Source organism: Bos indicus, chromosome 2 (genome assembly GCF_029378745.1).
Source record: "Bos indicus isolate NIAB-ARS_2022 breed Sahiwal x Tharparkar chromosome 2, NIAB-ARS_B.indTharparkar_mat_pri_1.0, whole genome shotgun sequence".
NCBI classification, from domain to species: Eukaryota; Metazoa; Chordata; class Mammalia; order Artiodactyla; family Bovidae; genus Bos; species Bos indicus.
Window position 1 is genome coordinate 8,872,055 of NC_091761.1, and position 288,358 is coordinate 9,160,412.

The window sequence follows — 288,358 nt, forward strand, 5'->3', positions numbered from 1 at the left end:
TGCGCATTATTCACTCTCAAGCTTTTAACATTTATCTGGAGTTAATTCAGTTTATCTAGATCCATACCTTTCCTTCTCTGCTGAGTCATGTATAGTTTGAGATCTCAAGAGCCTTGTTCACTGCAAATTTCACATTTAAATTTGAACTTGTCATCTAGAAACAACTAACCACTTTGTCCATTTAGTTTAGCTTAATGACTTCTCTCTAGTAATAGCAAATAAATTCTGCTTGTTCCTCAGTCTTGAGAGTTTGAACCCAATTTTGATTTCTTCTTTTCCCTCATATACAGCTTATAATCAGTCTCTAAACACTGTTGATTGTTTTGTCATAAAGTTCATCTAACTCCCAGTCTTTTTATCTCTACTTCATTCTTCACATCATTACTGATTTAATTCTTAAGAATTAACTTGTGTGTTTCACTACTACTCAGAATCCTTCAATGATTCATTAATTGGTACTTAACTTCACCCTATCCTCCCAATTTAATTTTGATATATGTATGTATTTGTACTTACCTACAGTACTCGTTCATGACCATCTCAGTTTAGTTAAAATGGTACTCATAGATCACTGAAAGTATATCTCATTACTTAGTTTATTCATGCTGATTTCATATTTTTAAAATGTGATCCCTTCCAGATCATTCATGTGAAATCAGACAAGCTGATGTGAACTATAAAATCACTATCTTTTGAGGCATAATATGAAGAATCCTAATATACATCCTATGTCATAAAAATTGTATCAGTACAAAATAATGTCAATTTTTTCACGTGAGAAAATTTTTATATCTTGTTTTCAAATATTCAGTACATAAGCACATAAATAACTGCCTTAAATTGAGTCTTCTATGGAATTTGAAAGGTTTTGAAATCAAAATCTCTTGTGAAATATGTCTGTTGTCTTTTATACATGGATAGCAACACCTTTAAGTAAATGTAAAGTCTTCTTAGGTCAAGTGGCAAGTTGCCACCAAGGACATACAAATAGCATATTGGTGACTTGATGATTTTCCCCAACAACTACTCATAACTTCATTACTTAGTCAAAAGACATACACTGAGAGATGGTTTGCAATGTTTAATGCATGTGAATATGTTTACTGTGTTTTTAAATAAGATTGTCTCTGGTGGTTTTGTCTTCCCATATTTTGCATAATCAAATGCATCTAACTGTGAATTTTATATAGAATTACATTATATAGCATCTGATGCTTATTTACCAACTTTGTTTATTCTGTTTAAAATTAACAGGTTATACTGAAAATTGATAAAATGTTTTCATTTTTTACTGTATAAGCAATAAAATATATTATCCTAAATAATAAAGTGTGACTGTTATATTACGTTAGACTTAAAAAAATAAAAATTAATGATCTTCAGTTATTGCAAAGGTAAAGAGTTCTAAGACAAAGAAACAAATCATTCCACAAGCTGCACTCTACTTGCCTCCATCTATATATTCTACATTTATTCTATTCCATATGTATTTCTACCAGTCATCTAATTATATAAATATAATATATTCAAATATATATTATATGACAACACATTATATAAATGACTTCCAATCCTGACCAGCCTGTCCAGTTTTCATACCAGAGGAAAGAAAATGACATTAACCAACTATTTAAGGGACTTTCTGATTTTTTCACCTTCTTTCTCAAGAACTTGAGCAAAAACATGTCTTAGTTGACTTCCCTGCAGTTTCCTATGCTTAGGAAACCTTGATTCTTATCAGCCCTTCAGGCCCAACCTCTGAACTACTCTAATCACATAGCTGAAGTCTTGGCTAGAACACCACTTTTAAATTAAAAAGTAGTATTTATACCACTTTAAAAATACACAATGATTCATCTTACCAAAGAAAGAGAAATGTACAGACATTTAATTGTATAATGTAACAATAAGTTAGGACAATGAATATGGTCTCCTCATCACTTTTCTTAAAAATGAGAAAAATTTTGACTCACACAGTCAGAAAAAATCATGGATATTTTTTGTCAAAATTGAAAAAGTCAAAGGTATTTGACTTCAGTATTGATGGATTCCGGACCTCATGTTATCAAAACTCAGTCTCTCTTCACTTCTAATTCTGCTGCCCAACATTTTTTTTTGCTTTTATTTTCTAGCCTCAAAGATTTCAAGATGACTTCCAGAATTTAAGTCCCTTTACGCTCAGAGTAAAGTTTTCTAGAAAAGTTTGAACTCTCTTACCTCAAAAAATTGAATTAAAATTCTGGCCTCAGGCATGACCAAAGAAAGAAATAATTGATAAGCTAGACTTCATTAAAATTAAAAGATTCTGCTCTACAAAAGACAGTATCAACAGCTTAGAAGACAAGCTATAGCCTAGGAGAAAATACAGAAACACGTTGGATAAAGGACTGCTATTGAAAATATACAAAAAAACTCTTAAATCTCAAGAATAAGAAAACAATCCTATTAAAAATAGATCAAAGACCTTAACGGACATCTAAAAAAACCTATGGAGATGGCAAACAAGTTTATGAAAAGATGTTCCATGTCATATGTCATCATGGAAATGTAAATTAAGACAACAATGAGTTACTGTACACACTCATTAGGATGGTTAAAATAAGATGCATGATACCACCAAAATCTGGAAAAGATGTGGTAAAGCAAGAGCAACTCATTCTTTGCTGCTAGGAATGCAAGACAATACAGCTACTTTGGAAGGCAGTTTGACAACTTCTTTTTATACTGCTCATGGGGTTCTCAAGGCAAAAATACTAACGTGGTTTGCCATTCCCTTCTCCAGATCAAATTGCCAACATCTGTTGGATCATAGAAAAAGCAAGAGTTACAGAAAAACCTCTACTTCTGCTTTATTGACTATGCCAAAATCTTTGACTGTGTTGATCATAACAAACTGTGAAAAATTTTCAAGAGATGGGAATATCAGACTACATTACCTGCCTCCTGAGGCATCTGTATGCAGTTCAAGAAGCAACAGTTAGAACTAGACATGAAACAATGAACTGGTTCCAAATTGGGAAAGGAGTACATGAGGGCTGTATATTGCCACCCTGCTTATTTAACTGACATGCAGAGCACATTATGCAAAATGCCAGGCTGGATGAAGCACAAGCTGTAATCAAGATTACTGGGAGAAACATTAATAACCCCAGATATGCAGATGACACCGCACTTATGGTAGAAAGCCATAAGAGGAAGAGGAACTGGAGAGCCTCTTGATGAAAGTGAAAGAGGAGAGTGAAAAAGTTGGCTTAAAACTCAACATTCAAAAAACTAAGATCATGACATCTGGTCCCATCACTTCATGGCAGATAGATGGAGAGACAATGGAAATAGTGAGAGACTTTATTTTCTTGGGCTCCAAAATCACTGCAGATGGTGACTGCAGCCATGAAATTAAAGGTGCTTGCTCCTTGGAAGCAACCTAGGCAGCATTTTAAAAAGCAGAGACATCACTTTGCCAAGTCCATCTAGTCAAAGGTCCATCTAGTCAAACCTATGGTTTTTCTAGTAGTCATGTATGCATGTGAGAGTTGGACTATAAGGAAAGCTGAGCGCCAAAGAATTGATGCTTTTGAACTGTGGTGTTGGAGAAGACTCTTGAGAGTCCCTTAGATTGCAAGGAGATCCAACCAGTCGATCCTAAAGGAAATCAGTCCTGGTTATTCATTGGAAGGACTGATGCTGATGCTGAAGCTCCAATACTTTGGCCACCTGATGTGAAGAACTGACTCACTTGAAAAGATCCTGATTCTGGGAAAGATTGAAGGCATGAAGAGAAAGGGACGACAGAGGATGAGGTGGTTGGATGGCATCACCAACTGAAAGGAAATGAGTTTGAGTAAGCTCCGGGAGTTGGTGATGGCCAGGGAAGCCTGGTGTGCTGCTGTCCATGGGGTCACAAAGACTCAGACATGACTGAGTGACTAACACTTTCACTTTCAGAGATGAAAAGAAAATTCTAAAGGACAGGGGAAAATGTGAAGGAATAGGTCACATATAGATAAGTAGGAATAAAAAAGGTATTGTGCATCTCAATGACAAGAATGGAAGGAAGCCAGAATAAAGTTGGATGTGGAAGTCTGAGGGATGAGAAATCACTGTTTACTTTATTACATACATTTAGTGCTAACTGATCTTTCAGTTACATGCCTAGAGTGCTTTGCTGAAAAATAGAAGTTAATTAAAATGAACATAAAGTTGTTCAAGGTTTTCACTTTCCATCAGGGGCTGTGGGGAAATTTTCTGAATTGTGAACTAGGAGATATTGTTTCTTGTATTAAGACTGACACTACCTCGTGGATGAATTTGTCATCTGATTTGTTTACCACACATTGACCCATCTTTAGAAACAGTGTTTTGGATTTGACTGCTTATAAGGATTCTTCTAGTTTGGCACTTTAGTATTTTATGAAAATGCTCTCTATTTAAAAGCTAAACAAATGTAAAGATATTCTGTGCTTAGAAAACAAAAGTCAAGATCGTCTAGGCTCTTCTCTTAGTAGTAACCACATCCCTTGTAAGGTAAAGAGATTATTTACATCCAGTCATCTGCTATACTTCTGCAAAGCTTGCCTTATTCAAACTGACTCCACCTGTTGCAGATTTCTTTTTCAGTGCCTTCTCAGTGCTAAGTCATGTCCAACTCTTTGCGACCCCAAGGGCTGTACCCTGCCAAGTTCCTCTGTCCATGGAATTTACTAGGCAAGAGTACTGAAGTGGGTAGCCATTCCCTTCTCCAGGGGATTTTCCCAAGCCAGGGATCAAACCTAGGTCTCCCGCATTGCAGGCAGATTCTTTACTGTCTGAACCACAAGAAAGTCCCAAGAATCTGGGAACAAGCTGCCATTTCCTCCTCCAAGGGATCTTCCAGGCCCAGGGATTAAGCCCGCGTCTCCTGTTCTTTACCACTGAGCCACCTGGGAAGCCCATTCAATGCCTGATTAGTCCCTAAACAACAAAAGGTCTTTATTTTTGTTTTATGAGAAGCTTCCAAAAGTACTATTTTACAAAGTAAAGTGTTTCCCCAACAAAGTAGGGGCCCTACTTTGGAAGATTCTAAACGCCTTAATATGTGACTTTCACTTCTGCTAAAAAAATTTCTGAACCATCAATTTTTCCCCTCTTAAGATTGTATACAATCTAGAGAAAATAATGTATATCCTTCTGATTGATAGTGTTTGAGGCATTTTAAGTTCATAAAACATTTTGAAACAATTTTGGAAACACTTGTCTCTTTTAATAATCATTCTTAAAAGAGCTACCAAATTTAATGAAGAGTAAATTATTTCTAGTACCAAATATTTTATTTCAATCTACAGTTTATTCTAATAAGCTTTAAGAAAATCCCATTGGACCAAAGTTAACCCATTCTTGTCAACATAACTTTTCATTTGCTCTTCTTACAATGAAGTAACATCAGCTAAGTCAGTTATGAACCTGGGTGTCTTTGGGATTTTAACCCATATTTGATCTGTATTTTCATAAAGAGTTTAATTTCAACTTGCTGACCTCTCTCTTAAGCTGCAGGTGCTCTCAAATTACAAGCCAGAGGAAACTGCTACTTCCTTCTTAGTCAATTATTGGAATCAGAAAGCAAGAATTTTGACTTTCAAAAGTGAATTTAACATATTCCCCATTCTCAACAGAATGTTCTACAAAATTTATAAATCACTCTAGGGAGATTTCCAGAGACTTTCAAAATGTGAACAGCTGTGAGCTACCTAAATGACCCAGTTTGCCAAGAAGTTTCTACTCCAGAGATGAAGTAATAAACCATTACCAGTTTTTACTTAAACTATCTGCCACTGTTCAATGAAAAAGTTTGTAGAGTTATAAAGCGATGTATATGTTAGGACAATTTTTATTTAATATTTTGCTTTTTCTCCTCCACAAGCAATACACATACATAATCACTTAATCAGGAAGAAAAATCTTTACAATCCATTAAATCCCACAGCTTCCCTTATCTATGTATTCTATGTGCAAAGTTGCTTCAGTTGTGTCCAACTCTGTGCAACCCCATGTGCTGTAGCTGCCAGGCTTCTCTGTCCATGGGATCCTCCAGGCAAGAATACTGGAGTGGGTTGCCTATGCCCTCCTCCAGAGGATCTCCTTGACTCAGGGGTTGAACCCATGTCTCTTATATCTCCTACATTAGCAGATGGGCTCTTTACGACTGGTGGCTCAGAGGTTAAAGCATCTGCCTGCAATGTGGGAGACCTGGGTTCGATCCCTGGGTCGGGAATTTCCCCTGGAGAAGGGCATAGGCAACCCACTCCAGTATTCTTGCCTGGAGAATCCAATGGACGGAGGAGTCTGGTGGGATACAGTCCAAGGGATCGCAAAGGGTCGGACAGAACTGAGTGACTTCACTTCACTTCACTTCTTTACGACTAGCGCCACCTGGGAAGCCCATCTCTTATCTATACTGGCTGCCAATAAACTGTCAGACATAAATGAGAAAATGCAAATATTATGCAAGAAAAACATGAAATACCAATCATATGCAATAATAATGAGTATAGGATTTGGATTCGAATCAATTTGGATTTGCACTCAATTAGCCTGACCTCCGGAGAGGGCAATGGCACCCCACTCCAGTACTCTTGCCTGGAAAATCCCATGGAAGGAGGAGCCTGGTGGGCTGCAGTCCATGGGATCACTAAGAGTCGGACAAGACTCAGCGACTTCACTTTCACTTTTCACTTTCCTGCATTGGAGAAGGAAATGGCAACCCACTCCAGTGTTCTTGCCTGGAGAATCCCAGGGATGGGGGAGCCTGGTGGGCTGCCGTCTAGGGGGTCGCACAGAGTCGGACACGACTGAAGCGACTTAGCAGCAGCAGCAGCAGCAGCAGCCTGACCTCACTTTGCCAACAAAAGTCAAGGCTGTGGTTTTTCCAGTGGTCATGTATGGATGTGAGAGTTGGACTGTGAAGAAAGCTGAGTGCCAAAGAATTGATGCTTTTGAACTGTGGTGTTGAAGAAGACCCTTGAGAGGCCCTTGGACTGCAAGGAGATCCAACCAGTCCATTCTGAAAGAGATCAGCCCTGGGATTTCTTTGGAAGGAATGATGCTAAAGCTGAAACTCCAGTACTTTGGCCACCTCATGCGAAGAGTTGACTCACTGGAAAAGACTCTGATGCTGGGAGGGATTGGGGGCAGGAGGAGAAGGGGACGACAGAAGATGAAATGGCTGGATGGCATCACTGACTCCATGGATGTGAGTCTGAGTGAACTTGGGAGTTGGTGATGGACAGGGAGGCCTGGCGTGCTGCGATTCATGGGGTTGCAAAGAGTCGGACACGACTGAGCGACTGAACTGAACTGAACTGAGCCTGAGCCTTCTTTGTCTGTGAAACGATTACAAGGGTCAATGGGAGCACACATGCATCATATAGTGTTTGCTACACTGTAAGGTTTGATATTACAACTTGTAGGATGGTTATTATTTCCAAGAGTTTTAGAATATAGTTTCAGTTCAGTTCAGTCACTCAGTTGTGTCCGACTCTTTGCAACCCCATGAATCGCAGCACGCCAGGCCTCCCTGTCCATCGCCAACTCCCGCAGTTCACTCAAACTCACGTCCATCGAGTCAGTGATGCCATCCAGCCATCTCATCCTCTGTCGTCCCCTTCTCCTCCTGCCCCCAATCCCTCCCACCATCAGAGTCTTTTCCAGTGAGTCAACTCTTCGGATGAGGTGGCCAAAGTACTTTAAGCTGCAACAATTATTCAAATAACTTAGACAATTAAAAGAGTAGGAAATTTTAGGTAATTTTTTTTTTTTTTACCAAAGCAACAACTTTATAAAATGGGATTACTATAAGTAATTTTACTGTTAACAATATTAGTAACAGAAAATTGTATATTTAAAAAATTTTTTTAAAGTTTAATTGTTTTTGAGATAACTGCCTAAGAGGTGCTAATAATATTTTTAATATGGAACATGGATTAAAGGGGTACAAACTAGTGAATGTTCTTTTAATTTTTCTAATGAACTTTTGTAAAACTCATCCTAAAATACTCAAATATATCTTATGTTGCTAAGAAATGTTGTTTAAAAAATGACGATCATTATTCCTTGTGTTATCCTTCCAAATATTCAGAAACTTATACTATATTATTCACATGTGAATAATATGGGAAATGTGTGCTCTGAATGGAAACCAGATTATGAATTGATCTGAATGGAAAAATAATCAACTTTCCTTTCTGAATGCTGTGCTGTTTTTCTATATTGCTAATACTCATTATTTAATATTTCTCACTTTGCCACACCTAACTGAAACTCTAGTAACCAGTATCATTTTACTTATAGTCCATATAATTTTATTCAAGAAATACCTGAAGTAGTTTGCCAGATTAAATATTTTGCTCATAATGTTGTGACGAAGGAGGACTGATTCCAAAACTAAACACCTTAATTTCCAAGTTCCAGTTCTCCCAATTTCCAGTTGTGACAACTTGCTAAGATTCTATTCTCTCATCTGAAATTAAAAATAAAATCTTATTCAGAGTTAAAGAAAATATCTAAAGCACATAGCGTATTTCTGGGAAAATGCCAGTCATCAACAATATTACACTTCCTCAATTTATCCTGAAACAGAAGGAAGTTTCCAGAAGCGCTACTAAGTACTTACAGATACACTAATTAGTAACCATGCAAAGTTGAATTTGTTTTTATGCTTCTTTACAATTAACCCCCCAAAAGAGGGTCCTCCAACCATAGTATTTTTAATTTTCTGAATAGTGACATATAACCATGAGAATGCAAGTCAAGGACACCATATATAAGGAAACATAGTTAACACTGTGAACATTAACTTTGCAGAAAAGGCATAGAAACATTTCCCAGGGAAAGATTTTCGTACTTGCTTACTTACGCCATCCCACCACCACAGCCTCACCCAGACACACAGAATAAAGCATAAAACTTGATTTGAGTGCATGAACCATTGCAAAAAGATTAAAATACAAATTCCTTATCACAATCTATGTGATCCTACTTACAATGTCCTGATATACTTGGGTGGAATTCTCTTCTTGTTCACAGGTCTCTGGACTCTAGGAACTATTAAGGTCCTGCATCTGAACAGGTTTTGCTTACTTGTGCTAGTATTCCTAGTAAACTCTGCTTTGGTGCCCTTCCCCCAACCCACAATGAGCTGGTGCATTCATCTCCCTGTTGCTGGGAGAACTGGCTGCTAATAGCTCTCACCTGCATCATTGTCCCCAGCTGACAGTAGTTACTTCCCCTAGATATTATGCTCCCCAGAGTGGCTCATGCTGCTGCGGCTGCTAAGTCGCTTCAGTCGTGTCCGACTCTGTGCGACCCCCTAGACGGCAGCCCACCAGGCTCCCCCGTCCCTGGGATTCTCCAGGCAGGAACACTGGAGTGGGTTGCCATTTCCTTCTCCAATGCATGAAAGTGAAAAGTGAAAGCGAAGTCGCTCAGTCGTGCCCGACTCTTAGCAACCCCATGGACTACAGCCTGCCAGGCTCCTCCGTCCATGGGATTTTCCAGGCAAGAGTACTGGAGTAGGGTGCCATTGCCTTCTCTGAGAGTGGCTCATACAAGGACTGAAAAGAAGCTATGAAAGACAAACTCCTGTGCATCAAGAGAGGACAAATCTTACATGCAATTTACACTCCAAAGCCCTTGTCCTATGCATTAGGCCAAATCCAGATTTTACCTGAGACCGCATGCTTGCTCACCTCATTCTTCTTCCAATCCTGCTTCATTCCCTTCTTTAATGCTTTTCAGTAAGTTTGCGACCCCATGGACTGTAGCATACTAGGCTTCTCAGTCCATGGGATTTTCCAGGCAAGAGTACTGGAGTGGGTTGCCATTTCCTTCTCCATTTCAGTAAGTTATGGGAGCTCAAATCCCTCCCTCAAGATCTGTTCTTGGACCCTATGGAGAACAGACTCCTTTCTAATTTGTGGAATATCTCCTATTTCTTGAATTTTAGGTTCCAGAGTAATTATTACCTTCAGAAAACGCTCTTCTACAAAAAATATGTCCACCCTCTATCCCTCCCTTCCTATCTACTCAGCCCTGGGTCTGTTTCAGTCATTGAACATACTGCCTTTTACCAATCTGAGTAGCTGAGCAATATGAATAAAAATAAGTGTTTTTCTATTAATAACTGTCTACCTGAAGATACAAAGTAAATTCTTGAGAGCAGAGACCATGTCCCTATTATCAAGCTTTGTACTCCCAGTATCTATCCAAATGCTGGGCACATAGCAGATGATCAGTTAATATGAAAATCAATTAGCATCCAAATGGATGGCTCTACTTCGGAAACTTTGCTTTCTGATGACATAACTTTTTAGAGAGATATATCTCAGGGGTAATTAATATGCTCCCAAACACTGTGTCTCAAATGTCAGCTGAATTAAGCCAGAGTAGGTTTATAATCAATTAATTGCTGATGTTTTTTTCCTAACATGTAGTGGTAAAACAAAGATTTTTTATGCTTAAATATAGTGAGGTCCTTGTTTATCAAATGTGACACTTGTTACTCTGTTTTGAGATTTTGAAAATGTGATTTGTATTCCTGATCAGATAGGAGTTAATCCACTTTAACCTAGCCATAGGTTCAGAGCTGTCTAGCTTTAGATCATTTCAAATGTTTAAATATATATATATGTCACGTGTATGTGGTACGTACATTCATTGGAAGACAAAAGGTAGTGGGTAGTTTTAATTTGAAATATTTCATTTATATTGTTTCAACGTTTAATGATTCTTTTGCCTTTGCATCTAAATAGTGTATGAAGGACATATTCTTTTCACTGTATATAAAATGATACCTTAATTGTATAGTACACACTAAGTACCTACCCATTATAACTCTAGCCATCATGTGCATCAGAATGTTTTCTTAGGAATATTCCCTTGTTATTGAGATTTTGATTTCACGAAAAAAGCCAATAATAATTTCATTTTTTTTTATTTCACTGAGAGCAACTTTGGCAATTTGAGGATGCTTAACACTAGATGGCAGGATAAGACTGTAGATTCCCAACTCCTCAACACTATTAAAAAACAATACTTTCTCAAAGGTGCTAAGAATTCTTAGGCAAATACACTATATTCTTCTTTAATATATGCATTATATATAGTTCTGGGCTTCTCTGTTTATTCAGACGGTAAAGAATCTGCCTGCAATGCAGGAGACCTGGGTTCGATCCCTGGGTTGTGACGATCCCCTGGAGGAGGGCATGGCAACCCACTCCAGTATTCTTGCCTGGAAAATTCTATGGATGGAGGAGCCTCGTGGGCTACAGTCCATAGGGTGGCAAGAGCTGGACATGACTAAGTGACTAAGCACAGCACAACATATAGTTCTACATTCCTTTATATTTAAGAGTTTTCACTGTATATAATATAGTGATATTAAACATGAATAAATTATTGAAAAGAAAATATAACTTGCTAATAATTTTAGAAGTTATATAAATATGATAATAGCTGAATAAAATAATCTGTGCTGGGAAAACCTTCATTGTATTTGGCATTCTTAGAACTTGATTAAATTTTTAACCAAACTATAAAGATGTGATCTGTTAATCAAATGCTGCTTAGGTCAACATGAGTAAACACAAAGTTAAATAAATCATTTATTATTTTCACAATGAAGATTGATAGCAAATAAAGAGCATTTCAGAATAAATTCACAATAAATATCCAGTAATGAAAAGGGCATCTTTCTCAATGCCAACTAATGCTATCCTAGAAATAAAAACTATTTTAAACTCTTCTGGGAAAAGCCATTTCTGTTTCCCAGACAAATTACTCACTCTTAGTATTTTGTACCAGCAATATGGATAAGTATTGCTAGGGTGACTGTACATAATTTTTCATCCAAACCAGGACACTTTCAAGCATAAAATATAAACTGGAACTGCCCTAGAAAACTGGGGTATATGATCACCCTGATCAGGGAATTTCACCCTTAGGAAGTTCATTTTGTGAGCATTTATGAATTTGTTGTATTTTTAAATTAATTTTTAATTAGTCCATGACATAGCTCATTTGCTATTGTTAGCTCTTTTATCAACAGGCAGCCCTTTTAGAGGAGGAGAGGCTCAAACACTCAAAATCCTGAATTCCTTGCAAGATCCAAATCCATCAGAACTTCATAAGAATCAATGAAAAGAATAGGCAAGTTTTTAGCTAATTATAATTGATATGTTTGCCTTTGTTGGGAAAACACATTATAAAATACTAAGAGAAATAGTATGTAATAAGCTGCTGCTGCTGGTGGTAAGTCACTTCAGTCGTGTCCGACTCTATGCGACCCCATAGACGGCAGCCCACCAGGCTGCCCCGTCCCTGGGATTCTCCAGGCAAGAACACTGGAGTGGGTTGCCATTTCCTTCTCCAATGTATAAGCTAGTTCAGTTCAGTTCAGTCGCTCAGTCGTGTCCGACTCTTTGCGACCCCATGAATCGCAGCACGCCAGGCCTCCCTGTCCATCACCAACTCCCGGAGTTCACTCAGACTCACGTCCATCGAGTCGGTGATGCAAAATAGTTTTAATTATACATATATGTATGGACCTGATGTCACGGTACTCACTTCAAATTTAAAGTTTTCTGCTCCTTTGAAATTTGTATTTATAGTAAATATTTTAAAAGCAACATTGATTTATTGATAACTTATGTGTACAGTTAGAATGAAATCAGCGCTTTGGTTTTAATAATGGAAAATAGCATATTCACTCTCAATGGCCCTGCCGTCAGTCCTGGGTCCTTTAACTACCTGCAGTTCATTCAGCAATAAAATAAGTTGAAAAATGCTGAGCAACTTAGGTAAAATAATAGAAGGTCATGTCAACTTACTTCCCTATTAGGATTGCTTTTATTTTAAGTTTATAAAAATTGTGTGTTTCTCCTCAAATTATTGGTGCATTTTTAACAAAACATAGTATACATAATTGCTGATGCATAAATTATCTAACTGTAAGCAATGACTTTCAGACAATTGAGAACACAGAGGAATTATTAATTTACAACATAATACCTGAAAAACTTCATAGAAATAATTTTTAAAGTTCTTTCTTACACTCTTACCAGGGACAGTCTGTCCATAACACGTCTTGTTTAACAATGTTTTGTTTTGTTTTGTTTTGTTGGGCAGAACTATGCTCCAAGGCAGTAGCCACACCATTTCAAAATAAGTGGTCAGTTCAAACCAAACCACATTTTTGGTCTAACATGACTAAGTGAGTAAAATAAAATAAACAGTAATCCAGAGATTTTTAGATAGCCTCCTCCTGAGTGTCAGTCAAAGTGCATTTCAAGTGGTAATTAGTACTCCTTACTCAAGGACCATTGCTCTTGTGAGCCTTCCATGGAACCAAAAATGTAAGCACAATCTCTCTTGTAGGATTCTGAAATGGACAAGCATGATTAATTACTATTATATATGCCATTCTTCACTGGATGTCATTCCTGAGTTCTATAGAAAACTTTATTGATAGTGCTCGGCATGGTTTCATCTAGACTGTGTTGGTAGCATTAGCTGCTAATTGAAGAGAATACAGCACTTGATTCTTCATGTGCTACACAATCTGTGCTGTAAACAACTAGACAACAGAATACATCCTATTTTTTCTTAATTCCCCAACACAACTAGTACAGTATCTAGCTCAAAATATAGGTTTGATCACTAGAAATTAAATGATTGCAAGTGTCATTAAACATATGTTCTGGAAAAATATTTTATAAATAAATACAATGCATAGGGCTAAATTAATATATTGATTCATGTCTCACTGGCAAAGAATTACCTCATTGATTATTTAAATATCTTCATTTTGTTCTAGTGCATTTTTCCAAATATTTATGTCATGTTTCAGTGTGAAGATCCATATTTTTGCCTGTCCCTTCATACCCAGAGTGGCTCTCTGAAAGTCCTCTTGCCATTCAACTAGAATTTATAAAACAGCAACTCTGAAGAATTTGATTAGAAGTGTGCAGTTTATCTGTTATTTCTAAGTGAGGCTTTTAAATGATAACTAATAAAAATTATCCAAGGGACATCATGGAGTATAAGCATGCCTGACCAATAATTTAAATATAAATGCTGTGATCTCTATTAGCCTTCCTATTTCGTATAGAACTTGATGTAAACTAGAAGAGAAAGAGTAATAGTTTCAGTATTTTAGGACATAAATTTACAGCATAGATGTTTTTTCATTCACTAGAGTTTACTAGTGGGCAAATGAACAGTGAATCTTGAGGGAAAATAATTACCATCTGCAAACTTATTGGCAAAAGTTTTAGTTCTTCATAAGTTAAATTCAAAAACTATATATTGATCTCTTTCTAGGAGTCAGATGATAAACCAAGAATGAGTGTTGAGATGACATGCACAGTGATCACTGAGGCACATAATAAAGTCTAGTGTTTTATTTTGCTATGAATTTTAAGATGGGAACAGCAAGACAAATTTTGTCAAAGGCTGCACTAGAAAATATCAGAACCAGGACTGGAATTTCTTGTTTCTTGGTCTAATCCTAGTGCTTTTCCTGTCTTCTTAGTGGTTCCCTGAACAATGTATTCACTCCACAGCAGAATTCAGGAAAACTTTCTCCTGACAATATCCACGTCAGTATTCTGATTAAAGAACCACTGTTTGTGGAGTCAGTCATAGTCTGCAACTTGGACTATTTTTTATCACGGCCTGAAATAAATTACTCAAAATGCAGCCTCCCAAAGCAAAGCAAAACCAAGCCCTAACTGCAAATAATGATATTCTACAACCTTTCAACCTCTGGTTATTTTCTATCTCCCAATAACTAAATAGGCATAAGTTAGTTTCTTATAAGCTTTATAACTATAATTTGATAGAGATTAGTACATATCATATTTATATGTGTTTATTTTTACTGACCTTGATCCTATTGATCATAAAATCAGCAATTATGTAATAAGTTTCTTCTGCGGATCCAAGTAATAAAAATGTCAGCAGGAACATACTGTTTAAAAAACATGAATCTTCTTTAATTTATATTGCCTGGTCTTTTGTTAATTCTACAAGGAATTTGAGCATCTCATTTTGTTCTGGAATTGCAGTAACATACCAATGTTTCAGTGCCTCTGATCTCAAATTTATTCAGAATTGAGAAATCATCATGATATCATCTCTATTTCTAAATGTTACCTAATTTGTTGATTGAAAATGTTAAAAATATAGGAATTTTAGATATTATTTGATACATCTCTTCTAGTTTACAGATGAGAAAATTGATATCCATACAAAGCAAGTGACTTTTAGTGCAGTTTAGGTTTCAGAAATTATAACTATTGCTGTATTTCACACATACTATATTGTTTAAAAAAGTACATTTCACATTTAAAGCTTTCTTCCCTGATAACTTCCAATGATTTATTAAACACATTTTAGAATAAAATTACGTTTTGAGGTAAACCTTTTTGTAAAATGTAAAATTATGTTACATAATTTACCTTGTTTCAAAATTTATATGTATAAACTATCTGCATTTTTGTTAAGGTTATTTTGAGGTACAAGGTATTAATTACTTTTTTACTTCATAGGTGATAAGTCAAATATTTTAAAATATGTGCAAACATTTACATGTATAAGTGTTCTCAAGGTTACTTTCTCTAAAATATATATTCATATATACTGAAAAATAATTATATATGTATATCTATAGATACACAACACATACACACACAATGGTTCTGGTTGGAACATATTCCTATGTCATGAACAAAATTTTAAAAATGTTAAAAAAAAACCTGCAGGAAAGAGTTTCATCATTTAATTGTGGAAAACTGATGAGGGAACAGCTCTGATTATCGAGGTCCAAATTAACAAGAATTAGATCACAGAACTAATTATGATGGAAAAATAGTTATTACTTTTCTGTGTTCCTCTATGAAGAAAGATATGTTACATTAAAACATTCCCTTGATGCTTTGTAAAGTATAATTCAACACACACACACACACTCCCTAACTCCTTTAATTCTTTGAGCAGAATACTATATTCAGATTTCCTTCAAACCATAGGCAGCTCTGTTTGACAAGTTCTAACAGAACTCAGTCAAGGTGAAATCCAGCCAGCTTTTGCTGCTAACAATGTGTTCATACAGCATATGATGTGTCTGTTCAGGCTGCTTCTTGCTCCTGTCTCAGAATAAAAAAGGAGTACTGCTTTCCTGGGGTATGCCATTTGAGAAAGAAAGTAACCTAACACTAACTGCAGGCGGGGTCAGAGTGATGTAACAGGAAGCTCTGATGTTTCCCTTCTGCTGCTGAGCACATACAATGTGACAACTCTTCCAGTCCACTCAGAACAACAGTCTCTCCAGCAGAGTGTCACCTCCTGCCTTAGGATCACCAAGCTCTGCTAACTGGACCTCACTCTGCCTCCAGGATCATATTGCAAGGCTTTCACCCTTCCCCACCTTGCCTGGGGGTACATTTCCTCTGCGGAATCTCAGAAAATCAAATTCCATCCTAAGAATAGTTCACCAAGAATTTCCTTAGGAGCTGTTCTGGGTAAGTGCATTATTCAAAATAAATATATTTATTCAGAGTAGTATTCTCAAGTCGTTTGACAATGTTTTTACTATAGAACTCAGCTAGTGACATTGAAATTATGTTTAAACAATTTTCATTTACTTCATGTGTTAGAAAAACGACAGTATATCTCCCCAAGATGTACACAATACCTGTTACTACTAGATAATATTATGTACAGTGCTATTCTAGAAAATAAATTTGGGAAGTAATAAAACATCTAAATGGATTTAAAGGCATACTTCTGAACAAATATCTTAATCAGGGAACAATGCCTTTTAAAATTAGCTCTACTATTAGCTAAGCTTAAATTTTGACAGCTGGAAAACATTTTTCCCCCACCAAGAGTCTTTAAACTTTCCATATAATCACTGTTTTAAAAAGGGGATGAGAGAATACTTATGGGGATCTTGGAGCCTCACTCACTCTGCTGTTAAACACAATGGAGAATCTAAGGAAAAGTAATAACTTTGGATTTATTATATTTGTCTTCTATTTGCCTTCTACCTCTATTTACACATACATCTCGAACTACTGAACTAATGGAATTTTCATTGTTCGATGTTGCCAGATGTGTTTAAATCTCTTTTATTAACCCTGAACTGTTTCCGCTGTGTTGGATCATGGGGTGGGCAACAGAGGAAAAAAAACAACTAGGCTTGAGAAAATGTTGGTATTTCTAATTTCAAAGCTTTTTATAGCTAAGAAGTAATAGAATGTGTTGCTTCCATTTGTCTGATAACCCTCTGCAAGCTTTTTTGGGAGGGTGTGATATTGAGATAACAAAGAAAATAGCCAAGATTTCCCAATTGGGTATATCAGATTGTTAAAGAGAAATTAAAGTGTGTTTAAAAAAAAATAATTTCTAGGATAGAACTTACTGAAATGTCGAGATGAAACATCTGTTAATGCTTCTTTCAACAGTACAGACAGTTGGACAGTTTAAGAAACGAGTGTCTACTTTATAAGATGTTTGTATAGAGACATGACAAATTTATTGCTGAGGAAAATTAGATGTCAGATTTGGGTTCAAATTATATTGATTGACATAATTTTAGTATATTTTCATACCCAAATGAAATGATAAATCTGCAAAATGTCTTTCCATGGAGAAATTCTGTACTTAATCATCCATATCAGGCACATTAACAGTGGACCACCAACTCATTCTGAGTAATTCCTTTATAAGTTTCTACTCAATTCTTCCATATATTTCTCCAAATAATGGAAACTTCAATTAAGTCTTGTTTTTGTGATTCTTTAAAAAATATTATGACTGGTTTCCTATCTCCTGTCATTCATTAATTGTACTAAGTTCTCTGACACATTTGTGGAAATGGATGTTGTTTTTGAATGTAACTTTGTAAATAGCCATTAGATTATTAGGGGAGGAAATGGAAAGAACACATTAAATGCCTAACCCAATGTCATGGGATAGTAACAAAACCTAAAAATAGCAGTTCTTTTAGTTTATTTTCTTAGAAGGAGGTGTTACATAAAATTAATATCATATTTTATAATAAGAAACTTCCTCAAATTCTATAATCTCTAATTGCTAACCAAAACCCCATAATTTTCTTGAATAGCTTATTTTTGGTAACAATTATAATGATTTATAATTTTTATTTTCAAATAATAGTGTGGAATATTCAGGAATGAATATTGTGGATCTTTTGGCAAAGGCTTATTATTTGAGAAAATCATTGAAAATTTGAAATAAGAATTCATGTTATTATATTCTACAGTTTGCTTTCTTTCATTGTAAAGAAATATCAGAGCACTGACACATGCTTTCAGCCATAAAGAATTAATTTATTTTTCTGGATGATATTACCCTATTAGATCATAAAATGAATGCACAGAATCTAATGCCAGTTCTAAATATGTAAGATAAAATATAGAGTTGAGAAATTACATGGGTAATGTGAGCTAAAATATGTTTTACCTGCAATATTTGGGTGTCTTTAAGAATATGCTTTTGGTTATTGCTACAAGTCTCCATCTTGACACATGCCAAAATATAATTTTGTTAGATAAAATATGTAAACTTCTAGAATACATAAGATCTTTCATTCACTTTGAAAAAAAATGAATCACAAAATATTAAAAAGAAATCAGACTTGGGTCTGTAATTTTAAGACTATGCTAAATGAATGGTCAAGGTGTATGTAATTTTCTCATTGGTGATGCCTAGGATATAGTGAACTTTAAATTGAGTCAACACATATGAGAACCTTCAGATTCACTTGTACATATTTTATCATTCTTTTACGCATAACAGATATTTACTTCAGTAAAAAATTCAAATAATATCAGAACAAGAAGTTTACGTTATAAGCTCTATGTTAGCATGGAAAAATAATTTGATAAACATGTAAAATCTAATCAAAATTCAGTTAATAGTATTATTACATATTTCTATTTTAGATCATATCTGAAACAATTATAGCAATATTTTTTCCAACCTTTACCTCCATAGTTAAAATTTGAGAGTTACTTAATTTTTAAGACTTGCCTTAGTGATTGCTATAGAACAATTAACAAAATACTTTAAAGATCAAAATATGCATTTACTATACAAAACTTGTTTATGTATGACATTGAACACAACTTGAAAAACAGAATTCTGTTTTTAGAGATACCATGATAATGGTCAACATTTCAGAAAACAAATATATTTAAAGAACATTATTTGAAGTCATTAGTTTCATTCCTTATCTTTGTTTACGATTCAGAGAAGCTTTTAACCCATAAACATGAGATATATCATTGCAGTGGTGTTAAAGACAGATACTTAGAGAGTCAGACTTGTAGCATCTGTTAGTTCTTGACTTAATCAGACTTTCAGAGAATGAACTTAAGATGGAAAGTCAATATATACTTGTTTAAAAGATTTGCCTGTGTTTGGTTTTGATGTCTAGGGATGCACTATATAAATGTCTATAATTTCTTAGGAAATCTTTCTTTTTCTACCAAATTACTACTACCATGTTGCTGTTGCACTATTAAATTTAAGAAATTCTCTCATATAATACCAGAATATGCTCTGATGCAGTTAAATACAAAATAAAAGTTTACCAGAGACACAGGATCTGCATACTAATGCGATATCTCACACATTTTCCCATTTATTCACATGGACAATCATGCCTCCCAAATTCTTTCATCAATCCATAGTTACGCAACTCAAAGTAACTGGATGGTTTTCATACCTTAATTTTAGTTTATCTACTTATAAGTTGGTATATAATTTTGAAGCTATATAGACTTAACTACTATAAAATTGCATAATATAGAATACATTTAATTGTAAAATTTGGAATTTTACAATTTTACAAATTTTACAAATTTGTAAATATTGATCTAGTGTGATTTAAGGAAAAAGAACATATGATTAGATATATGATAATTAAATCAACAAAACCCATTTAAATAATAAGATATTCTTTTATACATACTATTGTCATTCCAGCTTAAACAGCTTAAACTTTCCATCCTCAATAAATCCAGATTATTATCTTTTCATATCTAATTTGAATTACAATATTGTTCATTAAATTAGATTAAATTAAGTAATCTGTATTTTTCATATTTGAGTTAACTTAAAATCAAATTAGTTTTTAACTTTAATGTTATTTACAAAAAATGAATAAATGGATTTTAAAGACCCAATAAAAGTCTTTTTAATATTAAAAAATAAAATGGAATCATTGTCTGTGACAGAGTTAGGTTCTATGATTATTAGGTTACTGGTATTATTATCAGATAAGTTGCAAATACTTTACCAGAACATATTTCTTCCTTTTTTTCCCTTAAATTTCTTTACTTAAAAAAGACAGTATCATGCAAAACTAACACAATATATAATTGCTTGCAAAAATGGTCAAAGGGGTGTATTTTTTTAAATACAAATCAAGTTTTAATCTTTTTCTTCCTTCATGGTTTAATTAAATGTATCATATGCTTTCTCCCTTACAACCAATTACTAGGACAAAAACTCAACCCAATCTAAATCTAAATAAACAATTAACCAACCCAACCCTGTGGTATTAAGGTTTTATACCTTATTGCAGTTGTTGGATGGAGCCCAATTTTCAGAGAAATCTTATCCCTCTTAACATGGAACATATTTTTTAAATAAAAAATGTTAATATGGCATAAACTTTTGTATAAATCTGTCATTATTTCTCTATTCCGACTTAGGTTAACTCAGGCCCGATTGTGCTTCTCAGAAACCATAGTCACGAGAACAAGTGGTATAGTGAAATAGCAGCTAGAAGGTTTACAAGGTGCCTGTCCCTCTCCTTCCAGCCGAGTCACTGGGGGGTCGTTAGCATATTCATGAGCACACAGACTTGCTTTTATCAATGGAAACTAAGTTAATTTGTCTTAAATCCATGCACTGATTTGATACATTTTACAGATGAGTATTAGTTTGAACCCATAACCATTAATTAACCTGACACCAATTATTATGCAGATATCTGTGCATGAACCTCAATTTTGCTTCCCTTCCAAGGATAATTTGAAGAGAAAATTGGAACTTCACTAAGTACTAGAGAAGAATAAATAATGTGATAGCAGAAAATAAGGAGGATTAAAACTCTGGGAAAAGAATGCCAGCAATACAAAATTGTTGATCTTTTTTTCCTCAATTGTGTTCATTTCAAATATGAGGCAAAATAGGAGATTTGTTTTTATTAGATAATGCGAACCTAACATTAGGGTAACAGGCTTAAATATTTTATTAATCAATTTACATATTTCTTTTAAAAATCATTTCAATGAAATTGTTTTGGTTTCAAACCTTTTTTTATGACATGACAGTAAACTTTATTAGCTAAGGCAAAAATATAACTTTTGTAGTTGTGCTTTAGAAATTTAGATATAGTTGTTGTTTGAAGCAGTTCCCTGGAATGGAGTATGTTTTAGACCACAATCATATCATATTTAGTAAAGACATTGCTACATTTTAAATGTGTTAAACAAAATTTTATTAAAGTCTCAGTTAACTAAAATATCTTGTAATTGTAAGGTTTACTTGAGTAAATACATATATTTATTGTCAGGTTGCTTTGCTTTCTGATCCTTGACACTGTAAGATGAGGATGTGTTATTGAATGAAGTATGCACTGATGGATTTTGTTGTTGTTTAGTTGCTAAGTAGTGTCCAACTCTTGGAACTCATGGACTGTTGCTCACCAGGCTCCTTTGTCCATGGATTTCCCAGTCTAGAATACTGAAGTGGGTAGCCATGCCCTCCTCCAGGGAATCTTCGCAACTCAGGGATCCAAATGGAGTCTTCAGCATCAGCAGGCAGATTCTTTACTGCTGCGCCATAAGAGGAAGCCTTCGTTATTGGATGAATCTATCTTAATATTCCTACAGGAGAGTCTGCCTCCTCTGCTACAGCCTCCAACAGGGGGATCTGCCTTCCCTGCTACAGCATTCCCTCCCAAAGTCAGGAGAAGGTGACCTGTGCACACTGCACTCGTACAAGAGAACTCCATTTTAAAGGGTGGCTTGCTGCTACTGACTTAGCTAATTTCTTTGAGGGTTTGCTATGTGCCATAGACATTATTAATTACTAATGTATAAACTCCTTTCATCTCAAAGCCCTAGCAAATATTATCCTTGTTTGCATGTACGAAACTCATAAACTAAAGCACAGAGCTCCTAAGTAATGTGCCCAAGGTCATGTAGTTATCAAGTGGCAAAACAAGGCCTTGACTCATGTTCTGAACAACTCTGCTTCCCTTTCCAATTGGTGGCTGATACCATGTCATCCCTAGTGCAAAGGGATGCTGTTCCTCGAATCTTAGCTTAAGTGTAGTTAGTTAGCTCAGTCGCTCAGGGTTGTCCGACTCTTTTCAACCCCATGGACTGCAGCGTACCAGGCTTTCCTGTCCATCACCAACTCCTGGAGCTTACTCAAACTCATGTCCATTGAGTCTGTGATGCCATCCAACCATCTCATCCTCTGTCATCCCCTTCACTTCCCACCTTCAATCTTTCCCAGCTTCAGGGTCTTTTCCATTGAGTCAGTTCTTTGCATCAGGTGGCCAAAGTATTGGAGTTTCAGATTCAGCATCAGTCCTTTCAATGAATATTCAGGGCTGAGTTCCTTTAGGATGGACTGGTTTGATCTCCTTATGGGCTAAGGGATTCTCAAGAGTCTTCTCCAACACCATTAAAAAGCTTCAATTTTTCAGCACTCAGCTTTCTTTATAGTCCAAATCTCACATTCATATATGACTACTGGAAAAACCATAGCTTTGACTAGATGGACATTTGTTGGCAAAGGACTGTCTCTGCTTCTTAATATGCTGTCTAGGTTGGTCATAGCTTTTCTACCAAATAGCAAGCATCTTTCAAATTAATGCTGCAGTCACCATCTGCATTGATCTTGGAGCTCAAGGAAAGAAAGTCTCTCACTGTTTCCATTGTTTCCCCATCTATTTGCCATGAAGTGATAGGACCAGATGCCACCATCTTAGCTTTTTTAATTTTGATTTTAATCCATCTTTTACACTCTCCTCTTTCACTTTCATCAAGAAGCTCTTCAGTTCCTTTTCACTTTCTGACATAAGTTTGATGTCATCTGCACATCTGAGGTTATTGATAATTCTCCTGGCAATCTTAATTCCAGCTTCTGATTCATTCTCATGATGTACTCTACTTATAAGCTAAATAAGCAGGGTGACAATATACAGCCTTGAAGGACTCCTTTCCCAATGTGGAATCAGTCTATTTTTCCATGTCGAGTTCTAACTGTTGCTTGTTCACCTGCATATAGGTTTGTCAAGAGGCAGATCAGGTGGTCTGGTATTCCCATCTCTTTCAGAATTTTCCACAGTATTGTGATCCACACAGTCAAAGGCTTTGGCATAATCAATAAAGTAGAAATAGATGCTTTTCTGGAACTCTCTTGCTTTTTTGATGATTCAGTGAATGTTGGCAATTTGATTTATGGTTCCTCTGCCTTTTCTAAAACCAGATTGAACATCTGGTAGTTCACGGTTCACGTATTGCTGAAGCCTGGCTTGGAGAATTTTGAGCATTACTTTACTAGCGTGTGAGATGAGTGCAATTGTGCGGTAGTTTGAGCATTCTTTGGCATTGCCTTTCTTTGGTATTGGAGTGAAAACTGGTCTTTTCCAGTCCTGTGGCCACTGCTGAGTTTTCCAAATTTGCTGACGTATTGAGTGCAGCACTTTCACAGCAGCATCTTTTAGGATTTGAAATACCTCAACTGGAATTCCATCACCTCCACTAGCTTTGTTCATAGAGATGCTTTCTAAGGCCCGCTTGACTTCACGTTCCAAGATTCCTGCCTCTAGGTGAGTGATCACACCATAGTGAATATCTGATTGTGAAGATCTTTTTTGCACAGTTCTGTGTATTCTTGCCACCTCTTCTTAATATTTTCTGCTTCTGTTGGGTCGATACCATTTCTGTCCTTTATTGAGCCCATCTTTGCATGTAATGTTCCCTTGCTATCTCTAATTTTCTTGAAGAGACCTCTAGTCTTTCCTTTTCATTTGTTTTCCTCTATTTCTTTGCGTTGATTGCTGAGGAAGGCTTTCTTATCTCTCCTTGCTATTCTCTGGAACTCTGCATTCAATGGGTATATCTTTCCTTTTCTCCTTTGCTTTTTGCGTCTCTTCTTTTCACCGCTATTTGTAAGGCCTCCTCAGACAGCCATTTTGCTTTTTGCCTTTCTTTTCCATGGGGATGGTCTTTATTCCTGTGTCCTGTACAAAGTCATAAACCTCCATCCATAGTTCATCAGGTACTCTATCAGATCTAGTCCCTTAAATCTATTTCTTACTTCCATTGTATAATCATAAGGAATTTTATTTAGGTCATACATGAATGGTCTAGTGGTTTTCTTCACTTTCTTCAATTTCAGTCTGAATTTGGCAATAAGGAGTTCATGATCTGAGCCATAGTCAGCTTCCGGTCTTGGTTTTGCTGACTGTATAGAGCTTCTCCATCTTTGGCTGCAAAGAATATAATCGATCTGATTTCGGAGTTGACCATCTGGTCATTCCATGTGTAGAATCTTCCCTTGTGTTGTTGGAAGAGGGTATTTACTATAACCAGTACGTTCTCTTGGCAAAACTCTATTAGCCTTTGCCCTGCTTCATTCTGTACTCCATGGCCAAATTTGCCTGTTATTCCAGGTATTTCTTTACTTCCTACTTTGGCATTCCAGTCCCCTATAATGAAAAGGACATCTTTTTGGGGTGTTAGTTCTAAAAGGTTTTGTAGGTCTTCATAGAACCATTCAACTCAGCTTCTTCAGCATTACTGGTTGGGGCATAGACTTGGATTACCATGATATTGAATGGTTTGTCTTGGAAATGAACAGAGATAATTCTGTTATTTTTGAGATTGCATCCAAGTACTGCATTTCAGACTCTTTTGTTAACTATGATGGCTACTCCATTTCTTCTAAGGGATTCCTGCCCACCCTAGTAGATCTAATGGTCATCTGAGTTAAATTCACCCATTCCAGTCCATTTTAGTACACTGATTCCTAAAATGTCAGTGTTCACTCTTCTGTCTCCTGTTTGACCACTTCCAATTTGCCTTGATTCACGGACCTAATATTCCAGGTTCCTATGCAATATTGCTCTTAGCATCGGATCTTGCTTCTATCACCAGTCACATCCACAGCTGGAGTGTTGTTTTGGCTGTGGCTTTGTCTCTTCATTCTTCCTGGAGTTATTTCTCCACTGAACTCCCATAGCATATTGGATACCTACCGGCCTAGGGAGTTCATCTTTCAGTGTCCTGTCTTTTTGCCTTTTCATGCTGTTCATGGGGTTCTCAAGGCAAGAATACGGAAGTAGTTTGCATTCCCTTCTCCACTGGACCATGTTTTGTCAGAACTCTCCATCATGACCTGTCCATCTTGGATGGCCCTACACGGCATGGCTCATAGTTTCATTGAGTTAGACAAGGCTAGGATCCATGTGATAAGTTGGTTAGATTTCTGTGATTGTGGTTTTCATTTTGTCTGCCCTCTAATGGAGAAGGATAAGAGACTTATGGAAGCTTCCTGATGGCAGAGACTGACTGAGGGGGAAACTGGGTCTTGTTCTGATGGGTGGGGCCATGCTCCATAAATCTTTAATCTTATTTTTTGTTGATGGGCAACAACTGTGTTCCCTCCCTGTTGTTTGTCCTGAGGCCAAACTATGGTGGAGGTAATGAAGATAATGAAGACCTTCTTCAAAAAATCCCATGCAAGCACTGCCACACTCAGTACCCCTGACCCTACAGCAGGCCAATGTCAACCCACATTAAGTGTAGAGTGCATTGAAATTCTTTCAAAACAGTGATGGAGTAAATAACCTTAGCTTTCCAGGTTACTCCATGAGTTTAATTTTTAAGTTTTTTTATTTTTATTTTTTATTTGCCACCTTTATCAGTTGCAAAAAAATAAAAAGCTATAATATCAGTTAAAATATGAGCCACATTACAGATGTGAAGTGTGATGGACTTTGGGTTTAGGTTACTCACGTATGAACCCAAACTTCACCACTACTTAATTCCCTTTTGTGTCAAATGGAAGTGATAATCACACTGCTTTATAAGGTTTTGTTAGGAATCCAATAAACAATTCATTGAAAATGTTTAGCACAGCCCTTGGCACTTAGTAGGTATTTAACACATTTTAGTACTCATCATAAATTTTCTGTGAACAAGAGGAAATAATTGAGGACATAACTTGTGTCTTTGCAAAAACTTATTTCAATCAACATACAGAGAGTTAGAATACAGCCCCTTCATAGGTCAGGGAGAGTGATCAAGAGTGATTTGTAATGTTTTTCGACTAATCACACTTTTGTAATCATATAATATATGCCAGAACCTAATAAAAGTGACATTGCTAACCACCATTTCTACAAAGTTTGAGCACTTAAAAGGTATCTTCATGCTAATAATTTTAAATGTATATTATATAGAAATTATTGTTTTTTTCTTTCTTTTACATATGAAGTCCAATGAAGTAAACGGTTTTCCCAAAATCAAATGGCCATCATTGACAAAGCTCTGGTTTTTACGTATGTCTACTGTGATTCTGAATCCTAACTATTTTGTTGCACTTGTGTGTATTAGATCTCTCTTATTACAAATGTTGCACAAAGTTGAATAACAATAATGATCCACCAGATCCAAACTCAGTTTCCTCTAACTTAAGATAATACAAATAAATTTAATCATGTTACTCATGTGGACTTTGTGAAATATGGTACGTTAGACGTCTGTCAAGAAGTTTTTAGTTTTGACTACTTATAGAAGCTGTAGAAACTCAAAATTTAAAGAACATTTAGAATGATCAAGTTAAACGTCATTTGTAGAACTCCAAGTTTCTGGTGGTGATTTTATTTTTAAAAAAATGTCTTTATTGAAGGGCCTTTTATTACTGTCTAATGGTACCCACTTACATTATCTTATGTATTATATTTCAGAAACATGATGAAAGAATACCTGTACAATAAGATTGTTAACATTCATTTACGTTTTAGTTTAAAATAATTTATTCTGTTTTTGAATATTATATGATATATGACCCGCATTGAGAATATAATGAAAACTACAAACTCTTTCTCCTGTACAAAACCAACTAATCTATATTCATAAGATAAATGTCATAGAGGCTCACATTTTGCATATAGCTGCGTGAGTTTCAAGGGACCTCCCTTTTTGATGGATCTAGTAAGAGTTTTGGATCTCATTTATGAAATTTGCTAATTAATTCAAGTGACAACTTTTCTTCTAGAATGAAGTAAATTATATGTATATATTTTTCATATACCTCAGATACATTTATAAGTACCTACAAACTTAAAAAATGAGAAACAAATGGCCTATAAGATTATTTTCATCAACTAGAGCACAATGCTGCATGAAAAACTGCTCTGGGAAAAACTACACAGCAGTAGAATCTGCAATTGGTGATTTTCTGTCTTCTCTCCCTTTTCCTTTCACTGTTTCTATACCCACACCTGCACCTGCCTATCCTCACCCTTCTCGAAACCAAATACTCAGCAGCTACTTTCTGGCCGCAGATGGTCAAGACAAGCATGGGAAAAAACCTTGAAGAAAATTTTTTTCTTCTTTAGGAAACCTCAATATTTACTCTTAAAGCTTTCAAATGATTGGAAGGCTTTATCACATACATTATCAAAGGTCATCTGCTTTACTTAAATTTGACTGATGGTAGATGTTAATCATATCTACAAAATAGCTTCACAGCAACATCTAGATTAGCTGTGATTAGTTGTTTGATCAAACAACTGGTCACCATAGCCTAGCCAAATTAACACATAAAATAACCATAATGACTACTTAGGGGGATTCATCTATATTTGCTCTTTTTTCTCCATAATGATTTAGATTTTTATATTTGGAAAGTTCTTCAAAAATTCCTTCTGGAATAATAACTGGAACTATAGTGAATTTGCTAGTTAAATTGACAAGAACTGACATCTTAATGCCATCCAGCCATTAGAATGGCACATATTCTCTAGTTATTCAGGGATTTCTCTAGAGGGATGATAGGGGCAGTCTGGTGTGGTTTAAATGTATGTTGAGGATATATTTAAAGTAAATATAATACATATTATTATAATATGAAAATATTTTTTATTATAAACTGAAGAAGGAAATAGCAACCCACTCCAGTACTCTTGCCTGGAAAATTCCATGGACAGAGGAACCTGGTAGGCTGCAGTCCATGGGGTCGCAAAAAGTCAGATATGACTGAATGGGGGACATTAAAGAGATACGACATGATATAAAGTTTCCACATTTTAAGAAAAAAGAACATACCCATAGGACCTTCCCAAATTGCTCTTCCTCTTATCAAGTTAAAATATGTTCTCACTGACATATATTTTATTTGGGGAAATTTCTGTTCACACCAGAATTTAATCTGGTCAGAGGATAGCTGTGGTTTAACTCAGTGACTGTGCCATTATTGCTATTAAGGGTGCTATTATAATAGCATGCTTAAACAGCATGATCTTCAGTTTTGCAAGCATCCATGATATGCCAGGCCCTATGTTAGAGGTTAAAGGTGAGCAAGACAAGACCCAGGGTCTGGACAACATCAGCTCCGCCTCAGCACAGTGTAAGACAGCACTGACTGAAGAACCTATTAACTCTTAATCTATACTGCTGGCTGTCACTCCATTTTTCATCTTGTCCGAAGATCAGGACCGATGCTTTAACTAGGCTGTTTTCTAAAATGATAAAAGCTGATGAGTCAGATATTTTCTGACATATATCTATGAGTCAGACTTATATAATTCTGACTCTGCATATATTCATTATATTTAAGAAACCTTGGATTATAGATTAGAAGAAAAAACCCTGAAATAAGGGATAATCTAATGGATTCTTCTCGGCTCACAATTGTATGTGTTTTGATATTCTGAAATATTTTCTTACTGCTCTGATGTAACTTTGGCATTTTAAATTTTAACAGAAAGGTTTCTTTGCATCTAAATCCACCCAAACTATCATGGTTGTGTAACAGAAATTGTTCATTTTTTTAGGCTAAAAAGAATGTGGTTAAAGAAAGTGATATCACTAAGAATAAAGCTTTGAAGAATGTATGGGCTCATTAATTTGATTAGGAAGTTCTTCAAATGAGATATAAACAAGATTTAAGGTCTAGAGCAAACTGGCAAGGGTGAAATCCATAAAATAATTTTCCTAAATATTGTTTAATATTTTAATTAATTGAATTCTTCACATGAATTAACTTCCTTAATTATACAGTTTCCAAAAGGATTTCCCATACTGCGTTCCATGTTATCAGTTCAAAAATGATTAGAATTCTTACTAAGTCTTTTGATAATAAAATTAATATTTTTCCATATTTAATGAAGCAGATTCCATCCTACTTCTTTCAAAATAAATATACCAAAATCAAAGAGCTTGTACTAGAGTTTTTGTGAAAATCAAACATCCTTCAAAAATTCACTATTGTGTAAATTTTCAGATTAACCCTGAAAGCTCACAGTTCACAAAATTCTCAACTGTCTCAAGTCTGGTACCATAAAAGATTATGTATTTAAGGCTACAAAATCTCAATTTTCTCAGTTATAGTACCATACAGACCATAAAAGACTACATGTTCAAACCTTTCAATGTTGCGTGTAGTTTCTGATGCTAGAAGCCAGAATAAGATAAATAAATTTAGTTTATGGGATCCAAACTTAGAAGCAGGAGATTCCAGCTCAGTATGTCCTCAGAGGATTTCATTAAGTGTAACTATGATGTAGGTCTTGAAATAGCATGTGCTCTTAAAAAAAAAAAGTTAGATTTTTACACTGAGACAACACCCTGCTCCTAATTACTCAAAACCATTAAATCATTTTTCCCACACACTTGTCCTTTTTTATTCCACACATAGTTGCATAATTTTATTATCATGTGAGGGAAATAGTCTGTAAATGCAATATGTAAGCTTTTCTATCTGGAGAGCTATCACAGTATATCAATTCCAATTTGAATAACTCTTTGGAATTAACATTTGTGGTAAAAAAACAAAGATCAGGGACTTCCCTGGCAGTCCAGGGGTTAAGACACTGTACTTTCAATGTAGGGGGCACAGATTCAATCACTGGCTGGGGAACTAAGATCCTGTAAGCCACATAGTGTGGCCAATAAATAAAACAAAGATCATTGTGTATCATATTACTTTATTGATATAAAATTATAATAAAAATTAATGAAGGAATACTTATTTAAATGAATTAATTGAGTAACTTTCTATTAATGTTTATTATGTTTCCTTTTCTCTACTCTTCATCACTTATGCATCATTATAGCATCAGAATATGAAAACAAAACAAAACACTAATTGTTCTTACTTGTGGGCCTATAGTTCCTAGAGTCTGTATTTTAGTAGCTCTTCTTTCTTTGATTGAGTCCTTTACCTCCAAGTTGATTTCTTTGCTAGTACTTCTGATATCAACTGGTGTAAGTTTAAGGGAAGGTCAACACATTATTTAAGATAAGATTAAATTTTATCTGAGTTTCTTTTATGGAGCATAGAACACTTTTCCCTCAGATATCCATATGCCTAAGTCTGTCTCCTCCCTGTAGTCTTTGCTCAGATAAAAGCTGTTCTTTGGGGCTTAAGCTAATCACTATTTAAAATAAACCTACACCTATACCTACACCCCTTCCCCAGTGGCTCAGATGGTAAAGAATCTGCCTACAATATAGGAGACTGGGATTCAATCCCTCTGTCTGGAAGATCCCCTGGAGGAGGGCAAGGCAACTCATTCCAGTATTTCTGCCTGAAGAATCCCACGGACAGTGGAGCCTGTGGGCTACAATCCATGGGTTCCCAAAGAGTTGGACAGGAGTGAGTGACTGACACTACAACACTGCTCACCACTACAACCCTATTGCTCATCTTTACCTGTTTTAGCATGCCCTTGCTTTTTTACTATAAAGTCAATCATCTGGCCAAACCATCTATTATAATTTACATATTTTCTGTTATTATTTATGTTCTGTCCATGACACTAAGCCCTAAGCTCTACAAGTACTGCACTTCTATTTTTTTCTTCCCCACTGATACCTAGCACCTAGATAAGTGTCTACATTAGTAGGTGCTTAAAAACTGTTGAATAAATGATTAAATGAATCAATGTTTCTTTCTACCAGTTTCCACAGAATACTGGATAGTGACTCTGTGATTTTGTGTGCAGTACACAACAGGTATCAGAGCGGAAATTCTGAAGACGTTAGTCACTACCTATTGCCAAAGAGAAAATATTCAGAAACTAATTACTGTCTTATTATTCTTAGGTCAACCTAATATTTACCCCTTTACTGTCATTATAAAGACAGATAAATGAATAAAGATGCTTTCGGTAATGTATTTACTGTTCAGGTTTCACTGAATTCCAAGGCGTGACCTTTCAAACTGGGGAAAATGAGAAGGCTGCTCAGTGTTTTAATACAGAATGTTGAAGCATTTCCCTAAATGGCCAAACAATGGCTGAAATTGGCAGAATTTCTTGTTGAAACTGGCAGACTTGCCCACTGTTGCCTCCCAACAAAAGTCTTCCTCCATTGCTTGTTGCCTTTTTGGACAATAGCACTTAAATGTCTATAGAAGGAGAAAAAGAACACTTAGTGGTGACATTGAAAGAAAGGAAATTAATCTTATAAAAAAGCATATAGGGTAGAATACAAATCCTGTTTGATTGTCAAAAAATTACACATCTCTATAATAATTGATGAGTTACATATTTCTATATCTGTAATTTCTCAAGCTTTTAAGTATTGATTTATAAATATTTAAAGATAATTCTAAAAAGAGTGCCAAGTGTCAGTGCCCTTTCATCACTGTATAGTTCTGCAAGTTTTCTAAACTTAAAGCCAAAGGACTATTTTATAAATTAAAATATATAATTGTCACGAAATAGAATCATGATTTGTTTGAAAGCGCATGATAAATTTTCACAAAATATATCTTGCTAAGTCATACATTTTAACAATTCCTTTCTATTTAGATTCTCCAAAGGTTTATGTCCATAGTATTCAGAAAAAAAAAGTATGTGTATATATACACATTTTATATGAATGTGTCAAGGCCGTGACTTCCTTGGTGGCTCAGATGGTATAGAATCTACTTATGATGCAGGAGGCCTGAGTTCGATTCCTGGGGCAGGAAGATCCTCTGGAGAAGGAAATGGCAACCGACTCCGGTATTCTTGCCTGAGAAATTCTATGAATAGAGGAGCCTGGTGGGTTACAGTCCATGGGGTCACAAAGAGTCAGATATGACTGAACGACTAACACTATTTACACTTGTCAAGGCTGTAATTTTACTGTTCTTCAACATATCTTGTATGACTGGATTTTAAACCGCGTACTAGTTTATATGAAACAACTCTATGTACTCAAAGGAGTATTGCTCAAAACATAAAAGTAAGCTATGAAATGGGTTCTTTAAGTCTTTTTGAAATTTCTAACTTTTGTTGTTGTTCAGTCACGCAGTTATATCTGACTCTTTGTGACCCCAGGGACTGCAGCATTCCAGGCTTCCCTGTCCTTTACTATTTGCTGGAGTTTGCTTAAACTCACGGCTATTAAGTCAATGATATCATCCAGCCGTCTCATCCTCTGTTGTCCCCTTCTCCTGCCTTCAATCTTTCTCAGCATCAAGGTCTTTTCCAATGAGTCAACCCTTCGCATTAGGTAGCCAAAATATTGGAGCTTCAACATCAATCCTTCCAATGAATGTTGTGTTAGTAGCTCTGTTGTGTCCAGCTCTTTGTGACCCCATGGACTATATATAGCCTGCTAGGCTCCTCTGTCCATGGGATTCTCCAGGCAAAACTACTGGAGTAGGTGGCCATTCCCTTCACCAGCGACTCTTCCCAACCCAGAGATTGAACCCAGGTATTCTGCATTGCAAGCAGATTCTTTACCATCTAAGCCACCAGGAAAGCCTCCTCCAATGAATATTCAGGGTTGATTTCCTTTAGGGTTGACTTGTTTGATCTCCTTGTTGTCCAAGGGACTCTCAAGACTACTCCACCACCATGGTTGGAAGGCATCAGTTCTTCAGTGCTCTGCCTTTATTGTCCAGCTCTCATATCCATACATGACTACTGGAAAAACCATAGCTTTGACTATATGGATCTTCATCAGCAAAGTAATTTCTCTGCTTTTTAAAATGCTATCTAGGTTTGTCATAGCTTTTCTTCCAAGGAGCAAGCATCTTTCTGGCTTTAATGCGGTGTTATCAAAGGGATTTCCCAGGTGGTGCAGAGGTAAAGAATCCACTTGCCAATGCAGGAGGCACAAGAGACTTGGGTTCCATCCCTCAGTCAGGAGGATCCTCTGGAGAAGAAAATGGCAACTCACTCCTGTTTTCTTGCCTGGGAAGTCCTATGGACAGAGGAAACTGGTGGGCTACAGTCCATGGGGTTGCAAAGAGGCAGTCACAATTGAGCATACAAACACCAACTTATAACAAAGTTACTATTATAAAGCATAAATAATAATAATGGCCTAACAAAAATTGTATTTTGTTTTAGAATTATTCTATATTCATTCTGATATGTTTATATATATGTGTGTATATATGTTTACATATATATGATATGTTTACATATAATGTGGTCTCCTGCATGACAGGCAGATTCTTTACCGTCTGAGCCATGAGGGAAGCCCCATATATAATGTGACAATCCAATATTCTACAATATATTTTCTTTTTCCAAAGTAGCTTAAAATAAACAATAATAATAATAAAAGCTGAAACCAAAAATAATTTTTAAAAGACCAAAATGTGACAATTTACTAATCAAGAAGGGCTTGATGAAATGGTAGAAAGGGCAGTTAAACTTTACATAATAATAGAATAATAATAGAATTTTCAGTTCAGGTACTTGGCACATAAAATTGGAGTGCAAAAATAAGTGATTTCTCACAGTGAGCAGAGACACCACACTTTCTCAAGCTAGAATCATGCCCTACAATGAAAAATGGGTACTCCCAGTAGTCCTGTTCAGCAAAAGGCAATGCCAAAATATTTGTTTACTCTCATTTAGATTCAGCAGAGGTACCATGTATTCCTGAGACCCTTTTCTAATAAAGTGCTGCTTGTAGAATGAAAAAGCTGTTTTGAAGCCTGAATAGTTGTCTAATACTAAATTAAGTCTAAAAAAATTGCTATCAACTTAAAATAATTTCTCCAATTATTATTATTGACTCTTTATTGCATACTGGATTTAAGGATACAGGCCAAAAATTCATTTTCAGTTTTAGCAGTTCTTCAGCTCTTACATATGCTGGATCTCCTTGACTCTGTTAAGTGTCTTTTCTAGAGGCATAGCTTGCTAACCTACAGCATGGAATATGACTGTAAATCAGTTTGGTAATCCACGATGTTTCCCACAAGCAAATGTTATTAGCAATCCTTTAATTATTTCTATTTTAATTCCTCTTACTAGGTCCTCACCTCACTTGTTTCTAAAGGAGTGGATGTGCTCTCCTTGTTTACATGGATCATATTTTTTAATTGTATATATTTAAACATATAATTTAAAAAGTACACAAACCCTAAACTTTTATTCCTTGAAGTAAAACCAGGTCAGATCTGGTCACAGCATCTGGGCAAATGGCAAGGTGAAAGCTTTTGAGATTCAACCAGAAGTTGATGAAACCATAAATGAAAGAAACAAGATTAGAGTTAGGAACTACTCAGGAGAACAGAAAAGATTCAGAAAAATTCTCATCTAGAGACCAAATATCTATATCTATCTATCTATCTATATGTATCTGTAAAAATGTAATTAACTTAGGTATCATTGCTTACTGAGTCAAAAAAGTGATATAAAGCCAGAGTGAGGGGTGTGATTTGTCAGTAAAAGAAAGCAGAAAAAGAGAAGGGGAGTAAACAGAATAAAGAGAGGAAAAGAGAGAGAAGATAAAACGAGAGGCTCTAAAAGAAGATAAATTGGTTTGATAAGACATATTATTTGCCAGAAAGTTTAGGAAATAAAAATCCAGCACTGAACCGCATCAATTAAGAGGTGGAGATACTCTGGATACATGACCGTGGACAAAAATTTAGTATGCAAATCCTTCTAGCTGTTTGGTATAACATGTTGGATGGGAAAATTTAACTGCCTTTTTGTTTGAAGAATGGGATTGAGTGTTAAGCTCTTACTCCTCTGATAAGAGGTGACAGGTATTCATGAAGAAGTTGTGAGAAGCAGATACCACTCCCCAGTGGTAATCATGTTCTAAAAGTTGGGCCTAATTGTTCAGGATTCTACTTTTTAAAAGTGAAGGGTTCATAGAGTCTGACCCACTGGGACATCTTAGTCTGTCTAGGATAGCTTCTCAAAAGGCAGCCCAGAAATTCAGCTCCCTTGCCCAGAGAATCCCAGGGATGGGGGAGCCTGGTGGTCTGCCGTCTCTGGGGTTGCACAGAGTCGGACACGACTGAAGCAACTTAGCAGCAGCATCAGCAATCATACCATGTTTAAAACAGCAGACCTGGTTTGGTTAACTGCGCATCTCTCAGCTCATTCCAAGTCTACCAAATCAATCTGAGGTGGCTCAACATACAGAGGAAGGTGATGCTGAAATGAGTCCTGCATGCTCTGAAAACTGCTTTCTCTTTACTTTGGATTTTGTGAGAATAAGAAATGATAATATGATTGAGTGCAAATTTATAATAAAATTAGGGTGAACGAGGCATGTGTTTAAATCAAGTGATTCTCTAACCAATGAAAGAATAAGTATAAATTCACACTGCACTACACATATATAACAAGATACTTATTGCTTTCCCTTCTCATTCTTGCTTAGAGAATTATTAGTTTTGTGATTTGAGGTGCACATTTTCCATGTCTGAATCATTATAACTTAAAAGTCTTAGAAACTTAGTAATAATCCAAAGTACAACTTTACTCATCCTTTCTTTTTTCACTAGCCTCAAGGGGTAGTATACACACACACAAATACAAATATACACACAGATTCACAGGTTGTTCATCATTGGTCTTTCAAAATTCTCCCATATAGCTAAGAAACTAACCTAAAGTCAAAGAGAATTCTTTGACACTCCTAAATCACATTTGTAAAATTTACAAAGTGTTTAAATTGTGCATATATTATGACTTAGCTATTACATCTTAAAAGGGGTCTGATCTCAACAATATTCTGACAAAAGGAAGTAAACTTTAAAATTGATCAGTGCTGTGTGAGTCATCTCCATCTCCCACCCTACCTCCAAGACCTATCTGAAATACATTGCGTTTTTATATATTTTGATCCACAGATCTATAACAAGTTCTTGATTCCATAGTAAGGAATCACACTCTGCACATTGTCCTATAAAACCTTTTTATATTTTAAAATTTTCATGCATATAAAAGATTATTAAAATGCACTGTTTAAATAAATAAATTCCTGTATACCCAGAACCCATCCTGTCCATCATATTTGTCACTAATTAAGTCACATGTGTGTGCCCAGAAGTTAGCCATTAGCCTAAACTTGTACGAGTCATTCTCTTGCTTTACTTTATGGCTTGACCATAATCATCTGTATTTCTAAGCAATGTATTATTTAGTTCTGTGTTTTTAGTTTTACTTTTATGAGAGTGGAATCCTTCTGAATATAGTCTTTGGAGACTTGCTTCTCATTCAGCATTATGTTCTGAAGATGCATCTGTATTAATGTGTGTAATTGTGGTTCTTTTCACTGGTACAGTGTTCCTTGGTATGAATGCACAATGCATTTATCTTTTTTCTGCTGACAACATTTGGATTGCTTCTACAATTTTGCTATTACAAACAGTGAGGCAATGAACATTTTTTAACATATTTCCTTGATACACATGTCTGAGTTTCTTTAGGGAATACATTTATGAGTAGGATTTAAGGATCCTAGAAGGCAATGGCACCCCACTCCAGCACTCTTGCCTGGAAAATCCCATGGACGGAGGAGCCTGGTGGGCCGCAGTCCATGGGGTCGCTAAGAGTTGGACAAAACTCAGCGACTTCCTTTCACTTTTCACTTTCCTGCATTGGAGAAGGAAATGGCAACCCACTCCAGTGTTCTTGCCTGGAGAATCCCAGGGACCGGGGAGCCTCGTGGGCTGCCGTCAATGGGGTCATACAGAGTCGGACACGACTGAAGCGACATAGCAGCAGCAGCAGCAGCAATTCTTATACCAATTTATTCTCCCAACCATGTGTGAGGTTCCCATTGCATCACATCCTTTCCAATACTTTGTGTTAATGTCAAACTTTTTTAAATTTTTGCCAGCTTAGTGGGAGTAACATAGTATCTCATTGTGGTTTTAATTTGCATTGCCCTAATTATGAATCACAGCAAATTTGCATGTAAAACAAATTAAAATTTTCCTCCGAAACATTTGTTTCTAATTGGGTAGCAGCGACTGGATGTAGAATTATGGTAAAACCACTTGTTGCTTATATGTTTTTGAGGAAAGGACTTTTTGGTTAGGGGATCCAGGGAAATTTTTATTGCTTTAAAGCTGGGTATGGATGAGCGGCATTTCTCATCATGACTAAGAACATAGATTAATAATACCTAGAATCATACTTCCAAATTTCCATTCCTTTAATTCAAAAATCCCATCAAATACATATCTTCTTTAAAAATAGGAGGTAAGGGAATAATTCCATTCAGATGTGTGTGTGCTTTTTAGAAAAAAGACTTTATTTTTCAGAGCTGTTTTAGATTCCTATAAAAGCTGAGTAGAAGATAAAAGATTTTCCACCTAACCCTCTTCCTACCCCCTCCTCTATTACTCATATCCCCCATGAAAGTTATACATTTGTTAGAATCAATTAACCTATATTGGCAGATCATACCCACTCAAAATCCTGTGCTCTGTGACACCTAGAGAGGTGGGATGGGGTAGGAGGTGGGAGGGAGATTAAAAAAGGAAGGGACATTTGTATACCTACTGGTGATTCATGTTGATGTATGGCAGAAAGCAGAACAATATTGTAAAACAATTATCCTCCAATCAGAAATAAATAATTTTTAAAAAATACTGTATGATTCACTGTTGATGTTATGCATTCTATGAATTATAACAAATATATCAGGACATGTATTATGTGGTTTTTTAAAATAATCTTTTAACTGTTTTAAATAATTCATGGTGCTTACAAGTCTCGGAAAGAGGTCATATCTCTCTTTCTACTGTTGTAAAATTACTTAAACATAAAGTTATCCTAGAAGGCATTGCAGTTTGTGTCTTCATGTAATTCCTCATTTTGGAAACCACTTGATTGCCTTTGTACCCATTGGCTGAATTTAACTAATATATTTCTTCAAGTTTCTGATTTCCTCTTAATAAATACACTTAGGTTTGTGTATTTGTTCTTTTAACTTCATTGTTGTGCTTCACCATGGCAACAGTACTTCAAGAAGGTTTATCCAACATTCTTATGTAATTCATTTATTTACTGTGTTTCTAAGGTTTAGTTGATTTTTATTTCATTGTCTAAACATTTCAGTCTGGTGCTGCTTGCACAAGATTAACTTTCTTTTGAATTTTCTAGGTATCTTTATCATTTTAATTAAGGCTTTATAATATTTTCTTTGTATTTTTTGGTACAGCAGATGCTGATATTTTCAGAGGAAAGTGGAATACCATGTTGACATATACATTATATTTTATTAATATATGCAATATGTTCACTAACCAAAATGATCTCATCAATATATTCACTGGTAGTCCGAAGTAATTGTTGACATTTTTGATTTCTACTAAAGCTTATCACCAAAAGGATGGAAATATTCTTTCACAGCATTTTCAGTTGGGGTTAAAAATGAAATGTCTAGAACCATGCAGAAAAAAAAAACAACAAAACCCAATGGTCGTGTCTATTTCTAGTGGTATTTTCTAGCAAGTTGGGAAAGTACGCAAAATAAACTTCAACTTTGAACCTTGTGAATTCCATATGAATGCCAGTAAAGTCTGAGACTGACAAGACTTTTTGTTATTTTTTCCAAAATAGCTAGTAGAAAATCCAAATTTTAACTATATGCAGAGTGTCTGTTTATGTAAAACTACACATCTCTTTAATATGGTCACTATCCTAATGACAATATATGCTAGACCATTTATAATATATTATAAATTATTAAAGTATGTGAGGGTATAAAAATTTACAAACTAATGCAAATTTTTTTTATTTATATAAAAGATTTTATTACAGAGATTGCTTTTAACATAAGCTTCTTATGCTTTTGGGTTTTCATGCAAGGATCCCTAGTGACTTCATGAAAATCCTTTACAATAATTCAGAAATTATTGTTGGAAGTAGCAGCAAATTGATGATTCATAAGAACAAGTTTATTTAAAAAAAAACCCCTCTCAATATAAATTAATGGAGATAAAAATTTGCAAATGCAAATTTGACATCTTAAAGTACTATAAGTTCAAACAAGTAAGTAAGTAAGTAAGTAAGTGTTAGTTGCCCAGTCATGCCTGACTCTGCAACCCCATGGACTGCAGCCCACCAGGCTCTTCTGTCCATGAGATTTTCCAGGCAAGGATACTGCAGTGGGTTGCCATTTCCTTCTCCAGGGGATCTTCCCGACCCAGGGATCAAACCTGGGTCTCCTGCACTGCAGGCAGATTCTTTACTGACTGAACTACAAGGGGAGCCCAAATAGTACTTTAAAGTATTTAAAGAAGTTCAAATAGTACTGTGTAAATGCAAATCAAGGTATATCTTGCCTTAAACATTATTTTGAGTCTGAAAAGAGACATGTAAACTACATTTATATATGTTAACTCTTAGTTTGGCAGTGGATGAGTCTCACTTGTTAGTAATACCCTATATTTAAGGAGTTCTAAATCTCATTACTGACATGGTCTAGTCTCTAGCTTCCTTTGACAAGATCTGTGTCACTCTTTCCCCCTGATTCATTTCAGTTTGATCATGTTGGCTTTTTTTATATGCTTGAACTAGTCATGTCATTCCATTTTCAGAATCATTGACCAAGCTACCCTTTCCTCCAGGAACAACTTTTCTCCTGAACATCTGAGGACATCCACTTCTTCCTAGTGCTAAGATCTTGAACAACAGGCACCATCCTCCATGTGCCTGTGCCTTAAAATCCTCATTCTTAACAAATGAGGTTCAAGAACAAAGTTCTTGATTACTTTCAGGTTAAAATGGTGGCAACCTAAATTACCTGAAACAGTACCTTCCAGCTTCCCATTAAAATAGATGTTTGTGATTTTCAGAAAGCACACTAGTATATAACTTTAAGTTATGTAAAATCCCACTATCCACTTATATTATCACCAAATTCACAAGAATGTTCTCTTGTCATCTAGGGTCCTACGATGATACACCAACCACTTGTGCTACCACCAGTCAAAACTATGGATGGCCCCACCTTCAGGTACTGCATATGAATATATTACAAAAGGACACTCACGCCTTAATGAAACTAACATGTTAGATTTACAGTGATATTGAGGACAATATGAATATGTTAACAATCATAAGAAAGATTTCACAGAATGATACATAATATAACTCCAAATAACTTCTGAATAAAGGAAAACTTTGAAAGGCAATCTAACAAACTACTAATAAAGATGGATTTATGGGCATCTGTCAAACTTACAGTCATTTCCTTGGGACCTTTGGGTATGAACTTATCCCACATGTTTTTGTTCCCTTGGCCAGAGGACTAGGAATGTTAAATTAATACAAATGGCTCTTATAAGATTTATTAATATCCTTAATTTGGTAGTATTAGCCACAAACATCACACAAAAACACAAACACACACAAATATATAACGTCTATGGTTACTCTTGTTTTAACTATAAATAAATAAATAAATATATATATATATATATATATATATATATAAAACAGGAGAAGGCAATGGCACCCCACTCCAGTACTCTTGCCTGGAAAATCCCATGGATGGAGGAGCCTGGTGGGCTGCAGTCCATGGGGTCGCTAGGAGTCAGAGAGGACTGAACAATTTCACTTTCACTTTTCATGCATTGGAGAAGGAAATGGCAACCCACTCCCGTGTTCTTGTCTGGAGAACGCCAGGGATGGGGACGCCTGGTGGGCTGCCGTCTCTGGGGTCACACAGAGTCGGACACGACTGAAGCAACTTAGCATCAGCAGCAGCATATATATATATAACAAATTATGTTTCATGTATAAAGTAATAGGGCTAGGTTGCTCTTTTGAACTAAATTCCTTTCCTCTGTAAAGTTCTTTGTTTTCTGATTCACATAATCACTGTTATATTCTTACAAATGGCTATAAACCTTTCCCATAATTGGAATGTAAAAGGATATCATTTATAAATAAGGGAACAGGAAAATGGTGGTTAGCTGAATTAAAGATTTAAGTTGCCTGAGCTACTATTTTTAGAACTCCCGGGCAAAGCAGTTTCAACTTCAATCATGGGCATTAATTTCAAGTTTCAGGGCACTGTTGCTTCCAAAAAGATTACTGTTGAGACAGATATCACTTCTTACTTTATATTTAGCACTGTAGTTCCATACCAGATAAAATATTAATTATGTGATTATTATTATACCTCACATCCTCCTTCCTGACAAAATTAAAGTAGCTTTCCTGTCCTCACTTATTTTTAGACTGCGAAGTATTTAACAATTCAGTAATGCATCATCTCAATAAACTATAATAGCATTAATGAAAAATAAAGGCTAGTGGATTATTTTATCTTAAATTCAAAGCTGAGTGAATTAATTCCTTACTCTAACTTTAAATTCCCAAGTCATTCTGTTGGACCAAAAATAGCCCCTCTATAATTATTCTTTGTCCTACAGCGTGTCTTTGGGAACTCATCATTGTTGTTCTATCCTTTTATGTGTCAGCTTCCTTTGCACATTGAATCTCATATGACTCACTGTTCCTTAGAGCATGGTGTGAATGCTTGAAATGCCTACTTATAACTGACAGTTGACTTTTTTCTTCCTGAACTTTTTTATGTGAAGTGGTGCCAGATCAATTTTTTAAAGCCCCAATTTTGCTTATTGAAGACATGTAAGAAAGAGCATAAAATGAAAGAAGATTCACTTACTGGGCAAAAACTGACTTTAACTTCCACTATCTGTGAGTACCAGTCATCCTCATATGGAAGTTAAGAGGATTACCCATTCTTTTCTGTCTTTCCAACTTATAAATTCTAACATATATTGGCTAGTTTGAAGGAGATAATTTGGAAATGACTTGAAAATGGAAGATCTGAATTTAAACTGCATTCTCTTCATTAAATTGATCTCTGACTTGCAGTGTATTGGTGAGTTTTTTTGTGAGACACAAATAGCCCTGATAGTAATTTTTAAACTTTTATTTCTAGCATGGAGAGTTTAAGGTGAATATGTATTTAAATTCTAGCAAGAAAGAGTTTGAAAAAATGATCTCTGGAAAGATTAAAAAATATAACTGAGAATCAGTTTGCTATCATATTAGTTTGACTCACATGCAGTTTAACTTTAGCCTAATATAAGAAGCCCAGAAATGAGACTTAAGATAAAAAACTCCTAGTCTTAGCTCATCTGTCTCTGCTATGGGATATGAGGCAAATCACCAAACATTCCTGAACTCCCAACTTCTAAATCTATAATATGAACAGGTTATACTGTGAGACATCCAGGTCCATTTCAGCTCTGAAATTCTGGGTCCTCTAACTGTAATCACTCGGAATTACAGACAAGAGCTGGAAATAAAATATCATTTGAAATTCTTTGTAATAAATAATGTGATTTGTAATAGCTCAATTCTTCTAACTCCAAATATTGTTTCATTTCTTTATTTACATAATCATTCAGTAGACTCTGAAACTTGACAAATAGGTAAAAGGTAAGAAAGAGGAAAAAAAACAAGAATGTCTCTGTCCAGGCTGAATTTTGGCAACAGAAGGATCCATTTCTATTAATCACTAAAATTGTATATTCTTACTGAAAGTTCTCTTTGACTGCATGGTAGTAAAAATATTAACTTTTAAATTTATAATAATTTAATAGATTCATTTTCATATTTAAATCTTAAACCAATTGAAACTGAATCTCACATACAAATTTTTTCCCAAAACTGATGGACAGTTGTAGCAATGCTTTTTATCAAATAATGCATCCATTCTATTACTGATTTAAAACATAATTAAATTGTTCTATTTGATAAGTGATATTAACAAACTGGTTTGGATTCTAGGGTCTATTTGTCTTATCATTGCTGTTTAACTGACCTTTAAAATTATTCATTACAGTGATTGCATTACATTTATACATCATTTGGGGGAAAATTAAGCATCTCTATACATTTTAGTTTTATATACATTAATAAAAATGTCTCTTTAATAGAAATAATTTTATGTCCATGAAATAATTATACACCTTCTTCAATGGCTCTTCAGGCAGGAGTAATGCCTGGTTCTTAACGATCAGAGTGTACTTTTACACAGAACAATGTGAAAGTTTTCTTAGCAAATATTATGAATACGTCAGAGAATCAAGAGAGAGTCAGGTTGATTAGAACAGTGAGAACCAAATTAAGGTAAATTTACAAAAAAAAAAAAAAGTATTGATATTCCACTAAACTAATGAAACAAATTATAGGACTTTAACTCAAATAAGACACTTTCAGGACCCTGGATTTAATTTTGTACTTATGATCTGGTGGTTTTTTAAAGAGCAAATTTATAAGCACATTGATTTTCTCTAATCCAAGACCATAGCGTATAAGTCCCCAGATTGTCAGTGATTTGGTTACTACATCTTACACAAGGAGCAAAGGAGACACTGGTGTGTAATTCGAGAGGCTGGCCACTGAGGGCTGGTCCATTGTGGAGCATATCTCTCCTAGCTAAGCTTTTGACTTTGCATTTCACATAAATATATTGGAGTTTGGTCTCCCTATCTGTAAAAATAGGAGATTAAATCTGAGAAGAAAAAAAAAAGAGAGAGAAAGTTGCTCAAATAAAAATAAACTCTAAGATTCTCCTTAATTCTAACTCTTCTTGGTCACTTTGGCTCTTGGCTTAATCATCATCTCCAAAGGGTACATTTTACATTCTACTTTTGTCCTTTAATTTGTTATGTCTGTCTTTCTTGTCCCTGAGCTACATTAAATGAGCATTTGTAAAGAGCTATTTTAAACCTCTGTGTATTACACCTTATAGTGCCTGTAAACTCAGCTAAGTGTATTACAAATTGTATTAGGATGTTCCCCCCAAATTATATATTTAGTGATTAAATTATTCATGTAGATCAACTTCATGTATAATTGTCTTACCATTCCTTGAAAAATGAACAGCACACTGTCTTATTGCTCAGAGTTAAAAACAGGTAAACTAGGGGACATCATTGTTCTAGAAGATGTAATTGATGACCTCTTACAAAGAGTAGGTATAAAAATATATAGCATATATTTTAAGTGTAATTTTTTAAAGAGTTAAAAGATGCAATTTTTTAATAGTTGGAATATCCAAAAAAATACCAGTTCTTATCTTTCTGTATAATTAACTGTGTTTCCAATAAAAATCGTTCAAATAAAAATTATGGATTCAACAAAATGAGTTTAGCACAACTGACAAGGAACATTTGCTATATATACTTGTCATTTATGTTAGCTTACATATCTCACATGCAAAATAAAGCATGAACCTAAGTATAATACACCTCTTCAATAATTCAGTATTGTTCTTGATCCAGTGATTTGGGGGTCTCATTTTCAGTGCCAAAAAATCTACAAATATTCTAAGCTGTAAGAGATTTCCATATTATAATGCGTCCTAGAAATGGTGGTATTCTTTGAAAATACACTTCTCTGAAATCTCCTTGTTAGCTTACTTTTAATCATACTCTATTTTAGTGCATAAAGCTGTTCTCTTTTGTATTGATCCCCGAAGTAGTTCTTTTTTTGACCTCTATAAAAAATTCCAGACATAGAAATTGTTTTGCATGTAGTAGACTGCATTGAATATTTTCATACGAAATATTCAGGAGAGATCCACATATTAGCAATGTAAACAATTTAAGATCAAGTGGTAGACATCGTCATTTATAAAGATCACTTGGTTTTTCCAATATCTTATCTATTTCCAGCCTCTCCATCTTTCTGGATCCTCTCTCTTCCTCTTTATCACTCATTTCCCTGCTTCCTTTATAGGAGTGAAAATAATACACTTTCTAACATTGATTCATGGAGAAGAGATTTTTCTTTTTATATTTAAGCAAATGCAAATGTTTGTTTTTATGTATCTGCTCTATCATATGTTATTTTTGATGTATTTTACATACAAAAAATAGTTCCTTCAGTAAGAGAAATTCTGGTATCAATGTTAATGGTAATTATGTAATGAATTATGATAACAATCTATTTATAATGACAATTATTTAACATTTAATAGGTAAAAGTAAGTTTTCATTGAAGTTTAGTGGGAACCAAATTATATGCAGACTTACCCGATGGCTCAGTGGACAAAGAATCCACCTGCAATGCGGGAGACACAGGAGAAGAAGCAAGTTCCATCCTTGGATCAGGAATATCCCCTGGAGGAGGGCATGTCAACCGAAAGAGTCACAGAGTCTGAAACCACTGAGCGACTAAGCACAGCACAGTACTTGTTATTTGTAGTGTGGATGCATGCTTCATTGCTTCAATCGTGTTTGACACTTTATGACCCCGTGGACTGTAGCCCACCAGGCTCCTCTGTCCATGGGATTCTCCAGGCAAGAATAATGGAGTGGGTTGCCATGTCCTCCTCCAGGGAAATTTCCTGACCCAAGAATTGAACCCACATCTCTGAAGTCTCCTGAATTGGCAGGTGGGTTCTTTACCACTGGTGCCAGCTGGGAAGCCCTTTATGTAGTGTAGATACTATAAGCTTTCATACATTTACCTGTTTATTCCTGTTCACATTTGCTTTACATTAAATTATAATTTGTTTTATTCATTTTTCTGACTACAGTGCTCAGCCTAATAGTTTTCAAATGCAATGCATTTTTATTTTTGGTAAGATTGCATTTTTTTGTTTCATATGTCTTATACTTTAGATCAATGATCTACAAACTGGCTTATGAATATACCTAAGGAGTAGGCAGAAATTTTGGATTTCCAGATCCAAAATTCCTAAGGTCTAAGTTGCCAGCCAGTCACCCTTTCCACTTTTTCTTTCATAGTTTTCCTTTTACTTCTTTACACACACATATTATTTCACCCTTCTGAGTCTCACTATTAATATTATACAAAGTATTTCTGCAGGACATAACAATCTCCCAGGCCATAAAAATGAGTACAGAAACAACGGATACACTGATGTTTGCCAAACCTTTTTCGAAAGTACACATGGCCTCTCTACTTTCTTCATCTCATCTGATATATTTCTAACAAAATGTTACTTTGTGTTTAAAATTATGTATCAAATTTTGTAATGAATTTATTATGTTCTGATCTAGAGTATAAAGTCTAGAGGCAAACTCTTTGGTTCAAACCCTGAATCAAATAGTTTTTTTAATCACTTGGTTAAGTTAATAAATCTACTTGTGCTTCAGTTTCCACATAGGTAAACCTGGGATAAACAGTACCTATTATATATATATTTTTTAATAATGTGATCATAAAGATTGAAAAGGTAAATATTACATTTTTATGTATTATAAATTGGTCATCATCTATTATGTATCATTGATGTTTCCAGACTTGGTGGTCACTGTCTATAAGAACTGATAGAAGTTTCTGCAAACGTGAAAGTCTTAGTCACTCAGACATGTCTGACTCTGCAACCCCGTGGACTGTAGCCTTCCTGGCTCCTCTGTCTATGGAACTCTCCAGGCAAGAATACTGGAGTGAATGGCCATTCCCTTCTCCAGGGGATCTTCCTGACCCAGGGATTGAAATCACATCTCTTGCACTGCAGGCGGAATCTTTACCATTGGAGCCACCAGGAAAGCACGATAGAAGTAGAGGTGGAAATATTTAGTACTTAGATCATGGCTTGGAATTGAGTAAGTCTTGTGTGAGCTACTATCATCATCATCACCATCATTATTATTATTCTAATAAAATTGTAATGGTCAAGCAATTGAGGAAGATTTTGAAATTTCAACCTAGGTATATGTTTTGTTGCATAAAATAGTTTGGTCAGGGAAGACTTCATTGAAAATTTTCCTAGGAAAAGATTAGGAGAAGTTTGCATAGTAGCCATGAGAATGCTTCACAGGAAAAGGAAGATGCTGCGAGATGATAGCATTTAAGTCTCACTTGCTCACTCAATGACCTGCTTCTTCCTCCCTCCATCTTCCTTGCTCCACTCCGTCTTTACACGTACTGTTTCTCTCATGACTTTTCCTGGTTCTCCTGTAGTCACTTAAAAGAATTGGAAAACTAAAAAAATATATGTCAATAGAATAAAATTCTGTAAGCAAAAGGTGGATAGTGGAGTGGAATATGATGTCAAGGAGATTAAGAAATTTCCAGCTGTCAAGAGAACACTCATTTATCTACAAGTGATTGTGTAGGTATTAAATTGTTCTTGCATTTATATTTCATTGAAAATAATATAGCAGTTATAGTTTAAAATATCAACATTTAAAATGTGCCAAATATTACACTTTGCAAATGATCTAGTAACTTAAATGGATGAAGTTTTAAAATTACTTTAGAAATAGCATCAACAGAAAAGTTAGAAGAACACTTGCACTAGATTGACATGTTTAGTTCATCTTTGCATTCCCTTTTCCATGAAAGGTACACTTAAAATAAGTTTACTAATAAATATGCATATAACATTTTACTATGAAAATATGATGAATTATAATATCGTACCTTTCATTGTAGCATGGAGTTGTAACCAAAACAACTAACCTCATGTTCTTAACTTGACATAATTACAGGAGGATGTGTTGGATCTGGGATAAGGTGATGAGATATTACATGTATCACATAGAAATGAGCTCTTGATGCTATTAGTAAGAAAATAAATATAAGGCTTTGCAAATAGTGGGTTAGAACATACCATAGGGTTTCTCTTTTGTCATTAAGGATAATAAATTATAAGGAGATTAAGAAAGATCCTTTGCAACTGGAGCTTTTACTTCTACATATAATAATTTATATTTGTAGTTTAGGATAAATAGCTTACATATATTTATTGACAATGAAGAATATTATGCATTTCCAAAAACGAAAGAGTTTGTTATTAGATGTGGAAAAACCCTAGTCTTTTTCCAAGATGCAATAATCCATAAAAAAAGCAATCAGTTGAACAAAGAGTACCTATCTTGAAAGAGGTTTTTATCATATCAAAAAAGCTCATTTAGTGGGATAGATCTATACTTACAATTAAGAATCAAACCCCTCCACCAAATCTCAGCAGAGTTCATTAGACTCCAGATTAATTCTAATAGTCATTAGGGTGTGGATTTCCCCTCTGTAGGAAAACCCCGAATTAAAAAAAAAAAAAAGCACCCTTCTCCCCTAATAGAAAGCCCTGTTTATTTTCTTTAGATACTTTATTATTGTTTCATTTTGTCTTCTAGCCTATCTCCCAAGTCCTCCTTAATCTTCTTTTCAAAACAAGTTAATCTTTTTATGGAATAGATCAGTTTTGATAAAATTTTCCCTCTTTCCAAATTATGCAGACCCAAGCATGAACACATCAAAGTGAAATTTCCAATCAGCCTATGCCACAGTTCATTTATACCTGTCAGGATTATAATTTTGCTAGTTTTTAACTTCAAGCCAGTTTTTCCTAAATTGCCCATTTTTATAACTTTCCCAGATTATCTAATTTTCTGTCTATATTAACCCATCAGTCACAATATACTTAAAATGTTCAGATGTGCAAGTCTTGGGTTTCCCTGGTGGTTCAGCAGTAACGAATCCACCTATAATGCAGGAGACCTGGGTTCAATCCCTGGATCAGGAAGGTCCGTTGGAGGAGGGCATGGTACAACCCACTCTTGTACTCTTGCCTAGAAAATTCCATGGACAGAGGAGCCTGACAAGGCGGCAGATCATAGGGTTGCAAAGAGTCAGAGATGATTGAAATGACTCAGCAGCGGCAACAGGACAAGCCTTTCCACTGTGTGGCGTGTTTGCTTAATGTAAAGTCTTGCTAATATATTTAATGTTATATTATTTATATGTCTACTAGTTATTGAAAATAAATGAAAACACATTTACATTTATTGACTTCTATTTAAGTGACCTAAAGTAATGGAGAAATGCCCAGTAACAGAGAAATGCCCAGCACCTAGAAAGAATAAAGGGTGTGGCATACGAGGAAAACACAGTCATTTACTGTATTTTACAGGAAGTTCCTGCTGTGACTAAAAGTTCTTTGCTCTCTCGGAGACTAGATATAAGACAAAGGGAAATGCAACACAGATAACTGGTAGCTTTTAATCTGTTGAATCTAAATATGTCTACCAGTGAGAAACAGATCCTGGATTTAAAGAAAATCGGTGCTATGATTCAATGAGTCTGGGAAGTAGACCTGGCAACAATAACTCAAGAAAGCCTTTAGATGTACTTTTACTGTTTTAGGCTTAAGTTTTAGAGAAACCAAACCCTCCAGGTCAAAGTTGAACACTTCAAATGTTTTTCTGTGTGATACCAAATATCACCTGAGGTAAGAGAAATTCCAGTAAACAGTAATCATCAACTGCCAAAGGTAAAAATGACCTCACTGGGCATATCCAGAGCTTTTAAATCAAATTTGGCTACACTTTTAATTAGACTTTAAGCAAGAGACCTGCCTATCTATAAGTACAAATCATGGCCATGCTGAATTTATTATTCTTTATTATCTCACATATAAATTTGTTTTTCACATTTACTGCTATATAATTAGTAACAAATTAAATTTAAATCATTTGGGATTCCATTTTATACAGTGTGCCTATCTTAGTTAAATATTTCTGGAAAAGTTATTATTCCCTATTTTCTATCAATTTTTTTCCAAAGCCTTTGGACGTTAAATAAAGGATCCTGTGACACAAAGACTGCCATATCACTAGAAACACTAATGCATGCATACACATAAAACCACAAAATACTTTAGAATGTAGTTTACTGTCAAAAGAGCAAGTTTTCTGAACCATAGCAGATCTTAGAATTTATCTTTCAGCGAAATCATGAATATATTCCTCAACATATCCTATTAAAATAGTTTCTGTGTTTCCTTTACTGGGGGAAAATGACACTGTATGCTTTTATAAGTTCTCATATTCTACCTGATATTTCCTAGAATATTTGGTGGAATTGTATGTGAATATACACAAACATATATACATACATACATGTAGCTTGAAACACAATAGCTGAAATTCAAATATATTCTGAGGGAAAAAACATGCAATGAACATAAAGACAAACAAGTGTGTTTGTTTATAAAGACATATTAAATTAAAAAGAATAAGACTAAATTTTTGGTTCAAATTTTCTAGTGCCTAGTTTGAAAAGGTATATACTTGTAGCCAGAACAACTCTCTAACACTCTATTATTAATTCTATCATTCTCTATTACTGTTTTGAAGGTTAACTGCATCTTCAAAAATTTTCAATAGTGAACAGGGAAGAGTTATTTTTTTCTCTTACAAGTCCCAACTAAATATAATATAAATTGTAATTTTTATTCTCTCTGTTACAGATCTGATGCTTGAAAATCTTGTGGGCCATTTCTGAGTACAGAGCTTTAAGCAGTCCTATATTCAGTTTTCTAATAATTTATAGCTTTGTAGGACTCCAGTTTAATTCATTTGCTCAGTTGTGTCCGACTCTTTGTGACCCCACTGACGGCAGCATGCCAGGCCTCCATGTCAGTCACCAACTCCCAGAGCTTTCTCAAACTCATGTCCATCAGGTCGGTGATGCCATCCAACCATCTCATCCAATATCATCCCTTTCTCCTCCTACCTTCAATCTTTCCCAGCTTCAGAGTCTTTTCTAATGAGTCAGTTCTTCACATCAGATGGCCAAAGTTTTGAAGTTTCAGCTTCAACATCAGTCCTTTCAATGAATACTTAGAACTGATCTCCTTTAGGATGGACTGGTTAGATCACTTTGCAGTCCAAGGGACTCTCAAGAGTCTTCTCCAACATCACAGTTCAAAAACATCAATTCTTCGGCAATCAGCTTTATTTATAGTCCAACTCTCACATCCATACATGACCACTGGAAAAACCATAGCCTTGATTAGATGGAACTTTGTTGATAAGTTCAACTTTGTTGAACTAATGTGTCTGCTTTTTAACATGCTGTCTAGGTTAGTCATAACTTTCCTTCCAAGGAGTAAGCATCTTTTAATTTCATGGCTGCAATTACCATCAGCAGTGATTTTGGAGCCCAGAAAAATAAAGTCAGCCACTGTTTCCACTGTTTCCCCATCTATTTGCCATGAAGTTATGGGACCAGTTGCCATGATCTTAGTTTTCTGAATGTTGAGTTTTAAACCAACATTTTTCACTCTCCTCTTTCACTTTCCTCAAGAGGCCCTTCACTTTCTGCCATAAGGGTAGTGTCATCTGCATATCTGAGGTTATTGATATTTCTCTTGGCAATCTTGATTCCAGCTTGTGCTTCCTCCAGCCCAGCATTTCTCATGATCTACTCTGCATATAAGTTAAATAAGCAGGGTGATGATATATAGCCTTGACATACTTCTTTTCCTATTTGGAATCAGTCTGAGGTTATTGATATTTCTCCCAGCAATCTTGATTCCAGCTTGTGCTTCATCCAGCGCGGCATTTCCAAGATGTACTCTGTATAAAAGTTAAATAAGCAGGGTGACAATATAAAGCCTTGAAATACTCCTTTCCTGATTTGGAACCAGTCTGTTGTTCCATGTCCAGTTCTAACTGTTGCTTCCTGACCTGCATACAGGTTTCTCAAGAGGCAAGTCAGGTGGTCTAGTATTCCCATCTCTTTCAGAATTTTCCACAGTTTGTTGTGATCTACACAGTTGAAGACTTTGGAGTAACTAATAAAGCAGAAGTAGATGGTTTTCTAAAATTCTCTTGCTTTGTCTATGATCCAACGGATGTTGGCAATTTGATCTCTGGTTTCCTCTGCCTTTTCTAAATCTAGCTTGAACATCTGGAAATTCACGGTTCACGTATCGTTGAAGCCTGGCTTGGAGAATTTTGAGCATTACTTTGCTTGCCTGTGAGATGAGTGCAATTTTGCAGTAGTTTGAGCATTCTTTGGCATTGCCCTTCTTTGGGATTGGAATGAAAACTAACCTTTTCCAGTCCTGTGGCCACTGCTGAGTTTTCCAAATTTGCTGGCATATTGAGTGCAGCATTTTCACAGCATCGTCTTTTAGGATTAAAATAGCTTAACTGGGATTCCATCACCTTCACTAGTTTGTTCTTAGTGATGCTTCCTAAGGCCCATTTGACTTTTCATTCCAGGATGTCTGACTCTAGGTGAGTGATAACACCATCATGATTGTCTGGGTCATGAAGATCTTTTTTGTACAGTTCTTCTGTGTATTCTTGCCACCTCTTAATATCTTCTGCTTCTGTTAGGTCCATACCATTTCTGTCCTTTATTGAGCCAATCTTTGCATGAAATAGTCCCTTAGTATCTCTAATTTTCTTGAAGAGATCTCTAGTCTTTCCTATTCTATTGCTTTCCTCTATTTTTTTGCATTGATCACTGAGGAAGGCTTTCTTATCTCACCTTGCTATTCTTTGTAGGACTAGATGGATCCTTATAGTTTTTTGATACAACTGATTATTTTTAAATGAAACACTGAGAAGCAGGCAAATAAAAAAGCTGATTAAAAGAAAAAAAATAGTAATCTGTTGTCACAGAGTTAGTATGCATTTTTCTTTAAAACATTTGTGCTGACTATTCTATGAAATGCCCTCAAACTACCTATGCCCATGTCCCTTTTATCTATAAGCAACACTTAATTCTTGGTATAAATTTAATTTTTCCTCATATTCTTCTGGACAACTTCTTTTATGTTGAACTTGGAAATTAACAAAGCATTTTTTTTGCTGTTTACTCCAAGATTATTGCTATTGTTCACAGGTTTGAAAAATCTTCTTTCATGATGCCCTAAAACATGTTGTCACATACTATTAAGTCCAGACGTCAAAAAACTACTCCACTTTGGATTCATGACCTATCCATTGTCCATTAACTGGGATCACCTAACATGCTGATGTATATTAAATTTCAGTGTACCTATTGCTACAAAATCTCTCATGCAGTTTCAGTGCAAACCTGATCAAATAAATAGTACAATTGATATTTTCTATTAAAAAAAAAATTGGTTCTATCAAATGTTTCTGAAATTGCTCTTCAAATCCTGATATGTCGACGGTAGGGGACACACATGTGCTTAGAGTCTTTGTATCCACTCTGTCTATAGGCCACCATCTGAGTCACTAGGGAAGCCTCCTGTTGAAAGGAGATCTCTCAATTGCCATTTTATTTTACTTTTCTCTTTTTGTATAGCAAGTTGGCCCTTATTTAGCCCCAAGGCCTTAAGAAATTGAGTAAGCAATAAGTATTTACCTTGAAAAAAGATTGAGAAAATACATAATTTATTACACAAGTTAAAGATGGACGTTTTAGCAAGAGTATCATTCAAACACTGATGAAGTAGATAAAAACAAAGATAAAGCTCACCTTGTTCACTAAATATAATTCTTTTGAGTCATTGACTTTTAAATTTGCTTGAAATTACATGCAAATACATTAGTCTAAAAATAATAATTTGCAACTGAAATCTCAATAATAAAGATCATTTGATCACTTGTGTGTATAATTGGGTGTTCATACTTTATCTTGAGGATGTCATTAACTCATTTCACAGGATTTTGCATACCTAGGCTAAATTCCCAGAGGCAACATAGGGAAACCCAAAGGAATTGGAGCTAGGAGATATTTTTCTAGTCTCTGTATCTGACCTATTATTGAATGTAATCAAGACATATCACTTTTTCAGTATTAAGTGTCCTCTATACAGTAAATTTTTGTACCACATTGACTTTTTTATATTATTAAAAATATGATATTTAAACAATAATAAATTCACAATGCTTATACTTCCAAAAGTCATGTTTTATATTGTTTCTCTAATTCTGAAAAAGAGATCTTTCTGGGGTCAGAAAGATCTCAAGTCTTCTGTAACTGAGCAATTGCAAGGTAGAAATTACATAGCATTATTTAATATCATTCATTTTTTCCTGAAGTATAGTTTAATGCTCTTAATATAAACAAAGAATCAAAATTAAATGTAAGTAATGGTGAGGATTATTCATTTTATTATCCTCCCTATAGGATCTATCATGATGCTGGGCACATAGTAAGAAATTGCTTCAAGTTCTAAGGTAGAGACAAAATTAGAAATTTGGGGAGTTATTGATAATATAACTTCGTATCCAGAAGTTTTTGTAACCTAACAAGATTTCAGCCACAAGAATAATGATGGAAAAGTTCATTTAGATATAATTAAGATAAACAGTATAGAGCCAAGAGTAGGTTTCAAAGTGTTTGAAATTATGAAAATTGTAAGTGAACTACAGGATTACCTAGCTGATTTAAGGTACCTTGGGCTTTTACACGCATTACCTGGTAATAAGGAGGTATGTGATAGTTCCTAATGAAGTTATTTTCAAATGGGAAAAAAATAAATAGAGCTACTTCCACATGGAGAGTACTGCTACTGATCTATGTATCAGATCAGATTAGTCGCTCAGTTGTCTCCAACGCTTTGCGACCCCATGAATCACAGCACGCCAGGCCTCCCTGTTTATCACCAACTCCCGGAGTTCACTCAGGCTCACGTCCATCGAGTCAGTGATGCCATCCAGCCATCTCATCCTCTGTCATCCCCTTCTCCTCCTGCCCCCAAATCCTCCCAGCATCAGAGTCTTTTCCAGTGAGTCAACTCTTCGCATGAGGTGGCCAAAGTACTGGAGTTTCAGCTTTAGCATCATTCCTTCCAAAGAAATCCCAGGGCTGATCTCCTTCAGAATGGACTGGTTGGATCTCCTTGCAGTCCAAGGGACTCTCAAGAGTCTTCTCCAACACCACAGTTCAAAAGCATCAATTATGTGTACCTAAGGATTAATCTATTCATGGCTCAGATAGTTCTATCTAAGAAAGGTAACATGTAAATTCTTGTTAGTCAGCATTTACAGATACCCTCCCTTTAGAGTGTTCAGAGGAAATTCTCAATTAACTTTGAAATCATTAACGTAATCCTCTCTCAAAACCCAGAATATTGCATCAATATTCTGATAAGTTGGGGTTTCTCTGGTAGCTCAGCTGGTAAAGAATCTGCCTGCAATACACAAGACCTCAGTTCAATTCCTGGGTCAGGAAGGGATGGCAACCCCTGGAGAAGGGATAGGCTACCCACTCTAGTATTCTGTGGCTTCCCTGGTGGTTCACATGGTAAAGAATCCACCTACAATGTGGGAGTTCTGGGTTCGATCTCTTAACTTAATCCTTTCTCAAAACCCAGAATATTGAATCAATATTCTGATATGTTGAAGTCGCTCAGTCATGTCCAACTCTTTGCTACCCTAGGAACTGTAGCCCACCAGGTTCCTCTGTCCATGGATGGGATTTTCCAGGCAAGAATACTGGAGAGGGTTGCCATTTTCTTCTCCAGGGGATCTTCCTGACTCAGGGATTGAACCCAGGTCTCCCGCATTGCAGGCAGATTCTTCACCATTTGAGCTAGCTGGGATTCCCTCTGATATGTTAGGCCTACTTAGAATAAACTTTAAGACATGTATTGCTACTTGTATTTATGTGTAAATAATCCAAGACTGGATACTAGAAATTATCTTTCTTTCATCTTCTTTTCTGAACACTAGCCTTTCCCCACACCTCTACTCTCTTATATCACTTCTGTGTACATTTCAAAATTCTTTCTTTTCACTCAAGATACCACTCAAACATATGTACTCCTGAAACGTAAATTCATGTTATCTCCTTCCAAGTTTAGATTTCAAATTAAGTTGCATGAGGCCCATAATGATTTGGCTTCCTCCAGCCAGTATTTTATAAGAATTCATATCTGCTTTCTCCCCTGGTGGCTCATATGGTAAACCATCTGTCTACAATTCAGGAGACCCAGGTTCGATCCCTGGGTCAGGAAGATCCTCTGGAGAAGGAAATTGCAACCCACTTGTATACTGTTGCCTGGAAAATTCCATGGACGGAGGAGCCTGGTAGGCTACAACTCCATGGGCCCGCAAAGAGTCGGACACGACTGAGCAACTTCACTTTCACTTTTCTTTCAGTGTATCCCCCTTTTTTAAATGTTTTATCTTATATTAGAGTAAAGCTGATTAACAATGTTGTGATAGTCAGGTGAACAGCAAAGGGACTCAGCCATACATATACATGTATCCCTTCTTCCCCAAACTTCCCTCCTCTCCAGGCTGCCACATAAAGTTGAGCAGAGTTTTCTGTGCTATGGACAGGATCTTGTTGGTTATCCATTTAAAATATAGCAGTGTGTATGTATCATCCCAAACTCCCTAACTATCTCTTACTCCTATTCTTCCCTGGTTGGCAACCATAAGTTTGTTCCCTGTAAGTCTGTTTTGTAAATAAGTTCATTTGTCTCATTTCATTTTAGATTCTGCATAGAAGGGATGTTATATGATATTTTTAGGATACATACAATATATCTTTTTAACGAATTTTTAAAAAAATTGTTTAGCCTGTCCTGAGCTTTGTTTGTGGCTGTAGACAAATAGGTGAAACTTAGCAAAGAATAATCATCTACAGTGATCTTCACCGTAAGGACAGCTGCCTCTCCCTATTGATCCAATTCTTTCCTTTCAAAAAAATTCAAAAGAAGAAACATAATTATGACCATTAGCCTATTGAGCTCTACCTTCAAACAGCTTCATTATAGTGTAATTTTTACACTTTGAAAAAACAGTGATTCATTAAAGAAGAGTTGCCCAAGATATGCATGATGAGTATGTCAATAAGCTCATGAAAGAAATTCCATTTATTCCAGAATTAGTTCATTAAATGAGTCTTTTAATCAGACTGATTCTTGATGCAAAAGACAGAAACTTCTCTTTAAATTCATCTGGCCAAGATGCAGTCTTTAAACATATGAAATATCAACAGACTAATTTTGAGCACTACATGAAAACGATTTTTAATTCTCTTACAATGAAGGCTTTTTTAGAAATGTTAGCACTTACTTCATTTTGTAGATTTTAGAGTAATTTCTATCTGGAATGTATAGTTTTGTGACAGTGGCAACTGAAGATTTGATGATTAGTAAGACAAACAGGTTAAGTTGACATATGAGCCAGTCTCTGCTTCCAGAAAGAGTAGTGTGTGGTTCCTGAACTAACAGTTATTAATCATAGGATTTTTTTTAACTTCTATGTTTAATGGCTTAATATGATGCTATTCATCTTCATAATGCTATCAGGCAGATAGCATAGATCCTTTAGAGGTAGATTTATACTTCTAGTTAAAATAACCTAAGGAAGGTTTTTTGATTCATTTTAATTTAACCTGACATACAATAACTATTTTATTTAAATAATAGCTCTTCAGCAAATGAAAATATATTTGTTTTAATTTTACAAAAAGAAATGGTCTATTTATTAACAAGATAATGGTTAAAATGAGATAATATTTAAAATACCTTTATAAAATTCTTAGAAAATTTTCTTTTCAGTTTTTATTTAGAGTCAAGCTCTGAGAACTAACTCAATCCAACTGTATTATTCTGCTAAGGCTACCATAAAAAAAAGAATCACAGATTGTGAGGCTTCAATAACAAAAGTTAATTTTCTCATGGTTCTGGATGCTGGAAGTTCAATATCTAGGTGTTGGCATGTTTGGTTTCTCTTGAGGCTCTCTTATTGGCTTGCAGATGATCACATTCTCATGGTTTCTACCACAGTCTTGTCTCTGTATATGAGCATCCCTGAAGCTTCTTTTTCTCTGCAGAAAGACATCAGATTAAGGACCCACACTTATTACCTCATTTAACCTTAATAACCTCCTTTAAGTCCCTATCTCCAACATTAGGGGTTTTAGCTTCAACAAAATTAATTGGGAGGGGATACAATTTACTCCACAACACTGAGAATTTCTAAGAAATTATTTCAAAGAAAATGGAGTTGAAATCGGTTGGAGTTAGTAGAAATTTTACAACTAATCCTAGGTAATAACTGAGTTCATTCCCTAAGTAAAAAAATAATCATCCCATTGACCTAAAATAAATACCTGCCAATTACTTCTACAGCATGAAATGGATTTATTCAAGATCAGCATAGAATTGCAATCCAGGGTCTTCAGTCATGGCAATGGAGAAGGAAATGGCAGCATTCTTGCCTGGGTAATCCCATGGACAGAAGAGCCTGACGGGCTACCGTCCATGGGGTTGAAAAGAGTCAGACAGGACTCAGCGACCAAACAAACACAAATCATGGCAAGTCACATGCAAGTCACCCACAAAAACTGGAGAAGTGGCTTTTTTTTATAGTGGGGGAAAGGAAGTTGGGAGGGCTAAAGTAAATAGAGTCCATGGTTTTTCACTGGCTGAGTTATGACAGTCTCTTATTGGCTGAACTTTTGCCAAGGAAAAAGAGGAAGTCTTTCTTCTTCATGTTAGGTTTTGTTATAGTTTCAGGGTGTTAGAGCTCCTATTTCTGTCCTTCTGACTCTATTTTAACTGAGGCTTCTGTTTATTAATTTCTACACTTCCCTTTTTTGAGCAAGGTCTTTCTCTAAAAGCATGGCTGGTTAGGAGTCAGGTTTTTCCAGTTTCAGTGGCTTTTTGCCCCTCAATGCCAGGAAGAATCTTTCCTAAGTGTAGTATTCCTTGTCAAAGGGAAAATGCATGGATCTTTTGAGATCATATTTAAGTAAAAAGGAGTGGTAGAAGGGAGAGCTCTCAGGTACTTTTTATTTAAAGCCCATTTGTTTTCAAGATCATAGTCATCTAATCAACGGTTTGGCAGGTGAACTTCCAAAAGGCCTGGTCTGGATATCTGAGGAAAGTTGTCTCATCAGATGTTGTTCCCTTCAATTCTGGGAAACATTTTCTTCCAGTTAACCAGGTGATATGCCTGTTAGTCAGGACTTCGTGTATCCTGTGAATCCAAGAGTCTGTTCCTTATAGTTTGGCAGTACCGCAGTTGGTTAGCAGTACCTGATAGGGGTCTTTCCAATGAGATTGAAGAGAGCCTTCTGTAGGTAGCTTTTCCAATTGGTAAAATTTCCAGTTTGCAAAGTATTATACTTAAGATCTTCATTTCCTGAGAGTGTACTGTGAAAAGATTGCTCAACCAAAACATGATTTTTTGAAAAAAATAGAAGCTATTAGACTTTTGTAATATTGGAGTATCTTTTCTTTTATCAGTTGTGGGTCAGAAGAGACAGGAGTCAAGCGCATGGGAGTCCTGTGGCTATCACAAAGGGTGAAAGTTTATGAATTCCAAAAGAGTGGATCTAAGGTATAGAAAAGCCAATTGCAATGCTTTTTGGCCAAGGTAGTTGGAGGACCTCACATACTTTGCTAATTGAGTCATAATAGAGACATTAGTGCATTCAACTAAACCAGAGGATTAAGGGTGGTAAATGCAGTGGAAATGTTGCAAAAGTGGTCAAATAGCACAGACTTGTTAAAGTAACTGATCAGTAAAATGGGTTCCTGGATCATTATGAAATTTGAAAGGAATCCCTGGGTAGGGATAATTTTGTTTTCAGAATGACTTTGCTACAGGGTTCAGTCCAGTGTAAAAACATACAGATACTGACTAAACTTATTTATATACATAAGACAGAGTAAGTTGTATGAAATCCACTTACCAGACCTCAAATGACCCATTAGTCAAGTGAAGTCGTTCAGTAGTGTCCGACTCTTTGTGATTCCGTGGACTGTAGCCCACCAGGCTCCTCCATCCATGGGATTCTCCAGGCAAGATTACTGGAGTGGGTTGCCATTTCCTTCTCCAGGGGATCTTCCTCACCCAGGGATCAAACCCAGATCTCCCACATTGCAGGCAGATGCTTTAACCTCTGAACCACCTGGGAAGCCCAAAATTAGGAAGTTTAAAATGTTCAGAAGCAATACGGACAGGCTACCCTGGGTTGTATTTTGGACAGTGGGACACATGAAGTGAGCACTTTTTGTAGCCTTGATAATGTTTCCCCACTCATTGATTCATGAATGTTATTATTTTGTCAGTAAACTGGTGTTTTAATGCATGTTCAATGGTGAGGAGTGAAAATTTGAGAGTCTATAGAAAGACTGGATTGTAATTTGATCCAAGCTAGAGCCTTCTCTTTTGATCAAACAACAACTGTTGAATTTTCATTCTGTTTTTTCCTTCCCTGAAGCCAATTGTTGGGCTTTTCTAGCCAGTTTATAACTTATCATTTGGGAAAATATCACTTTTGACCATGACAGCAGTTTGGCTGTCATTGGTTCCTTTAAGGAAAGCAGCCCCTGTAAAAATGTCAGCAGGGTGATTTCCTCTAACTTCCGGACAGTCAAGTTTAGAATTCCCCGGAATCTTAGTAATAGCTAAAGCGGCAAGTAAAAATATTGCATTCAGTAATTTCTGAACATAAGGAACATTTTTTGTTTTATTTTTTCTGGAAGTAAAGAAGTCACATTGCTTCCACAACATTCCAAAATCATGAGCTACTCTGAAAGCATATCTACTCTCAGTATAAATATTGACAAATTTGCCCTTGGCTGAAGTACAAGCCCATGTAAAAGCATATGATTCAGTCTGTTAGGATCAAGTAGACATAGGTGAAGATGCTGCCTCAACAGTACCAAAATGTGTTCCAGTAGCATACTCTGTAAAATATTTGCCATTGTCACCATTTAAACAAGAATCACTGGTGAACCATGAGACTTCAGTGTTACTCAAAGGAATTTCCTGCAGGTCATCATGAAAAGTCAGGAGGTGATCCATCAGTACTAGGCAGTTGTGAGGGATTTTGTCAGTGACAGAGGGAAGAAGAGTAGCAAGGTTAAGATTACTACAGCATGAGAGAATTATGTGAGGAGTAGTTTTAAAAGATTTCATAAGAGATGAGCTGACTAGTGGAGAAATGTTAAGTATGATGGGAATTCAGGAGAGCCACTATAGCATGAGATACAAAAATTGTTAGGGAGAAATCCCACAACAATGTTCTCAGTAGCCTTAACCAAAATGGCTGTGGTAGTAATGGCTTAAAAGCAAGAGGTGTATCCCAAGGTCACTGGGTCTAGTTGCTGGCTATAGTATCCTATGGGTAAATGATGGTCCCTATGTTTTTGAGTGACCACCCGAAGGACATTTGTTTTCTTTTCGTATACAAAAAGAAAAAAAGGGAATCTGATCATTGAGATGCCCTAGAGCAGGTGAGTTCATCGGACTCTTCTTCAAGGCCTTAAAGATTGTATCATCCAGTTTTTAACCACAAAATCAGGTCAGGGTTGCTGTTGTTGAATAAAACATAGAGAGGTTTGGTCATAAGAGAGAAATTTAGAATCCAATTTTGGCAATAACTAACTACCCTGAAAAAACCTTGCAGTTGGTGCTTGGTTTTATGCAAGTTCCCCCCAAAAATGGGTAGGAGATCTCTTTTATAGGGGAGAAAAGGAAGTTGGGAGGACTACAGTAAATGAAGGGTTCATGGCTTTTCATTGGCTAAGTTGAGATAGTTTCTTGTTGGCTGAGCCAAGAAAGAAGATGAAGTCTTTCTTCTTCCTCTTGAGCTTTACTATCATTTTGGGCATGAGAGCTCTCCTTTCTGGCCTCCTGGCTCTATTTTAATTGAGATTCTATTTATTAATTTTTACAGTCAATATTTTCTATACACCAGTAACTTCCCATTATTGGTATTCAGTCCTTCAATAATAACTTTCAGCCAAACATTTTATAAACTATTCATAATTAGAATCTTTCATGGCTAAATGTCAAGTTAATGTCAGAAACACTTCTAGTTTCTGGTCATAGACACTATTAGATACCACAGAGGCTTATAAAAATGTTTTTATATTAATAAGTTTACTTTTCAAATCTATACTCCTCCTCAGATTCTTCAGAAGGATTTCTCTTTTCTCTTGTGAGTCAATATTTTTAATGCTATCCCTTTAAAAAAAATTTATTTTATTTTGTTAGCTCATCATAGCCTGAAGTTAGATCTGCTTGCCAAAAGACATCTTGAGAATTTCCCTTGTTTATGCTCACTGTTTTCTAAGGCTTCATCAAACCTGCTCTCATGTCAAAGTTTAAAGGAAAGCAGATAAGCATAACTTTTAGTCAAGTCTCAATATTTAGAAAACATTTATCTAGATTTTTCTAGTGTGGAATTGCCTCATGTCTTATATCCAATCATTTGGAACTCTCACACTTTGACCAATAGAATGCATAAAAACCTCTTCACCAGGGTTCTTGCCACTTCTTCCTTCCCCATGGGGCTGGACTTGTGAGATTAACCCTTAACCATAGAGATTATTGAGACAGCACCAGTGTCTGCTCCTAACCAAATCAATCAATCAATATACAAAATGTATTTCTTGTTTTCTGGGAAATGAAATTTCTGGATGAATAGGGGAAGTACAAAAAGAATATACATATTTCTCACATTGTTTTGTTTTAAAAACGAAAACACCTACAGTTAGTAATTGAACCCAGATCTCCTGCACTGAGGCAGATTCTTTACCATCTGAGTCACAAAGGCCCTTGTGCATAGGTTGCCATTTAAATGCCATTTTAAACCAAGATTCACATGTGCACTTTGAATTTAAACATTATTTATTCAATTATGATAAAATTAATTGTATTATGAAAGAAAAATTATGTTTTTAGTATCCTGTTGATCTCACTGCTGATAATTATGATCTCTTTTAGTGAAAAGTAGATTTTAAATTAATTCATTATGACATGCTGCTGCCTATATTAATATGTGAGCAGTGAGTTTAAAATGTGGTCATCTAGTTATAACTTTAATTTTTAAGTTACTTTTATATTTAGGAGGGCTTTCCTGATAGCTCAGTTGCCTGCAATGCAAGAGACCCCGGTTTGATTCCTGGGTTGGGAAGATCCACTGGAAAAGGGATGGGCCACTTATTTCAGTATGCTTGGGTTTCCCTTGTGGCTCAGCTGGTAAAGAATCTGCCTGCAATGCGGGAGACCTGGGTTCGACCTGGGATAGATCCCTGGGTTGGAAAGATCTCCTGGAGAAGGAAAAGGCTACCCACTCCAGTATTCTTGTCTGGAGAATTCCATGGACTAACAGTCCGTAGGGTCACAAAGAGTAGGACACAACTGAGTGACTTTCACTTTATATTTAGGAATGAAATATTATTGACTGACATTGAGGAATTCAAATACCTCCTAGTATAACAATATGCTAATTAACCTCAGGCAACTACACTTATACAACTTTCCAGACTTGTGACCCTAATAAAACATGGTAGAAAAGAGAACTTTCTTCCCATAAATGAAATTTTGCATAAATAAAATATTTGCTATGCTGATGTCCCTGTTTAGATATGGTACTTCCCATTTCTCTTACTGTGTGAAAATTAATGATATTCAATATTAAAATATATCATAATAATAAGTCACATTTTTTGAGTACACACTAATATGTCAATAAATGTTAGCTTGCTACATACTAACACATCAGCCCTAAATAGGATATAATTATTCACATTTTATGTAAGATATCAAAGTTAGAGGGAAAAAAATGATTTGCCTAAGTTACATAGATGTATACTGTCAGTTTACATCAGAGCTCAAAGAAATACATCATCAATATGTGACTAACTCTATAATAAGAGTCTTCTTCACTTTCCCCAAGTCGTAAATTTGAGAAAACAAACCTGGCTTGCCTTCTCTGGTATTTTGTATCTTGTATGTTCATGCTCAGTTGCTCACTGTATCCTATTCTTTGTGATCATATGGAATGTAGCCCTCGAGGCTCCTCTGTCTATGGAATTTTACTGCCAAGAATACTGGAGTGGGTTGCCATTTCCTACTCCAGGGTATCTTTCTGAGTCAAGGATAGAACTCATGTCTCTTGCATCTCCTGCATTGGCAGGCAGATTCTTTACCATTGTGCTACCTGGGAAGCTCATTTTATTAATATATCTACTGAGACATAAATCATAAGTTTTTGTGTCAACTCAGGTGCTGTCAACATAAAAGTTTTACCTTTGATAAAGATTATTTTAAGGTCAAGAAAAAGAAATACAAGAAGGTAAAGTGGTTGTCTGAGGAGGCCTTACAAATAGCTGAGAAAAGAAGGGAAACAAAAGACAAGGGAGAAAGGGAAAGTTAGACCCAACTGAATGCAGAGTTGCAAAGAATAGCAAGGAGAGAGAAGAAAACTTTCTTAGGTGAACAAACAAAGAAACAGAGGGAAACAATAGAATGGGAAAGACTAGAAATCTCTTAAAAAAAGTTAGAGATATCAACGGAATATTTCATGAAAGGATGGGCAGGATAAAGGACAGAAATAGTAAGGACCTAGCAGAAGCACCAGGGACTAAGATAAGGTGGCAAGACCACAGAGAAAAATTACATTAAAAAGTCTTAGTGACGTGGATAATCACAATAGTGTGGTTACTCATCTAGAGCCAGACATCCTGGAGTGTGAAAGCAAGTGGGCCTTAGGAACACAGCTAGTGGAGCTCATGGAATTCCAGTTGAGCTATTTCAAATCTTAAAATATGATGTTGTTAAAGTCTGCCCTCAGTATGTCAGCAAATTTAGAAAACTCAGCTATGGCCACAGGACTGAAAAGGCCAGTTTTCATTCCAGTCCTATGGAAGGGCAATGCCAAAGAATGTCTGAACTACTGTACAATTGTACTCATTTCACATGCTAGCAAAGTTATTCTCAAAATCCTTCACACCTGGCTTCAACACTACTTGAACCAAGAACATCCAGATGTACCAGCTGGACTTAGAAAAGGCAGAAGAACCAGAGATCAAGGTGCCAACACTCACTGGATATTAGAGAAAGCAAGGGAATTCCAGAAAAGTATCTACTTCTGCTTCATTGACTTTGCTAAAGCCTTTGACTGTATGGATCACAAAAACCTGTGGAAAATTGTTAAAGACATAGGAACACCAGACCACTTACCTGCCTTCTGAGAAACCTGTATGCAGGTCATGAAGCAACAGTTAGAACGGGACATATAACAATGGACTGGTTATAAATTTGGAAGGAGTACAGTTGTATATTGTCACCCTGCTTATTTAACTTATATGCAGGGTACATCATGTGAAATGTCAGACTGCGTGAATCACAAGCTGGAATCAACACTGCCAGGAGAAAAATCAATAATCATCTTCAAATATGTAGATGATACCACTGTAATGGCAGAAAGTAAAGAGGAACTATAGAGCCTCTTGATGAGGGTGAAAGAGGAGAGTGAAAAAAACTGGCTTAAAACTCAACATTCAGAAACGAAGATCATGCCATCTGGTCCCATCATTTCATGGCAGATAGATGGGGAAATTTTTGAAACAGTGACAGAGTTTAATATAACAGACCATAATGAAGGCTGAGCACTGAAGAATTGATACTTTCATGTCATGGTGCTGGAGAAGACTCTTGAGAGTCCCTTGAATAAAAAGAGATTAAAGCAATCAGTTCTAAAGAAATCAACTCTGAATATTCTTTGGAAGCACTGATGTTGAAGCTGAAGCTCCAATATTTTGGCCACCTGAGCATGGTGTACTATAGTCCATGGGATGGCAAAGAGTTGGGCACAACTTAGAGACTGAACAACAACAATAATTATTAACACTTAGGAGAGTTTTTCTTCCTGTAGGAAGAATAATTTTCATTATGTGCTGAAAACATCGTCTGCTCCAAGCTGTTCTCTTGGTATGTGAATGTCTTAGATAATATTATAGTCCTATAACATTCTCTTCAGATCAGATCAGATCAGATCAGTCCGCTCAGTCCTGTCTGACTCTTTGCGGCCCCATGAATCTCAGCATGCCAGGCCTCCCTGTCCATCACCAACTCCCGGAGTTCACTCAGACTCATGTCCATTGAGTCAGTGATGCCATCCAGCCATCTCATCCTCTGTCATCCCCTTCTCCTCCTGCCCCCAATCCAGAGTCTTTTCAAATGAGTCAACTCTTTGCATGAGGTGGCCAAAGTATTGGAGTTTCAGCTTTAGCATCATTCCTTCCAAAGAAATCCCAGGGCTGATCTCCTTCAGAATGGACTGGTTGGATCTCCTTGCAGTCCAAGGGACTCTCAAGAGTCTTCTCCAACACCAGAAGTCAAAAGCATCAATTCTTCGGCCCTCAGCCTTCTTCACAGTCCAACTCTCACATCCATACATGACTACAGGAAAAACCACAGCCTTGACTAGACGAACCTTTGTTGGCAAAGTAATGTCTCTGCTTTTCAATATGCTATCTAGGTTGGTCATAACGTTCCTTCCAAGGAGTAAACGTCTTTTAATTTCATGGCTGCAGTCACCATCTGCAGTGATTTTGGAGCCCAGAAAAATAAAGTCTGACACTGTTTCCACTGTTTCCCCATCTATTTCCCATGAAGTGATGGGACCGGATGCCATGACCTTTGTTTTCTGAATGTTGAGCTTTAAGCCAACTTTTTCACTCTCCACTTTCACTGTCATCAAGAGGCTTTTGAGTTCCTCTTCACTTTCTGCCATAAGGGTGGTGTCATCTGCATATCTGACGTTATTGAAATTTCTTGCGGCAATCTTGATTCCAGCTTTTGCTTCTTCCAGCCCAGCGTTTCTCATGAGGTACTCTGCATATAAGTTAAATAAACAGGGTGACAATATACAGCCTTGACGTACTCCTTTTGCTATCTGGAACCAGTCTATTGTTCCATGTCCAGTTCTAACTGTTGCTTCCTGACCTGCATACAAATTTCTCAAGAGGTAGATCAGGTGGTCTGATATTCCCATCTCTTTCAGAATTTTCCACAGTTTATTGTGATCCACACAGTCAAAGGCTTTGGCATAGTCAATAAAGCAGAAATAGATGTTTTTCTGGAACTCTCTTGCCAGGCTTCAGCAATATGTGAACCGTGAACTTCCTGATGTTCAAGCTGGTTTTAGAAAAGGCAGAGGAACCAGAGATCAAATTGCCAACATCTGCTGGATCATGGAAAAACATTCTCTTGGTTTCCTCATATTGGAGGGGGAGATAATATTTAATTAACTGATAAAAAGTATGATATAAAAACTATGCTAGAGCAGCCATCAGCTAAATAACAATTACCATAAAAGGTTTAAAATACCAAAGCTGACAGTAATCACATATAATAGCATACAGTGTTAAGGAAAACAGAGTGAATGTTTTAGTTCAGTTCAGTTCAGTCTCTTAGTCGTGTCTGACTCTGTGATCTCATGGGCTGCAGCACACCAGGCCTCCCTGTCTATCACCAACCAACTCCTGGAGTTTACTCAAACTCATATCCACTGAGTCAGTGATGCCATGCAACCATCTCATCCTCTGTTGTCCCATTCTCCTCCCACCTTCAATCTTTCCCAACATCAGGGTCTTTTCAAATAAGTCAGCTGTTCGCATCAGGTGGCCAAAGTATTGGAGTTTCAGCTTCAACATCAGTCCTTCCAACAAACACCCAGGATCACAAAAACCTGTGGAAAATTGTTAAAGACATAGGAACACCAGACCACTTACCTGCCTTCTGAGAAAATACATAGCACTTACCACTTACCTACCACATACCACCAGACCACTTACCTGCCTTCTGAGAAAAATACAGTCTGTCACTGTGTCCATTGTTTCCCCATCTATTTGTCATGAAGTGATGGGACCAGTTGCCATGATCTTAGTTTTCTGAATGTTGAGCTTTAAGCCAACTTTTTCACTGTCCTCTTTCACTTTCATCAAGAGGCTTTTTAGTTCCTCTTCACTTTCTGCCATAAGGGTGGTGTTATCTTCATATCTGAGATTATTGAAATTTCTCCTGGCAATCTTGATTCCAGCTTGTGTTTCCTCCAGCCCAGTGTTTCTCATGATGTACTCTGCATATAAGTTAAATAAACAGGGTGACAATATACAGCCTTGATGTACTCCTTCCTGATTTGGAACCAGTCTGTTGTTCCATGTCCAGTTCTAACTGTTGCTTCCTGACCTGCATACAGATTTCTCAAGAGGCAGATCAGGTCGTCTGGTATTCCCATCTCTTGAAGAATTTTCCACAGTTTGTTTTGATCCACGTAGTCAAAGGGTTTGGCACAGTCAGTAAAGCAGAAGTACAGGTTTTTCTGGAATTCTCTCTGGCTTTTTGGATGATCCAGTGGATGTTGTCAATTTAATCTCTGGTTTCTCTGCCTTTCTAAATCCCCAGCTTGAACATCTGGAAGTTCATGGTTCATGGAGTGTTGAAGCCTGGCTTGGAACATTTTGAGCATTACTTTGCTTGCATGTGAGATGAGTGCAATTGTGCGGTAGTTTGAGCATTCTTTGGAATTGCCTTTCTTTGGGATTGGAATGAAAACTGACGTTTTCCCATCCTGTGGCCAATGCTGAGTTTTCCAAATTTGTGGGCATATTGAGTGGAACACTTTCACAGCATCATCTTTTAGGACTTGAAATAGCTCAATTGGGATTCCATCACCTCCACTAGCTTTGTTTGTAGTAATGCTTCCTAAGGCCCACTTGATTTTGAATTTCAGGATGTCTGGCTCTAGGTGAGTGATCACACTATCGTGATTGTCTGGGTCATGAAGATCTTTTTTGTATAGTTCTTCTGTGTATTCTTGCCATCTCTTCTTAATATCTTCTGCTTCTGTTAGGTCCATACCATTTCTGGCCTTTATTGTGCTCATCTTTGCATGAATTGTTCCCTTGGTATCTCTAATTTTCTTGAGATCTTAGTCTTTCCCATTCTATTGTTTTCCTCTATTTCTTTGCATTGATCACTGAGGAAGGCTTTCTTATCTTTATTTGCTATTCTTTGGAACTCTGCATTCTAATTAGAATATCTTTCCTTTTCTCCTCTGCTTCTCTTCTTTCTACAGATATTCAAGTCCTCCTCAGGCAACCACTTTGCCTTTTTGCATTTCTTTTTCTTGGTGATGGTCTTGATCTCTGCCTCTTGTACAGTGTCATGAACCTCCGTCCATAGTTCTTCAGGCACTCTGTCTATCATATCTAATCCCTAGAATCTATTTGTCACTTCCACTGTATAGTCATAATGGATTTGATTTTGGTCATACCTGAATGGTCTCGGAGAAGGCAGTGGCACCCCACTCCAGTACTCTTGCCTGGAAAATCCCATGGACAGAGGAGCCTGGTAGGCTGCGGTCCATGGGGTCACAAAGAGTTGGACATGACTGAAGTGACTTAGCAGCAGCATACCTGAATAGTCTAGTGTTTTTCCCTACTTTCTTCAATTTAAGTCTGAATTTGGCAATAAAGAGTTAATAATCTGAGCTACAGGCAGCTCCTGTCTTGTGTTTGCTGACTCTATAGAGCTTTTCCATCTTTGGCTGCAAAGAATATAATCAATCTGATTTTGGCATTTACCATCTGGTCATGTCTGGTGTGTAGAGTCTTCTCTTTGCTGTTAGAAGAGGGTGTTTGCTATGATCAGTGCGTTCTCTTGGGAAAACAATATTCGCCTTTGCCCTGCTTCATTTTGTACTCCAGGGCCAAACTTCTTTAAATTTCAAAATCTATTTAAAAGTCAAAATTCTGAGAGGTTAAGACTGTGCCTATTTGATATTCCTGCTTTTCTCTCCATCTTTAAAAGAATGTTTTGCACTTGTTCCTTCCCCTATTTGAAATATTCTCTCTCTCTCTCATTGTCTCTCTGACAGATGCTTAGATCACAGTATCTCCTTTATTGTTCCTGAGGTAAATCCTGACACTACTAAGGTTTTTTCCTAAATCAAAACAAGTTTGAAAAGCTGATCCAATGGAGGAGAAGGGGGGAAAAAAAAGACTTCAGTGTTGTAAACATTTTCCCAGAGATCAAGGCTATTATCCATCATTATTTGATAAACAGAGTCAATTAAAAGCATTCACATGTAAAACTTCCCTTTACAAAGAGCTCACTGTATTGCTACAGTCCTGGGAGAAAACGGGGAGAAGAAGAAAAGGGAAGAAAGGAAAAGACTTTAGACCTCTAACCAAGAGGAATGGTAAACATTTTATGTGTTCTGAATTAATTTATTTGTACTTTCTTGAAAAAGTAATTGCTACTTAATTTTTAGGAAAAAGCAAGTTTTATATTTCCATAAAGTGTTGTTTAATTATGAACTACGCAGAGCATGAAGGAAGAGAGACTAGAGTAAAAATTTAAAGAAAAACTTGCATTTGTAAATCTTATTTTTTTCTTGGTCACATTCTTGTTTAGCTGTCACTGGAGTAGTATAATCATTTCACTCAACTCTACAGTGATTAGATTATTATTATTATTTTACTACAATATTCTTGGTAGCTTTTCTGAGATGGGAGGATTTGTATACAGATTACAATAAAATTGAAAATCTGTTCTGGATTATCACAAAAGAAAAAAAAAAAAAAACCCGCAGAAGGGAGGTTTAGAATTTTTTGTATAGTGAATTCATTGATTTACTGCATTTAGTAGGTGTTTAGGCTTCCATATCATCCTACCTTTTAAAAAGAAAGATATATAATATGTAATGTAATTTTATGGATATCACATGGACATCTTTGAGTTTTATTCCTAGATTGTCTATTTCTTAATTGTTTTAAATAAACTTTAATGTATACTGTCATGCTTCTTAAACGTGTTGCCTTATTTATTAAGGCATTAGGAAGAGAAAAAAAAATTCACTGAAGTTTTTTAGTGAGTTTTTAAAAATCTACTCACTGTAGATTTTTACAACTATAAATCAAAACCTAAAAATAAGCTTTCTAAGTATATATATATATATATATATATATACACACACATATATATGTATGTATCAAGATAGTATCAAATCTCAAAATAGCATTATTTTGCAAACTGCAATATTTTGTTGTATGTTTACAAAAAAACTAATGAGGAAACTTTTCCTTTAGTTTAGCTTTCCATACTTAATGGATTTGCAGTAATACAGCATTACTGAGATATAAAAACTATAGCATTCCCCCTCAGAAAATCAGAATTAAACAAAGTACCTTAAAAATCTAGTCTAATACTCTTACTTTACAAAGTAAAAAAAAAGAAAAATTGAGACTACCTAAGATGAATGATTTTGTTCAAAATATATAGAGCTTGTTTAGTGACAGAAACCAAGACAACATGTAGAGGTGAAAATCCTTGTAATCGCATTGCACTGTGCACAAGAAGCTTTAGGTCACATCTGTAGGCTCCTTTTCCTCTGTGATCCTCAGGTTGACCAAAATTAAAGCCCTGCATTTATTCAGCACTCGACTCAAAGCTATTGAAATGCTTTAAATGCAGTGTTTTACCTAAACATATGCTTAATGCTAAAGAAAACTTTAACATGAAGTAGCATATATGCTCAAACTCCTGCACAATTGCACTCATCTCACACGCTAGTAAAGTAATGCTCAAAATTCTCCAGGCCAGGCTTCAGCAATACATGAACCATGAACTTCCAAATGTTCAAGCTGGATTTAGAAAAGGCAGAGGAACCAGAGATCAAATTTCCAACATCCGCTGGATCATTGAAAAAGCAAGAGAGTTCCAGAAAAATATTTGTTTCTTCTTTATTGACTATGCCAAAACCTTTGACTGTGTGGATCACAATAAACTGTGGAAAATTCTGAAAGAGATGGGAATACCAGACCACCTGACCTGCCTCTTGAGAAATCTATATGCAGGTCAGGAAGCAAAAGTTAGAATTGGACATGGAACAACAGACTGGTTCCAAATAGGAAAAGGAGTATATCAAGGCTGCATATTGTCACCCTGCTTGTTTAAATTATATGCAGAGTACATCATGAGAAATGCTGGGCTGGAGCCAGCACAAGCTGGAATCAAGTTTTCTGGGAGAAATATCAATAACCTCAGATATGCAGATAACACCACCCTTAGGGCAGAAAGTGAAGAAGAACTGAAGAGCCTCTTGATGAAAGTGAAAGAGGAGAGTGAAAAAGTCAGCTTAAAGCTCAACATTCAGAAAACTAAGATCATGGCATCCGGTCCCATCACTTCATGGCAAATAGATGGGGATACAGCGGAAACTTGGCTGAATTTATTTTTTTGGGCTCCAAAATCATTGCAGATGGTGACCGCAGCCAAGAAATTAAAAGACTCTTACTCCTTGGAAGGAAAGTTATGACCAACCTAGACAGCATATTAAAAAGCAGAGACATTACTTTGCCAACAAAGCTCTGTCTAGTCAAGGCTATAGTTTTTCCAGTAGTCATGTATGGATGTGAGAGTTGGACTATACATAAAGCTGAGCGCCAAAGAATCGATGCTTTTGAACTGTGGTGTTGGAGAAGACTCTTGAGAGTCCCTTGGACTGCAAAGCGATCCAACCAGTCCATCGTAAAGGAGATCAGTCCTGGATGTTCATTGGAAGGACTGATGCTAAAGCTGAAACTCCAATACTTTGGCCACCTGATGCAAAGAGCTGACTGATTTGAAAAGACCGTGATGCTGGGAAAGTTGAAGGCGGGAGAAGGGGACAACAGAGGATGAGATGGTTGCATGGCATCATCGACTCAATGAACATGAGTTTGAATAAACTCGAGGAGTTGGTGATGGGCAGGGAGGCCTGGTGTGCTGCAGTCCATGGGGTTGCAAAGAGCTGGACACGACTGAGCAACTGAACTGAACTGAGCATATATTTATATCTCACTGTATGTATCTCCGCCTTTAGTTTATGCCCAATGATTTCTCATTCTTTTATTTTTAAATTTAGATTTTTGTCTCTTAGCGTATAAAAGTCAGCAGACATTTCTAGGATTAATAGGCAAAAATATACTACTAGCCTTTTGAATGTGCCCACTATTTTAGAAATAAAAGAAATAGTTCATTTGAAAATGTTCACCACTTGCCCGTTTTGATTGCCATATTATCACCCACCAATTTTTTAAAAGTTTTTTAACAGTATGAGAGAAAACATTTTTGGATTAGTTGAAGTACTTTTCTTTATTTGACAAATGAATGAGACAAACTGTTTTAACTAGTCTTATACTCTTCCTATATACACTTGAATTTTGCTATGATCAGACTTTATAGATCATTAAAAAGATGTTAATCATTATAATTAGACATATTTGTGATGCATATTTATTTCATTTGTTTATTCATTTGAAAAATGGTAATGATTATTACACACCAGGCAGCGTCCTGGGGACCCAAGGGTTAGTAAAGCAGGGCTCTCAAATACTTCAAATAGCACTCACATTTGGTGGGAGAAAGAAGACAGACTGAATTAAGTCTAATGTGATAGTGTGGCCTAAGAGGGTGTGGCCTCTCCAGGGTGGGAACATGAGGGACACAAGGAGTTCAGAGAGGGTTTCTTCAGGATGAGAGAGCCAAAGTCAAGCCCTGAAAATACAGTAATTAGATCCTTCATAAAACATCATTAGCATTATTGCACAAAACAGTTTTTTTTTCCCCCCCCCAGAATTCTGCTTTTCTTATATCCTCTGACTAAAAGATTTTCCAGTTGGTTAGTTAATGTGTGTATTTAATGATGTGAATTCCAGCACCCCTTCCTTGTGTAGGAAATAAAATGGAAATCCTGTCCTTCTATCTTCCAGTTTGGGTTTGCTCCCTCTCTATCTCTCTCCCTCTTCCTCTCCTTCTTTCTCTCTCTCTTATGTAAGAACACACATACACACACACACGGACCAAACCACATCTTTTTTCAAAAGTTATTACTTGCTTATTTTAAGTACCAAACACAGGATAAGCAACGTTCACTTTTTTGAAAAAAATTATTTTTTAACTGGAAGAAAATTGCTTTACAATGTTGTGTTGGTTTCTGCCATACAACAACACGAATCAGCCATTGTTCCTGTTCGGTCATGAATCAGTCATAATTACAGACAGATCCCCTCTTTCTTCCCCTCCCCCGACCCCACCCCACCCTCCTAGTTCATCACAGAGCACCAGGCTGGGCTCCCTGTGTTAAATAGCAACTTCCACATGATAGTTTATATATGTCAATGCTACTTTCTCCCTTCTTCCCACCCTATCCTTCCCCTGCAGTCTCTGCAAGTTCATTCTCTACATCTGCGTTTCTATTCCTTCCCTGTAAATAGGTTCATCAGTATAGTTTTTCTAGACTCCATATGTATGTATTGATATGCTGTATTTGTTTTTCTCTGACTTACTTCACTATGTATAATAGGCTCTAGGTTCATCCACCTCACTACAATTGACTCAAATGTGTTCCTTTTTACGGTAGAGTAATAATATTCCATTATATATACGCACCACAGCTTCTTTATCTATTCATCTGTCCATGGACATATAGGTTGCTTCCATGTCCTGGCTATTGTATATAGTGCTGCAATGAACATTGGGTACATGGGTCTTTTAGAATTGTGGTTTTCTCAAGGCATATGCCCAGTAGTGGGATTGCAGAGTCATATGGTAGATTTGGGCTTCCCTGGTGGCTCAGATGGTAAAAAATCCTCCTGCAATGTGGGAGACCTAGGCTCGATACCTGGGTTGGGAAGATCCCTTGGAGGAGGGCATAGCAACTCACTCCAGTCTTCTTGCCTGGAGAATCACCACAGACAGAGGAGCCTGGCAGCCTATGGTCCATGGGATTGCAGAGAGTCAGACACATTGAGTGATTACAGCACGTGGTAGATTTATTCTTAGCTTTTTTTTTTTAAGGAAACTCCATTGTGTTCTCCATAATGGCTGTATCCATTTACATTGCCACCAACAGTGCAGGAGAATTTCCTTTTCTCCACATCCTCTGCAGCATTTATTGTTTGGAAGTTTTTTTGATGATGGCCCTCTGACTGGTGTGAGGCAATACATCCTTGTAGGTTTGTTTTATTTCTTTGCATTTCTCTAATAGTGATGTTGAGCATTTTTCATGTATTTATATGTCTTCTTTGAAGAAATGCCTGTTTAGGCCTTCTGCCCCCTTTTTTTTTTTGACTAAGCTTTTTGTTTTTCTAATAATTGAGCTGTATGAGCTTCTTATATATTTTAGAGACTAATCTTTTGTCAGTTGCTTCATTTGGAATTATTTTCTCCCATTCTGGGGGTTTTCTTTTCATTTTGTTTATTGTTTCTTTTGCTTTGCAAAAGCTTTTAAGTTTAATTAGGTCCCATTTGTTTATTTTTGTTTTTATTTCCGTTGCACTAGGAGGTGGGTCATAGAGAACTTGCTGTGAATTATGTCAAAGAATGTACTGCCTACATTTTCTCTAAGAGCTTATGGTTTCTGGCCTTACATTTATGTCTTTAATCCATTTTGAGTTTATTCTGTGTATGATGAAAGTGCTCTAATTTCATTCTTTTATGTGTAGCTGTCCAGTTTTCCCAGCACCACTTACTGAAGAGGCTGTCTTTTCTCCACTGTATATTCTTGCCTCTTATGTGGAACATAAGGTGCCCTTAGGTGCTTGGATTTATCTCTGGGCTTTCTATCTTGTTCCACTCGTCTGTATTTGTTTTGTGCCAGTACTGTACTGTCTTGATGACTATAGCTTTGTAGTATAATTTGAAGTCAGGAATGTTTATTCCTCCAGCTCCCACAAGCAATGATTACTTTAAGAGACCATAGATACACACAAATAAGCAGACTAACAAATAACAAATACTTTCTCTTTTTTTCCTCCTCCTTTTTCTTATCAATACTACCCACCATTATATAGAGGTGGAATCCCCATAAGGTTTTCTTCACAATAAAGATATTTAACAGAAAAATTCAGTTTGAATTGTGAATGGAATCTTCTAAACATCTTCATTAGTAAATGAATTTATTTCCAATTTTTAAGTACATATAATTTTCATGAAATACTGAGCTAAATCAAACAATTAGATGTAATTTTCATAAAATCAGTTAAGTTCAGTCATTCAGTCATATCCGACTCTTTGCGACCCCATGAATCGCAGCATGCCAAGCCTTACTGTCCATCACCAACTCCCGGAGTTCACTCAGACTCACGTCCATGGAGTCAGTGATGCCATCCAGCCAGCTCATCCTCTGTCATCCCCTTCTCCTCCTGCTACCAATCCCTCCCAGCATCAGAGTCTTTGCCAATGAGTCAGCTCTTCACATGAGATGGCCAGAGTACTGGAGTTTTCAGCTTTAGCATCATTCCTTCCAAAGAAATCCCAGGGCTGATCTCCTTCAGAATGGACTGGTTGGATCTCCTTGCAGTCCAAGGGACTCTCAAGAGTCTTCTCAAAAAAGCATCAATTCTTCAGCACTCAGCTTTCTTCACAGTCCAACTCTCACATCCATACATGACTACAGGAAAAACCATAGCCTTGACTAGACAGAACTTTGTTGGCAAAGTAATGTCTCTGTTTTTCAATATGCTATCTAGGTTGGTCATAACTTTTCTTCCAAGGAGTAAGCGTCTTTTAATTTCATGGCTGCAGTCACCATCTGCAGTGATTTTGGAGCCCAGAAAAATAAAGTCTGACACTGTTTTCCACTGTTTCCCCATCTATTTCCCATGAAGTGATGGGACCGGATGCCATGATCTTCGTCTTCTGACTGTTGAGCTTTACACTTGATCTTAGCCAAAAGGCCGAGAAGCGATTTTAAGCCAGCTTTTTCACTCTCCTTTTTCACTTTCATCAAGAGGCTTTTTAGTTCCTCTTCACTTTCTGCCATAAGGGTGATGTCATCTGCATATCTGAGGTTATTGATATTTCTCCCGGCAATCTTGATTCCAGCTTGTGCTTCTTCCAGCCCAGCGTTTCTCATGATGTACTCTGCATAGAAGTTAAATAAACAGGGTGACAATATACAGCCTTGACATACTCCTTTTCCTATTTGGAACCAGTCTGTTGTTCCATGTCCAGTTCTAACTGTTGCTTCCTGACCTGCATACAGATTTCTCAAGAGGCAGGTCAGGTGGTCTGGTATTCCCATCTCTTTCAGAATTTTCCACAGTTTGTTGTGATCCACACTGTCAAAGGCTTTGGCATAGTCAATAAAGCAGATGTTGAGTTAAATCCAAATATATGCAATTTAACAGAACAACAAATTATTTTTAGCTTAAAATTATTTTAGACAATAAATTATTGCATTTATTGTTTCTTTGCCACAAATAAACATATCAACATTTTTCTTTTCTTTTCTTTTTCTATTTTGGCTGGGGATGGTCCTGAGGTGGTCCAGAATTAAGTTTTGACAATAAGAAGGAAATGATGAAGTCCAGCTACTTACAGCCCCATATTTATACTATTTTATATTAAAAGGGAACATTATATTATAAAACAAAAATAGTATGATTCAATTAATAAATAATAAATTATTAATTTATTTTGTGTTTATATGTCTGTATTAAATTTTATTTGTTTTTGACCACAAAATAAGCTTAATGAAGAACTGCTGCATTTTTTTTCTCCTTCAGCCATTTACATATTATATCTTTCCACCATTCTGTCTCCATCTAATAACTCCCTGATATTTCCAGATAATATATCTGCCACCTTCAGTTTTTCTTTTTTTTAAGTCAAGGAATTAAGAAAATTAAAAACAACAGTTGATAGTGCAGATGCAGAAATCTTCATAGGGTATGTATTTGTGACAAAGTAAAAAAGATTTTACCTCCTTAATAATATTGTCCTGGGAATCTAAAGAGGAGACTTGAGTGCCGGTGTTTATTATTTTCTCAGAATAAAACCCCGATGTATATATGTCATACACATATTTTCATATATGCATGCATACATGCATGCTGTCACTTTAGTCACGGCCAACTCTTTGCAACCCTATGGACCATAACCCACCAGTCTCTTCTGTCCATGAGATTCTCCAGGCAAGAATACTGGAGCGGGTTGCTATGCTATGCCCTCCTCCATGGGATCTTCCTGACCCAGGGATCAAACCAGCATCTCCTGTGGCTCCTGCATTAGCAGATGGATTCTTTACTGCTCAGCTGTCAGGGAAGACCCCAGAAGCCCCTTAAAGCCCCCTAAAATAGGGTACTTCCCTGGGGGCTCAGTGGTGAAGATTATACCTGCAATTCAGAAGACTCAAGTTTAATCCCTGGGTCGGGAAGATCCCCTGGAGGAGGAATTGGCAACCCATTCCAGTCTTCTAGCCTGGGAAATCTCAGGAAGAGAGGAGACTGGTGGGTTACAGTCCATGGGGTCACAAAAGAGTCAGACACGACTTAGCGACTAAACAAAAACAACAGAATGTGTGTGTATACACGTGAAATGGCACCTCCTAACAGAGCAAGAGTTAGCAGTGTTATGTAGAGAGCAAAGTAGTAGTTTTCATAAGACATAAGTGATTTTGGATATAGTATTCATTGTCACTTCCTTTTGACTGTGTTAAATCCCATGACTTTGATGGCTAATAATCTCCTTTACAGAAAGCAGAGAGAGTTGGCATTGTTAAATATTCACGTATAATTTTACCCCAAATTGCAAGTCTTATCATTGGGATCAATTAAAGCAAACCATGGCATTCTCTTCTGCTGCAGGGGAGAAGAGAGACCACTACTTTCATAGTACTTATAGCTTCCCAGATAGCAATAGGTGATTATGTGGGTTATTACATTTAATCATCACAAGTATACTTAAGATAGAAATGTTATGCTCATCTGAGAACTACAGAAACCCAGGTAGAGGCTGCAGATTTAGTTTCTGCCTGCATTTCCAGTTTGTAAATACTACAGCTGGTATCTCAAATCAGCCCACTGATGCAAAAACCTGTGCTCTCTGCCCTTCATTTGCTTTCTACCATTTTCCTGTCTTTTTTCCCCCAAGTCCCCCACTATTAGTTTTAAAAAGTTGTTATCTGCTGCCAAAAGCAACATAATCTCCCGATAGATGCATTGACTCCTGTCCCAGAAAGCTGCATGTGAGTTTTCTAACATAACCTCCAACAAAGTGGCCCTTCAAGCTATGTTTATCTTTTATTTACTTTCCTCTTATTCCTTCTCCTCTTCCTCCTAGTTCTCTTCCCGTCCTCTTTATTGTTATTTTTTTTTTCCTTTTCTGAGATTGCTATTTTTATTACTGTTTACAAAGACTTTTGCTGGGGAAACACTTTTCTCTGGAAAGACAGACACACACAGCAGAGCAACCTGAGTTGCAATTTGACAGACGGGCCTCAGCAATGCATGGAATTCGTTTTGAAGTGACCAAGACAGATTTCAGGATATTGTGATTCTTTTCTTTTCCTCCAAAAGAAAAAAAAAGAAAGATCAACATGGGTACCTAAAGAACCATTCCATATGATTAATTTATTTTCTTTAGATTATTTTAACTTTACAAAACAAACATTTATTTTCCATAGTAATTTTTTTTTTTCTTATTTGGAAGAAATTCCTACTTCAGTGGACAGATTTTTCACTTGATTTAAAATGATGATTTGTTTTGGTAAATTGTCTCTTCTGTTGTTTCTTCAGGGTATTTTGCATTTTCATGAAGATGCACTGTTTTAAGATTCAGTGAGAGGAGGGATAGTCAGGTTAGAAAAGTGCTTTACTGATGTTGTTAAGACCTATTACACCATGTCAAGCGTGACAGGGCATTTTTTTTTCTTTCTTTAACACATCCTGGTCCAGTTAAGGCTAAGATTCAGAAAAAGTGCTTGGCACAACAATTTAGCAGGAAAGAAAGCTATTTTAAAAGTCTTTTGGGAACATGTTTGTGAAACAGGAAAAAACATACAATTGGGTTGATAATAGCACTCTGTAAAGGTTAGACTCGCTGAAAGGGACTTGCCATCATTTTTCACAGGGAACGTGTTGTTCTTAAGCAGCCGTTCTCACTTAAGCATGGCTTAATTCAGCAAGGAACTTCTTCCTGTGCAACTTCTCTTGCACTGGAAAATCTATTTTTAAATTATAACCCAGATTTAGTCACAGGACTAAATAATTAAAAATAAGTTGTTTGGTATGTGCAACATTACAGCAGTAGTAGAGAGCATCATGGGACAGGGTGCCTAGGAAATGTCTCAGGTCACATATCCAGGTTCCCCCCATGAATTACCTAACGAACCTCAAGTTCCTGCAGGCCAGCACCTCTACCCTACTCACACAAGCCTTGCTCTTTTAGAACCTATGCTTTGTGTTTCTAGTTCCTAGTCCATAGAATCCTCTGCCTATACTATTAACACACAGTTTTCCTTTTGAAAGAAGGACTAAAATTCCACTAGTGTTTGAAATGTGCTCTGATTCAATTCCATATATATCTCTTAGAGTACAGTGTCTATTCTCTTCCCATTATGGACAGCTTTTCTGGACAAAATGGCACCTTTTTCTGTTCTATTGGGAGAAGGAAATGGCAACCCACTCCAGTATTCTTGCCTAGAGAATCCTGTGGATGGAGGAGCCTGGTGGGCTGCTGTCCGTAGGGCCGCACAGAGTCGGACATGACTGAAGCGACTTAGCATTCATGCATGCATTGGAGAAAGAAATGGCAACCCACCCCAGTATTCTTGCCTGGACAATCCCAGATGCAGAGGCACCTGGTGGGCTGCCGTCTATGGGATCACACAGAGTCGGACACAACTGAAGTGACTTAGCAGCAGCAGCAGTTGTTCCATTATATGATGATGAGTGTGAACATTTTATTTCAAGGCCCTTCCTTACTAATTTTCAGAATTATGTAGACAAATACTCAGGCACTTTCTTCCTCAAAATATCTCATCTATACTCATATGTTTTCCTACCATCTATTTTCCTCTGTGTATTCCCTATATTCCTATTGGAAGCCAGAGACTCATATTAGAATTGAGGGACTTCCTTTAAGGACTTCAATTAGGGACTTCATTAATTACACTCAGCTGAATTCTCATACCTTCATAGATTAAATCTATTGAATATCTCTGACTTTTAAATATTCCTATCCATGCCCATCATTATCAATCCTAGTTCCAGCCTCCATGATTATTTTCTTGCCTCATTTCCTTAGAAGTCATTGCAGTATTCTAATTCGTCTGTTTCTGTACAACTGCCCTTATCACCATCTTTGAATCAATCCTCCTACTTTGTAAAAGGAAAATCTTGACATAGTGTTCTACTACTTAATTCCTCTATGATTATCATTATTAATTTTTTGCAGCTTGGTTAGCAAATTTTTAGAAAACATGTCATGACTACTCAGGATGATGCCCATGGCAGACATCACCGATGCCTCAGGGAAGCTTACTGAGTCAAGACCCAACCCAGTCACTGCTCAGGGCAGGAGTGCTCCCTGCCATCACCAGCAATTAAAGTGGGCAGAGAGATGAACATCTCTAGCTTACAGCATTAAATCAAAACTCTTCAACATGACAGAAGATACCACCTTTAATTTGCATCCCTGTCTTTCAAGAAGGTCTTACCTCTTGTATACTTGCATCTGTTTAGTACCTGACACTTTCAAATTACTAAATTAAAAGAAAAATAAATGTTTGGCCATGCCACACAGCATGAAGGATTTAGTTCTTTAAGCAGGGATGGAATCTATGCGCCCTCCAGTGAAAGGGAAGAGTCTTAACCCCTGGGCCACCAGGGAAGTCCATCAAATTACAGATTTATTGAAACTCTACTTAAGTGTCATATTAAGTAGACACCATATGTTTCTCCCTCAGCACATGCATGTACATGCACACACACTCACTCCTCCCATGTAAAATGCACCATTCTCTGCTCAAACACTAAAAAATATTTATTGACTATCTATACACTTTATTGGGCTTCCCAGATGGTGCAGTGGTAAAGAATCCATCTGTTAATGAAGGAGATATAGGAGACATGGGTTCAATCCCTAGGTGGGAAAGATCCCCTGGAGCAGGAAAAGGCAACTCATTCCAGTATTCTTGCCTGGAAGATTCCATGGACAGAGGAGGCTGGCAGGCTGTAGTCCATGGAGTTGGACAGGACTGAGTCACTGAGCATGCATGCACACTTTATTAACGACATTTGTATATCTTTTTCCCCTATAAAATTTTTTACTACCTCAAGATAAAAAATTAAAGCATTTCTGGATCTCTAGTACTTGGCATAGGTTTTGAAATATATATCTCAAACAAAGAAATTTTATATTTAAATAAATGTTTGAATGAATGAATGAGTATACTAAAAATATTAAGACGGAATTATGTTTAATGGTTATGAGAAAAAGAAACTTGTAATGGTACAAGTTTCAGTATTATCAACATTCTGTTTGATATTTTAAAAAGTAATGAAAAAATAGAGTTAATTTAAATAAAGCATGTATTTACCTTGGACACACACACATTGATTTTTCTCTTTCCTTCCTTATTTGCTCCCCCTTTCTTATTTCCTCCCTTTCCTTCCTTCTTTCCTTTTTTCCTTTCACATTTTTTTAATCTATTAATAACTTCATAAAAGGGAAATATTTGTGATATAAGAATTTTAACCAGGGTTTATTTCCAGGAATGAACTATAGTTCAATAATTTTTCTTTTTTTCTTGCTAATTCTCCTGTATGCTGTTTCTTTTTTGTTATAGCTTATAATAACACAATTAAAACATGCCACAAATGGGATAAAAAATTGGCATTTTTGTGTATAAATTATCAGTTTTTCACTCCTGTAAGAAAATGAAAATGTCATGGGATTCTCTATCAATCTCCAGCTCTCAGCTGATTATCTTCTTGGCTTCACTTTTAAAACAGGTTTTCTCCATGTGATAAAAAGGATGCATGAGTGCATGCATGCATGCATGCTCAGTCATGTCCGACTCTTTGCGACCCCACAGACTGTAGCCTGCCAGGCTCCTCTGCCCATGGGATTTCCCTGGCAAGAATACTGGAGGAATTTCCTTCGCCAAGAAGGATGTGTGAGGACAGCCCAATAACAATGTACTATTTGCTTTGCAACTCCAACAGAAAATCTTCGCAGATAACACTAAAATAAATGTCCCGGGGATACTTTTGATGGTATAGCCTAGACCACATTTCCATGCTTAAATCAACCTAAATCAGAGGATTGTGTTAATCTGACCTCTTTTCAATCACTTCCCACCTCAGCAGGGCAGCCTCACTTCAACCAGAGTGAATAGATTTTCCAGTGGAAATAGAGGGTCATTTTATCAGGGAAAAAATAGGAAATGTGCTGGACTGACCGTATCAGTAGAGTTTCTATGCTTCCTACATGCTAGTAGATGCTGTATGCATGTTTGATTTGAGAGAAATGGAAAACGTCAAAAAACAAAAATACCATAACATTCATGATGGACTACTATATTCATTTAAATTAAAATTTCAGCAGAATTGCGTATTTTTTTATTTTATTGTTTGAGGAAGAAAACATGTTTTTGCATAGAACTTGACTCCTGACTTCGTGGAGAAGTAGGTATAAAGCTTGTAATCCAAAGAGCTGGAAAGATGTGTTTCATTTCTATGCTCTTGGACAAGCAATTCTTTCCATATTAAATCTCCTGGAGCAAGTGTCCCATCAAATACAAAGCATTTTTTTAGGTTCCCTCCCACCTTTTACTAATTGGGCTGATATTTGGCCACTTGCCTCTTGCAAATAAAAAGAAGGTGACCAAAATCATCGGAAATGGCTAATTATACCCACAATGGGAAAATAATTCCTGTGAGTAAGTACTTCAGAGTGTAAAATGAAGTCCAAAATTTAATCACAATATTATCTTTCATTAATGGTTATTCAGCTATTCAATCTGGAATGTTCATTAGATAAGCAAGTAAGCATAGAGTCAACGTTTTTCTTTTTTGGTTCCAATACATTGTTAGTAAAGGCTGTTAAAGTTAACATAAAATTAAAGTCAAATTTGAGAGGTTTTGTATCTTGTTTTTAATTGGATTAACTTGTTATATTCTTTTCATTGTGACTGATTATAGTGTGTACAATTTGCTACAGCAGTATTAGGAAATATGCAGTTATTTATTAACTAGGACATATTTGGGAATAGACTTGTCATCACTCACTTAATTTGATATTTTCATAATTGACTTAAATGACAGAATAGAAACATTTCTGCATAATATAAAGAGTCAAGATGCTTATGACAATCATCTTGAAATATAAGATTAATTTTCACCTATAATGCTATTAAAATTGCAGCAAATAACTTAAACCTATAATAGCTTAAACAAAATAACTTAAACTTATTTATATTTCAAAAATTTTAATGTAATAATAATAAAAACAGCTAACACTTATTGAATTGTAAAATGTTTACGTATATTATCTCATTTTATTTTCACAATAGTTTTCTGGTTTAAAACTATTTTGCAAATGAGAAAACAATTCTTACTGAAGTTGTTTAACTTGCAAATGTGAGGCTGAGTTGGGTTTTAAAATCACAAAGTTTTAACTCATATTTGTGGCCAGCATAGCTACTGCCTCTGCTTGTAAGTGATAATCACACAATGTTCCTCGATCATGCTAATTATAAATATCAGTTGGGTGTTACCTTATTTCAGTCACTCTCTGGAAAAGGAAAACTGTATCATTAGTCAATGGGACAATATTTACAATATATGTTTTCTTAGCATTTGTAGTTTAATAGTTACTATTAAAGTAAGTGTTAAAACACTCAGTCTTGTCCGTCTCTTCAAAACTACTTTCTGGAGGTTTTTATGAGAGTTTTTATTGCCTTTTTAATTAGGTGTCCTTTTATATGCTAAGTAATGCATAAGATTTTGATGAATTAAACGTAATAATATTTCTTACTCTTTCATTAATTAACTTGTTGAGTATATTGTTGAATCATTCCTTAACATATGCTGTAATTTCTGGCACCCTATGATTTTTAAATTTTTACCTAGGTCATTTTCTGTTAAGTGAAAAAAGAGATAAAAACTCAATGTAGCCAAATTTCAGATTGTTGGTTTCCAGTATTAGAAGCATTAAGGCTATTCCAATGATGATGGTAATAAGTTTAGCTTGGCCTAGATGAACTGATCAGGTTCCATTCTGAGAAGTCTGGCAAGAGGGCTTATGAAGTATGTTTGCTTTTCTAATTTCAATTTTGTGCAGTGCAGAAGAGAGAACTAGACTTTTTTTTTTGTAAATGGCCTTTCAAAAGTAATAGTGGCTCTCAAAAAGAGGCAGTATATAAAGAGGTGAAAGCAAGATGTGACTTTTGTATTTATTTTTGGCCTAGATACGTTTTCCCTGAATTCTCATATAACAAAAGAAAAAGCATGTAGCCAAGTGGTCCACTTTCCACGGCCTTAGATTCAAACTCACTCTTTTTGGGTAATTGGTAGGAGTCCTGGGGAAAGTCTTCCTGAGCCAGGAAAAACAGTGTCAGGAATGACTTTGATTCAAGAATATTTTGGACTTGGGTTACTTTCAACAAAACTGTTCCTATATTAACTATCTTTTAAGATATAAACTTTGAACCTTTATTCAATGTTTGTCATATCATACTCCTTTGTTTTACAAATGAGACACCTGGAAGGTGTTTAACTTGCTCTGACTCATTGACTGACAGTGTACTGCCTAAGGCCCAGCCTTGGCTTCCTGTCTTAAATGTTGTGAAAGCATTCCTTTTTAGAACCTCATGAATTTTTCTTATGGACTGTTTGTGTAAGCACTGAACTAAGCCTCTAAAATCACCATAAAATTACCACTCTCTAACTTGATAAATATTTGCATTGACAGCACAAATCTTATGTTCACTTCTGTCTCCCGATACAACTAGGTGAAAGTAATCACTCAATAAATAGGGTGAGATGACAAACTGAATTTCTAGAGGCATTTCGTCATCTAAGTTGCATTTTAAAGTGCCTAAGAGTGAGACAATACATATTCTTTTTATTTTGGTACTTTAGCAGAATGGCAAGTCTGAATTGTCAAGCTATTTACTAATGTAAGTTTTAAAAAAATCACAATATTTCTAAATAATGTATGTTTAAAAAAAGTCACAACATTTCTAAGGAAAAGAATTAAAAGAAAAAATTGTGTGAAAATGTGTTTTATGAATTAAAATAAAATGCAATGCAATGAATGGATGGTTAAGTAAAATAACTGAAAAAGCAAAGTAGAAATGTATTCTGCACTTATTAATCCTTAATTATCCAAATAAAAGACTCAATCCTCTGAGTCACTATCATCCAGGGCAAAGGGGCCCAGATACAGGGTCAACCTTGGCCAAGTCACAAAATATTTATGCTGGACTTTTCCTGGTTCATTCAGTTGAGATTAGTGTTGTAGTGACAAATTGTTATAACATGGGTCGGGAAGATCTGTTGGAGAAAGGCATGCCTACCCACTCCAATAGTATTGCCTGGAGAATCCCTTGGCCAGAGGAGGCTGGCAGGCTACAGTTCATTGGGTTGCAAAGAGTAAGACACAACTGAGCAACTAACATTTTCACTTTTTTCAGTAATAATGATAATAGCAAGAGCTAATGCTTTTTGGGTATTTATTATAAAACAAATTCTTTACATTATCATGCAATTTAACACACTGATGAGTTATGATAAAAAATTCTAGGAAGCATTGATTACACCACTACTTGTACACCCACGTTGAGGATAAGAAATAGACTTGAGTGAGTTTAAGTTTGTAGTTATGGCTCTCTGACTCCAGCATACATCTTCTAACCAAGATGCAAGAGAAAAAAAGAAGCTAAAGATTAAGTTGAGTATTTATTCTCTAGTTGGGTAAGTGCAGTTCAGTTCAGTCGCTCAGTTGTGTCCAACTCTTTGCGACCTCGTGGACTGCAGCACGCCAGGCTTCTCTGTCCATTACCACTTCTGGAGCTTGCTCAAACTCATGTCCATCGAGTCGGTGATGCCATCCACTCTCTGCTCTAGTTGGATAAAACATGCAGAAAAAAGTTGAGTTGATTTTCTCAAAATCATACAGCAATTTAAGAGCAGCTAGAAAGAAATTCTCTTAGCTAATGTGATTGCCTTGCAGTATTTATGAATATACAGACAGTCTCCAACTTAACATGGTTTGACTTTATGATAATGTGAAAGCAATACACGTTCAGTAGAAACCCTACTTTCTTTTGAATTGTGACCTTTCCCCAGGCTGGCAATATGTCGTATGATATTCTCTTGTGATTCTGGACAAGGCAAGGAGCCAAAGTTCCCAGTCATACACAAGATAATGAGGATAAACAGCTGATACAACCATTCTGTACTCATACAACTTTCTGTTTTTCACTTTCAGTGTAGTATTGAATACATTGGGCTTCCCTAGTAGCTCAGATGTAAAGCATCCGCTTGCAATGAAGAAGACCTGGGTTCAATCCCTGGGTTGGGAAGATCCCCTGGAGAAGGAAATGGTAACCCACTGCAGTATTCCTGCTTGGTGAATGCCATGGACAGAGGAGCCTGGCGGGCTACAGTCCAGGTGGTTGCAAAGAATCGGACATGACTGAGTGACTAACACACACACTCAATACATTACATGAGATATTCAACACTTGATTATAAAATAGTAATTGTGTTATGTGATTTTGCCCAACTGCAGGCTAATGTAAGTGTTCTGAGTAAGTTTAAAGTAAGCTATGGTTTTTGGTATGTTAGATGTATTAAATGTATTTTCCACTTATAATATTTTCAATTTATGATTTATCAGGACATCAGTTCAGTCAGTTCAGTCGCTCAGTCGTGTCCGACTCTTGGCGACCCCATGAATCGCAGCACGCCAGGCCTCCCTGTCCATCACCAACTCCTGGAGTTCACTCAGACTCACGTCCATCAAGTCAGTGATGCCATCCAGCCATCTCATCCTCTGTCGCCCCCTTCTCCTCCTGCCCCCAATCCCTCCCAGCATCAGAGTCTTTTCCAATGAGTCAACTATAGCCCCATTATTAATTGAAAAGGATCTGCATTCTAAAGTTAGGAGGAAGGACTGGCCAGTTGGCAAGCAGAAAATTACCACTTAGTTTTAATGGGAAAATTAATATTTTATAAGGGTAAGGATTTCTAGTTAGTTTTTTCTCACAGCTCTGACAAATTGCCACAAATTTAGTAGTTTGAAACAACACGTTTATTATCTCACAGTTCTATGGGTCAGAGGCCCTGTGGGCTTGTCTAGTTTCTATATTTCAAGTCTCACAAGGCCAAAGTCAAGTGTTGGCAGAGCTGTGTTCTCTTCTGAAGGTCCTGGAGAGGATATGCTTCTGGACGCATTCAGGTTGTTGGCAAAATTCAGTTCCTTGAGGATGTACAGTTGAGGTGCACATTTGCTTGCTGGCACCTTTGTCATTGTAGAGTCTGGTTTCTGGTCCTTGCACATGAGCTCCTGCATGGCATAGCCAGCAACAGTGGATCAACTCCTTTTTGTTGCTATTTTCTTCTGCTTCCTTCCTTCTGCTGCACTGCTCTGACGGACTCGTCAATGTTCCCCTTCTATTTGAAGGGCTTAGTTTAGGCCTACCAGGATAATTCATGAAAATATAGGATAATCTTTCTATTTTAAGGTCCATTACCTTAAAATCACAGATTCTGGGGACTATGTATGGGAATCTTTGGCGGCTTGTTATTCTGCCTACCACAGGATTCTGTCTGTACCACTGGTTCTCAACTCTAGTTGCATATTCCTGCATCACCTAGGAAACTTGATAAAAAGCTTATCCCTTGGCCACAATCAAGAGGCACTGAACCTGAATCTCTTGGAGTACAATCCAGGCAATGACTTTTTAAAGGTGTCAGAAAATTATAATATGTTTGACACAGCTGAGAACATCCTACAACACCAGATTTCTTCAACTCGATTGAATTCATTTTGTAAATAACCTACTCAAAACATACTGTGTACCCACTTTATACCCCACTTTGCTAGGGTTTGAAGTCACAGGGATGAACATGTCTGGGGAGTAATTTCCTTGGTTCTGTGTCACTGCAGCAAAAATTTGAAGTGATGGATGGACCACTGTTATAGCTCAGTTTTATTTAGAAAGCAAAGGAAAATACATCCTTGAGGCATGAGGGTGGGCTGGCCCAAAAGACGGGAAGAGAAGAGAAGCCCCCAGTTCAATTTTGGCTCCTCTCTTTATATGTTTTTGTCTCCTCCCCTTGAGCCTGCCCTACGTAAATTAAGCTAACCAGAAGGCTGTTCGCTTCACCTGACGTCCTTACTCTGGTCCTCGGACATTCCTTTATTCTATTTTCATGGGCTTTTCCCTTCTTTGTCTTTTAGCCTTTGCTATTTTGGACTCCGTTTTCCTATCCTAACTACCTAACAAATATGGTGCATGTCCTATTCTTCATGTACTCACAATCCAGAAGCATGAACAGTATAGAGTAATAATTATATTACATGAAATGTCAAATATATATATTAAACATATATATTTGAATAACTTGCTCTGGAAGTTCTGAGGTAGTAATTGTGCCTGGGAACACTGCAGAATATTTTGCTTGATTTATACTTAATAACACTTTTAAAATAGTCTGGCCAGCACCTAGAGACAGAGGAATATAAATGTGTCCAGGTTTCAGCACGGCCAAATGAGGATGATGTGTTTGTATTGTGCTTCCCAAAATTTAGCAGGCCAAGAATTTCCTCGGGTGCTTACAAAAAGTACTCCCAAGTTCTTCTGAAGGTTCTGATTCAGAGTTTCTGTTCTGGGGCCTAGACATTCTAATGTGTTCAGCAAGTTCTGGGGGTGATTCTGATACAGGTGATCCATTAACCCACACTCGGTGGAACCCTGGTGTATGTTACAACAATGATTTGTTACTTGTTCATTCAAAGGCTTAATAATTTGAGTTTCTTACATTCCAGTAACAGATCTTCAAGAAAGAGACGTCATTTTATATTTTAATTTTCTTACTGCTTCACGTATTGAAAGTGTTAGGAACAGTCCAGGTCAGGATGGGGGTGGGGAAATAAGGGCATTTCTTTCTCAAAGACTCTAGTGCAAGTAAAGATGGTAATTAGCAGGAATCATTCTAGCACAAAGACTTAGGTTTTGCCAAAAAATAAGCAGTGAGAAGATAATAAAAAGTAACCAGGATCTTGTACTTGAACACTTTTCTAGTGGCACAATCTGTTCCATATAGTGTGAATGAGAGAAAGAAGTTGACATTTGCCATAGACATGTAGGATATTGGGAGTGAAGAGTGCTTTTCCCTTGTTTTGAATCAGGAAAAATGAAGCTTGTTTAATATGCTATAAAGGAAAGTACTTGGATAGGAAACAGCCTCACTTTGCTCACACAAAGATTCGGGATACTTAATGGCAAATTAGATATTTGTGGGAAATGCTTCTGTTAGCCAGTTTTATAGTAACTAGATAAATAAATGGAGCAAAGAACATGGCTTAGGGCCTGTGACAATCCAAGATATTTTGGAAATGGAGTAGAAGATTAAAGTTGGTCTTTTGTCTTAATTTTGGAGTGAACATACACTTTTAATATTAGGGTTAGATGGGTCAACTAAAAATAAGAATTTTTACTAAGAAAAATTTATGAGAAGTGTGTACATGTATAATAAAAATTTGGGAAAATAAGAAGCAATTTTGAAAGGCACTGGATTTATGTTTTTGTGTTCTGGTAAATGATTAAGTCACACTGATTTATTATGTTTAGGTAGAATAAAAGATTTTTTTTAAACTGATCAAGCCAAGAAGATTGGTTAAATTTTGTGGATTTGGAAATGCAAAACTGTTAAAAAAAGGGAGAACTGCCTTGTGTTGCTGATCTACTGCAATTTTAAGAAATGAACCCAGAAGATGCTACACAAAGCAATGAGTGATTAGGAAGCTATATTTCAAAAGTTATTTGAGTTCTTAAGTCAAAGTTCTTTCTGTGATGAAATATGTCATTTAAATTTTATTTTGGTGATTCTTTAAGCAAGAAGCTTGTAGATTATTTATAAACTATTTTTTATTTCATGTATACAGTAAAGAAAGTTATTTTATTTCTAATAGTAAAACCGAATCTTCTATTTTAATTTTGAGATGTGATAATAGTATTTTTAGGATCTGTGAGACTAGGCCAGCAGTAACTACTACCAGTACCACTGTGATTAGAAATTCACTTATGAGTTTAAATTTGAGCTTTCTCAGTTTTGAAGCAGCGCTTTTCCTGTTAAACAAACCTGAGCTCACTAGGAAAAATCCCCTGGCAGAATTAGTCATTTAATTTGACCTCCTTTAATTATCTACTGGGCTTCCCTGGTGGCTCAGACGTTAAAGCGTCTGTCTGCAATTCAGAACACCCAGGTTTGATCCCTAGGTTGGGAAGATCCCCTGGAGAAGGAAATGGCAGCCCACTCCAGTATTCTTGCCTGGAGAATCCCATGGACAGCAGAGCCTAGTAGGCTACTGTCCATGGGGTCGCAAAGAGTAGGACACGACTGATACCTCTTCAAAATTGAATGGGACCTACTATATTTCGGCAAGCAACATGAAACTCAATTGTCAATAAATAACTTAACTAGGTATGAGAAATTTACAAATGATTTACTTAACATCTTTGATCAATTAATATAATGTGAACTTCAGGAAAGATAAATCTGGAATAAGCTAAACATAGAGGAGAGAAACGCTTGCTAAATGAACATATGAGAAGCTGTCTACAAAGAACCAGTGAGTTGGTTAAGTATGATTAATTGTAAGCTGAGGCATACAGTTAAGCATACTTCTGACAATAATTGTGTCATTATACTCATAAATATGAGGCTTAACCTAAACTGACCTTCAGATGTATCTGCAGTGGCATTATTTGTATGCCTAGTCATGATTCTTACATTATTGATGTAAGAATTGATGTAAGATGTAAGAATCTTGGTAAAAGGGGTGATTCTTCCATCACTAGCATTTTCATGCCATATGTCTGCCAGGAAGGAAATTTGATAAATCCTTTGTAGGGTAGATGATTCAAGCAAATTGGATCACTGCATGAAATAGACATTCAGTTCAGTTCAGTCACTCAGTCGTGTCTGACTGTTTGCGACCCCATGAATCGCAGCACGCCAGGCCTCCCTGTCCATCACCAACTCCTGGAATTCACTCAGACTCACGTCCATTGAGTCAGTGATGCCATCCAGCCATCTCATCCTCTGTCGTCCCCTTCTCCTCCTGCCCCCAATCCCTCCCAGCATCAGAGTCTTTTCCAATGAGTCAACTCTTCGCATGAGGTGGCCAAAGTACTGGAGTTTCAGCTTTAGCATCATTCTTTCCAAAGAAATAGACATTACCAGATCTAAAGAGTACAAGTAAGTATCCACCATGTTGTTTAGAAACTGCCACCCAAACTTGCTGCTTCAAAGTTTGATAAAACCAGGGATCATAAACCTGATCCCTTGATTAGGAATGCTACAAATATATACAGTGCAGAATATAATCTTGTTCCTAGTAACCCACTTTCCAAATTGCTAGGCAATAGGGTGAAGTAAGAAAGCTATAAAAGTGTAATTACTTGCACTAATCAATATTTTGTGAGTTGAATAAACTCATCTTAATTTTTGGTGCCAGAATGATCCTTTGAACACTAAGAGATATTTCACTAAGATATTATTTGGAACTCTGATTTTGAAACCCATTAGCTTAGCAACAAAAATAGCTGCTAGTGTTGCATGAAATGTTTTTCAAATATGTTGGATATAGGAAAACTTCAAACATGTTTTTTGAGACAACTTTTCCTTCAATTTTTGAGCCCATGTATGCATTGAGGATAATTTAATCCTGCATTGTGTAAATCATCAAAGCATTGTTTCATAAAATCTGATTTCCAAATAAAATAATATTCCTTTACATTTTCCTTTGCAACTTTGTATTTTATACATATTTAATACAGAAAAAATGTGGGCTACTAATGTTTTAAATTTGGCTTAAGCTTTATGACTTCCAAAGATAGTACGATAAACTACTGTTTATTCAATCCAAATACCCAACCAACCACTGAACTCAAAGACGGAATAAAGGACTTTAATTTTGTAAAAAAGTAAACATGCTGAAGTTTCCCCTCAATTTTCAGTGTCAGTATAGATTCAAACACTACTTACAGTCTTCTAATAAAAGAAATGATAATTCACTAATAGTTACAACTAGTGTTCTGGATTGTAAGCTTAAGCTCCTAAAGTACTTTATTTCTTCATTTTTTTCATTTATTCCAGACACAAAGAAAAGAAAAATCAATGTGGTTTCTGTCTGTGAGGAACCACATCAGCTAGGGAATTAGATTTAAATAACCAAGACTAACACATTCCAATAAATATTAGATAAAATGGGTAGCCGTTCCCTTCTCCAGGGGATCTTCCCAACCCGGGGATCAAACCAGGTCTCCCACATTACAGATGGATTCTTTATCATCTGAGCTACCAGGAAAGCTCAAATTATTCAAAGGAAGTTTAAAAAACAGTTTAATTTGAAAATTCTTTTATTGTATTCTAGTTTTTTGATATTTACTTAAGTAAAATAGTCAATTGCTCAGTGTTTCAACCATCCTGGATAAATGAAAATAGACATAAACTTCTCCATATAATGGAAAACAACAAATATTTGTGACAAAACTCAAATATTGTAAGCAAAAGATTTTTAAAAATCAGAGTAGCTGAATAAAAATATCATCTTACTAGTGGCATTTTCTTTGAAAATTTTAATTTATCATGGAAATTATTTTGTTCTTTGAAATACAATTATTATATCAATATTTCAGGTCATGACCTCCAGATTTAAGACATTCTTCAAGACAATTTTGAATAGGATCCAAGAGAAAATGTGATTTGAGTCTGGAGACAATTGTGATTGTAAGTATCAGAAAATTAGATTTTTCTCATGGTACAATGTAATAAAAACTAAAATATCAACTCATTAATCATTAAATTGCAAAAACTTTGATTCATTGTTTTCTTTCTATTACAACATGATTTTTTAAATCTAAAATTAATGTAATACTTTGTTTTTTTCATTGTATTTTTTTAAGATCAGCTAATCCTAAAAGCCCAGTGTAGCTGACTGAAAAGAAAACATTATTTGGAAGATTGCTACAATATAAAGAAAAGTTTCTTTTAGGTAAGTCATTGATGAGGTCAAGCAGTGGCATGGATTCTGTGTGCTTGTTAATGGTGCACTCTCATCGCATGCAATAATACAAATGATAGGTAAAATGAAGAAAAGATTTTTATAATTCTTATTCTAACATTTGCCCTGTAATAGAAATCACATTTCCTAATGAAATTAAATCTAAGTTCATAGTTCACTGGCAAATATGTATTGATTAGTTTTTATCTCCTTTGAAAAATGTTTTTAATTCAGCTAAATAAATATATTTTATGATAAACCATGGTCATTTATATTTCATAAAAATGCTACCAGAGTAGATTGGTGATGGAACTTTTGGAGAGTAAGTGCCATACACTTTATTCCTGCAATGTTTGCCTCTTAGAATTAAGAAGTTAGCAGGGATCTATATCCAACATTACAAACACTTGACAGAAATACTTTTATTTGCTATTGTCCATATCCTTTAAACTTATTTTAATAATATAGATGGGTTAGGGAACTATTTTTATTATAAAAAGTGAATCCTGGAGTGAAGAGTAATTTCTATTAAAGTAAAAGTCCATTTTTTATGACTTATGGATGCTAGCTTTCAGTTTTTCCTTTAAATTGTTAAAGAGTCATAAAATTAAAAATAAGATTAATACTTATTGGAAATAAATAAGCTTTAATAGTAAACTATGCTATCAAAAGTTGTGCTTTTATGTCTTATGAGACTTTGATACTTTTTATCATTTTATTCTAATTTTTTTATCCAAATTTTGGTAAATTTAAGGATATATAAAGTAGATTACCAGTGGGAATTTGCTGTATGACACAGGGAACTCAAACCTGGGCTCTGTAACAACCTAGAGGGGTGGAATGGGGTGGTTCGTGAGGGAGGGGACATATGTACACCTATGGCTGAATCATGTTGATGTTTGACAGAAACAAACAAACAAAAAGATGATTTCTGATTATTTAAAATTACATCTGTAAGAGGCTTTCCTGCTTGAAAAGCTAACTAAATTAAATTAAAACGTATTTAATTTAGCTTTTAGTACTTTAAACTATGACGCTTATAATATTTGTAATGCATAAAACTGTTAATCAAATCCTTAAAGCAAAATTATCGTGTAGTTTTTATTTTTTGTTGTTTCTTTATCATGAGGTTTAAAAGAAATTCCTATTAAGAGCCATGTATATTTATTTCATATATATTGCTGAATTATATTTTTTATTTTCTATTGCAGTTTGATTTATATATATAGCATATTTCATTTTGGCTTTAATGATGGAGAAAAAGTTTTTCCTGTCTTTTCTGTTCCTCTTGCCTTTTTTCATGGTAAGCATAAATTTCTCAAATGTATCCCCCTTCCTATGATTATTTCTGTTTTAACTTCTAATATACCCACCATTGATAAAGGTTAATAACACAAAATTACATACATATAGTTATTTGTTACGTAAATAAAGTACTCTTTTATATCTAATCAACACAGCAATAATTCATTTTCTTCCAGTGTACCTTTTTAGGCTTTTAGTCCTGTAACAGGCACCCTAGTATTATGTTGCATTGGGAGGGGTGGTATCAAAGTGAGGAAGTATGAGAGATACAGCAGTGCAGACCAGAAGAAAGTAATTACCAGAGTTTGAAAAAAAAAATGGAATGGCTGTATAGCCCAGTCATACATAATAGATGAAATATTTTCAATCAGACCTGCTGACTCTGAGTTAGCTATGTTAAAAAAGCAATTCCAGCCTGTTGATTTTCTTCCCATTCTGCCAACTGATTGACTTGTATTGACCGAAAGGCATTTTGGAACCAATCACTGTGTTTTAAATTAATTTCCTCATCCATTCATTCAAATCAGTATTAAATGTCCGCTTTCTGACAGGCATTGAGGCTAAGTTGGGGCAGATGTGTATGTGAGTATGTGCTCTCCTGCAAGCCTCTGCATGTATATGCAGGGGAGGTGGGGCTGGAAGTGGAGGGTAGACTGAGGATGACCAAAAAGCAATTGCTGTACTAGAGGGGCTGTATGCTTTATACAGTTAATGTTATTTTTGTTTACAGAAGTATTTTGTTCCCATTTTTTCTCCCTTATTAAAGCAGTGACTATACTCTTACTACAACAACAACAAATACTCTTATCATATGTATGAGAAACAGAGAGATACAATCTCGTCTAACTCTGTGCCAGCAAATAATTTTCCTGTGGTGTTTCCAAGTAAACCCCAGGAAGAGTCAAGCAAAGAGACTCAAGAAAAATATAGAAAACTTAAATGGGAAAAAAGCACGACTACATTCCTGTTAGCATTTGTATTTAAAAACATTCTCAAGTCTAAGAGCAGTCCAAATTCTAGGCTTCTCAGATGTTATCTTAGGTAAATAGACTAGAATTCAAGAAACAGGACTCCTGTTTCTCTGGCTCCCAGCCTCAACTAAGCCTGCCAATGAGCTGCACGGGCCAAAGCTGGTTCCCTGCAGGTAATTCTGTAAGAGATTACCAACCTGATTATTGTAATTTAAGGAATTGTGACCGTTTCTCTTGAATTCATTCAGACAACATGCATATCTGGCTTTTAAAGTAAGAATAAAAATGATATTGGTTTTATGCAATTATAAAAACTGAAAACAGGAGAAAAATATTTTTCCTTGATGTTGTAAATTTCCATTTTTAATATGTGCAGCACTGCATATATATGCAACAACTGCATAAATCTTTGTTAAGAAATTAAAACCAAACTAGGAATGAAAAAGTTAATGTTGAATGATGGTGAGGTGATGGGAAACTAGAGTGGTGTCACACAGAGGGACTATTACTATTTATTTTACATTTAAATTAAATTCAACTTACTGCTAGAGAACAGCAGTAAGAAAATTAAGGAATCAACACAGGAATAGAAAGATAACCGTTTATGGAAAATAGGAATAATGCAAAAGCTAAGAAGAAATAAAGTTGGAGAGAGATGTATATAGGCTTCATGCTATGAAACAAGGAAAAAAGTCATGTGGAAATTAAAGTGTAAGTGAAGCTTAAAATAATGCTACTAAAGTGGAAGAATATAAATATAGACCTTATCTAAAACATTTATTGATGTGCATACAATTAAAACTCTATTAACCAACAACATAAGTGAACTTGCATTATTTTATCAAAATGTAAATATAAAAATGGCAACAAGCTTGAGTATTTACCATGTGCCAGATACTTCCCCTTTGTTATCTTGATACTATTTTAACCCATTTTACAATAAGAAAGCAGAGGTTTTGGTGGGATTGTGTGGTGGGGTGGAGGTTAAATATCTTTTCTACATTGCCAGGTTAAAAAGTAGAGGTGGAGTTTGAATAGAGCTGTCTGCATTCCAGAAAGCTGGCCTGGAGCCGGCCCCTACAGGCTCTGAGGGGGAACTGTGGACTGTACTTCCCAGTGATGCCACTGGCAGCTCTTGGTGGTGGTTGGATATTGGACGAGGTGGGGATATTTACAACGTGGAAACTGGCAAACACTGAAAGTCAGGAAGTGCCCCCCAGAGCCTGTTGATCATGCAGCACATCGATGTACTTATATTTTTCACTGTGACAGACTGTCTCTAACATTCTCACAATTCTGAAATTTTATTTTCTTTAATTCCTTAGATTCTTGTTATAGCAGAATCCGAAGAAGAGAACCCCGATGACTTAATTCAGCTGGGTGTTACTAGAAATAAAATCATGACGGCTCAATATGAATGTTACCAAAAAATTATGCAAGACCCTGTTCAACAAACAGAAGGTAAACATGACTAATTTTAAATGCATTTGATATAGATTATAAGAAAACTACCCCATTACATCATTGCAGATCTCTTAGTTTCCTTCTTAAAAATGGGTTAGTTGCTAGTATTTCTAGTATATGTGCAGTTTTAATTATTTGTGAAGAACATCTTATTATGTAATTTATCTTGAGTGAGTGAGTGAAGTCGCTCAGTCGTGTCCGACTCTTTGCAACCCCATGGACTGTAGCCTACCAGGCTCCTCTATCCATGGAATTCTCCAGGCAAGAGTATTGGAGTGGGTTGCCATTTCCGTCTCCAGGGGATCTTCCCGACCCAGGGATCAAACCCGGGTCTCCCGCATTGCAGGCAGACCCTTTACCATCTGAGCCACCAGGGAAGCCCCAATGTATCTTACCTCTTTTTAAAAATTCTAATAAAAATATATGCGACAGGGATATTTTTAGTATTTTTATATAGTATAAAGATATTTAAAATAAAAAATAAGTCTTGAATTAAATCAATGAGAGTCGATCTTCAGTTTATGTGCTCTATATTTCTTTTTTTCACAAACTTCTTGATAGGAGCTTAATAAAATGACAATTTTTTGCATAACACATACTATGTATAGTACATTTGGTAGCAAAGCTAATGAAATCCATGAATTTCTGTTTTCATTAGATATTTTTAAGGTATTTTTGAAAGATTTATTGAAGGCCTACTAAGTGTCACATATATGCCGTAATTCTTAATTCTGGCAGCAAGTAGAGTTGCCAAATCTAGCAAAACCAAAAACAAAACCCAAAGCACGAAAACACTATGTTTTTTATCTGGCAACCTTAAAGACAGGATTATCTTTAAAATATAAAATGCAAAACTCATAATGAAACAAAGAAAAATGTAGACTTTAGATATTTTTAAATCAGTAGAAACAAATAATTTAATTTGGGGAGAAAATATTTATAGTATAAAACATGCTTGTTATATACATGATATGTTAAAAGTACGTTACTGTTAATATTTGTAAGTGTCAAAATTAACTTGCTTGTGAGAAAGAGAAAATAAACAATTTGTCTGTATTGATCAACTCTTGGAATCTTAATCTAACCGATATATATCGAAGCAATTTGATATATCTGTCCAAATATTTTTATTACAATATATATCCAGTATCTCTAAAATATGTCAGACAATGACAAACTATCTGATATTAGTTCAGTAGGAACTGAATTATCAAATAGTTAAAATCTGTATACAAATTCTGTGCTAACCGATCTGGCCTCTCACTTTATTCCATTAAAGTCTAAGTGTTATTAGCTTTAAATTTTTGAATTAATGCCTTCCAAATGATCTAGATATGTGTGCAAGCTAGCTTCAAATCTAATTTCTTAATAATAGGAATATATTTATGAGGGTTTTATAATCAAATAATTTTGTGATAAAGTTCAGGATCACTACATAGTAAATCTTCCTCTTGGAGATTCATAACGTTCTCTGTAATTTTAAATACTGTAAAAAATCCTATAGTAAAGAAATGTGTTTAACTTTGTGTTTTCCAAATCTTTTTGACCACAAAAACTTTTTTAATGGAAAACTTTTTCATGTCTCACTCAAATGCCATATAACACAGCTGGGAAAATTCTAGACCTTTCTATCATGTAGTCAGTGTTGTGGAATCTTTTGGAGCTCTGTAAGGACTTGTCTAAAGTGCTTTCTAAAATGGGATCAGGAAAATTTTCTCTGACAGGCCTCAAAATGCATTTTGTTTGGTAATAATGTGGATGCAAGCTATTTAAATAAAGAGTTTGAAAATCACAGGAGGGAAAACAGACTATATGAGTTTTATTTTTAATTAGAAATATTTAGATTTTCAGGCCGATAGAATGTTTTCTACTTCTGTGAGGCCTAGATTGATTCTGAGATTGCTATGCAAATCTGTTAATAGTAATAAACAGTTCAGGCAACATTCAAGTTTCTATCTATGTGTGCTTATGGCAAAAAATTACCATCTTTGATTACAGACTGTTATATAACTTTAGAAAGTTTTAGTCATTTTATTTCTCTATACCTTTAAACTTTTTTTCATGTAAGAGGTTCTTGTTCTTAATGTAGGTAAGAAAAGAATGTGAGATTAAACACTTTTATTTCATTTGAAAAGAAAAGGAAGGAAAATAAGAGTTAGAATTTGGTGAAGGACTCTAAATAAGTGTGTGTCAGGGTTAATGTGGTAAAATAGGAAATATTGGAATGTTCATTTGTGCACCTCAAAAAATACTATAACTTGCCCTAAGAACACAGTTTCTAAAATAAAACACGTTTCCAATTTCCCAAATTTTTGAATTTCAAAAATAGGGACACGAATTAACCAATACTTTATGGTTAAGGAAAACCAGCAAAGACCATGTAATTTATTGGATAAATAGCTACCTTTGAGAATGAGAATTAAAGCTAAACATATATTTGTTTAGATATTTCTAAATTTAACAATTAGTTATTCTAATAACTACTTTGTGAATAATCCAAGTACTTGTTATAAAGATTTTATATGATGTCTTCATTTTCAGTAGATAGTCTGTATTCCCTGTTAGTGTGGGTCAACCATGAGGACTTCAGGGGTTTCTGTATAACTAGAGGGAGGTTAGTAAGCCTGATGTTTGCTTTCTCCTGAAGGCATTTACTGTAACAGAACCTGGGATGGGTGGCTGTGCTGGAACGACGTCGCTGCAGGCACGGAGTCAATGCAGCACTGCCCCGATTACTTTCAAGATTTTGATCCTTCAGGTAAGAGCAGAAATGTATATACAAATCTCTTTGACATCTATTTAATAAACCCTCATTTAACTAAATTACTATTTCCTTTTCAATTTTAAAGAAAAAGTTACAAAAATCTGTGACCAAGATGGAAACTGGTTTAGACATCCAGCAAGCAACAGAACATGGACAAATTATACCCAATGTAATGTTAACACACATGAGAAAGTGAAGGTACGTAATAATTATAAATTCAAACTGAATTTACACTATCTACTGTAAAAGTTAGTTACTGATATAATATTGGAGAAAATTTAGCTAGTGTTCATTCATTCCACTGTAAAGCCTTTTCATTAAAAAAAATAATAATAATTATAGATTTAGTCATTACACTGAAGAAGCAATCCAGCTAAGTAGTTTCTATTTACAAGTCAATGTCTCAGTACTGTAGTTTAGAATTTTCCAAAGTAAACATAGTTTAAAAGTAAGAAAAAAGAAATGTTCATCTGTGGTGGAACTCCTATAGTTACACTCAGAAATTGTGCTCAAGAGAACAAGACAAGCCCAGGGGGGTTTAAACAGACCTATCCATCCCAGCCAAAGACTTTCATCCTGACTGGCTGTTAGGTCACCCTCACTGGCATTCTCACTTTTAACGTCCATCATACATTAAAGTCAAGGTTAGCATAGTTCGTCACAATACAGTTTCGATACAAAGTGCCTGCACATATCTGCACGCGTCTGTGTGTGGAGGCTTTGTCACAGTGATTAAAACTGAGTTCTGGTTTCTCACTTCCTGTTTCTGCTCTTTATCCACTGTGACCCTGGGCAAACTAGAACATCTGCCTCAGTCCCTTCCTGTCTAAAATGAGGATAATGAACCCATCCTCAAGGTTTTCATAGGAATTGACTAAATACAAGGAAAATATTTAGAAAACTAACAAGCCTATGGTAAGCATTTGATAACTGCCAGCTCTCATTATAAATCATGTACTCTTTATTTATTCAGAGAAGGGTTTGAACATATATATATATAAATACACATTAAAATGCTAAGTTACAATAAAGACAAAAATCAAAGAGATAAAGTTAAAACCAAGAAAAATAATTTATTTGTACAGATCAGAGGCCCCTATACATTATTATATTGAGATTTGTTTTGGAGTATCAAGTTTGTCAAATGGAAAAAAGAAACGTAGTTGGGAAAGAAGCCTTACCTGGCATTCAAATTAAACAAACAAATCATCAATTTAAGGTGCAAAACTGATGGAGTGAAAATTGTCAGTGTCTTCCAAAATTTAAAATGCTGGTTTCACATTTTATAAACCTAGATCAATAAATTTATTTCTTCATATGTTTAATATGACTTCTAATGTCTTAAATAAAAATAGCAATTTATAAATTTTGGTATCACCTGATAAATTTTTATAGATATTCTTCATTCAAGATGTATTCAAATACTTACTGGCTTGCTTGCTAAAGGCTTAGGTTATCAGATCACATGTTTTTAAAAACAGATATTATTTTATTGATTTGTGGCTTATACACATGTAGAAGTATAGCATTGATATTAGCATTAATTAATTTTTTATTCATACAAATTACAGACTGCACTGAATTTGTTTTACCTGACTATAATTGGACATGTATTATCTATTGCATCACTGCTTATCTCACTTGGCATATTCTTTTATTTCAAGTAAGTACATGAAAATCTTTTTTTAATTTACTGATTATCTTTGGTGAATGCAGTGTCATATCCATGTTTATGTCATGTGCTGATAAAATACATGAAATATAGATGATTTATAATATTTAAAATAAATTTATATTTAAAATAATTTGAAATATTTTGACTTTGTCTTGACTTTATAAAATGTAGTGAAAAGAGATTGATGAACTCTCTGAAGCTTAACTTGTCATGCAGTAAGAAAGGAACCAAAACCAATATGGAAACCTATGTGTATTTGCTTTGGAAATTGTGAAATATTAGAGGTCTGCCCAATTAAATTTTCAACTTCTTGGTCAATTTTACTATCAGCATACATAGTACATTGTAAGAACTGTATTTTGTGCAAAAAATAACAATGACTTTTAATATATACTATTAAAAATAATACTTTCAATATTTGTGGTTAGGTTAATTTTCCTGGTGTTGGGGGGATAATCTTTAAAATAGTTAAATTATGCTTTGAATTTTACTTGCAGTTTATTCTTTGGGGAACTGGAGGGAGAGTCAGTTCCAATTTATTTTTTAATAGAAATATAGTTGATTTACAGTGTTTCAGGTATACAGCAAAGTGATTCAGTTATATGTACATACATGTGTCAGTGTGTGTGTGTGTGTATATATATACATATGGCAATGTGTGTTAAGTCACTTCAGTCATGTCTGACTCTTTGTGACACTATGAACTGTAGCCCGCCAGGCTCCCCTGTCCATGGGATTCTCCAGGCAAGAATGCTAGAGTGGGTTGCAATGCCCTCCTCCAGGGGATCTTCCCAATCCAGGGATCCAAACTATGTCTCTTATGTCTGTCTCCTGCATTGGCACGCAGTTTCTTTACCACTAACACCCGCCTTAGGAAGCCTGTATGTATGTATGCATGTATATATACAATATATATACGTGTTCTGTGCTGTGCTTAGTCACTCAGATTCGACCCAGGGTTTGAATTCAGGTCTCCCACATTGCAGGCAGATTCTTTACTGTCTGAGCACCAGGGAAGCCCAAGAATACTGGAGTGGGCAGTCTATCTCTTCTCCAGGGGATCTTCCTGACTCAGGAATCAAACTGGGATTTCCTGCATTGCCGGCAGATTCTTTACCAGCTGAGCTACCAGGGAGGCCCAAATATATACATATGGACACACACACACACACACACACCATCCCTCACCATTAAGGACAGGGATACCTGACATGCTGCAGTCCATGGGATGGGGTCTCAAAGAGTTGAATACAACTGAGCGACTGAACAACATCAATATACACACATATATTCTTTTCAGATTTTTTCCCACTAGAGGTTATTACAAAATACTGAACACAGTTCCCTATGCTATACAGTAGGACCTTATTGTTCTGTTATGTATAATAGTGTTATCTGTTAATCCTAAATTCCCATTTTACCCTCCTCTTCTAATTTCTTAATTCTATCCATTAGCTGTGATTTTTTAAATTGATTGGAAAGTAAATTCTAAAACATGCATACATTATCTTATACATTAACATGGTCTTCATAAATATGATCACCAGCAGTGATTACAGAATGTAGTGTGAACAGTAAGTGTGCTTTATTGTATCATCACTACCGTCACTCTCATTGTCTCTCTCTTACTCTCTTCTTTCCCCTTCTCTCCTTCTTCCTACCCCCTACTCCTCCTACTCCTTCTCCTCCTCCTTCATCTTCTTAAACAATTATCTTGGAACATGATCCAGAACCGACTACAGTAATGGCACATCAAAATAATTCAAATCGAAAAAGTATTAGATAATTGGAAGTTAGGTTCCTTTTTAACTGGAACACCAGCTTTTAGCCCACAGTGCATCACAATTCAAAGTACAGCAAATTACATATGAACTAAATGATTATCTTTCATGGGTTCAAAATCAGCGAGTCTAGAGATTGTATCATAATTTCTGTTTTGGGAAACTTGTGCCTTCTTAAGAACCTTTAATATGAATTACTTTGGGGAATTTTAATGGCACTTTTGATTTAAGACATTATCTAGGCATCATTCAGTTCATTTCAGTTCAGTCACTCAGTTGTGTCCGACTCTTTGCGACCCCATGAATCGCAGCACGCCAGGCCTCCCTGTCCATCACCAACTCCCGGAGTTCACTCAGACTCATGTCCATCGAGTCCGTGATGCCATCCAGCCATCTCATCCTCTGTCGTCCCCTTCTCCTCCTGCCCCCAATCTCTCCCAGCATCAGAGTCTTTTCCAATGAGTCAGCTCTTCGCATGAGGTGGCCAAAGTACTGGAGTTTCAGCTTTAGCATTATTCCTTCCAAAGAAATCCCAGGGCTGATCTCCTTCAGAATGGACTGGTTGGATCTCCTTGCAGTCCAAGGGACTCTCAAGTCTTCTCCAACACCACAGTTCAAAAGCATCAATTCTTCGGCGCTCAGCCTTCTTCACAGTCCAACCGTCACATCGATACATGACCACTGAAAAAACGATAGCCTTGACTAGACAGCCCTTTGTCGGCAAAGTAATGTCTCTGCTTTTCAATATGCTGTCTAGGTTGGTCATAACTTTTCTTCCAAGGAGTAAGCGTCTTTTAATTTCATGGCTGCAGTCACCATCTGCAGTGATTTTGAAGCCCCCAAAAATAAAGTCTGACACTGTTTCCACTGTTTGCCCATCTACTTCCCATGAAGTGATGGGACCAGATGCCATTATCTTCATTTTCTGAATGTTGAGCTTTAAGCCAACTTTTTCACTCTCTACTTTGACTTTCATCAAGAGGCTTTTTGGTTCCTCTTCACTTTCTGCCATAAGGGTGGTGTCATCTGCATATCTGAGGTTATTGATATTTCTCCTGGCAATCTTGATTCCAGCTTGTGCTTCTTCCAGCCCAGCATTTCTCATGATGTACTCTGCATAGAAGTTAAATAAGCAGGGTGACATATACAGCCTTGACATACTCCTTTTCCTATTTGGAACCAGTCTGTTGTTCCAGTTCTAACTGTTGCTAACTAACAGTCCAGTTCTAACTGTTGCTTCCTGACCTGCATATAGGTTTCTCAAGAGGCAGGTCAGGTGGTCTGTTATTCCCATCTCTTTCAGAATTTTCCACAATTGATTGTGATCCACACAGTCAAAGGCTTTGGCATCGTAAATAAAGCAGAAATAGATGTTTTCTGGAGCTCTTGCTTTTTCGATGATCCAGCGGATGTTGGCAATTTGATCTCTGGTTCCTCTGCCTTTTCTAAAACCAGCTTGAACATCTGGAAGTTCACAGTTCACATATTGCTGAAACCTGGCTTGGAGAATTTTGAGCATTACTTTCCTAGTGTGTGAGATGAGTGTAACTGTGTAGTAGTTTGAGCATTCTTTGGCATTGCCTTTCTTGGGGATTGGAATGAAAACTGACCTTTTCCAATCCTGTGGCCAAGCTGAGTTTTCCAAATTTGCTGGCATATTGAGTGCAGCACTTTCACGGCATCATTCAGGATTTGAAATAGCTCAGCTGGAATTCCATCACCTCCACTAGCTTTGTTCATAGTGATGCTTTCTAAGGCCCACTTGACTTCACATTCCAGGATGTCTGGCTCTAGGTCAGTGATCACACCATTGTGAATATCTTCGTCATGAATATCTTTTTTGCACAGTTCTTCTGTGTATTCTTGCCACCTGTTCTTAATATCTTCTGCTTCTGTTAGGTCCATACCATTTCTATCCTTTATTGAGCCCATCTTTGCATGAAATGTTCCCTTGGTATCTCTGATTTTCTTGACGAGATCCTTAGTCTTTCCCATTCTATTGTTTTCTTCTATTTCTTTGCATTGATCACTGACGAAGGCTTTCCTATCTCTCCTTGCTATTCTTTGGAACTCTACATTCAGATGCTTATATCTTTCCTTTCTCCTCTGCTTTTCACTTCTCTTCTTTTCACAGCTATTTGTAAGGCCTCCTCAGACAGCCATTTTGCTTTTTTGCATTTCTTTTCCATGGGGATGGTCTTGATCCCTGTCTCCTGTACAATGTCATGAACCTCATTCCATAGTTCATCAGGCACTCTGTCTATCAGATCTAGTCCCTTAAATCTATTTCTCACTTCCACTGTATAATCATAAGAGATTTGATTTAGTTCATACCTGAATGCTGTAGTGGTTTTCCCTACTTTCTTCAATTTAAGTCTGAATTTGGCAATAAGGAATTCATGATATGAGCCACAGTCAGCTCCTGGTCTTGTTTTTGTTGACTATATAGAGCTTCTCCATCTTTGGCTGCAAGGAATATAATCAATCTGATATCGGTGTTGACCATCTGGTGATGTCCATGTGTAGAGTCTTCTCTTGTGTTGTTGGAAGAGGGTGTTTGCTATGACTAGTGCATTTTCTTGGCAAAACTCTGTTAGTCTTTGCCCTGCTTCATTCCGTATTCCAAATTTGACTTCCTACTTTTGCATTCCAGTCCCCTATAATGAAAAGGACATCTTTTTTGGGTGTTAGTTCTAAAAGGTCTTGTAGTTCTTCATAGAACCGTTCAACTTCAGCTTCTTCAGTGTTACTGGTTGGGGCATAGACTTGGATTACTGTGATATTGAATGGTTTGCCTTGGAAATGAACAGAGATCATTCTGTCATTTTTGAGATTGCATCCAAGTACTGCATTTTGGACTGTTTTGTTCACCATGATGGCTACTCCATTTCTTCTAAGGGATTCCTGCCCACAGGAGTAGATATAATGGTTATCTGAGTTAAATTCACCCATTCCAGTCCATCTTAGTTCTCTGATTCCTAGAATGTCGACATTCTCTCTTGCCATCTCCTGTTTGACCACTTCCAATTTGCCTTGATTCATGGACCTGACATTCCAGGTTCCTATGCAATATTGCTCTTTACAGCATCAGACCTTGCTTCTGTCACCAGTCACATCCACAACTGGGTATTGTTTTTGCTTTGGCTCCATCCCTTCATTCTTTCTGGAGGTATTTCTCCACTTATCTCCAGTAGCATATTGGGCACCTACCGACCTGGGGAGTTCCTCTTTCAATATCCTATCATTTTGCCTTTTCATACTGTGCATGTGGTTCTCAAGGCAAGAATACTGAGTTGGTTTACCATTCCCTTCTCCAGTGGACCAGATTCTGTCAGACCTCTCCTTCATTACCCACCCATCTTGGGTGGCCTCACGGGCATGGCTTAGTTTCATTGAGTTAGACAAGGCTGTGGTCCTAGTGTGATTAGATTAGGCATCATTAGAAACTAAAAAAATTTCACTCTGAAGAAAATTAATTCAACATTTATGTACATTTTAAAATGTGACTTTCTTACAAAATTGTATAAAAATGTATCAAAATAAATTGGAGAGAATTTTTACCCTCAAATATGGAAAAAATTTCCTAAAGAAATAAATTTACAATTAATTTAATTTAATTTAAATTGCCATTAAAATTAATTGCCATTTGAATTCAATTGCCAATTGAATTTAATTGCCATTAAAATTCCCCAAAATAATTCATATTGAAGGTTGTTAAGAAGGCACAAGTTTCCAAAAACAGAAATTATGATACAATCTCTAGATAATTTGTAACAAATTATCAAAAAGTTCTTGCTCAAAATAAACTGTCAGTTCTTAATTACTGTAGACCCATTTCTCATTTTAAAAGAGAAGTTAAAAATTAATGTTGTCCCAAATATTGTATTCATGTTCAACATATTAATAAACTTTATTTTTTTCAGAAAAAAATCAGGTTTTCTTTTATAAAAAAATCAAGAATACTATATGTAATGTATATATATGTGTGTGTGTGTTAATTGCTACAAATCTCCAAGCTTTAAAAGAAAGATTGTGGCATGCTACATAGGCAAAACCTCATTAGCAAATAAATATCTTGCCAATGTATCGTTTAGTTCTTGGCCTCTACATAAAAGAAAAATTAATATTTTCAACTAATTACATTGCTTATTTTTAGAGTTTATTGTGAAACTACAGTTAACTATTCATTTTCCGAAGTGAACTAAAAAAGATTCTTTTTTTTTCGGCTTTTATTTTATTTATTTTTGTTTTAATTGGAGGCTTAATTGTTTTACAATATTGTGGTGGCTTTTGCCATACATTCACATAAATCAGCCATGGGTGTACATGTGTTCCACATTCCTGAACCCCCCTCCAACCTCCCTCGCCATCCCATCCCTCAGGTCATCCCAGTGCACCAGCCCTGAGCACCCTGTCTCATGCATTGAACATGGACTGGAGATCTATTTCATATATGATAATATACATGATTCAATGCTATTCTCTCAAATCATCCCACCATCACCTTCTCCCACAGTCCAACAGTCTGTTCTTTACATCTGTGTCTCTTGTGCTGTCTCGCATATAGGCTCATCATTACCATCTTTCTAAATTCCATATATATGCATTAATATACTGTATTGGTGTTTTTATTTCTGACTTACTTCACTCTGTATATAGGCTCCAGTTTCATCCACCTCATTAGAACTGATTCAAATGCATTCTTTCTAATAGCTGAGTAATATTCCATTGTGTATATGTACCACAGCTTTCTTATCCGTTCATCTGGATGGACATCTAGGTTGCTTCCATGTCCTGGCTATTGTAAACAGTGCTGCGATGAACATTGGGGTACACGTGTCTCTTTCAATTTTGGTTTCCTCAGTGTGTATGCCCAGTAGTGGGATTGCTGAGTCATATGGCAGTTCTATTTCCAGTTTTTTAAGGAATCTCCGCACTGTTCTCCATAGTGACTGTACTAGTTTGCATTCCCACCAACAGTGTAAAAGCGTTCCTTTTTCTCCGCACCCTGTCCAGCATTTATTGTTTATAGACTTTTTCATAGCAGCCATTCTGACTGGGGTGAGATGGTACCTCATTGTGGTTTTGATTTGCATTTCTCTGATAATGAGTAATGTTGAGCATCTTTTCATGTGTTTGTTAGGCATCTGGATGTCTTCTTTGGAGGAATGTCTGTTTAGTTCTTTGGCCCATTTTTTGATTGGATTGCTTATTTTTCTGGAATTGAACTGCAGGTGTTGGTTGTATATTTTTGAAATTAATTCTTTGTCAGTTGCTTTATTTGCTATTATTTTCTCCCATTCTGAAGGCTGTCTTTTCACCTTGATTATAGTTTCCTTCCTTGTGCAAAAGCTTTTAAGTTTAATTAGGTCCCATTTAATTATTTTTTCTTCTATTTCCATTACTCTGGAAGGTGAGTCATAGAGAATCCTGCTATGATTAATGTCAGAGAGTGTTTTGCCTATGTTTTCCTCAAGTAGTTTTATAGTTTCTGGTCTTACATTTAGATCTTTAATCCATTTTAGTTTATTTTTGTGTATGGTGTTAGAAAGTGTTGTAGTTTCATTCTTTTACATGTGGTTGACCAGTTTGCCCAGCACCACTTGTTAAAGAGATTGTCTTTTCTCTATTCTATATTCTTGCCTCCTTTGTGACAGATAAGGTGTCCATAGGTGTGTGGATATACCTCTGGGCTTTCTATTTTGTTCCATCGATCTATGTTCCTGTCTTTGTGCCAGTACCATACTGTCTTGATGACTGTTGCTTTGTAGTAGAGCCTGAAGTCAGGCAGGTTGATTCCTCCAGTTCCATTGTTTCTCAAGATTGCTTTGGCTCTTCGACATTTCTTTTTGTAATTCCATACAAATTGTGATATTATTTGTTCTAATTGGAAGGTAAACTTCCACACTCATTCTATGAGGCCACCATCACCCTAATACCAAAACCAGACAAAGATGCCACAAAAAAAGAAAACTACAGGCCAATATCACTGATGAACATAGATGCAAAAATCCTTAACAAAATTCTAGCAAACAGAATCCAACAACATGTTAAAAAGATCATACGTCATGACCAAGTGGGCTTTATCCCAGGGATGCAAGGATTCTTCAATATTCACAAATCAATCAATGTGATACATCACATTAACAAATTAATAGATAAAAACCACAAGATTATATCAATAGATGCAGAGAAAGTCTTTGACAAAATTCAACATCCATTTATGATAAAAACCCTCCAGAAAGCAAGCATAGAAGGAACATATCTCAACATAATAAAAGCCATATATGATTAACCCACAGCAAACATTATCCTCAATGGTAAAAATTTGAAAGCATTTCCCCTAAAATCAAGAACAAGACAAGGGTGCTCTCTCTCACCACTGCTATTCAACATAGTTTTGGAAGTTTTGGCCACAGAAATCAGAGCAGAAAAAGAAATAAAAGGAATCTAGATTGGAAAAGAAGAAGTAAAACTCTCACTGTTTGCAGATGACACAGTCCTCTACATAGAAAACCCTAAAGACTCCACCAGAAAATAACTAGAGCCAATCAATGAATACAGTAAAGTTGCAGGATATAAAATTAACACACAGAAATCCCTTGCATTCCTATACACTAACAATGAGAAAACAGAAAGAGAAGTTAAGGAAACAATTCCATTCACCATTGCAACGAAAATAATAAAATACTTAGGAATAAATCTACCTAAAGAAATAAAAGACCTATATATAGAAAACCATAAAACACTGATGAAAGAAATCAAAGATGACACAAATAGATGGAGAAATATATCATGTTCATGGATTGGAAGAATCAATATAGTGAAAATGAGTATGCTACGCAAAACAATCTATAGATTCAATGCAACCCCTATCAAGCTAGCAATGGTAAAAAAGATTCTTTAATGATGAGTTAGTGCAATATACTTGATTTCAGCCACAATTTTAATGGATAGTAAAATACAGTAATTTAAAAAATGGGATAGATGCAAATCTTACCATCTCACATTTACTAATAGTATGGACTTATTCTGATTTATGCTTTTCAGTTAGCCTGTTTCCTTATAATGAGTCATATCATTATTTGAAATACTGGCAGAAAAGATTCAGAAAGTACTTGGCATGTAGTGATATTCCAATAAATGGTAAAAGGAACAAATTTTGCCCTTAGACTGTATCAATCATGTATGCATGTAGATTATACTTACTTAGTCATCTAATATTATATCTATATAATAGTTCAGTTCAGTTCCGTTGCTCAGTCATGTACGACATTTTGCTACCCCATGGATTGCAGCATGCCCAGCTACCCTGTCCATCACCAACTCCCGGAGCTGACTCAAACTCACATCCATAGAGTCGGTGATACCATCCAACCATCTCATCCTCTGTCGACCCCTTCTCCTCCTGCCTTCAATCTTTCCCATCATCAGGATCTTTTCCACTGAGTCAGTTCTTTGCAGCAGGTGGCCAAAGTATTGGAGTTTCAGCTTCAGCATCACTCTTTCCAGTGAATATTCAGGACTGATTTTCTTTAGGATTGACTGATTTGATCTTTTAAAATCCAAGGGACTCTCAAGATTCTTCTCCAACAGCACAGTTCAAAATCATCAATACTCCAGCACTCAGCTTTCTTTATAGTCCAGTTCTCACATCCATACATGACTACTGGAAAAACCATAGTTTGACTGGACGGACCTTTGTTGACATAGTACTGTCTCTTCTTTTTAATATGCTGTCCAAAGAGCAAGCATTTTTTAATTTCATGGCTGCAATCACCATCTGCAGTGATTTTGGAGCCCGAGAAAATAAAGTCTGTCACTGTTTCCATTGTTTCCCCAGCTATTGTCATGAGGTGATGATACTGGATGCCATGATCTTAGTTTTCTGAACGTTGAGTTTTAAGCCAACTTTTTCACTCTCCTCTTTCACTTTTATCAAGAGGTTCTGTAATTCTTCTTTGCTTTCTGCCATAAGAGTGGTGTCATCTGCGTATCTGAGGTTATTGATATTTCTCTTGGCAGTCTTGATTCCAGCTTGTGCTTCATCCAGTCTGGCATTTTGCATGATGTGCTCTGCATATAAGTTGAATAAGCAGGATGACAATATACAGCCTTGACATACTCCTTTCCTGATTTGGAACCGGTCTGTTGTTCCATGTCCAGTTCTAACTGTTGCTTCTCAACCTTCATACAGATTTCTCAGGAGGCAGGTAAAGTGGCCTGGTATTCCCATCTCTTTCAGAATTTTCCATAGTTTGTTGTGATCCACACAGTCAAAGTCTTTGCCATAGTCAATACAGTAGAGGTAGATGTTTTTCTCAAATTCTCTTTCTTTTTTGATGATCCAACAGACGCTGGAAATTTTATCTCTGGTTCCTCTGCCTTTTCTACATCCAGCTTGAACATCTGGATTTCATGGTTCACGTACTGTTGAAGGCTGACTTGGAGAATTTTGAGCATTACTTTGCTAGCTTGTGAGATGAGTGCAGTTGTGTGATAGTTTGAACATTCTTTGGCATTGCCTTTCTTTGAGATTGGAATGAAAACTGACCTATTCCAGTCCTATGGCCACTGCTGAGTTTTCCAAATTTACTGGCATATTGAGGGCAGCAATTTCACAGCATCATCTTTTAGGATTTGAAATAGCTCAACTGGAGTTCTATCATCTCCATGAGCTTTGTTTGTAGTGATGCTTCCTAAGGCCCACTTGACTTCAGACTCCAGGATGTCTGGCTCTAGGTGAGTGATCACACCATCATTGTTATCTGTGTCATGAAGGTCTTCTTTGTATAGTTCTTTCCTGTATTCTTGCCACCTCTTCCTAATATCTTCTGCTTCTGTTAGGTCCATACCATTTCTGTCCTTTATTATGCCCATCTTTGCATGAAATATTCCCTTGGTATCTCTAATTTTCTTGAAGAAATCTTTACTCTTTCCTATTCTATTGTTTTCCTCTATTTCTTTGCATTGATCACTGAAGAAGGCTTTCTTATCTCTCCTTGCTATTCTTTGGAACTCTGCATTCCAATGGGTGTGTCTTTCCTTTTCTCCTTTGCCTTTCACTTCTCTTCTTTTCACAGCTATTTGTAAGGCCTCCTCAGACAACCATTTTGCCTTTTTGTATTGCTTTTTCTTGTGGATGGTCTTGATCACAACCTCCTGTACAATGTCATGAACCTCGGTCCATACTTCTTCAGGCCCTCGGTCTGTCAGATCTAATCCCTTGAATCTATTTGTCACTTCCACTGTATAATCATAAGAGATTTTATTTATGTTATACCTGGATGGTCTTATGTTTTCCCTACTTTCTTCAATTTAAGTCTGAATTTAGCAATAAGGAGTTCATGATTTGAGCCACAGTCAGCTCCTGGTCTTGTTTTTGGTGACTGTATAGAGCTTCTCCATCTTTGGCTATAAAGAATATAATCAATCTGATTTCGATATTGACCATCTGGTGATATCCATGTATAGAGTCAGTAATACAAAATAAAAAACAAAAACAATAAAAAATTCTTGTGGAACAACAAAGAGCTGTGGGAAGACATTGAAGGAAAGACTCATTTGACTCATAGAATCAGAAGTTTCCTAAGGTGATAAACTCAATGAAACAAGTGCTGAATAAACGGCAGAACTTGAACAAACAGTAACTGTAAGATAAGAAATGAAGAGATTATCTAAGTCAATGCCTAGTTTTACTTATATTCTACATAATTAATTAAGTTACCAAGGGTTCCTCTCCATTTGTGTCCTTCTGTTTGGCTTAGTAATTTTGTCTTTATCTTTTAAAAATGGAGTATTTGACCAGAAAGAAGCAAAGCTTCAGATTCATTTTTCTTTTTTATTAGACAAACTCAGGCTTTAGATAAAACATGAGAAACCAGGGTCAAGTTTGACCTAGATATAGCATTCTAAATGCCCTTTTCTGTTTTCGACATTCTTCATTACAGGTGAGTGGTTAAGAGTATGTTCTCTAAACAGGCATATCTGATGTCAGATTCTACCTTCATCAGCTTCTTGGTGCCTAGCATCCAATAACTTCTCTAATTTCTCTAATCATCAATTTCACATCTTTAAAATGCAGATTCTATTAGTATCTATATTGTAACTGAGATGATATGCATGCATTGTTAAGTAACGAGTCTCATTTAGAAAACACTATTACTGGCACAGTTTTCACTTTTGCTCTCTCTTATTTGTCCATGGAAAGAGTTTATATAAACATTTAGCCCTGATGGGCATGTTTTAACAGTGAGCTCTTTAAAAATATAATTAAAGAACACAATTTCTAGTTTTATGTGTGCCACATTTTTAACAGAAATTGTTATAACATTCCCATAGAAAAACTGATCTTGATGAGGCAGTAGTGAGGCTGGTTGATTGCAAATGTCCAGCCTGGAGCCCATCTATCTCCTACCTCAAAATCAATACACAATGAATGAACAGTTCTTTGTATAATTATATCAGTAAAAATTGTGATTAAGTATTAATAAATTAGTTGAAAATAATAAAACTCTATGTCCACAATATACCACATAGCTGACTCAGTACTTGAATTTGTAGTCTTTGATTTTAATGCATTCTTATTACATACTCCCCAGAACTATCTATTAAAATAGGAAAAGCCACTATCAACACAAAACAACTGTGTGCTAAAATAAGAAATAATGGAAAGGACATGACAAAGTTAGCGCCATGAGAGCAGGAGTCATCACTGCTTGTTTCTTTACATGTTCCAGGGCTTAGTATCTAATCTTGTGCATAGTAGGCACTTAACATATTTTTAAGGAATGAAGACATGAATGGATTTGGAAACATTTTTGTAGGATGCACTTTCCCATGACTTATCTGTGACCTTGGACAAGTCCCTTGAATTTGTCTGGCCTCTGTTGTCTCCATCAACAAAGAAAGGCATTAGACTAAGACTCTACAATTCTAACCAGTAGAAGTATCTGTGTACAATAATAGAGGATACCCTGCAGCTAGATCCAAAGAAGACCAAGGACATCTCAGAAAATGCTTAACTGAATAGTTAATAAAGCGTGTTCATACAGTCAGGGGCAATAGAAATCTTTGCTTTTTTCCAACTAACCTGGAAACAATTCCCTGGGGAGCTGATGTTTCACATGAAATCATTGTGTGTACAAAAATCTATCAATAGCTCACTTCTGCTTCTGAACCCAGCTCCTCAAACTGCAGTCATTCTTGCTTAGTAGAGGGTAGAGGCAGCTTTTTATTTTTCGTTTGTTAATTGAAGGTCACTGGTCCATCCTAATAAAAACCAAGACTGGACAAAAAAGTTGATTTAGGGTGCTGTTTGTTACTTTTTATTTAGAGAGAAAAAAGAAAGGTCTACTACTTGGCCATGCTTTAAATTAGAAACAGAGAACATGAAACACTATTTACCAGATATACTTCAGTTTTATATTAGAGTCAATTAAAGCAAAGAGAATGGGAGATAAAAAGAAAGGAAACAGAAAGGGAGGGGAAGAGAGAGAGACAGAACTTTAGGATTTGCCAAGCCCTGAGAGGCTCTTACTCATAATGATCCTTGGAAAAACAAAGCAGAACCCTTTAGATAAAAAAATAAATAAGCTTTACTGGAATTAGCTATAAATTAAATTTTAATTACTGTTTAATATCTGAGAGCATAGAAAATCTTGCTGTTATGTTTAACTTAGACAAAGGAAATAAAAGAGCACATGAAACTTGCATGTGGAAAAAGGTAGCTTTTTTTTTAATCATCTTAATTTTGCTGACATTTCAGGGAGTGCTTCTAAATAATTTTAAAGCCAAGTTGCATATTTGCACCTATATAGACAATGATATCATTTCTAGGCAATTGAGATAATGTCTTGAATAAAATTCAGCAAAAAAAAAAAAAAAAAATCTATCCAGTTGATAGACCAAAGCTTTCTCAGCTTAATAAAACAATCCTTTAATGCTTACATTTCTTCTTTCAGGGCAAGTGTCACAAATGCTCACCTTTTTTTTATCATATATGAAAATATTCAATCAATATTGTGAACCTTTATCTCATTTCCAGTTTCTTCATATATCTCTTGAAATTTGAACAAATACGGTTTTCCTCTTTAAGCTGTAATTTTTCACCTGAAAACTATTTATGACTGAATCTTTAAATTGGTTTTGAACAAAGCTAACTATTTAAAGAAACCCTACATTGAAACAGAGAAAAGAGAGTCTTCTACAATCCGTAAACTGATGTACCTGTTTTTACAAATCAGAACTATGGCTTAAATAGGTTGTGGAAAATCTGGAAAAACTGCACTGTTTAGAAGTCTATTATACAGAGTAAAGTAAGTCAGAAAGAAAAACACCAATACAGTATATTAATGCATATATATGGAATTTAGAAAGATGATAATGATGACCCTATATGCAAGACAGCAAAAGAGACACAGAGGTAAAGAACAGACTTTTGGACTCTGTGGGAGAAGGCGAGGCTGGGATGATTTGAGAGAATAGCATTGAATCATGTATATTATCATATGTGAAATAGATCTCCAGTCCAGGTTCGATGTGAAACAGGGCACTCAGGGCTGGTGCACTGGGATGACCCTGAGGGATGGGATGGGGAGGGAGGTGGAAGTGGGGTTCAGGATGGGGAGCACATGTACACCTGTGGCTGATTCATGTCAATGTATGGCAAAAACCACCACAATATTGTAAAGTAATCAGCCTCCAGTTAAAATAATTTAAAATTAAAAAAAATGAAGTTTGACAGTGGCTGAGTCCAGAAATAGACATGTAGTAGTCCTTGAGTAACATCCCTCTGAGTGCCTGCCCAGGACCATCCTTGTTTTCTCCACTCTTGTGATAAGAGTGTATTCATTGTTAATTTGTTGTGCCTACAGTTCTGAGATGCATTCTATTCTATTGTATGTATCCTAGGCTTCTTTCAGCTTAACACTGGATGTTGTTAAATTAAATGGTTTTTCGTATAATGTTTTATTAGGGCATGCTCAGTGAGTGCATTTCCAAATTAATTAATTTAATCAATGTGCTGAAAAATACTTCCCTCTCAAAATGAATGTAATGAGAGGTGAAATATTCCTATTTAGTAATGTTAGTCTTGGCTGGAAAGGTTTTTAAATATGTCCAGTGTAATTATATAATAAAAGCATTGCATTTCCACATTAGAGTATCAGATTTAAATAAGGACAAACTGTTACAAGAAGTAATGGATTTACTCTAACAAAAACCAGTTCCTCTATAACGTAATTGCTAGTACTAATTTATAGAGGAGTCCAAGTATGGAAATAGAAAGTAAATAACTGAATTAAAGAATTTGGACTTTTTTAAAGGGTAAATTTATTATTTAAACTACAACTATATATTAAAGATAACATTTATGTTGATATTTTTTATAAATATGAAACAATTTATAAGTGTATTTATAAAGTATATTCAAACATAATTACTATTTAAGAATAAGTAAATTTTCATGGGAACAAAATGATAAATTGTTCTAAGAATGCAAATGACCCGCTGCTTGGTACAAAAACTAGACTGTTATTTGAATGGATTAAAACTTCATAATTTGAAATAGAAGGCACATAAGTAACATCTTTCTTCCCCAAATCGTAATATGATTTGCAATCTCATTTGGCTCAGTGGTAATGAATCCTCCTGCCAGTGGAGATGCAGCTTCAATTCTGGGTCAGGAAGATCCCTTGAAGAAGGTAATGGCAACCCACTCCAGTATTCTGTCTATGGAAAATCTCATGGACAGAGGAGCTTGGCAGGCTACAGTCCATTTAACAACAGTCCACAAAGAGTTGGATATGACTTAGTGACTAAACAACAACAAACCTTCTACTCTTGTAGACTTTCCTTGACCATATTCACTGATATGACTAGATACCAAGAGAAAGCAAAATAAGCCCTTCCATCTATAGCATCTTCTTAGTAGTTAGGAAAAACAAAACCCAAGAATGATTGGATATTACTTATCCAGTTAGCATTTGCTGATGGAACATTAAGACATAACATAAAAGTATGAGCTGCAGAATCAAAAAGTCATTTAGTAACTTATGCTGTTTGATTTTAATTTTCCTAATTTTAATATAAAAATTTAAAAAACAGTGTGGGGTTTTTCTTTGTGCTTTATTCACATTTTCTGTCCTTTTTACTGCTCAAAAACCTTAAGCTTTAACTTTGTAAAACAAAAAAGTTCGATTCAGATGCCTTCTCTGTTTGGAATGTTTTTCTCGCCTATCTTCTCCAGTTTCAGTTCTATCTTTAGTATATCCCTCACTCTGGCCATAGTCTTTATTGTTCAGTTGCCCCATCATGTCAGACTCTTTGTGACCCCCGGGACTGAAGCATGCCAGGTTTCCCTGTCCCTCACCATCTCCTGGAGTTTGCCCAAGTTCATGTTCATTGCATTGGTGATACCATCCAGCCATCTCATCCTCTGATGCCCTCTTCTCCTTCTGCCCTCAATCTTTCCCAGGATCAGGGACTTTTTCAATGAGTTGTCTGTTTGCATCAGATGACAAAAATACTGGAGATTCAGCTTCAGCATCAGTCTTTCCAGTGAATATTCAGAGTTGATCTCCCTTAAGATTGATTGGTTTGATCTCCAAGCTGTCCAAGGGACATTCAGTTTTCCCCAGCACCACAGCTCAAAGGCATCAATTCTTTGGCATTCTGCCTTCCTTACAGTCCAGCTCTCACAACCATACATGACCACTGGGAAGAAGCACTGCTGTTAATAAGGCTAGTGGATACAATGAAATTCCAGCAGAACAATTCAAATCCTTAAAGGATGATCCCATCAAGGTTTTGCATTCATTGTGTCAGCAAATCTGGAAGACCCAGCAGTGGCCACATGACTGGAAAAGGTCAATCCTCATCTCAGTTCCTAAGAAGCATAGTACCAAAGAATGTGCTAACCATCAGACAATCGCACTCATCTCCCGTGCTAGGAAGGTCTTTTAACTTATGCAAACCAGGAACTTCCAGATGTCCAAGCTCGGTTTAAAAAAGGAAGAGGAACTAGAAATCAAATTGCCAACATTCGCTGGATTATAGAGAAAGAAAGGGAATTTCAGAAAAACACTGATCTCTGTTTCATCAACTACACTAACCCTTTTGACTGTGTGGATCATGACAAACTGTGGAAAACTCAGAGAGATGGAAATACCAGACCATCTTACCAGTCTCCTGAGAAACCTGTATGCAAGTCAGGAAGCAACAGTCTGGGCCCTATATGGAACAGCTGATAGGTTCAAGATGGAGAAAGGAATACAACAGGACTGTCTGCTGTCACCTGTTTGGTTAACCTATACACTCATCACATCATGAGACAAGCCAGGTTAGATTAATTACAAGCTGGAATCAAGATAGGCAGGAGAAACATCAACAACTTCAGATATGTGGATGATACCACTTTAATGACAGAAAGCGAAGAGGAACTAAAGAGCCCCTTGATGAGGGTGAAGAAGAAAACTGAAAGAGCCGGCTTAAGACTAAATATTAAAAAAAATAAAATCATGGCATCCGCCCCCATTACTGCATAGCAAACAGAAGAGGAAAAGTGGAAGTAGTGACAGATTTCCTCTTCTTGGACTCCAAAATCACTGCACAAGGTGACTGCAGCCATGAAACCATAAGACGATTGCTTCTTGACAGGAAAGCTATGACAAACCTAGATAGTGTGTTGAAAAGCAGAGACATTATACTGGAGGAGGAAATGGCAAACCGCCCCAGTATCCTTGCTTTTAGAACCTTATGAACTGTATAAAAAGGTACAGTCTTTATCAATCTCATAATCCTATTTTAACTTCTAAAAAGCGTATAATGCTACCTAGAATTGCATTATGTAATGCAAATGGTGATTGCAGCCATGAAATTATAAAAACGCTTACTCCTTGGAAGGAAAGTTATGACCAACCTAGACAGCATATTAAAAAGCAGATACATTACTTTGTCAACAAGGTCCATCTAGTCAAGGCTGTGGTTTTTCCAATGGTCAGGTATGGCTGTGAGAGTTGGACTATAAAGAAAGCTGAGCACAGAAAAATTGATGCTTTTGAACTGTGCTGTTGGAGAAGACTCTTGAGAGTCCTTTGGACTGCAAGGAGATCCAACCAGATCATCCTAAAGATCGGCCCTGGGTGTTCATTGGAAGGAGTGATGTTGAAGCTGATACTCCATTACTTGGACCACCTGATGCGAAGAGCCGACTCATTTGAAAAATCCCTGATGCTGGGAAAGATTGAAGGTAGGAGGAGAAGGGGACGACAGAGAATGTGATGGTTGGATGGCATCACTGACTCAATGGACATGGGTTTGGGTGGACTCGGGGAGTTGGTGATGGGTAGGGAGACCTGGCATGCTGCTTTTCATGGGTTCGCAAAGAGTCAGACACGACTGAGTGACTGAACTGAACTGAATGTATGTACACCCATTTACCCTCCGCTGTCCCATGAGTAACAGGAGATCAGGATCTTGCTCTATATTGTTCACAACTGCTTCCCTGGTTATCTAGAAACTGTGCACAAAAAATATATTTTATGCATCAAAAATAGTTGTAAATAACTAAATGAATATTAAGAGACTCAATAAGATTGTGACCTGGAGCAACTTACCTTAATTTTATTAAGGGATAATGATATTTTCAAGGGATTGTTAAATTACATAATGAATGTAAAGTACTCATCTCTGTGACTGGAATATTGTAAAGGCTCCTATATTATGATGTCTGCTGTTATTATGAGTTTTATCTCTAAAAGGGTTGTTTTTGGTTTGATTTTTATTTTTGCAGTTTTGTGGGTCTTTTTCGGTTTTGCTTGTTTTTTTGTTTTGAGGGGCAGGAGATTGTGCAAGAATCACAGGCATTTAGAAGGCCAGACTATTTCTTCTCTAATTCTCTGCCCACTAGGAGACCAGGAAGTCCATTTACACTGGGGCACTTCAGAACAAACTATTTGGCTACATAAAATGAGCATGTCTATTCCTTATGCAGCCTGTACTTACATGTAACACTAAATGAACAATCTTGAAAGGCATGGGAGGAGGGCCCGTGATGGAGACCTCTCTAGCAGGACTTCATTGGGCACCTTGGTTGAAACACTCTTGGACTCTTTCTAAATCTGGCCAAATGGATCACCAGCAGCCTCCAAAGAGAGTTAATGCTAGCGGTTATGTCTACTTTGTGTCATATATAACCAAGTAATTCCATCAACTCAAGGTTCTGTATACAATAGACAAAAAGTAGCCATACTGCTTATTCTTTGCATATATTTATTGCTTTCTTCCTGTTGTTTTTGGCACTATTCTGATCGGCACAGGCTTTCCTTTTGGATACATGGTTTGTGTTTTCTTGTGGGAAAAGCTGAGCATTTGGGAAATTAAATTAGATAAATTAGCATAAAGAAGCAGTATACCGTAGAGTGGGCGATTCTTTCATTGCTTGTATTTTCTTCTTCCATGAATAGTTCTGCTCAGGATTAGCACTGAGTACAGTAGTTTGGAAATTTCTATCTCATAAAACCAAGAACGCTGTGGTACATATACACAATGGAATATTACTCAGCCATTAAAAAGAAATACATTTGAATCAGTTCTAATGAGGTGGATGAAACTGGAGCCTATTATACAGAGTGAAGTAAGCCAGAAAGAAAAACACCAATACAGTATACTAATGCATATATATGGAATTTAGAAAGATGGTAACGATAACCCTTTATGCAAGACAGAAAAAGAGACACAGATGTATTGAACAGTCTTTTGGACTCTGTAGGAAAGGACGAGGGTGGGATGATATGGGAGAATGGCATTGAAACATGTAAATTATCACATGTGAAACAAATCGCCAGTCCAGGTTCGATGCATGATACAGGGTGCTCAAGGCTAGTGCACTGGGAGGACCCAGAAGGATGGGATGGGGAGGGAGGTGGGAGGGGGGTTCAGGATGGGGAACACATGTACACTCATGGCAGATTCAAGTCAATGTATGGCAAAACCAATACAATATTGTACAGTTAAATAAATAAATAAATAAAACTGAGATTAAAAAACAATCAAAAAGAAACCACACACACACACACAAAAAAATGGGAAACAAAGGCAAGTATTTTGTTCATACTGTGACAACAATAACTTTGACTATAGAACAGCATGATACCTGGGGTCAGCATCGTAAGGAAAGTGGTAATTTGCAGACAATGCTAGCAAGGATAAAATTCCAAAGGAAGAAAAGTTACGTTGCTTGACCCATTGCCCTTTGTCACATGGAAATTGTTTTTCTGATGCTAAATTCTTGTGTTTTTAATAAAAAGGTGAAAATACACCATTTTATTGCATTACTTAAAACATGGGTAGTTTTATGTTTCTCAAACAAAACGATGCTGTTTTATTATTTGTGAGAGAAAACTATTAGAGAATTTAATTAAAATTAGCCATATGAAAACCTATGTTAAAAATAATAGTTAACCTAACTTGGAATATTCACTATAGGTTAGATATTATACTAAGCACTAGACATGATTTAACTCATTTAACCTTCCAATCAATCCTATGTAGTGCTATTGTTATCCTATATTATAGAAAAGGAAAAGAAACAGAAACAGAAGATTATGGATTTTAAATGACTTGTCCAAAGTCACACTTTCAGTAGGTGGCACAGTCCAGATTTAATCTCAGGTCAGGCTTCAAAAGCCACTCTGACTTGATGTTACCTGCTTCTAGTTGATCCAAGAGAGCATTGAAAGGCATGGTTCCATTACACATGGTGTATAATGGATTTGTTGACACACTTATGCCAACTGCCTCTATAACTCTGCTTAGTGCATATGTGCATATAACTTAGAGCATATAACTCTGTCAAAAGTGCATATTGAAGTAGTGTTCTGAAATAATTATATGTAGAGAATATGAAATGGAAACAATCCAGACCCACAAACCACATTTTCTATTCTGTGGTTATACTAGGATAACATTTAAAGAAAGCAGACAGGGATTTTCATAAAACAATCTCTAAGCCAGTTATATATATATATAAAAACAGTTTATATATATATATATAGAGAGAGAGAGAGAGATAAAAAGAGTTAAATAATCACATTTAAAAATTTGGAATAGGTTATATTGGTTGCAGGTTAGCATTTGAAAAAATACCCAACTATTTTAGTATTTCACTTAAACAAACCACTGTATTTGCCAAATACGTATTTTGGTTTTTATTTTCAAGTTGATTTTATTTGGCCTAATGTATGTATATGTATTAATGAATGATTTTAAAAGAAAATAGTATGCATCACTAGAAAAATGTGAACCATTTTTACTACTAGACATTGATATAAATCATGTCAGATAGCATTTGTCTACATTTAAGTTGCACAGAACCTGGAGGAAGAAATAGAAGAAACCAAAGCTATAGGCTAATGTTATGGATAGTAGGGCATATTTTATACAAAACAAACTGAAAATGATTTGGCAATGGTTCACTATGTAACAACAATATAGAGAGTAAATAGAATATCAGGATTTCTAAAACAGAAGTATATGGTTTGAGTTATATATGGCAGGTTATCATGTTGACCATATTATTAACATAATTTTGTAAAACATTCAAAGTAAGCTTTACGTGTCTATTGAAATGATTTCATGTGTCCTCTCAAGTATTTGGCTTTGATTTCAATAATTCATTTACAGCAGAGTTTCATTCTATCATTTCAAAATTTTTCCCATACTATGGTATTGTGCTTAGTCACTCAGTTGTGTCTGACACTTTGAGACGCTATGGACTGTAGCCCACTAGTCTCCTCTGTCCATGGGATTCTCCAGGCAAGAATACTGGAGTGGGTTGCCATGCGTTCCTCCAGGAGATCTTCCCAACCCAGGGACTGAAGCCATGTCTCCTGAGTCTCCTGCAGTACAGATGAATTCTTTACTGCTGAGCCGTTGGGGAAGCCCCCTATGGGTCTAGAGGGAAATGCGGTATATTCTTTTATCACATAGTAAAAGAATAAGAAACATGTTTTTTTTTTTTGGTCTGTATTCACAATAATTCCAATTTTAAACAAGAATAGATACCAGCAGCTCATTTTTAAATTTTTAACTTTCAAGCTAGATTGAGATAGTAGAGTCATTAGCAAAGTGGGAATTCTCAGAGAAACAGAAATACAAACTATCATAGAGAAAAGAAGGAAATTTAAATGAACACATGAAAAATTAAATTTGTTTTCCAACTAACTGCAGTTGGCATTTTATTTTATTAATTTCACTTTTCACATGTGAATGCTATAAACATCAACAGTTATAAATGCTGTTTGCTTTATGTTCCTCAGCTCATATCTTTCAGCTCCTACTTCCATCATGAATAGCTATTTTTGAAAACCTTTTTTAATGTTTGTTTTCATTCATTCCAATTTAGTTCCTAAAAAAAATATTTCTGATGCTGTCTAAGCAAACCCTCCTACTCTTTTGGTCATAATTTGAAAACTATGAAATTTTGTTTATATATATATATATATCTTAACCAATGGCCTGGATATAAGTGTGTTCAGCAGAAAAGGGCAAAACAACCCAGTTAAGGAAAACATTTTTTTCCCATGATGGTAGCTGAGTTATCTAAATTCTGTTACTAAAAAAGAGCACGGGCATTTTATATTTGCATGGGTAAGCAGTCTTTCCCTAAATAATAGTTGGTATTCCATAGACACAGGGTAAACTCAAGACAGGCATTTAAAAATAAGACCATGTGGACAAATTCTTTGTGTTCATAATTTTCAACATAGAAGAGTTCTAAATTAAGAGAAGTAAACTACACATAATGTGCATAAATGATTTGAAAAGAATATTTTTGTTAGACTTCTCCTCATATTCATCAATTCTCTTCACTCTCACTGAACACAAAACACTCGTCACTGCCGTGGCATTTTTCTCAAGAACAGAGCCGTCTTTGCCCCAGTGATGTCTTCACTGAAATAACAGGACTCATGCCACTCCTTAGCTTTCAAAGAGTGTTCTTCTCTTTAGAGTATCATTTTTACACTGTTCCTTGATCCCTGTCTGCTTCCCACTACTATCGTGCATTGCAAAGTCAAGTCAAATTAAGACTCTCTAATATGCAAACACCAGCAGCGCTCAGCTGTTTCTGTTTTGATGGACTCCAGACGGACTCCACAGTTGTAGGTCTGTGACTGTCTCACACACAGTGATTGATCTGTGGGCCATCTTGTTTATGAAGCCTTTCAGAGAAGTTTCCCTGAGAGCACTCACTTCTGTGAAAGGCATGCATTGAAATTCCATAAATCTTGATTTGGATTGGATTTACTTTCAAATCCTTTAAATTACTAGAACGATACATAGGATCGTAAACTTACAGCTGCAAGAGATTTCAGAGACAATATAGCTTAAACTTTGCATTTTAAAATATAGAAAAGAACCTTGGCATCTCAGCCTAACTATAATATCCTGGGAACACAGTCTATTTAATATAAAGTGATAGTTAAAACCTTCTTAAAGTTTCCAAAGTAGAAGTCATTGGCTTGAGTTATATAGGGTGGATTATCTAGGTTGATCATCTTAATTGCATAATTGTATAAAAATGAAAATGAGCTTTAAGTCTTTCTAATGAAATGATTTCTCATGTCTTCCTACATATATGTTCTGTTTTGATATTAAGTATTCAGTTTCTAGTGGAATCTTGTCTGTTATTTTAAAACTTTACCCATAATAATCCTTCATAAAAGAGGTAGTACTTAGATGGTATTTGATCATAGGTAAGGCAGCCATATACAAGCTTGTAGAGCAGATGTGAATTCAAGCTAAAGAGCAGCAGTACTTGTCATTAATGACGTCTGCTCCTGAAATCTATTTCTATATGAACTCCATCTAGCCAGTTTTTAAATTTTGTTTTACACATGAGAACTTGCAGTAAAAGGAGGTAATTTTTTTTATGTCTTACCTATGGCTAGGCCAATTAAAAAAAAAATCAGTAAAGCTGACCTAATCTCATTGGTTGCTAAATCTATATTTTTATCAACTCATTTTTTCTTTTCTTATTTTAAATTTATTTGTCTTAATTGAAGCTAATTACTTTATAATATTGTGCTGGTTTGGGGTTCAGGATGGGGAGACACATGTATACCTGTGACTGATTCATGTCAATGTATGGCAAAAACTCGTCTCTTCTAAATACAATGTTATTTTTCTCATGATTGGTCTACATAATCACTGCTACCATACAGGAGGTATACAAACAGAACCATAAATAACCATAAAAAGACTATATAAATAGAACTGCCTATGTGGCATAATGAAAAGAGCCTTATCTATGTGAGATTTGATGACAAATTCAAAGTTTCAAATTAATTAGCTGCATGATTTTTGATTAGTTACCTACACTAAATATGAGTTTCTACATCTTCAGAATGAATTAGAATATTAATCATGATGAGAGATTAAGGGAAGAAATTTATGTAGAGGCCTTGTACAAATTTCCTGTCCTTATATATGTCTACCTGTACTGAACCAACTCATGTGTCTCTATGTTTTAAGCAATTTTAGGTTTTCCCTAATTAAGATTTTAAGATGAGTAAATCTTGAGGAAAAAAAATACTCCTTCCAAATTTGGAGCAGCTGCTATGAATTGTGAATGTATCTCATTTGAATGATTGTTAACACAAAATGTAGAAACATTTTATGACGTCAACACACTTTGCTTTCTCTTGCCTTTTAGGAGCCTAAGTTGCCAAAGGATTACCTTGCACAAAAATTTGTTCTTCTCTTTCGTTTGTAATTCTGTCATAACCATCATTCATCTCACTGCAGTGGCCAACAACCAGGCCTTAGTGGCCACAAATCCTGTAAGTAAAATAAGGTCTAAGTTCCGGGGGTTAATGGGGAAGAAATAGGAGAGGTAGGGAGCAGGGGTTCATACATGTATATGTATACGTTTAAGTACTAATATATGCATAGTTTATGTCTGACACATAAAGAGTATGTATATGTAGCTATATTCCAATTGAGAAAAGTAAATGTATCTCAATATTCCCCAAGGTATAAATATTGAACAGCAAAAGGAAAAATACTTTGTTTCAGTTATCGATACGTTGCATGTTTTCACCTCATTTTATGGTTAGAATCTTGCTGCTGGTGGGACATAATATTTACTCAATCAAATTTAAAAAAATCAATCAAAGCAACTAACTCTAGTTAGAAAAAGACAGGACATGAAAATGGAAAATGGAAATTATATGCTTGATATCAGGCTGATTTAAAAGAGTTGATAAAACCAGGGGAGAAATGACTTATATGTGTATAATGTTAAATTTTACCAACATAAAAGTTTTAAAATACTCTACGCAATCCTAATAGCCTCAGCAATCCTTATAAACTGTTCCCTACAATCGCTTTGGAAGCACAGGTTTTATGATAAGTATCAAAAGACATACAAAATAAGCACAGAAACTATCATAACATAAAAACTATATTTTAAAAACATAACCTGATGTTTACTTATATAAAGGTATACATTTTCTGCAAAACTCTATGGGCATTTAAGCTATATTTAAATTAAAATATCTGCATAAATAGCAATCATAAATTTGAGTTTTTTAATTGCCTGCTTTTATAATATTTGTAGCATCTATACTACAGTTTTGGATGTAGATTTGTATGCATATGTATATATGCATACATAAAGTAGTTTTTTAAAGATTAAGTTATCTAGTTTTTGAAATGAAAGAAGGGAAGGAATTTTCACACGATGAGCCAATAACCAATCTTCTCATATGTGTTTTATGTGTGCTTTTAGGGTGACTTGCAAATTCTAAAATTCCCTGCATTATTTGCACATGTGCATCCGGATTGCTTAATCTTGTATATGTTCCACTCTAAAGTCACTGGGTGAGAAAACACTGGAGTATAATTAGCAAAACAAAAAAATTGGCGAATATCCTGCCATTTTAGAGTGCATTTCTCTAGAGCAAGGAGATTCAGAGTTTTGTCATAAAGCTTCAGAGAAAGAGACTCTAAATATTATGCTTATATACAAGGATGTTCTGTTTAACACATAAGTTGCAAAATGTAATGTAGTTACTTTTAATATATTCTTGGAAAATTTATTATCTGTTTATAACTCCAATTCTGTCATAAAAATGTTTTTCTGCAGCATGCTTTTTTATCATAATAGTTTGTAGATTAATTTTTTAATGAAATCAGGAATTGGAAGCCCAATTGTATGCTCTGTGGGTTCACTCCTGACTGACTCTTTGAGACCCCATGGACTGTAGCCAGCCAAGCTCCTCTGTCCATGTGATATCCCAGGCAAGAATACTGGAGTGGGTTGTCCTTTCTTTCACCAGGGGATCTTCCTGACCCAAGGATCGAACCCATGTCTCCTGCATTGGCAGGCAGATTCTTTACCACTGAGCCACCTGGGAATTGTCCCAATTAGATACATGTATCTAAAAACTATACAAATAAAATTTTATATATGAGGCTTATTATTTCTAGGTATGTAGTTAAATAACTCAGCTATATTTTTGAGACAACATTTAAATACTGCAGATGTATTTACTAAAAGAATAGTTTTTTAATTATCCTCAGTCAGAAGGTATAACATTTGATCGAGTAAACAAAATTGTGTTCAAAGTGTAGCTTTGATTGATGTTTTTGTAGTTTTTGATTGATGTATGAATATTAGCAAATAATTTAACTTCTTCAATACTCAGTTTTTTGTCTATAAAATGTGTGACTAGTGATGTAAAGCATGCCTCGCAGAATTACTTTGGGGATTACATAAAATAATACACACAAAAATATTTTTAAGCCAGCTCAATGCACTAACTAATGTTATTACTAGTATTCTATGATAATCTACTATTTATTTTCTAGTGCATCTAATTTCCAGTTTTCCTTTCAGTGCAAAAAGCTTCTTATTCTAAAAACAATGATAATACACACTAACTATTTGAGATCCAGTCTGAAAATCGGAGTTGATGGTAGTAACTGGCTGTGTATTTCTGGGAGAGCTTTAAATGTATTCCTCTTGTTGACGGAGTAAATAATATCTTTTACTCCTTCATGTTTTCTTTATGCAATATTTAAACTGTCTCTTTAAGAGTAAAAAAAAAAAAAAAAGAAAGTGAAGACCTCAGGAAAAGAGAAGGGAAAAGCATAGCGTTTCCTTCTTTTACCTACATGAAATCCTCAAATCCTGTATTTCAATAAAAAAAAAGAATGGGTTAATTAGATATTATTTAATAAGCATACACACTGGTAGCATGCAGGGCTTCCTCAAGTATTTGGTGCTTTTCATGAATGCTTTTAAAATTATGAATATAATTATTACAAGTTTTCCAATCCAATAGAATGTAACAATCAAGGAGTTCATGATGACATAGTTAAAATAGACATAAAGTCATTCATGGGTAAACTTTTTTACTTGTAATTACACAATAGCTAGAACAATATTAAGAAAATACACATCCACTAAATGTAGTAAATTTGGAATTTGCATATTTCCTGGGAGATGTATCATAAATCTCTGGAGTCAGTGGCTAAATCCTTTAAGGAGGCACCATTAGATAGGAATGAAGACTGGCCTTTACAAATCTGAATCATTAGTGGGAAAAATCTGGTGTAGAGGAGAGAAAAGTCTGTGTTTCTGTACAACTAAACTAAACTAGAATATTGCTTTACATGTTCATTTATAAACAACTAAATATTGATTGCCTTCTGGGACTCCCTTGGTGGTCCAGGGATTAGGCCTGTGTTTCCACTGCTTGGGCCCAGATTCCATCCCTGGTCAGGGACCTAAGATCTCCCAAGGTGTGTGACACAGCTAAAAAACACAGACATATACATATGTGTGTATGTGTGTGTATGTGTGTATAACGTATATATGACTTTCTTTTCCCCTCACAGGTTAGCTGTAAAGTGTCCCAGTTCATCCATCTCTACCTGATGGGCTGTAACTACTTTTGGATGCTTTGTGAAGGCATTTACCTACACACGCTTGTTGTAGTGGCTGTATTTGCAGAGAAGCAGCACTTGATGTGGTATTATTTTCTTGGCTGGGGTACGTGCCATTATGCATATCTACTGATCCATCTTTTAAAAAAGCTTTTGAAGGATGCAGAGTTCCTTTGAAATAAAAATATACTTATGATTAATCATTTTTAAAACAATATCAACTGATTAACCTTTGCTTATTGCTGTAAATTAAAATATTTAAAGTACCACTGACTCACTGTTTTCAGTAACTACAGGACAATTAATGATACAGGTATTTTTTTTCTATTTAATATTCCAGTGTATGTTTTGGCTGACTATGTAGTGACTAAAACAATAGAATTATAAATGAAAGGATCTAGTCTTTGCACTATTCTGAATTTCCTTTTTCCTCATGTACAAAATGAGGGCATTGGTCTTAACTAGCTTTGAACTTCCATTATGAAAAGGCTTCTTTAAAAAAAATTATCATTTTAAGAGTAGAGGATTCAGTAATTGAATTGACAGCCAAAAAAATCTTTTTCCACACAATCATCTGACGTGTTATTATTCACAAAGCAAAAAATAATACATTTTTGGCATATTTCTTAAATAACTGGAATAAAGAGAAACATAAAATATTAAAAAGAATGCAATAGAACTAGTTTCCAGAAACAAAACTGAAATTATATTTATGTATCTATCCATCTATCTATTTACCCAATCAGATAATAGAAGTAGAGATATAGAGGTACCATAAATATCAAATCCCTTATGATTATACAGTGGAAGTGAGAAATAGATTTAAGGGACTAGATCTGATAGATAGAGTGCCTGATGAACTATGGACGGAGGTTCGTGACATTGTACAGGAGACAGGGATAAAGACCATCCCCATGGAAAAGAAAAGCAAAAAAAGCAAAATGGCTGTCTGAGGAGGCCCTACAAATAGCTGTGAAAAGAAAAGAAGTGAAAAGCAAAGGAGAAAAGAGAAGATATTCTCATTTGAATGCAGAGATATATTCCAAAGAATAGCAAGGAGAGATAAGAAAGCCTTCCTCAGTGATCAATGCAAAGAAATAGAAGAAAACAACAGAATGGGAAAGACTAGAGATCTCTTCAAGAAAACTAAAGATACAACGGAACATTTCATGCAAAGATGGGCCTGATAAAGGACAGAAATGGTATGGACCTAACAGAAGCAGAAGATATTTAAGAAGAGATGGCAAGAATACACAGAAGAACTTACAAAAAAGATCTTCACGACCCAGATAATCACGATGGTGTGATCACTCACCTAGAGCCAGACATCCTGGAATGTGAAGTCAAGTGGGCCTTAGAGAGCATCACTATGAACAAAGCTAGTGGAGGTGATGGAATTCCAGTGGAGCTATTTCATATCCTAAAAGATGAGGCTTTGAAAGTGCTGCACTCAATATGCCAGCAAATTTGGAAAACTCAGCAGTGGCCCCAGAACTGGGAAAGGTCAGTTTTCATTCTAATCCCCAAGAAAGGCAATGCCAAAGAATGCTCAAACTACCGCACAGTTACACTCATCTCACACACTAGGAAAGTAATGCTCAAAATTCTCCAAGCCAGGCTTCAGCAATACGTGAACTGTGAATTTCCAGATGTTCAAACTGCTTTTAGAGAAGGCAGAGGAACCAGAGATCAAATTGCCAACATCCGCTGGATCATCAAAAAAGCAAGAGTTCCAAAAGAACATCTATTTCTGCTTTATTGATTATGACAAAGCCTTTGACTGTGTGGATTACAATAAACTGTGGAAAATTCTGAAAGAGATGGGAATACCAGACCACCTGACCTGCCTCTTGAGAAACCTATATGCAGATCAGGAAGCAACAGTTAGAACGGGACATGGAACAACAGACTGGTTCCAAATAGGAAAAGGAGTACGTCAAGGCTGTATATTGTCACCCTGCTTATTTAACTTATATGCAGAGTACATCATGAAAAACACTGGGCTGGATGAAGCACAAGCTGGAATCAAGATTGCCGGGAGAAATATCAATAACCTCAGATATGCAGATGACACCACCCTTATGGCAGAAAGTGAAGAGGAACTCAAAAGCCTCTTGATGAAAGTGAAAGAGGAGAGTGAAAAATTTGGCTTAAAGCTCAACATTCAGAAAACGAAGATCATGGCATCCGGTCCCATCACTTCATGGGAAATAGACGGGGAAACAGTGGAAACAGTGGCAGACTACTTTTTTGGGCTCCAAAATCACTGCAGATGATGATTGCAGCCATGAAATTAAAAGACGCTTACTCCTTGAAAGTTATTACCAACCTAGTAACATATTGAAAAGCAGAGACATTACTTTGCCAACAAAGGTCCGTCTAGTCAAGGCTATCGTTTTTCCAGTGGTCATGTATGGTTGTGAGAGTTGGACTGTGAAGAAAGCTGAGCGCCAAAGAACTGATGCTTTTGAACTGTGGTGTTGGAGAAGACTCTTGAGAGTCCCTTGGACTGCAAGATATCCAACCAGTCCATCATAAGGAGATCAGTCTTGGGTGTTCATTGGAAGGACTGATGCTGAGGCTGAAACTCCAATACTTTGGCCACCTCATGCGAAGAGTTGACTCATTGGAAAAGACTCTGATGCTGGGAGGGATTGGGGGCAGGAGGAGAAGGGGACGACAGAGGATGAGATGGCTGGATGGCATCACTGACTTGATGGACTTGAATCTGAGTGAACTCCGGGAGTTGGTTATGGACAGGGAGGCATGGCATGCTGCGATTCATGGGGTGGCAAAGAGTCGGACATGACTGAGCGACTGAACTGAACTGATAAACACACCATCTTTATTTTTTCACTGAAATAAATTTTATTTCTATTGATTGATATTTTGATAGTAAAAATATCAGATATGTGTTTCCCAAGTCAGTGCAATTTTTGCTCAGTTACCTGCATGTGTGTATGTGTGTATGTTCATTTGTATGCAACTCTTTGCAACCCCTTGGACTGTAGCCCCCAGGCTCCTCTGTTCGTGGGATTTCCCAGGCAAGAATACCGAAGTGAGTTGTCATTTCCTCCTCCAGGGGATCTGCCAACCCAGGACCAAATCCTCATCTCTTGTGTCTCCTGCGTTGGCAGGTGGATTCTTTACCCTGCACCTCCTGGAAGCCCATGTATATAGGCTATTAGTGTATCCAGGTTGCCTTTATAAAAGCTATCCTCATTTTATCTTTGAAATATCTAATTTAGAATGCTAAGAGCATGCAAAATTTCTGATATATAAACCATCTCTCTCCTTTTTTCTTCACATAGTCAGTGTCAACTTCTTCCCACATCTGATTATCTACAAAATATTGTCTAATTCCATCTTACAGAAAATGTGTGGATTCTGAATTTCTTCTAAGCTTCTGAGAATAGGCAGCACATTTATGAACTTAGGCTCTGGAGTCCACTGATTCATAATGACTCATATTAGAATAAACTATACACACAAATACTTGAAAATATAGATACATAATACTTTACCAAATTTACTGTTCAACTAGACAGATAATACTTACTTGATAAGCATATAATGGCCAGTTATTTTTGCTCCTAGAATATCTCTGAGTTCCAAGGTTCATAATATATTTTAGGAATTCCATCTATAGAGAAAGTTGCCTATTTATTTTCTGTTTGACATTTACAGGATTTCCATTGATTCCTGCTTGTATTCACGCTGTTGCCAGAAGATTATATTACAATGACAAGTAAGATAATCTCTCTTTTTTATTTCGATTGGAAGTAAGTAGAATGAAAATATTCAACCTAATTTCCCTGCTTTTTCCCCTAGCTGCTGGATCAGTTCTGATACGCAACTCCTCTACATTATCCATGGCCCAATTTGTGCTGCTTTATTGGTATGTAATTAAAATGCTCCTTTTCCCGTCATTGTTCATAGCGCAACTTTATTTCTTGAAACATCTAGCCTATGGTATCCTTTAGGATTTCAGTGGACATAGCATACTCACAGTGTTTGATTGAAGAGGGTTTAATGAAGGTGTTGGTTTATTTGAGTTTTTTTTTTTTTTAAATAACTGGAGGACTTATTTGAAGTGATGGCAAAAAGAGTAAAGGAACTAATTCACAAGGATGGTGAGGTAGCAGGGGCCAACAGTGGGATGCTATTATCATGGCTAGACTTGAAGAGAAGAGGAGAGGACAGAACAGTGTTCCTTGGGTTGGGTGAATGTGAGGAGGGCTGGCCCAGAAGGAAGTGTGGCCTTGGGTAGAGGAATGCAGCTACTGCCAAAACCACAGCCTAACAGGGAAAAAGGAGAAAGAAACACTCAAACTTCTCTCTCTGCCCATGCTCTGATCTCCTGGCTCCTCCCATTGGCCAAATGCAGCAAAAGTCTGAGGGCAAGAAAGTCTGGTGATGAAGTGGTCCTCAGAGCTGCCTCAGAGCCTCCAGGGTGCCGAGCACAACAGAGGAGGGCAGAGGAGGGATCTAGTGAGTGTGGGTGGCAATCAAAACTCTAAATCAGAAGGTTAAGGAAATAATAAATGCACTTAACAAGTGAGAAATGTAACAGCAATTAGCACAGTTCTTGAAAGAGCTTGTCCACATCAACGCTGGGAGGAAAGAGAACGTGGTGTAATTAGGATAATAGCCCATCTAGCTGCTCAGTAAGAAAGGAAGTGAAAATCCACATTATGTACATAACCCTTTTTCTATTTTTTTTTTTGGCCTGACAAAAGATTAGGAGCCCTTTTTTTTCTGCCAGGATAAAATGTTCTGCCTTTGTTTAAGCTCTGGGTCTTCCCACTGGGCAATTCCAAGGTCTTGGGAGGTGCTCTAGCGATTGTTTATATGGTCACATGTTTTTTGCACAATTTTTATAAATAAAATATTTCAACCACAATCAGTTTCTTTCCACTCAGACGTCCTCTGCCACATTTCCCCTTGAGCAGGGTGGTAATTGAATGGCTACAGCACTTTTGAGATCTTGCTAAGGGGAAATTAAGAGAGGATGCATTTAATTTGTGTTTAGTGAGAAACGTTTAGCTCACTTCAGTGCATAGTAAGTGATTGCTGGCTAATCTAGTAGGGGAGTACTTTCAGGAATCCTGTCGCCACTGAGCTCAGGCTTCCTGCTGTGACCCTAGGTGGTATCATGGTGTGAAAAATGTCCCATGGTACCTACCACCTACGTGAGCTTTATGGGTGTTGGAGTTAATATATTTCTTCTTTTTTTACTTACTTTGTTTTTCTCTAAGATAAATGAGATTCAGATGTAATTCATCTAAACTTCACAATTTTTTCTCTATTTGTATTTAAAATAAGTGGAAGTATTTACAGAAAATCAGGAGGACATTCTCATTTCTAGTTTTACATTTTAAATCAGACTTGCATTTTGGAGAAGCACTTTGCATTTAGAAGTTTTCTTATAATGGGCATCTAAATAGCAACATTTATACTGATTTTTATAATTGTGATTTTTGTATATTAGGATTATAAAATATTCTAAATTTATAAACAGATAAAATGGTATTATACTCTTCTTCTATGGGTTGGTAGTAATTTCCACTTAGTCAAATGTTTTAAAATAATAATGAATGCCCTGGGAGGGAATACAGTAGGATAGGTGGAATAGCAGCTGATGTGTTGGTTCATCACATTTCATTTTTACACCTGTTGAAGTGGCTTATGTGGCTTTTGTCTTTAACAGAGACATTCCTATGTCTGTAACCATGTTTCTTTTCATAGATGTGTTTCCATCAGGACTATAGTTAGCTGTTTATTTTTGAAACATATGCTCCATTGAATTCTCTAAAAGAATAGTAGTGGAATATTTTTATGCCCAGTTATTTTCATAATACATGCCTTAAATCAGCAAATGTATGTTATTTGTCCATTGCTTTCTATATTAGGTGAGATACTATCATTATTTTTCCAATTAATAGAAGTATATAAGATATAAATTGCTTATTAGTATGCAGTTTGAAAATTTTAGATTATTAAACAAAGCACAGATGCTAAAAGTCAGGGTGGGAAAAAAGGAAAGAGAACAGCATTTTAGAAAAAGACCCCTAAGCGGCTTTTCTGGGGCTAACATCTGTAGTTCTATGGAAGGCATAAGGAATGGGCATAGAGGAAATAGACAAAATAACAGATATTGGCATGGGTGAAGATAAGAAAGAAAGTATAATTCAGCCAAAGAGTGAGAGAGAGAGAAATATATTTCTGTAGAACTCTGCTCATTTCCTGAACACTATATTTTTGAAGTTTTATGTCTCCCTTTCAAAGGGAACATTTTCTCTTCGGGAAAGTTGTTAATTCATAGGACTTTAAAAATCACAGAAAGTAATTAACAAAAGGTTCTGCTGGGTGCCAAAATATTTTTAACCCTAGGATGATCTAGGTTGAATATCAACTAGTTTAAGTATGTGATTCAGCCTCTTCGTAAGGATGAAGAAGATTATAGTACTATGATGGGGAGTTGGGATGATTTTTGTTACACACAAATAACACAGGAAGGAAAAACAAAAAATATGAAAATGGCTATTGTGATATAATACATATTTGGATGGGCTTCCCAGGTAGCCCTAGGGGTAAAGAACCCACCTACAAATGGAGGAGACGTGAGACACAGTTTGATCCCTGGGTCAGGAAGATCTTCTGGAGGAAGACATGGCAACCATTCCATTATTCTTCCCTGGAAAATTCCATGAACCAAGGAGCCTGGCAGGCTAGAGTCCATGGGGTCACAAAGAGTTAGACAAGACTAAAGCAACTTAGCGCACACACACGTATTTGGAAAGTACCTCGTTTGGACACTAATACAGAGTAGAGACTTAAAATAATTAGCCTTTGTTACAAACAATTGTTTCCTTTCTTTGGGATTAAAATATTCAAAGTTTTGGTTTTCTTAATCATAGCAGGATTTTAAAATGTTGCATAAGAAAATAAACTAAACAAAACAATCCGATGTTACTCAATTGAATGTGGTCCACAATAACACCACCATAATTTTGTTTTTTAAGATATAAGTCCATTAAAATTGATGTACTTTTTAAATTAATAAATCACAATTCCAATATCTAAAGGTAACAAAAACATATTAATAAATATATTAATATCTGCACCCCATGCTCATCACAGCATTATCCACAATAGCTAAGACGTGGAAACAACCTAAGAAGGATACACACACACACACACACACACACACACAAACACACACATTAGTATTTAGCCACAAAAAATGAGAAAATCCTGACACTGGAGACAACATGAATGAAACTTGAGGGCATTACACCAAGTGAAATAAGTTAGACAGAGAAAGACAGATACTGTATGGTCTCACTTACATGTGGAATCTAAACAAATAGACAAGCTCATAGAAAAAAAGAGATCATATTTGCAGTTGCCCTTAGGGGTTAGGGATGGAGGAATTGGATGAAGATGGTCAACAGGCACAAACTCCCAGGTATAAGATAAAGGAGAACAAGGAATGTAATGTACAGCATGATGATTATTGTTATCACCACTGTATGATATATATGTAAATTGCTGAGAATAAATTGTAAAAGTTCTCAGCATAAGGAAATGTGTATATATATACATGCATATATACTTTTTTGGTATCTGTATGAGATGGTTAACATTAGCTTAATGTATTGTGGTTATCATTTCACAATATATGTGAGATTAAATCATTATGCTATGCAACCTAAACTTAAATAGTGTCAATTATGTGTCAGTAAAGCTGGAGAAAAAAATAAAAGAAAAATTCAACAGCAGAAATAAAAATTAATATTTAAGCAAGTATTCTTTTCAGTAGAACATATTCTTGTGTACTGAAAATATTCTAAGATTTATAAAATCAGTGATTCTTCAGTAAAGATTCTTAATATGAAATAATTTCCATATGCCATTTTATTTTCTTTTAGGTGAATCTTTTTTTCCTATTAAATATTGTACGTGTTCTTATCACCAAGTTAAAAGTTACTCACCAAGCAGAATCCAATCTGTACATGAAAGCTGTGAGAGCTACGCTTATCCTGGTGCCGTTGCTTGGCATTGAATTTGTGCTGATTCCATGGCGACCTGAAGGAAAGATTGCAGAAGAGATATATGATTACATCATAAACATCCTCATGCACTATCAGGTATGGTGTTCTTGCATCAGGAAGGCACCTTGTGATGTTCGGATGTAAATTTACATGTAGCGTTGGCTTCATTTTTGACTACCTATACAGCAAATTGATTACTAAAAAATGTACCTTTTCTATTTGGAATCAGATAATTCTATTTTTCTTTTACAGGGTCTCTTGGTATCTACAATTTTCTGCTTCTTTAATGGAGAGGTATGGTGACTGATTTTATTCCTTTTATCATTTTGTGTTTGTAATCCATTTTTTTCCTTTAAAAAAGAGACAGAATTATAAATCCCCTAGGAATAAGTATTTTAAATTCCATCTGTGTCAGAAAAAAGAAGCGTAGAGGCTCTTTGAATATATGCAATTCTTCTTCCCAAAAGTTCAGGGCAAATTAGAGTTGAGGTTAGGGCAAATTCAGACTCACTTTAAAATATTCTGTCAATGACTGTTATTCATCTAGTCTTTCAACTTACCTTTTGAACTAATCCTACTAATTCTGGAATTGGTCCTAGGCAGTGTTAGACTATCCTTATCTTCATTGAACATACACTCTAATGGGAAATAAAATTGCCTCATTTTAATTTTCCCTCTTTCTCTGTTGGCCTTGTCCACACTGTGGTCTTTGGAAACATTTTTATGTCGAATAAAAAAGATTTCTAAAAATTTAAACCCAGTTATGTACAGAAGAGTGGCAGCAGATTAGGAAACATAATCGAGGTCTCTAATTCATAACATGGCAATGTGATCTGAGATATTTCAGGATTTTTATCCAAGGCTTTCCTAATTGGAAAGTTTCAGGCATTTTAGAAATTGGTACCACATTTCTTATGCATGTGAATAGAACTATATAGCTCAGTGGTTTGGGCTATATTGCTTTAGCTCTTTATATGTTTTTAATCTACTTGACAGTGTTAACCTATTGGAGGAGCTTGGCAAAATTCAGCAAAGTTTAGAAATTCAGACAGCAAATGATAAGACTTACACACTTGTAACTGTGAAACTTATCACAAAGCTTCAGACTGGCAATACATGGAACCAGTTAACATAACTTTATAGGAATCATTTCTATGCAACTAATCAATGTCAGAAATCATGTACATGTCATGAAAAACTATAAAATATTTATGTGATACTTTACTTAGCACATAATTTCATATTTTATTTCTTAATTTTAAATATAGATTTTATTATACATATATATTTATTTATAATGGCATATAGAAGTATCAAACGTATTTAAGTGGTCTCTTCATGATTCTTCTGCTGTGTAGAGGACAAGGGTGACTTTTTCTAAAGTAAGAAGTAGAGACAGAAAATGCAATTAGGAAGAATAGATACATTGTTTTGATAATAAAATTCAAATAGTATTTATTGTGTAACTATAAATTTATTATTATATAAACTGAATTAGACAATCCAATTTCTGCCTATATAGGATTTTACAATTAAATATAGGTAAGAAAACTACAGTATGACATAAAACATGTATGAACTAAGAAAGATATACCTTTGCATCTGCAGGAGCGAATTTTATTTTTATAATGGACATTTTTTTAAGTACAAATCATAATCATTAGTAAAATATTTAGTGATGGAAGGCAGTGTAGAATAAAGGCACTGACATAATAGTGCGTTTAAACCCAAAGATGCCACTTTGCTCCTGGCTGTAACATCATGGGAAATACTCTGAACCCCAAGGAGTCCCAGTGTGTATTTCTATTCAAAGGATATAAAAGCAAGCTCCTAACACAAATCTCAGAGGGATAAATGTAAACTAGGAATATAAAATTTTTAGCACCATGCTCCAACCTCAGTAGATAGTACATTAAAGATTCCTTATTAGGTCTGTTAAATCACTCATTTATAAAAATATATATATAAAGGGGTTCATTACTCATATTGGAATCAAATCTCAAATTGACCTTTATATTTAGAAAGAGTGCTCAGGGAATATTTAAACTAATGCATAACTCTCTAACTGCACTTTATCCACGTAAGCAATAGAGACACAGGCCTTGATATTTTGCCATGTCTGAAAATTTTGGCATTAGAAAATTATAATAATATAAAATTTTTGAGCCAAGTTGTCACCAAATCCTTTAGCTCCCCACAACATCTCCAATATCTGTCCCCCTTTCTTCATCTCTAGATATAATACCTGCTTGTGTATGATTCATTTCTCATCTTAAGAAATACTATAACCCTTCTTTTTTTGTCTCTTTGCCTCTAGTTTTTCCCTTTCTCTTAACACAAGGCATGCTGTCAAATTCATTTTGTGTGGTTCCAACTATGTCATATACTTCTTAAAATCATTTGGCAAAACCAATACGATATTGTAAAGTAATTAGCCTCCAATTAAAATAAATAAATTTATATTTAAAAAAAAGAAAAAAAATCACTTGCTCAGGCTTAATTTCCTTCTTGCTTTCCACATTAGGTCAAACAGCTTGTCTTTGTCTTAACATCTCTATTTACGTTTTTATTCTCACATTTTATTTTTATTTCTCAGCCAAAATATTCTTATTTGCATTTGTCACTAGTTAAATAATGTGGCTTGACAAGTCCTCAGATTGCTTTCATCTCAAGTCCACTCAATCAAAAAAATGTGCACCATTAGCATACACTAGGGACTCTGGTCATTGGGAGGGCCCTCATCAGACATGGAAATGTACAGATGTTGGAGTTGGAGGTGTGCTTGAATATTCTCGTTTATGCTTACTGACTCAATATAAAGAAAATCATCTGTGTCTTATGTTAAATTAACACCAAAGTCATTATATGGGCTTCCCAGGTGGCGCTAGTAGTAAAAAAAAAAACACGCCTGCCAATGCAGGAGACATAAGAGACGCAAGTTCCATCCCTGTGTCTGGGAAGATCCCCTGGAGGAGGCATGGCAACCCACTTCAGTATTTTTGCCTGGAGAATTCCATGGACAGAGGAGCCTGGAGGGCTATGGTCCGTACAGTCACAAAAGAGTCAGACACAACTGAAGCGACTTAGCACACATGGCCAAAGTAACTGTATACGGCCTACCTAGCTCTGGTCCCTAGCACCAAACAGAAGGAAGAGTAATTAAACTTCAAATTTAGAAGAGAGGGATCTAAATACAAAAAAAGTAGAGTGATGACATTCCTAATATTTTTTTTTTCACATGCAAATTCCTATTTTTTTTTTAAATGCTCATCCCATTTGTAATTTTCCGTTCAACATGTTCTTCCCGCTGGGTGAAAAGCTACATGAGGACTAAAAACTCTGTTCTTCTTTTATTTTTTTCCCCAGAATGTAGCTATTAAGCTAATAGAATGTAGCTATTAAGCTACATATCTGTCATATGGTAATCACTTAATAAAGTGAGTGCTACTGATGTTGTTGATGATGATTTATTATATTTCCTGTATCCCTAACTTCTTTTTCTTTTATCTCTTTTCTCATCTCCAATTATCTCATTCTGTTAATAAAATGTTGATACAGAACTAAATGTTGCTCATGCCAGCTTGTGAGAATGGGGATTAATTACTTAACAGCTAGACATTCATGTGCATTTTAGCTTCAAAGAGAAAGCATAGAAAGTAAAATATGAATTTTTCTGTAGTCTGTACTAAAGAACAAAGTAATTACAATCATTTCCTAATATAAAGATGGTTTACTCAATTTCATATTTTAATTAAGAAAAGAAAGCAATATTATTTACCCATTAATATCAGTGATTTTTTTAAAGAAAAGCTTTTGTATATAATTAATTTTGTTGTACTATTAGACATATTATCTTCATTTGATTTAATTAACTGCTCTTGCCCTTTCTGTTTCTTTCTGTTTTATAGGTTCAAGCAATTCTGAGAAGAAACTGGAATCAATATAAAATCCAATTTGGAAACAACTTTTCCCACTCGGATACTCTCCGTAGTGCGTCTTACACGGTTTCAACAATCAGCGATGGTACAGGTTACAGTCATGACTGTCTAAGTGAACACTTAAATGGAAAAAGCATCCACGATACTGAAAACGTGGTCATAAAACCGGAAAAGTTATACGATTGATAATAGAGGGTGTACTGCTGAACTATTTTTTGCCACTCCTAACTCAAGAATTTGGATCCATGACTTTACAACCACAAGACTTCAGTATTAGATGAATTATTTGAAGGTGACAAAGAAAACGCTCATGAATTCAGTAGGGTGTTGATAAATGTTTCGCACTAGCTCCATGGGGGAAAATTGTCTCGATCTATGATTTTTTCCAGTTTTTAGGTTGTAAATACTCCCACCATGACTGATTTCCAGATATCAACTTAACATCACTGCATGTGGAACTGGGTAAAGATGAGCACATTCTATTCCTGTAGGTTGGTTTGAGCCACCTCCAGGACACTACTGCATAAATCCACAAATAGTTATAAAAGTTCACAGACACGGCGGGCACAGTTCCACTCCTATTGCCTAAAGAGGCCTAGTGAAGGCTTATAGATTTGGAGGGAAAATGACCTTTCATTTGATTTGAAAATCTTTTCCCCAAGTTCATTGCTGCAGTTGATTTTTTACCCAGAAAATGTTCTAGCTCTTTTGTTTTTATTTTTTAAAGTGAACCTGATAATTAATTATTCCTCTTTGCTTACTGTTTTCTCCCCCAGGAAAAATATTGAGCAGAATTGCTGTTGGCTACTTATTTGCTGATTCATCACAGTTATACCCTTTGTCATATGCATTTTTAAGACTTGATGAATAATATATATGACATGCAATCCTGCTTTGGTATTATTAGGGAGACATCTTGGTTGATACTACAAAACATGTTGTCAACTACTTTCGTATATTCGTACACATATGGGAAGGAATTCATGTCCATGTACCTGTAAATAGAAACCTTGCCCCTTCCATTTCTACTATATGGACAAATTAGCAATTATTTTACATGAAGGAAATCAATGAAGGGTTTATTATTTCCTCAAAAGTTTGTAAAAAATTGTGAAAAATGAGCTTGTAAATACTCTTTCATTCTATTTTATAGCCTCAAATATATACAATCTACATAATTTTTAAAAACAAATGCTTAATGTAACAAAGTGTGCATGCTAATATCTGATACTGTCTCTGGGCTAATTTTATAATAAAATAGAATCTGGAATTCTATATTTGTTAAATATTTTAAAGACAACCAGATGTCAGCATCAGAAGTTTGAGAACTAGGTTTGAGAAATATCTATGATAAGATATAAAATATTTATTTAAATATCCCTCAAGGCCATTGTTTTATTGAATATTTTTGCTTTGGTGATTCAAATCTTAATAATAGGTATGTTTGACATATTTTTCCTTTTATTTTGACGATGAATTTTCATTCTAATCCAGAAAATTTAAATGACTTCTGTAACAAATGCCTGTTTGTTACTCTTTTGGTTTTTATCCCATTAAAAATATTACTTTTCTGACTTACTATAAGATGATATATAGTTTTGGAAATACTCCAGGCTATTTTTTAAAACTAGACAAATACATATCATATACAATGTTTTAATATTTTAATAGAGATAGTATATATGATAATACAATACAGTATTGGAACATTTATGGAATAATGAAATTAAGATGGAAAAAATCTTCCCTAATGAATTAAAGTGATATTTAAATGGGATTCATTTTCCCTAATGTCATTTTCCACTGAAATTTTTGAAATTCATAAGTCAATTTTGGCAGGAGAATTCATTATTTTTCTTTTTTGTGTGTGGTGTGTCAATCTGCTTAAAATAGAGTAGACTAATGACTTAGTCATCACAGGTTTTTTCTTAAGCTGTAAATAAATGGTAAGTTCAGAAGGCCTCTGAAGTTGTCCAGGAAAATCATCTAAATTAATAAGAATTCACTTATTAAAAGGACTGATCAATAGATTTATGATTTACCTATACACAGGTAAAAGCTGTGTTGTTAGTCTCAGATTTATGGATTTCAAAATAAGTTGTCATAAAAAGATATGCAGGCTGTTCTGGTCTTTCTAATGCTAAATTATATAATTCCTTTAAATAAACTTACTTTTAGCTATTATTCAAAGACACAGATTCAAGTCCTTTGCTGGCACTGTTTATATGTTTCAGCATTCTACCAGACAAACTATCAAGTCTCAACCATAAATGACAATAGAAAATGTCAAATTATCCGCAAGAGTCATATTAAAAATACATTGTAACTTTCAAGTATTTTTACTGTGCTTTTATCATATTCAGTTTAGATCAGATTTCCTTTTTGGCCAGGATTTATCTATTGTACCACCTTTAGGCGTAGACAGTCCATGATTAATGAGTGTTAGTTTTGTACCCATATATTTTTGGAAGTAATATTTTTAAATATTAGACTTCTCTAAAGCTGAAGTACTAATAATTCAGATCTCCTTTGTATTTTACTCATGAAGGAAAAGTAAAACATATAATTTTTAAAAACAAACTGCTTTGGTATCTAAAAGCTTACTGGGGAATTTCTAACTTTTAAAATGTAAATCTGCTACTTTTCTGCAAGTACTTGCGAAAGTCATTTTAATTTTTTAAAAATTCTGGTCTGTCATTTTTTTAAATTCTAAATTTATTTACTGTGTTTATTCATAGAATATACATTCTGGCATTTAGTGTTTGTTCCTATGTAATTCAATGTACATAGTAGTGGTAGCTGTAGTGCTGTATTTATTGCTTGATAACTTTTTTACAATGTGAACTTATTTTAATTTTCACTTGGTTTTAATATGCTAATAAAAACTATCATTTCTTTTATTTCTAAAACATACCCAAGATATTCTTTTCAATTAACTCATGTTATGCCTACTTAATGTATATCTCTATATTTTGATTGTATGAAAATATTAAAGGTATGAGCTAAAGTTGATTTTCACTCATGCTTACTGCAGTGCTGAATAATTTAAATTATAATGATTTTTAATTCTTTATAGCAACCACTGAAACACTTACAATTGATGAGTATATCTCAATCACCCTCTTTGAAGTCTTTCATAATGCTATAAATCATTCTATACATTATACATTATACATTCTATTACAAATCATCAATTTGTTTTGTAAGCTAGAAAATTCTAAATAAACTGCAATGTATGCAAATTCCTTCTAAGACTGAAAGAAAGGAAAAGATGCCCAGGGATAAGAAAATGCAGAGATTTGTCTCCTTTCTCTAAAGAACTATTTCTCTAAAGTTCTTTCTCTAAACTATTTAAGTGTACAGCTCACTCATTTCCAGGTGTCCTTCGTGTATTGTATTAGTGTTGTGGCCACAGTCAGTTTTAGTACATTCTCATGACCTCAGGAGTTCACCACCTGTCCTTCGCCATCACCTCTAGCATCCCGTCCCTGCTGTCACCTGAGCCCTAAGAACACAAACCTACTTTCTTTCTCAGTAGACTTCCCTATTCTGGACTTTCCCATGAGTGGAATTATATGGAATATGCTGTTTTGTGACTGACTGCTTTCATCTGTAATTGTTTCAAGGTTCATCATGTTTTAAATTGTCTCATCATTACATTCCTTTCTTTGCCTGAATTATTAAATTGTATGGATTTACCAAATTTTGTTTATTCATCTGTCTGTTGATGGACATTTGTGTTTTTCTGATTTTTTGGCTATTATGAATAATGCTATTACAAATACTTATGTAAATTTTACTTGGTTATATTTCCAGAAGTAAAAATGTTGGGTCATATATTAAGCAGTCTGAGGTCTATCAGTCTGCTTTTCAAATCAACTGGATAATTTCATATTCCCATTGGCAATATTTGAGGGTTCCTCTTTCTCCACGTACTTCCCAATACTTGTTATTATCTGTCTTTTCTCGGAGAAGGCAATGGCACCCCACTCCAGTACTCTTGCCTGGAAAATCCCATGGGCGCAGGAGCCTGGTGGGCTGCAGTCCATGGGGTCGCGAAGAGTCAGACACGACTGAGCGACTTCACTTTCACTTTTCACTTTCATGCATTGGAGAAGGAAATGGCAACCCACTCCAGTGTTCTTGCCTGGAGAATCCCAGGGACGGGGAAGCCTGGTTGGCTGCCGTCTATGGAGTCGCACAGAGTCAAACACGACTGAAGCGACTTAGCAGCAGCAGTCTTTTCTACTTTATTCTTCCTCAGTTCAGTTCAGTTCAGTCACTCACTTGTGTCCGACTCTGCAACCCCATGAATTGCAGCACGCCAGGCCTCCCTGTGCATCACCAACTCCTGGAGTTCACTCAGACTCACGTCCATTGAGTCGGTGATGCCATCCAGCCATCTCATCCTCTGTCGTCCCCTTCTCCTCTTGCCCCTAATCCCTCCCAGCATCAGAGTCTTTTCCAATGAGTCAACTCTTCACATGAGGTGGCCAAAGTACTGGAGTTTCAGCTTTAGCATCATTCCTTCCAAAGAACACTCAGGGCTGATCTCCTTCAGAATGGACTGGTTGGATCTCCTTGCAGTCCAAGGGACTCTCAAGAGTCTTCTCCAACACCACAGTTCAAAAGCATCAATTCTTTGGCACTCAGCTTTCTTCACAATCCAACTCTCACATCCATACATGACCACTGGAAAAACCATAGCCTTGACTAGATGGACCTTTGTTGGCAAAGTAATGTCTCTGCTTTTGAATATGCTATCTAGGTTGGTCATAACTTTCCTTCCAAGGAGTAAGCGTCTTTTAATTTCATGGCTGCAGTCAACATCTGCAGTGATTTTGGAGCCCCCCAAAATAAAGTCTGACACTGTTTCCACTGTTTCCCCATCTATTTCCCTTGAAGTAGTGGGACCAGATGCCATGATCTTCCTTTTCTGAATGTTGAGCTTTAAGTAAACTTTTTCACTCTCCACTTTCACTGTCATCAAAAGGCTTTTTAGTTCCTCTTCACTTTCTGCCATAAGGGTGGTGTCATCTGCATATCTGAGGTTATTGATATTTCTCCTAGAGAGTGTGAAATGGTATCCTGTGGTTTTAATTTGCATTTATTTGATGGCTAATGATGTTGAACACCATTTCATATTTTTCTTGCCCATTTGTATATTTTGGGGGGAGAAGCATTCAAACACCTTGTCCATTTTAAATTGGAATTTTTTCTTTTTATTATTGAATTAAAAGAGTTCTTCATGTATTCCAGATACAGGTCCCTATCAGATATACAATTGCAAAGCTTTTCTCTCATTCTGTGGGTCATATTTTCACTTTTTTAGTGGTGCTCTTCATAACACAGAAGTCTATAATCTATAATCTCAGTTATCTATTGCTTCTTTTGGTTCTTGGGCTTTCATTTTCTTATCTAAAACTCCTTTGCCAAATTGAAGATCATAAAGATCTACTTCGTTTCTTCAAAGGGATTTATAGTTTTTGATCTTATATTTAGGTCTTTGGTCCATTTTAAGTTAATTTTTGTATACCATGTGAGTTGTTGTTCAGTCGCTAAGTCATGTCTGACTCTATGTGACCCCATGGACTGCACCATGCCAGGCTCCTCTGTCCTCTGCTATCTCCCAGATTTTGCTCAAATTCATGTTCACTGAATCCATGATGGTATCCAACAGTCTCATCCTCTGTCAGCCTCTTCCCCTCCTGACCGCAATCTTTCCCAGCATCAGGGTCTTTTCCAAGGAGTCTGCTCTTTCCATCAGATGGCCAAAGTATTGGGGCTTCAGATATCAGTCCTTCAGTGAATATTCAAGATTGATTTCCTTTAGGATTTACTGGTTTGATCTCCTTGCAGTCCAGTGGACTCTCAAGAGTCTTCAACATCGCAATTCAAAAGCATTAATTCTTTGGTATTCACCCTTCTTTATGGTCCAACTCCCACATACATGACTAATGGAAAAACCATAGCTTTGACTAGATGGACCTTTGTTGGCAAAGTGATGTCTCTGATTTTTAATACAATGTTTAAGTTTATGAAAGATTTCCTTCCAAGGAGCAAACATCTTTTAATTTCATGGCCGCAGTCAACATCGACAGTGATTTTGGAGCCCAAGAAAAAAAATCTGCCACTGCTTCACTTTTCTCCATGTGCCATGAAGTGATGGTACTGGATGCCATGATCTTAGTTTTCTAAATGTTGAATTTCAAGCCAGTTTTTCCATTCTCCTCTTTCACTCTTATCAAGAGGCTCTTTAGTTCCTCTTCACTTTCTGACATCAGAGTGGTATCATCTGCATATTTGTGGTTGTTGATATTTCTCCGGGCAATTTTGATTCCAGCCTGTGGTTCATCCAGTCTGGCATTTCGCATGATGTACTCTGCTTATCAGAGAAAGCAATGACACCCCACTCCAGTACTCTTGCCTGGAAAATCCCATGGACGGAGGAGCCTGGTAGGCTGTGGTCCATGGGGTCGCGAAGAGTCAAACACAACTGAGCGACTTCACTTTCACTTTTCACTTTCATGCATTGGAGAAGGAAATGGCAACCCACTCCAGTGTTCTTGCCTGGAGAATCCCAGGGATTGGGGAGCCTGGTGGGCTGCCGTCTATGGGGTCGCACAGAGTCAGACACTACTGAAGTGACTTAGCAGCAGCAGCAGCAACTCTGCCTATAAGTTAAATAAGTAGGGTGACAATATATAGGCTTTCCCAATTCTTTCCCAATTTTGAACCCAGTCAGTTGTTCCATGTAAAGTTTGAACCATTATTTCTTGACCTGCATTAAGGTTTCTCAAGAGACAAGTAAAGTAGTCTAGTGTTTCCATTTCTTTAGCAATTTTCCACAGTTTGTTGTGATCCACAAAGAATTTTGCATAGTCTATGAAGTGGAAGTAGATGTTTTTCTGGAATTCCCTTTCTTTTTCTATGGTCCAGTGGATGTTGGCAATTTGATTTCTGGTTCCTCTGCTTTTTCTGAACCTAGCTTGTACATATGGAAGTTCTTGGTTCATATACTGCTGAAGCCTAGCATGAAGGATTTTGAGCATAACTTTACTAGCATATGAAATGAGCACAGTTGTATAATAGCTGGAACATTGTTTACAATTGCCCTTCCTTGGGATTGGGATGAAAATTGACCTTTTCCAGTCCTGTGGCCACAGTTGAGTTTTCCAAATTTGCTGTCATATTGAGGGCAGCACTTTAACAGCATCATGTTTTAGGATTTGAAATAGTTCAGCTGGAATTCCATCATCTCCATGAGCTTTGTTCGTAGTGATGCTTCCTAAGGCCCACTTGACTTCAGACTCCAGGATGTCTGGCTTTAGGTGAATGATCACACCATCATGGTTATCTGGGTCATGAAGAACTTTTTTTGTATAATTCTTCTGTGTATTCCTGCCACCTCTTCTTAATATTTTCTGCTTCTGTTAGGTCCATACCATTTCTGTCCTTTATTGTGCCCATCTTTGCATGAAATGTTCTCTTGGTATCTCTAATTTTCTTGAAGTAATCTCTAGTCTTTCCCATTCTATTGTTTTCCTCTATTTCTTTACATTGATGACTGGGGAACACTTTATCTCTGCTTGCTATTCTTTGGAACTCGGCATTCAGTTGGGTGTATCTTTCCTTTTCTCCTTTGTCTTTAGCTTTAATGTTTAGTATAATATTACCAACCACTTTTCATAGTTCTTTGGGCAATTTCTACCAGATCTAATCCCTTGAAGCTATTCGTCATTTCCACTGTATAATCATGGGCTTCCCTGGAAGCTCAGCTGATAAAGAATCTGCCTGCAATGCATGAGACCTGGTTCAATTCTTGGGTAGGGTAGCTCCACTAGAGAAGGGACAGGCTACCCATTCCAGTATTCTTGTGCTTCCCAAGTGGCTCACATGGTAAGGAATCCACCTGCAATGAGGGAGACCTGGGTTCCATCCCTGGGTTGGGAAGATCCCCTGGAGGAGAGCATGGTAACCCACCCCAATATTCTTGCCTGGAGAATTCCCATGGACAGAGGAGCCTGGCAGGCTACAGTCCATGGAGTTGCAAAGTGTCAGACATGATTGAGCAGCTAAGCACAGCACTGTATAATCATAAGGGATTTGATTTAGTCCTAGTGGTTTTTATCTACTGTCTTCAATTTAAGCCTGAACTTCAAATAGGACTGATGATCTGAGGCACAGTCAGCTCCAGGAGTTGTTTTGGCTGACTGTATAGAGCTTCTCTGTCTTCAGTTTCAAAGAATATAATCAATCTGTTTTCAGTATTGACCATTTAATGATGTCCATGTGTAGAGTCATTTCTTGTATTGTTAGAAAAGGGTGTTTGCCATGTCCATTGTGTTCTCTTGACAAAACTTAGCACAGTGTGAGATAAGAGGCCAAATCCATTCTTTTGCACATAGCTATCCATTTATGCCAGGCTTCCCCAGCTCAGATAGTAAAGAATCTGCCTTCAATACAGGAGACCCAGGTTCAATCCCTCAGTCGGGAAGATCCCCTGGAGAAGGGAATGGCTACCCAGTCCAGTATTCTTGTCTGGAGAATTCCATGGACAGAGGAACCCAGTGGACTGCAATCCATGGGTTGCAAAGAGTCAGACGTGACTAAGTGACTAACACTTTCACTTTTCAGCGTTTTGTCCCAGAAATATTTGTTAAAAATTATTTTTCTACATGGAAGAATATCTTTGTCTACAAGGATGAATCTGGAGTCGGGGAATGCAACCCATTCCAGTATTCTTTCCTAGAAAATTCCATTGACAGAGGAACCTGGCAAGCTCCATGAGACAGAGTCAAAGACAACAGAGCACACACACATTCACAAGAATGAAACAATATTTAGAAATCTATTACCTTAATACACCATATTAATAGCATTAAGGAGAAAAAAATCTAATAATTATCTTCAAGATAGTGCAGAAGCATTTGGCAACATTCAATTACATACTTAATTTTAAAATTGTAAATAAATAAGGAATTTATATACAGACACTTCATTTACATGACAAAAGATGCCTCAGCCTCCAAATGATTATCATGTCAATAGAAAAATATTGGAAGCTTTGTCCCCAGAGTCGGGATCAGGATGTAAATGTTTGCATGGCACCACCATTATTTACTATCCAGCTAGATGAACCAGCCAATGTAACTTGACAATGCAAAACAAGATAAAACTAAATAAATTATAGGTTAAAAAATACAGAAGGGTGCAGAATACTATCAAAATTTTCTAATGATAGATATGGACATACCTGGAATGCTAATCTAAGCAATAAGAGAATTCAGAAATGTAGACACATACAAAATAAATGTGCACAATCAATATTTTTTGTAAATACATATAACAGCCAGATAGAAGATTCAGTGGGGAAAAAAAGGAGCAAATGTCATTTGTTATGGCATCAAGAGAAACAAAATATATAAGGACAAATAAAACAAGAAATAAGTGAAATACATTTTGAATATTACTAATGATCACAACAGAGAGTAACAGTTCATGGAAAGACACCACATTCTTGAATAAGAGAAACATCTTAAAGATGTCATTTGGCCCCTAAATAAATTATAAAGTATTTATGACCCAAATAAAAATAGTAGATACTTACTTTGAAACAAGATGTCCTGATTCTAAATTTCATATACAGTCAACCGTTAGTATTATTGGAGGATCAGTTCCAGGGCACTCCTCCTCCCTGTTGATATCAAAACCTACAGACACTCAAGTCCCTTATATAAAACAACATAATATTTATATATGACCTACACACACTATATATATGTTAAATCATGTCTAGATTACGTTAATATCAAATACAATGTAAATACTACATAAATAGTAAATACAATGTAAATGCTATGTAAATAGTTGCCAGGTCCAGTACTCTTGCCTGGCAAATCCCATGGACGGAGGAGCCTGGTGGGCTGCAGTCCATGGGGTCACAAAGAGTCAAGTTGGACACGACTGAGCGACTTCACTTTCACTTTTCACTTTCATTCATTGGAGAAGGAAATGGCAACCCACTCCAGTGTTCTTGCCTGGAGAATCCTGGGGACGGGGGAGCCTGGTGGGCTGCCGTCTATGGGGTCGCACAGGGTCGGACAATACTGAGGCGACTTAGCAGCAGCAGCAGCAGGTGGCAAATTCAAGTTTTGCTTTTCAGGACTTTCTAGAAGTCTTTTTCCATTCAAGGTTGGTTTCCATTCTGCAGATACATTAACCTCAGGTACAGAAGGATGACTTTAGAGTAAAAGTAAATAGTCATGACATTTCTAAATAGCAGGGGTTAGGAGATAAGCCCCAACAGATATATAATCCAATAATTAAAACAGGGTAACAGTACATGATGATAAGGACAGAGACTAGGAGAAGGAGAAATGTGTATGCAGAGCACTCTTTAAAGCAGAAATAGTAATCAGAATGGGGAGTGCAATGCTCATTGCAGCATTATGTACAGTAGCCTTGTCATGGAAGATATCTAGATGTCCATTGACAGATGAATGGATAAAGAAGTTGTGGTACATATATACAATGGAGCATTACTCAGTCTTTAAAAGGAGCAAATTCAAACCAGTTCCATTAGGGCAGGTGATCCTAGAGCCTGTTATATAGAGTGAAGTAAATCAGAAAGAGAAAAATAAATATATTAACACATAAATACGGAATCTAGAAAAAATGGCACTGATGAACATATTTGCAGGGCAGAAATGGAGATGCAGACAGAAAATATCTTGTGGACATAGCAGGGGAGGGAAGAGGGTGGGACAAATTGAGAGAGTAGCAGTGAAACATGCACTATTATGTGCAAAGTAGATAGCTAGTGGGAAGTTTTGGTATAGCACAGGGAGCTCATTCTGGTATGCTGTGACTACCTAGAGGGGTGGGATGGGGTATTCCAATTAAATATATTTGGAGGTGATGGAATTCCAGTTGAGCTATTTCAAATCTTAAAGATGATGCTGTGAAAGTGCTGCCCTCAATATGCCAGCAAATCTGGAAGACTCAACAGTAGCCACAGGACTGGAAAAGTTCAGTTTTCATTCCAATCCCAAAGAAAGGCAAGGCCAAACAAGTTTCAAACTACCACACAATTGCACTCATCTCACATGCTAGCAAAGTAATGCTCAAAATTCTCCAAGCTAGTCTTCAACAGTACATGAGCCGTGAACTTCCAGATGTTCAAGCTGGATTTAGAAAAGGCAGAAGAACCAGAGATCAAATTGCCAACATCTGTTGGATCATCGAAAAAGCAAGAGAGTTCCAGAAAAACATCTACTTCTGCTTTATTGACTATGCCAAAGATTTTGACTGTGTGGATCACAACTGTAGAAAACTCTTAAAGAGATGGGAATACCAGACCACCTGACCTGCCTCTTGAGAAATCTGTATGCAGGTCAGGAAGCAACAGTTAGACCAGGACATGGAAAACAGACTGGTTTCAAATCAGGAAAGGAGTACATCAAGGCTGTATATTGTAACCCTGCTTATTAAACTTATATGCAGAGTACATCATGAGAAACACTGGGCTGGATGAAGCACAAGCTGGAGTCAAGATTACTGGGAGAATTATCAATGACCTCAGATATGCAAACGTCACCACCCTTATGGCAGAAAGCAAAGAGGAACTAAAGAGTCTCTTGATGAAAGTGAAAGAGGAGAGTGAAAAAGTTGGCTTAACACTCAACATTGAGAAAACGAAGATCATGGCATCTGGTCCCATCACCTCATGGCAAATAGATGGGGAAACAATGGAAACAGTGACAGTTTATTTTGGGGGGGCTCCAAAATCACTGCAGATGCTGACTGCAGCCATGAAATTAAAAGACACTTGCTCCTTGGAAGAAAAGCTATGACCAACCTAGACAGCATATTAAAAAGCAGAGACACTACTTTACCAACAAAAGTCCGTCTAGTCAAAGCTATGGTTTTTTCAGTAGTCATGTATGGATGTGAGAGCTGGATTCTAAAGAAAACTGAGCACTGAAGAATTGATGATTTTGAATGGTGATGGTGGAGAATACTCTTGAGAGTCCCTTGGACTGCAGGGAAATCCAACCAGTCTATCCTAAACAAAATCAGTCCTGAATATTCATTGGAAGGACTGATGCTGAAGCTGAAACTCCAATACTTTGGCCACCTGATGTGAAGGACTGACTCATTAGAAATGACCCTGATGATGGGGAAGATTAAAGTGGGAGGAGAAGGGGCTGACAGAGGATGAGATGTTTGGATGGCATCACTGACTCAGTGGACATGAGTTTGAGTAGGCTCTGGGAGTTGGTGATGGACCAGGAAGTCTGGAGTGCTTCAGTCCATGAGGTCACAAAGAGTCGGACATGACCAAGTGACTGAACTGAACATATATATAAATGAAAAAAAGAATGGGGTGTTTAATGACATTATCACCCAGAGAACCATTCATTCCTGTCCTTTCTCATTTTCTCTTCTTTGGAAATGTGCCACCAGTAAAAGAAATAGGCATAGTTGGTAATGGTTGCTCTCTTGGCCTTAAAACAGCAAACACATTGAAACTATCACCTGTTAAGTGTAAAAGTCTATAGAAAAAAGCCATCCTCCTCGTTAATTTTTGCATGGTGCAAAAGGTGTGATGCTAGTTAAAGTTACAGCTAATAACTAACCTCAAGTCCTAGCTATTAGCATATAATTTCAGTGATTTCATAGAATCATGGACACCAAACTACACCTGTGGATGACCTAGGAGTACTTAACCTTCCACATATATCCTTAGCTTACATTTTCAGCAATGTTGAATGGATATTATGTTGCTTCTAAATTCTACTTATATTTTCTTCTCTCAGACCCCAGCTAGCAGGCATTTCTTTGGCTTTCTGAGAGCCAAATACTTTCATCAGACAATTTGGTTTTAAGGTGTTTCTTACATAGTTTTACCATTTCAATTTCTGTTACACTTTTAACTTTCCTCTGACCTTTTTTTTCTTTATCTTACCTAAGTCTATATATTATATTCCATCTATCAGTTTCCAAAATTTTCTGAAAACACATTTATATACTTAATCCCCAGTCTCTTATTGTTTATCCCATGTCTTAGTTTATCCCATGTCACTTTTCATAACGAAAATGCCATAGGTTGGGTGGTTTATTCAACATAAATTTATTTCTCCCAATTTTGGAGGATGGAAAGCCCAGTTTCAAGATTCCAGCAAAGTGCCAAGATTAAACTTTCATCCTGAGGCCTCTTCTCTTAAATTGTAGGCAGCTGCCATCTGGCTGTGTGCTCACATGACCTCTTCTTTGGATATGTGGAGAGACTGAGCTACCTGGTGTCTCTTCTTATAGGGACACTAATCCTAATCTTCAGGGCCCCACCTTTATGATCTCATTTAAACTTAATTCAGTAAAGAATCTGCCTGCAATGCAGGAGATCTGTGTTTGATCCCTGGGTTGGAAAGTTTCCCTAGGGAAGGGATGGCTACCCACTTCTTGCCTGGAGAACTCCTTGGAAAGAAGAGCCTGGTGGGCTACAGTCCATGGGATTCCCAAGAGTAGGATACCACTGAGGACTAACACTTTCATTTTTTTCTATTTTTCACCTCCTTAGAAGCTCCATCTCCAAATGTAGCCTCATTGGGGGTTAGTGTTTCAACATATGAATTTGCGAGGGACACAAACATTCAGTGCATAACACTCCATTATTTCATTACAAGTTCTCTGTCTATAACACATTACCTCATAATAAGGCAGACAAAACATAACAACAAGACTAATATTGCATTCCTCCTACAAATCAGATAGTGTCCCCTTTTCTGAAATGAGTTTTGCAAAAATTGTCTTTGTTTAAGTCTATTTCCAGTCAGTTTCTGATAGCTATCTTCTTGATCTTCTTCATGAGACAACCAGTTTCCTCACAAGCCTCAAAATTCTCTTTCCTTTAAGGTTAATTTTGGTTGATTTACACTTTTATTTCTTTGTATTCATGTAATAAATGCGACCAGTCATTTTTCTCCTTTGGCTTCTGTGTCCGGGAAGCTTACCCAGCTGTATCAGTCTTATTTTCACTGTTACTTAGTCATAAAAAAATCTGTGTAGGAATGTTCATCTCTAAGGATATACAAAGAGCTCTTGCTATAAAACAAAACAAAACAAAACCTCTCCAAGTCTGCACACCCAGGACAGTTTCTGAGGCTGCAGTTTACACTCCAATAAATTCAAGGTAACTATATACATTTGTTTACTCGAGTCTAGGTTTGTTGTTTATTCCTGGCATCAACTCCAGCTTAGCATTTGCAGTACTGGCCTCAGATCCATGAGAAAGGAGCTGTGTTCTTCTCCTGGCAGTTTAGAGACTCTGACTTTACATTTCATGAGTTGAGGAGTTATCTGAGACAGGGAAACATGTCCACCTAAAGCTTAAACCTCCTATTCTAATCATCCTGAGAACGCTGGGACCGCAGAGCTTCCTGCCCGCATGGCTTCTGCTCACACTCAGGGACTGCACAAGTCACTTGGCTGGATTCTCCTTTCAGATGATGGATCTGGCCTCTTCTGTGCCCATCGCTAGTCTCAAGGTGTGGCCACAGGAAGGGTATTTACACTAAGAAGTTGAAAGCAGTCAAATGGGCAGGCTGAAATGAACGCCTAAACCCACATGTGAAGGAACTGGGATGGCCCAAAAAGGGTCTTCTGGGGGCTGGGGCCCACTTCATGCTGTACCAGCATGTTCCTGAACAAAACTCCAAGAGTCCTAAGAATCCTGAGAAATTGAAATTTGAAATGTATCTTCTTGGGTGTTTTGAGTATTTATGTGTAAAGATACCAAAAGTTACCTAAGAGTGTGTGGCTTCCTTTATAAACTTGGGTTATGTCAAATATATGGGCTTTAATTTGTACCCTTGCCTCAGGCTCCACAGATACTAGGGAAGAGTCTTGGTAATTTTCCTAGAATAAACACTTCTTAGTTTGGATAATGAATTATATGTTCCCTTATTCACTTCTACTCTAAACCTTCCCTGACCTCATTTTAAAAGTAGCTATTAAACGGTTGAACTTTTCTTGTTTTTTTTTTTCCTTTTGTTTTTTACACATAGATGTTGTTCATGCTTTTATTATGCACCTTAAACCCTACATTTTCCCATTATTTTCAACCAGTCATAAGAATAGTTCTCAGCAATAACCATGAAAACAGCTAGTTTTAATCATGTTATTCTAATAACTCTATTGATCAAATATTATACCTTACAGGTTCTGTGAAGCATGGGCCACTTCTGAAGGTAACAATCTTTGACTTGCTAAATGGAATTGCAGTAGGGTTCCAATAGAAGTCAGGTTTCTTCTGCTGATAAATTTTTAAACCCATATTCATGGCTGTTCTAAAGATCATTGAAAGTTCTTTATTTCCTGGCATTAATATAATAAAACATATCTACTGTCTTCCAAACATTGACTTAAACATCAGAGTTTGGGGGAGAGGGGTGGTTCATTGTTCTTTCTCTGGAAGCAAGTGTTCTTAAGCAGAAGTCTTTTTTATTCTAAGGATCTTCCCATTCTCTCCTGAAGAGAAACTGAAAGTTTTCCTCCCTCTGCTTTTGTTCAGCCTCCAAATGTAGATATTATGCATGATAAATAGAAAGAACAAAAAAGACTGATTTCCCTCTCTTTCTGCTGTAGAAATCCACTCACTTCTGTTCCATGTGGACAGATTTGCCCTGCCCTTTGTCTTTCTTAAACTTTCCTTCTGCAGCTGTCTGCAGACGTTTCTATATCCCTGACTAAAGCTAACGGAGACTTAGTACACTGCATGGCCAAAATACTTTATTGAATTGCTGCTACTGCCAATCCTGTGCAGACACTTACACCCCACTAAGATGCTCACAGGCCATTTCTGCATGGTAGGCTCTTTGTTTCATGCCTCCTCGCTACCTCTGGCTCTCTGAACAGGGTAACAACTGCAGAGACTTCCTTTTCCCCTACTCTTCCTGCCCAATCAGACAGCGTTATTGTGTTAGTCAGCCAGTCGTGTCTGGCTCTTTGTGACCCCATGGACTATAACCCGCCAGAATCTTCTGTCTATGGCATTCTCCAGGCAAGAACACTGGAGTGGGTTGCCATTTCCTCCTCCATCTGTTACTTTATTTGCTATATTAGACTCCTTCCTCTATATTATAAGAATTTGGTACATAGTAGGAACTCAACAAATAATGGTTTCTCTTCCCTTGTCTATTAAGAAATATATTTGATTCTGCCACAATTAAAATAAATAAATTTAAATTAAAACACACACACAGACAAAAAAGGAATATATTTGTATCAGTAAAGCAAATGTGATCCTCAGTTTATCAATAAAATTGAGCCTTTGTAAACCTATGTCAATGTCATACTGTTTCCAAAATATAAAATTAGACTAGAAATCAGCATCAGTATTTGATACTAAAAACAGTATCAAACTGTTCATAACAAAAAGAGACAATACAGAAAAAAATATTTTAGAAGAAAGCCCCTCAGAAGACTTGTTACCATCATTTGATAATCAGGGTTTGGGAGAAGAATCTCAAATAAGAGAGCTGAAAGGCAAAGACATGGTTTTAAAATACGTTGAGTGTGTTTGTCACTCAGTCATATCCAATTCTTGGCTTCCAAAATAAGGAATTGGCAAAAATTCTTTTGTAAAATGTTCCACCTACAAATTAGGAACACTTTTTTTTTCCTGGCAGTCTATTGTCTTTTCTATCTCATGATGAAAGTAGATGCGTCCTTTCATACTCTGATTATTTCCTCTTTGAGCACTCAGTCATCAGGGGCTGAAATAGAAAGGATCCTTTGTTGTTCTTTTCATTCAACTGATCTCAAATGGTGGCCAGAGCAGGTCTCATTGGCTGCTGACTCTCTACAGCCATGCCCAGTAAGGTCAGAACACAGACCCAAAATGTGGAACAAGTGGAAGTCACGACTCTGAACTGTGCTCCGTAACCTTTACCTGTTTATGTGATCTTTGAGTATCCATTTCCTCAAATGAGCTAGCAGTGACAAGACAAAAACCTCACCCTTTCTAAAAGGTTCTAAAGAATCCAGAGGTGTCAGTTAAGACATAAAGTGACAGGTAAAGATGTGCAAAGCTTGTGAAAAGTAACTGTAAACTATAATGAATATGAAGGTCTTGTACGATTAAGCAGGAAAATATGTAGTACTGCTGTAATTTCCAGTAAACTCTCAAATCAGCGCTGCTTTAACCATCCCAGGCGTTAGGTCACAAGGCACCCCGAGGGAGAACAATCTATTCTATGGCTTTTGGACCACATTTGATTCACATCCTGTCTCCTATGTTGTTTTACAATGTATTATATTTATCAGATTAAAAAGTAAGCGTATTTTACATGGGCTAAAAATCACACATCGTGCAAGGTTTCTATTCCCCTGAGGTAATGTATGTGGATAGAATTCAGGGTATGCATGAATTCAGATGCACAGAACTACATTTAATTTCTTTAACTGCTGGATGACTTTTTTTTTTTTTTAGTTTTATTTATTTATTTATTTTCTAAATTTTATTTTATTTTTAAACTTTACAAATTGTATTAGTTTTGCAAAATATCAAAATGAATCCGCCACAAGTATACATGTGTTCCCCATCCTGAACCCTCCTCCCTCCTCCCTCCCCATACCATCCCTCTGGGTCATCCCAGTGCACTAGCCACAAGCATCCAGTATCGTGCATCGAACCTGGACTGGCAACTCGTTTCATACATGATATTTTACATGTTTCAATGTCATTCTCCCAAATCTTCCCACCCTCTCCCTCTCCCACAGAGTCCATAAGACTGTTCTATACATCAGTGTCTCTTTTGCTGTCTCATACACAGGGTTATTGTTAGCATCTTTCTAAATTCCATATATATGTGTTAGTATACTGTATTGGTGTTTTTCTTTCTGGCTTACTTCACTCTGTATAATAGGCTCCAGTTTCATCCACCTCATTAGAACTGATTCAAATGTATTCTTTTTAATGGCTGAGTAATACTCCATTGTGTATATGTAGCACTGCTTTCTTATCCATTCATCTGCTGATGGGCATCTAGGTTGCTTCCATGTCCTGGCTATTATAAACAGTGCTGCGATGAACATTGGGGTACACGTGTCTCTTTCCCTTCTGGTTTCCTCAGTGTGTATGCCCAGCAGTGGGATTGCTGGGTCATAAGCAAGTTCTATTTCCAGTTTTTTAAGGAATCTCCACACTGTTCTCCATAGTGGCTGTACTAGTTTGCATTCCCACCAACAGTGTAAGAGGGTTCCCTTTTCTCCACATCCTCTCCAGCATTTATTGCTTGTAGACTTTTGGATCACAGCCATTATGACTGGTGTGAAATGGTACCTCATAGTGGTTTTGATTTGCATTTCTCTGATAATGAGCGATGTTGAGCATCTTTTCATGTGTTTGTTAGCCATCTGTATGTCTTCTTTGGAGAAATGTCTATTTAGTTCTTTGGCCCATTTTTTGATTGGGTCATTTATTTTTCTGGAGTTGAGCTGTAGGAGTTGCTTGTATATTTTTGAGATTAGTTGTTTGTCAGTTGCTTCATTTGCTATTATTTTCTCCCATTCTGAAGGCTGCCTTTTCACCCTGCTAATAGTTTCCTTTGATGTGCAGAATCTTTTAAGTTTAATTAGGTCCCATTTGTTTATTTTTGCTTTATTTCCAATATTCTGGGAGGTGGGTCATAGAGGATCCTGCTGTGATGTATGTCAGAGAGTGTTTTGCCTATGTTCTCCTCTAGGAGTTTTATAGTTTCTGATCTTACGTTTAGATCTTTAATCCATTTTGAGTTTATTTTTGTGTATGGTGTTAGAAAGTGTTCTAGTTTCATTCTTTTACAAGTGGTTGACCAGATTTCCCAGCACCATTTGTTAAAGAGATTGTCTTTAATCCATTGTATATTCTTGCCTCCTTTGTCAAAGATAAGGTGTCCATATGTGCGTGGATTTATCTCTGGGCTTTCTATTTTGTTCCATTGATCTATATTTCTGTCTTTGTGCCAGTACCATACTGTCTTGATGACTGTGGCTTTGTAGTAGAGCCTGAAGTCAGGCAGGTTGATTCCTCCAGTTCCATTCTTCTTTTTCAAGATAGCTTTGGCTATTCGAGGTTTTTTGTATTTCCATACAAATTGTGAAATTATCTGTTCTAGCTCTGTGAGGAATACCGTTGGTAGCTTGATAGGGATTGCATTGAATCTATAAATTGCTTTGGGTAGTATACTCATTTTCACACTATTGATTCTTCCCATCCATGAACATGGTATATTTCTCCATCTATTAGTGTCCTCTTTGATTTCTTTCACCAGTGTTTTATAGTTTTCTATGTATAGGTCTTTAGTTTCTCTAGGTAGATATATTCCTAAGTATTTTATTCTTTCCATTGCAATGGTGAATGGAATTGTTTCCTTAATTTCTCTTTCTGTTTTCTCATTATTAGTGTATAGGAATGCAAGGGATTTCTGTGTGTTTATTTTATATCCTGCAACTTTACTATAATCATTGATTAGTTCTAGTAATTTTCTGGTGGAGTCTTTAGGGTTTTCTATGTAGAGGATCATGTCATCTGCAAAAAGTGAGTTTTACTTCTTCTTTTCCAGTTTGGATTCCTTTTATTTCTTTTTCTGCTCTGATTGCTGTGGCCAAAACTTCCACAACTATGTTGAATAGTAATGGTGAAAGTGGGCACCCTTGTCTTGTTCCTGACTTTAGAGGGAATGTTTTCAATTTTTCACCATTGAGGATAATGTTTGCTGTGGGTTTGTCATATATAGCTTTTCTTATGTTGAGGTATGTTCCTTCTATTCCTGCTTTCTGGAGAGTTTTTATCATAAATGGATGTTGAATTTTGTCAAAGGCTTTCTCTGCATCTCTTGAGATAATCATATAGTTTTTATTTTTCAATTTGTTAGTGTGGTGTATTACATTGATTGATTTACAGATATTGAAGAATCCTTGCATCCCTGGGATAAAGCCCACTTGGTCATGGTGTATGATCTTTTTAATGTGTTGTTGGATTCCGATTGCTAGAATTTTGTTAAGGATTTTTGCATCTATGTTCATCAGTGATATTGGCCTCTAGTTTTCTTTTTTTGTGGGATCTTTGTCAGGTTTTGGTATTAGGGTGATGATGGCCTCATAGAATGAGTTTGGAAGTTTACCTTCCTCTGCAATTTTCTGGAAGAGTTTGAGCAGGATAGGTGTTAGCTCTTCTCTAAATTTTTAGTAGAATTCAGCTGTGAAGCCATCTGGACCTGGGCTTTTGTTTGCTAGAAGATTTTTGATTACAGTTTCAATTTCCGTGCTTGTGATGGATCTGTTAAGATTTTCTATTTCTTCCTGGTCCAGTTTTGGAAAGTTGTACTTTTCAAAGAATTTGTCCATTTCTTCCACGTTGTCCATTTTATTGGCATATAATTGTTGATAGTAGTCTCTTATGATCCTTTGTATTTCTGTGTTGTCTGTTGTGATCTCTCCAGTTTCATTTCTAATTTTATTGATTTGATTTTTCTCCCTTTGTTTCTTGATGAGTCTGGCTAATGGTTTGTCAATTTTATTTATCCTTTCAAAGAACCAGCTTTTGGCTTTGTTGATTTTTGCTATGGTCTCTTTTGTTTCTTTTGCATTTATTTCTGCCCTAATTTTTAAGATTTCTTTCCTTCTACTAACCGTGGGGTTCTTCATTTCTTCCTTTTCTAGTTGCTTTAGGTGTAGAGTTAGGTTATTTATTTGACTTTTTTCTTGTTTCTTGAGGTATGCCTGTATTGCTATGAACTTTCCCCTTAGGACTGCTTTTACCGTGTCCCACAGGTTTTGGGTTGTTGTGTTTTCATTTTCATTCGTTTCTATGCAAATTTTGATTTCTTTCTTGATTTCTTCTGTGATTTGTTGGTTATTCAGCAGTGTGTTGTTCAGCCTCCATATGTTGGAATTTTTAATAGTTTTTCTCTTGTAACTGAGATCTAATCTTACTGCATTGTGGTCAGAAAAGATACTTGGAATGATTTCAGTTTTTTTGAATTTACCAAGGCTAGATTTATGGCCCAGGATGTGATCTATCCTGGAGAAGGTTCCATGTGCGCCTGAGAAAAAGGTGAAATTCATTGTTTTGGGATGAAATGTCCTATAGATATCAATTAGGTCTAACTGGTCTACTGTATTGCTTAAAGTTTGTGTTTCCTTGTTAATTTTCTGTTTAGTTGATCTATCCATAGGTGTGAGTGGGGTATTAAAGTCTCCCACTATTATTGTGTTATTGTTAATTTCTCCTTTCATACTTGTTAGCATTTGTCTTACATACTGTGGTGCTCCCGTGTTGGGTGCATATATATTTATAATTGTTATGTCTTCTTCTTGGATTGATCCTTTGATCATTATGTAGTGACCATCTTTGTCTCTTTTCACAGCCTTTGTTTTAAAGTCTATTTTATCTGATATGAGTATTGCTACTCCTGCTTTCTTTTGGTCCCTATTTGCATGGAAAATCTTTTTCCAGCCCTTCACTTCCAGTCTGTATGTGTCCCCTGTTTTGAGGTGGGTCTCTTGTAGACAACATATGTAGGGGTCTTGTTTTTGTATCCACTCAGCCAGTCTTTGTCTTTTGGTTGGGGCATTCAACCCATTTACATTTAAGGTAATTACTGATAAGTATGATCCTGTTGCCATTTACTTTATTGTTTTGGGCTCGAATTTATACACCATTTTTGTGTTTCTCTCTAGAGAATATCCTTTAGTATTTGTTGGAGAGCTGGTTTGGTGGTGCAGAATTCTCTCAGCTTTTGCTTGTCTGAAAAGCTTTTGATTTCTCCTTCATACTTGAATGAGATCCTTGCTGGGTACAATAATCTTGGCTGTAGGTTATTTTCTTTCATCATTTTAAGTATGTCTTGCCATTCCCTCCTGGATTGAAGAGTTTCTATTGAAAGATCAGCTGTTATCCTTATGGGAATTCCCTTGTGTGTTATTTGTTGTTTTTCCCTTGTTGCTTTTAATATTTGTTCTTTGTGTTTGATCTTTGTTAATTTGATTAATATGTGTCTTGAGGTGTTTCGCCTTGGGTTTATCCTGTTTGGGACTCTCTGGCTTTCTTGGACTTGGGTGATTATTTCCTTCCCCATTTTAGGGAAGTTTTCAACTATTATCTCCTCAAGTATTTTCTCATGGTCTTTCTTTTTGTCTTCTTCTTCTGGGACCCCTATGATTTGAATGTTGTAGCGTTTAATATTGTCCTGGAGGCCTCTGAGATTGTCCTCATTTCTTTTAATTCGTTTTTCTTTTATCCTCTCTGATTCATTTATTTCTGCCATTCTATCTAATTCACTAATCCTATCTTCTGCCTCTGTTATTCTACTATTTGTGGCCTCCAGAGTGTTTTTAATTTCATTTATTGCATTATTCATTATATATTGACTCTTTTATTTTTTCTAGGTCCTTGTTAAACCTTTCTTGCATCTTCTCAATCCTTGTCTCCAGGCTAGTATCTGTGATTCCATTTTGATTTCAAGGTTTTGGATCAATTTCACTATGATTATTCGAAATTCTTTATCAGGTAGATTCCCTATCTCTTCCTCTTTTGTTTGGTTTGGTGGGCATTTATCCTGTCCCTTTATCTGCTGGGTATTCCTCTGTCTCTTCATCTTGTTTAAATTGCTGATTTTGGGGTGTCCTTTCTGTATTCTGGCAGTTTGTGGAGTTCTCTTTATTGTGGCGTTCCCTCGCTGTGTATGGGTTTGTACAGGTGGCTTGTCAAGGTTTCCTGGTTAGGGAAGCTTATGTTGGTGTTCTGGTGGGCGGAGCTGTATTTCGTCTCTCTAGAGTGCAATGAAGTGTCCAGTAATGAGTTATGAGATTTCTATGGTTTTGGGGTGACTTTGGGCAGCCTGTATCTTGAAGCTCAGGGCTGTGTTCCTTTGTTGCTGGAGAATTTGCTTGGTATGTCTTGCCCTGGAACTTGTTGGCCCTTGTGTGGTACTTGGTTTCAGTGTCGGTATGGAGGCGTTTGATGAGCTCCTGTCAATTAATGTTCTTTGGAGTCAGGAATTCCCTGGAGTCAGGGTTTGGATTTAAGCCTCCTGCTTCCAGTTATTGGTCTTATTTTTACAGTAGTTTCAAAACTTCTTCTATACAGCACCATTGATAAAATATCTACATTAAAGATGAAAAGTTTCTCTACCATGAGGGCCACCCAGAGAGGTTCACAGCGTTACATGGAGAAAAGAAGAGGGAGGAGGGAGTTAGAGGTGACCTGAATGAGATGAGGTGGAATCAGTAGTGGAGAGAGTGGGCTAGCCAGTAATCACTTCCTTGTGTGCACTCCACAACTGGACTGCTCAGAGATGTTCACGGAGTTATACAGAGAAGAGAAGATGGAGGAAGGACACAGAGGTGGCCAGAAGGATAAAAGGGGGGAATGAAAAGGAGGGAGACAGATCCAGCCAGTAATCAGTTCCCTAAGTGGTCTCCACCGTCTGGAACACACAGAAATTCACAGAGTTGGGTAGAGTAGAGAGGGGTTAGGGAGGAGACACAGGCGACCTGGTGGAGAAAAAGGAGAGTCCAAAGGGAGAGAGAGCAGTTAAGCCAGTAATCTCGTTCCCTAGTAAAAAATGGGTACTGAAGATTGGGTTCTTAAAGGTACTAAATTGGTAACAAATACATAAAAGCAAAAATTAAAAATCTAGAGTAGAGTTTGGAATTTTAAAAATACGATGTTAAAGAAAAGAAGAAGGAAAAGAAAGAGAGAAAAAACGAACAAACAAAAACAAACAAGGTTGCGAAAATTATAAAGAAAATATAGGTACAAAATAGTTAACTAATACCAAAAAGCAAAAGTTAAAAATCTAGAGTAGAGTTTGGAATTTCAGATATACAGTGTTATATAAAAGAAGAAGAGAAAGAAACAGAGCAAAAAAAAAAAAAGTCACAGAAATTATAAAAAAACTACAGGTACAAAATTGATAACAAATACCAAAAAGCTAAAATTAAAAACCTAGAGTAGAGTTTGGAATTTCAAAAATACAATGTTAAAGAAAAGAAAAAAAAAAAAAAAAAACCAAGGTCAAAAAATTATAAAATATATATATATGAAGTTTGCTGAAGGAAAAAAAATAGGGTCCTTTTTTTTTTTTTTTTGCAAAGTAATAGGTTATAAAAGTGAAAATTAAAGGAATAAAAGAGGACTTAAAATTTTTTTTAAAAATTTAAAAAAAGAAAGAAAGAAAGAAAGAATGATCGTAAAAATAGTAAAAATATATCGAGGACTTTCTCTGGTTTTGTTGTGAGTATTGTGGGTTCAGCTCATTTTTGGCTAGTTCCTTGGTCTGACTTTTATTTCTCAAGATCTATAGGCCCCTTCCTATGTAGTCTGTAGTAACCACAGTGTTTTAATCTATTGCCTGTAGCTTCCAAGGCAGTTCCCTCTGTTATAGCTTCTTCTGTTTGCTGGACTCTTCAATGTCTGGTTTCGGCCCTGACACAAAGGGGACGGTGGCGGACACTTTTTCTTTTTTTTCTTTTTAGGCTCACTTGTTCAGTCGCGCCATGGGGAGGGAGGGAGGGATGCTGCAAACAAGTAACACTGGTGTGTGCTCGCAGTGCCTCAGCCACACTGGGTCTGCCCCCGCTCACGGCACGTGTAGCCTCCCTGCCCACACTGCTCAGGCTCTAGGTTGTTCCGCCGGGAACCATCCGAGGCCAGCCCTGGGCTGCCTGCACCTCCCAGGTCCAAGCCGCTCAGGTTCAGGCACTCGGGTAGTCCTCAGAGGCGCAGACTCTGTTGGGCCTGCGTTTTGTGCCCTTCCCAGGTCCGAGCAGCTCAGGTGATGAGGTGTTTAGCGAGCGCGATTGCTGCGACTTATCGCCTCCCCGCCGCTCAGTTATCTAGGTGCACAACTGGTGCACCTTCTCAGGGAGATGTTGACCGTCCAGACCCCCCAAGAAGTTTTAGTTAGCAAAGAAGCCTGCTTACACTTTTATAGATAATGTCTCTCTGGGGCTGTGATTGCCCCCTTCCGGCTCTGGCTGCCTGTCACCGGAGGGGGAAGGTCTCCAGCCAGCTATCTCTGTTCAGTCCTTTGTTCCGTGTGCGGGCCTGGCGGTGTCTTAGGTTAGGGCTGGCTTTTCACGTGGTAGGTATCCCACAGTCTGGTTTGCTAGCCCAGATTATTTCACTCAGATAGCGCTCAGGGTTTTCAGGCCAGGTCCTTACTTTAAGCGATGCAGCCTGCGCTGCGCCTCCCTGCCCAGCCCCCGCTTGCTAATGGCGTGTGCAGGTGTCTGCGCTGCTTCTCTGCTGGGAGACTTACCGTAGGTCTCACTATCTGTGAGTTTTAATTGTTTATTTATTTTTTCTCCCTGTTATGTTGCCCTCTGTGCTTCCAAAGTTCGGCACAGATTCGGCAGTGAGGTTTCCTGATATTTGGAAACTTCTCTCTTTTTAAGACTCCCTTCCCGGGACGGAACTCTGTCCCTCCCTCGTCTCTTTTTTTGTCTTTTATATTTTTTCCTACCTCCTTTCGAAGACTTGGGTTGCTTTTCTGGGTGCCTGATGTCCTCTGCTGGCATTCAGAAGTTGTTTTGTGGAATTTACTCAGCTTTTAAATGCTCTTTTGATGAATTTGTGGGGGAGAAAGTGTTCTCCCTGTCCTACTCCTCCGCCATCTTGGCTCCTCCCCCCTGGATGACATTTGATATCTCCTTCAATTAGGAATGTAGGCATACACCAAAATAGCATTAGTGATATCTGTGACTTTGTCACCAATATAAATCACAGATCCAGTCATATCACATTGTGATTGTTGCAGATATTTGGAAATAATATTTTGATCATCAATATTTTGAAACTATATAGTTACTAGATTGCCCTTGGATCTTCTTAAATTTATTAATAAAGAACATGTGTATTCTGGAATCACAAATTTGTCTTTAATATTTGGATAACTAAATCTTAATATACCTATTTTTTGTACTCGATATATTTTATTTCAAATATTTAAAAATATTATTCTGAAAAAAGACACTTTACCATACTGTAAAAGAGGTCAAAAAATACACAAAACAGTGAAATGCCATAGTTTAGAAGAGCAGTAGTTGACAAAAATTGAGCTTGTATCAGAATCCCAGAGAGCCTCATCTCCAGACCTTTTGATTCAGTCAGTCTGGGGGGACCAGAGAATCTGCATTTCAAACAAGTTCCCAGGTGATGCTGATTCAATTGGTCCAAGGACTACACTTTTTAAATGAATGTAGCAGCATTACTGGGAAGAAAGGATGCGTAGCTCTTAAATCAAAACAAATCAATTGCTTAAAAATATTATAAGGATTTTGTTGATGAACAGTTCAGAAAAACTTGAAAATCACAGACATTAAAGAAATGCATAAATGAATTTTCTTGCTATCAGTTAGTTCAGTCGCTCAGTTGTGTCCAACTCTTTGCAACCCCATGAACCGCAGCCTGCCAGGCCTCCCTGTCCATCACCAGCTCCCTGAGTCCACCCAAACCCATGTCCACTGAGTCAGTGATGCCATCCAACCATCTCATCCTCTGTTGTCCCCTTCTCCTCTGCCCTCAATCTTTCCCAGCACCAGGGTCTTTTCAAATGAATCAGCTCTTTGCATGAAGTGGCCAAAGTATTGGAGTTTCACCTTCAACATCAGTTCTTCCAGTGAACACCCAGGACTGATCTCCTTTAGGATGGGCTGGTTGGATCTCCTTGCTGTCCAAGGGACTCTCAAGAGTCTTCTCCAACACCACAGTTCAAGAGCATCAATTCTTCGGCATGCAGCTTTCTTTATAGTCCAACTCTCACATCCATACATGACCACGGGAAAAACCATAGGCTTGACTAGATGGACCTTTGTTGACAGAGTAATGTATCTGCTTGTTAATATCCTAAGTTGGTCATAACTTTCCTTCCAAGGAGTAAGTGTCTTTTAATTTCATGGCTGCAGTCAGCATCGGCAGTGATTTTGGAGCCCCGCCAAAATAAAGTCTGCCACTGTTTCCACTGTTTCCCCATCTATTTCCCATGAAGTGATGGGATCAGATGTCATGAGCTTTGTTTTCTGAATGTTGAGCTTTAAGCCAACTTTTTCACTCTCCTCTTTTACTTTCATCAAGATACTTTTTAGTTCTTCACTTTCTTCCATAAGGGCGGTGTCATCTGCAGGTTATTGATATTTCTCCTGGCAATCTTGATTCTAGCATTTGCTTCCTCCAGCCCAGCGTTTCTCATGATGTACTCTGCATGTAAGTTAAATAAGTAGGGTGACAATACACAGCCTTGAAGTACTCCCTTTCCTATTTGGAACCAGTCTACTGTTCCATGTCCAGTTCTAACTATTACTTCCTGACCTGCAGGTTTCTCAAGAGACAGGTCAGGTGGTCTGGTATTCCCAGATTTCAGAATTTTCCACAGTTTATTGTGATCCACACAGTCAAAGGCTTTGGCATAGTCAATAAAGCAGAAATAGATGCTTTTCTGGAACTCTCTTGCTTTTTCCATGATCCAGAGGATGTTGGCCATTTGATTTCTGGTTCCTCTGCCTTTTCTAAAACCAGCTTGAACATCTGGAAGTTCACGGTTCATGTATTGCTGAAGCCTGGCTTGGAGAATTTTGAGCATTACTTTGCTGCTGTGTAAGATGAGTGCAATTGTGTGGTAGTTTGAACATTCTTTGGCATTGTCTTTCTTTGGTATTGGAATGAAAACTGACCTTTTCCAGTCCTGTGGCCACTGCTGAGTTTTCCAAATTTGCTGGCATATTGACTGCAGCCCTTTCACAACATCATCCTTTAGGATTTGAAATAGCTTAAGTGGAATCCCGTCGCATCCACTACCTTTGTTCGTAGTGATGCTTTCTAAGACCCACTTGACTTCACATTCCAGGATGTTTCTTGCTATCAGAGCACAGCAAATCCACTGTATGAAAATTTATATCTTAAACAGCAGGTTTCCTATCATAACAATATCAATATAAATCAATGGGAAATATCAACACCATTATCAAAGATAAAATGCATTTTTACTTGAATCAAAGAAAGAAATCTGCAAGTTAAGATGTATTCGGTAATGTATATCCTTCAAAACTCAGTGTCATATCTGAGTGATGAATGATCCATTGTAAGGATACAGAACTCATTCTATCCCTTATTCCTACCCAGGCCAATTTTCAGAAACCTATCCAAGACAGGAAATTTTTAAAACCAATTATGAAACTTAATATAAACTAATGAATAGTGAAGGGATCTTTACATCTATAATTCATTTAAATTCTGAAGGTTGACTTTCTATTTATAATTCAGAGTTAGTCTTGCTCCAAATTAGATTAACTGTCTCTGGAGTCTAATTTCCTCTTGAGCATGTCCATCTCAGGCAAAGGTATTTTTAAAAGTTGTGTGGTGATAAACTCTTGTTTTACAGCCTCTTCTCCTTGTGACTATAGATTTTTAAGTAATATTAGCTACTGAGTTATATGTGTGTTGATGGATTAGGCTATCTATTTAGCAACTCTTCATAGCAAAAGGAAAAAACAGATACACGAAGAATGAAAGGAAAAAAAGATGGTGCAACTGCAAATCAATATACGTGGTATTCTCTATACACTATGTTCTAGAAATTCGTGTCCAGCCCAGAATTCTAACATCATTCCGCATTCTCCTGGACCCAATGTACACAAGCTCTTTGTCTATACAACCATTTCATTCAGATTTAACTTACACATTAAAAGAGAAGGTAATATTTGACTGAGTATAGAGGGAGCTAGAGTGAGAAAAAATATGAGGGACTAGCCTTAATGGATGTTAAAGGAAATGTGTACACTCAAACAATACTCCCAGGATGGTGGATAGTTTTCAGACCTCAGAGTGAAGATACATCAATAAATATGTGGGAAAATCAGTAAGAAAAAAGTTTAGTAAATTCAAATAAGTCCTAACAAATTTGAATGCAAGAATTTAGAATTTGAGAATCCCAAGTAGAAAATTAGATTTCTTAAAGGATAAGACCAGAGTCATATCACTGTTAAACATGATTTTTTACTGACAAAAGAAGCAACAAGGAAAATTATAGAAATACAGATACTAAACTATAAAGAAAAATTACTTCTTTGTTTCCTTTTTGTCAAAATAAATGAAAGTTTACTTTAGCATTCAAGATCTCTAACACATTCCAAGATTATTCTAGCTCAGAGAACAAGCATCTTGGGAAAAGCATTAGTAGAATTATTATCACCTCTAATAGTTTCAAGTGTTTGAGAGAGGATGAACTTATTAAGTAGTAAATAATAATAGCCCATCACTTGATTAATTTGATGTCATTCTCTTTCTTGTCAAAAGTAAGAAGAAGATAATGTAGCTCTGAAATTTGCATCACTAATGGCTGGGGTTAGTCATCATTTGACTCTTGGCAGTCCCTTGGAATACAAAGAGAGCAAACCAGTCGATCCTAAAGGATATCAGTCCTGAGTATTTATTGGAAGGACTGAGGCTAAAGCTGAAGCTCCAATACTTTGGCCACCTGATGCGAAGAGTCAACTCATTAGAAAAGACCCTGATGCTGGGAAAGATTGAATGTAGGAGGAGAAGGGGATGACAGAGGATGAGATGGTTGGATGGCATCACTGATTCAATGCACATGAGTTTCAGCAAACTCCATGATATAGTGAAGAGCAGGGAAGTCTGCGTGCTGTAGTCCATGGGGTCGCAAAGAGTCATACATCACTGAGCAACTGAACAACAAGAAGTTCATAGTTTCCCTTTTTCTTGTCAATGGGATCCACTTTTTAGAGTGATTGCTTTCCTTGAAATAAAGAGATACTTTGTCAGAAAGGGAGAAAAATTTCAGTGTTGCTGAAAAGATTTTGATTGTGAGATTAAAAAAAATCTTAATAAATCTAATAAAAATCACTGAAACTGCTAGAGGGATTTTAGAGTACAGGGCCCCTATGGGAAATGGGAAACTGAGGTTTTCCAAGTAACTGATCTTGGGAGCAAGCACATTAAAGGAGTTTCAGAAAATCAATGGTTTTTCTGGATGCCTGGTAAAAATTTATGGGAAATGCATAATATAAGAAAACAAATTATATGAAAAGATGGAGGGAGTGGTGAGGAGTTTTAAAGGAGAAGCAGGCTGGGTCATGTAGTGTTCAGCTGCACAGAATTCTAGTTACAAAGGTCACAATGCTCATTCTAGTTCTGTCATTTTCTACCTTAGAACACTTTGATTAACTTGGATTATACCTTTTTAGGTCTTTTCCTCAGCAAGAAGGCAAGAATAGCAACTTTTGGACTGTGTATGGATCAAATTGGTTAAGGTTTTTATGTCTGGTGGGGTGCTAAGAACTGGAGTCTACTTCAATGAATATAATTTTAGGATTAAGCTTGGTGAATAGCTAATAGTGTATTGTGTATTTTGCTGGACACTTTATCTTATATTATTAATATTATTTATTAATATTATATTATATTATTATAATAATATTATATATAATATATATTAATAATATTATTAATTAAAATTAATAAATATTAATAAATAACTAAAATTAAAAATAATGTTAATATTATTTATATATTTTATTATACACAAATAATATTATTTATATATTTTTAATTTTTATTTATTTTATTATTTTCATTTATTTATAAATATTATTTATAAAATAATTTATTAATTATTATTAATAGTTATTATGGGTGCATGCTCAGTTGTTTCAGTTGTGTCTGCCTCTTTGTGACCCCATGGATTGGAGACTGCCAGGCTCTTTTGTCCATGAAATTTTCCTGGCAAGAATATTCCAGTGGGTTACCATGTCCTGCTCCAAAGGATCTTCCTGACCTGAGAATCAAACGTGCATCTCCTGCAAGCAGATGCTTTACCACTGAGCCATGGGAAGCCCTAATAATTACTATGTGTGCTGTGTGTATTAGTCTTCAGTGGTGTCCAACTCTTTGCAGCCACATGAACTGTAGCCCACAAGGCTCCTCTGTCCATGGGATTCCCCAGGCAAGAATACTGGAGTGGGTTGACATTCCCTTCTCCAGGGAATATTCCTGACCCAGGGATCAAACATGGGTCTCCTGCATTGCAGGCAGGTTCTTTACCTTCTTAGCCACCAGGGAAGCTCAAATAATTACTATATCAAAATTAAAGTTGTCAAACTCTTTCTTAGCTATTTATTTCATATTAGTTCATTTCCTCTTAATTCAAAACTCTGTGAGATAGGCATTATAATTTAATAATTATAATTATTATTTAATTATAAACTAAGCTATAGTTTCAGTTCAGTTCAGTTCAGTCACACAGTTGTGTCCAACTCTTTGCAACCCCATGAATCGCAGCATGCCAGTCCTCCCTGTCCATCACCAACTCCCAGAGTTCACTCAAACTCACATCCATCAAGTCAGTGATGCCTTCCAGCCATCTCATCCTCTGTCGTCCCCTTCTCCTCCTGCCCCCAATCCCTCCCAGCATCAGAGTCTTTTCCAGTGAGTCAACTCTTGGCATGAGGTGGCCAAAGTACTGGAGTTTCAGCTTCAGCATCATTCCTTCCAAAGAAAGCCCAGGGCTGATCTCCTTCAGAATGGACTGGTTGGATCACCTTGCAGTCCAAGGGACTCTCAAGAGTCTTCTCCAACACCACAGTTCAAAAGCATCAATTCTTCAGTGCTCAGCTCTCTTCACAGTCCAACTCTCATGTCCATACATGACCACTGGAAAAACCATAGCCTTGACTAGATGGACCTTTGTTGGCAAAGTAATGTCTCTGCTTTTCAATATGCTATATAGATTGGTCATAACTTTCCTCCCAAGGAGTAAGCATCTTTTAATCTCATGGCTGCAGTCACCATCTGCAGTGATTTTGAAGCCCAAAAAAATAAAGTCTGACACTGTTTCCCCATCTATTTTCCATGAAGTGATAGGATCAGACTGTGAAATTGTGGATAAATTAAGTCATTTGTCTAAAAGTTATGTGGTCATAAATTTGAAAGTGAAGGATTATATCTGGTGCCAGACTTTCATACTGTCTACAACTGGATGTGTCATTTGTTTTTAGAGATCAATAGTTAAAATATGAAAAGAACATTTGTGTTTCTAATTGATGAATTAAAAAATTTGCTTATGCAAATCCTGTTTTCTATAGGAACTGTAGATACTGATGTGTGGCTATTTATAATGGGTGAGTGGTGAGGATGACTGGGAGAATTTTTTTGTAGAATTGTCATTTCAAGTAATCAGGTATTTGGTAAGCCTTTGGATAGAAATTCCCATTTTGATCAAACTAAATCTTATTTAGTTCATGCTTTTGATTCATCAAAAGGAGGTTATGTATCAGATATTAGATAGCTCTATAATGATATTAGAAGCTCTATAATGAAATGCATCTTTAATAGAAATGTCATTCTTAGTAAGAGGATTGCAGTGTAAAACCTGAATGTAACTATGATGGCCTACCCATAATGGACTATTTGGCTAACAAAATTATTGTTGCTGCAGAAATCTCCTTATTTCACTGTGATGGCAACCCTCTTCAGTATTCTTGCCTGGAGAATCCCATGGGCAGAGGGGCCTGGTCGGCTACAGTCCATGGCGTCGCAAAGAGCTGGACACAACTGAGTGACTTGCACTTTGACATACAATGTGACACATATGGCTGATAACTGTGTGCCAAGCAAGCACACAGAATACCTTTGAAAATGCTTATTAAATGACTAAATGAATAGATTAATTAAAATGTTTCACACTTACTGCTCTTACCAGTGACACGAATATCCTCTTACTTCTCAGTCTCTCCCAACTGTTGTGTGAAAAGTTGAATTTTTTAAACTCTAAGTTTTATGATGTTTTTGATGTTTTTGTTTCCTTACCTACTTTTCTGATCAGTTTTTCCCTGTCACCTTTACTGACTGTTCCTCTTCTACACATGTCAGAAATGCAAGCTTTTACAGGTTGGCCTTAATTACCTTCTTCAATCATAATCATTCTAAGTGACCCCAATTAGCATCATGGCTTCAACTATTCTATTTATACTGAAGAAATAGAAAAGGGGAGAGGGAAGGTGTTAAAGAGAAAGAGAGAAACACAGAAGGAAGGGAAGAAGGAATGGAGGTGGGGAGGAAGGAAGGAAAAGAGATAAAGAAAGAAAGAGGAAGAGAGGAAGTAAAAAAAAGAGGGAGGAAGGGAAGGAGGGAAACCGGCTAGTGCAAAGAGCAAGCCGGTATCCCACAATGATTTCATATCAATACGTTTAAAGTAGAACTCCAGCAAAGTGCAGCCAGATAATCACGATGGTGTGATCACTCACCTAAAGCCAGACATCCTGGAATGTGCAGTCAAGTGGCCCTTAGAAAGCATCACTACGAACAAAGCTAGTGGAGGTGATGGAAAACCAGTGGAGCTATTTCAAGTCCTGAATGATGATGCTGTGAAAGTGGTGCACTCAATATGCCAGCAAATTTGGAAAACTCAGCAGTGGCCACAGGACTGGAAAAGGTCAGTTTTCATTCCAATCCCAAAGAAAGGCAATGCCAAAGAATGCTCAAACTACCGCACAATTGCACTCATCTCACATGCTAGTAAAGTAATGCTCAAAATTCTCCAAGCCAGGCTTCAACAATACATGAACTGTGAACTTCCAGATGTTCAAGAAAAGCCAGAGGAACCAGAGACCAAATTGCCAACATCTGCTGGATCATTAAAAAAGCTGGATCATTAAAAAAGAGTTCCAGAAAATCATCTATTTCTGCTTTATTGACTATGCCAAAGCCTTTGACTGTGTGGATCACAATAAACTGTGGAAAATTCTGAAAGCGATGAGAATACCAGACCACCTGACTTGCCTCTTGAGAAACCTGTATGCAGATCAGGAAGCAACAGTTAGAACTGGACATGGAACAACAGACTGGTTCCAAATAGGAAAAGGAGTACCTCAAGTCTGTATATTGTCACCCTGTTTATTTAACTTATATGCAGAGTACATCATGAGAAACACTGGACTGGAAGAAGCACAAGCTGGAATCAAGATTGCCGGGAGAAATATCAATAACCTCAGATATGCAGATGACACCACCCTTATGGCAGAAAGTGAAGAGGAACTAAAAAGCCTCTTGATGAAAGTGAAAGAGGAGAGTGAAAAAGTTGGCTTAAAGCTCAACATTCAGAAAATGAAGATCATGGCATCCGGTCCCATCACTTCATGGCAAATAGATGGGAGAACAGTGGAAACAGTGACAGACTTTATTTTGGGGGGCTCAAAAATCACTGCTGATGGTGATTGTAGCCATGAAATTAAAAGGCACTTACTCCTTGGAAGGAAAGCTATGACCAACCTAGATAGCATATTGAAAAGCAGAGACATTACTTTGCCAACAAAGGTCCGTCTAGTCAAGGCTATGGTTTTTCCAGTAGTCATGTATGGATTTGAGAGTTGGACTATAATGAAAGCTGAAGGCCAAAGAACTGATGCTTTTGAACTGTGGTGTTGGATAAGACTCTTGGAGTCCCCTGGACTGCAAGGAGATCCAACCAGTCTATCCTAAAGGAGATCAGTCCTGGGTGTTTATTGGAAGGAGTATATTGAAGCTGAAACTCCAGTAGTTTGGCCACCTGATGCAAAGAGTTAACTCATTGGAAAGACTGTAATGCTGGGAAGGATTGGGGGCAGGAGAAGAAGGGAACAACAGAGGATGAGATGGTTGGATGGCATCACCGACTCGATGGACATGGGTTTGATTGGACTCCAGGATTTGGTGATGGATAGGGAGGCCTGGCGTGCTGCGATTCACGGGGTCGCAAAGATCGGACGCGACTGAGCGACTGAACTGAACGGTACTGAACTGACCTGAAAGTAGAACTACTTACCTTTCCTGTTAATCATCTTCCCCCAGTATTTTATATTTAATGAGCATTGTTATCTTCTGTTTTTGCTTACGTTCAAAGTTTAAGAATACTTCTAATACAGTCCCCTTTTTGTCTATCTATATTCAATCAATCTCCATTGCTTATTAATTTTTTCTTACTAATGTCTCGAATATTGTTCTGATTTTCTTTGAATACCTTAGTTCAGTCCCTTAAAGTCTTTCACTTGAAGTATTATCTCTTCCTCCTGTCTGGCCTCCTTTGGCTGATCTCACTTCTGTTTAGGTAGTTATCTACATGTTACTCCCCACTTACAATCTTTTTTAACCACATCAAATTGGGTCATTTCATTTTTCCTGCCTAAAACTTCTGCCCTAACATTACCTGCAGTATAAAGTTCAAAATCTTTTGCACAGAATGTTAAAATCTATTTCTACACCAACCTTTTCCTCCTTTCTCTATGGTTTTGTGCCAAGCACACTGACCTCCTTGTTCCCTGAACACACAACATGCTTTGAGAATGTTGTGCCTGGAATACCCCACTCCATCTCCTCCTCTTGGCAAACTCCTGCTCCTCAGTCAGTGCCAGTTCAAATGAATCTCATCCGTGGCCTTTCCTCACTCCCTCAGGCAAGTAGTTGTTCTGTTTTCCTCTCCCAAAGGAGTCATGCTCACACAGTGATTATATCAGCGGTTACATGCTACACTAGAAATTGGTTTTGATATCTGTTTTCTCCAATACACTGCTGTATTCATCTAGGTCACCATCCCTAATATAAAAACCATACAGTGATTAGAATTTATGCATGCATATATGAATATTTACAAGCTACAATTTCATTCATATTCTTTTAAAATTATTTCATTTTGTTCTTTGAACTTAATGTAATGATGGTCAGTATAATAATGATTTAACTAGTTCAAAATTTTGATACACTCTAATACAATTTTAATTATTTAAAATTAATGAGCTATTTAAATATTTTTGTATTTTTAGAAATCTTGATGACTAATATAAACTGCATGTCACATTTCAGGCATACATAGACTCATCAATACGAATTCCATCTCTTACCCTAAATCTGCTTCTTCATCTTCCTGTGTCAGCCTACATGATAGGTTATTAATTGATTTCTCTTGTAAATCTACAAATTTAAGTCTATTTTTTGTAATTTTAAAATTTGATTTGGCTTGAGTATTATACATAAGTTACAACTGTGTTATAAATAATAAATGCTTTCAAGAAAGAATCTATTGGCCTCTCAGAAATTAAAATCTATGGCCTTAGTGATAGAATTTTATGGAAGATATTGTGGGTATTTTAAAGATCTGTTCTACTTCCTTGCAAGGGTAACAAGTTATATTTAGGAATACTGATGTTTACTAAGATCAGTGGAACAAAATAGAAAGCCCAGAGATAAATCCACACACATATGGACACCTTATCTTTGACAAAGGAGGCAAGAATATACAATGGATTAAAGACAATCTCTTTAACAAGTGGTGCTGGGAAAACTGGTCAACCACTTATAAAAGAATGAAACTAGAACACTTTCTAACACCATACACCAAAATATGCTCAAAATGGATTAAAGATCTAAATGTAAGACCAGAAACTATAAAACTCCTAGAGGAGAACATAGGCAAAACACTCTCTGACATACATCACAGCAGGATCCTCTATGACCCACCTCCTGGAATATTGGAAATAAAAGCAAAAATAAACAAATGGGACCTAAGTAAACTTAAAAGCTTCTGCACAACAAATGAAACTATAAGCAAGGTGAAAAGACAGCCTTCAGAATGGGAGAAAATAATAGTATATCAAGTAATTGACAAACACCTAATCTCAAAAATATACAAGCAACTCCTGCAGTTCAATTCCAGAAAAATAAATGATGCAATCAAAAAATGGGCCAAAGAACTAAATAGACATTTCTCCAAAGAAGACATACAGATGGCTAACAAACACATGAAAAGATGCTCAACATCACTCATTATCAGAGAAATGCAAATCAAAACCACTATGAGGTACCATTTCACACCAGTCAGAATGGCTGTGATACAAAAGTCTACAAGCAATAAATGCTGGAGAGGGTGTGGAGAAAAGGGAATCCTCTTACACTGTTGGTGGGAATGCAAACTAGTACAGCCACTATGGAGAACAGTGTGGAGATTCCTTTAAAAACTGGAAGTAGAACTGCCTTATGACCCAGCAATCCCACTGCTGGGCATACACACTGAGGAAACCAGAAGGGAAAGAGACATATGTACCCCAATGTTCATTGCAGCACTGTTTATAATAGTCAGGACATGGAAGCTACCTGGATGTCCATCAGCAGACGGATGGATAAGAAAGCAGTGGTACGTATACACAATGGAGTATTACTCAGCCATTAAAAAGAATGCATTTGAATCAGTTCTAATGAGGTAGATGAAACTGGAACCTATTATACAGAGTCAAGTAAGCCAGAAAGAAAAACACCAATACAGTATACTAACGCATATATATGGAATTTAGAATTTAGGGTTATTGTTACCCTGTATACAATAACCCTGTATACAAGACAGCAAAAGAGACCCGGGGGGATGGTGTGGGGAGGGGAGGGGAGGAGGGCTCGGGATGGGGAGCACATGTGTGCCTGTGGCGGATTCATTTTGGTGTGTGGCAGAACCAATACAATATTGTAAAGTTAAAAAAAAAAGATTAAAAAAAAAGAAAAACAATAATAATTTTTTTTTAATTGATCACACCATGCAGCATGTGGGATCTTAGTTCCCCAGCCAAAGATAGAACCCATATGCCCTACAGTGGAAGGGCAGAGTCTTAACCACTAGACCATCAGGGAAGTCACTATGGTAACCAACTTATATTCAGTGGCAGTTGAAATATCCTGCCTGATTTGTAATTGTGTTCTTTATACTTCTCTCATTTATCCAAAAAAATATTTATTCAGTTTCTATACTGTACAAGATAATGTGCAAGAGATGCAATCAATGGTGAAAAAAGACAATCAGGATACCTGTCCTTCACAGCATTTAAAGTCTTCATTTAATATTATATATTATCAGTCAGTCTTAAAGGATATCAACCATGAATATTCATTGGAAGGACTGATGGTGAAGCTGAAGCTCCAATAATTTGGCCACCTGATGCAAAGAGCTGACTCATTGGAAAAGACCTTGAAGATGGGAAAGATAGAAGGCAGGAGGAGAAGCAGACAACAGAAAGTGAGATGATTGGATGGCATCGTTGACTTAATGAACATGAGTTTGAGCAAACTCTGAGAAATGGGGAAGGGTAGAGAAGCCTAGAATGCTGCAGTCCAAGGGTTCACAAAGAGTTGGACATGACTTAGTGACTGAACAACAAATTAATATTATTAGGTCTATTGGCCAAAAGATTTGTAAAGCATTTTATTACCAAATAAATGTATCATTAAATATATGTCATTAATATATGTGAAGGCTCTATATCTATACCTTGATTATTTCACATATATACAGAATACATAATGTGAAATGCCAGGCTGGATGAGACACAAGCTGAAATCAAGATTGCCAGGAGAAATATCAATAATCTCAGATATGGAGATGACACCATCCTTATGGCAGAAAATAAAGAAGAACTAAAAGCCTCCTGATGAAGGTGAAAGATGAGAGGGAAAAAAACTGGCTTAAAACTCAGCAGTCAAGAAACTAAGATCATGGCATCTGGTCCCATCACTTCATGGCAAATAGATGGGGAAACAATGACAGAGTTCATTTTCTTGGGTTCCAAAATCACTTTGGATGGTTACTGCAGCCATGAAATTAAAAAGCACTTGCTCCTTGGAAGAAAAGCTATGACTAACCTAGAAAGCATATTAAAAAGCAGAGACATTTCTTTGCCAACAAAGGTCTGCATAGTCAAAGCTATGGTTGGTTTTTCCAGTAGTCATGTATGGATGTGAGAGTTGGACCATAAAGAAGACTGAACACTGAAAAACTGATCCTTTTGAACTGTGGTGCTGGAGAAGACTCTTGAGAGTCCCTTGGACTGCAAGGAGATCAAACCAGTCCATCCTAAAGGAAATTAACCCTGAATGCTGAAGCTGAAGCTCCAATACTTTGGCCACCTGATGTGAAGAGCTGACTTATTAGAAAATGCTCTTAATACTGGGAAAGATTGAAGGCAAGAGGAGAAGGGGACAACAGAGGATGAGATAGTTGGATGGCATCACTGACTTGATGTACATGACTTTGAGCAAGCTCCAGGAGTTGATGACAGACTGGGAAGCCTGGCGTGCTACAGTCCATGGGGTCTCAAAGAGTCGGACATGTCTGAGTGACTGAAAAACAACAATAGTACACCTTGTGTGGTAAGTTCCCTCAGTCGTGTCTTACTCTGTGTGACCCTATAGACTGTAGCCTGCCAGGCTCCTCTGTCCATGGGATTCTCCAGGCAAGAATACTGCAGTGAGTTGCCATGCCCTCCTCCAGGGGATCTTCCCACCCAGTAATTGAACCCAAGTCTCTTACATCTCCTGCATTGGGAGGTGGGTTCTTTACCCCTAGCACCACCTGGAAAGCACCCTGCTATATTTAAAATGGATAGCCAACACGGACCTACTGTAGAGCACAGGGAACTCTGCTCAATCTTATATAGCAGCCTAGATGGGAAGGGAGTTTGGGGGAGATGGATACATGTATATGTATGACCAAGCCCTTCACTGTTCACCTAAGACTATCTCAATATTGTTAATTGGCTATACCCCAATAAAATGAAAAGTTAAATTTTAAAAAAGCCTTATTATTAATCAGAATTTCAGATAAAAGAAAATGTTTTATGTATGTGTGTGTGCCGTATGCTATGTGTGATGAAAGAGAAAAAAGTTAGGAAATTCAGTAGTTAAAATAGCTAATAAATAAGTAACAAATAGGAATCCATCTGCGAATGCAGGAGATGTGGGTTTGATTCCTGGGTCAGGAAATATCATATGGAGAAGGAAATGGCAATCCATTCCAGTATTATTGCCTGTGAAATCCCATGGACAGAAGAAACTGGCGGGCAATAGTCCGTGGAGTTGCAAGAGTCAGACACAACCTAGCAACTAAACAACATCAAAAATAAATACGTGGGGCATGATGGTTTTAAAGCATATATAGGAGGTGAGTGGCTTATTAATACTTATAAGATTTTACCACCAGATTATCTGTCTTAAAGAAAAAGCAACTTTGACAAATTCAATAAACTCATATTAGAAATATATAAAAGGTAAAGGAATTTTATTTTCTTATTCTTTGCCTCCAAATAAATTTTCCCTGACAGTGTGAATATACATGTAAAATACAGTCCCAAACTGTACACAGACGCTCTTAAGAAGAAGTACAGTTTTCAAGGCAATTCTAATGCATATGATCATCAAGTCTCTTTGCCCTATGGCAAGTAGGGTGTTAGAGGTGAGTTCTTAGACCTTATTTTGTTTGCTAATATGCATTTAGGTATAAAGATGAGAAAGAAGAGTGAGACAGAAAAACCAGGGTACTTAATGTGAGCCCCAAGGATTGGTTTTAGGACACAAAATAATTTGCAGTATTTTTAATGGAAAAAGAGTTGATAACAATCATCAGATTCTCCAAGGAACCTATAATTATCCAGAAGTTTAAGAACCCAAAAAGGAGAGTGAGAGAGAGAGAGAACAAAATCAGAAATAAAACATTTCCAAGGCAATAATTAGGAGTACTTTTGAGAGCCAATTTTTTTTTGTTTGTAGAATTCTAAAATTAAATAGAACATTTACAAATATAATTAGCTTTCAAAAATGCTGCTATTTTGTTTACTATTTGGAATAGAGATAAAGAGGTAACTGAAACAGAAAACTTCCCCTGTCGTTTAGATGTTTTAGCAATTGCTACAAACAACTTTTGGGAAGGTATTTTATATCTACAATTATCAAAGTCATCTCAGTCAAGATTTGTCTTTGGTTTATTCATATAAACTTTACTTTGAATTTTGCTCTTAAGGATGCCTGAAATTATGATTCGTATTCTATATCATAATTATATTTACTATCGTAAATTAAGTATTCTATATAGATCAAGAATGTGTTTCAGAAACAGAAATTAAAAAAATAAATTCACTCATATCATGATCTATTTTTCAAGTGATTTTTTAAAATATCAAAAAAGTGATTTTAATCACTTTTTAAGTGATTAAAAAGTGTAAGTCAAATTACATGCAATAACACCTACATATTTTGAGAAAGTAGTTTTTGAATATAGAATATGTGCCATCTTTCTCAGAGTTTTGAGAGTTTACTTAATAAATGAATTACAGCTCATCTTTACTGAAGTCACTTTCTGATAAATAGCCAACATTAAGAAATAAATAAATATAAGGCGGTTTGTGAATTCCAGCCTTCTTGGCGAGTCACAATTGGTGTGTTGTTATCTTGGCTTGAGGACAATAGTCATAATTACTTTCCTCTAAACAGCTGAACTCAATCCAACGCACAATGTCATGTTTATGAATCTGTTGTAGCAAAAATTAAGGTTAGCAATGAAGTAAAATGCCACTGGAAAAACATTTTTCAAACTTTTCATATCCCCTACTCCCCTTTCTTTTTTCATCAAATTGGAATCACTCCCAATTTTAAAGGGATCACAGATTGAATTGTACTTTCCCAGCCACTGTTTGTCCAGTGAGTTCAACAAACACATATGTAGCCAGAAAACATTTTTGCTTTTGTGTATGTGGCTTTTCATGTGTATTAAAATCATGTTCTTTAGTTTTGCTTAAATACTGTGGTTATTACATCATTATAAATATATTCATGTACATTTATTCTAGACAACAGTTTCTGAGAGATATTTAATGTTAAAACGATTGTGTCTTGAGTTAGAATTTTACTAGATTTCAACAAATAAAAATTGTTGATTTTTATATTTCTCAATTTTCAAAGAAATATTAATAATATTATTCAATACAAATTAAAATCATATTTACACCACTGATGATAATAGAAAATGATCAATAATTTCAATGAACTTAAAATTACTCAATTCTCTGAAAAAAAAACTGAAGGATAAAGGTGTGTGTGTGTGTATGTGTGGAGGCAAAAAGAAAGGGAAAAGTCATATAGATAAGGAGGAAGTATAGGACTCTGAGGTACTCAGCAATGAACTTGTAAGTCCAAGAATAAGAATCAACGGGTTTAGTGGAGGGTTTTTATCAAGAATAAAAGAGCATTGATTGGAAAGAAATTTGCATGATGTGACTAAAACTTTCACCAAGGATTATCCTACTAGAATAGATAAAAGGGAACGAATAAAAATTTTTCACAGACAAATGCAAAGAAATATTTTGTGAGATTTTTATTATGAAAAGAGAGAGAAGGAGGAGAAGGGGAAGACTGAAATTTTATGCCCAAGGGCCTGGAAGGATGATCACTGAAGTCATGCAAGAGACAGAATAGTGAAAGAACATTTAAAGGAAAACAGATGGTCTAAGGTCAAACATGAAAATAGGCATAGTAGAGAAGTTATTAATGCTAATTTAAAAATTATAACATGTGTATAGTACATTTTATGTCACCAGTGTTTTCATGGGCATGTTACCTCATTTGACTTGATAGGGAAGAAGAATGGCCGTGTAAAAAAAGAAAAATGGAGGTCAACTAGACAGTGAAGTATCATTTAGACGTTAGGAAAAAAATTAGAAAACAGCTAATATCACTTAGTGTTACTCTAAGTGCCTGACATGATGCTGCTTTTTAAATCTACTCTTTTAATCTTCACAATACATTTTTCAGTTATTATGTCTCCATTTTGCAGATGGGAAACAGGTTCACAGAGCTTTTGTCAAAGATCACATAACTAGGAAATAGCACAGGCATCCATCTCAGAGATGACTGGCCAGAAACATTCGATATATATATATATATATATTTTAAATTCCTAGGTCAATCAATGCTGAAAGACCTTTCTGAAATAAACAGAAAAATCAAATCTCTCAGCTGCTTGTTCACCATTCAACTCTACACTATTTTAGTTAAAAAGTAAATGAATCAAAAATGATCTATACATAGTTAGAAAATATTTGTTACTATGATGAGATATTAACTAGACTTACTATGATAATCATTTTTTAATACATGAAAACATTTAATCATACTTTGCACACCTGAAATTAATATAATGCTATATTCAGTTAGGGTTCCCTGGTAGTTCAGCCAGTAAAGAATCCGCCTGCAATGCAGGAGACCCCAGTTTGAATCCTGGGTAGGGAAGATCCCCTGGAGAAGGGATAGGCTGCCCACTCCAGTATTCTTGGGCTCCCCTCGTGGCTTATATGGTAAAGAATCTGTCTGCAATGCACGAGACCTGGGTTTGATTCCTGGGTTGCGAAGGTCTCTGAAGGAGGGCATGGCAACCCACTCCAGTATCCTTGCCTGGAGAATCCCCATGGACAAAGGAGCCTGGTGGGCTACAGTCCATGGGGTTACAAAGAATGGAACATGACTGAGCAACTAAGCACAGCACAGCACAGTGGACATATCAGTTATCCTCCAATAAAAAACAATCCATAACATATACACTAAGGAAAAATAGGCAAATACATTTATTTACATGTTCTCCATATCAAGTACTCCTCTAAGTGCTCTACAACATAATCTTGACAATTTCTCTGTTAATACAATTTCATTCCCTCATGTGTCCTTTAATTACCCAGAGGCCCACCAATAGAAATGGGATAGCATGCTCTACATAGGTCCCTTCCTGCCAATGGAGGGAAGTGAGAACAATAACAGCAGCAAGCATTTAGGTTAGTGCTTCTCTACACCAGGCTATTGCCAAGCACTTTACGTACATTAGTTCAGTCAGTACTCACAGCAGCTTAATGAAGTGAATGCCACAGTATGATCCTCATTTTACTGATGAGTGAAGAAAGGTACGGAGCAGGTAAGTAGTTTTCAGAAATTTCCCGGGATACAGTCAACAGATCCAGGATTTGCATGGAGGTCCTCTGCCTCTGGAGCCTGTGCTATCAGTACACACATTGTACTGACTTTGTACAACTTAATAAAGGAGACTTAGTACCCTTGTCATGGTTCTACAAGCCTGCAGAGGTCTGAAGTAAAGAAAATGTTGACCATTTAAAGAAACAGTAAATTAAACAGGATAAGGAGTGGGTATTTTTGTTTGCAACCCAACCTCTACCAACAAAACAAAACATAACACTGAGACAGCTTATTTATATTCATATTTTACGATTTTTATTTTTTATTTTATTTTATTTTATTTTTAATTTTATTTTATTTTTAAACTTTACATAATTGTATTAGTTTTGCCAAATATCAAAATGAATCCATCACAGGTAAGGGAAAAGATTGCAACTATCAAATCAAAGAGTGGTTAAATTAAGAACACCGTTGACTACCATTGATATTTTCATATCGAACACTGAAATGCCAAGAAAGACTGTGAGAATGTCTAATTTTAAACATTCAAAGGGTGACTGTACCTAAATATGCAGACAAACGGAAGACAAAGAGAGGAAGATGCCCTTTTGCTCTCTGATACAGTCTGAATTGTAACTCTTGAAAATACAAATATCAGTGAAATTAATACCAGCTATAAATAGTCATATAAACCATTCCAGCTTTTTTTTCTCACTTTCTGAGAGTACAGAGATGCAGTTTCATGTTTAACACTGTATTTCTTTATCAATTGGTGCTTCTTCCTTATGTTGCAATAATGATATAAAAATTCTGAATCACAATTTATGTAGATATAACTAAAAACATTAAAAAGTGACATGATTCTTACAAAAACTGTTCTTGCTAAACATAAATGACAGACTTGAAACATGCTAGCTAACATTTAAATTTTTATTCATAAATAAAACTTAGAGTCCAAGCAAATATTAGACATTTTACCATTCAGTTCTTCTCTGAGTTAGAAATTGTGAGAAGTTCCTTTGACGTTATTAATTCCATTAACTCCATATTAAGGTTTTCCCATGTTTGGCAGTAACTAAACTGACCAGATTATCTTTTCCATCTTCTATCCTTTTCATATGACCAATACACATAGCAAGTACCATAAATGATAACATCATTATTTTCAATTGTCTGTAAGGAAAAACATTTTCCTATGGATGATAACATGGCCGTTGCTGCTGCTGCTAAGTCACGTCAGCGGTGTCCGACTCTGTGCGACCCCATAGACAGCAGCCCACCAGGCTCCCATCCCTGGGATTCTGCAGGCAAGAATACTGGAGTGGGTTGCCGTTTCCTTCTCCAGTGCATGAAAGTGAAACTCTTCACGACCCCATGGACTTCAGCCCACCAGGCTCCTCCGTCCGTGGGATTTTCCAGGCAAGAGTACTGGAGGGGGTTGCCATTGCCCTCTTCTATGGATGATAACATGGCCATTGAGGAAATACTAAAAAAGAGAAAGAAAAAATAGATCTCTCAAATTCTTTGATAAGATCCCGAAAAAAAAAATGAACTTTTTTTACTTAATTTAATTTACAAACTAATTAATAGTTTTAAATTTATAATTACTCTCAAGGTCCTATTTTGAAAAACCATAGTTTGTGGACTAAATGAATGAATGATTAAAATGTCTTTCAGGTGTGTCTCCTGCCATCAGCTATTTTATTAAAGATCTTAGAAAAAAGTAGAATTTTTTGATATAACAAGTTTATTGACTAACTCCTCATGAATTAGCACAAATATCACTTCCTCAAAGCAGTCTCTCAAAGCATCTTCCCATTCCTTTTCCCTATTTAGTTATTCATCATCCTGTTAGCCTGTTTGGTTTATTCAATCATTTTTATCTTTTCATTTACTTGCTTACATATTAAAGGTGTGTTTGCGTCCACTGAAATGTGGACTCCATAAGGTCAGGGAGATTTTCTGTCTTCAGACAGTGGTCTCCCTCTGCTTAGAGATAAATGCTCAGTAAGCTTTGCTTAAACAAATGAACGGATGAATGCCCATAATAATGACTGGTGATAATGATATGGAAGACTTGTTTAGTTAGCTGTTGTTATTCTAATTTGCTGCTGTGGCCATAATTGTCTACCTACTTTTTGTTTCACCAGTTACTGGAGGCAACTTGTAAAGATATGCTAATCAGGTAACTTATGTGAGCATGAAACTAAAAATCAATATAACTGAGTTATTTCAACAGTAAAATTAAAAAGTTCATGCATTTACTTATTGACTCAACAAATGCTTATTGAGTACTTCATGTCAGTCAACTGGCTAGGTGCTCAAGATACAGCATGGATAAGATGGATAGAAATACCATCATTACAATGTGTTTGTGGGAAGGGTGGATTATAAGTACCAACCAAACAATAAAGATTGTATCATGTACTATTAAAAAGGAAATACAGGTGGTATCTCACCTAGGCTTGGAAAGGGGAAAGGAGGATAGCAAAGACTCCCTGTGAAAGTCACAGAGTGAGCTCTAAGGAAGCCAAACAAGCAGGTAAGAGGCAGCAGGGAGATTGTTCCAAGAAGAGTGATTTAGATTTGGAAATTCAGTTAAATTTGAAATCTATTTTACATATTCTGTACTATATTTAAAATGATTCTCTAAAAATTTATGCATATATACAAGTACATTGCTATTGTTTAAGTCATGTCCAACTCTTTGTGACCCCATAGACTGTACCCTGCAAGGTTCCTCTGTCCATGGAATTTTCCAGGCAAGAATACTGGAGTGGGTTGCCATTCCCTTGTCTAGGGGATCTTCCTGACCCAGAGAATGAACCTGTATCTATTGTATTGAAGGTGGATTCTTTACCATTGAGCCAACCAGGAAGGCCACAAGTACATTATAGAGGAAAAAAAAAAAAAAATTTGTCAGCAGTACCTTCCATATAATCTATAAAAATAAAAAGGTTTCTAAGTATAGGTTAAGAGCCCTTTCAACCTAATTGAACTGTGATTTTACAGCCAATGAATCATAGAATCTTAGAACACGGAGCATACTTTTACAAACAGAAAATCTCCACTCTTCCCAGAAATGGATCTGTTTTTCATTTTCATGAAGGTAGAATATTGACACTTCAAGTTCACACAAAATGATAGGCAGTCAGAGGATTCTCTTTCAGTTCAGTTCAGTCGCTCAGTCGTGTCCGGCTCTTCGCGACCCCATGAATCGCAGCACACCAGGCCTCCCTGTCCATCACCAGCTCCCAGAGTTCACTCAAAATCACGTCCATCGAGTCAGTGATGCCATCCAGCCATCTCATCCTCTGTCATCCCCTTTTTCTCCGGCCCCCAATCCCTCCCAGCATCAGAGTCTTTTCCAATGAGTCAACTCTTCTCATGAGGTGGCCAAAGTACTGGAGTTTCAGCTTCAGCATCATTCCTTCCAAAGAACACCCAGGGCTGATCTCCTTTAGAATGGACTGGTTGGATCTCCTTGCAGTCCAAGGGACTCTCAAGAGTCTTCTCCAACACCACAGTTCAAAAGCATCAATTCTTTGGCACTCAGCTCTCTTCACAGTCCAACTCTCACATCCATACATGACCACAGGAAAAACCAGAGCCCTGACTAGACGGACCTTTGTTGGCAAAGTAATGTCTCTGCTTTTGAATATGCTATCTAGGTTGGTCATAACATTCCTTCCATGGAGTAAGCGTCTTTTAATTTCATGGCTGCAGTCACCATCTGCAGTGATTTTGGAGCCCAGAAAAATAAAGTCTGACACTGTTTCCACTGTTTCCCCATCTATTTCCCATGAAGTGATGGGACCAGTTGCCATGATCTTCGTTTTCTGAATGTTGAGCTTTAAGCCAACTTTTTCACTCTCCTCTTTCACTTTCATCAAGAGGCTTTTTAGTGCCTCTTCACTTTCTGCCATAAGGGTGGTGTCATCTGCATATCTGAGGTTATTGATATTTCTCCCGGCAATCTTGATTCCAGATTGTGCTTCTTCCAGCCCAGCGTTTCTCATGATGTACTCTGCATATAAGTTAAATAAGCAGGGTGACAATATACAGCCTTGACGTACTCCTTTTCCTATTTGGAATCAGTCTGTTGTTCCATGTCCAGTTCTAACTGTTGTTTCCTGACCTGCATATAGGTTTCTCAAGAGGCAGGTCAGGTGGTCTGGTATTCCCATCTCTTTCAGAATTTTCCACTGTTTATTGTGATCCACACAGTCAAAGGCTTTGGCATAGTGAATAAAGCAGAAATAGATGTTTTTCTGGAACTCTCTTGCTTTTTCAATGATCCAGCGGATGTTGACAATTTTATCTCTGGTTCCTCTGCCTTCTCTAAAGCCAACTTGAACATCTGTCCTTAAGACTGATCAATTTATCAAAGTCAAAAGTCATGAAAAGAGAGACAAGAATAGAATGGTGGTTATCCTGGCAGTGGTAGGATTTGGGGGAATTGGGGAGATATTACTTAAGGTACAAACTCATACCAGTAGATTAGTCCTGGAGATCTAATATGAAGCATGATAATGATAGAGAAAAACACTGTAATATAAATTCAAACTTACTAAGAGACAAGATCTTAATTGTTCCCACTACAAAAAAGATAAAAAAAAAAAGATGATTGTGTGGCATGAAAGAAGTGTCAGCTATTACTTTGATGAAAATCACATTGCAATATACAATATATCCACCAGTGTATAACTTAAACATGCACAATGTTTTATATAAATTACATCACAATGATTTTTTTTTAGTGGAGAAAGAACCACTGAAAAAGGGATAGGCTACCCACTCCAGTATTCTTGGGCTTCCCTTGTGGTTCATCTGGTAAAGAATCTGCCCACAATGCAGGAGCCCTGGTTTCAATCCCTGGGTTGGGAAGATCCCCTGGAGAAGGAAAAGGCTACCTACTCCAGTATTCTGGCCTAAAGGAGTCTATGGACTGTATAGTCCATTGGTTCGCAAAGAATCAGACACAACTGAGCAACTTTCACATTCAATTTAGCAAGAATAACCAATTGAACAGCAATTATTTAGGAAAACAGACATTGCCAGTTCTATGTAAGTGTCTTAATGCAAATTGTCAAAAATTGGACCATGGAATGATGTGGTATAACCAAATGGCTCCAAGCAATCAGTAAGCTACTGTTGGTTGTGGGAAACTATTGTTTTTTGTTTTCTAAGAGGAAAGCTTTTTAATAACTTTCATTAAAAAATAAAAAATTTGAGAACAAAATAATAGTTTTACTCCTCATTATGACATAAAGTGAACAGATTTAATTCAAATTAACATAGATTTAAAAGATAATAGACTCACTCAAGTATAGAGAAAAGTGAAGCTAAAATTTTTAAATTTTGCATTTTAGGCTGATATATTAAAATGTAGGAGCATTCTTAGCTAAAGAAGTATAAAACCTGAAAATACATTTGATTCAAAATAAATACATGCAACATTTTTCAAACATATTAGAATAATTCTTTTCAGTTTAAATGTGGTCATTTCAACAGAAGAAGATACAAAATTAACTCAAATATTTTAATATTCAAGATTTTAACACAGATTTCTATAAGGCAGAAGTGTACCATCCTCATTCATATTGGCTGAATATAATATAAGGTGCTGGTTACTTTGAAGAGTTTCACAATTTGTTAAGAAAAACACAAAAGCTTAGTCTTTATCTAGATCCCTATAGTATAACAGAAGGGAGGTAAAATTAAGTGTTCATGTAATTATAAAATATCCTTCCCATTTTTATCATTCTAAGATGGTATTGGGGAAAAATACCTGAAAATCACAGTTTCATACAAAATGTACATATTCCTCTAATATATGAGATTGAACATTCTTCTTCCCTGAGAATATTTTACTAGATTATTTTCTTCATACTTTATGATGCACATAAATAAACTTTTTATCATTTTTGTTTTCTCTTTGGCTTGCAGAACTGGGGTACCTTGCAAAGATTTGCAGCTGGCAAGTCTTTCCCTAGCTTAATGAATATTCATCACTATTTGCAAAGATAGAATGACAAGGAAAACTTTCAGCTCTTTTAATATGTGACAATTTGGCCAGCTCTTACTGATTGCTTTCTGTGTTTGAAAACTGAATTACACTAGTAGGGAATTACTGAAAGAAAACACCTGTAAAGAGGAGGAAGAAAAATGATTGAAGAGGTATGAAACAGTGTGATTATAAAAATCATTCAAAAATTTAATCTCAGAAAATTCCTTCCAAAGAACACTCAGGACTGATCTCCTTTAGAATGGACTAGTTGGATCTCCTTGCAGTCCAAGGGACTCTCAAGAGTCTTCTCCAACACCACAGTTCAAAAGCATCAATTCTTCAGCACTCAGCCTTCTTCACATTCCAACACTCACATCCATACATGACCACAGAAAAAACCATAGCCTTGACTAGACGGACCTTTGTTGACAAAGTAATGTCTCTGCTTTTCAATATGCTATCTAGGTTGGTCATAACTTTCCTTCCAAGGAGTAATCCATGAAGAAAGCTGAGCGCCAAAGAATTGAGGCTTTTGAACTGTGGTGTTGGAGAAGACTCTTGAGAGTCCCTTGGACTGCAAGGAGATCCAACCAATCCATTCTAAAGGAGATCAGCCCTGGGATTTCTTTGAAGGAATGATGCTAAAGCTGAAACTCCAGTACTTTGGCCACCTCATGCGAAGAGTTGACTCATTGGAAAAGACTCTGATGCCGGGAGGGATTGGGGCAGGAGGAAAAGGGGACGACAGAGGATGAGATGGCTGGATGGCATCGTGGACTCAATGGACGTGAATTTGAGTGAACTCCAGGAGATGGTGACCGACAGGGAGGCCTGGCATGCTGCAATTCATGGGGTAGCAAGGAGTCGTACACGACTGAGCGACTGAACTGAACTGAATTACTGAAAATAAGATATGCTTCATTGTTAACACATTGTTCTTAATAACATTAAAGTTGTTATTTGTTTTGCTGAGTAGAACTTTTTTTCAGGTAAATTATGATTCCTGGGTGAGATGAAAAGCTTTTAAAAAACTACTATATGGATATTTTATTTAACATAATTGAGACATTTGGTAAACAGTATTGTTGAATTCAGAAACAAAGCTCAAAAAAAACTCTTGGTGTAATGTAAAATTAAGTACAATCTCATTTAAAACAAAATAAACAAATAAAATAACACAACAAGAAGTACTCACAGTCAAGTAATTTCTCATTTTCTTTGCCTTGCTTTTGCCATGAAGTCTTTTTCTTTTATAAAAAGTTGTTGAAAATAAAGAATCATTACAAAATCATATAATAAACAATGTCATTAGAAACATTAAATGTAGGAACATTAAATATTTAAGAAACATTAAATGTGGAAACATTCTCTAGTGGGATATTGATTCACCTAAATTTTGGGTCCCTAACCTCCAGGATCTAATGCCTGATGATCTGAGGTGGAGCTAATGTAATAATAACAGAAATAAAGTGCACAAGGAATGTAATGCAGTTGAGTCATTCTCAAACCATGCCCCCTGCCCCAGTCCATGGAAAAATCTTCTTCCACAAAACTGGTGCTTGGTGCCAAAATGGTTGGAGACTGCTGATACATCAAAACATACAAAATACATTAAAAGGGGAAAAAATGTATTACTTTAAAAGTTTATGTAAAATATGACCAGGTTATTATTATTAAAAGGTATTAAAGTGAAATAAATCGTTTATTTGTTAATAGAAAAGACTGATCCATAAATCAGAAAACCATATCTAAAAACCAACATATTTCATTCATGTCCTTAACATCTCAAGTCTTTAAGTGATTCTTCTGTGTGTAATACTTCACTACCTGGTTAATTTTTAGCAGTGTTATGAGGCTGCTGAGTGTTAACACACATACACATACACAGGCACACACAAACACAAGGTCTTTAGAATTTCCTGAATATAACAACAATCTATTTATATTCAGACACTTTATACCAAAGAGGGCTATTTTTAGAATGAATCACATCCTGGTCTTCAAAAACAATGGGATAAAACTGGGTACTAAATACAAGGGCAATATTTCCACTGTGTAAAGGAAATGTGTGTGTGTCCGTGTGTGTGCGTGTGCACACATCTCTCCAAAAAGCTGTCAATGATTGACTGAATCCTCTACATATTTTGTAATACATTTTATCACATGAATACTGTGATTTCAAATGATCCCAAATCATTCTTTTTTTTTTTTTGCTTCTTCTGAGTTCTTCAATCAATAACACTATTGGTGATTATATTTTGTTTTTAAAGTAAAATGATTATTATTACCAAATAAAGGATTATTAGTTTTACTATTTCTACCTATTTCTCCTTCTGAGCATCACTGAAATTTCTCTTCAGATCTTGGAAAAAAGTGCTCTTTCCCAAAAGAAAATGGAATTTCTGTGAATCAACCTGTCCAGGGCAGCTTGCAAACAGATGGGAGAGTCCTGCTGTTTTTGAACTTTCGCCATACAGAGCTAGCACACACAGAAAGGCACTCTTCGAGGATCACTTGTTTGTGTTGTTTCTAAATGGAGGTGCTGTTGTCCACATGCATACACTAAATAATATTTTGCTTTTTTAAAAAACTACAAAAAAGCCTTGCCAAATCAAAGCTCTAAAAATAATACACATTGTAGTGAATGGATATCTGTTTCTAATATCAACACGACATTTGTAATATTTACCCATTCTTTCCCCTAATAACAGAAAAAAAAAATTTTAACTATTACAAAAGATGTAGTGAAAAAAACTTAAAGAGAATTATTTTTCTTTCCTTGGGTCAAATTTTTATTTTCATTTTAAGTTATTTTTCTATGTTAATATATATTTCTGAAATTAGTAGAAATATGATTTTACTAGATGATTCTCTATAGAAAATTTTGGAATCAAATATAAAATATTTTAGTTCTAGTTGGAAACATTTTTTTCCAATGTTTATATTCTGGAAGTAGAAATTATACTATTTCCCAAAGACACACACACACACATATACATATCCTCAATTTGCCAACTAAATTGTAGGGATTGTGCTTAAACATTCCATGATTAAGCACACATTATAGATGTATTGTTATTGAATTTGAAAATTCTTTTTTTTAAACCATGCAGATTTTGGTTTTGTCATTTGAAAATTTTAATTACATGGTCATTGTCCAGATAATTATTTAAAAGAACTACAGACTTGATTAAAGTACAAGTATTAGAAACAGATTTTGTTTTTTGTTCCACTAAAATGATTACTTTTTAGTAATTTCAGAAGTCTGTGTTATAACAGCTAGAAACAAAAGAAAATTTCCTTAGAGAAACTGATGAATCCATACTATACTATGATATGTGTTAAAAATAAAGATACAAAATTAGACAATGACTTTGGTGGTAAACTTTTTGTATTGAATGGTTAAAATAATATTGTTCATATAAGCCTTTCAACCATGATATAGGTATATGAGCTTGCTATTAAGTCAGTTAGAATGAGCAATGGAGTGAATAAAACTGTCTTCAATAATTAATTCTTCTAACTGAGCAACACTGATTTTCAATCTCACAATAAGAGTTAGACATGCTGCTTTGCTGGGTATAATATACATTGATTAAATTTAAGATATAGAAAATTGTGAATAATTAGAAAGCACAAAATGTAACTCAAATAATTAAGAAAGCAAATATTTACATTGCCTGTAGTCCAAGGGAAAAATGTTTATGAATAAAAGGGAAATGATGACAGTTTTATTTGGTAAGAAAAAATTTCGCTTTTGCCTATAGGGCTTCAAAAAATTAAAGAAAGAGAAAATGGGAAAGAAACGGGGAAGGGAAGGAAAGATGGGTAGGAAAGTACCCACAATGTGTATTTTTCAGAGTGGCCTTCTGACTGCACCCTTGTGTAACTGTAAATATGATGGCAAAAATTTTGAAAGTCTCTACAGTGGCAGTTTTCTGACAGACTTATGCAGTAGATGAAGCCTCTCAACACCTACTTCTTCTAAGAAAAGGCTCCAATTCAGAGAATCCTTCTACCATTGCAACAGGAAAAGAATTACACCAATTTTGGCTGTAATGATCACCTTAGTTAACCAGTAGAAGGAGAACGCCAATTAAACTGCAAAACTTTCTACTCTATGACAGTGCTAAAAAAAAAAAAAGCATCTATATTAGATGAGTATGCATTTAGCAAAAATTGCTTTTATAGTGAAAGTCTCTTAGTCATGCTCACTCTTCATGATCTCATGGACTATATGGTCCATGGAATTCTCCAGGCCAGAATACTGGAGTGGGGAGCCCTTCCCTTCTCCAGGGGATCTTCCCAACCCAGGGATTGAACCCAGGTCTTCCACATTGCAGGCAGATTATTTACCAGCTGAGCTACAAGGGAAGCCTATTATACTGTACTATTCCATTCTTGAGCAGCTCAAACTTGGTAAGGGATGACAGGACAAGAAACAGGAGATGTTTCATAAAATTTAATATACTGTTTAAAATTATACAAGAAAAATCTATGTAAAATATTGTAGGTGCACCAGACAGGAAGAAAGCATTGGGACTTAGATGGCTAAGTTATTAAAAAATTATACTCAACATTACTGCCATGCTGTGCAACTATGGGCATTGAAGAGATGTCAAAAGATTTGATTTCCAACCAGACAAGATCTTACACCGATTCTGAGCATAACAAAGCATATTTAACCGGGAAGAATGCTATCCAAGACTTCAGACTCCATCCCCACCATCCCTTTACAAAAGCTATTTTGCATGGAGAATCTCCATCTGTATCCCAATTATAGCCTCCTGTCACTCATTTTGCTTCTTCTAACTGGGACCTTGTTCTTGGCCCTTGCCTTCTATGTTGACACCTTACTGTCTCTACCTCTGTCCATCTGACTTCCTTACCTTCATCTTAGTTGGGCTATCTGAGAAAAGTCTTGGCTCTTTTCTTTCCCAGTGGTTCCCTCTTTGAGTATTATGTCTTTCTAGTGAGCTATACCACACAGAATTTTTCAAAATTAGAATGTGGTAAGCAGAAGACTCTTGAGAGTCCCTTGGACTGCAAGGAGATCCAACTAGTCCATTCTAAAGGAGATCAGCCCTGGGATTTCTTTGGAAGGAATGATGCTAAAGCTGAAACTCCAGTACTTTGGCCACCTCATGCAAAGAGTTGACTCATTGGAAAAGACTCTGATGCTGGGAGGGATTGGGGGCAGGAGGAGAAGGGGACAACAGAGGATGAGATGGTTGGATGGCATCACTGACTTGATGGACGTGAGTCTAGGTGAACTCTGGGAGTTGGTGATGGACAGGGAGGCCTGGTGTGCTGCGATTCATGGGGTCGCAAAGAGTGGGACACGACTGAGCGACTGAACTGAACTGAAATGTTACATGCACCTTCCACTGTTTGTCCAGACATACTTCTCATCACTGCAGACCATTTTGTCACGTCTAGATTTCTGACCTGGGCTGTACTTTGCTGCCCTTTTCTGACCTACTGTCATGGTTTTGATCTGGCATAAAAGAATCAATTTTTATACTCTCTAGAATTAATTCTTTTCAGGTTCTACTACTGCCATTTTTTTATATCCATGTCTATATTAATAATTGCGATTTGCATTGTGCTGAAGCATACTGAATATACAATTATAGGATAAAGCACTGTAATTATCTAAATTTATGGAAGCAGAAAAGTTATCCTATTTCCATGACCAGTTCAACTATGACAAATTTCACAAATGATCTGTAATTAAATGAGGATTCAAGATGAAAATATAAATAGGCATATATACTAATAACCAACATAAGATTTTTACTTAGGGGGGTACAAAAATCCTAACATGTCATTCATCCACTCAACAGATATTTATTTTATTATGTACCCAATACTATCCTCTAGAATGGATAATTTATTCATTCATTCAATCAACAAAAATTTGTTTTCTCTATATCTGCTACTATCCTATAATAAGGAAGGCATTGACTCAAAGAGTTTATAATCTAGTGAAATAGATACATAGGTCCTCAGATAGTTGCATATGAAAAACCAAAGTGATCAGAGATTTATGTGAAAAAAGTATAGAGGAAGGTAAAGTAATTGTGCCTACAGAAGTCAGAAAAAAAATCCCTCCTGGATACAGTGCACTAACAAGGAAGGATATAATATATATAAGGGCAAAGAGGATAAAAACACTCTTGGTAGAGACAATGGCAAATTCAAAGACATAAATGCATGCCATCGAAAGAATAACTTCTTCATGCCCATTACATAGGGAAAAAAAAATTCTGAGACATAGGAAATGAGGCTGAAATGAAAGGGATGAGTCAGATAATAAAGGTACTTGAATTCTTGTTAAAAAGACCTTGATTTAAACCTGTAAGCAAGTAAGCAAGGGGCAATCATTATATGATTGTTAGTAGATCAAAATAGCATTTTAGAATAGAATTTCTAACTACTGCTTGGCTGATAGGCTAAAGTGGAGGATGCTATGACAGTGGCAATTAGACTAGGGGATCAGAAGGCAGAATAATTGAGACATATCTACAAGGTACATTTAAGTCTTAAATGAAACAGTAGAAAATGGAAAACAAGGGGAGAGATCAGAATTGCATATTGAATATCACACAATGCAATATACTAGAAACCAGTACCAAAATAATGAACAGAATACAGACATTTCTGGAATTATTCCACATCCATACATAAACATGCAATTTTCCAAATTTTAAAGACACAAAGAAAATTTCAAATATTTTCAAAATGGAAGCTTTCTCTAAAGCTTATCCTATTAGCTATTCAAATTCTTAGAATATTTCCTGTTGGCCAGTGAAATTCAGACTTTGAGTGTTTAGGATTCCCTAGGTCAGCTTTTATTTTACTCTTTCTGCTACTCCTCACAACTCTTACAGCAGCCAAAGTGGATTTCATCACCACTATCTAAAATCACCATGGATGGTCCTACTTCTCATCCACCTGCAATTACTGAATTTCTACAATTTTTTTCTGAACTATCTTAGTTTTGTTTTTTTCTTAGTCCTATACTATGATCAGTGCGTGTTCCTTACCCTTCTCAGTGTTCTCATACTAGTTTGTTTATTCTCTAGTAAGATTTTTAATATCTTTAAGTTATATACACAGTTCTTTATGTGTTTGCCTGAACCCTCTATGCTTAGATTAAAATATACCTGAATACATGGTGTATATAATTTGCTATTTTAGCCATTTCAATTCCCTAGCACAAGTCTTTGTCTAAAACAGTTTTCAGAAAATAATAACAGTGTGGGAGAGAAAGAGAAAAAAGAAGAGATAGAAGAAGGAAAAAATACTAATTTTAAAATCATTCAAATGGGAAAAATTGAAACAAGAAATGTGTGTTGGCTTGAAGCTTTCATTGTTTTGATTCTTAAGACCTCATTAGGCCAGTGTTTTCTGGCATGTAAAATCCCATATATTATGTGATTGTGGTTAAGTAGGGTAAATGAAATTCAAGGTGAGTTACATAAGACAATCACCTTGGAAACAGAAACAGAAAACCATATGCGTCTTATGAAGAGACCATTTATAACAGATTCCATGAGAGCTCAATTTTAAAATACCATGTTTCTGTTATGATGAAACGCTATAGCACCCCCTTTGATGAATGAACACAGAAGCACATTCTCATACAAGAACAAGAAAGCCCTAGGGGTCCATCAAGTCAAACTGATGCACCATTCAGACACTGTTTTCTTTATTCCCATGATATCCATCTTCTGCATTCTTGAACAGCACTAGTAACAGAAGCTCATTTTGCTAAGACACGTCTCTGGATAGTCTAGCTGAAGCTGTTTCTCCTTTTCTTCTCTCTTTCTCTCCCCTTTCACCTTGCCTCTTCCTATCCTTCTCTCTCGCAGCTATTACTTAAGTATTACAGTATGTAATTGATTTTTTTTTCAGTTAGCAATATCCAATTTCTCATCAGTTCCTCATGTGAACCTCAATACTGAAACCTCATTTCTCAGCTTGATATGAATCAATTGTATTTGTCCAAGATCATTTAAAAACAAATGCTTTCCAGTTCTAAGTCACTAAAGCGTTAAGTTGTGCTTAGAATTTAATCACTTTGTAACTGTGGGACATTTTAACAAATGAAAAGTATAACATACACTTTGAGAAATAACATAAGACTGTTTGCTTTTCTGATCTTTTCTCTGGTACATCAAGTTATAAAAAGCTGTACCTTTGCTCAATAGAAGATACAATTGTATGATTTTCCTTTCTAAAGGTGATATAAACACATTTTGAAAAATCAGGATTCTCATTTATTAAAACTGGCACTAAGTGTGGAATTTTAAATTTAGTATATAAAACAATATATATTAATTATAGTTTCATAAATATACAAAAATCACAATGGTCATGAGACTGATGAAAGCCAAATTCATTTACTACCTGTGGGAGGAAAAATACAAATCATATTTTAACTCTTAAAAATGAGACAGGTATCTAAAACAAATACAGCCAAGTATAAAAATTTGACAAAACTATTATGTATTAAAACACCTCCTATCTACTGAAGTGTTACTAATACCATTAATTGCATTATGTCTATCATTAGAACAACCTATAAAAAAAGTGAAGGGGGCATGGCAACCCACTCCAGCATTCTGGCCTGGAGAATCCCATGGACAGAGGAGCCTGGTGGGCTACAGTTCATGGGGTCGCAAGGAGCCAAACAAGACTGAAGTGACTTAGCATGCATGCACGCATAAGAAAAGTACTGTGTTCTTTCCATTTTATAGAATAAAAACAGAGGCAGGAGAAGTAAATAGGCTGCCTAAAAATTACACAGTAAATAAAGGTTGAACTGGGTTTAAACCCATGCATTTTGTCTCTTGAGGCCTTGTTCTTAATCACTGCATTATGAAACTTGTTTTTTATTTTTCCTCTTTTACTTCTTTGTATACTCGATGTAGTTCATATTTTTTTAATGAACATGAAAATAGAAAAATCAGTACATAAATGTTAGCTAATTGAAAAATACATTTTTAAATATTTACATGGAAGCTTTGGCACTTGATGTTATGGTTTGTGAATACAAAGATTAGTAATGGCCATTTGTCATGACACTCATACTCATGACACAGGTACTATTTCACAGAAGCACAAGTTTAAGAGACATGAAAACTAAGATTTTGAGTATTTTCATACGAAAATCTGAATTATGATTGTTTAACATACTGATTCAGCCATCCTTTGGACCCAGAGACTTAGATTATTTTTTTCACCGTATGCTTCTCTTTTTAGAACAATAGTATGAGATTTTCTCAAAAGTCAAAGTAGGAGTGACGAATTGAGATTTAGATGTCCCGAATCCATAAAGAATCAGAAGACCGGATATTCTGATGTATCTCGGTGATGACTAAACAAAAAATTGTTCAAGTAGATTTTTTTATGCTGTGTGATTGATTTAAATACTTAGAGCAAGTTACAGACTCAGTGGTTGACTACTTCCTATTCTCAGTTCTCCTGTTGTTCCTCTACAAAGTTTTCTTTACTCTTTATCCCACCAGTTCCAGCCACTTCAATACTTTAAATGACCAGCCTGTTTCCTTTGTTCAGCATGATCGCTATTCTCCTATTTGGACTTTCCATCTCTGTGCTGACATCCAGAAAGTGCATCCAGAAAACCAACTATTCTGAGGTTTATCCCTTTTGTTTCCTTTATCTTAGATATATTTGCAATTTTTGTTCAAAATTTGAAAACAATTATTTAACATTAACTCCAATTTTTAGATTATTTATGGTGGCAGCCACTACAACTAGCAATTCAATTATTTTTAGAAGTTGCTAATATAGATTTGAAATACTTAGAAAAGATGCATCCTTAGTGTGTATCCATTATGTACATATGTGTATGCAACATTTATTAAATTAAATTTTAAGAGATAATTAATATTTCACAATTTCACAACCACTATCTAACCTTAGGCACATAATATTTCTACTAATCTTATTTTTTTTCTTTCTTTTCCTTTGCCTAAAGTAGAAAGCACTTGCTCAAGACCACACAGACAGGAATGGAACCTAAGTCTTTGCATGCTAATTTCTGTGTTCTTTCCACAACGGGCAAACAATATAAAAAACGGGCCCAAGGTATTAGGGAACATCTTCCTGTCCACTCAAAGCTTCAAGCCTTAATGTACACACTCATATTCCATCATCAGGCTTTAATTATGACAGGCTAAGCTGCAGAAGCCATCTGGAAAGAAGAAATTTCCCCACCCATTGCTTCTTCCCACTGACTTTAATATGACCTGTGAATACTGTTAACAAATAACAGCTGTCTTGAATCCATATAGCATTTAATTGCCATTTGTTTGCCTTAGCTTCTTGCAACTATTTCAGGAGGGAAAGAGGTCTGAATTCATCACTGAGGATCCTGACATATTGAACAACAAAAATTAATTGTATTTACTTTATTTTGATCTCTTCAATGCCACTTATATTGCTTTACTTACACAGAGTTAGAAATAGCCAAAACAATAATAATAACTGAAGCTTAAGAAATATTTTAGAGATGACATATTATTAAAATATACTATCTTTGTGAATAAGAGCCATATACCAGAATCACTGAAAAATCAACCATTTGTTTTCTTATAGAGTTTTATATACTAGATTAGGAAAAGAAAATTTTGTCCTCTTAGTGTTTACTTGTCATGCTTTTCAAACTGCTTATAACAGTTTCTTTGTTTGTAAAACGAGTGGGTTGGATCCTTGAAGTCCTTCTGGTTCTTCCTAATTTGTAATTCCATAGGGAGATGTATTTCTATTGAAGGCAGGGTGCAGGCATCAGTGCACCTCTCACCTGCCCTTTGCTCTTTTGTCAGTGAACACACACAGAATCTGGATTCACTTGGGAAAATCTGAATTGAAGTTTCTTCTTCTTAGTTAGCTACACTTTTGCTCTTAGGAAAGTTATTAAATCTATATGAGAAAACTATGAAGGAGATTTTATATATGTACTACTCATTGGGAAAATCAAATATCTACTACAAAATAAGTTTAAAGACAAAGCGAATGCATGAGAGAACTCTTTGCAAATTGTGAAATATTTTACAAATGCAAGGAAATTAATATAATAATAATAAAGTGCAAAAACAGAGAGGGGGATACAAAAGAAATAGCTTCAGCTAGACTACCCAGAGACATGTCTGAGCAAAAGGAGGTTCTGCTACTAGTGCTGTTCAAGAATGCAGGAGATAGAATCATGTTCAGTTCAGTTCAGTCGTTCAGTCGTGTCCGACTCTTTGCGACAACATGGACTGCAGCACGCCATGCCTCCCTGTCCATCACCAAGTCCCAAAGTTTATTCAAACTTATGTCCATTGAGTTGGTGATGCCATCCAACCATCTCATCCTCTGTCGTCCCCTTCTCCTCCCACCTTCAATCTTTCCCGGCATCAGGGTAATTTCAAATGAGTCAGTTCTTCACATCAGGTGGCCAAAGGATTGGCGTTTCGGCTTCAGCATCAGTCCTTCCAATGAATATTCAGGACTGATTTCCTTTAGGATGGACTGGTTGGATCTCCTTGCAGTCTGAGGGACTCTCAAGAGTCTTCTCCAACACCACAGTTTAAAAGCATCAATTCTTTGGCATTCAGCTTTCTTTATAGTACAACTTTCACATCCACACATGACTACAGGAAAAACCATAGCTTTGACTAGATGGACCTTTGTTGGCAAAGTAATATCTCTGCTTTTTAATATGTTGTCTAGGTTGGTCATAACTTTACTTCCAAGGAGCAAGCATCTTTTAATTTCATGGCTGCAGTCACCATCTGCAGGGATTTTGGAGTCCAAAAAAATACAGTCTGTCACTGTTTCCCCATCTATTTTCCATGAAGTGATGGGAACAGATGCCATGATCTTAGTGTTCTGAATGTTGAACTTTAAGCCAACTTTTTTACTCTCCTCTTTCATTTTCATCAAGAGGCTTTTGAGTTCCTCTTCACTTTCTGCCATAAGGGTGGTGTCATCTGCATATCTGAGGTTATTGATATTTCTTCCAGCAATCTTGATTACAGCTTATGCTTCATCCAGCCCAGCATTTCTCACGATGTACTCTGCATATAAGTAAGCATGGTGACAATATACAGCCTTGATGTACTCCTTTCCCTATTTGGAACCAGTCTGTCATTCCATGCCCAATTCTAACGGTTGCTTCCTGACCTGCATACAGATTTCTCAAGAGGCAAGTTAGGTGTTCTGGTATTGCTATCTCTTTAAGAATTTTCCACAGTTTGCTGTGATCCAGGCAAGAATCTTGATAGAATCTTGGGAATAAAAAAACAGCACATACAAATAAGACAGTGTTGATTTGTCTAGTAAAGAAATCATATTTGGAATAGCATACATAATTTGACTAATTTTGTGATTGTTAAATGCAATTTTCAAGACGTCTTTTAATATATTTATTTTGCAGGTAATTATTTTGCATGCTAAATAACTGCATAAATTAAAATCTGATTGTAATCGTACATGCACCTTTCAAATTTCAAGGATGGGTACAGATTTCTCAGTTCCACCCAGGAGAGACTATTGTTTATGGTTACATCTTTTTTGGTTGAATTTTTTTTTAAAATGGCATATTTGTAACGCAGCCCAGTCCCCATCACTTAAATACAGGACGGAGGTAGAAAAGAGGCATGCTGCAGGCATCATTATTATCATTACTCAGTTAGGAAGGGTCATTTCAAAACTTTTTAAATGATCAGTCTTTTTGTAACAGCTCTTACTCCACAGATTGGGAAGCCACATGGGCATTGTGCCTGTCTCTAGATACATGTTGTCAACACTTCAATTCAGATAAGGAAAACAGCCACACTTTTCTTCCATAGATGCACTGAATCCACTATATTCCAATCGACATTTATTATCCTTCATTAATTGTTGGAGAAGTATATGGCAACCCACTCCAGTGTTCATGCCTGGAGAATTTCACAGACAAAGGAGCCTGGTGGGCTACAGTACATGAAGCCGCAAAGAATTGGACATGACGGAGGGACTTTCACTTCCATCAGTTGTTCCCCTCTCTGACAAGTGGATCATAATGATGTTTCAGACCTCCAGTGATTAAAACCAATTCAAAGTTTCTAGTGCTCCAATTAAGGTATATTTCCATTTTTGCACTATAAAAATAATTCTGAAATATGGTCATTAGACCCATTGGGAAAAGCACAGAGAAAAGTTAACAGTACATACTTGTAGCAATACATCACATCCATTTTTAAGGTGATTAGGTTCATCTGGATTGATTATATTCTTTGCAGATTGATATTATTCTTTGCAGCCAAAGATGGAGAAGCTCTAAACAGTCAGTAAAAACAAGACCTGGAGCTGACTCTGACTCAGATCATGAGGTTCATATTGCAAAATTCAGGCTCAAATTGAAGAAAGTGGAGAAAAAGAAATTGTAGGTCTTTGGTACATACTTGTAATGATATTTCACATCCATTTTCAAAGTGTTAGGCTCACCTTCATTCGAGAGATTCTGAGTCTTCATTCTTGCAAATGTCTGTAAAATTGCTAGGTTCTTGAAACTGTACTATCTCGGTTTTTATGATAGAAGTAAAGCCTGGAATTAGTTGTGTTTTTTGGTTTTTAAAAATATAGATCAACATTTTAGAGGGGCTTCCCAGGTGGTTCATGGTAAAGAATCCACCTGCCAATACAAGAGATGCAGGAAATTCGGGTTTGATCCCTGGGTGGGAAGATCCCCTGGAAGAGGAAATGGCAACTCCCTCCAGTATTCTTGCCTGGAAAATCCCGTGGGCAGGGGAATGTGGTGGGCCACAATCCATGGCACCATAAAGAGTCAGACATGACTTAGCCACTAAGTACACACACACACACACACACACACACACACACACACACAGTATTTCAGAAGGCTGTTCATCTATTTCAGTCCTAGAAACTGAGCAATTAGCCAGTACTAACGGAAATATCATTCTTAAATTCTGGTAGCCATCCAATCCATTCTGTCCTTTGGAATAACCATTCCTACCATGACTCTTCTCAGTTAAATACCACAATTTCTTAGGCTTTGCCATTTCTACCATTTCTGTTGAAATCAGATAATATATTTTTTTAGCTTGACCTTGAATTTTCACCATCAAATTTCAAGCGATAAAAACATTTTCAAGATTTTTTAATTCACTGGTGAATGGAATGCCCTTTGGACCTGCTGTGGATCACAGTGAATGTCACACATGATAAATTCATTCTAATGCTCCTATGATCATAGGCTTCAGGAGACTCTTTTGTTAATCAAAAGTGCTATATAGAAGCAAATTCAGGGAGCTAAACCTCACTGAAAATGGGTTACAGTTTCAATCAGTCAACTGAGCAAAATATTAGAACTGCTGCTCACGATAACATATTAATCCAAGAATCTCTGGATAGTATGATAATATTGATAAATTTGACACAAATTCCATGTTTTACTCTCTTTGTTGTAATAGCCTTAGAAAAAATTTCCTGTACATATTCTTCAAGTTCCTACCAAAATAAAAATTGGGCATTTTTTTGCTTACAGAATTAGTGCCATTATACTGTGTATAATCTACATCTTCCTAGGTTTACACCTTCAAATAAAATCTTGCAATGCTGTGAATTCAAGTTACATTGTTTTTGTTTATCCACAGAATCAAGTTTGGAGCCTTATTTCTATCTTCAGCAGCCTTGCAGCAATTAGAGGAAAAATAATTTTAGGGCAATTCTAGAAGCTCTCTGGTTGTCTGACAATGACTTGAGCTGATTAAAATAGTCAGCTTGATATTTTACTTCCATAGTCTCCCAGGTTGAGTCAAAGGCAATTGCCTAACCCTCCAGTTAGTCATCTTTTACTCGATTACAATCAAGTGCAGCAGACTCTCGGTCTCCCCAGATTTTCTCTTCATTAGGAACTTAATACAAGACAACCACAGAAAGTTATTTGCATAACTATTTTTCCACTGCATGATTTTGACCACCAGCCTCCAATTTTCCACTAGCAGTAAGATCATCACTACATTTAAATCCAATTAGATCAAATCACAATTCCTAGATGCCTATCTTTTGTGTGGATATGTTTCTTTGTTTCATTTCTTATACCAAGAACTCTATTGATCAATGTTCAGTCAGGAGAAAATAATAATAGCAAATCCAGTAGACAGTGATGATTTAAAGACCAAATGATATAAATGGTGCTGGAAAAGCAAAAGGAGAAAAGCTTATCAAGTCTGAGGCTGAGTTGCTGGAGACCTGTTATTTCCTCTCCTTTTCTTAGAAAAACATAAGAGCTTGGAACTAGGTAGTGTTAAATTAGTTTTCCACCCTCCAGGCCCAGTGATAAAGAGTATAAATGGATAATCATTTATACATGAGACAAGACACACTATCCAGCATATAGAAGTAATTCTTAGCTTAAATTTCATCAAAATCTCACCCTTTTTTCTCATATATATCTAAATAGACTCTCTAATGTCATATTCATAGACTACTATCTGCATACCAGTACTACATAGGTATATTTAAGGCCCAAAATGTTTAGTAGCTCTGGGTTAAAAAGAGAATTATGTGTGATTGCAGTTAGTATTTGTGGTAAAAGAGTACTGATGGAGGCACTCCATTTTTCAAGATTTTGCAGCCCTCTGTAGAAAAGTTAAGACCTTGCTAAGGAAATGAATGATTATCTTAAAATATACCTATCTTTAGTTTACAGATGTATTCTCAACAACAGCTGCTGTCCACACTGACTAATCTTGAGCCGAAGTCTAGGTCATGAGATTTTAACCAGCGTCTCAATAAGTGATGTGAATTGATAAGAAACATCAGAATGGATGCTCCAAGATCAGTTTGCTTGAGATAGTTTCTCGCTTTTTTAAAAATTTCCTTCAGTATTTACATAGGACTAAAGGAATAGTCATATACTACAGCAAGGCCTTTGACTGTGTGGATCACAACAAATTGTGGAAGATTCTTAAAGAGATGAGAGTACCAGACCACCTTACCACCTGTCTCCTGAGAAAGTTGTATGTTAGTCAAGAAGCAACAGTTTGAATTGGACCTTGAACAACTGACTGGTTCAAAACTGGGAGAGGAATACAACAGGGCTGTATGTTGTCACCCTGCTTATTTAACTTCTATGCAGCGTACATCATGAGAAAGACTGGGCTGGATGTCTCACCAGCTGGAATCAAGATTGCCGGGAGAAACAGCAACAGCCTCAGACATGCAGATGATACAACTCTAATGGCAGAAAATGAAGAACTAAATAGCCTCTTGATAACGGTGAAAGAGCAGAGTGAAAAAGCTGGCTTAAAACTCAACATTCAAAAAAACTGAGATCATGCATCTGATCCCATCACTTAATGATAAACAGAAGCAGAAAAAGTGAAATCAGTGACTTCTTTTATTTTCCTGGGTTTCTAAATCACTGCAATCCAATCACCCTTGGACAGTGAGGAGATCAGACCAGTCAATCTCAAGGGAAATCAACACTGAATACTCATTGAAAGGACTGATGTGGAAGCTCCAGTATTTTGGTCACCTGATATGAACAGCTGACTCACTGGAAAAGTCCCTGATGCTGGGAAAGGTTGAGGGCAGGAGGAGAAGAGGGCATCAGAGGATGAGATGGCTGAATGACATCACTGATGCAATGGACATGAAATTGGGAAGACTTCAGGAGATGGTGAAGGACAGGGAGGCCTGACCTGCTGCAGTCCATGAGGTTGTAAAGAGTCAGACACGATGAAGCAACTGAAAAACAACAGCAAAGTCACTGCAGGCAGTGACTGCAACCATTAAATTAAAACATGCTTGCTCCTTGGAAGAAAAGCTATGACAAACCTAGACAGTAAATTAAAAAGCAGAGACATCACTTTGTGACAAAAGTCTGCATAGTCATAGCTATGGTTTTTCCTGTAATCATGTATGGATGTTTGGCCAAACTATGGTAAGGGTAATGGCAGTTAAGGCGACCTCCTCCAAAAGGACTTATGCCAAGATGGCATCTGATCCCATTACTTCATGTGACTGCAACCATGAAATTAAGACACTTGCTCCTTGGAAGAAAAGCTATGACAAATCTGCTGTGTTCAGTCTTGGTCATGTCCAATTCTTTGCAATTCCATGAACTTCTATAGCCCATAAGAGCTCCTATAGTCCATGAAGTCCTATAGCCCATAGGAGCTCCTATAGTCCATGGACTCCATAGCCTGCCAGGTTCCTCTGTCCGTGGGATTTTCCAGGCAAGAATACTAAAGTGGGTTGCCATTTCCTTCTCCAGGAGACCTTCCCGACCTAGGGACCAAACCCGCATCTCCTACATTGGCTGGCAGATTCTTTACCCCTGAGCCACCTGGAGCCCTGCTTTAGGTTACTCACTTTTAGTGCTGCTACCAGAAAAGCTGCATTCTGTTTTGCATCTCCTTGCTTCTGCCATTGTTCCCTGTTGTTGAATAATCTAAAAACAACATCTACTAATTGAGAAGTATTCATTTCAAATATATCATCTAATTTCTATAATTTTTTAATCTCTGGAGCACTTTGCCTGAAGAAGGTCATATTTATCATGTTTACATTCTCAGGAGCCTTGGGGTCTGTATCTGTATAGCACCTATAAACTTGATAAATCCTTTCTAGAAACTCTGATGGATCCTTAGTTGGTTTTATCTCCTGAATTTAACTTAAGCTCTTTTGTCTAGGTGTCCCACTGGGTTTTCTCTCAGACTTCTGTACCATAAGGTGGTAGCCCTGACACCTTTTTCTCCTGATACAATAGGATAAATGCTTCTACATATGGTATCTCATCTTTTTTCCCTGCTCTTTTATAAAACACTTCTAACTGTGAGATTGCATAATAGTTGAGTGAGTCGTTCAGAGGTCATTGCTCTTCTGATCCTAGTATATATTGGGTCCAGACCCTATTACAATAGCATGGTCATAGGCTTACAATTACACTTTGCCCATTTATCCATTATATACCCCCCAAAGGGCTCTCCTTCAAGATAGATGGAGTAATTCCCATTTATAGATGGAATATTTCTCATTTTTAAAAGGATGACAACACAACACAAAAGATGCATACAAATTCCAATATAAAAAATCCCACAAAATATTACAGCATCAATACACCAATAAATTGGTTCCTAACTCCCAAAACTTACCCTACAAACCAAAGAACTAATTCCAATCAGGGTAGGCTGACCCCACAAGAACTAGTTCCGCAATAACTGGTTCCAACTGAACTGGTTCCCAACTCAGGTTAATAAAATTACCTTATAAAACAAACGAACTAACTCCATCTAGGGTAGGCTTACCCCCACAGGAACTAGTTCACCAATGAACCAGTTCAAGCTCAGACATAGTACAAATCCAGACAGCGTATTAAAAAGCAGAAATATTACTTTGTCAACAAAGGTCCATGTAGTCAAAGCTATGGTTTTTTCAGTAGTCATGTATGGATGTGAGAGTTGGACCATAAACAAGACTGAGAGCCAAAGAATTGATACTTCGAACTATGGTGCTGGATAAGACTCTTGAGAGTCCCTTGGACAGCAAGGAGGTCAAGCCAGTCAATCTTAAAGGAAAACAACCTTAAATATTCATTGGAAGGACTGATACTGAAACTCCAATACTTTGGCCACCTGATGCAAAGAGCCAACTCATTGGAAGAGACCCTGATGCTGGGAAAGATTGAAGACAAGAGGATAAGGGGGCAGATGAGATGGTTAGATAGTGTCACTGACTCAATGGACATGAATTTGAGCAAACACCAGGAGATAATGGAGGACAGAAGAGCCTGGCATGCTACAGACCATGAGGTTGCAAAGAGTTGGACACAACTTAGCAACTGAGCAACATAAGGAATATTGTTTTTCTCTGTTAGAACATGAGATTCTGTAACTGAAGGGGGGGAAAAGATGATGGAAAAAGATTGTCATATTGAAAAGTAATCAGGACCTAGGTAATTAAAACTCTGATAAGCAGATTTTGGAAGGATGTAATGCTACTTCTCATTGGAATTTCCTCTGAGTCTCTAGATTTCAAATATTTCTATGGATATCCCTTCAAAGCTGAGAAAAACAAAAGTTTCTATAAAAAGATCATCAACTTTTTGAAGGGAGACTTCCACCAGTGTAGTTTAAGTCCACAAATCATGGCTTTTGGAAAACTGGCATGAACTGACCATTATCCCAAAGAAGCAGAAACCAAGAAGATTTTAGAGTTTGTTTCTTTGGATTGTTGGTGCTGTTGCTATTGTTGTATTATATGTGCTCTGTGTATCCTCTTTATTCCAAATAACTTTGAGCCTTACCTGTGGTCTATGACTGACTAAAACAAGAAGAGCATGTACTAGTTATTGGCCCTGGGTACATTATTTTTCCCTGGTGGACTAGAATTGGAGCTTAGATAATACATTTATATATTGCATTTCTTTCTTGCATTCTAAATTTATTGAGTTTAGGGATATTTTTGTGAATCTGGTTATTCTTGAAATTCTGGAAAAGTGGAACACATAAGAAATGGGAATAAATAAATCAAATTTGGATGTACTGAAATGGCCACACCAATTCCAGTGAAAATGGCCCTTGTTGCAAATGGTATAGAAGGAATTCAGACCACCCAGATATCTGAGTGAAAATCTGTCTGGATGAATGAAATAAGACAGAAAGAAAAAGAGAGTGAATTTTAGTTAGTTTGGAACTTTATCCAAAGAAGAGAAGTTTCTTTTTGAGAACTTTACTATCTTTATGTGATATTTGGGATTTTTTTCTTCTTTTTTTTTCTATTGAGCTTGGAGTCATAAAAAGAGGTGATTATAGGCTATTGGAGGCTTCTCTGGTGGCTCGGCAGTAAAAGAATCTGCCTGCAATGCAGGAAATGCAGGTTTGATCCCCTGGAGAAGGACATGGCAACCCACTTCAGTATTCTTGCCTAAATAATCCCATGGACAGAGGAGACTGATGGGCTACAGTTTATAAGGTCACAGTCAGACACGACTGAAGCAACTGAGCATGTACACATGCATATAGCCTATAGGGATGGAAATTATAATAATACATAAGTGCTTAGAAATGGAAATTATTGGCACTAATTTAGCTAAATTAATGTAATAATCTGTTTCCCATTCACTATCATTCATTAGATTTTGCTCGTTTAGAAAATATCAAGAAGGGTGATTGGCAAAACAGGATTCAGAGATCTACTTAAATATTATCAAAGCCCATCAAAGCACATATCAAGCAGCTAACAGTAACGGATGCTGTTAACAATTCAAAGAGGATGATAACTGAAAGCAAGTTTTCTGTGCTTTGAAACAGCTTTGTGCAACATTTCTCCACACATCATGTATAAGCAATATGATATCCTTATGATTTACAAAAAGCTAACTTGTTTCAAGCAAAAAGCATCTTAAACTTTCATAAATAGATTTCACTAGAGAAGTGACAGTAAAAGCCAAAATCAAGTTGTTTATGATTTGTGAGGAAGCAAGACAAGTAACTATAGACTATCAAGAGGCTTAAATAAAAGTTTACACACAGAATCATTTTTTAAAAAATCATAGACAGGGTCTTCCCTGATATTCCAGTGTTTAATAAGACTCTACACTTCCAATACAGGTAGTTCTGGTTGACCCCTGGTCAGGGAACTAAGATCCCACATGCCTCACAGTGAGGCCAAAAAAATAAATAAATAAAATTATAGAATAAACAAAAAATATTTTTATAGGATGAGACTCTTAAAAACAGGTTTAATTTTAAAAGAGAGAACTGGAGAGTGAGAAGTTGAAGATCCTGATAAGAAGAAACCTGGCCTAATGAATTCAAAAGAAAATAGGATTAGAGAAGTTAACTAAAAGGTGAATCAAAATCAAAAGATTAGCCATTTTCTTTAAGTCTGATAAAGAGATGAAGGAAAAGGACACAGGGGAATGTTTAAGGAGAGAAGAGACATTTCTCTTACGTGCTTAGCATGTAAGAGAAGTTTAACTTGTAGACATATGACCAGGTATTATGAATCAAACATCCTTCTCAAATTAGCATATTATTCTACCTTTATTAGAGGAAATCTGGGGATAGAAAAAGCTGGGGTCATCTCTATCATTCTAAAAAGTTTTGAGAAGAAAAACATCATACTTAGTATAGCTTCTGCTTGGACTCTGTACCAACACAGGAAAGATTAAACAAGGAAAAGATATCCTGAGCCAGGGTTTTCACATTATTTTTCAGATTAATTAAATCCCAATATCCCTTGCTGTAATAGAATCAAATTGATTAAAGATGGCAATAAAGTAGAATCAAGTTCATCTTCTTGATTAGGATGCGGTGCCCATAAACAAGGGCACTGCATCACTCTCAACAGTCATGTTTTTCAAGTTTTCTGTGCTTTGAAACAGCTTTGTGCAAAATTTCGTTTCTCCACACATCATGTATAAGCAATATGATATTATGATTTACAAAAATCTAACTTGTTTCAAGCAAAAGATGCATTTACAGGAACTCAGAGACTTACAGAATAATAATTTATTTCTGTATAATATTATTAATTATGCTACAGCTGCTGCTGCTAAGTTGCTTCAGTCATGTACGACTCTGTGGGACCCTATAGACAGCAGCCCACAAGGCTCCCCGTCCCTGGGTCTCTAGGTAAGAATACTGGATTGGGTTGCCATTTCCTTCTCCAATGCATGAAAGTGAAAAGTGAAAGTGAAGTCACTCAGTCGTGTCCGACTTAATAAAAGGTACTAATTTAGTTTCATTATTATGAGATAGGCACTATTCTCATTAGTTCGCAGATGAGAAACTGGAATGCGAAGGTTAAAAGTGACTTGTGTTTTAAGCTTATGCACTTCATAAAATGTGACTGGGAACTTGAATCTGTTCTTGTGATTCCAAGGTTGGTATTAATTCTACTGCAGTATATGTTTGTAACCACAAGACAGGAAAAATAATTGATCCTCTAATCTCAACCTCTGATCCAATTTCCATGGTGATAATAAAACTAAATAAGAATACTTCTTCCTCCAACTGAGAACTTTAAAAACTGTGTTTGCTCTTTCAGAAGTCAGAAGCAATCAACTAAGATTTGAGGGATGGATCCAATTAGTCTCCTGGTTTGATTAAAATCATATGTGATAATATTCCGCCTCACATCATTTTGAATTTTAGCTATCATTATTCACTTGATTTTAAATCATAAATTAAAATGCTATCTAAATATATTAACACACTTTATTTCTTTCGAGTATAGAAAACCATTCTTTAATTGCACACAAAATTGTCATGATTTTATCTTGAAAGAAGAGAAATTCATTGCGCCCAGAATTAATCTTTAGGTGGGATTTATTGCTTTTATTTGGGATAAAGAATTCATAAATATTTTTCTTAAAGGCTTAGGAAAAGAACAATGGAAATCACTCATAAAATACTAGGAAATGTACAAACACAGTACAATTTCTATCTGACAATGACATACTAAGAAAGTGAATTTCTCTTTCCTTTTTTTTTTCATTTTGTCTCAAGAATAGCAATTGATATGATGTGCACCCATTAGCCAAAACTCTTTACTCAACTGGGAACTGATGCTGTAGACATTTGTTCTTATAAACCACTTTGAAATATTCCATTTTATAGCTTAAAGTGTGAAAAACAATATCATTACAACTAATATTATAAATGTCAGTTTAGCAATACTTTATGTATGAAACACTATAGTTCCTGGGATTAAAGCTCTTTGAAATGGAAGCCTTGAAAACCTAAAATCATAAGGTATATCTCACTTTGGAATTGTAGGCAGTTAGAGTAGGGGAAAGGGGTTCAAAATGGCAGTCATAGGAAGTGGTGGCTAAGAGATCACACACGCAGCAGGTGAACAAAGAAAGGGAGAAAAAACCAAGGAAAAGAAAAACAATGCACCTGTGTGAAGGTGACATTGACACATGACAGCAAATGTGCCCAACAAACCACCTTCCATGATTGGTCTCTGGCATATGCCCTAATTGCATACAGCAAAACCAATCAGGCACCAGGGACTGTCCAGGAAAGGGAACAAAGGATTAAAAAGATTAAAAGTTCCATTCAGTTCCGTCACTCAGTCCTGTCCGACTCTTTGCGACTCCAGGAACCGCAGCACACCAGGCCTCCCTGTCCATCACCAAATCCCGGAGTCCACCCAAACTCATGTCCATTGAGTCGGTGATGCCATTCAATCATTTCATCTTCTGTTGTCCTCTTCTCCTCCTGCCCTCAATTCCTCCTAGCATCAGGGTCTTTTCCAATGAGTCAGTTCTTCGCATCAGGTGGCCAAAATACTGGAGTTTAAGCTTCAACATCAGTCCTTCCAATGAACACCCAGGACTGATCTCCTTTAGGATGGACTAGTTGGATCTCCTTGCAGTCCAAGGGACTCGCAAGAGTCTTCTTCAACACCACAGTTCAAAAGCATCAATTTTTTGGTGCTCAGCCTTCTTTAGGGGTCCAACTCTCACAATTGTACATGGCTACTGGAAAAACCATACCTTTGACTAGATGGACCTTTGTCGGCAAAGTGATGTCTCTGCTTTTAAATATGCTGTCTAGGTTTGTCATAGCTTTTCTTCCAAGAGCAAGCGTCTTTTAATTTCATGTCTGCAGTCACCATCTGCAGTGATTTTGGAGATGAAGAAAATGAAATATGTTACTGCTTCCAATGTTTCCCCTTCTTTTTTGCCATCAGGTGACGGAATCAGATGCCATGATCTTAGTTTTTTAAATGCTAAGTTTTAAGCCAATTTTTTTACTCCTCTTTCACCTTTATCAGGAGGCTCTTCAGTTCCTCTTCACTTTCTGCCATTAGAGTAGTATCATCTGCATATATGAGGTTGTTGATATTTCTCCCAGAAATTTGATTCCAGCTGGTGATACATCCAGTCTAGCATTTCACATGATGTACTTTGCATGTAAGTTAAGTAAATAAGGAAACAATATACAGCCTTGACATACTCCTTTCCCAATTAGAACCAGTCAGTTGTCCCATGAAAGGTTCTAACTATTGTTTCTTGACCTGCATACAGCTTTCTCTGGAGACAGGTAAGGTGGTCAGGTATTTCAATCTCTTTAGAATTTTCCACAGTTTGTTGTGATCCACACAGTCAAAGGTTTTAGCATAGTCATTAAAGCCAAAGAAGATGCTTTTTCTGGAATTTTCTTACATTGGATTGGCTAAAAAGCTCATTTTTTTACAAACACATTTTGGGCAACCCATTACAAATGTAAGGTCATAATAAAATAGGATTCTTTCATGAAGATTTTTACAAGTTTAAAGTTAAATAATTTAGCAACTTAAACAAGAAAAGTCATAACAGGAGGCCAATTACAATAGTTCAATTTTTAAACAAGAATTTTTTATATAATCATTTATTATTCCTAACTGATACCTCTTACCATCAAACTGCAGAATTGTCATCATTTAAAATAAACAAAAATGTCATGTCCATGCAAATTAGTTTTCTATCACAGAGTTTATCGAAGCTCAGACAGAATTGATGAGTGTCACTTCATTGATGGGGAAATAAAGGTAGTAATAAAGATTTTCTAGGGTCTTTCCCTACTTAACTGTTGGTTGAAAAAGCAAAGAAAAGTGACCTTGCCAACCAAATGTGCATCAAAAACATTAATATGGGAAACTCTTCTTCCCAGAAAATCTCTTTTTGGAAATGAAGTGTTTGGAAATATGAGGACATAGCATATATATGGTCTTCCAAGGTGGCTTAGCAGTAAACAATCTGTCAACGAAGGAGATGCAGGACACAAGGGTTGAATTCCTGGGTCAGGAGGATCCCTTGAAGAGGGCATGGCTACCCACTCCAGTATTCTTGCCTGGAGAATCCCATGGATAGAGGAGCCTGTCAGGCTATAGTCCATGGGGTAGTAAAGAGTTGGACATGACTGAGCAGACACATAGACGCACACACACACTTGCGTATATAGTATTTTTATAGCATTGTTCATAGTGAAGAAAAGTTATAACAGTTCAGTGAGGACTTTCACTCCAAAAGAAATGGTATAGTTTCCTCTTTCCAAACAAGTAACCACTGTCTAGTAAAACAGGCTGTTCTTTGAATTGAACATGAACTAATTATGTAATTAGCATTTTCAGATACAACTTAAAAACTGACATTGTTTTAATTAAGTTTTGTTTTGTCCAAGACTCAAAATCAAATCTCATTCATCTCTAAAAATTCTACCTAAAAACTTGCCAAATTGAATTAGAACATTTTGCCCCAATTTGATTCATTATCCAACAAACATTCGTTGAGAATTTATTACCTCATGGGCACTGTGCTAAATGTTGAGGATAAATAAATAAATCAGAGTACTATTGTTTAGAAAAACAAGAATCTTGTGAGGAATTGCCATAGAAGTGATAAATAAAAAGGGTGGGAATTGATGGAGGGCTCTTTCTCAATTGTTTTCTATATACCCACTATACGTCTCAAGCATAATCACTCTTAAAATTGCAGATACTTTCAAACAAATGTGTACACTATTAAAGAATTACCCTATTTTTGAATAGAAAAGCTTGTATCATGTTTTCTGAATATACTGTGAAATCTTTGCCTGCTCTCAAAAGCAAAGAAACCCATTCTGCTCTGAGAAGACTACATAACCAAAATTAAAAACTTAGCTGAATCCTTTAAATTAATAAAGCAGAGGATCTAGTTGGATAAGTTAACTTTTTTCACGATTTCTAACTGGCACTGACCTTTCTCATACAATGATTTTGTATTCTACTTATTTTATGATGTTTATGTTACTATAAAATCTATTCCCATGCTTATAAAAGCAGTTCACTTTACATGTCACAGAAAACTTTTGTCTATTTCACAAAAAGAATATTTCCCACTGGAATTGAAAACTAAGCTCTTAAATTTCCTCAAATTTTATTGGGAAGTGTGTGCTCTTTTTTAACTTCTTGAATTTATGGTATAAGTCTAACCATTAATTTTCTGTTGTGTGTACTGTGCTTAGTCACTCAGTCATGTTCAACTCTTTGCAATCCCGAGGACATGTATCCCACCAGGCTCCTCTGTCCATGGGATTCTCCAGGCAAGAATACTGGAGTGGGTTGCCATTTCCATCTCCAGGGGATCTTCCTGACCCAGAAATCAAACCAGCATCTCCTGTGTCTCCTACATTGCAGATGGATTCTTTACCTGCTGAACCATGTTGTTTACATATATTAAAAATCAGGGGGAAAAAAAAAAACGGGTCTATGAACTCTTGCCCATGTTATCCGAAATGTCGGCATTAAAATTTTAGGAAGAAAAAGTGACAGAAGATAAAAGTTTACTGGCAGCTCTTCCCCCAAACTAAACAAACAAAAATGTTTTCAGCAAAAGTAGTATAATGTAGTTAGCTACTGAAGGATTTGGGACGCCTGAGCTCTGGTCTATCACAAGGAAACAAATGTGAGCAAAGATACAAAATTTCAATGAAAAAGCAATAGGAAGAGCCACAGAAAATAGTCTAAGCAATAGAATAGCACATGCACAAACACACGCTTAATAGGAGGAAGCAGGTACTGCTCTTGAGAAGTGATTAGTAACAATTAGAGGCCACCTAGGTTTCTGCACTTGGAAGTGATGCTTCATGGAGTAAGATTTTAAAACAGAAGGATCCAAATGAACAGATCCTCCTTCTCAAAAAACTTTCACTGTGTCTTCTGTAGCACTAATTTCATCATAAATATCACCTCTAACTCTGCACCTCATTATAGGATGCTGCCCACAATACTTTCCTTAAGTGAACCTCAGAGTGCACGATTTTCCTTGCAGTTCCCCATCCCACACTGTTGGGGGCCAGAGTGAGGTACTCCGCCCATGGCAAAGGTCATGAGGAAGGAGGCTCGACATACGCAAAGGCGGGATCGAGCCTCAGGAGTCCCCCTGGAAATCCTCGAGCATCTACCCCCATAACCAGAGCCTGCCTACTTTACTACTTTGTGCTCACCTACACCTCTGACTTTACGGGGGGCTGTCCCCCACCACCTCTTTTGGAGAAGGAGTTAACTTAGAGCTCCAGTTTATAATAATTCCTGGGCGTGATAAGAGTGTTTTAACCTACAAACTCCTCTGAAGGTTCTCTGGCCTGCCTGACAGGCTTGTCCGGCCACATGTGATCGCTCACAGCCTCCCAACCGTGAGAGGCACAAGATGCTTTAAACCTTCTAAAAACAGGTTCCTTAGAAAAGTTAAAAAACTATTAGTATAAGTATAATGGGCTAATTAGAAATTGTGTTGGTGAAGGGTTTTTCATTTGTTGAGCCAATGTTTGTTGCTAAGTCTCCATATCCCCTGCCCTTACACACATTAATGAATATATAGAATTAACCTTTGATATTAATCACGTTAGACCTTAGGCTAAGTAAATTCTTTCCTTAACTAAAACCCACTACACCCTCACCCTGTAGGAATGTAACTTTATTTGGGTGGCATCTGTTTTGAGAATTATCAGCCCTGGAGAAATAAGTGTCCTGATTGACTGACCACTGTCACAAGGAGAGGGTCGTAAATTGTCAGCAGGCCCCCCTGGCCAGAAGATGATGTAACACCCCTAAGACCTCTGTATACCTTTGTATGAAGCACCTGACTTTGATAAAAGTCAGGACTGCTGTCCCCACGTGACTTTTGCATAACATCTCAGTGTATAAAAGTAGACCATGGAAAATAAAGAATTGGGATCAGTTTCTCGAAATACTGGTCTCCCCATGTCGCTCTCTCTCTCACTCTGGTTGAGTCTCCATCTGGAGCGCGGAACCCACCATGCTTACTAATTATGCCTGGGCTTCTAAGATCCGACCGGGGAGGCCTCAGTGTCTCCTCTCCTTCGGGAGAACGGAAGGATGCCTGCGGCCTACGTAAGTGGTGCAAACTTCTTGTCTTGAAGTTTTATTGGTCTCCCGCGTAAACCAAGCTACTCAGCCTCTTTTCTCCACTGAATTTTCCTACTGAGCTATCCTCATCCTATTACTCTTTATATCTTTGATAAAATATTTAAATAAATAGGTCGCCGACGCCGTCTCTCCTTCGAATACCCTGGATCAGCCGGGGCTGGTCCCCGGCAGGTGGCGCCCGAACAGGGACGATTCGAAGGTAGGTCCTCAACCCTTTCCCCCAGTGTTGAATTTTAGGGACGGATAGGACCCCACTCAGGGTGCCGCGGACCCCCCTGTAGGATAGACAGGGCGAGTAGGAGTGGGAAGTGTTGAAAGTGTTAAAGAGTTAGAGTTAGAGAGAAAAAATGGTTTCTGAAGTTAAAAGGCCAAAGAAAAGCCTGATCTTTTGAAAGCTAAAAGCTTTATCTTCTATTATATTTAACTTTCTGACATGGATAACACTGAAACTAAGAATGGCAACTCTTTATACAAGTAATCTTGAAACTGTTAAAGAAGCTACTGTTAATTTAGATACTTGGGTGAAGGTGAAAAAACAACTAAACACTTATCCTATAAATATGATTAAAAATGTTCTGGACCCTCGTCATGAGGCTGTGGGATGACCTATGGGAGAGGCTATAGCGGTGGATGGTAGTGGGTCTCCACCTTCTGCGCAGATTATATTTTCTGCCATTGACAAGGAAGAGGAGGGACACTGTGCTCTACCTCCCGAGGAGTGAGAGGGCTTACAGGACGCTGCGGCCGGGCGCCCTGGCGAGCCCCCTCTCCCTCTACACAAACCTTTAAAAATTTATCCAACAATTTCTGATTTAAGGCGACTACTCCACCTCCGCTTGCACCTCCCAGGGCCTAAAAATTCCCCAGTTTACATCCAAAGCCTCCCAGAGCATTGCCTAAGGTTGAAAAAGATTAAAAAGTTTTATTTTTAAAGAAAGGAGCTTTTAAAAAATACACAATATACAGAGCCTACTCCTTGCAGAAAAACCCCCTCAGGGGGGCTTCACCCAAGCAAAAAAAAAAAAAAGAGAGAGAGAAAAATAAAAAGAAAAAAGAAAAAAGTGAAAAAGAAAAAAGGAAAGAATATAGAGAAAGATCTAAAGATAGAAAAAGAACTAAAGAGTGAAAAGGAGAGAAGAACGGAGGAGGAAGGAATCAGGGAATGCAGCAAGATAAAAAAAGGAAAAAAGGAAGTTAGAAAAAGAGATACAGAGAGAAAGAGAGGGAGGAGGAAAGAAAAAGTTAGAGAGAAAGAGGATAAAGGAAAAGAAACGAAAGAAAGAGAAGGTAGTAAGAAGGAAGAAGAGAAAATGAAAGAGGGAAACAAGAAAGAAATGATAGAAAGTAAAAGAGAAGAGAAGAGGAAAGAAAAAAGATAGAGTGAGGGAAAGAAAACTTGAGAAAGATTTAAAGAGAAGAAGGAAGAAAAAATCAGCAGAGGAGAGAAGAGAGGACTTACAGGACACTGTGGCCAGATGCCCTGGCGAGCTACCTCCCCCTCTGCGCAAACTTTTAAAAAAACTTATCCACCACTTTCTGATTTGGGGCGATAGCCGCCGCCTCCGTTTGCGCCTTCCAGGGCCCAAGAGTTCCCCACTTTGCCCCCAAAGCCTCTCAAAGTGTTGCCTAAGCCTAAAAAAGATAAAAAGTTTTTTAAACAGTGGAGCTTTTAAAACAGACTGCATGCACAATATGCAGAGCGTGCTCCTTGGAGAAAACCCCCTCAGGGGGGTCTCACCCAGGCTAAGAGAAAAGCCAAACGGTAAGGGGATTTAGCAACAATATTAACCCTTGACGAGGTTACTCCAATTCCAACGGGAGTGGCTGGCCCCCTACCTGAGGGCATTGTAGGACTTGTGCTAGGGCGTAGCTCGCTTTCTTAAAAAAAAAAAAAAAAAAAGAAAGAAAGAAAGAAAAAGAATAAATAAATAAATAAAAAGAAAAAGAAAATTTCGGTGGTGCATGGTGTAGTAGATTCTGATTATATTGAGAAATTAAAGTTTTGTTCTCACCGCCTACTAAAACTGTGCAAATTAATAAAGGTCAAAGAGTAACACAGCTTTTGCTTTTTACCTTATTATCAGACAAGAAAAAACCTTGACTTCTCAGGCTAGGAGCCACAGAACATTTGGATTTAGTGATCTAGCCTTTTGGGTGCAAGAAATTACAGCTCCAAGGCCTTTAAAAGATCTTTTAATTCAAGAAAATAAACTGTCAGGGCTATTAGACACAGGAACAGACGTCTCTTAACATTGCTGGAAAAGACTGGCCCAGTCCCTGGCCCACACATACTACTAAAAATGAGTTGGTGAGATTAGAGAAAGTGATATGCGGGGTGAGAATGCTGTAGAAAAAAAAAAAAAAAAGGTGAGGGAGAGTTTAAAACCTTGAAGAGTAGTGAGTTCCCTGTTGCTGGAAGTATTCAAGCAAAGATTAGATGGTTACTTGTCATCTAAAAAGCTATAGACCAGATTTAGGCTACAAAACAAAAACTGGAGAAGCTTATAAAGATGTTGTGCAACACCTCTTTACTTGCTTCTCATATTTAGGTGTGCCAAAAGTTTTAAAAACTGATAATGCCCCTTTGAAGCTGCGGAGAGATTGTTTACTAACTTTAAATGATTTCCAAAAATTATTAGGGGACATTAATTGGATACGCCCTCATTTAAAACTGACTACTGCAGATTTAAAGCCTTTATTTGATTGCTTAAAAATTGATCCTAATTCCAGTTCTAAGAGAAAGTTGACTAATGAGACAGAGTTAGCTCTTGTTGAAGTGTATGAGACTTTAAATGATCAGTTAATTAGGATTAATATTACCAAAAGATGAGATTAAATTATTTTTGCCACGAAACATACACCTACAGGGTGCTTGTGACAAAAAGGCCCATTGGTTCCATCTACCAGTGACCCCAAGAAAAATAGTTTTATCTTATCCCAGTTTGGTGGCACAATTAATTATAAAAGGAGGAAAAAAGAAGCGTGGAACTTTTTAGAAGTAGCAAATATAGTAATTCCATTCAATAAAGATCAACTGCAAGTCTTTTACAAAGTAGTGATGATTGGCAAGTTGCCCTGATAGATTTCAGGGGTCAAATTTTGTTTCATTTGCCCTCAAGCCCCCACAGTAGTTAAAAGTTCAAAAATGTTAGATTGGCAGTTTGAAGATACCTGTGGAACTTTCCAACCCTATGTAGTTCCTACGCTCCCCTTTACCCTATGGGGGAGGGACGTGCTATCTCAAATAGGAGATACTCAGAGAAGGGTTTTCTCAATTTCTTAGTGATCAACAGGCGGTACAATTAATAATACTATATATATTATTATAAATACATAATATAAATATATTTGCCTAATTGCAGTTCGCCTAATTAGGTATGGGTATAAATAAAATATAATAGAGGTATACCTAATTCTATTTATAGATCTATACTTAATTAATTTGTATATAATTAATATGTATAGTATATATGCATATTATACATATACTGTATAATCAAATATATATTGCAGTAGTATAATGTGTGTGGCTGATATTAATTGGTATGGATTGATGTGCTGTGATGATATATGTTCTATATACTGTATAATTATATATGTGTGACATGTATTGCAGTACATTGGTTTGTGTTGGCTGGTATTAGCTGTGTACGTGTTGTATTGCTGTAATATATATTAATTAACATTAATTATAAAGATTAATTCAAGTATATTATGTCAATAAGTTTATACTTGTTGCCATGTATAAATACATATATAAATACATTTTGCATTTAGATATATTTGTTTACCAAAATGAGATAAGGAGGTTATACATTTATTATTTAAATTTATACACAGACCTAAACTAAACATTAGACCTAAATTAACATATCCCAAAATTTAAAATGTAAATTTTAAAAATTAAATTGACAACTGCTTGACAATTCCTTTGCCATAAAACCCCCATAGGTGTAATTGGGGTGGCCAGACAAAAAATTGGTTTTATAGCAAAACGGCCCCCTAGAGTGGGTCCATCTTCCCGCTCAAGCTAAAAAGGTAGCGGCTTCTTATCCGGGATTGATAGCTACTTTGATATTAAAGGAAAAAAGCAGAGCATTAAATTATTTGGTAAAGAGCCATCAGAAATTGTAATTCCATATAATAAGGAACAACTTGATGCTCTTCTAATGTTTGATGAGGACTGGCAGATTGCCATAGGAAATTATTGTGGTCAAATTCTGCATCATTTACCTTCGCATGTTTTGCTAAATTTTATATCCAGACATCCAGTTATTTTTCCTGTCAGATGTAAACAATCTCCTATTCCAAATGCTCAAATAGCCTTTACTGACGGGTCAACAAACGGTAAAGCCTCCATAGTCACTAAAATCACCAAAAAGTTTTAGAAACATGGAAAACTTCAAACAGCATAGAGGCTTTTGCTATGTTTGCAGATGAGGAATTTAACCTTTATTCTGATTCTCCGTATATTGTCAGGTTGTTTCCACACATTGAAACTGTGGTTTTTGTCTAAAAATAAAACTACCATATTTCATTTGTTAACTAAATTACAGCAACAAATTTGGAAAAGAAATAAAATATTTTTCACTGGACACATTCGGGCTCATTCCAGATTGCCTGGCCCTTTAAATGCCTTTAATGACTTGGCTGACTTGTTAACCAGAAATGCAGTGGCTACTGTGATTGAGGAGGCCAGAGCCTCTCACTCACTTCATCATCAATATGCTACTGCCTTAAGATATCAATTCCAAATTCCCAGAGAAACTGCTAGGGAGATTGTGCGCTCTTGCTTACACTGCCCCACTGTTTATAATAGTCTACCTACGGGAGTTAACCCTCGTGGTCTCAAACCTAACATACTCTGGTAAATGGATGTAACTCATGTCTCTTCATTTGGAAAACTTTTCTTTGTTCATGTAACTATAGATACTTTTTCTCATGTCCTTATTGCAACGTCTCGTACTGGAGAGGCAGTTAAAGATGTTATACAACATCTCTTTACTTGTTTTTCATATTTGGGCCTACCAAAAGCTCTGAAAACTGACAATGCTCCTGCTTACACTTCTAAGTCTTTTCAAAAATTTTGTTTACAGTTTCAAATTAAACACAATACAGGCATCCCTTATAATCCCCGGGGACAAGCCATTGTGGAAAGAGCACATCAAACATTAAAGCTTCAAATTCAAAAATTAAAAGAAGGGGAGTTTAGGTATAGCTCTCCCCATCAAATCTTGCAACTTGCTCTTTTTGTAATAAATATTTTAAATGCCGTTTAGGCCGGAACTACTGCAATGCTTCGTCATTGATGCCTGGAGCAATTAAATGTAAAACCATTAGTTAAATGGAAGGACCTCCTCTCAGGACAATGAAAGGGTCCTGACCCATTATTAATTAGCGGTCGAGGATGTGCTTGTATTTTTCCACAGGACGCAGATTCACCAATTTTGGTTCCAGACAGGCCAGGTTCGCGGCGCGCACTCGCTCGCCCCGCCCACCAGGCAGCCCTCGCCTCTGCGCCTCCAGCCTCGCCCCGCACCCTCCTCGCTGCACCCCGCAACCTAGAGCAAAGAAGTTTGTGCAGCAAGTGAGGGCCAGAGAGGAGAGCGCACCCGCAAAGTGCCGTCCAGACCAGCGCGGCGCCGGCCAGCAGGGGAGACAAGATAAACATCGAGATCCTGGCGAGACTGACAGGGCAGCTGCAGCGTGAACTCCAACCAGAAAATAATTCTACTTATTCTGTTTTAGCTTGTCCACCCTCGCCTTATGTTTTCCTTTTTACTAATGACTCCAACAAACTTAATGTAGGCATGAATTATTCAGGTGGACCTAACGTAGTGACTTGTAAACAATGTATGCTTTCATCTTGTTTAAACCCTCAATGTAATGTTTGCTCCTTTGTGGTGTTACAATGCCCATCCTATCTTATGGTGCCTATATGATAGCTATGGTCTTACTGTGTTACAACAACTGCAGGATTTAATGCGATCGCGACGGTTTGTGGTCTTGCTTATCCTAGGAATATCAGCTTTGATAGCAACAATTACTTCTGTTACTGCGGCAGCAATATCATTGACTCAACAAGTGCATACTGCCCAATATGTTGATACCATGTCTAAAATTGTTTCTTTAACTCTAGCAACACAAGAAGCTATAGATAGGAAATTAGAGATGAGAGTAGACGCCTTAGAAGAGGCAATTATGCATATTGGGACTGAGTTACAGGCTTTAAAGGTGAAGATGGCTTTGACGTGCCACGCTGATTACAGATGGATATGCATGACATCTTTGAAGGTAAACGAGACAGATTATGAATGGGAAAAGATTAAAAATCATATCTCAGGTGTTTGTAACAGTTCTGATATTGGCCTGGACTTAGGGAAACTTCATAATCAAATACAGACCTTGGAACACTCTCGACTGGATTTTACCGCCACTGGAGCAGCTAATGACTTTTTTCACACCTTCTCTAATTTTATTTGTGGAAAAAATATTCTGTCTAATATCCCTAGTCTCTAATCCTACTTCTCATAATCATTCTTCCTTGTATTGTCAAGATTCTTCGGCAGAGCATTCGGAGGCTCGCGACTGAGCTGCATCTGGCTGTTTTAAGAAATAAAAAAGGGGGAGATGTTGGGGGCCAGAGTGAGGTACTCCGCCCATGGCAAAGGTCATGAGGAAGGAGGCTCGACATACGCAAAGGCGGGATCGAGCCTCAGGAGTCCCCCTGGAAATCCTCGAGCATCTACCCCCATAACCAGAGCCTGCCTACTTTACTACTTTGTGCTCACCTACACCTCTGACTTTACGGGGGGCTGTCCCCCACCACCTCTTTTGGAGAAGGAGTTAACTTAGAGCTCCAGTTTATAATAATTCCTGGGCGTGATAAGAGTGTTTTAACCTACAAACTCCTCTGAAGGTTCTCTGGCCTGCCTGACAGGCTTGTCCGGCCACATGTGATCGCTCACAGCCTCCCAACCGTGAGAGGCACAAGATGCTTTAAACCTTCTAAAAACAGGTTCCTTAGAAAAGTTAAAAAACTATTAGTATAAGTATAATGGGCTAATTAGAAATTGTGTTGGTGAAGGGTTTTTCATTTGTTGAGCCAATGTTTGTTGCTAAGTCTCCATATCCCCTGCCCTTACACACATTAATGAATATATAGAATTAACCTTTGATATTAATCACGTTAGACCTTAGGCTAAGTAAATTCTTTCCTTAACTAAAACCCACTACACCCTCACCCTGTAGGAATGTAACTTTATTTGGGTGGCATCTGTTTTGAGAATTATCAGCCCTGGAGAAATAAGTGTCCTGATTGACTGACCACTGTCACAAGGAGAGGGTCGTAAATTGTCAGCAGGCCCCCCTGGCCAGAAGATGATGTAACACCCCTAAGACCTCTGTATACCTTTGTATGAAGCACCTGACTTTGATAAAAGTCAGGACTGCTGTCCCCACGTGACTTTTGCATAACATCTCAGTGTATAAAAGTAGACCATGGAAAATAAAGAATTGGGATCAGTTTCTCGAAATACTGGTCTCCCCATGTCGCTCTCTCTCTCACTCTGGTTGAGTCTCCATCTGGAGCGCGGAACCCACCATGCTTACTAATTATGCCTGGGCTTCTAAGATCCGACCGGGGAGGCCTCAGTGTCTCCTCTCCTTCGGGAGAACGGAAGGATGCCTGCGGCCTACGTAAGTGGTGCAAACTTCTTGTCTTGAAGTTTTATTGGTCTCCCGCGTAAACCAAGCTACTCAGCCTCTTTTCTCCACTGAATTTTCCTACTGAGCTATCCTCATCCTATTACTCTTTATATCTTTGATAAAATATTTAAATAAATAGGTCGCCGACGCCGTCTCTCCTTCGAATACCCTGGATCAGCCGGGGCTGGTCCCCGGCACCACACCACCAAAGGAGGACAGTCATACTCTGACCTGCCATAAACACAGAGTTAGGAAAATTGTCTCAACTACAAATGCCTGCTCTCCAACCTACACTCAGTCACTTTATCCAGTGACTAGGGCTTCCCAGGTGATGCAAGTGGTAAAGATGCAAAGATAAAGTGCATGCCAATGCAGGAGATGCAAGAGACATGGCTTTAATCCCTGGGTCGAGAAGACCCCCTGGTGGAGGAAATGACACCCCACTCCAGCATTCTTGCCTGGAGAATCCCAGGGGCAGGGGATCCTGGTGGGCTGCCATCTATGGGGTCGCACAGAGTTGGACACGACTGAAGTGACTTAGCAGCAGCAGTAGCAGCAGCCAGACTTTAAGACTTGGAAGTCATATAGATACCTAAAATCAGCCAGGCCATCATTTGCATTGCCATTTCTTTTTCTAGCCTCAGTATTCTAGGTAATCACACTATTCTATCACACCACCTCAGTACTCTATTCACTGTATCCCCCCCCCCGCCCACCGTTTATGATTAAGTCCTATAGATTCCATCTCCTATTTAGCTCTGAAATTGGACATTTTCTCTCCTCCAGTGTACAGGCCTCATTATTTCTCATTTGTATTTTACTTTTGCTACTATCCCCACTGATTTCAATTTTTCCACTTACTGTTAATGTTTTTAAAACACTTTATATTGAAAGTGAAATGACATGGGCTTTTGTGTAAAATCCTCTCAGGAGTTCTTTCTGATTTTGAATCTGTAATTCGTTTAATACTTCTGAGGTTCTACCTTCTCACATTTTTACTGGATTAGATAAGTATCCTCCTTTACAGAGTTAAATTAACTCTTGCATGTTAAGTGCTTACCCATTATTTGGAAGCTGGAGAAGGAATTACACAAGCAGGTCCATAAACTCAAATATCAGCACGCAGACCCAGGAGTGGATGGAGCAGCCTCCCCATTTAGTAGCCGATGGCTACGCGGCCCTAAAAGACAGTGCGTGGCAGTGTTGCGTTTTCCCACCTCTAGGTCAGAGTCCTGTTTGGCACCTGCCCAGGCTGGCTGGACGTGGCTAAGAGCCTGGATCCCCCCACCCGGTGCCCAGCGCCTCCCCTGGGGAATCATTAACTTTTAACTTGACCACTGTTATTATGACTCACTTATTCAAAGACTCTCCTTTACCCTAAGGATAAAATTGAAAACCTTAAAATGGCTTTCAGGGTCTCTATAATTTAATTCTAACTTCTCTAGCCTCATCTTTCTACACTCTTGTGATAGAAGCCCTAATTTCAGTCAAGTGCTTTCCCTTCTCCTTTTTCTGACATGGTTAATTGTTAATAACAACTCACAGGCCTCTTAAAAACACATTTCAAAAATTACGGATGCTAGGAGGGCAATGGGGAAAGGTCTGCAAGGAAGGAGTGAAAAGAGTCAAGAGAATTTTGTTGAATACTTAAAGTTCTATATCTTAATTGGGTGGAGTTTACACAAGTGTGTATGTTTGTCAGATAACTGTAGAGTTAATTAATCCATTTTATTGTACATAAATTATACCCCAATAAATTGACTAAAAATGATTCCAAATGGAAGCTCTTCATCAACTCTTCTCTCCCTGGTCTAAGTGGCCATATGTGAACTTCCATATAACACACATTAACTCTTTTCATAACACTTATTCTATCGTCTTGCCAAGCACTAAAGAAATTATGAATCCCTCTGAAAACTCTGGAATACTTATTTTAACATCTGTATCTCCAACATCTAGTATAAGAGCCCAAAACATAATTGGGTTTCAAATAATATTTATGGGACCAGTGAATGAATGAATTGCAAATTGAGATCATAATTATAAAATCAGGTTAAAATTTGATAATGTTGAATTAGGTGATTATATGTTTACAGTTTCTATGTTAAAACTTTAAAGTAACTGTACAACACATCTAATGCTCTAAAATAAGTTTAATTTATACAATCGAAGATTAGAATGTCACCCAATTGCTAAAAATAGCTATGTAGCTTCATCATCAATATAAATCTTATCAGAATGCATATCACATAGAGGACTTATTTTCTCTTTTATGGGAAATAAGTAAGCAAACAATTAAAAACTGTCATCTACTGATTATTAAAAAACTCATTGTAGCAATGAATATCAAGAACATATAGAAATTAAAACTAAGATGAGAAAATGTGATACTAATGTCAACAGTGGAGATCCAACCAGTCCATCTTAAAGGAAGTCAGTCCTGGGTGTTCATTGGAAGGACTGATGCTGAAGCTGAAACTCCAATACTTTGACCACCTCATGCGAAGAGTTGACTCATTGGAGAAGACCCTGATGCTGGGAGGGATTGGGGCAGGAGGAGAAGGGGACAACAGAGGATGAGATGGCTGGATGGCATCATTGCCTCGATGGACATGGGTTTGAGTGAACTCCGGGAGTTGGTGATGGACAGGGAGACCTGGCGTGCTGCAGTTCATGGGGTCGCAAAGAGTCAGACATAACTGAGTGACTGAACTGAACTGAACCGAATGTCAACAGTAGTGTCATGTCCAAATATACCAAGAAAACCCTGGAGTAGAAAAAACACAAAATTTCCACTGCACCAAGGCACATGTAAAAGTCATTACTGATATACTCAGAATGCAATATACCAAGGAGAGTTGGATCCTTAAAGAAATGCATGCCTACCAGCAGGCAAAGTTCCTAATGATAATAGATGGGATTGAGGCAATCATCCTATAAAATGTAGAATATAAGCTCATATGACCTGGTTTTCAGGGGGCATATCATCCATCAGTCTCATTGATAACTTTGATAAAGTTATCACTTAATCAACTCTTATAAAGTATCCTTTTTCTTGGATTAGGAAGAGTTATAAAATCCAATACATTTTAGACTAAATTAAGATATTATAAAAGACAGAATCTTTTATAATATCTCAGATGTTCCAATTATTGTGCCTTCAAGCATAGTTTCTCCTAAAGGAAAAAGCCCTTAGCTTTCCCACCAAAAAAAAGTTCACTCATATTTAAACTCACATGACCTTGCCCTTGCCACAGTTTGGATGGCAAATAAATGTATGATTTAGGGCAGCCAGTCTTCAACTTTATAATTGTAGTTAATATACAGTATTATATTAGTTTTGGATATACAGCATAGTGATTCAATATTTTACAGATTATGATTAATTAAAAGTTATTACAAGATAATGGCTATAATTTCCTGTGCTATAGAATATATCTTTGTTGCTTATATATCTAATACATGGAAGTTTGTATCTGTTAACACCATACCCCTAATTTGTGCCCACTTCCCTCTCCTCTTTGGTAACTACTAGTTTGTTTTCTATATTTGTGAGTGTGTTTCTCTTTTGCATATACATTCATTTGTATTATTTTTAAGATTCCATGTATAAGTGTTATAGACCTTTTGTCTTTCTCTGATATAGTTCACTAAGCATAATATTTTCTAGGTCCACTCACCTTGCTGAAAATGGCAGAATCTCATTCTTTTTATGGCTGAGCAGTATTCCAGTCTGTGTGGAATATTACTTAGCCATAATCTGAGTAATATCACATCTTCTTTATCCATTCATCTGTTGATTGGCATTTGGAGTTTTTCCATATCTTGGCTATTAAGTAATGCTGCTTTGAACATCAGGGTGCACATATCTTTTCAAATTAGTTGTTTTTGTTATTTCCAGATATATAACCAGGAATAGAAATGTTGGATCACATGGTAGTTCTATTTTTAGTTTTTGAGAAACCACCATAGTAGCTGCACAAATTTGCATTCCCACCCACAGTGTACAAGAGTTCCCTTTTTTAACATCCTCTCCAACATTTCTTATTTGTACTCTTTTTGATGATAGCCATTCTGATAGGTGTGAGGTGATAGCTAACTGTAGTTTTGATTTGCATTTCCCTGAGACTTAGTGATACTGAGTGTCTTTTCATGTTTTGTTGGCCATCTATATATCTATTCTATTTGAAAAAATATCTGTTCAGGTTTTCTTCCTATTTTGTAATTGTTATTTTTGATGTTAAGTTGCATGGACTATTTATACATTTTGAATATTAACACTTTTATCAGCTGTATCTTTTACAAATATATTCTCTGATAGCACAGGTTTTCTTTTCATTTTGTCTATGATTTCCTTTGTTGTGCAAAAGCTTTTAAGTGTAATTAGATCTCATTTGTTTATTTTTGCTTTTAGTTCTTTTGACTTAGAAGACAGAACCAAAAAAATATTTCTATGATCTATATTGGTCTTATATTTAGGTCTTTAAACCATTTTGAGTTTATTTTTGTATATAGTATCAGGTAATGTTCTAATCTCTACTATCCAATTTTCCCAGCACCACTTGTCTTTTCTCCATTGTATGTTCTTGCCTCCCTTACAGGCCAATATATTTGATGAATATAGATGCAAAAGATTCTCAACAAAATATTAGCAATCCAAATTCGGCAATGTATTAAAAGATCATATACCATGATCAAGTCAGATTTATCCCAGGATCAAAAGGATGGTTCAACATTTTCAAATCAATCAATGTAAGAAGGATAAAAATCTAATAATCTTCTCAACAGATGCAAAAAAAGCACTTGACAGAATTCAACCTTCACTCATGATTACAACTCTCATCAGAGTGGGTATATAGGAAACATTTCTCAACATAATAGAGCGCATTATGGCAAAGCTGCATCCTTCTCAACAGTGAAAAGCTGAAAGCTTTTCTTCTAAACTCAGGAACAAGATAAGGATGCCCATTCTTGCTACTTCTATTTAACATAGCATTGGAAATACTATCCACAGCAATCAGATAAGAATAAGAAATAAAAGGCATTCAAATAGGAAGGGAAGAAGTAAAAGTGTCACTATCTGCAGATTATGTGATACTTTAAAAAACTGTCTCCACCCCAAAATTATTAGAACTAACAAATGAATTCAGCAAAGTTGTAGTGATGTATATTAATATACAGAAATTTACTGTGTTTCTATATATAAATAATGAACTAACAGAATCAAATTTTTTTAAATCATTTAAAATCATAAAAAAATAAAAATATATAGTAATAAACAATCTTCCCTGATAGCTTCCCTGTCTTCCCTGATAGCTCAGCTGGTAAAGAATCCACCTGCAATGTGGGAGACCTGGGTTCGATCCCTGGCTTGGGAAGATTCCCTGGAGAAGGGAAAGGCTATCCACTCCTATATTTTGACCTGGAGAATTCCGTGGACTGTAGAGTCCATAGGGTCACAAAGAGCTGGGCATGACTGAGTGACTTTCACTTTCACTTTCAATAAACAACCAAGGAGGTGAAGGACTTATATGCTGAAAATTATAAAACATTGATGAAGGAAATTGAAGATGATACAAAGAAATGGAAAGATATTCAGTGCTCTCAAATTGGAAGAATTAATATTATCTAAATATTCCTACAATAAGGAAATAATTTTCAGATTAAACAGCCATTTGTGAGTCTAGAATGAAAGGTGGGATTAGCCAATAGATTATTAGGTTTGGGGCCCAAGTGTATCAAATGACGGTATCAATAGATGCAAAAACTAAACAGTATTAAGGAAGAGAGTGCAGAGTGACAACTGGGTTGTAAATGGCTTGATAAACCGAAGTTATAAGGCTATCAAAATTATAAGTAAGCAAAACCAATGAGGTAGAGAAAAGATACAGAGAAGCGGATAAAAGAAACCAAGGAATAGAGACAGGAATATGGAAATGTGGAGCTGTGTCTCAATTAATTTATGGTAAAAAAATGTTACTGGTTCAAAGATCTATATGTAGCTCAATTTTAACAAGATATTATGTATCCAGCTTTTTCTGGATTTTCTATGGATATATGTCTTTCCAACAAACCTATAGTCTCCAAAATTAATTGAGACTTAGTTTCTTGAAACCAAAAATAAATAAAATTTAAAAGTTTAATTCAAATGAGTTTTGATGGGAATTTCTTGGCAGTCCAGTGGTTAGGATTTTGTGATTTCACTATCCGGGTTCGATCCCAGGTCAAGGAACTAAGATCTGACAAGCCACAAAGCATGGGGAAAAAAAAGACTTTCTATGCATTTTAGGTATCAGAACACAGAATGACAAATAATAATTTACTTAGATAAAATCTAGGGAAACATTACCTTTCTAAGAAACAAAAATATAGTTTTAGGAATTATACCATATTGTACAAATACTGTCACCATTACCACTATATAACATTCTTTTAGCATAGATTTTTAAAACTAAGCTGAAAAAGATGACAGAAAAATAAATTGACAACTTTTATGTACTTCTAAATGATGTGAAATTATGCACTAACAGCTTTATAAGCTGAAATACAGCCTGTTTGCTCTTTCCATCTGATAGAAAAGAACAAAAGCTCTTGATATAGCCAGGAAAGAAAAGTACTGTTAATACCATTGTTCATCATGAAAATCTTAAAGTATAATATGAATATTTCAAGACTAGTCCAATATAATTTCTAAATGTTCACACTTATAATTTTGGAAGGAGCAAAACTTCTAATGACACTTTGACCTAGTATATACTATATTGAATTATATCTTTTTTTGCAGTAATCTCTGTGTACATATTCAGCAAACACACACACACACACACAAATGAACCTCTACTGTTTATATATTGAAAACAGTCAAGAAAAAAAAAGAAGAAAGAAATGCTTATAATAAATACTGATTCCATTGTATACACATGTATTTCCTGTCCCATGACATAATTGGGTGGACTCAGAAAGTCATACAATAGATTTTAATCATTTAATCTGGCTGTTCTAACTCCCTGGGCCAATGTTTTCTTTTCCCATGAGAACTCTCTATAGTACTAGAGCACTAAAGACGCCTTTCTCTCCTGACTGAAACACAAGATACATACAGTGTAGAACATAAGTTATTCCTGCCCAAGGAGAGAAGAGAGACAAAGTTTATATCTCCTAGAAATAAACAGTACAATGCTTTGCCCCAGCTATTTCACCTGTGATGCCTAAGATGATGCTTAAGACATTCTGCCCTGTTAGTTCAATCAATCACTGTTAGTTTGGCTAGTCCCTAAAGCAGTATGCCTAAAGGTCCTGAGCTGAATATGTTAAGTATCCTAGATGTCTGAAAGACATGTTTCCTTAGTACAGGATTTGCATCCAGCCTGATGAAAAGTTTTCCTGAGCTGCTCTTTCAATCCCCCTTTCTAGTCACCTCACCATTCAATTTGTTTCCAAGCTGTATCTCAAGGGAAATCTTTCTCCATAACTTACCATGTTTTAAAAATGCCCTCAACTTCTCCAAAATCTCTTTCCATGTTCATTTCCATTCCTTAATACAAATATTTTCTTATATTTCACTATCTACTTGCTATAAGGGGGAAGCCGTCAGGCCATGTGGGGTGGAACAGCTGCATTACCTAGATCTAGAAAACAAATATTTGGAGATTAATTTGAGGTCCTCAAAGTCCTCAAACCACAATGCACAGCAAGCCATTCCACAAACTTGAATAGCTAAGACATTAAGGAACTAGAAGATTAAGAGTACAAAATTGGTTTTTTGTCTCAAATAAGGTATCTGTAAGCTAAGAAGAACTAAAGAGCCTCTTGATGAAAGTGAAAGAGGAGAGTGAAAAAGTTGTCTTAAAGCTCAACATTCAGAAAACGAAGATCATGGCATCCGGTCCCATCACTTCATGGAAAATAGATGGGGAAACAGTGGAAACAGTGGCTGACTTTATTTTTCTGGGCTCCAAAATCACTGCAGATGGTGATTGCAAGCCATGAAATTAAAAGACACTTACTCCTTGGAAGGAAAGTTATGACCAACCTAGACAGCATATTAAAAAGCAGAGACATTACTTTATCAACAAAGGTCCATCTAGTCAAGGCTATGGTTTTTCCAGTGATCATGTATGGATGTGAGAGTTGGACTGTGAAGAAGGCTAAGCGCCAAAGAATTGATGCTTTTGAACTGTGGTGTTGGAGAAGACTCTTGAGAGTCCCTTGACTGCAAAGAGATCCAACCAGTCCATCCTAAGGGAGATCAGTTTTGGGTGTTCATTGGGAGGACTGATGTTGAAGCTGAAATTCCAATACTTTGCCCACCTGATGTGAAGAGCTAACTCATTTGAAAAGACCCTGATGCTGGGAAAGATTTAGGGCAGGAGAAGAAGGGGATGACAGAGGATGAGATGGCTGGATGGCATCACTGACTCATGGACATGGATTTGGGTACACTCCAGGAGTTGGCGATGGACAGGGAGGCCTGGTGTGCTGCCGTTCATGGAGTCGCAAAGAGTCGGACATGACTGAGTGACTGAACTGAACTGAAGCCCTATTTGTTATCGTTGATTCTGTATCTCACTTAACTTGAATCTACTTTCCACTGGGAAACGTTAAATGAATATAATGAGTAAATCACATTTCTTCAACTATCAGATGAATAAAACTAATAAACATTTATGGTTGTTATAATGCATATAAGAATAAAATAATTTTGGGGAATAAAAGGATGAATACTATAATACTATTTATATGTTTATTTTACGTATATTCAAAAATAAGACCAGTATATCAAAGTTGTGGTTTCACAGATATCATTTGCTTGTCACAGTGTTAAAACAGATCATTCTCTAACCATGTACATTTTCAAAGGTGGCATATATTGTGGGCAAATCCTTTGAAATAACAAGGGACTTTTATCCTTGTAGGACTTAACCTTATAAACTCACTAACAGGAAATACAAGTATTGTTAGATGGCATTTCTGTGCACAAGTCTATGAAAAAGAGAATTCTCAATTCCACCAAAGAACAAGACCTCAAAATACTTGTCACTGAATTTAACAATTTTTAGCTATCATTATAGAACTCCTTTTTATTAGATAGCCATCTAATTAATTTTGTGTGTGTGTGGACAACGGATGGTCTCTCCTACTCCACCATTTTGCTGATGTTACCTGCTAAGTAAATTTTCTACAAAAGTATGTTTCAGAAACATATACAAAGCACAAAAAAGAGTCTAAAATAAAACTATTTCTGGGGTAAAATAAATTATCTGCAATATGTCAAGCACATCTGTAAATATAAGATGTATGTGGAATGCTGTTAATTTAATTCCAAACTTCTAATTACTGGTAATCTTATTTGAAAAAGAAGATACACATGTACAAGGAAGAATTATAGCACAGTGCAAGATTGCATAAAATGGAGTGCTAATCTGAATATAATTAAAAATAAATTACAGAATGTTCACAACACATCCTGTTGAATTAAATTAACTTTCAATTATAAGTGAAGACTTCATAAATAAGAATCTATCTGAACTTCAAACAGATAAATGGTTTTCTATAGAGAAATCAAAAGATAAGCCTGAGGTAAGAAGTAGATGAAAAGAGGAAGGTTTAACAGAAAAGCTGAAAAAAAAAAAAAAGAGTAAAACAAATAACCATGGCTTACAATAGAATATTTCATGCAAAGAAGGGCACAAACAAGGGAAGAAATAGTATGACCTAACAGAAGCAGAAGATATTAAGAAGAGGTGGCAATAATACACGGAATAACTAAACAGAAAAGATTTTCATGAATCAGATAACCACGTTGGTGTGATCACTCACCTTGAGCTAGACATCCTGGAATGCAAAGTCAAGTGGACCTTAGGAAGCATCACTATGAACAAAGCTAGTGGAGGTGATGGCATTTCAGCTGAGTGATTTCAAATCCTAAACGATGATGCTGTGAAAGTGCTGCACTCAGTATGCTAGCAAATTTGGAAAACTTGGAAGTGGCCACAGGACTGGAAAAGGTCAGTTTTCATTCCAATCCCAAAGAAAGGCAATGCCAAAGAATGATCAAACTACCTCACAATTGCACTCATCTCAATGCTAGCAAAGGAATGCTGTAAATTCTCCAAGCTAGGTTTCAATAGTACAGGAACCGTGACTTCTAGATGTTCAAGCTGGATTTAGAAAAGGCAGAGGAACCACAGATCAAAATGCCAATACCTGTTCAATCATAGAAGAAACAAGAGAATACCAGAAAAACATCTACTTCTGCTTTATTGACTATACCAAAGCCTTTGACTGTGTGGATCACAATAAGCTGCGGAAAATTTTTCAAGAGATGGGAGTTTCAGACCACCTGACCTGCCTCCTGAGAAATCTGTATGCAGGTCAAGAAGAAGCTGTTAGAACTGGACATGAAACAACAGACTGGTTCCAAATAGGGAAAGGAGTATGTCAAGGCTGTACATTGTCACCATGCTTATTTATATGCAGAGTACACCATGCAAAATTTCAGGCTGGATGAAGCACAAGCTGGAATCAAGATTTCTGGGAGAAATATCAATAACCTCAGATGACACCACCCTTATGGCAGAAAGTGAAGAAGAACTAAGGAGCCTCTTGATGAAAGTGAAAGAGGAGAGTGAAAAAGTTGGCTTAAAACTCAACATTCAGAAAACTAAGATCATGGCATCCGGTCCCATCACTTCATGGGAAATAGATGGGGAAACAGTGACAGACTTTATTTTTTTGGGGATCCAAAATCATTGCAGATGGTGCCTGTAGCCATGAAATTAAAATACACTTGCTCCTTGGAAGAAAAAGCATATTAAAAAACAGAGACATTACTTTGCCAACAAAGGTCCATCTAGTCAAAGCTATGGTTTTTCCAGTAGTCATGTATGGATGTGAGAGTTGTGCTATAAAGAAAGCTGAGCGCCCAAGAATTGATGCTTTTGAACTGTGGTGTTGGAGAAGACTCTTGAGAGTCTCTTGGACTGCAAGAAGATTCAACAAGTCCATCCCAAAGGAAGTCAATCCTGAATATTCATTGGAAGGACTGATGCTGAAGCTGAAACTCCAATATTTTGGCCACCTGATGTGAACTGACTCATTAGAAAAGAGCCTAATGCTGGGAAAGATTGAAGGTGGGAGCTGAAGGGGACAACAGAGGATGAGATGGTTGGATAGCATCACCAACTTGATGGACATGAGTTTGAGCAAGCTCCCGGTGATGGACAGGGAAGCCTGGCATGCTGCAGTCCGTGGGGTCACAAAAAGTCCGACAGTACTATGTGACTGAACTCATCTGAATTTAACAATAGAAACACCAATAGCCTGTGTAAGGAACACAAAATATCACTCAAGCAGAAAGGAAACTTATTAATCAAAAAGAATATTAAGAATCTTTATGGACACCTAAAGAGTATATATTACTATATCTGAAATGACAAATAAAATATTTAAGCACCACCCATATTTAATTTTTAAAAATGGTTTTTAATAATCAGTATTTAAAACCAGAACAAAACTGTTTAAATTTAATACTTTCTCCCCAAGTCTTTGGACTAGAGCTTTTATTTCACTAATCCTGTACTAACATGTATGATTGAAATTCTTGTTATGAGAACAGTATAGAAAATATAGAAGTGTTTGCATAAAATGTGAATTTTAAGGGATTTAGAAAATATCAGTTAATTGCATAAGAAATATAAAATAAAATGAAACATTTTAAACTTCCGGCCATGATTTTTTAACTCAAAACTCTTAGATATACATTATTCAGGGATGTTAAAATTTCTTGTGAAGCAACCATATTTCTACGTCAGCACTTGATCACATTCTAGTTACAAGAATATTCACATTAATATCCTCCCTGTGTCCATGTCCACTGAAGGTACAGAAAAGCCAGTCTTAAAGAGATCAAGAGGTCCAGTTGCTTGAATGAAACGACAGTCAGTCCAAGAACCAATGTTTGTAAATCCTTTTATCTACTGTCCCTGATGGAACAGCTGAACCATTTGAATAGACTGCATCTTTCTTCACTCTGAATCTCATTATGGATCTTATCACAATGCATCTTTTTAGTAGCTACTGATTCATTAATCTAGTGCCAAGGGATTTTTATTATCAAATCATTTGATTTATGGCTTGCTTAGTTAAATACAAAACACTAATTCTCTCTGACTTTATAATTTTCCTCAGACTCTATAGTGTGAGAGACTTTGGATGTAGAAAAACAACAAACTGGAATTCAAAAGATCTGATTTTTTACTTTTCTAGTGTTAAGTGACTTTAAGAATCAGTGAATTTACTGCTCCAACCCAGGTATACAGTGGAGGCTCTATCTGGAGCAGTTCTAAGGCACAAAGCTTAAAGAAATCTGGCAAAGTTAACAAAGCTGCATTTGGCTGGAATTCTCTCAGACAGTAGGTTTGAAAGTGAGGGCAGAAGCTCCTTTTGGTAGCTCAGACAACATTTTCTAATGCCAGTAATATGTAAAACATCATAATTTAAAAAATCAGAATACCTACCTTTGTGTTTGAGATATAAAGCAATAACTTTTTAAAAGAATTTTGTTTATTATATCCAATAGGAGCAAATAATAAAATAACATCACAAAGTAATCTTAAGATAATGATTTGTCATATATTTTGACATTTAAAAATATAATTCATTAGAAGATTTTTTCCATTTATCTAAAGAATAGTAAATTATTTCTAACACTACATATAAAACATTATAGCCTGAGAAATATTATAAAATAGTCCCCTACAATCCTCTATTTACTGGGATGTGCTTTCAAAAATAATTGCTCACATTTCACAAATGTTTTTGATTATTATATTTCTTTTGTTTTGTTTCCAAATACATGACCTACAATGGCATTAAACTTTTAATGGTAAGTCAATTTTAGAATGAAAAAAGCAATTTTTCTCAAATACAGACTTATTTTCTTTTCCTAGAGGAGGGATTTTCCTGTTTATATTTGCTTTAGTTAAATTCATAATTACTATTACAACATTTTCTTTGGAAAACAATTCTGAAAATACATTTAGATGGACTAAGAGAATATTAAACAATTTCTAGGCTTGATGAAGGACTTGAAATTTCTTATAAATTGTTTATATAAAGCTGTTGAGTTTAAGCAATCACTTGGGGTGAAATCTAGTGGTTTAAAGTTCAATAGTCAGGGAAAGCTAAAACTATCACAAAATAATAACATTGAAGTACTTTTATAGGCCTTACAAATTTTAAAAGATGAGAGTTGCAAAATTCTGAATTATGCAATTATACCATATGAATTTTAAATACCTATTAATTTAGCAGATGAAATTGTTTGATATAAATTTATGTATTTTAATTGGGGGATAATTACTTTACAATATTGCATTGGTTTTGCCATACATCAACATGAGTCTGCCATGGGTGTACACGTGTTCCCCATACTGAACCCCCCTCTCACCTCCCTCCCCATCCCATCCCTCTGGGTCATCCCAGTGCATCAGCCCCGAGCATCCTGTATCATGCATTGAACCTGGGCTGGCAATTCGTTTCACATGTGATATTATACATGTTTCAATGCCATTCGCCCAAATCATCCCACCCTTGCCGTCTCCCACAGAGTCCAAAAGATTGTTCTATACATCTGTGTCTCTTTCGCTGTCTCGCATACAGGGTTATCGTTACCATCTTTCTAAATTCCATATATATGCATTAATATACTGTATTGGTGTTTTTCTTTCTGGCTTACTTGACTCTGTATAATAGGTTCCAGTTTCATCCTCCTCATTAGAACTGATTCAAATGTATTCTTTTTAATGGCTGAGTAATACTCCATTGTGTATATGTACCACTGCTTTCTTATCCATTCATCTGCTGATGGACATCTAGGTTGCTTCCATGTCCTGGCTATTATAAACAGTGCTGCGATGAACATTGAGGTATATGTGTCTCTTTCAATTCTGATTTCCTCGGTGTGTATGCCCAGCAGTGGGATTGTGGGTCATAAGGCAGTTCTACTTCCAGTTTTTTAAGGAATCTCCACACTGTTCTCCATAGTGGCTGTACTAGTTTGCATTCCGACCAACAGTGTAAGAGGGTTCCCTTTTCTCCCCACCTTCTCCAGCATTTATTGCTTATAGACTTTTGGATCGCAGCCATTCTTACTGGCGTGAAATGGTACCTCTTGTGGTTTTGATTTGCATTTCTCTGATAATGAGTGATGTTGAGCATCTTTTCCCAGCTGATGAAATCTAATTAATACAGTCTTCAATAATGTTAAATTTTATATTTTTCAGTTTCTTTACACTGATTAACGTAATTGTTTTGAATGTGAAACCTTTTCAATATACCATAATGTATGACTTTAAATTTTTCATTCATTTAATCAACCATATTTGTTGAGCCTGTGCTAGATACTAGGCACCATGAGTGATAAAACAACAGGACACTTATTTTGCCTTGAAGGAACAGCAAATCAAGTAGTGGAGATCTGATGTTTTCTAAATAACCTTCCTGGGTTGGGAAGATCTCCTGGAGGAGGGAATGGCAGCCCATTCCAGTATTCTTGCCTGGAGAATCCCATGGTTAGGGGAGACTGGCAGGCTACAGTCCACGGGGTCGCAGAGTCAGACATGACTGAAGTGACAGAGCATGCACACATGAAAATGGAACTTATACCATTACATGAATCTAGTTAAAATATTATACAAGTTAGAGAAAGAAAAGAGATTCCAAGTCTCCAAATGGGAATCAAAAAAAGCTTTTGTGAAAGTGGTGATATCTAAGATAAATATTGAAAAGACAAAAACAACCGAAGATGAAGATCATTTCAAAGGCCACAAAAGAACAGTATAAACAGGCGCAAGAACAGAAAAGAGAAGGAAATATAAACAGGGAGCATCAAGCAATTCACTTTGGGTTGAGAATGAGATGCACAAAAACGCTCTAGTGTAATATAATACTAGGAAAGTTGACCAGAATGTGGTTTAGATTATTCAGCATAGCAAAGTAACAAAGAAGATAAATTGGCCAAGAGTTCAAGAAAGTGGAAATAATGTGACTGAAATAATTTATGCAACAATACACATTTAAAACACAATAAGGCTGGCCAGGGTATTACTCATTTTTTATTGTCAGACATTATTTTTCGATAAGGTAATTTCCCAATACTATAGTTCAACAATCTTTCTTGTCCTATAATATTTTTCAAAATTAAGAACATATCAAATTGATGAAGGAATTTATCATTATTTAATGTATTTATTTTCAAAGTTTATTTTATTTTATTTTGGCTACACTACACAGTATATGGGATCTTAGTTTCCCATCCAGGGATCAAACCACCACCCTTGCAATAGAAGAATGGATTCTTAACCACTGGATCACTAGGGAAGTCCCTTAAGTTCAGTTCCGTTTAGTCACTCAGTCATGTCCAACTCTTTGCAACCCCATGGACTGCAGCATGCCAAGCCTCCATCTCCATCACCAACCACTGGAGTTTGCTCAAACTCATATCCATCGAGTCGGTGATGCCATCCAACCATCTCATCCTCTGTTGTCCCCTTCTCCCACCTTCAATCTTTCCCAACATCAGGGTAATTTCAAATGAGTCAGTTCTTTGCATCAGGTGGCCAAAGCATTGGAGTTTCTGCTTCAGGATCAGTCCTTCCAATGAATATTCAGGACTGATTTCCTTTAGGATTGACTGGTTGAATCTCCTTGCACTTCAAGGAACTCTCGAGTCTTCTCCAACACCACAGTTCAAAAGCATCGATTCTTCGGTGCTCAGTTTTCTTTATAGTTCAAATCTCACATTAATACATGACTACTGGAAAAACCATAGCTTTGACAAGATGGACCTTTGTTGGTAAAGTAATATCTCTGCTTTTTAATATGCTGTATAGGTTGGTCATAACTTTTCTTCAAAGGACTGTCTTTTAATTTCATGGTTGCAGTCACCATCTGCAGTGATTTTGGAGCCCCTAAAATAAACTGTCACTGTTTCAACTGGTTCCTCATCTATTTAACATGAAGTGATGGGAACAGATGCCATGATCTTAGTTTTCTGAATGTTGAGTTTTGAGACAACTTTTTCACTCTCTTTCACTTTCTTCAAGAGGCTCTCTAGTTCTTCTTTGGTTTCTGCCATAAGGGTGGTGTCATATGCATATATGAGGTTATGATATTTCTCCCAGCAATCTTGATTCCAGCTTGTGCTTCATCCAGTCCAGCGTTTCTCAAGATGTACTCTGCATATATGTTAAATAAGCATGGTGACAATATATAGTATAGCCTTGACGTACTCCTTTCCCTATTTGGAACCAGTCTGCTGTTTCATGTCCAGTTCTAACAATTGCTTCTTGACCTGCATACAGATTTCTCAAGAGGCAGGACAGGTGGCCTGGTATTCCCATCTCTTTCAGAATTTTCCAATTTGTTGTGATCCACAGTCAAAGGTTTTGGCATAGTCCATAAAGTAGAAGTAGGTGTTTTTCTGAAACTTTCTTGCTTTTTCAATGACCCAAAAGATTTTGGCAATTTGATCTCTGGTTCCTCTGCCTTTGAAGTTCATGGTTCACGTATTGTTGAAGCCTGGCTGTACTGCATTTCAGACTCTTTTGTTGACTATGATGGCTACTCCATTTCTTCTAAGGGATTCCTGCCCAGAGTAGTAGATATAATGGTCATCTGAGTTAAACTCACTCATTCCAATCCATCTTAGTTCACTGATCCCTACACTGTAGACATTCACTCTTGCCGTCTCCTGTTTGACCACTTCCAATTTGCCTTAATTCGTGGACCTAACATTTCAGGTTCCTATGCAATATTGCTCTTTACAGCATCAGAGTTTACCTCCATTACCAGTCATATCCACAGCTGGATGTTGCTTTGCTTTGGCTCTGTCTCTTCATTCTTTCTGGAGTTAGTTCTCCCCTGATCTCCAGTAGCATATTGGGCACATACTGACCTGGGGAGTTCATCTTTTAGTGTCCTGTCTTTTTGCCTTTTCATGCTGTTCATGGGATTCTCAAGGCAAGAATACTAAAGTAGTTTGCCATTCCCTTCCCCAGTGGACTATATTTTGTCAGAACTCTCCACCATGACCTGTCCATCTTGGGTGGCCCTTCATGGCATGACTCATAGTTTCATTGAGTTAGACAAGGCTGTGGTCCATGTGATCAGATTGGTTAGTTTCTGTGATTGTGGTTTTCAGTCTGTCTGCTCTCTGATGGAGAAGGATAAGAGGTTTATGGAAGCTTCTTGATGGGAGAGACTGACTGAAGGGGAAATTGGATCTTGCTCTGATGGGCAGGGTCATGCTCAATAAAAGATATTATTAGCATCAATGCTCCAGCCTGCTTTCTTATTTCTATAATGACATGTATTGTGTTTAGGTGATATATTTTATGTCTTTCAGAATTCTTAGGCTGTTAAACTATTGAATTCTACATTTAATCTTCTGCTGCTCTGTATTTGTCCTTTGTAAAATGTTCTGGGGCTCTGGGCAGAAGAGTGACATAAAATTGTAGATATCTCAAATTTGTCTCCTTTCAAGCTTGAATTGACTACTCATCTCATTAATAGATTTAATGAATAACTCTCAAGAAGAACCATTCAATCTTGATATAATCAATGGTTAAAATAGTTCATGATAAAACCTTAGTAGTATAAATTTAAGACAATAATAAATCTCCAATATTTAAAACTAAATACAAATGATATCTAAAACAGCTAACTCATGAAAAAATAAACCATGATCTATATTTTTCACCAAAAAGGATCAATTTTGCCATTTTATACATTTTGGAAATTTAATGCAATTACTGACATCACAAAAAATATCAACAATAATGAAACTTGGAAACATTAAATAACTATACAATAAAAAACATTAAAAGCCAATTATACAATGCCTCCTTCATTTGTGAATAATTGCAAAAATATTTTGCAGTTTGATCAAATTAATGTTGAGGAAGGATAACCAATTTTTGTATGAAAATGACTTCACATTTTAAGACTATAGATGACATGAATAACACAATTAGCATTCTTGATCAACAGATATGTATAGAATACTATCTAATATCTATATGATACTTTTGAACTCAAACAAACATATAATATAAATTTGGTCAGCATAAGCTATAAAACAACATTCAGCAAAATTCAGAGAACTGATTTTACACAGAATTTATTCTCTGCCCTTATCCCTCAGTTAGAATGAAATAACTAAATAATACATAATTTCAAACTCATAAAATGAAAAAAAAATTGAATTCTCCAAAATTAATCTCTCTTGGAAAATAATAATAGACTCTTTGGCAAGGTCAATAAAGAAGAGTACAAAATAATTTAGAAATTATAGATAATTTGTATAAATTATAAAATGTTTCCTGGGATTCTCCAGGCAAGAACACTGGAGTGGGTTGCCATTTCCTTCTCCAATGCATGAAAGTGAAAAGTGAAAGGGGAGTCGCTCAGTCGTGTCCAACTCTTTGCGACCCCATGGACTGCAGCCTACCAGGCTCCTCCATCCATGGGATTTTCCAGGCAAGAGTACTGGAGTGGGGTGCCATTGCCTTCTCCATATATATGTTTTAATTAATTTATTTTAATTAGAGGCTGACTACTTTACAATATTGTAGTGTTTTTGCCATACATTGACATGAATCAGCCACAGGTGTACATGCGTTCCCCATCCTGAACCCCCTCCCACCTCCCTTCCCATCCCATCCCTCTGGATAATCCCTGTGCACCAGCCCCAAGGATCCTGTATCATGCATTGAACCTGGATTGGCGATCTGTTTCTCATATGATAATATACATGTTTCAATGCTATTCTCTCAAATCATCCCACCCTCGCCTTCTCCACAGAGTCCAAAAGACTGTTCTTTACATTTGTGTCTTTTTCTTCTGTCTCACATATAGGGTCATTGTTACGATCTTTCTAAATTCCATATATATGTGTTAGCATACTGTATGGCTGTTTTTTGTTCTGACTTACTTCACTCTGTATAATAGGCTCGAGTTTCATCCACCTCATTAGAACTGATTCAAATGCATTCTTTTTAATGGCTGAGTAATACTCCATTGTGTATATGTACCACTGCTTTCTTATCCATTTGTCTGCCGATGGACATCTAGGTCACTTCCATGTCCTGGCTATTGTAAAGAGTGCTGCAATGAACATTGGAGTACACGTGTCTCTTTCAGTTCTGATTTCCTCAGTGTATATGCCCAGCAGTGGGATTTCTGGGTCATACGCCAGTTCTATTTCCAGGTTTTTAAAGAATATCCACACTTTTCTCCCTAGTGGCTGTACTAGTTTGCATTCCCACCAACAGTGTAAAAGGGTTCCTTTTTCTCCACACCCTCTCCAGCATTTATTGTTTCTAGACTTTTTGATAGCAGCCATTCTGACTGGGGTGAGATGGTAACTCATTGTCATTTTGATTTGCATTTCTCTGATAATGAATGATGTTGAGCATCTTTTCATGTGTTTGTTAGCCATCTGGATGTCTTCTTTGGAGAAATGTCTGTTTAGTTCTTTGGCCCATTTTTTGATTGCGTCGTTTATTTTTCTGGAATTGAGCTGCAGGAGTTGCTTGTGTATTTTTGAGATTAATTCTTTGTCAGTTGCTTCATTTGCTATTATTTGCTCTCATTCTGAAGGCTCTCTTTTCACCTTGCTCATAGTTCCCTTCATTGTTTAAAAGCTTTTAATTTTACTTAGGTCCCATTTATTTCTTTTTGCTTTTATTTCCAATATTCTAGGAGGTGGGTCATAGAGGATCCTGCCGTGCTTTACATCAGAGAATGTTTTGCCTATGTTTTCCTCAAGTAGTTTTACAGTTTCTGATCTTACATTTAGATCTTTAATTCTTCTGAGTTTATTTTTGTGTATGGTGTTAGAGAATGTTCTAGTTTCATTCTTTTACAAGTGGTTGACCAGTTTTCCCAGCACCACTTGTTAAAGAAATTGTCTTTTCTCCATTGTATATTCTTGCCTCCTTTGTCAAAGATAAGGTGTCCATAGGTTTGTGGATTTATCTCTGGGCTTTCTATTTTGTTCCATTGATCTATATTTGTGTCCTTGTGCCAGAACCATACTGTCTTGATGACTGTAGCTTTATAGGAGATCAGCCTGGGATTTCTTTGGAAGGAATAATGCTAAAGCTTAAACTCCAGTACTTTGGCCACCTCAAGCGAAGAGTTGACTCATTGGAAAAGACTCTGATGCTGGGAGGGATTGGGAGCAGGAGGAGAAGGGGACGACAGAGGATGAGATGGCTGGATGGCATCACTGACTCGATGGACGTGAGTCTGAGTGAACTCCGGAAGTTGGTGATGGACAGGGAGGCCTGGTGTGCTGTGATTCATGGGGTCGCAAAAAGTTGGATATGACTGAGCGACTGAACTGAACTGAACTAAGTCAGGCAAGTTGATTCTTCCAGTTCCAGTCTTCTTTCTCAAGATTCTTTTGGCTATTCGAAGTTTTTTGTATTTCCATACAAATTGTGAAATTATTTGTTCTAGTTCTGTGAAAAATACCGTTGGTAGCTTGATAGGGATTAATTGAATCTATAGATTCCTTTGGGTAGTATACTCATTTTCACTGTGTTGATTCTTCCAATCCATGAGCATGGTATATTTTTCCATCTATTTGTGTCATCTTTGATTTCTTTCAGTAGTGTTTTATAGTTTTCGATATATAGGTCTTTTGTTTCTTTAGGTAGATTTATTCCTAAGTATTTTATTCTTACCATTGCAATGGTGAATGGAATTATTCCCTTAATTTCTCTGTTTTCTCATTTTTAGTGTATAGGAATGCAAGGGATTTCTGTGTATTAATTTTATATCCTGCAACTTTACTGTATTTATTGATTAGCTCTAGTAATTTTCTGGTGGAGTCTTTAGGGTTTTCTATGTAGAGGATCATGTCATCTGCAAACAGTGAGAGTTTTACCTCTTTTCCAATCTGGATTCCTTTTATTTCTTTTTCTGCTCTGATTGCTGTGGCTAAAACTTCCAAAACTATGTTGAATATTAGTGCTGAGAGTGGGCACCCTTGTCTTCTTCCTGACTTTATGGGAAATGCTTTCAATTTTTCATCATTGAGGATAATGTTTGCTGTGGGTTTATCATATATAGCTTTTATTATGTTGAGGTATGTTCCTTCTATTCCTGCTTTCTGGAGGGTTTTTATCATAAGTGGATGTTGAATTTTGTCAAAGGCTTTCTCTGCATCTATTGAGATAATCATATGGTTTTTATCTTTCAATTTGTTAACATGGTGTATCACATTGATTAATTTGCAAATATTGAAGAATCCTTGAATCCCTGGGATAAATCCCCCTTGGTTATGATGTGTGACCTTTTAAATATGTTGTTGGATTCTGTTTGCTAGAATTTTGTTAAGGACTTTTGCATCTATGTTCATCAGTGATATTGGCCTGTAGTTTTCTTTTTTTGTGGGATCTTTGTCAGGTTTTGGTATTCGGGAGATGGTGACCATATAGAATGAGTCTGGAAGTTTACCTTCCTCTGCAATTTTCTGGAAGAGTTTGAGTAGGATAGGTGTTAGCTCTTCTCTAAATTTTTGGTAGAATTCAGCTGTGAAGCCGTCTGGTCCTGGGCTTTTGTTTGCTGGAAGATTTCTGATTACAGTTTCAATTTCCGTGCTTGTGATGGGTCTGTTAAGATTTTCACTTCCTACCGATTCATTTTTGGAAAGTTATACTTTTCTAAGAATTTGTCCATTTCTTCCAAGTTGTCCATTTTATTGGCATATAGTTGCTGATAGTAGTGACTTATGATCCTTTGTATTTCTGTGTTGTCTGTTGTGATTTTTCCAATTTCATTTCTAATTTTGTTAATTTGATTCTTCTCCCTTTTTTCCTTGATGAGTCTAGCTAATTGTTTGTCTATTTTATTTATCTTCTCAAAGAACCAGCTTTTAGTTTTGTTTATTTTTGCGATGGTCACCTTTTCTTTTTTTTTTTTTTTTTTCCATTTATTTCTGCCCTAATTTTTATTATTTCTTTCCTCTACTAACCCTGGGGTTTTTCATTTCTTCTTTTTCTAGTTGCTTTAGGTGTAGAGTTAGGTTATTTATTTGATTTTTCTCTTGTTTCTTGAAGTAAGCTGTATTTCTATGAACCTTCCCCTTAGCACTGCTTTTAATGAATCCCACAGGTTTTGGATTGTTGTGTTTTCATTTCGTTTCTATGCATATTTTGATTTCTCTTTTGATTTCTTTTGTGATTTGTTGGTTATTTAGAAGCGTGTTGTTTAGCCTCCATATATTTGTATTTTTAATAGTTATTTTTCCCCCTGTAGTTGACATCTAATCTCACCACATTGTGAACAGAAAAGATACTTGGAATGATTTCAATTCTTTTTAATTTATGAAGGTTAGATTTATGGCCCAGGATGTGATCTATCCTGGAGAAAGTTCCGAGTGCACTTGAGAAAAAGGTGAATTTCATTGTTTTGGGGTGAAATGTCCTATAGATATCAAGTAGGTCTAACTGGTCTGCTGTATCATTTAAAGTTTGTGTTTCCTTGCTAATTTTCTGTTTAGTTGATCTATCCATAGGTGTGAGTGGGGGTATTAAAGTCTCCCACTATTATTCTGTTATAGCTAATTTCCCCTTTCATACTTGTTAGCATTTGCCTTACATATTGCGGTGCTCCTATGTTGGGTGCATATATATTTATAATTGCTGTTTTCTCCTTGGATTGATCCTTTGATCATTATGTAGTGTCCTTTTTAGTCTCTTTTCACAGCCTTTGTTTTAAAGTCTGTTTTATCTGATATGAGTATTGCTACTCCTGCTTTCTTTTGGTTTCCATTTGTGTGAAATATCTTTTTCCAGCCCTTCACTTTCAGTCTGTATGCATCCCTTGTTTTGAGGTGGGTCTCTTGTAGACAGCATATATAGGGATCTTGTTTTTGTATCCATTCATCCAGTCTCTGTCTTTTGGTTGAGGCATTCAACCCATTTACATTTAAGATAATTATTGATAAGTATAACCCCATTGCCATTTACTTTGTTGTTTTGGGTTCGAGTTTATACACCTTTTCCATGACTTAAATTGAAGAAAGTAGGGAAAACCACTAGACCATTCAGGTATGATATAAATCAAATCCCTTATGATTATACAGTGAAAGTGAGAAATAGATTTAAGGGCCTAGATCTGATAGATAGAGTGCCTGATGAACTATGGAATAAGGTTCATGACATTGTACAGGAGACAGGGATCAAGACCATACCCATGGAAAAGAAATGCAAAAAAGCAAAATGGCTGTCTGGGGGAGGCCTTACAAATAGCTGTGAAAATAAAAGAAGCGAAAAGCAAAGGAGAAAAGGAAAGATATAAGCATCTGAATGCAGAGTTCCAAAGAATAGCAAGAAGAGATAAGAACGCCTTCTTCAGTGATCAATGCAAAGAAATAGAGGAAAACAACAGAATGGGAAAGACTAGGGATCTCTTCAAGAAAATCAGAGATACCAAAGGAACATTTCATGCAAAGATGGGCTCGATAAAGGACAGAAATGGTATGGACCTAACAGAAGCAGAAGATATTAAGAAGAGATGGCAAGAATACACAGAAGAACTGTACAAAAAAGATCTTCATGACCCAGATAATCACGATGGTGTGATCACTGATCTAGAGCCAGACATCGTGGAATGTGAAGTCAAGTGGGCCTTAGAAAGCATCACTATGAACAAAGCTAGTGGAGGTGATAGAACTCCAGTTGAGCTATTCCAAATCCTGGAAGATGATGCCGTGAAAGTGCTGCACTCAATATGCTAGCACATTTGGAAAACTCAGCAGTGGCAACAGGACTGGAAAAGGTCAGCTTTCGTTCCAATCCCTAAGAAAGGCAATGCCAAAGAATGCTCAAACTACCTCACAATTGCTCTCATCGCACACGCTAGTAAAGTAATGCTCAAAATTCTCCAAGCCAGGCTTCAGCAATATGTGAACCGTGAACTTCCTGATGTTCAAGCTGGATTTAGAAAAGGCAGAGGAACCAGAGATCAAATTGCCAAAATCTGCTGGATCATCGAAAAAGCAAGAGAGTTCCAGAAAAGCATCTATTTCTGCTTTATTGACTATGCCAAAGCCTTTGACTGTGTGGATCACAATCAACTGTGGGAAATTCTGAAAGAGATGGGAATACCAGACCACCTGACCTGCCTCTTGAGAAATTTGTATGCAGGTCAGGAAGCAACAGTTAGAACTGGACATGGAACAATAGACTGGTTCCAAAATGGAAAAGGAGTTTGTCAAGGCTGTATATTGTCACCCTGTTTATTTAACTTATATGCAGAGTACTTCATGAGAAACGCTGGACTGGAAGAAACAAGCTGGAATCAAGATTGCTGGGAGAAATATCAATAACCTCAGATATGCAGATGACACCACCCTTATGGCAGAAAGTGAAGAGGAACTCAAAAGCCCCTTGATGAAAATGAAAGTGGAGAGTGAAAAAGTTGGCTTAAAGCTCAACATTCAGAAAACGAAGATCATGGCATCTGGCCCCATCACTTCATGGGAAATAGATGGGGAAACAGTGGAAACAGTGTCAGACTGTATTTTTGGGGGGCTCCAAAATCACTGCAGATGGTGACTGCAGCCATGAAATTAAAAGATGCTTACTCCTTGGAAGGAAAGTTATGACCAACGTAGATAGCATATTCAAAAGCAAAGACATTACTTTGCCAACAAAGGTTTGTCTAGTCAAGGCTATGGTTTTTCCTGTGGTCATGTATGGATGTGAGAGTTGGACTGTGAAGAAGGCTGAGCGCTGAAGAATTGATGCTTTTGACTGTGGCGTTGGAGAAGACTCTTGAGAGTCCCTTGGACTGCAAGGAGATCCAACCAGTCCATTCTAAAGGAGATCAGCCCTGGGCTTTCTTTGGAAGGAATGATGCTGAAGCTGAAACTCCAGTACTTTGGCCACCCCATGTGAAGAGTTGACTCATTGGAAAAGACACTGATACTGGGAGGGATTGGGATCAGGAGGAGAAGGGGACGACAGAGGATGAGATGGCTGAATGGCATCACTGACTCGATGGACGTGAGTCTGAGTGAACTCCGGGAGTTGGTGATGGACAGGGAGGCCTGGCATGTCACGATTCATGGGGGTGGCAAAGAGTCGGACACGACTGAGCGACTGATCTGATCTGGTCCATGTTCCCTGCCTAGAGAAGATCCTTTAACATTTGTTGAAGAGCTGGTTTGGTGGTGCTGAATTCTGTCAGCTTTTGCTTGTCTGTAAAATTTTGATTTCTCCTTCATATTTGAATGAGATCCTTGCTGGGTACGGTAATCTGGGTTGTAGGTTTTTCTCTTTCATCACTGTAAGTCTGTCCTGCCATTCCCTTCTGGCCTGAAGAGTTTCTAGTGAAAGATCAGCTGTTATCCTTATGGGAATCCCCTTGTGTGTTATTTGTTGTTTTTCCCTTGCTGCTTTTAATATTTGTTCTTTGTGTTTGATCTTTGTTAATTTGATTAAAATGTGTTTTGGGATGTTTCACCTTGGGTTTATCCTGTTTGGTGCTCTCCGGGTTTCTTGAACTTGGGTGGCTATTTCCTTCCTCATTTCAGGGAAGTTTTCAACTATTATCTCCTCAAGCATTTTCTCATTACCTTTCTTTTTGTCTTCTTCCTCTGGGACTCCTATGATTCGAATGTTGGGGTGTTTGATATTGTCCCAGAGGTCTCTGAGGTTGTCCTCATTTCTTTTAATTCCTTTTTTATTTCTCTGCTTCATTTATTTCCACCATTATATCTTCCACCTCACTTATCCTATCTTCTGCCTCAGTTATTCTACTATTAGTTCCTTCCAGAGTGCTTTTGATCTCAGTTATTGGATTATTCTTTAATGATAGAGTCTTCTTTATTTCTTCTAGGTCCTTGTTAAACTTTTCTTGCATCTTCTCAATCCTTGTCTCCAAATTATTTCTCTGTAACTCCATTTTGTTTTGAAATTTTTGGGTCATTTTTACTATCATAATTCTAAACTATTTTTCAGGTAGACTCCCTATCTCCTCATTTTTGTTTGGTTTGGTTGGCTTTTATCATGTTCCTTTACTGCTGAGTATTTCTCTGCCTTTTCATCTTGTTTAGATTGTTGTGTTTGGGGTGGCCTTTCTGTATGCTAGAAGTTTGTGGTTCCTCTTTGTTGTGGAAGGTCCACCCTGTGGGTGGGGTTGGATGAGTGGCTTGTCAAGGTTTCCTGGTTAGGGAACCTTGCATCAGTGTTTTGGTGGGTGGTGCTGGATCTCTTCTCTTGGAGTGCAATGAAGTATCTAGTAGTGAGTTTTGAGGTTGTTATGGGTTTGGTGTGACTTTTTGCTGCCTGTATTTTAATGCTTAGGGTTAAGTTCATGAGTTGCTGGAGAATTAGCTTGGTATGTCTTGCTCTGAAACTTGTTGGCTCTTGTGTGGAGCTTGGTTTCTGTGTAGATATGGAGGCTTTTGGATGAGCTCTTGTCAATTAATGTTTCCTGGAGTCAGGAGTTTTCTGGTGTTCTCAAGTTTTGGATTTAAGCCTCCTGCCTCTGGTTTTCAGTCTTATTATTACAGTAGCCTCAAGACTTCTCCATCCATACCACACCAATGATAAAACATGTAGATTAATGGAGAAAAGATTCTCCACAGTGAGGGACAACCAGAGAGGTTCACAGAGTTACATGGAGAAGAGAAGAGGGAGGAAGGAGACAGAGATGACTATGAGGAGAAGAGGGGAATCAAAAGGAGAGAGACAGATTTAGCCAGTAATCAGTTCCCTAAGTGTTCTCCACAGCCTGGAATACCCAGAGATTCACAGAGTCAGGTAGAGAAGAGAAGGGGGAAGGAGGAGATAGAGGTGACCTGGGGGAGAAAAAGGAGTCCAAAGGGGAAGAGGGAAGTCCAGCCAGTAATCACACTCCTAAGTAAAAATGGGTACTGAAGATTGTATTCTTAAAGGTACAAAATTTATAACAAATACCAAAAAGCAAAGATTAAAAATCTAGAGGTTAGACTCTCAAAAATATAATATTAAAAAAAAAATCACAAAAAATTATAAAATATATATATGAAATGTGCTTTAAAAATAAGGTCTTTTTTTGCAAAGAAAGAGACCTTATTTTTAAAGCACATTTCATATATATATTTTATAATTTTTTGTGATTTTTTTTAATATTATATTTTTGAGAGTCTAACCTCTAGATTTAAGTAGTAGTAGGTTATAAAAATGATAATTAAAGGAGTAATAAAGAACTTAAATTTTTTTTTAATTTTTATTAAAAAAATATAATAGTAAAATATATCTAGGAATTTCTCTGGAACTGTTGAGGGCAATGTGGGGTCAGTTCATTTTCTGATAGTTTCTTGTTCCATCTTATACTTCTTCTCAAGGTCTATAGGCCCCTTCCAATGTAGTCGGTGCTAACTACAGGGTTTTAATCTGTTGCACCTGTCACTTCCAAAGTGGTTCCCTCTTTGTTTATTTTGGCTTCCTCTGTTTGTAAGTCTCTTCAGTGTCTAATTTCTGCCCTGACACAAGGGGGCGAAGGTGGTCACTTATTTAGGCTCATTTGCTCAGTCGTGCTGTGGGGAGGGAGGAACACTGCAAACAAATATCACTGGCGTGTGTGGGGAGTGCTCGCAGTGTCTGGGCCACACTGAGTTTGCCCCCGCTCATGGCGTGCGTGCTTTCCCAGTCTACACTGTTCAGGCTCCAGGTGTCTCTGCAGGGGAACTGTCTAAAGCGGGCCCTGGGTTGCATGCCCTTCCAAGGTCTAAGCTGCTCAGGTTCAGGTTCTCAGGTACTCCACAAAGGCACAGACTCAGTTGGGCCTGAGTTTTGTGCCCTTCCCATGTGTGAGCAACTCAGGCAACCAGGTGCTTGGTGAGCACAGTCTCCCCAGTTGTGAGGTGCCTCTTGTTGCCTCCCCAGTTCCAGCCGCTCGGTTTCCTGGGTGCGCAGTGGGAGCGCCGTCTCAGGTGTGCCATGTATCACCTCTGGAGAGCTGATCTCTGACTGCAGCCCTCCTGGCAGATGTCAACCGTCCAGGATCCCAGGAAGACTTGGTTAGCAACTGGGAGCCTGCTCCCTGTTGGTAGACGATGCTGTCTCTGGGGCCAAGATGCCCCTTGCCTTCTGCCTCTGGCTGTTGCCTGCCTGCCTCTGGTGGGGGATGGGCCAGTCCGCAGCTGGGTAACTCTCCCCTGGTATTAGCTCAATCATTTTCTATGAGCGGCCCAGCAGTGCCTTAGGTTAGAGTTTTTCATGGGAAAGTTCTCTCTCGCTCTTTTTTTTTTCCTCTCTCTTTTTGGATATCCTACAGTTTGGGTTGCTATATATATATATATATATATATATATATATATATATATGTGTGTATGTATATGGGATAGACGGAGAAGGCAATGGCACCCCACTCCAGTATTCTTGCCTGGAAACCCCCATGGACGGAGAAGCCTGGTAGGCTGCAGTCCATGGGGTAGCTAAGGATCAGACAGACACGACTGAGCGACTTTACTTTCACTTTTCACTTTCATGCATTGGAGAAGGAAATGGCAACCCACTCCAGTGTTCCTTCCTGGAGAATCCCAGGGATGGGGGAGCCTGGTGGGCTGCCATCTATGGGATCACACAGAGTCAGACACGACTGAAGCGACTTAGTAGCAGCAGCATCATACGGGGTAGATGGTAGTTTGTCTGTTCCCTCCAGTTAAAAGTTGTTCATAATATTAATATACCTAGCAAACAATTTATTTTCATCTGGTCTGTGAGCTAAGAATGTTTTTATATTTTTAAAGTGTCTTTTAAAAAAAAATTGCATGTGCCACAAAAGCCTAAAGTATTTATTTTTTGGCCCTTAATAACAACAAAAACAGTTTTCCAGAAGCTGATTTTAGAGTATTTTTTTTAATGTGGCATGAAAATGTAAGTCAGTGTTCTAGAGCCATTAAAACCATTTGAATCTAGACTAGTTGGGTTCAAATGTCATTGCCACTACCCACGACTTACATGAAATTGCAAGTTGCTCTGGGCCTCAGTTAACTTATCTGTAGAACTGAAATATTGAAAACAATTATCTCATAGGGTTGTTGTAATTATTAAATGTGCTAATATATGCAAACAACAAATGAATGGAATGAAGTAAGACTAGAAAAGTTTATGTTGATCATTGCATTGTGTTGTTCTTTAAAGCAATACATAACACTAAAGATAAAAGAAATTTTCATATAGCTCAAAAAATTTAAAGCAAATGTTAATGTAATTAAAAGCAAAGATTGTATAATAGACATCATTGGAAATTTTATCCCATTTCTCTCAGCAATTTCCAGAATAAGCAGACAAAACTTAGCTAGGATAAAAGTGTGTTCATTATGATTTACCAACTTTACTTAGTTGACATATATAGCATACAACACTCAATAACAGCAAAGCAATATTTTTTTTCCTTCCCAGTATATACCAAATAGCTGCTAAAATGGACCATATGCTGGCAAATAAAGCAAGCCTCAAAATTTTTCAAAGAAATGAAATTATACAAACTATATTCTCTAATCATAATAGAATTAAACTAGAAACAATAAAGATAACAAATTTCATTTATTACTAAACTTTATTCGAATGGATATAGATATACGTATGGCTGAGTGCCTTTGCAGTCCACTTGAAACTATCACCACATTGTTAATCTGCCATACTCTAATAAACAATAGTTTAAGAAAAATAAATTATTGAGCAAATTTACATTGAATATTGACAAAAGAAGAAATTTAAAATATAATTAGTCTTAATATTAATATAAGTAAATTACTTCTGTAATTTACAAACTTCCCAAATATAAAAATCTAGTGCAAGTTGTATTTGTGGTGAACTATTCACTTCCAATTTTTTAAAACTCTGTAGAAGTCCAGTTTTTGAATGTTCATGACATCCAGTCCCATCACTTCCTGGAAAATAGATGGGGAAACAGTGACAGATTTTATTTTCTTGGGCTCCAAGATCACTCAGATGGTGATTGTAGCCATGAAATTAAAAGATACTTGCTCCTTGGAAGAAAAGCTATGACAAATCTAGACAGCATATTAAAAAGCAGAGACATTACTTTGCCAACAAAGGTCCTTCTCATCAAGGCTATGTTTTTTCCAGTAGTCATGTATGAATGTGAGAGTTGGACTATAAAGAAAGGTGAGAGCCAAAAAATTGATGCTTTTGAACTGTGGTGTTGGAGAAGATGCTTGAGAGTCCCTTGGACTGCAAGGAGATCCAAACAGTCAATCCTAAAGGAAATCAATCCTGAGTATTCATTGGAAGGGATGATGTTGAAGCTGAAACTCCAATACTTTGACTACCTGATGTGTAGAACTGACTCCTTGGAAAAGACCCTGATGCTGGGAAAGACTGAAGGAGGGAGGAGAAGGGGACAATAGACGATGAAGTGGTTGGATGACATTACAGACTTGATGGACATGAGTTTGAGCAAGCTCCAGGAGTTGGTGATGGACGGGGAAGCCTGGTGTGCCACAGTCCATGGGGTCACAAAGAGTTGGACACAACTGAATGAACTGAACTGAGAAGTCCAGTAAAATTCTGATACCAAATGTTAAAACAATATAACAAAAGTAAGTTTGCTTATCTATATGCTTTTTTATATAGATGCAAATATTTCTTAAAAATAGGAAATTGAATCTACAGACCCTAGAAAGATTTCATAAATAGTGGGGTTTATCTCACTGATCCAAGGCTTGTTCAGCATTTGAACATCAGTAACTCGGATTCACCTCATTAACAGAGTAAAAGAAAAAAAAAAGGTATGATTATTTCACTTGATACAAAATGAATAATAATAAAAATCAATGCTCAATAGTGACTAAAGAAACAAACTGAGAATACGATGGAACTTCCTTAGTTTGGTAAACTCTACTAACACTATTTACTAAACTAAAAACTATCTACCTATTAAAAACCTACAGGGTTCATGATGAACAATTAAATGGTTACTCCGTTAGATAGTGAGCAAGACAGAGATGGTAACTATGAACTATGGTCTTAATTTTATTTGCAGAGGGTAGAGATGACACATCTTACTATAATTCTAATTTCCATTTACAGCATTTTCATTTCCTATTTTGGCAATTTATCCTTAACACTTTCCCAGGCTTTCTTCTTCTTCTTCTTTTTTTTGGAGTATTTGTTGTGTAGTCCTTAAGTTGTATCTGACTCTTTGTGACCCCATGAACTGGAGCACACCAGATTTCCCTGTTTTTCACCATCTTCCAGAGTTTGCTTAAACTCATGTCCATTGAGTCAATGATACCATCCTACCATTTCATCATCTGTCGTCCCCTTCTCCAGCCTCAGGGTCTTTTCCAATGAGTCAGCTCTTTGCATCAGGTGGCCAAAGTATTGTAGTTTCAGCTTCAGTATGTGTCCTTCCAATGAATATTCAGGGTTGATTTCCTTTAGGGTTGATTGGTTTGATCTCTTTGTCATCCAGTTTACTCTCGAGAGTCTTCTCCAGCATCAATTCTTTAGAATTCAGCCTTCTTAATGAATGATCTCTCACATTGTACATGACTACTGGAAAAATCATAGCGTTGACTAGCAGACTTGGTGGCAAAGTGATATCTCTGGTTTTTTATATGCTGCGTAGGTTTGTCTTAGCTTTTCTTCAAGGAGCAAGCATCTTTAAATTTCAAGGCTGCATTCACCACCTGCCGTGATTTGGAGCCCAAGAAAATAAAGTCTGTCATCATTTCCATTGTTTCCCCACCTATTTGCCATGAAGTGATGGGACCAGATGTCATGATCTTAGTTTTCTGAATGTTGAGCTTTAAGGCAAATTTTTCACTCTGCTCTTTCACTTTCATCAAGAGGCTCTTTTAATTTCGTGGTTGCAGTCACTGTATGCAGTGATTTTGGAGCCCAAGAAAACAAAATCTGTCACTGTTTCCACCTTTTTCACATCTATTTGCCATGAAACGATGGGACTAGATGCCATGATATTCTTTCTTTGAATGTTTGAATGTTTCTTTCATTCTCCTCTTTAACCCCTACTAAGAGGCTCTTGCATGAAATATTCTCTTGGTATCTCTAATTTTCTTTAAGAGATCTCTAGTCTCCCATTCTGTTGTTTTCCTCGATTTCTTTGCATTGATCACTGAGGAAGGCTTTCTTGTCTCTTCTTCCTATTCTTTGGAACTCTGCATTCAGATGCTTATATCTTTCCTTTTCTCCTTTGCTTTTCACTTCTCTTCTTTTCACAGCTATTTGTAAGGCCTCCCCAGACAGCCATTTTGCTTTTTTGCATTTCCTTTCCATGGGGATGGTCTTGATCCCTGTCTCCTGTACAATGTCACAAACCTCTGTCCATAGTTCATCAGGCGCTTTATCAGATCTAGTCCCTTAAATCTATTTCTCACTTCCACTGTATAATCATAAGGGATTTGATTTAGGTCATACCTGAATGGTCTAGTGGTTTTCCCTGCATTCTTCAACTTAAGTCTGAATTTGGCAATAAGGAGTTCATGATCTGAGCCACAGTCAGCTCCTGGTCTTGTTTTTGCTGACTGTATAGAGCTTCTCCATCTTTGGCTGCAAAGAATATAATCAATCTGATTTCAGTGTTGACCATCTCGTAACGGCCATGTATAGAGTCTTCTCTTGTGTTGTTGGAAGAGGGTGTTTGCCATGACCAGTGCATTCTCTTGGCAAAACTCTATTAGCCTTTGCCATGCTTCATTCCATACTCCAAGGCCAAATTTGCCTGTTACTCCAGGTGTTTCTTGACTTCCTACTTTTGCATTCCAGTCCCCTATAATGAAAAGGACATCTTTTTGGGGTATTAGTTCTAAAAAGTCTTGTAGGTCTTCATAGAACCATTCAACTTCAGCTTCTTCAGCGTTACTGGTTGGGGCATAGGCTTAGATTACCATGATATTGAATGGCTTACCTTGCAAACGAACAGAGATCATTCTGTTGTTTTTGAGATTGCATCCAAGTACTACATTTCAGACCCTTTTGTGGACAATGATGGCTACTCCATTTCTTCTAAGGGGTTCCTGCCCACACTAGTAGATATAATGGTCATTTGAGTTAAATTCACCCATGCCAGTCCATCTTAGTTCTCTGATTCCTAGAATGTCAACATTCACTCTTGCCATCTCCTGTTTGACTACTTCCAATTTGCCTTGATTCATGGACCTGACATTCCAGGTTCCTATGCAACATTGCTCTTTACAGCATTGAACCTTGCTTCTATCACCAGTCACATCCACAGCTGGGTTGTTTTTGCTTTGGCTTCATCCCTTCATTCTTTCTGCAGTTATTTCTCCACTGATCTCCAGTAGCATACTGGGCACCTGCCAACCCAGGGAGTTCCTCCTTCTGTATCCTATCATTTTGCCTTTTCATACTGTTCATGGGGTTCTCAAGGCAAGAATATTGAAGTGGTTTGCCCTTCCCTTCTCCAGTGGACCACATTCTGTCAACCTCTCCACCATGACCCGCCTGTCCTAGGTGGCCCCATACGGCATGGCTTAGTTTCATTGAGTTAGACAAGGCTGTGGTCCGTGTGATCAGAATGGCAAGTTTCCTGTGATTATGGTTTCAGTGTGTCTGCCCTCTGATGCCCTCTTGCAACACCTACCATCTTACATGGATTGTTCTTACCTTGGATGTGGGGTATCTCTTCACGGCTACTCCAGCAAAGCTCAGCCATTGCCCCTTACCTTGGACGAGGGGTACCTCCACACAGCCACCCCTCCTGACCTTGAATGTAGAGTAGCTCCTCTCGGCCCCCCTGCACCTGCGTGCGCAGCCACCACTCTTTGGACGTGGGGTTGCTCTTCTCAGCCTTCTTCCCTGATTTCAGGCCAAGGGAACACTTCATGCAAAGATGGGCTTGATAAAGGACAGAAATGGTATGGACCTAACAAGCAGAATATATTAAGAAGAGGTGGCAAGAATACACAGGAGAAGTGTACAAAAAAGAGCTTCACGATGCAGATAATCACCATGGTGTGATTACTCACCTAAAGCCAGATATCCTGGAATGTGAAGTTAAGTGGGCCTTAGTAAGCATCACTACAAGCAAAGCTAGTGGAGGTGATGGAATTCCAGTTGAGCTATTTCAAATCCTGAAAGATGATGCCGTGAAAGTGCTGCACTCAATACGCCAGAACATTTGGAAAACTCAGCAGTGGCCACAGGACTGTGAAAGGTCAGTTTTCATTCCAATTCCAAAGAAAGGCAATGCCAAAAAATGCTCAAACTACCACACAATCGCACTCATCTCACACTCTAGTAAAGTAATGCTCAAAATTCTCCAAGCCAGGCTTCAGCAGTACGTGAACCGTGAACTTCCAGATTTTCCAGCTGGTTTTAGAGAGGGCAGAAAAACCAGAGAACAAATTGCCAACATCCGCTGATCATTGAAAAAGCAAGAGTGTTCCAGAAAAAACTTCTATTTCTGCTTTATTGACTATGCCAAAGCCTTTGACTGTGTGGATCACAATAAACTGGAAAATTCTGAAAGAGATGGGAATACCAGACCACCTGACCTGCCTCTTAAGAAACCTGTATGCAGGTCAGGAAGCCACAGTTAGAACTGGACATGGAACAACAGACTGGTTCCAAATAGGAAAAGGAGTGCGTTGAGGCTGTATATTGTCACCCTGCTTATTTAACTTATATGCAGAGTACATCATGAGAAACACTGGGCTGGAAGAAACACAAGCTGGAGTCAAGATTGCCGGGAGAAATATCAATAACCTCAGATATGCAGATTGACACCACCCTTATGGCAGAAAGTGAAGAGGAACTCAAAAGCCTCTTGATGAAAGTGAAAGAGGAGAGTGAAAAAGTGGCTTAAAACTCAACATTCAGAAAATGAAGATCATGGCATCTGGTCCCATCACTTCACAGGAAATAGATGGGGAAACAGTGTCAGACTTTATTTTTCTGGGCTCCAAAATCACTGCAGATGGTGACTGCAGCCATGAAATTAAAAGACGCTTACTCCTTGGAAGGAAAGTTATGACCAACCTAGATAGCATATTCAAAAGCAGAGACATTACTTTGCCAACAAAGGTCCATCTAGTCAAGGCTATGGTTTTTCCAGTGGCTATGTATGGATATGAGAGTTGGACTGTGAAGAAAGCTGAGTGCTGAAGAATTGATGCTTTTGAAGTGTGGTGTTGGAGAAGACTCTTGAGAGTCCCTTGGACTGCAAGGAGGTCCAACCAGTCCATCTTAAAGGAGATCAGTCCTGAGTGTTCATTGGAAGAACTGATCCTGAAGCTGAAACTCCAATACTTTGGCCATCTCATGCAAAGAGTTGACTCATTGGAAAAGACCCTGATGCTGGGAGGGAATGGGGGCAGGAGGAGAAGGGGACGACAGAGGATGAGATGGTTGGATGGCATCACCAACTTGATGGACATAAGTTTGGGTAAACTCCGGGAGTTGGTGATGGACAGGGAGGCCTGGTGTGCTGCCATTCATGGGGTCAAAAAGAGTCGGACACGACTTAGTGACTGAACTGAACTGAACTGAAGAGGCTCTTGAGTTCCTCTTCTCTCTGCCATTAGCGTGGTATCAAGTTGTTGATGATTCTCCCAGAAATCTTGATTTCAGCTTGTGAGTCACCCAGCCTGGCATTTTGCATGATGTACTCAATATATAAGTTAACAAGCAGGGTGACAGTATACAGCTTTGACATACTTCTTTCCCTATTTTGAACCAGTCTGCGGTTCCATGTTCAGTTCTGTTGCTTCTTGTCCTGCACATGGGTTTCTCAGAAGACAGGTAAGGTGCTCTGTTACTCCCATCTCTTTAAGAATTTTCCACAATTTGTTGTGATCCACACAGTCAAAGGCTTTATTGGAGTATAGTTTATACTATAGTTTATACTTCTTAATGTATAAGTTTCTGCTGTGCAACAAAGTGAATCAGTTACATATGCCTGTGTGTGTGTGTGTACTCAGTCACATTCAACCCTTTTGCAACCCCATGGACTGTTGCCCACCAGATTGCTCTGTCCATAGGATTTCCCAGGCAAGAATATTGGAATGGGTTACCATTTCCTTCTCCAGGGTATCTTCCTGACACAGGGATCAAACCCAGACATTCTGCATTACAGGCAAATTCTTTACCACTGAGCAGCCTGGGAAGACCACACCTATTAGAATGGCCAAAATCCATAAAACTGACAAAAACAAATAATGGTGAAAATATACAGCAACAGGAACACTCACTCATTGCTGAGAGAAATGGAAAATGGTATAACCATTTTGGAAGACATTTTGGCAATTTCTTACAAAGCTAAGTGGCTGACTTTATTTGGTTGGGGCGGGGGGTGGTGGGCGGGGCTCCATATTCACTGCAGATGGTGATTGCAGCCATGAACTTAAAAGACGCTTTCTCCTTGGAAGAAAAGTTATGACCAACCTAGACAGCATATTCCCATCACTTCATGGCAAATAGATGGGGAAACAGTGGAAACAGTGGCTGACTTTATTTTCCTGGGCTCCAAAATCACTGCAGATGGTAATTGCAGCCATGAAATTAAAAGACGCTTACTCCTTGGAAGGAAAGTTATGACCAACCTAGATAGCATATTCAAAAGCAGAGACATTACTTTGCCAACAAAGGTCCATCTAGTCAAGGCTATGGTTTTTCCAGTGGCTATGTATGGATATGAGAGTTGGACTGTGAAGAAAGCTGAGCACTGAAGAATTGATGCTTTTGAACTGTGGTGTTGGAGAAGACTCTTGAGAGTCCCTTGGACTTCAAGGAGATCCAACCAGTCCACTCTAAAGAAGATCAGTCCTGGGTGTTCTTTGGAAGGAATGATGCTGAAGCTGAAACTCCAGTACTTTGGCCACCTAATGCAAAGTGTTGACTCATTGGAAAAGACTCTGATGCTGGGAGGGATTGGGGGCGGGAGGAGAAGGGGAGGACAGAGGATAAGATGGCTGGATGGCATCACCGACTCGATGGATGTGAGTTTGAGTGAACTCTGGGAGTTGGTGATGGACAGGGACGTGCTGCGATTCACGGGGTCACAAAGAGTTGGCCATGACTGAGCTACTGAAAGGAACTGAACTGAACTATAAAGCTAAACTGGGTCTTACCACAGGATCCAGCAATTGCACCACCATGTGTTTATCGAACTGAGTTGAAAACGATGTCCACTCAAAACCTGCACATGTGTTTTTTATAGTAGCTTTATTCAAAATTGTCACAAACTGGAAGCCAACATTCACTGCCAACAAGTGAATGGATAAACAAACTGTGGCACATTTAGACAATGTGATATTAGTGACCTCTGTAAAGAAATGAGCTGTCAAGCCTTAAAAATATAGAGGAGTCTTGTGCTTATTGCTATTACCTATGTCTATTGCTAAGAAAACTAGTCTGAAAGGCTATATATGATTCCAACTACATGACATTTTGGAAAAGGCAGCAATTCTTTTCTAGGTGTATAATCAAAAGAAACTTTTGAACATGAAACCGAATATATATCAAGATATTTATCTTTTCCATCATTAGTAAGATGTGCAGAAGTAAAAATGAACAAATATAGCAATATAGGACACATTGGTGAATGTCACAAACATTATATGGTGTGAAAAATGCATATACTTTGACTACATTGGTATAAAACATAAAAATAACTATTTTATGTATATATACAATGTAGTAAATCTATGAAAATCAAAATAGTGGATAACTGTTAGAAGGAATAGGGCTTCATGATTGCAGAGAGGCACCTTAAACTTCCAGCATGCTGGGCGTTGTCATGTTGACCAGGATGGTGGTAACATGGTGTTTTCTTTATGGTTGTTTTTCAAATGAACATATATGTCTTCTACACTCTTTTTATGTAGTCTATATCTCACAATAAAATTAATGATAAAAGGATGGATGAAAGAAAAAAGAGGAGAGGTATGAGTCTATGTTTTCACAGCTTTTGACTGGAATGAGGAAATAAAACAGCAGCAATAGAGAAAGGCACAGAGAGAGAGAAATTTCTTTTCCTAAAGTTCAAAGAATCTGGAATAAATATCTAGCTTGCAATAATAATACGGGAAAAGAGAGGGAGAACATGTTTTGATCTCAGTTGATTTTAGTTTAAGAGTTCCATTTGTCTATCTACAAACATCTAAGAATCAAAATGCAAAGAGATAGAGTGGTGTTTTGAATGATGCCAGTGGCTCTAGCACTGCAGTCCGACTGGGGCTCTATTGGAGGAAAGATTAGTCCAAGGATCAAGCACCACACAGACTTTGTTCCACATTTTCCTCACCCAGAATCCTGCAAGTCCTTTGACATTGCATCCTAATCCAATGTCTGAAATAATAATCCAGTGTGCTGGAATAATTCTGAGATCAAGTGAAGAATAAGGATTGGATGTATTATGGGTGGAAATTTGGGAGAACTGGAGACAGGGTAGCAGTGGCTTTTGCTGTAAATGAAAGGAGGAACTAAAAAGGAAGAGGAAAAAAATTCCCCACTGGAACAACAAGGGAAAATGTAGTTCTTGTGGCCATCTGGAAAGAGGTATATCAAATAAAAATTTGAAAAGCCTCCTGTACTTTCCGTTCTTATAAAATTGAAATATACTAGTCATTAGGCTGCCAGTAAGTTATAATAAATTTAGGAAATTTTAATGCAATACATTAGCTCAATCGAAAACAGAAGTGTCATTTTGACTTTAATAGATTGAATATTGAATATATATTCATCTACAAAGGAAAATTAGTGTAAACTTCATTTCTAAGTTGATGCACAAATTCAACCTCTATTAAACTGGGCCAGCATATTTAATTCTCTTCTTCTGAAGAATTATATATGACAGTTTCTAAGGTGATTTGGGCCAGAAAAACTTCTTTTGATACTATATTTTGTATACTGAGGTTTAGTCAGACAAGTTCAGTCGCTCAGTTCTCTCCAACTCTTTGCAACCCCATGGACTGCAGCACGCCAGGCCTCCCTGTCCATCACCAACTCCCGGAGTTTACCCAAACTCATGCCAGTTGAGCTGGTGATGCCATCCAACCATCTCATCCTCTGTCATCCCTTTCACCTCCCATCCTCAATCTTTCCCAGCATCAGGATCTTTTTAAATGAGTCAGTTTTTCACATCAGGTGGCCAAAGTGCTGGAGTTTCAGCTTCAACATCAGTCCTTCCAATGAATATTCAGAATTGATTTCCTTTAGGATGAACTGGTTGGATCTCCTTGCTGTCAAAGGAACTCTCAAGAGTGTTCTCCAACACCACAGTTCAAAAGCATCAATTTTTCAGCATTCAGCTTTCTTTATAGTTCAACTCTCACATCCATACATGACTACGGGAAAAAACATAGCCTTAACTAGATGGGCCTTTGTTGGCAAACTAATGTCTTTGCTTTTTAATATGCTCTCTAGGCTGGTCATAACTTTTTTTCCAAGGAGTAAGCATCTTTTAATTTCATGGCTGCAATCACCATCTGCAGTGATTTTGGAGCCCCCAAAAATAAAGTCTGACACTGTTTCCACTGTTTACCCATCTATTTGCGTCAAGTCATGGGAACAGATGCCATGATCTTAGTTTTCTGAATGTTGAGTTTTAAGACAACTTTTTCACTCTCCTCTTTCACTTTCATCAAGAGATTCTCTAGTTCCTCTTCGGTTTCTGCCATAAGGGTGGTATCATCTGCATATTTGAGGTTATTGATATTTCTCCCAGCAATCTTGACTCCAGCTTGTGCTTCAACCAGCTCAGCATTTCTCATGATGTGCTCTGCATATAAGTTAAATAAGCAGGGTGACAATATACAGCCTTGACATACTCCTTTTCCTATTTGGAACCAGTCTGTTGTTCTATGTCCAGTTCTAACTGTGGCTTCCTGACCTGCATACAGGTTTCTCAAGAGGCAGGTCAGGTGTGCCCATCTCTTTCAGGATTTTCCACAGTTTATTGTGATCCACACAATCAAAGGCTGTGGCATACTCAATAAAGCAGAAACGAATGTTTTTCTGGAACTCTCTTGCTTTTTCTATGATCCAGCAGATGTTGGCAATTTGATCTCTGGTTCCTCTGCCTTTTCTAAAACCAGCTTGGACATCTGGAAGTTCACGGTTCACGTATTGCTGAAGCCTGGCTTGAAGAATTTTGAGCATTACTTTACTAGCATGTGAGATGAGGGTAATTGTGCAGTAGTCTGAGCATTCTTTGGCATTGCTTTTCTTTGGGATTGGAATGAAAACTGACCTTTTCCAGTCCTGTGGCCACTGCTGAGTTTTCCAAATGTGCTGGCATATTGAGTGCAGCACTTTCACAGCATCATCTTTTAGGATTTATAATAGCTCAATTGGAATTCCATCACCTCCACCAGCTTTGTTTGTAGTGATGCTTCCTAAGGCCCACTTGACTTCACATTTCAGGTTGTCTGACTCTAGGTGAGTGATCACACCATCATGATTATCTGGGTCTCTTAATATTTTTTTCTTTGGAAATATATTTCTATGGTCTCTGCTCAACAACAAAGTCCTTTAGTGTAGGATCCAAGTAGCAAGGTGGTGCTTTTCTCTTACATGTTCATTTGGTCAGTAATTATTTATTGGGCTAAATTGCTAGGAACTTAAAAAGGTATAAAGATTCAAAGAAAAATAGGACTTGGTCATATATGTGGGTTAGATGATGGTTGGAGAAAGGGGGTTCATTAGAGATGAGCAGATGCTTAGAATATAATATAGTGAATCCAATAATGAAAGTAACATATGGGCTCTGAAAACTCAGATTAAGAGCATCTTGCCCAGGTTTGGAGGAGTACAAGTTAAGTCAGAAGAGTTTTCATAAGTAATCTTATTCTTAACAGGAGAATAAATTGTAGTAGTTAGAATCTGCAACAGGCAAAATGAAAAAGTATTCTAGATAAAAGAAGAACTTGAATAAGGTTAAATCAATGAAAAACACACAATGTGTATATAAAGGAAATATACTAGCTGTTCTTTGCAGATGACATACAAATATTAAGAAGGGAAATAGGATAATAAATTAGGTCATAGTTAGGTGGGGTCTTCATCTTACAGAGGTTCACACACAAAGTTAAAAATATTGGCCATTATTCTATAACCAGAAAATATGTTTTAAGCAGATATATGACCCAATCATGGCTGTGGGCTAGGTAAGTCATTCTGAGACCCATGTGGAGTACAGAGCTGATAAGAAGTATGATAACAGGGTAGATCAAGAGGGAGGCTTTAGATCAATCCATGGAAGAGGTGATGAAATCCTGAACTAAAGCAAAAATGATGGAAATAGAGATTCATGCAAATGAGTCAGGAATTACTGTTTCAAGTGCCAGAGAGCCAAATCCAAAATGCATAAGCAAAACAGGAACAAAAAGCCTGAGTATAAGCACAAATTGATAAGGGGTACTAATGATTACACCATCATGCATTGCTTTGGCTCCAAATCCCAAATATGCTTCCCCCAATTTAGCTCTATCTTCAGGCATATTTTTTTCTCTCTCATAGGCTCCAAAATCACTGTAGATGGTGAGTGTAGCCATGAAATTAAAAGAGGCTTGCTCCTTGGGAAAAAAACTATGACAAGCCTAGACAACATATTAAAAAGCAAAGACATCACTTTGTCAATAAAGGTCCATAGAGCCAAAGCTATGATTTTTCCAGTAGTCATGTATGGATGTGAGAGTTGAACCATAAAGAAGGCTGAGCACTGAAGAAGTGATGCTTTTGAACTGTGATGCTGGAGAAGATTCTTGAGAGTCCCTTGGACTGCAAGGAGATCCAACCAGTCAATCCTAAAGGAAATCGATCCTGAATATTCATTGGAAGGACTGATGCTGAAGCTGAAACTCCAATCCTTTGGCCACCTGATGTGAAGAGCTGACTTCATTAGAAAACACCCTGATGCTGGGAAAGATTGAGGGCAGGAGGAGAAGGGGGTGACAGAGGTTGAGATGTTTGGATGGCATCACTGACTCGATGGATGTGAGTTTGAGCAAACTCCAGGAGATAGTGAAGGACAGGGAAGCCTGGCATGATGTAGTCCATGGGGTAGCAAAGTGTCAGATATGACTTAGTCTTTGAACAGCAACGATGTAGTGACAGAGCTCCACTCTCACAATCTTGCAATTCTAAACATATATAAAACAGGAGCTTCATTTTTATACCGAAATTTCACAAAACTCTTGAGATTTTCTTTGGTTATAAAAAAAAAAACCACAGATGCATCATTGAACAAATGACAGTGACTGAGTACAATGGTGAAGGACTTAAGGAAATCAGAAGAGATCCAGGTTTTCTAGTATGAAAGAAAATATATAGACAGAATATTTTTTAAAAAGCTATATGTAGGCATGAAGATGCAGTTCTGTTACCCCGAGTGGGATATCTCAATGAACATTCTAGAAAACTTTGGATACTGTTCATAAGATGGACTGGGCCTTTCCTCTAACCAAAACAGACAAACAAATAAATAACAACAACAACAAAAAAAAACATTGTTACTATTAATTTTTTAGAAAAAGAAAAGGTGTTTATAAAGAAATGAAAATTTATAAATTGCAAATAAGAGTCTGAATCTTAGCACTCTGGGTCTAAGATATAAATTTGAATATTATAAAAATATGTATGGTTTAGATTTACACATAATTACCCAGGAAAACTGTGTAGAATGAGAAGCATGGTATATTGAAGATAAAAAACTGGTCTCTAATAATGATCATTATTGTACATAACTATATTCCTGGCTCTCCTCCTCTATTTTTTATTTCCTATAGCAACCTTTGAGCTCCAAATTCAGTGCAAAGAAATCTAGGCCTTAAAGACTAAGAATATTTCATAAGTTTAGACAAATTGTAAATGCAGCTTCAACAACTGAAACACAAGTTGTAGTTACCTGAGGCCACAATCTTTTTCTACCCACACTGAATAGCACCTGTTCAAAGAAGATAACATTGATAAAACTACTGTTTCTACAAGGTTTGCACACCCACAACATAAATACCAAAGCATTGACCTTCCTGCTTAAAACATCTTTCTAAGTTATAAAATAGAGACCTGTCTACAGGATGATTCACATCAGTAATTCAATATAATCTGCTGGTCTCAAAATCTTTGACGTATTTTCCATTTTTTGTTCTTTTCTTGCCCAGGTCAATATACTTACAGAAACACTAAGGCCTAAATTATTATCGAATTATTCAATTGTTGAAAAAGGAGAAAGAGTCTCAGTTAATCTAATTTGTCACAACTCATTAAGACACAGAAATACTAGTCTTCTGTTAAGAAGGAAAAAGTTGGGCACACATTAACACAGGAGTTAAAACTGCTTGCAGGATTTTTGATTACTTGATTCAATAAAATGAAATTGAATCAACAGCATCACCTCCTTTAACATGGATAGAGCCTACCAATGGTGCTTAGGCAGACAGGCATAGACTACTCATTCAAAAAAGTCATGACCAATTCTACTTATGAATGACACATTAGTGAAATATGACAGTAGTCATCTACAGACATAAACCCCAGAACTGTGAAAAATAACTTTGTGAATTCACATACCTTTTTCTAGTTTTATAACGAAAGTGTGGCTATCTAATATAAACTAATTTTCAACACTTCTCAATTCATTGGCTTTTAAGAATAATAGAGTCATAAACTGGGCTTCCTTGGTGGCTCAGTGGTAAAGAATCCACCAGCCAACATAGGAGATGCAAGTTTGATCCCTGGGTTGGGAAAAATCCCCTAGAGAAGGAAATGGCAACCCACTCCAGTATTCTTGCTTGGGAAATCCCATGGACACAGGAGCCTGGTGGGCTACACTCCATGGGGTCACAAATAATTGGACATGAGTCAGAGACTGAAGAGTTACAAATCACATGATTTTGTATTGCTTGTTTGCTTAGCATCCATGATGAAAGTGAAAAGTATAGGTGTTAGTCGTTCAGTTTTGACCCTATGGACTATAGTCCATCAGGTTCCTCTCTCCATGGAATTTTCCAGGCAAGAATATTGGAGTGGGTAGCCATTCCATTCTTCAGGAGATCTTCCCAACCCAGGGATCAAACCCAGGTCTCCTACATTGCAGGCAGATTCTTTACCATCTGAGCCAACAACATCCATGATATGACAGAGGAAAAACTATGACCATACATATATATTGTTAATTTTTAAATGTTTTCCTCATAAAGCACAGAAGAATTACATTGAACACAGTCATTGGATTTACAATTTTTGAATGTTAACTGACTTTATCTAATTTTAATTGAAGAAAACATCTCTTTGTTTGGGGGATTGAGAACTTGTTCATTTTTCCTTGCCGCATTATATTCCTATCAAGGGTGCACTTTCACTCTCCCTGATACCATCTATTATTTGTATTCAGATGTGTAAAGGATATAAATCATACAATTTACATCCCCATGGACTTTCATGGCTCATATACTCATAAAAGCCAACATCACTTCAAGTATTGTTGGACATCCTCTCCTTTATCTGTGTGTATTATTTTTCTTTCCTACATAAACTTATACTGACTTAAGGGGAGCAAACAGATCCCTGAACTCTTGTTTCTTCTTACTTGGTTTCTTTTGTTCCATATCATTCATTATACATTTCTCTTAATTAACAAGACGTATCCTTTAGGATTGTTTTTCTGTTTTCACTTCAGCATATTTCCATTAATTGTCAGCAATTACATATAAAAATCCATACTAAATAACAAATATGAGCTTCCTAAAAGGGAAAGAAAAAAGCCAAAAATTTCTTTCACTCTAAAATCTCGGAAAATTTTATGGTATTCAAACTCATCCAGTGAAATAAACTCTGGAACTATATTTACTTTATAAACCAAGATAATGCAAAAGACAATAAACTTCTTGAGCGATTACTTCTTGTCTAAACTATACAGTATCCTTGCAAACTTCTTGTGATAGAGCATAGCATCTCTGCTTCATTTCCTTTATAGACATATAATCTTTAGTCTCCCTGTGACTGATGACTTTCCTTGTATTCACTCTTCTAAAGTATACCTCAAGGTGATTTTCCCCATATAGCACTAGTCCTTCAAAGCTCTGTGAAATCAAGTTTCTTTAATCAAATGTGTTTGGAAAAGGTTGTATACACTTGAATATTCATAATGCACATTAGCATTCCAAGCACTTGATTCACATATTCATACCAATATGACCACCTGAACGCTTCTATAGACAAATGTTCTCACATTCAAAAATGTCCCACACTGACTCATGCTATCAAATGATATCCCAGAAAACGTCACCATCATTTAATCAATGAGCCAAGGCCAGAGGTTTGCTGTTATCCTTGATGTGTCCCTAAATCTCACTGTGGCAGGTAGAATTCTAAAATGTCCCAGATGACCCAGGCCCTTTTCAAATCTCCTTCCTGAGACTGTGGAAGAACCAGTTAGTATAACGAGATATTAGTTCCATGATTATGCTATATTGTGTGGCACAGTTGACTGTGAGAAAGGGAGACCATCCTCACAAGGATAGGAACTTTGCGCCAAAAGTGATCTGAAGTGTAGAGGGACACTCCACAGGAGGGAGATTCTGTACTGTAGGTTTCAAAATACAGTTGTTACTTGGCAAGGAATTCAAGCACCTTCTGGTTGCTAAGAACAGTCCCCAACTGACAGGCAGTAAAATATGGGGCCTCAATTTTAGAACCCTGAGAAAAGTTGTTTTGCCAACAACTTGAGTGAGCTTGGAAGTGCATTTTCCCTAGAAACTCCAAATAAGAACTAAGAAATCCCTGATTTCAGCCTTGTGATTCCTAAATAAAATTTCCAGCCACAACATGCTGGACTTCTGACCTACAGAACTGTGAGCAAGCAAATGGGTATTAGGTTGTTAAATTGGTAATTTGTTATGCAATAGAAAACTAGCATACTCAAACCCCAACGCCACCAATTTCTGTTGATTCTATTCTGTACTTACAAATTTGTCTGCTTTCCATCTCATTAACCACCATCCTGATTTAAGTCGCCATCTTTTCTCACCTAGACTTCAAATTTCCTGCTGACATATCCTCTTAACTGTCTATTCTTTACATAGAAACTAGGGGGTCTTTTTTAAAGACATAATTCTATTCTTATCAAACCTCCTCTGCTTTAAAACCTACAATTACTTCTCATTACTTTCAAAGCACAATTTTTTCAACAGATGTAGAAAATAAACTTATGGTTACTGAGAGACTCAATTCCTCTCTCAATTCCTTAGGGCTTCCTTGTAGCTCAGTCAGTAAAGAATTTCCCTGCAGTGCAGGAGACCTGGGTTCAATCCCTGGGTCGGAAAAATCCCCTGGAGAAGGAAAGGCAACTCACTCCAGTATCCTTGCCTGGAAAATCCCATGGACAGAGGAGCCTAGTGGGCTGCAGTCCATGGGGTTGCAAACAGTCTGGCACAACTGAGCAACTAACACTTTGATAAGAAGTCCGGACTTCCCAAGGAGGAGAGAGGGTCTGGGGCTCTTGAAGAGGAGATGGGGGTCTGAAACTCTCAAGGAGGAGGAAAGGACAAACGTCTTTTTTTTTTTTTTTTTCTCTCTCTACGTTCCTTAGTCTTAGTCACATAAAACTTTTTTTTCTTTAAGTCCGGAACTAATGACTACACAAAAAACAAGTCAGTTTAAACTCTATACTAAGGATTATATAACAACAATGTATCCTGTTTGAGGACAGTTTCTCACTCCTGAAAACTTTGTGACTAATCCTGTCATCTTAAAATGTAAATTGTGAGAGTGGGTCTGGCAAAATGTTTACAACCTTGAGACATTCTTTTGATTTATTATAATAACTAATTTAAAAAGTGAAAGAAATGGCAACCCACTCCAGTATTCTTGCCTGGAGAGTTCCATGGACAGAGGAGCCTGGAAGGTTCCCAGTCCATGGGATCGCAAGAGTTGGACACGAAGTAGTGACTAAACCACCACCACTGCCCCTGCTTAGACTAGCGAGGGGGGCACTCTCCGTCCCCCTTCTGATGTCTATGTCAGAAGCTTTCTCAGTCCCTTTTCATTCTATAATAAAACTCTGCTACACAAAAGCTCTAGAGTGATCAAGCCTGGTCCCTGGTCCCAAAGCTATATCTTCAGAGATCACGACTCTGACATCATTCACCATAAGCTATCATTTTTCATTTCTGTTCAACTCAGCCGCTCAGTCATGTCCAACTCTTTGTGACCCCATGGACTGCAGCACGCTAGGCCTCCCTGTCCATCACCAGCTCCCGGAGTTTACCCAAACTCATGACCATCGAGTCGATGACACCATCCAACCATCTCACCCTCTGTCATCCCCTTCTCCCCTTGCCTTCAATCTTTCCCAGCATCAGGGTCTTTTCAAATGAGTCAGTTCCTTGCATCAGGTGGCCAAAGTGTTGGAATTTCAGCTTCAACATCAGTCCTTTCAATGAACATTCAGGATTGATTTCCTTTAGGATGGACTGGTTGGATCTCCTTGCAGTCCAAGGGACTCTCAAGAGTCTTCTCCAACACCACAGTTCAAAAGCATCAATTCTTCGGCTCTCAGCTTTCTTTATAGTCCAATTCTCACATCCATACATGACTACTGGAAAAACCATAGCCTTGAATAGATGGACCTTTGTTGGCAAAGTAATGTCTCTGCTTTTGAATATGCTGTCTAGGTTGGTCATAACTTTTCTTCCAAGGAGTAAGCATCTTTTTATTTCATGGCTGCAGGCACCATCTGCAGTGATTTTGGAGCTCCCCCCACTGCCCGCAAAAAAAAAAAAAAAAAGTCAGCCGCTGTTTCCACTGTTTCCTGTCTATTTGCCATGAAGTGATGGGACCAGATACAATGATCTTCGTTTTCTGAATGTTGAGCTTTAAGCCAAATTTTTCACTCTCCTCTTTCACTTTCATCAAGAGGCTCTTTAATTCTTCTTCACTTTCTGCCATAAGGGTGGTGTCATCTGCATATCTGAGGTTATTGATATTTCTCCCAGCAATCTTGATTCCAGCTTGTGCTTCATTCAACCCAGTGTTTCTCATGATGTAATCTGCATATAAGTTAAATCAGCAGGGTGACAATATACATCCTTGACGTACTCCTTTTCCTATTTGGAACCAGTCTGTTGTTCCATGTCCAGTTCTAACTGTGCTTCCTGACCTGCATACAGGTTTCTCAATTGGCAGGTCAGGTGGTCTGGTATTCCCATCTCTTTCCGAATTTTCCACAGTTTTTGGTGATCCACACAGTCAAAGGCTTTGGCATAGTCAACAAAGCAGAAATAGATGTTTTTCTGGAACTCTCTTGCTTTTTCTATGATCCAGAGGATTTTCGCAATTTGATCTCTGGTTCCTCTGCCTTTTCTAAAACCAGCTTGATCATGTGGAAGTTCATGGATCACTTACTGTTGAAGCCTGGCTTGGAGAATTTTGAGCATTACTTTACTAGTGTGTGAAATGAGTGTAATTGTGTGGTAGTTTGAGCATTCTTTGGCAATGTCAAAGTTATCATTATCAAGGGGAAAAGAAGAGCAGGGATAAATTGGGAAATTGGAATTGACATACACGCACACTATATATAAAATAGATAACTAATAACGACCTTCTATATAGCACAGGAAACTCTACTCACTACTTTATAATGACTTATATTGGAAAGGAATCTAATAAACAGTGGATATATGTATATGCATAACTGATTCACTGTGCTACACAGAAGAAACACAACATTGCAAATCAACTATGTGTCAATAAATTTAAGGTAAAAAAATCCTTAACTGAAACTCTGCCTATCTCTCCTACCATTACAGTGGTAATTTTTCTGTTCCAGAACCGTGTTTCTTTCCATGTCCTATTCCCTTTCCCAGGGCACTCTGCTTTCTTCTTCAACCCCATGTCCCCCAGCTAATCCTTGTGAATTATGAAGGAAACAATCTAAAGTTACATTCTCCAGGAAATTTTCTTTACCCACAGGTCATTATAGTCCCTCTTCATATATCATAGCCTGGAGAAAGGATAGGCTATCCACTCCAGTATTCTTGGGCTTCCCTCATGGCTCAGATGGGAAAGAATCCACCTGCAATGCAGGAGAACTGGGTTCGATCCCTGGGTTGGGAAGATCCCCTGGAGGAGGGCATGGAAACCCACTCCAGTATTCTTGCCTGGAGAATCCCATGGACAGAGAAGCCTGGCGGGTTACAGTCCATGGGGTCACAAAGAATCAGTTATGACTGAGTGACTAAGTACAGCACAGCACTTAGCCACATACCATACTTTTCTACCATAGAATTTAACAGAATTGTTTTCATGGAACTCAGTATTACTGTGATTCAATATACTGTCTTAGTTGATCTTTGAGTGAAACAATAACTTCAGAACTTCTAGAGTATTTTAACTGTCCTTTTCTTCAATCCTTCCTTCATATATTGCCAGAATGACCTTGCTAATGTGCAAATATTGAAACTTTCCTCTCTTTCATAAGCTGTTTAATACTTCCCCAAGGTACAGAACTTTTATGAAGAAAATATAGCACCAGGTATAAAATGACATTTTCCTGGACTAACTCTGCCTATTAAAAACCAATAACCAAGTTTATAATTTTATCCCACGTAAGGTTTATTGACTTGTGGGAATTAAGCAGTCCACTTTTTTTTATTGTGAATACCAACTTATTTCCATTAGTTCTAGCCATCCTATTTTATGTGTATCCTATAGAATATCTTCTGTGTGGTTTCTTCTAGTCAGTTTGAAGTATTTTGGCTCTTGCACCTCAATAGTTTGGAAATATTCTATTTCGATCTTGATCAGTGGTTATGCTAAAACTTTTCACACTCATTTAATATTATATTTTCTATCAAAATCTACCGTTAATCAGTCTTTGACTTCGCATTAAACAGGATCAGAGTCTTCTTGGGCCTTTAAATCCCCCACTCCACACTCATACCTGTACACATTTAGGCATATACATGTACTCCTGTGCTAAAACTACCAAGATGTTAGTTGTTAGTCATTGCCTTGTGTTGTTTTAATGCTATGCATCAGTAGTAGCTTAGACTTAACCACAGATTGATTTTACAGTTCATTTGTTGTTGCTGTTGTCCACCACACTTCCAAGAATACATCATCCTCAGCCTTTAATTCAGTTTTCATTTTATTGGTGTGCATACTTATGTAATTATATCAAGTAAGGCCTGAGAGTGGGTAAACTCTGGAGACATATCTATTTTTCCATTTCACCCGAATGCTAATGTTTTCCTGGGCATGAGAAATGAGGTCCAATGTAATTTCTTGTTAGTGCTTTGATGATACAGCTTCACTGTGTTCTAACAACTAGTCTTAATGATCAGACATCTGATGCCAAAACTGATTTTTATTTTTTGTAGGTAACCTGATTTTCCTTTCTGAAAACTATTAGGAATATCTCCTTTTGTTTGTTGTGGCCTAATACTTCACTCACTTGCTCAGGACAATGTTCAACCTCCTTTTTCAAAAGTTGATGCCTTTTAATCTTTCTTCAGTCCTGGGAAATGTCTTCTATGATTTATTTGTTTCTTGTCTACCATTTTTCTCTGTTATTCCCTTCTGAAACTCCTCCTAGAGGTATGTTGAAACTTTTAGAGATTTCCTCCACTTCCCTTAACTTTCATGCCACACTGCCAACCTCTTTAACTTGTTCTGGGAGGTGCCTAGAGTTCAGTTTTCAATTAATAATTTACTCAGCATCTATAACTATTCCTTTTAGCCCTTCTTTCAAACCCTAATTTTAATGATCTTATTTTTTTTATCTCTAGGATCTCTAACTGTTCTTTTCTTGTAGACACACAATTTTAACATCGTCTATTCAGTGGATTGTCTTGGGAATAGCCCTAGTTGTCTCTCTCTTTCACTGCATTCTTCAAATAGTTCACGACACTGATTTAGTCGATATATCATTTTGAGAATACGCATTTCCCTTTTTGTGAATACTGATTTTGTTTACAGTAGCATGTCCCCTGTGACAATGTAGACAAGTTGAATATTCTATTGGAAAATTGAGACAATAGCTTATCTTCTGTTTTGGAGATCGCTTCCTTCTGGGACACTGAGTGTCTGGGGCAGTGAATCCAAATGCTCAGACTCCGTGTTTCACCTCATGAGAAAACAGTTCATCTTAACGATTGGAGCCTGGGTATGGGAGGGATCTTATCTGTGCTCTCCACATGAATATATACAGTTCAATATCCTTGTCCTAAGACTATCCTCTTTCTTTCAAGATCACTGTCCTTAAGACATGAATGAACTGCACCTAAAGCCACAGAAATCCTCCTAAGTAGACATTCATTTATGAATTTAGGGCCATGATTTCCTTCATCAATCCATATCTTCAAATGGTTTCAACATTTGTGGTCCAGAGACTTTCTTGCAATCTCACTAGGGATTTAGTCTTCATAAAATACATGTTTTCTTTTTAAACCAAGGGACTTAGGTAGCTAGGAAGGTAGGTTTACATTCCCAGTGTATGCTGTTGATAATGATCTATCTCTTTAAAATGGGGGACATTTAGGCACATAATGAAGTTTTTATTCAACGTCAAAATGTAAGAGAGTTGCCTAGGCCAACTGGAATTTGAAACCCCTAGCTCGTCATCCACTTTTCAGTCCTCAACCATAGGACTGCTTTCAGATATATATCTCACTCTGCTCTTTTCTTGAAGGATCAGTTGTTGTCGTTGCCCAGTTGCTAAGTCGTATCCAAGTCTTTGTGACCCCATGCACTGTAGCCCTGACAGGCTCCTCTGTCCATGGGATTTGCCAGGCAAGAACACAGGACTTGGTTACAATATAGCAATGTCTTTTGTTAAATGCCAAATGAGCAGATACAGACTTCCTTTATAATTAAAAGTCATTGATAGAATAATGTGATGTGAAAGCGGCTCAGCAAACTCTTTGCGACCCTATAGACTGTAGCCCACCAGGCTCCTCTGTCCACGGGATTCTCCAGGCAAGAATACTGGAGTGGGTTGCCATTTCCTCCTCCAGATCTTCCCAAGCCAGGGATTGAACCCACATCTCCTACATTGCAGGCAGGTTCTTTACCATCTGAGTCACAAGGGAAGCTCTGATAAAACAATAGTTACTGTCAAATATTTAGAGTTCTAGGGCATTCTGACAAAAACTCAGTGCCACATTGGAATATTGCTAAGACGCCAAAGTAAATCAGTTCTTATCAGTAAATATCTTTTGCCATATTAACTGATAAATTTAACAGAAGAGCAGAAATATAATATGTCATTAGCTTAACATTTTAATTATAATCTATAGGATATTTCATGAGGAATTTAACATGATAATTATTCTTTTCAACAAATTGGCAGTCTTCATCCTCAGAATTCTTAAGCAAGAATGCTGCTGCTGCTGCTGTATCGCTTTAGTCGTGTCCAACTCTGTGCGACCCCATAGACGGCAGCCCACCAGGCTTCCCGTCCCTGGGATTCTCCAGGCAAGAACACTGGAGTGGGTTGCCATTTCCTTCTCCAATGCATGAAAGTGAAAAGTGAAAGTGAAGTCGCTCAGTCGTGTCCGACTTTAGCGACCCCATGGACTGCAGCCTACCAGGCTCCTCCTCCCATGGGATTTTCCAGGCAAGAGTACTGGAGTGGGGTGCCATTGCTTTCTCTGTAGCAAGAATAGTCATGGTTAAATAATGCCAAACACAAAGTTATCCTAAATCACATATTCTTATTCATTTCAAGTTTATCATTATGATTTTCCCTTCAGAAGCAGAATGAACAGAATTAAATCACTAATGGCAAGAGTAAGGGATAAAAGAATCTACACACAAGTATAAGTTTGTTAAATGCAAAGTACATACTAACAATGAGATATTATTAAAGAGCTGGTTATAAAATATCCATGTAAAATACTATATAACACATTAGAAATTTATTCAAAAAGATCTTTCTTACTAGTGAATATAACAACTTAATATGTTTTCTTCAGGTAGAAGTTCTTTGAGGACTTTTTTCAAATGTGAAGCATATATTAAAGAAAGCATATGCCATATATGCTAAATATGAGAAGAGTACTTTATTTTATAAAAAAAATTAGAAATGATAGCAGCAATTGGTGGCATTTGCTAATATTTTATTAAGTACTAGACACTGGGATGGGGCCTTCTTATGTACTGTATCAATTAATTATCACAAGGTAAAGGTTCTATTTATCTTCCACATTATAAGAGGCATAAACTACAATTTCAGAGGTGAGGTAACTTTCCTATAAAGTCAAAGAGCTTCGAGGTAGGAAAACTGAGACTTAAATAGCTACTGGATTATGAATAATTTGTTTTTCAACTTATTGCTAAACTAAGGTTACTATATTTATTTTTCTTCACAGAAAGAGGCAAGTAAATCATCGTCACCAGCATAATCATCCCCGCCCTAGCACTCTTAACAGTAAATTAATGCACAGCATCGCCTGTTGGGCACCTGAAGAACAAGAATATGTTCCCAGGGCTGACGGCTCACAAGTCATGGAATTAGACAGGTATGGTTTGTCAGGATGTTTATAGCCTTGGTTCATCCAAGACTTAAGTGTGTCTACAAAACTGACAAATTTCTTCATAAACTGTCTCTAATATATTAAGCCAAATTTCCAAAGCCTGTGATGAATGATTTTAGTGGCAATCTGACTGGGCCACAAGGTACTCAGATCAAAGGTTATGCTGAGTGTGTCTGTAAGGGTTTTTTTGTTTTGTTTTGTTTTTAGATGAAATTAACATTTGAATCAGTAGATTAAGTAAAGCAGATTGTCCTCCCCAGCGTGGGTCCTTCTCATTCAGTTAGTTGAAGGCGTGTATAGAAGGGAAAGTCTAACCCTCTCCAGAATAAGAGCAAACTCCTCCCACCTGACTGACTGCTTAGAGCTGCAACCTGGGTTTCTTTTGGACTTTGAACTCAAACTGAAAACAGCAGTTTTTCTTGGGTCTCAAATCTGCTTGCTTTTGCACTGGAATTTAAGCCTTCTCAATCCTAGGTCTCCAACTTGTCCACTGCAGATCTTGGGACTTTCTTAGCTTCTACGATTGCCGAAACCATTTCCTTATAATAAATTTCTTTGTATGTGAGCATGTGTATGCATAGATGTCTGTGTTGTGGGGTGGGGGGAGGCATCTGTTTCTCTGAAGAACTCTAATACAACACCCTTTCCTTTCCTTTATAACCACATTTCTTCAAATCAGAAATATATTTTAATGAAGATTAAAAGACAAGGTTCTCAAATCCTTTTTTTAAAAAGTAGGCATGATTAATCCTCCTTAATTGTTAAGTCATACCATGAGAGTGACATCTTTCAGAATTGCTGCAGCAAAATAAACAAAGGCTGAGGAACTTGCTGTGTTAACCAATGAGGTCCCTTCAAGCATGACTTTATTCTTAGAATAAATTACTCAATGTGATAACCTCATCTCTAAAGATCTATGAATTATTGTGTGTTTTAATTGCATCTTGGTGCTCGAATCCTTCCTTACCATTTTCCCTGTCATTTCACATTACCCTCACCCCATTCCTTTCAGGAGCCTACAGAAGAGTTTTAAATCCTCATGACATAGTGTTGGTGTGGGGACCAACAGCATCAGAATCAAATAGGAACTGCTGAACAAAACTCTCTAGAACCAAGATGGAGCTGCTCCTGTCAGCGGCTGCCACATCAGCAAACTGAAACTTAAATAACTTTCAGGCCTTTATAGTAGTGTTCCACTTGACCAGAAGTGCAGTATATCCAGTCAGCCAATCCCCAAACACCAAGCCGACTCTGGGCTCTGTACTTATTTCCCTGTTCCTTCTTACTCTAAACAAAGTCGATCTGTGGCCCCCAGGCAATCAGATATTTTCTCTTGTCTCTTTCTTGTTCTTTATTCTTTATCATATAAAAGGTTTCTGCCTTATGCTCTGTTTTGCCATTCTCCCAAAGGACAATCTGTTTCATGAAGTGTTACAGATTGTTCATATTGCCTAAAATGTCTTCTTTAGTTATTTTTTAACAGAGGTTATTAGACATGCAGTATCTTAGGCCCCACTCGAGATTTATCAATCAGAATCTGGATTATAACAAGGTCTGTAAGTGACTTACATACATATTAATATTTGAAAAGAATTGGTCTAGCCCCACTCAAACCTACTATGCTTGAGTGGAGGGAATAAAGAGATTTATTGGCAGTAATTAATATTTGCATTTTTATATTTTGTAGGGCCTTTTTAGACCATGAACTCTGAAGCCAACCCAGTTTTAATATCCCAGCTTTGTCTCTTTGATGGCTGTCTTTTTGAGATACTGTTTCCTTCTCTGTTAAGTAGGAATCATAGTAGGACCCAGTTTATAGTATTTATTTCCTTTAAACTGATTAATACTCTTAAAAGTTAGGAAAGTATCTAATTTATGTATTAGGTATTTGCTATTATTTCATAGATATTCTTTATCTCACATAACTATGCACTGTTGGTATCAAACTTCAGTTATGCAAGCCTCTTCTTATTAGAGAATATCTCTACCATTCAAATAATTTTCAATATCTTTTTTTTTTTTTTAACTTTCGCTTCACTGCCTTGGTTTCCTTCTTTTTGTCCTCTTCTCTCTTGCTTTTCCCTCCTTTGCCTTTCTTCCTATCATCATTTTGCAAAGCTGAGTGCCTATTTGCCCTGCCTCCCCTCCTGTTTACAAACATCCTTTCAGGTGTAACCCTCAGGGATACCTTATAAAAGAGGTGTGCAAACATTTGCCTCTGATCTGTAATTCTGTTGTCAACCAAAGCTAGAGGCATGAGTGCTTCAACATTCTAAAAGGAAAAAAAAAAAATACATGGGTTAAATTTATTATTTATTTTAGGACAGGCCCTTTCCTTTGAAGAACCTTTGGAGAGATGTAACAAAAGCATAATGACCCAGGTTTTGTGTAATCTCTCTTTATAAACTCGTACTAGCCTTGTGGCCAAGAACAAATTTCCTAATCTCTTTGAACATTAGTTTATTCATCTGTAGACTCTTATACAGTTATTGTAAATATTCTAAGAGACAATACATGTAAAGTACTCAGTGCAGTTCCTCAGACAGTAAATGTTTTGAAAGGTTAGCTCTAATCATCACCATCTTTATTATTATGAACAGTGCTTATCAATTATGCTCTCAAAAGTACAAAGTCCAAATAAACAACACTGACTGATCTTAAACTGATCTTGAAACTACTTAGATTTCCCCTGTGTTTTCCTCCTAAATTTTGGTACTCTCCTGACTCTTTCACTTAGAACTCTGTATCTGGCACACTTGAGAGTTTTCCACCTCATTTTCTGTCTCCTTTTAGTCTTCTCTCTTGCTATGTGTAACTTTCTCCTCTCATTGTAATTCTTTCTTCTCTTTAATCTTCTCTTCCTTCTCTCCAGAAGTCTAGTTAAAAGACTAAAATGCTTTTAGTCTTTTTTGTATTTCAAGGAAACTAGGATTAGTTTATTCACATATTTTTCTAGGAAAAAAGATAATTTTACAGGTGGATTTGGGTCACTGAATAATTGTGTATTCTCATTTGTATGTGTTATCTCTGCTCTATCACATAATTTTGATGTTTTTTAGTAACTTCCAAATGATCATTAGGCAATTCATCTCCAGTCAAATGTGTCATTCATCACACCAGTGACTTAGAAGTTTCCATTGGTTCTTCAATTAGTACAAGTCATTTCTCTCAGTGCTAATGTGATTTAAATTTTATTAAATTTTATTTTATTAAATTAAATAACATAATGTAGGAGAGGTTAAATAAATCTATTTTGAGTACATTTGGTAGTCTCTCCAGTAAGTAATCTTAATTTTTGTCTTTATATATTTTCTAGCCATTTAGGTTTTTAAAAGTTATGTTAATAATATCAATAACCTCAGATATGCAGATGACACCACACTTATGGCAGAAAGTGAAGAAGAACTAAAGAGCCACTTGATGAAAGTGAAAGAGGAGAGTGAAAAAGTTGGCTTAAAACTCAACATTCAGAAAACTAAGATCATGGCATCTGGTCCCATCACTTCATGGCAAATAGATGGGGAAACAGTGGAAACAGTGACAGACTTTATTTGGGGGAGGGTTCCAAAATCACTGCAAATGATGATCACAAAATCACTGTAGCCATGAAATTAAAAGACATTTGCTCCTTGGAGAATAGTTATGACTAATCTAGACAGCATGTTAAAAAGCAGAGACATTACTTTGTTGATAAAGGTCCATCTAGTCAAAGCTATGGTTTTTCCATTAGTCATGTATGGATGTGAGAGTTGGACTATAAAGAAAGGTGAGAGCCAAAAAATCGATGCTTTTGAACTGTGGTGTTGGAGAAGACTCTTGAAAGTCCTTTGGACTGCAAGGAGATCCCACCAGTCAATCCTAAAGGAAATCAGTCCTGAATATTCATTGGAAGTACTGATGCTGAAGCTGAAACTCCAATATTTTGTCCACTTGATGTGAAGAGCTCATCTGAAAAGATCCAGATGCTGGGAAAGATTGAAGGTGGGAGGAGAAGGGGACAACAGAAGATGAGATGGTTGGATGACATCATTGACTCATAAGTCTGAGTAAACTCTGGGAGTTGGTGATGGACAGGGAGGCCTGCCCTGCTGCAGTCCATGGGGTCCCAAAGAGTTGGACACAACTGAGCAACTGAACTGAACTGAACTGAACTATGTTAGTATAATCACTCTCAGTTGTGTTCAAGAAAATCTGGTCTTATCACTATGTAGATCAAATTCCTTTTTTTTTTCTTTTCCACTATGTAGTATGAACTCTTGTACTAGATCTAGAGTTAAGTAAATGACAAATGAAGAGTTTATTTAAATACAAAATTTTATCCTTTTAGCAATTATTTTTGTATTTTTAATAATTATGGTAAAAATAAGTATTATTTCATGTTACTGCAAAAATAAAATATACGAGTTGAATTTCTTTTAAATAGAAATTTTAAATGTCATCTTCAATTTTATTAATTCTTTATGGAAAAAATGCAGAAGGCAATGGCACCCCACTCCAGTACTCTTGCCTAGAAAATCCCATGGACAGAGGAGCCTGGAAGGCTGCAGTCCATGGGGTCACTGAGGGTCGGACACGACTGAGTGACCTTACTTTCACTTTTCACTTTCATGCATTGGAGAAGGAAATGGCAACCCACTCCAGTGTTCTTGCCTGGAGAATCCCAGGGACAGGGGAGCCTCGTGGGCTGCCGTCTATGGGGTCACACAGAGTCGGACACGACTGAAGTGACTTAGCAATAGCAGTGGAAAAAAAAGACTGTTGTTTTCACAATTTATTTTTTGTTGCTAATAATTTCTTTGGAAATCCCAAAATTAAACCCAAATGTCCTCCAGGGCAGAATAATTTGAGCTAAGTAGTATTGACATGTAGCAAAACATGCACAACAATACAAAGGAAGGATAATCCTTGGGTTTTCCAAATATCTGTGTAGAAGTTCTTCCTTAAGCAATGAAATATTTCTATGCATTTTTAGAGCAAATAGAAGATTCAAATGGGAAGAAATGTAATTTTTTTGCTATGTTGATTTTGGTCTCCTGATTGGCCTCTCGTGTCATTTCTCAGATGTAGCTGAAATCAAGAGTAGTCAGTTGACTTAATGAGTCATTGCCTTATTCATAGGAAACCATAATTTAATACTACCTCATATTTGTGCAACAGTTTATTTAAAGTATTATAACAATGGTATTTGAAATAAAGTTCGAAATTCCTCTATTAAAAGTTGTCTAGAATATCTAGAAACAATTATTACCTTGTAAGTATCCTGTTTCTACTCTTGCTATTCTCCTAGGACACATCACTTCTCAGGTAACTCTGCTGTATAATCATGCAGAAACCATCTGCCAAAAGTCTTGGTTATTTTTCTTTCTGCTATCTTTCTGAAGCAAAATGTCATGGTAAGTATAGAGGCCCCAACTTAGCAACACTTCCCGTAAATAAAGGAAATTGTGTCTCATCCCAAGTGCTTCAGAGCTCCTGTGAAGGCAGTGGAAAATCTGTGGAGGAAATCTTTTGAAAATGGAATCATTAGTAGCTTTGGGTGGAGCCCTGAAATAAGGCCTTACCTTTCTATACTGATTCCTCAGTGGAGGAACCTAAGGTCAGATATCAACTGGAATATTATAAAATGCTGCCCATAGCAATACAATAGGTCTTCCATGTTATAATTAATTATTTACATATATGTAGTCCTCTGCCCTGTGTCTCCATGCCCTAATTACACAAATTGACAACAACAGATAAAAGTAAAGCATATTTTAACATTGTTTGAGGTTACAAAATTTATTCTTTTTTAAATTCATTTTTAATTGACGTATAGTTCAATTGCAATGTTATGTGAATTAATGCTTTACAGCAAAGTGACTCAGTTACACATTCTTTTCCATTATGTATGATCTCAGTATATTGACCAAAGTTCCCTGTGCTGTACAGCTGGACCTTGCTTACCTGTTCTATACACACCAGTTTGCATCTGCTGACCCAGGATACTGAACATTGTTCCCTGTGCTATACAATTGGACCTTGCTTATCTGTTCTATACATACCAGTTTGCATCTGCTAGTCCCAAATCCCAATCCAACTTTTTTCCACCCCACTTTCCCTTGGCAACCACCAGCCTACTCTATATGTCTCTGATTCTATTTCTGTTTCATAGATAGGTGCATTTGTGTCATATTTTAGATTCCACATTTAAGTAATATCATATGGTATTTGTTTTTCTCTTTCTGACTTATTTCACTTACTATGATAATCTCTAGTTGCATCCACAAAATTTATTCTTGCATAAAATATTCAAGTGACTCACTTCTCCATTTGTAGCCATGTCTCCCAAAGAAGAAAATAAAAACAAGCAAATGTATGTATTTCATTACTGATGTGACTGAACAAATAAATATAGTTTTGACAAATAATAAAAGATAAAATAGGCGTTTCAAACTAAATTTAAAATATGTGATTTTCCCTAAATTTCTAATTGTGAAAATTTCTACCTATGTTATACAATATTTTAACTGTTTAATAGGGGTAAATATTCTATATAGCATCTCTAGTTTTAAATACACCATTTATGTCATGCTTAAGGGTTTCATCACAGTTGCATTTATATAAATGAGATTTTATATATAGCTCAGGACCATTTGTTAGAAAAATATATACATCTAATTCTATGTATTAGAGTTGCCAAAGGAATACTGAATATAAATAATTTGGACTATCCGAAACTTGAGGTTCCTAGGGTAATTAGTTAAAAGAGAAAATTTTCTTAAATCAAATTGAAAAAGGCAGTAGTAAACCTTCAAGCAAATGTGGGGGGTGGGGGTCATTTTATGGGAAAAAAAAGTTTCTTCTTCATGTTACTGAAATCTATAATCTAACCAGATAGAAACAAGCCATGATAATGTAGCTTTCTCTAAGACACAGGACTTGTTCTTTGATACCAAAATCTTAATTGTAATAGGTTAAGTTCACAGTCTAAATATTGACTATAGCAATACTTGAAAAGATTCTGTTATTCAGAATATTTGAAAATGACAAAAGGATTTGTTGAGATCATAGCCAATTCTATGAAAAAAATTGTCCACAGATACATGTAGTTTAAAATTTATAATAATGCTCTAAACTATACAGCAATAACTTGGATTTCATGATCAATTCTCTCTCTTCACTAAACCTAAAGTAGCAGCATTTGGTACCATTGATCATTCCTTTCTCCTTGGACTGTGCTGTTGGATCCTAAGACACCACACTCTTTTAGTTGTCCACATACTTTACGGGTTTCTCCTC

General features: G+C 36.7%; 1 protein-coding gene across 2 annotated transcripts; it reads left to right on the forward strand.

Moving 5' to 3' along the window:
* Positions 1-16,297: 16,297 nt before the first annotated feature.
* CALCRL (calcitonin receptor like receptor) lies at positions 16,298-145,757 on the forward strand. 2 transcript variants are annotated; one of them, XM_019969624.2, is made up of 16 exons: positions 16,298-16,550; positions 40,471-40,538; positions 93,782-93,872; positions 94,049-94,137; positions 95,358-95,449; positions 97,748-97,883; positions 100,534-100,644; positions 100,736-100,848; positions 102,222-102,313; positions 126,821-126,947; positions 130,012-130,165; positions 133,747-133,807; positions 133,891-133,957; positions 137,994-138,212; positions 138,369-138,410; positions 142,025-145,757. In XM_019969624.2, exons 5-16 carry the CDS (start codon positions 95,396-95,398, stop codon positions 142,238-142,240), a joined length of 1,392 nt encoding a protein of 463 aa, XP_019825183.2. In that variant the 5' UTR covers positions 16,298-16,550; positions 40,471-40,538; positions 93,782-93,872; positions 94,049-94,137; positions 95,358-95,395; the 3' UTR covers positions 142,241-145,757. The 2 variants fall into 2 exon arrangements, with proteins under 2 accessions (XP_019825183.2, XP_019825188.2); XM_019969629.2 differs by lacking the exon at positions 40,471-40,538.
* Positions 145,758-288,358: the final 142,601 nt, after the last annotated feature.

Coding starts and splice junctions, on each gene's coding strand:
- CALCRL (XM_019969624.2), top strand. CDS start 95,396: ATGATGGAGAAAAAGTTTTTCCTGTCTTTTCTGTTCCTCTTGCCTTTT. Junction 97,884..100,533: donor CCCTGTTCAACAAACAGAAG/GTAAACATGACT, acceptor TTTCTCCTGAAG/GCATTTACTGTAACAGAACC. Junction 126,948..130,011: donor CCTTAGTGGCCACAAATCCT/GTAAGTAAAATA, acceptor TTCCCCTCACAG/GTTAGCTGTAAAGTGTCCCA.